This window comes from Prionailurus bengalensis, chromosome B1, assembly GCF_016509475.1.
Source record: "Prionailurus bengalensis isolate Pbe53 chromosome B1, Fcat_Pben_1.1_paternal_pri, whole genome shotgun sequence".
In the NCBI taxonomy this organism is placed as follows: Eukaryota; Metazoa; Chordata; class Mammalia; order Carnivora; family Felidae; genus Prionailurus; species Prionailurus bengalensis.
Window position 1 is genome coordinate 205,331,907 of NC_057344.1, and position 263,195 is coordinate 205,595,101.

At 57.8% G+C, this 263,195-nt stretch overlaps 5 protein-coding genes, 3 long non-coding RNA genes and 1 other non-coding gene across 17 annotated transcripts in view; 4 read left to right on the forward strand and 5 right to left on the reverse strand.

Annotated features, from left to right (window-relative positions):
* CB1H4orf48 (chromosome B1 C4orf48 homolog) overlaps positions 1 to 1,916 on the reverse strand; it is a 2,559-nt gene extending 643 nt beyond the window's left edge. The window contains exons 1-3 of the mRNA XM_043573168.1: positions 1,828 to 1,916; positions 840 to 999; positions 564 to 652 (exon numbers count right to left, since the gene is read on the reverse strand). Of these exons, the coding sequence (XP_043429103.1) occupies positions 564 to 652; positions 840 to 972 (222 nt within the window). The 5' untranslated portion in view covers positions 973 to 999; positions 1,828 to 1,916. The remainder of the gene's footprint in view (positions 1 to 563; positions 653 to 839; positions 1,000 to 1,827) is intronic.
* Positions 1,917 to 20,192: 18,276 nt separating this feature from the next.
* On the forward strand, positions 20,193 to 47,464 carry NELFA (negative elongation factor complex member A). Of its 2 annotated transcripts, none has more exons than XM_043573172.1 (11): positions 20,193 to 20,609; positions 39,462 to 39,633; positions 40,843 to 41,004; positions 42,230 to 42,319; positions 43,788 to 43,918; positions 44,014 to 44,083; positions 44,456 to 44,544; positions 45,230 to 45,341; positions 46,122 to 46,402; positions 46,501 to 46,600; positions 46,722 to 47,464. In XM_043573172.1, exons 1-11 carry the CDS (start codon positions 20,400 to 20,402, stop codon positions 46,904 to 46,906), a joined length of 1,602 nt encoding a protein of 533 aa, XP_043429107.1. In that variant the 5' UTR covers positions 20,193 to 20,399; the 3' UTR covers positions 46,907 to 47,464. The 2 variants fall into 2 exon arrangements, with proteins under 2 accessions (XP_043429107.1, XP_043429106.1); XM_043573171.1 differs by having other exon boundaries at positions 20,303 to 20,609; positions 46,501 to 46,604.
* Positions 47,465 to 47,974: 510 nt separating this feature from the next.
* Positions 47,975 to 138,985, reverse strand: NSD2 (nuclear receptor binding SET domain protein 2). Of its 2 annotated transcripts, XM_043573169.1 has the most exons (22): positions 138,882 to 138,985; positions 108,930 to 109,553; positions 106,673 to 106,835; positions 96,102 to 96,268; positions 95,116 to 95,604; positions 86,760 to 86,904; positions 83,788 to 83,906; positions 81,741 to 81,822; positions 80,484 to 80,605; positions 69,967 to 70,098; positions 69,485 to 69,608; positions 68,322 to 68,522; positions 66,734 to 66,913; positions 66,206 to 66,362; positions 65,871 to 66,076; positions 64,392 to 64,495; positions 62,914 to 63,183; positions 61,981 to 62,097; positions 53,956 to 54,097; positions 53,726 to 53,832; positions 52,575 to 52,779; positions 47,975 to 51,733 (listed from the first exon to the last, which is right to left on the reverse strand). In XM_043573169.1, exons 2-22 carry the CDS (start codon positions 109,464 to 109,466, stop codon positions 51,462 to 51,464), a joined length of 4,041 nt encoding a protein of 1,346 aa, XP_043429104.1. In that variant the 5' UTR covers positions 109,467 to 109,553; positions 138,882 to 138,985; the 3' UTR covers positions 47,975 to 51,461. The 2 variants fall into 2 exon arrangements, with proteins under 2 accessions (XP_043429104.1, XP_043429105.1); XM_043573170.1 differs by lacking the exons at positions 47,975 to 51,733; positions 52,575 to 52,779; positions 53,726 to 53,832; ... (9 more) ...; positions 69,967 to 70,098; positions 138,882 to 138,985 and adding an exon at positions 77,674 to 77,848 and having other exon boundaries at positions 108,930 to 109,514.
* Positions 54,207 to 54,333, reverse strand: LOC122479294. The gene has a single exon (XR_006296338.1).
* Positions 55,810 to 64,558, forward strand: LOC122479131. The gene is made up of 3 exons (XR_006296236.1): positions 55,810 to 56,305; positions 56,640 to 60,310; positions 60,969 to 64,558. It is a non-coding gene; the product is annotated as an uncharacterized LOC122479131 (long non-coding RNA).
* A 6,958-nt stretch (positions 138,986 to 145,943) lies between the features above and the next one.
* On the reverse strand, positions 145,944 to 155,715 carry LOC122479134. 2 transcript variants are annotated; one of them, XR_006296237.1, is made up of 5 exons: positions 155,419 to 155,711; positions 154,918 to 155,034; positions 153,513 to 153,645; positions 152,438 to 152,562; positions 145,944 to 146,977 (listed from the first exon to the last, which is right to left on the reverse strand). It is a non-coding gene; the product is annotated as an uncharacterized LOC122479134 (long non-coding RNA). The 2 variants fall into 2 exon arrangements; XR_006296238.1 differs by lacking the exon at positions 145,944 to 146,977 and adding an exon at positions 152,022 to 152,143 and having other exon boundaries at positions 152,378 to 152,562; positions 155,419 to 155,715.
* Positions 155,716 to 155,886: 171 nt separating this feature from the next.
* On the forward strand, positions 155,887 to 197,158 carry LETM1 (leucine zipper and EF-hand containing transmembrane protein 1). The gene is given in 15 exon segments (XM_043573181.1): positions 155,887 to 156,176; positions 161,564 to 161,624; positions 167,467 to 167,744; positions 167,747 to 167,916; positions 176,003 to 176,146; positions 176,714 to 176,851; positions 177,529 to 177,732; positions 184,720 to 184,839; positions 186,117 to 186,248; positions 186,591 to 186,734; positions 187,287 to 187,421; positions 190,233 to 190,367; positions 191,760 to 191,947; positions 192,938 to 193,076; positions 194,136 to 197,158. Coding segments are annotated over 15 exon segments (2,217 nt in total). The 5' UTR covers positions 155,887 to 156,097; the 3' UTR covers positions 194,286 to 197,158.
* A 2,341-nt stretch (positions 197,159 to 199,499) lies between these two features.
* Positions 199,500 to 201,300, forward strand: LOC122479135. The gene is made up of 2 exons (XR_006296239.1): positions 199,500 to 199,853; positions 201,008 to 201,300. It is a non-coding gene; the product is annotated as an uncharacterized LOC122479135 (long non-coding RNA).
* Positions 201,301 to 202,258: 958 nt separating this feature from the next.
* On the reverse strand, positions 202,259 to 217,349 carry FGFR3 (fibroblast growth factor receptor 3). Of its 6 annotated transcripts, none has more exons than XM_043573175.1 (17): positions 217,146 to 217,349; positions 211,002 to 211,271; positions 210,768 to 210,821; positions 208,745 to 208,917; positions 208,545 to 208,668; positions 208,264 to 208,454; positions 206,971 to 207,121; positions 205,437 to 205,627; positions 204,910 to 205,058; positions 204,392 to 204,513; positions 204,168 to 204,278; positions 203,900 to 204,090; positions 203,643 to 203,765; positions 203,428 to 203,498; positions 203,104 to 203,241; positions 202,853 to 202,958; positions 202,259 to 202,759 (listed from the first exon to the last, which is right to left on the reverse strand). In XM_043573175.1, exons 1-17 carry the CDS (start codon positions 217,252 to 217,254, stop codon positions 202,613 to 202,615), a joined length of 2,421 nt encoding a protein of 806 aa, XP_043429110.1. In that variant the 5' UTR covers positions 217,255 to 217,349; the 3' UTR covers positions 202,259 to 202,612. The 6 variants fall into 6 exon arrangements, with proteins under 6 accessions (XP_043429110.1, XP_043429109.1, XP_043429114.1 ...); XM_043573174.1 differs by having other exon boundaries at positions 204,910 to 205,055; positions 205,431 to 205,627; XM_043573179.1 differs by lacking the exon at positions 206,971 to 207,121 and adding an exon at positions 206,107 to 206,251 and having other exon boundaries at positions 217,146 to 217,348.
* Between the last annotated feature and the right edge of the window lie 45,846 nt (positions 217,350 to 263,195).

Here is a 263,195-nt window from a genome sequence, read left to right on the forward strand (position 1 = left end):
TTGGACACTCTCCCCTTTCCCCAGAGGAGTACCTATCTCTGTCCTAAGTGAAAACTATCCCCCCCCTGCCCCCCGCCGGACCGAGGGACAGCGAGGACATGGGAGAATGTGGGGAGGCTGTGTTCATTCCAGATTTGGGAGGGTGATCCCTGTGCCCTGGGACCCTGTGTGCACACTCGTCCCTCCCCAGGTGAGGCTGGGGAGTGAGGAGCCTCCCAGACCAGACTGCTCTGTCCAACCCTCCCCCACCAAGCAAGCCCTTTCTGACTCCCTGCCCCAGTTTCCCCTCCCCACTGGGTCTCACTGCCCCACGTAGGGAATGCTGAACCGAGGCTGGCGGTGCCCGGTGGGGCTCACAGGGAATAAGGCCGAGAGGCCTGGGGGAGGAGAGGCACCCTCCCTCACTGAGGCCGGAAACGGTGTGCCAGACGAGGGCGGGAAGATCCCGGGTGCTGCGGGAGGTCCTACCCCACCCCCACCCCCACCCCCGTCCCCGCCCTCAGGCAGCACCCTGAGCCAGTGGTCCGGCCAGGCCAGGCCCCCTCCTGGCCAGAGAGGCTCACCCTCGAGTCCAGGCTGTAGGCCGTCTTCCGAAGATCCTGCAGGGCGCGCTGCATGAACTCGAACGCGTGGCAGTCCACGCACGGGCGGCCTACGGAGATGCGCATCAGGGCGGCGAGAACGTGACCCTAGCCCGGTCCCACCCGTGCGCCCCCCACCCAAGGGGTGGCCCGAGTGCCGGACCGCGGCAGGGGCGCCCGGAACAATGGGGAGGCACGGCGCTCCCGCACACCCGGGTGGAGTCACGGCCCCGCGGGGACCCTCCGCGACGCACGTACTCTGCGCGGGGACGGCGCTCCCAGCGGCGGGCTCGGCTCGGGCCTGGGAGCCCAGCAGCGCCACACTCAACAGCAGCAGCAGCAGCCACGGCGGCAGCGACCTCGGGAGCCTGCACGGAGGCGGGGGGGCCATGGCCGAGCGCAGGGAGCCGGGGCCGCCCTGCAGTAAGGCACAGGGGTCACCCCGACCCGTTCACCCACCTGGGCGACGCCCCCCGCGCCCGCGACCCCTCCCAGCCCGCCCTCACCGGGGTTCACGGACTCCCACCCCGCCCACCCCGGGCCCGCGAACCTCTCCCACCCCGCCCTCACCCGGGCTCATGGACACCCCCCCCCACCCCGCCCTCACACCGGTTCATGGACCCCCCGCTCCGTCCCCTCCCGGGCTCGCGAACCCCTCCCATCCGGCTCTCACCGGGGCTCATGGACCCCACCCCCCCCACCCCGCCCACCCCGGGCCCGCGAACCCCCCCCCACCCCGCCCACCCCGGGCCCGCGAACCCCTCCCACCCTGCCCTCACCCGGGCTCATGGACACCCCCCCCCCACCCCGCCCTCACACCGGTTCATGGACCCCCCGCTCCGTCCCCTCCCGGGCTCGCGAACCCCTCCCATCCGGCTCTCACCGGGGCTCATGGACCCCACCCACCCCCACCCCGCCCACCCCGGGCCCGCGAACCCCCCCCACCCCGCCCACCCCGGGCCCGCGAACCCCTCCCACCCTGCCCTCACCCCAGTTTATAGACCTCCCCATCCTACCCCCGCCCCGGGCCCGTGAACCCCTCACACTTCGACACCCCATCCCCGGGCCTGCGAACCCCTCCCACCCCGCCCTCACCCCCGTTCATGGACCCCCCGCCCCGTCCCTTCCCGGGCTCGCGAACCCCTTCCACCCCGCCCTCAGCTAGGTCCCAAGACCACCCCCCACCTCTGCACCCCGAGCCCGCGACCCGCCCCCCGGGCCCGCGAACGCCCCACCCCGCCCTCACCGCGGTTCAGGGACCCCGCGACAGCAGCGCGGGCGACTCGGGAAGACGTGCCGCGTCGGGCGCGTACCGCGCATGCGCTCCGACCAGACCCCGCCCGGGTCCCCCTTCCGCCGTCGTTGTCATGGGAACCCCGGGACTGCGCGAACCACCAGTTTAAAGGGACCGCGGAAGCTCCAAGACTCTGAGTTCTCAGCCCTGGCAGGAGCTGCGCTTGCAGCCCCCATCAGGCTCACAGGCGTTGGAGTCGGGAGGGCTGCCGGGAGGAGGCGGCATCTGGGCAGAACCTCCAGAGCCACTGCCGGCGGGAACCAAGCTGAGGAAGCGGGAAATTTGCTTCCAGCGGTGCGGGGTCTCGGGGTGTTCCTGGGGCCGATCCTGAGGGTGGGGCTCTATGCACTCTAGGAGCTGGGGAGGCTCCCCGCCGGTCGGTAGGGTCCGGTCGGGTTGGATTGCCCCGGGGAGATCAGGGCCAGGAGCGAGCCAGGCCGTGAGGCGGTGGGGAATCCACGCTCCCAGGTCTTCCCTCTGCCCAGCCTGGCCCCCGACCCTCCCGGCCAGGAAAGAAGCCCGCCGGCCCGCCAGGTCCTTCCTCTCCACCTTCGGTACACGGACACCTACTTGCCACTCCCCTTCAGCCCGCCTTTCCCAGCCTCCAGGTCCAACCACCTTCCCCGGCTGTGTGACCTCGGAGGGGTAGCTTGGCTTCTCTGTGCCCTTTTCTCCCTCGTGGAAGCGCAGGGTTGTTGGAAGTAAAGAACCTCGCTTGCCCCCCCCCCCCCCCAGTAGGTGCCCGATGCGCGCGGGCTTCAGGTCCTCGCCGGGCGGAGCTGTTCCCTCCGGGAAGGATGGGCTCCACTTGGCGTCTGCTTGCTGCCTCCAAGGCCCAGCACCTCCGGGGAAGGCGCCCCAGGTCCACGTCCCGGCCGCGTGAGTGCCAGAGAACCCAGCGGCCCACGCTGTTCGGGGCAGCGCCGGGCCCCCTTCCCGAGCCTGCACGCCCTCCACCCCCTCCGCCGGGCCTGGGGTCAGCTGTGGCCCCGGCCGGACGCGGGCTTCCTGACCCAGGGGAGGGGCCCGTGCTCGTGACCGCCACCCTCTCCTCTTCCCCGTCGGGCGGACGCCGGGCCGGGCTCCCGGTCTGGGGCTCTTGGGTCCGCGTTCCCGGACGTGCGCATTTCCGCGCCCTTCTTGGCCGGGAGCCCCACGTCCCGGTCGCGAACGGAGCCCACAAGGCGGAGCCTTCTTGCGGGGCCACTCGGTTGAGACCTGCGCGCCGACGCCACACGGCATTGGCTTTTTCTACCTATGGGTCCCAAGCTTGTGACCTGCGCGGGTCCCCCGTCCGCGCACAGGCACAGGGCCGCGTCCACGCGCGGAGGGGGAACTAGCCCACCCAGAAGCAAGGCTCCGGCTGGACCTCGGGCAGCGGTGCTCTTGGAACCACGTTCTTCCCCGCACCGCTGCAGGCTTGTCGAGCGCGTTCTGCTCAGCGGGGAGCGGGTGCCGGTGCGCAGCGTCCCCAGCGTCCCTCCAACACCGCGGATCCATCATCGCGTACCTACCCCCCCCTTCGCCGGCGCCCCGGGATCCTCTCCTTTGGGCTCACTTCATCGCACCTTCCCACCCGACCCTCCGGGGTCTAGACCCCCTGCCGCGGCCGTGCGCCCCCTAGCGGGGGGACCGCGCCGCCCGAGGGGGCAGCGGGATGTCGGGGATGGAACCTCGGGCGGCCCTCGGGGCTGCCAGGCTCTAGAGTGCCGAGGCCACACGTGCTCTGTCTCTCTGCATCCCCCCAGCAGAGATGTCCCCTCGCCGCAGTCTGCTTCCCCCTCCGCTTCCCCCTGCCCCTCCTCAGGGCACCGGATGTTCCCTCTCAACTGGAGCCTTCTCTTCAGCGAACAGGCTGTGATTTATTTTCTAGCCAAACGAAACAAACCTCGCGAGTCGCGAGCCCCCACCCCACCTCCGCCGCACCTCTTCTTTCTCTCGAGCCCACTCCTGCTCTGTCTGAATCCTCGCTGCCTTGACCCACCTGCGGAATCTGGGGACGGTCCTCAGTCCCCCCCCCCCACGTGACCATCAGCAGCCCCCGCAGTTCCCTTCCCCTCGGCGCTCCACCTCCGCCTGCACCCTCAGGGCACGGCTGGACAGACCTTTGCCCCCCACTTCATGTCCCTCCTGAGGGTCCCGTCCTCTGTGACTGCTTCCGATTGCGGCTGTGAAGACCAGCCATGCGTGCAGCCTCGGATCCCACGTCCAGCCGCCTCCTGAACGCCACCACGTGGACAGCTGACTTCTCGATGTCAGCAGGTCCTAAACTGACCTCCTGATTTCACCCCTCCGTGTGCTGCCCCACCCCCACCCCAAGATAAGATGCTCCGGCCTTCCCTGTCTCAGGTCCGGGCAGACCGTCCCTGCAGATGCTCTGACCAAACCTGCAGCAATCCTTCTAGAAGTTCTGTCTGCCCCACTCTCAGGGCACCCAGACTCCCTCTCCCCATCCCATGGCCGCTGGCCCTGCCCCTGGCCGCCGCCCCTCCGGACTCTTGACTCACCGCGCTGTCTTCCTGTTGCGCCCCCTTGTGGTCCGGTCTCCCTAACAGCCAGAAGGACTTTTTCTTCTACCTTCTTTATTTTTTTTAAGTTTATTTATTTTGAGAGAGAGAGAACTCGCCCGCGAGTGGGGGAGGGGCGGAGAGGGAGGGAGAGAGAATCCCAAGCAGGCTCCGGGCTGTCAGTGCGGAGCCGGACACCAGGGCTGTGTCTCACCAACCACAAGATCATGACCTGAGCCACCCAGGCCGCCCCTGTACCTTCCTTTTTACATTGCAGTAACGCATACATACATGCAGTAACATAAAATATACCATTTTAACCATTTTTAAGTGTCCAGTTCAATGGCATTAAGTACGTTCACACTGTTGTGCAGCCGTCCCCGCCCTCCATCTCCAGGACGTCCCCATCTTCCCAAACTGACACTGTCCCCATTAAGCACTAACTCCCAACCCCCAGCACCCACCATCCTACTTGTCGCTGTGACTCTGACTGCTCTAGGGGCCTCAAAGAAGTGGACTCATACAGTGTTTGTCCCTTTGTGACTGGCTTATTTCACTGAGCATAGTGTCCTCAAGGTTCATCCGTGTGGTGGCAGGTGGCAGGAGGTCCTTCCCTTTAAGGTGAGTAAAACTCTGCTGTGTGGATAGGCCACCTCCCGCTTCTCCACTTATCTGTAGGGGCACCTGGGCTGTTCTGTCGTAAATACCACTGCTGTGACAGGACCATTTTAAATGTTTTTAAGTTTTATTTGTTTACTTTTGAGAGAGACAGAGATAGCTTGAGCAGGGGAGGGGCAGAGAGAGGGAGGAAGAGAGAGAATCCCAAGCAAGCTCTGTGCTCCAATTCACGGAACCTGTGAGATCCTGATGGGAGCCAAAACCAAGAGTCAGACCCTTAACCAACTGAGCCGCCCTGGCGCCCCCTAGAAGGGCCATTTTAATTTTTTTTTTTCAACGTTTTTTATTTATTTTTGGGACAGAGAGAGACAGAGCAAGAACGGGGGAGGGGCAGAGAGAGAGGGAGACACAGAATCGGAAACAGGCTGCAGGCTCCGAGCCATCAGCCCAGAGCCTGACGCGGGGCTCGAACTCACGGACCGCGAGATCGTAACCTGGCTGAAGTCGGACGCTTAACCGACTGCGCCACCCTGGCGCCCCCTAGAAGGGCCGTTTTAAATCATCATCAGACACTGTCCCCTGTCCGCTCACAGCCCTCCCAGAGCCCATCTTACCCCAGGGACAGTCCAAGTCCTTATGTGGCGGAGAGGCTATGAATATGGGGAGGCAGATGTCTTTTCAAATTAGTGTTTTCTTTTTCTTTTCTTTCTTTTTTTTTTTTTTTCAGATAAAAACCCAGTAGTAGGATTACTGGATCATGGGATAGTTCTATTTTTAAGTTTTTGAGGAGGCTCCACACTGTTTTCCACAGCAGCTGCACCAACTTGCACTCCCACCGACAGTGCAGGGAGGGCCCCTTTTCTCCACATGCTCACCAACACTGTTTGCTTCTTGTCTTTTTAATGCCAGCTGGTCTGACAGGGGTGAGGTCATTCCTCACTGCGGTGGTGTCTCTTATAAGGACACTAACCCTACAAGATTAGGGCCCCACCTCCAGGACTTAGTTTAACCTGAATGTTTTTCCATAAAGCACCCCCCAAATGCAGCCACACTGGGGGTTAGGGCTCCACGACATAGATTTGGGGGATACAAACCTTCCGTCCATAACACCCCCACCCTCCCCAGCCTACGCTGTCCTACATTTTTTATCGTCCTTACGATTCTCACCTTCTGACACTCTATGTACTTTATTAAACATGTTGATTGCTCATTGGGCCCAGAGTTCCTGGGGGAGGGGAGGAACTTTGCCCTCAGGGATATCTGGCCGTTTCCGGAGACTTTTGGGGCCGTCAGGGCGCAGGGCAGAGGCGCGGGACGCTGCCGGCGCTACACCGGCTACACCGGCCGGGAGAACCCTGCCGAAGAGCCGGGGCAGCACTTGGCCGGATGTCCGCGGTGCTGCGGGGTGGGGGGCGGGGCGGTGTCTGCAGCATCTAGAACTGAGGGCCTTCGGAAGGCAGGTGTGCGTGGGGACCGGAGTGCGGGGGCCCGGGCCGGGGGCAGGAAGCGGCCTGGCGGGCACAGAGCAGGCTTTCCTCAGGGCTGGCAGGAGCTAGGACCAAGGGGCACGTCGTCAGGAGGCCGCTGGGGGCAGATGTGCTCGCTGGGTGACTGGATATGGAGGCACCACCTTGACAGATGAGGGAGTGAAGGGGTGCTGGGAGAGTGCTGGGGGGAAGCGGGGAATTCTCGCCAGAACCCTGCTCCCCCGCCTGGCCCCGTCGGGTTGGAGATTGAATGTGGAAGTGGTCAGCACAAGTGTGGCCTCTACAGTGACACCAGGAAGCTCTGGGACCACGTTTTGTTTTTTTAAGTAATCTCTCCTCCCCACATGGGGCTTGGACTCCTGACCCCGAGAGCACCCTGAGCCAGTTAGGTGCCCCGGGGAAAGAATCCTTTGAGGCCACCCGCCCCAACACCCGGAGCCCTCGGCCGCTCCTTGTCTCTGTGGCCGCCACCACCTTGTGACCCGGGTGAGGGTCTGGGCCCTGGGGAACATCAAAGAGACGGGGGCGGCGGCTTTGTGCTCGCCTTAGGCTCCGCCTGCTACCGTGTCTCAGGGACCCTCTCCTCCTTCCAGAGCAGATGCACCCACAGGTCCACCATCCCCAATCTCCAGCAGTCAGGACGCCCTCTCCCGTCACCCCTGCATTCACCTTCCAGAAGGAACGACCAAGTTGGAGATGGAGCCACAGGAGTCACAGATGCACGCGGGATGTGAGAGAACCGGAGGAGACAACGATGGCGTCGGATGCGGCCTGGGGGAGACTGGAGGCTTGAGTCCCGGGTGCCGAGGACCAGGGTTTGGCCTTAGCCACGTCAGGTGAGGTCAGCTGAGGCTGTGAGAGCTGGGCAGGGCTGGGAGAACAGAGGTGGGCTTTGTGGCCCCAAAGGTTAGCTGGCTGAGCGCTGGGGTCTGACGCATACACACGACAGGTGAAGCAGAAAAGGGAGACCAAAAGTAAGCCCTGCCTTTCCTTGCCCCCAGGCCTGGGAGTGAGCTCTCTTGATGTGGAGGGGGAGGGCAGAGAAGACCCACCCCTGAGAGGCTGTGACACCCGTCCAGTGTGGAATTGACAACCAACACTTCTACCAATTAACCTGCTAAGAAAATGCGGGCCATGAAATTCTTTCAAAATGGTTTTGGACTAGCTACTCACGGCAACTGGCAGAAGTTAATTCGAATGACCCCAGGGAGAAGGTTTCTTCATCCGTCGACCCAACCAACAATTTTTCAAGGGCGATGAGGTACATGGTTAAAGCAAACTAGGCGTGCACAAGGGAGCACCCACCATGAGTGGGGGGAAGAGAAACTGACCACAAATGATCAGAAATACAAAAATTATCAGACACAGGTTTTAAAGTAGCTATGCGGAAGGAAGGAAGGAAGGAAGGAAGGAAGGAAGGAAGGAAGGAAGGAAGGAAGGAAGGGAGCAAGGAAGAAACCTTGAGTATATCAGGAAACAGGGAACAGAAAAGGTGATAAATACAATTTGAAAAAGAACCAAAGAAGAATTCTAGAGCTTAAAAGTGCAATCCGCAAAACCCAGTTAGCAGTCTTGGCTGCATATTGAACACAGCTGAGAAGCATAGTAGTGAACTGACGGGAGTCTGGGGGGCTCAGTCGGTTAAGCGTCCGACTTCAGCTCAGGTCATGATCTCGCGGTGTATGGGTTTGAGCCCCCCATCGGGCTCTGTGCTGACTGCTCAAAACCTGGAGCCTGCTTCGGATTCTGTGTCTCCCTTTCTCTGTCCCTCCCGTGCTCGTTCTCTGTCTCTCAAAAATAAATAAACGTTAAAAAAAAAAAAAAAGAATATTAGTGAGCTGAAAGATCAAGAAAATGCCCAGAATTAAGAACAAACAGGTTGGAGGATGCGGGACAGGTGGCACGGCATTAACACCAGCACTCTGCTCCCCACCTGGGGCGGGGCGGGGGCAGAATCTCACGTGTGGTGACTGATGGTTAATTTCTATGAATTTCCCCTTTCACGGGTAAGCACGGGAGCAGCTACCCAGCCCCACAGCACACAGCTGTGCGTGGGTTTCTGGAGCAGCTGGCCTACAGCGTGCGGGAGCCAGGGTGGGCAAAAGGGACCCTATCCTGTGCCCTCTGGGCATCTGTATTTTGATGACTGCTTTTGATCACACGGGTGCAGGCACGGAGGTGGGTGGTCATTGTCGTTGCACCTCCCCCATCATTGCAAGACCCTTCCCATCCCGCTGAACTGCCTTCCAGGGGATTGGAGGGGTGGGGCCCTTTTTCTCCTACTCACTCCATCTTTTTTCCTCCCTCTGGGAGCCGGGATCAAGGCGAGGGTGTTCGGGAACAAGTGCTAGTGAGGGGAAAATCGGAACGTGATCGTGCAAGTGCTGGGAAGGCTCAGAACTGACCTGAGAGGACCTTCGGTAATGCCTCCGGCTGATCCTCAGCCCAGAGACAGCCGACAGCAATTAAAAAAAAAAAAAAAAAAAACTAATAGGGGCGCCTGGGTGGCGCAGTCGGTTAAGCGTCCGACTTCAGCCAGGTCACGATCTCGCGAGATCTCGAGTGATCTCGCGTGAGTTCGAGCCCCGCGTCGGGCTCTGGGCTGATGGCTCAGAGCCTGGAGCCTGTTTCCGATTCTGTGTCTCCCTCTCTCTCTCTGCCCCTCCCCCGTTCATGCTCTGTCTCTCTCTGTCCCAAAAATAAATAAATGTTGAAAAAAAAATTAAAAAAAAAAACTAATAATAAAACAATACCACAAACAGCAAACCCTGGGGAAGGAGGAACATCTGATTTTCAGAGTTGCCACATTATTATATTCGAATGTCCCGTTTTCAACAAAAAATCAATCACAGGGCATACAAAGAAACAGGAAAGCATCCCATTCAAAGGTATATAAAAAAAAATTCAACAGAAGCTGTCCCTGAAAAAGACCTAATGACTACTAAAGACATTAAAACAATTGTCCTTAGGGGCGCCCGGGTGGCTCAGTCGGTCGAGCGCCCGACTTCGGCTCAGGTCATGAGCTCACGGTTCGTGAGTTCGAGCCCCACGTCAGGCCCTGTGCTGGCTGCTTGGAGCCTAGAGCCTACTTCAGATTCTGTGTCCCCTTTCTCTCTGCCCCCCTCCTTCTTTCTCTCTTTGAAAAAAATTTGTTTTTAAAGAAACATCTTGGGGCACCTGGGTGGCTCAGTCGAAGTGTCTGACTTCGGCTCAAGTCATGATCTCACAGTTAGTGAGTTCGAGCCCCGTCTGTGCTGACAGCTCGGAGCCTGGAGCCTGCTTCCGATTCTGTGTCTCCCTCTTTCTCCGCCCCTCTCCCGCTTGTGCTCTGTCCATCTCTCAAAAATGAATAAATGTTAAAAAAATTAAAAAAAAAAACAATTGTCTTTAAAGACATTCAAAGAACTGAAGGAGGATGTGGAAAAAGCCAAGAAAACTATGTGGGAACAGAATGAAATATCAGGAGGGGCACACGGGCAGCTCAGGCAGTTAAGCATCCGGCTCTTGATTTCAGCTCAGGTCGCGATCTCACAGTTCCTGAGACTGAGCCCTGTGTTGGGCTCTGTGCTGACAGCAGAGCCTGCTTGGGATTCTCTCTCTCCCTCTCTCTGTTCCTCTCCAACTTGTGCTCACTCTGTCTCCCCCTCTCTCTCTCAAAATAAATACATGTGTTTAAAGTTATTAAAAAAAAAAAAAACAAAACACACCAGAATGATTGAGTCAGAGGAACAGATGGAAAAAGAAAAGTGAACATAACCCAGGGACGTGTGGGACACTGTGAAGCAGACCAGCATATGCATTATGGGCATCCTGGAAAGAGGAGAGACAGAGAAAGGGGCAGGGAGACTACTGGAAGAAATAGTGTCTGAAAACTTCCCAAATTTGATGAAACATATAAATACAAACACTCGAGAATCTCCGTGAATTCCAAGTAATAGAAACTGAGAGAGATCAACACCCAAACATATTATAATCAAACTTTTGAAAGCTAAAGGGAAAGAGAGAATCTTGGAACCTTGTGTGTACTTACCACATATAGGGGATCATTAGGTCAGTGAGAAGATTTCTCATCAGACACTTTAGAGGCCAGCAGGCAGTGGGCCGATACTTTCAAAGGGCGAAAAGCAAAGAAGAAAAGGAAGGGAAAGAAAGAGAAGGGAAGGGGAGGGGAGGGGAGCGATGCCTGTCAACCAAGAATCTTGCATCTGGCAGAACTGTCCTTGAAGCATGAGGGAGAGATGAAGACCTCCCCAGATAAAGAAAGGCCGAAGGAGACGTGATCACCTCACCTGCCCAGGAAGAAATGCTAAAGGGATCCTCCAGGTGAGACAGAAGGACACTAGACAGTGTCTCAAAGCCACATGGAAAAATAAAGATCTCGAGAAAGGTAAACACGTGGGCCATTTTATAAGCCATGGTAACAATGGTTTGTAACTCCACATTTTGTTTTCTAGGTGATGTAAGAGATTCATGCATTTAAAATAATTATTACTGGGGCACCTGGGTGGCTCAGTCGGTTGAGGGTCCAACTTTGGCTCAGGTCATGATCTCGCCGTCTGTGGGTTCGAGCCCCATGTCGGGCTCTGTGCTGACAGCCCAGAGCCTGGAGCCCACTTTGGTTTCTGTGTCTCCCTTTCTCTCTGCTCCTCCCCTGCTCATGCTCTGTGTCTCTATCTTACAAAAATAAATACACATTCAGAAAAATTTTTTAAATAAATAAATAAATAACATAATTATTACCTCGTGTTTGGGGCACACAACTTATAAAGATGTAATTATGTGGCGTCAACCCCTGAAAGGGTGGGGACAGAGCCGTAAAGGAGCAGTTTTTGCATGTTGGTGGAGTTATGCTGGGATAAAGCCAAGGTAGAGTGTTACAACATTATTCCCATGGTAACCACAGAGAAAATAGCTATAGAATATACACAAAAGGAAATGAGAAAGGAATTTAAACCTTTCACTACAAAAAATAATCAACTAAACAGAAGACAGTAATGCAGGAAATGAGGGACCAAAAAAAAAATCTATAATGTACAAAGAAAACAGCACAGTGACAGAAGTCCCTCCTTATCCATAATTACTTAAATATAAACATAAATGGGTTAAAATCTCCGGTTAAAAGACAGAGACTGGAAGAATGGATAAAAACACAAGATCCAAACACAGGTTGTCTACAGGAGACTCACTTGACATCCAACGGCACAAACAGGTTGAAAGCAAAAGCAAGGAAAACACAGTCCAGGCAAATGGTCACCGAAGGAGAGCAGGGAAATACCAGACAAAACAGACTTAAATTCAAAATGGTTACAAGAGACAAAGGACAGTGCATGTTGATGAAATCCCGACACAAGAAATCATAACAATTACAAACATGTACACACCTAACGACAGACCATCAAAATATATGCAGCGAAAACTGACGGAACGGAGGGAGAAATAGACAGTCCGGCAGTGGTGGTGACCTGAACCCCCCACTCTCACTGGTGGATAAACAACAGACCGAAGAGGAGTCCGGGAAAGAGGCCCAACCCAAGCCACCAGCCAGACGCAACAGACACACAGAGCCCGCCCAGCCACGAGCGCACACGTTCTCCTCACGCGCACACGGCCGTCTTCCAGGACAGACCGTGTGTCAGAGCGCGTGGTGAATCTCAGTAGGTTTTAAAAGATGTGTCTTCTGTGACCGCAACAGGATGGAGTTAGGAGTCCGTAAGAAGGAAAACGGGAACATTCACAAATTTGTGGAAATTAAGTAATAACACTCTTAAATCAATCGATCAAAGAAGAAATCACAAGAAAATTAGAAAATACTTAGGAACAAGTGAAGATGAAAACACAACAAAACAAAACTTAGGGAAGACAGTGGAGGTGATGCTGAAGTTAGGGGAGATGTATAGCTACAAACACACTTAAAACAGAGAAGATTTCAAATCAGGAACCGAAGTTTACTACTTAATGAACTAGGAGGAGAAGAGCAGACTACACCCAAAGCCATCAGAAGGAAGGAAATAATAAAGGGGAGAGCGTACATAAACGAAACAGACAATGGAAAAACAACAGAGAAAGTCCATGAAACCAAAAGCTGCCTCTTTGACAAGACCAACAAAGTTGACAAACCTCTAGCTATACATGGACTGAGAGACAGAGAAGTCTCAGATTACCAAAACCAGAAACGAAGCAGGAACATTATTACCGATTCTACAGAAATAAGAAGGCTGGTAAGAAAGTATTGTGGACAGTTGTCCACCAACAAATCAGATCCCTTTAGATGAAACGGACAAATTCCTGGAAACACAGAACCTGCCGAGACTAAGTCACAGGGACACAGGAAGTCTGAATAGACCTACAGCTGGTATGGAGACCGAATCACTAATCAAAAATCTCCCAGCAGAGGAAAGCCCAGGACCTGTCGGCTTCGCAGGTGAATTCTGTCAAATATTTAAAGAAGAATTAACACCAGTCCTTCCCAAACTTTTCCAAAAAAAATTGGAACACTTTCCAACTCATCCTACGAGGCCAGAATTACCCTGTTACCAAAGCCAGACAGGAACACTGTGAGAAAACTAGAGACCAACATCCCTTATGAACATTGATGCAAAATCCTCAACAAAATACAAGCAAACAGAAGCACATGACAAGGCTTACCCTAGGAGGGGGCAATGGGATGATTCCAGCCTGTGGGTAACACTCTAATTCTTTTTTTTTTTTTTAATTTTTTAATGCTTATTTATTTTTGAGAGAGAGAGCGTGAGCAGGGGAGGGGGCAGAGAGAAAGGGAGACACAGAATGTGAAGCAGTCTCCAGGCTCTGAGCTGTCAGCACAGAGCCTGATGTGGGCTGGAACCCACGAATTGTGGGATCATGACCTGAGCTGAAGTTGGACACTTAACCGACTGAGCTGCACAGGTGCTCCTATAGTTCTTGATTCAGACGTTGGAGACACAGTGCATTTCCTTTGTGGAAGTTCAACTGCGCATTTATGATTTGTGCACATTTCTATATGCACTCACTATAAGGTTTACTTATATTTTTAAACAAAAGATGAGGCAAAATAAAGACATGTTCAGACAGAGACAGAAGGTCCTGAGGAAAGAAATGCCGAGGCTGTGGTTCAGGCTGAGATCCCCGTGGAAGATGCGAGATATGAGAGAAAGCAGGACCAAGGCAAGAGGAGCATCTGGCGGGAAACATTAAGAAAACATGACTGCTGGGGCACCTGGGAGGCTCAGTCAGTTTAGCCTCCGACTTCAGCTCAGGTCATGATCTCACCGTCCGTGGGTTCGAGCCCCACGTCGGGCTCTGTGCTGACAGCCCAGAGCCTGGAGCCTGCTTCCGATTCTGTCTCCCTCTCTCTCTGCCCCTCCCCCTCTCATGCTCTGTCTCTCTCTCTCTCAAAAATAAATAAATACTTAAAAAAAACTTCAAAAAAGTAAAAGAAAACATGACTGGGGCGCCTGGGTGGCGCAGTCGGTTAAGTGTCCGACTTCAGCCAGGTCACGATCTCGCGGTCCGTGAGTTCGAGCCCCGCATCAGGCTCTGGGCTGATGGCTCAGAGCCTGGAGCCTGTTTCCGATTCTGTGTCTCACTCTCTCTCTGCCCCTCCCCGTTCATGCTCTGTCTCTCTCTGTCCCAAAAATAAATAAACATTGAAAAAAAAAATTAAAAAAAAAAAAAAAAGAAAACATGACTGCCTTCAACAACAACAAAAGGATAGAAATAAGGCAGATGAAAATGAATAAATCAGGCAAGGGTAAATGGAGTTATATCGTTCTAGATAACACACCCCAAAGACCTGTGTTTACAGAGGAGGTGCAGGCATTGTTTGCTTTATCACTTTTGTACAGGTTCTGTTGGTGTTGATCAGTTTTGACACAGGTGTATACTTACGATGCCATCACCACCTTCAAGATCACTGGGCACTCCCTCCCTCTGCCTCTCGCTGGCCCCTCTCCACAGACCACTTGCCAACCCATGTGCTTCTAATAGATTTCTAATGTGCTTTCAAACTAATAGATTAGTTTGCATTCTCTACAAGTTTGTGTAAGTGGAATCATATATTCTATGTTTTGCCTGTCTTCTTTGAGTTAGTATCATTATTTTGAGTTCTATCTCTATCGTTGGGCGTATCACCAGGGCTTCCTTTTTTCAGCGAGTCGTGTTCCACTGTATGGAAAACCACTGTATGGAAAATTTGTTTATGCGTTCACTTGCGGATGGACATTTCGGTAATTTCCAGTATTTGGCCATTACAAATAAAGCTGTTCTGAATACTCGTGTATGTGTCTTTATATGGACATGTGATTTCACTTGGGTGTTTTAAGACCTCTACTTAACATTTTTAAAAATTCCAGCATAGTTAACATGCAGTGTTATATTAGCCCCAGGTACACAATGTAGTGATTCAACAATTTTATACATCTCCTTTTTTTTTCATCTTTTAAAATTCAAATTTCGGTTAGTTAACATACAGAGCAATAATGATTTCAGGAGTAGAATTCAGTGATTCATCACTTACATACGATGCCCAGTGCTCACCCCAACAAGCACACTCCTTAGTACCCGTCCCCCATCCAGCCCATTCCCCACCCACCTCTTTCCATCAACTGTTTGTTCTCTATCATTAAGGACCTCTTGTATACATCTACATTTTTAATCTTTCTTGTAGCTTCCTGAACATTTGGAATACAGTTATGATTTCTAATGTCTTCATCTGCTGATTCTATCATCAATGTCCTTTCCTGTTCAGCTCTGAATAACTGATTTTTTCCCATCTTTACAAATTGTATATACAGGCTTCTTTGCATTTATGGTAAGTTTGACTGGGTGGCAGATATTGTGAATTTTACAATGTTGGGTCATGGAGACTTTCTGTTCCTTCATGTACATACATTTGGGCTTGTTCTGGAATGCAGTTTAGTTACTTGGACATGAATTGGGTCTTTTAAATTTTGTTAGGTGGGCTCAGAACAATCTAATCCTTTTTTTTTTTTTTAATGTGTATTTTCGAGAAAGAGAGAGAGAGAAAGAGAGAGAGGGAGGGTCCTGGAAACCTTGCTCCCAAAATTCCTCAGACGCTTAGGCTGTCCCTAACCTGCTCCCCACCTGAAGGTATACAATCAGTCACCTGTCACAACCCCAGTGCAGCTCTTTCTGCCCACGGGTCCCGTCCCCGGGCTTTAGGAAAACCACCTGTTTGCACCGAAGACGTCTCAAGAATTCTTTCTTGACCACCACTTCAAACCCCATCAGTTACTGCACATGCATGTTCGATCAGCCCTCAGCTGGGGATTTGCAGGGCAAACCACAAAACCCGGAGCTCTTCCCTCTCTCTCTGGTACTCTGTCCTCAAACTGCTAGCCACCCTGGGCACCCCAAACTCTGAACTCTGTCCCTTCAAGTCAGGGTTACTGCCTAGCTTTATTGGGTTCCTCGACCCTCTCCTGTAGCCTGGAAAGTTCCTCCAGGAGTAGCCTGGGCTAACTGTAGAGCTTCCTGTGTTGTTTGCCTCTTTCAAGGATCACTGTTGCCCGCTGCCTGCAAAGCTGTGTTTCGTATTCTGCCCAGTTCTTTAGATGTGGTGGATGTGGGAGTTCTTTAGATGTGGTAGACCATATAGCCCTAAGTGGAAGTTGGTATTACTCATTTTTAGTATGCTAAGCAGACCCATTGTGATTTCTTGTGAGTCGACTACAAAAAGGCAGAGTGAATAACTTTTTTCTTTTTTTAAATGGATTTATTGATTGATAACTTTTAAACTAATGTGTGTATTGATAAAATGAGTAAGGAACAATCAATCCAAAAGAAGACACAAAAGGAGAGAACAAACGTATCAATGAGTTTTATTCAACGATAATGGACAGAATATCCCAGTTAACAAAGATTTTATTTTTTGAATAAAAAAGCGAACGCAACACAGCTATATGCTGTTTATATGAGACACAAGTACATCATAAGGACACACAGAAAGGCTAAAAATAAAATAATGGATGAAAGGCATATTATGTAAACGCTGATTAAAAATAAGACTGGCATCACTCTGTTGATATCAGATAAAACAGATGTCAGGGCAACGACAAGAGAGAAACAGATGAATCCGCTACTGCGGTGGGACATTTCAACACCCTGCTGGCAGGGGGCAGAGAATCACGAAGGACACGGTTAAGGCCGTCCATCATAGTCCTGAATCCAGTCTCTAGTGGACTCTAGGCCACTTCACTCAACAGTGGCAGCACACACATTCTCCGTAAGCTCGCGTGGAACGCTCCGAGACGGTTCACGTTCTGGGCCAGAACACTCCCCTTAACAAATTTGAAAGAATAGAAATCGTACACCATCTGCTCTCTGACCACAATGGAATTAAATTAGAAATCAGTAAAGAAAGAAGCCTGGAAAGTCCCCCCAAATACTTGGAAGATTAAATAGCACTCTCGTAAATAACATGAGTCAAAGAAGAAATGGCAAGAGAAATTTTAAAATATTTTGAACTAAATGAAAATGAAACCCAACTTATCAAAATTTGTGGGATGCAGAGAAAGCAATGCTTAGAGGGAGATTTATAGCATCTAATGCATATATCAGAAAATAAGAAATATCTATAACCAATAATCTAAGTTCTACCTTAGGAAACTAGAAAAAGAAGAGCAAATTAAATCCAACATAAGCAGAAGAAAATAAATAATAAAAATTAGAGCAGAGGGGCACCTGGGTGGCTCAGTCGGTCAAGTGCGGCTCTTGATTTCGGCTCAGGTCATGATCTCAGGGTTCATGAGTTCAAGCCCCACATTGGGCTCTGTGCTGACAGTGTGGAACCTGCTTGGGATTCATTCCCTCCCTCTTTCTCTGTCCCTCCCCTCTCTCTCTAAATAAATGAAAATAAACTTAAAAAAATTAGAGTAGGAATGAGTGAAGTTGAAGACATGAAATCGATAGAAAAAAATCAATGAGGGGCGCCTGGGTGGCGCAGTCGGTTAAGCGTCCGACTTCAGCCAGGTCACGATCTCGCGGTCCGTGAGTTCGAGCCCCGCGTCAGGCTCTGGGCTGATGGCTCGGAGCCTGGAGCCTGTTTCTGATTCTGTGTCTCCCTCTCTCTCTGCCCCTCCCCCGTTCATGCTCTGTCTCTCTGTCCCAAAAATAAATAAACGTTGAAAAAAAAAAAAAAAATTAAAAAAAAAAAAAAAAAAAAAAAAAAGAAAAAAATCAATGAAACCAAAGCTAATTCTTCGAAAAGATCAATAGAATTGATGAGTCGCAAGCCAGGTTAACTAAGAAAAAAAGAATAATATATATAAGCATCAAGCCATTATATTGGACACTTGGAACTAATATATGTCAATTATAGCTCAATTTAAAAAAAAATAAAAGAGAGGATACAAATTACTAATAACAGGTTATCACTGCAGATCCCACGGACATTAAAACCGATAATAAAGGAACACTGCGAACAACTCTATGCCCACACGTTTTTTTTTTCTAGAAATTGACAAATGATTCTAAAGTGCATCTGGAAATGCAAAGGGTGTAAGATAGCCAAATAACTTTGCAAAAGAACAAAGTCAGAGGACAAACACTACCTGATTGCAAGATGAATCATCAAACTATAATAATCAAGACAGCATGGTGTAAAGACAGATGAATAAATCAGGATACAAAAGTGTCCACAGATATACCCACACATATACGGACAACAGATTTTGAACAAAGGTTCAAAGGTGGCTCATTTGAGAAACAGTCTTTTCAGCAAGTGGTGTTGGGACAATTGGATATCCACATTTAAAAACAAAAACTTGTAGGGCACCTGGCAGGCTCTGTCCGTGTGGAGCATGTAACTCTTAATCTCAGGGTCTTGAGTTTGAGACATTGCAGGCAGAGATTACTTAAAAAACGACAGCAAAACTTTTGACTTTCTAATTCTGCAATGGAATGGGTATAACGGGGCATCTCGTTATGTTAATTTGGACTTCTCAGGTTACTGAGAAGTTTAAGCATCTTCCCTGCTTCTCAAGTATTTGGGTTTCTCTTCTAAGCACTATCTCTTCCTTCCTGGGTGCCCTTTGGTCACTCCCTCCACTGTGGGGCATGCACCTCCCAGATCCTCACACACAGTCCTGGAGGGACTGGTAGGAGGGTCTACATCGTGGGTTGTCTGTAGGGTGGGCAACTAGAAGCAATGTGAGAGTTTAATCCTAGAGGAATGGAAAGCCTAAATGTGGCGCATTCAAGATTGGGCATAATCTCACCTCTGACCATCCAAGACACAAACGTACATGTAACACTGAAGGTTTGTTAATGAGACACATCAGTACACACTCCCCACACATTAGAGTTGGGGCGGGGGGAGGTACCTGGAGAGAGAAGTGAGCCGTGGGATTGGATCTGAGGGGTCTGGACTGCAGATCTGCCCACCAGCCAGGTGCAGAAGGAAAGGGGAGGCAGTGGGCGTGTCCCACCTCCCTCCCCACAGCCGTCTCAATGAGGTGGAAAGACGGAGCCTCTGGGAGTGGAGAGCAGAAGGAACAGGTCGGAAGGGGAGATTTGGGCACAGGCATGTTCCCGAGACAAGGAGGTCCTGGCTGCGACAGGGGAGGGGTAGATGTGGGGGGGGGGGGGAGGTGAGGCACTGGGAGGCCAGTACCTTCCTGAGCCACTGAGGTGCTCCCGGTGTGGTCGCCCTTCCTCCTGCTCACTACCTGCCGTCTCTTCCACCCTCGGCTGCAGTGTCCCCTCCTCAGAGACATGGCCCCAGCCATGCCATGCCATGCCATGCCATGGTGAGCACGTCCTCACTCCTCCCGGTTTGTCAGCATATTCCAGAGCACCTCCTGGTCCACCAGAGGCCCATCCTCTGAGCAGGACTCTGAGCGATGTCTCCAGCTGGCCTGGGGGAAAGACGGGGTCGGCCAAGGTGGAGAGGGCCCCCTCCAGGCAGAGGGGCACTCACTCAATTTTGTGCTTTCCTTGATTATATGCCCAGAGCCGGCTGGAGCCAAGGCAGGGCTGACTTCCTCTTAAAAAGGGCTTGGCTGCTGATTCTCCCCTACTTTGTATATCTGGAAAGGGCAGGCCCAAGTCTGGCAGGCGTGGGTGTCCGGGACAGGCCCCGGGAAAGCTGCCTGCAGCTGACCTTGAGGACATGGAGCCACCCAGTCCTTTCCTGGGACAGCTGCCTGGCCAATGGCAAACAGCGGCACTGGGGACCAGAAGGTTTGGCCAGGCTTCCGTCCTCCCATCACTCCTGCCCACCCCCCTCCCCCCACCCCCGCCCGGCTCTTTCTCTCCACACCACCTCTGGATCGAGGAACCCACAAAGGCGAAGTTTGGGTCTGTGCTCGCTACTGTATCCTCAGCACCTGGAACAGCACCAGGCACAAAGCAAGTGCTCCGTGCACTTTGCTGCATGAATGAATGCAAGCAGGAATGCATGCATGCGCAAGGGAAGCGCGCGTGAGCCTGCCTCCGGGCCACCCGGGACAGCCTGGCCGGCGCGGAGCCGGGCCCCATCTGCTTCGCGGCCCGACGGGGAGCGAGCAGGCACGCGCAGCCGGGCAGGCGCCCCGGGGCGTCGGCCAACCCCGCAAGGGAGCACACGCAACACCCGCTTGGACTTCCGCCGGCCTCCGCCGGCCTCCGCTCCCAGGCGCCCCGCCCACCCGCCGCACGGGCACGACACCCCTCTGCTGCCGTCATCTCCCACGGCCTTCCGGAGAGCCGGCCGCGGACGCCGCCATGCTACGTTACGGCGGCTGGCGGGCCTTCCTCGGCGTCGCCGCACAGCGTCTCGCCGAGGCCCCGCCCCCCCGGAAACGTCACCGCGGCTCGTCCGGGCGGGCGCCGCCATGTTGGGGGTCCTCGCCGCGGGCGCGTAGGTGTCTTCATAAGATGCCGGCTCGGCGGCGTCCGGCTTTCTCCCCCCAAGATGGCGTCCATGCGGGAGAGCGACACGGGCCTGTGGCTGCACAACAAACTGGGGGCCACGGACGAGCTGTGGGCGCCGCCCAGCATCGCGTGCCTGCTCACCGCCGCGGTCATCGACAACATCCGCCTCTGCTTCCATGGCCTCTCGTCGGCCGTGAAGCTCAAGCTGCTGCTCGGGACGCTGCACCTTCCGCGACGCACCGTGGACGAGGTGAGGCGGGCGGCGGTGGGGGGGGCCCGGGCCGCCCCTTCCAGTGACCAGAGACCCCGGGCCCTGCGCCCTCCCCTCCGACCGTCCCTAACGTACCCCCTCGCACCCCTGGCCCTGACCCTCACGGCCAACCGCCCCCTCACCCCCGTCCCCGCGGACCCTCATTCCCGCCCGGGACCCTCCCCCTCACACCCCCTCCCCACGGACCCTCATTCCCGCCCGGGACCCCCTTCCCACACCTCCCTCCCCGCGGACCCTCGTTTCCACCCCGGACCCTCCTCTTCACACCCCTTCCTGCGGACCCTCCTTCGCGTCCCGGACTCCCTCCCCACACCTCCCTCCCCCTCCGACTCTCATTCCTGCCCCGGTCCCTGGTCCCCGACCCTCATCCGCCCTCCCCGCAGACCCTCATTCCCGCTCCGGGCCCCCTCCCCTTCACACCCCCTCCCCGCGAACCCTCATTCCCGCTCCGGACCCTCCCCCTCGCACCCCCTCCCCGCAGACCCCCATTCCCGCTCCGGGCCCCCTCCCCGAGAACCCTCATTCCCGCTCCGGGCCCCCTCCCCACACCCCCTCCCCACACCCCCTCCCCGCCGACCGTCATTCCCGCTCCGGACCCTCCCCCTCACACCCCTCTCCCGGAGGATCCTCTTTCCCTCCCGGGACCCCCTGGTCCCCGACCCTCACACCCCCTCCCCGCGGATCCTCACGCCTTCCTCCCAGGCCCCGCCCCCCTCTCCGGCCCGTCCCCCCTCCCCCCCCCGCCCCCCACAGGCCCCACCCTGCTCGCGCTAGGGTCCCGGGGTCGGGAGCGGCCGGTGCGCCCTGGCCGGGAGCGGAGGTTGGGGCACCTGTTGGCGGCAGGGCTGCGGCGGGCTCCCGCGCTGCGAGCGGCCTGCGGGGCGGCGAGCTGCCCGGAGGACGCGGGTTCCCGGAGCGGGGCGTCTGGGACGAGACGGAGGAGCTGCGGCCCTGGTGGCCCCGCAGTCTCGGCCCCTGGCGGGACAGCCGCTCGTTTAGGGCCCTGAATCCTTGGAGTCTTGCCACCCTCCCATTTTCCGTCTTCCGGGTCAGTGGGCAGCGGTGTGTTTCTGTGCTTTCCCGGACGGTCCTCGGCGTCGCTTTGCGTGCACGCGGCACTAGTGCTCCCGAATGCCGAAGCAGCCCCGCCGTGGTGCCGGCGGCCCGCAGCGACGCTGCGGTGGTTGGTGGCTGGTGCGGGAGCTGTGCCGAAGCGCCCGCGGCCCGCGTGCCTTTACCGCGGCGGGGGCCTTGCCGGCAGTGGGCGGGGCTCGGCTGCCACGGGCCGGGGGCCGCCGCTTCCCGCGTGGCGCGTGCGGCGTGGCGCGTCCGCTCTGCCGCCGGCCCTGGGCCGTTTTCCTTGCGAGGGGCCTTCCCTTCCCGGGGCCGGCCGCTCTCCGTCCACCCGGTCCTGGGGAGACCGTGGCTGGCGGCCAGCTTTGTGCGCTGGCGCCCTGCTGTTGCCCGCGTCGCGGTGTTTGCGTTGGGGTGTCCGCAAGCGTGTCTCCGTCCAGGGTACGGTTTCTGGGATTGGAACTCGGGGGCGCGGGCGGGGGGGCTCGGCACGATGCTGAGTTGTTTTTCCAAGTGGTTGTATCCAGTTGGACTGCTCACCGGCGCCTGCCGGCCTGGAGGGTGTGGGAAGGTGTTTGGCGGGGCTTTCTTGTTTGTTTTCTCCCAAAGTACCTACTCCGTTTTTTAAATTGAGGTATAGTTGGCCTACGGTGACGTTAGTTATATTCGGGTGTGCAGCATAACGATGCAGTGTTCGTATGTATTGCGTGATCACGTCAATACATCGATCATATATGCAGATCGTTTCTTGTGATGAGAACGTTAAAAAAGTGTTTAATGTTTACTTTTGAGAGAGAGAGAGAGAGACAGTGTACGAGTGTGTGTGCGCTGGGGAGAGAGACAGAGAGAGAGAGAGAGAGAGAGAGAAATGGAGACACAGAGTCCGAAGCAGGCTCCGGGCTCGCAAACGGATCATGACCTGAGCCGAAGTCGGAAGCTCAACCCATTGAGCCACCCAGGCTCCCCTAATGTTTATTTATTTTTGAGAGGGGGTGGGGGAGGGCAGAGAGCAAGGGAGACACAGAATCCCAAGCAGGCTCCAGGCTCTGAGCTGTCGGAGCAGAGCCCCTTCGGGGGCTCGAACTCAGGAGCCATGAGACCACGACCTGAGCCGAAGTCCATCGCTTAGTTGACTGAGCCCCCCAGGCGCCCTGTGATGAGAACTTTTAAACACTTACTCTCTTGACAGCTTTCAAATGTGCAGTACAGTATTAAGTGTAGGCACTTCGTTCAGTGGTTTTAACTTGTATTTGCCTTAATACTATTATGGTTGAGCTACTACTACTAATGTGGTTCGTGTGTTTATTCACTGTTTGATTTTACTTTTTGTGAACATTCAAATCTTCTGTGTTTTCCTGTCTTTTTAAAATTGCTATGTAGGTTGAAAATATACGTACATACGTACGTTGGGTAGCAGTCCTTTTTTCAGTTGTATATGTTACAGATGTTTTCAGCTTCCCTTAGCCCCTTTCCTGGAATCTTCGGACGTTCGGAAGCTCTTAGCTCTAAGTGTGTGCTTGTACCGGTCCCGCCTCCCCCAGTGATTGGGAGGGATTTTGTCTCGTGGGGCATGTGCCTCCCTGTGGGGGGCGGGGGTGGTGGGGCTCCTGCTGTCCCTTTGAGCTGCACAGTCTGCCTTTCACTTGCCAGTCTTCAGTCTACCTGGAATTGATTGTGCTGTGAGGCTGGGAGTGCAATTTTGCTTTCCATATGGATGTCCAGTGAGTCCAGCACCACTTCCGGAAACAGCTGTCTCTCCCCGTTGATTTGCACTGTCACTGCTTCGGGTCGCTTCTGGGCTCTGCTCTGTTTCTTCAGGCCATTTGAATGTGTCATTGTGCTAATAGCCCACTGAGTCCTCTTACCGCCGCTTGACACAGAAGCCTTGACAAGCAGCCCCTCCCGCTTTGTTCTTCAGGGGCATCTCGGGCTATTCTCGGTCGTTTCTACTTCCACGTGTGTTTGATCTTCCCTTCTGAGGTTACACATACCTCACGTTGGGATTTTGACCGACATGGAAGACCGAGTTGAACTCATGATGCATTCGGGGGTGAAACCGTCTTAATAATACTCAATCTGATAGATTGTGAATATGGACATATCTCTCTATTTAGATCTGCTTTAACACTTGTTATGAACTGCTAACGATTTTCTCCACAGAGGCCTGCCATCCTGTTAGATGTATTACTCGATATTTCACATTTTTCATGCTGTTGTAGGTGGTATCTGTTAAAATTTTATTTTTTAGATGAGTTTGTGAATAGTATCTGTGCCAAGGGCTTACTAATTGCAATAATCTTTTCTGTAAACTATTTTTCTGTGTCTTTCCTATTCTCTTTCCAGTTATGTTTTTTCTTGCCTTACTGGGCTCACCAGGACTCTGTCTTGTTTCTCATCACACAGGAAGAACTTGGACTGTTTTGCCAGTAAATACTATGTTTCCTATTATTTTGGATGGCTAGCTTTTGTCTGGTTAAGGAAATTCTTCTCTATTTCTAGATTTTGTTTTAAGTTATAATCATGAATGAGTTTTAAGAGTTCTATTTAGATATAATTTACAAGGCCTACAATTCACTCATTTGAAATGTACAATTCAGCTTTTAGTATCCTCACATTTGTGTAACCATCGTTCTAGACAATTTTAGAACATTTTCATCAGCCCCCAAATAAAGCCTGTACCCATTAGCAGTCTCCCCCTCCAGCCCTACCCCTTCCCTAGCCTGAGGCACCCACTTACCTGCTTTCTGTGTCTAATGATTTGTCTGTTCTGGACATTTCATATGAATGGAATCATACAATGTGTGGTCTTTTGGGACGGGCTACTTTCAAGGCTCATCCATGTGGTAGCACGTGTAAGTATTTCATTTCTTTTTTGCAACTGAATGATATCCATTGTATTAATAGAACACATTTTATTCATCAGTTGATGGCCATTTAGGTTGTTTATACTGTTTTACTATTATGAATAATACTGTGAAAGTTCATGACAAGTTTTTATGGGCATATGTTTTCAATGTGGACATTGGATGTCAATTCTCAGGTATGTGCCTTGGAGAAGAATTGTTTGGATCATAACTATTTTGAGGAACTGCCAAACTATTTTCCATAGTAGCTTCAGCATTTTTACATTTTACACGAGTGATTTTTGAGTGTTCCAATTTCTTAACATCCTTCCCAACTTTGTTGTTATCAGTCTTTCTGGCATAGCCATCCTAATAGTGTGAACATGAATGGATTTTGAAATTTGTCAGATGGTTAAAATATCCCTTGGCATGTAACTCACCACATTTATAGAATAGTTTCAATTGTAAACCAGCTTTGCATCCCTGAGGTATAAACCTAATTTAGTCATTTTATATTGTTGGATTATGTTGCCCAGATATTTTGTGTAAGAATTTTGTATTTATGTTCCTGGGTGAAATTAACCTTTAATTTTACTTTTTGAAATTGTCCTTGTCATATTTTGGTACTGAAGTTATGCTATCCTTATAAAAGGAATTGTGGTGTATCCTCTGTTTTCCTTTTCTTTGGAGTTTAATAATCGGATTATTTCTTCCTAAATGTTTGGTAGGACTTAGTAATAAAGCTATGTGGGGGAGCCTGGATTTCCTTTGTGGAGAGATTTTTGAGTATTGATTTTTTTTCTTATTTATTATCTTTATTTTATTTTTAAAGTTTATTTATTTATTTTGAGAGAGAGTGCTGTGTGCATGTGTGTGAGTGAGAGAAGGGCAGAGAGAGGGAAAGAGAGAATCCCAAGCAGGCTCCATGATGTCAGCACAGAGTGGGATGCAGGGCTAGATCTCATGACCCTCAGATCATGGCCTGAGCTGAAATCAAGAGTTGGATGCTCAACTGACTGAGTCACCTAGGCACCCTGTTTTATATTCTTCTTAAGTAAAAGTTTGATGTTATTTTTTTTAAAGGATTGACCATTTCTACTAAAACTTCAATGTATTGGCATAAAGTAGTTAATATCCTCTTATCTTTTTAATATCAGAAGCATGTGTAGTGATGGTCCCTTTTTCATTTTTCTTTTTTTTTATCTATTTCACCAGATATTTGTTAATTTTATAGAACTTCAAAGGACCAACTGTTGGCTTTGTTGATATTCTCTGTTATGTATTTGTTATCTGTTTAACTACTTTTTTTTTCATTTTCATTATCTTCTTCCTTGTATTTCCTTTTTTCTTTTGGTCTTTTACTAATCTCTTAAGATGGAAGCTGACCTCATTTTCAATGCTTTTTCCCTAAGATACATGTATAAAGCCGCAAGGTTCTTTGTAATCACAGCTTTAGCTGCATTCTGCAAGTTTTGTTAAATAGCATTTTCGTTAAGTCACAATACTTCCTCATTTCTGTGATTTCTTCACTGGCACTGTAGTTTAGAATTGTTTCTTAGTTTCTGTACATTGGAGAGGGAGAGATTTTAGTTATGTTTTGTTAGTGATTTCTAGCTGTATTGAGTGCTCATCAGGATACAGTCTACATTATTTCAGTTGTTTGAAATTTAAGATTGCTTAATGGCAAAATAGTCAGTTTTTGTAGACATTGTGATTGAACTTGAGAAGCAGATTTATTCACTAGTTTTGAGATCCATTGCCCTGTATATGTTCATTAGGTCAGTTTGTTTATTGTATTGTATAGGTCTACTGTAGTCTTACTGATTTTTAAAAAAAAATCTTTTTTTTCAACGTTTATTTATTTTTGGGACAGAGAGAGACAGAGCATGAACGGGGGAGGGGCAGAGAGAGAGGGAGACACAGAATCGGAAACAGGTTCCAGGCTCTGAGCCATCAGCCCAGAGCCCGACGCGGGGCTCGAACTCACAGACCGCGAGATCGTGACCTGGCTGAAGTCGGACGCTTAACCGACTGCGCCACCCAGGCGCCCCTAGTCTTACTGATTTTTAAAAGAATTACTTCATTTATTAGTGAGAGGGGTATGTTGATCTCTGTTATGATTATAGATTTGTCCATTTCTCCTTACCGTTTTATCAGCTTTTGCTTTATATATTTTGAGGCTATGTTATTAGGTGCATGCAAGTTTAGAATTGTTTTAGTTGCCTGTTAAGCTGAACCATGGATCTTTATATAGAGCTTTCTGTATGTGGTAATGTTTTTTGTGCTTAAAGTCTTTTTTGGTCCAACTTTAATATAGATATATCAGCTTTCTTTCACTGATATATATCAATATATGTAGTTCTGGGACTTCATAATACCAAAACAATTTTTATTTATTTATTTGAGAGAGAGAGTATGCATGTGCATGCATCTGATTGGGAGAGGGGATGGGGAGAGAATCTCAAGCAGGCTCTACCCAACACGGAGCTCTATCTCATTAACTGTGAGATCATGACCTCAGTGGAAAATAAGAAGTCCAGAGTCAGAGCTTTAACCAACTGAGCCCACTCAGACCCAGGCGCCCCCCACACCAGTGTGTGTGTGTGTGTGTGTGTGTGTGTGTGTGTGTGTTTAAGGTAAGCTCTACGCCCAGTATGGGGCTTGAACTCAATGACCCCAAGATCAAGAGTCTCATGCTATACCAACTGAGCCAGCCAGGTGCCCCTATATTACAAGAAATTATAATAAAGGAATTATTGGCTAGGTTGCAAAAGGATTAGGCCATTCTGGGTAGTTTACTTTTCTGAAAAGCGTTTTTATTTTCTTGGTATTAAAACTTTTTTATTTTTCCCATTTTTGTAAATGTTTATTTATTTTTGAGAGAGGGGGGGTGTTTGTGAGCAGGGGAGGGGCAGAGGGAGAGAGAGACAGTGTCCGAAGTGGCCTCTGTGTTGACGGCAGAGCGCCTGATGTGGGGCTTGAACGCATGAATCATGAGATCATGACCTGAGCCAGAGTTGGGTGCTTAACTGACTGAGCCACCCAGGCGCCCCTCTTTTTTTTTTTTTTTTTTTTGTTAGTATCTTAAGTAATCTGTACACCCAGCATGGGGTTTAAACTCACAATTCTAAGATCGAGAGTCTCATGCACTACCAACTGAGCCAGCCAGGTGCCCCAAGCAAATTTGCTGAAACGTCTTAATTCACTTAGCTATCTTAATTATCTTTAAGTTATTTAAGTATCTAATACATTTGAAATGTCATTCTAAAGATTAAGTTTTTCTATATAAGACTGTAGATACAGGGGGACTAGATGATCGGGCTGGATGTGTCCACAGTGTGTTAGAGTTCTCCAGAGAAACAGAACCAACAGGGTGTGTGTGTGTGTGTGTGTGTGTGTGTGTGTGTGTGTTCGCGCACGTGAGTGCACGCCCTATAAATACTCACATATGCCATATACGGGGGTGGTGGTGGAAGGAATTGGCTCACGTGATTAAGGAATCAGAGAAGTCCCAAGATCTGCAGCCAGCAAGCTGGAGACGCTAGAAGAGCCGGTAGTTCAGGCCAAATCCAAAGACTGGAAAAGACCAGTGTCCCACTTTGGCCAAGCAGGAGTTCTGTCTTCAGTTGGTTGAATGAGGCCCACCCATACCAGGGAGGGCAATCTGCTTTATCTAGTGTGCCAATTCAAATGTTAATCTCATCCAGACACACCTAGAATTGATGTTTGGCCCGATGTCTCGATGTCTCGGCACCCCCGGCCCAATCACGTTGACACATAAGTTTAACCATCACAACAGCATCTGCTACAACCTGTGTTTCATTGTGAAATCCTGAAACCAGTTTACTAGTTTTATGACGTATCTAGTCTTCTTAAAAGCTAAGTAAACAACAGTCTGTGGCTAATACCGGGGGGAGGAAAAGAGATTTGAATGATCCAGTATTTTAGTTTATTTAGTAAGGGGTACAGAAGTAGGTTAGGGCTCCTGCTCTTTAAGAAATTTTTATTCTGGCTAGGGGAGTCGGAATGATGCCTTGAAAATGGAGGTGAACGATTTCAGGATATTATGTACATGAGGTGTCTTGCTGACTACAGAGTGTCATAAAATGTGATTAGTGACTTTGGGATGTTTGAGCTGTATTTGAAAAGGCATTCTAGGAAATAAATGCTACTGGAAAACACCAGTGACCACTGTGGTCTAAGACACTGACATTGGCGCCAGTGGAAGTCTTAGAACAGCGGGACCGGGAGATTCTGTGTATTCTGTAGAGTTAGCCAGGTCCGTGGTGACCATGGGAAGTCTTGGGGATTCCAGTGACCAGTGACCGGGAGGGCGAGAGATGTCTCAGCTGGAGGGTCAAGATGACAAGGCCAGCTGCACAGGGAACGATACCCAGTTTCCCCCAAGGACACACACTGCTGCTGTGGAGTGCTGAGCCCTTCCCTCGCGTGGCTGTCTTACTGAGAAACCGTTGACTGAAATTACAGACTCAGAAACTTGGCTGTCTGAACTCAGGAAGAAGGAAATGTCCCACTTGTACCTGGAGGATCTCAGATGCTTAGACACACAGAAGCAGCCTCAGTTTCCAACCCAGGGGCGGAGGGTCAGATGAGGAGGGTCTGAACGTGGCTTCTACCTCTCTTACCTGTGTTGTTTCCCAGGACACTGGACCCAGGTCTGCATCACGGTTCTGACACAGACCTTTTTTACACACGGACTCACCACTTCGTTGAAGTTTCACCTAAACTTTGCTGTCCCCCTGGAACCTAGTACCTCTGTTGTTTTTCTGCGATGGTGCCCGTGAGCCTCTGGCCTGCAGCTGTGTCACCACAGCGAGCCAGCAGCCTGGCACCAGGCTGTAGGCTCGGCTGTGATGGTCCCAGACCGTTGGTGCAGGACCGTGGTTCACTCGGTCGTCCTGCGAGTTTCCAGTGGCACGTTTTGGTGGGCTTTTCAAATTACAGGTATCTTTAATCTGTCTGTTCTAGAAAATCTCAGCAGTTATTTCTTCAAACACTGCCTTCAGCCCAGTTTCTCTTCTTTTCTCCCTGATTCTGCAGTTAGGTGCATATGGGACTTTCGTCTCTTCCCTGGGTAGCCCCTTCCATATTTTCTAGTGGCTTCCTTTCTTTGTTATGGTCTGGATAGTGCCTGACTTACCACCCCATCCCTTACTTCTGTCTGCTGTTAAACTTTTTACTGGCTTCCTTTTCCTTCCTACAAAGTCTGTTCTGTCGCACTTACTCTTTGACCCCTACATCCTGCTCCCACGTTCCCTGTAGGCAACAACCATTCTGTTCTACTTAAAAGAGTGTCTTGCTTTTAGGTGGGGACTTTTCCTTCCTTTCAGGTGTAAGTGATCTAATCTGCCTGTATTTAAGGTGTGTAACGTGACATGTACACACCTGTGACATTAGGACAGTGAAGGTTCCCGCGGATCACAACCCACGTCTCCTCCTGGCCCTCTCCCGTGCAACTGCTTTCTGTCACTACAGACTAAGTTGCACATTATAGAACATTATATACGTGGAATCGTACAGAGTGGGTTTTTTAGGTCTCGCTTCTTTCACTCAGCGTATAATTTTAATATTCGCCCGTGTGTCACGTATGCTAATAGTTCATAGCTTTTGTTTTTAAGCTTATTTCTTTAAGTGATGTCGACACCCATCCCGGGGCTGGGACTCACAACCCCGAGCTCAAGAGTCGCACGCTCCACTGACTGAGCCAGCCAGGCTCCCCATAGTTCATAATTCTACTGCTGAGTAGGTTGTCTCGGTATGGGCGTGCCCCATTCACGGCTACGTCCCTGCGTGCACTGCTGTTCTCCGGAGGAAGCACGTAGGAGAGGGATGCCTGGGTCCTTTTTCTTTTTAACGTTCACTTGTTTTTGAGAGAGAGCCTGCACGTGCACATGAGCGAGGGAGGGGCAGGGAGAGAGGGAGCCAGAGGATCCGAAGCAGGCTCTACGATGACAGCGGGGAGCCCGACGCGGGGCTCAAACTCACGAACCATGAGCTCATGACCTGGGCCCAAGTCGGACGCTTAACCGACTGAGCCCCCAGGCACACTGCTCTCCAGGGTGACGGTACCACTCACCTTCCCACCAGCGACAGACAAGGGCTCCAGGTGTCCTCTACATTTGGTAGTGCCTTTCTAATTTTAGGCATTTTTTGAAAAAGATTTTATTTTTAAGTAATCTGTGTGCCCAACATGGGGCTCGAATTCACAACGCTGAGATCAATAGTCGCACACTCCCCTGGCTGAGCCAGCCAGGTGTCCCTACAGTCAGGCGTCCTAATAGGTGTCAGTTTGTACTTCCATAATGATAGTGACATTGAGCATCTCTCCTATCAGTCTTACGTTGCAAATCTTCCATATTTTTAAAAAAAAACTTTTGAAGTTTATTTCTGAGAGAGAGAGAGAGAGAGAGAGAGAGAGAGAGACAGCCAGTGGGGGAAGGGCAGAGAGAGAGGGGGAGGGAGAATCCCGAGCAGGCTTGGTGCTTGTCAGCACGGAGCCTAACCTGGGGCTTGAACTCATGAACTGTGAGGTCATGACCTGAGCCGAAATAAAAGAGACTCGGACTCTTAACTGACTGAGGCACCCAGGGGCCCCTTCACATATTTAAAAAAAATTTTTTTTAATGTTTAATATTTTTGAAAGAGAGACAGCAAGCAGGAGAGGGACAGAGCGAGCGAGACACAGAATCCAAAGCAGGCTCCAGGCTCTGAGCTGTCAGCACAGAGCCTGACGCGGGGCTCAAGCTTACAGACCACAAGATCATGACTTGAGCTGAAATCGGTCACTTAACTGACTGAGCCACCCAGGCACCCCCACTTACTACTTTTAATTGATGTAAAATTATATTGTCTACGTACTTCAGCAATTTTTTTTATTCATTTATTTTTTTAAATGTTCATTTTTAAGAGGGAGAATGCACGGGCACGCAAAGTGGGGGAGGGACCGAGACAAAGGGGGACAGAGAATCCCAAGCAGGCTCAGCACTCAGTGCAGAGCCCAGTGTGGGTCTTTGAAGTCATGAACTGTGAGAACATGACCTGAGCTAAAGTTGATGCTTAGCCAACTGAGCCATCCAGGTGCCCCACTTCGGTTCATTTTTTTTAAACAAAACATTATTTTTAATTATTTTCAGCCATGTTGCTGTTTATCTAATCCAAGGGTTGATAAATAGACCTGTGACCTGTCTGTATGGTCTGTGAGCTAAGAATGTTTGCACGTTATTGAAAAGTTTATTTAAGCCTGTCTCATATCTTCCTCCCCCCTTCCCTTCCCTTCCCTTCCCTTCCCTTCCCTTCCCTTCCCTTCCCTTCCCTCCCCTCCCCTCCCCTCCCCTCCCCTCCCCTCCCCTCCCCTTCCCTCTTCCCTTCCCTCTTCCCTTCCCTCTTCCCTTCCCTCTTCCCTTCCCTCCCCTCCCCTCCCCTCCCCTTCCCATGTGGCCCACAAGCCCTAAAATAGTCACTGTCCGGCCCTTCAGAGAAAAATGGGCTGACTCCTGCTCAACTGTGCCCCCGCAGTTGGTGTCCCTGTGCACGTCCCTCCAGCCCTGGGTGGCAGGCTGCAACCAGCTTGGTTGTAACAAGCAGTGCTGTAGGACAGGGCTTCTTACCCCTGGGTCACTGTGGAGCTATCTTTGAAATCTACGCCCAGGTGGAAGTGTTGGGTCACAGAATGTATCTGCTTAAGTGGTGACAGTGTAGTGTCCACACTCCCACCTGCAGTGCCTGAGGGTACTTGATTCCCCCTCACTCTTCTCACACCTGGTTTTGTCCACTTTTCTGGTTTTGTGGATCAGATGGTTGGAAATTGATAGTTTGTGTTCATTTGAGGCATCTGTCCCCTGTGTTCCTTGCCTTGTCAGATTTCCTTTGTATGTTGCCTATTAATAGCATCTGCCTTTGTTTCTGTTGGGGTTGCTGTCTTGTTGATTTGCGGGGACTCTGTATATTTTGGGTAGTAAACACTGCTGGTTTTGAACATTACAGCTTGCATCTGCCATTTTGTTACCTGTTAACTTCTTCATTTGTCCTTCGCTGAACAGAAATCTTTCATTTTAATACACAGTAAGTTTTTGGTTTATGCTTTGTGCTTTTGAAGTTTTAAGAAGTCGTTAGAGGGGCGCCTGGGTGGCGCAGTCGGTTGAGCGTCCGACTTCAACCAGGTCACGATCTCGCGGTCCGGGAGTTCGAGCCCCGCGTCGGGCTCTGGGCTGATGGCTCGGAGCCTGGAGCCTGTTTCCGATTCTGTGTCTCCCTCTCTCTCTGCCTCTCCCCCGTTCATGCTCTCTCTCTGTCCCAAAAATAAATAAACGTTGAAAAAAAATTTTTAAAAAGAAGTCGTTAGATGTGCCTCTTTTGTTTCTTTTCACTGTGTAGTTCTTCCATTCACAGATCGGTCTTTAATGCGTCAGGAGTGCACCTTTGTACGTGCTGTTATATTGGAAGCCAGTCTCACTTTTCTCTGTTCTGAGTCCAAGATCTGTGTCCAACCATGCATCTAGATGCATGCATTTTTCTCATGGATTTGTGACGCTGTGTGTATATGAGAGAGAGAGAGAGAGAGTGTGTGTGTGCATGCTTTAGGGCATGCGGCGTTGCCCTCTTGGCAAGAACTGGAAGGTCCTTACTCCAGCATCTGCCTCCCCCCAGAGACCCAATGAAAGCTACCGTGAGAACACGGTTGAAGATAGGATTCTTCTTTTTTTTCTTTTAATGTCTATTTATTTTTGAGAGAGAAAGAGAGCATGAGCAGGGGAGGGGAAGACAGGGAGGGAGACACAGAATCCAAAACAGGGTCCAGGCTCTGAGCTCTCAGCCCAGAGCCCGACACTGAACTCGAACTCACGAACTGTGAGATCATGACCTGAGTGGAAGTCGGACACTTAACCGACTAAGCAACCCAGCCGCTCCTGAAGGTGGGATTCTTGCTGAAGATTTGGTTTAATCTAAAAATGGTTTGGGGGTGCCTGGGTGGCATAGTTGGTTAAGCATCTGACTTTGATTCAGGTCATGATCTCATAATTTGTGAATTCGAGCCCCATGTCAGGCTGTCTGCTGTCAGCTCAGAGCCCTATTCGGCTCCTCTGTCGTGCTCTGTCTGCCCCTCCCCTGCCTGCACTCTCTCGAAAATAAACATTTAAAATATAAACAAATGAATGAATGAGGTTTGGTCTGCCATAATGAAACACAACACAGCAGACATTCACTTTCTTTTTTTTTATTTTTTTAATGTTTATTCATTATTGAAAGGCAGAGACAGAGCACAAGCAGGGGTGGGGTAGAGCGGGGGGGGGGGGGGGGGTGGACACAGAATCCGAAGCAGGCTCCAGGCACTGAGCTGTCAGCACAGAGCCCGATGCTGGGCTCGAATTCAGGAACCGCGAAATCGTGACCTGAGCCAAAGCTGGATGCTCAACCGACTGAGCCCCCAGGAGCCCCAGACATTTACTTTCTTACAATTCTGGACTATAGGACATCGAGACCGAGGTGCTCGCTGATTCAGTGTCTTCTGAGGGCTGTCCTCCTGGCCTGCAGACGGCAGCCTTCAGGCTGTGTGCTCACACCGTAAGAGAGGTCTGGGATCCCTTTTGTAAAAGGCAGGCACCCCTTCCCTCAGGACCCCGTCCCCTCCCGCTACCATCACGCTGGGAATTAGGGCTTCAGCGTGTAGTTTGAGGGAACACACATTCAGTCCGTAACAGTAGTCTTTTTGTTTTTAACCTCCCTGCCTTTTTTGGTTAACATTTTTAGGAACTACCGTCCATTTTGCCTTAGGGTTGTTGTGTTAGTTTGCCAGGACTGCTGTAACAAAGTAGCACAAACTAGATGGCTTAGAACAACAGAAACATAGCGTCCCACGGCTCTGGGTGGCCTCTCCTGACTCGGGATGGCCTCGGCTGTTTGGTTGCTTATAGGAGCATCGCTCCAGTCACATAGCTGTTTTCTCCCTGTTTCTTTACCTTGTCTTTCTTCTGTGAGTGTCTCATGTGTGTCCAAGTTTCCCCTCTTCGTAAGGACACCAGTCACAATGATTGCATTTTAACTTGACCACCTCTGTAAAGGCTCTGTTTCTGAATAGAGTCATATTCTGAGCCACTGGGCATTAGGACTCTGCCATATCTTTTTGGAGGAGCACAGTTCAACTTAAAACACTAGGTTTACAGGGCATCTGGGTGGCTTAGTTGGTCTAACATCTGACTCTTGATTTTGGCTGAGGTCATGGTCCCAGGGTCGTGGGATCGAGCCCTGCATCAGGTTCTGCACTGAGCATGGAGCCTGCTTGAGATTCCCCCGCCCCACAGCAGCTCTCACTTGTCCTCTTAAAGAAAACACCCAAAACAGGGGCGCCTCTGACTTCAGCTCTCGTCATGATCTCACGGTTCAAGGGTTCAAGCCCCACATCGGGCTCTGTGCTGACGGCTCAGAGCCTGGAGCCCGCTTCGGATTCTGTGTCTCCCTCTCTGCCCCTCCCCCACTTGTGCTCTGTCTCTGTCTCTCTCTCTCTCTCTCTCTCTCTCTCTCTCTCAAAAAAAATAAAATACATTAAAAAACCAAAACCACTAGGTTTTTGTGAACGCAGGTGGGTTCTCAGTTTATTTTGTGCTCATGTGTGAGCTGTTTTGAGAGCACGTCTTGTGTCTTGCTTGTTTCTGCAGCTCTAACACCGCACGTCACCTGGCTCTCGGGAGAGACTCTGTCTATAGAACAACTAAGTCATTAGAGGGTCTGGTTAGCTGCACATCTCCTCTTGGGGAGGCTTGGGGAGGGGATCGCGCACGTGTCATTCCCCTCACTGCCTGGCAGAGTCTGCTTTATCTGGTGGGTCTCTTGGTGGTCGCAGAGCTGTTCCCGTCTTCCGCTGCGGGGAATGCTCTGCCTGAGTGTCCTGTTGCCTAGGTGTGCAAGAGAGCCGGAGGGCACGTTCTTCTCGCCCGGGTGTGCGAGAGAGCCGGAGGGCACGTTCTCGGAAGTGCTGACTGCCCTGAGAGCACATAGCATATAAATTGTGACGCGTGTTGCTAAGGTAAAAGCCTTGTAGACGTTATGTCCGCTTACGTTCTGGCATCAGCCGCTGTTCCTTTTTTCGCGGAGGGGAGTTGTGGCACAGGCACGCCTGGGAACGTGCCCGTGCTTTTCCAGGGAGTGGTGACAGATTTGGGGTTTGGCCCGAGGTGGCCGAGTCCAGGCTGTTCTCCCCGACGGGCCGCGGCGGTCGCCTGCCCAGGTACCTGCCCCGCGCCGCCAGGTTCACGCGCGGGAAGCTTGTCTCCTTTCCATTTGCGTTTCTTTTACACGGAGTGAGGCAGAGTGTCCTTTGCATTTTCAAGAGTTTTGAATCGTTTTCTGGTAAACCTTTTCTTACTGACTTGTAAGATCAAGTGTGTGTGCGTTTAATGCCTGTGATAGGAGCTGCAAGTACTTTTTCTCTAGCTTGTCGTGGCTCTTTTGATTGTATTTATGGGGTTTGGACTTTTTTGGGTTTTTCCAAGCCAAAATAGTTGTGTGGTAAAGTTGATATTCTTGCCTTTTGTGGTCCTTGGTTTAGAATCGTATGTACAGACGTCTTTCTCACTTAGCAGTCACAAAAAAGGATTCCTGTGGTTTATCTAGTATTTTCACAGTCTTACTTTTCAAACTGAAATCGGATCCATTTGCAGCTTATTTGGAAATAAAGTGAGAGACTCGGAGCGTTCTCCATCGTGTGGCACGTTCATAATGCCTTTTCACATCTGGTAAGATTAACGCCCTCTCGTTACCTTCTTTTTAAATGTTTCTCTTATTTTCCCCTGTTGATTTTCTCAGAGGAATTTAGAATCAGATTGTCCAGTTGTGTGAAGAAAATCAGGAATTTGAGAGGGGCGGGTGACCCCACACTTAGCGGCCGAAGGAGAACGGCCTTCCCTGTGGCATCGCGTGCCCTCCCCTCGCCCGCCAGGTCCACGCAGGGCTCCTGCCCTCACTGCTCCGTCACCTTCATTTGAACTCATTTCTCTGCTTTATGTTTTTATTGGAGAGAGTCGTAAACATTCATGGCACTGTAACCGGTCACCAGCATCACACGCTCTGGAGGAGTATTTGCCGAATACTGGATTTTGCCTTTCCTCCTCTTTGCTTCGACTCTGGCTGTGACTGTGCCAGCGCCTGCCTGCAGAGTTAAAGCTCCTTTTGACCCAAGTACGTGCTTCCTGACCCAGCTGTCGTCAGAGCTGCATCCTGGTGACGGGGACTGTCCCGGGCCAGCCTGGGCCGCCTCCTGGAGACACCACGCAGCTGTGCCTCTTGGGTGCTCGGGCGTGTGACGTCTGGGGACACGGCACCCAGGCAGGGGCCCGGGCCCGGGGGTGATGCCGGATTTGGAGACGTCCTGCAGGCTTTGGCCACGTTTCCCTCGGTTACCCTTCCGGGCACTTCCCCCACAGATTTTTCCGCCTTGCGTCATTTCTCAGATTGAGATATTGACATAGGACTCGTTCTTTGCACGTGCGGTTTGGTGGTCTGGGTACGTTCACAGTGTTGTGCAGACGTCACCACTCTCTAATCCAGAGCAGTTCGTCACCCCAGCAGGGTGCCCTGTCCTCATTAGCAGTCGCTTCTGTTCCTGTCGGGCCCCTGTCACATCTCTACAGCGCACCTGGAACTCGTCCACTGTGTGGTCTTCTGGGACTGGCTTTTTTGACTCGGCGTCACGTACTGAAGTTCAGGTTGCATCTGTGCTGTGGGTACACCCCGGTCGAGTCACCCCTTCACTGCTGAGCTCTTAGGAAGAAAGCCGTTGGCATGCAGGTCTCTGGGCGGACGTGCGATTTCGTTCTCTCGTGTTTGTGCGGGGAGCGGAGCCACGGGTCGCACGGTCCACTCCGTGCGCGTCTCACTGAGGGACAGCCAGGCTGGCTCCCCCCCCACCCCCCCCCCCACCCCCCCCCGCGCGGCCTCATTTTGCATTGCCGGCAGCGGTGTCCAGAGGGTTCCGGTCCCTCTGCCCTTTGCCCACGTCGCCCACCTGTTTGATTCTGCCCTCGCCCGGCCTGTGAGGCAGCGCCCGCCGGCGGGGGCCACGTCATGTTTGCAGCCTCTCTTCTGCGTGGTCGTTTGCGAGTATGGACATTCGGGAGTTTCCTCAGGCGCAGTCTGTGTGTGTTTCTTGTTCTTCGTGCTTCGGAGCCATTGCCCGGGTGGAACCTGCCATCTTACTGAGCCACTTAGAACGCTGGGCGCTCAGTACGTGTCATTTTCTTAGGCACAATTGTAGTTGGCCTGGGACGTGTTTTTATGCTCTTCTTGTTGTAGCAAGGGACGCATAAAGTTGTTTTAATTTGAGGGGCACCTGGGTGGCTCAGTCGGTTAAGCATCCAACTCTTGATTTCGGCTCAGGTCACAATATCATGTTTCGTGAGTCTGAACCCCACGTTAGGCTCTGTGCTGTCAGTGCTGAGCCTGCTTGGGATTCTCTCCCTCCCTCTCTCTCTCAAAATAAATAAATAAACATCTTTTAAAAATTGTTTAATTTTTTTGGGGCGCCTTGGTGGCTCAGTTGGTTAAGCATCCAACTCTTGATTTCGGCTCAGGTCATGATCTCACGGTTCGTGAGTTCGAGCCCCACATCAGGCTCCATGCTGATGATGCAGAACCTGCTTGGGATTCTCTCTCTCCCCCTGTCTTTCTGCCCCTCCCCTGCTTGCTCTCTCTCTCTCTCTCTCTCTCTCTCTCTCTCAAATAAACTTTAAAAAAAAATTTTTAAATTGTTTTTCACTTTGTGCTTTTTTGTTTTTAACGCAGAACAGAGCTTATATTATACCTCAATGGAAGTAAAGGGGAAGGCAGTGGATGGGGTACTCTTCTGTAACAGCAAAAAGCCCCCCCCCAAATGTTTACAAATAAATGTTTGCTGCTTTTTTTCTTTTCGAATATTCATTTAAATTTTAGTTAGTGAACATACAGTACAATGTTGGTTTCAGGGTTTATCATTTTTACCATCAGAGAACATATTTCTGCATATTTCAAGATATGGCCTTTTAGAACTGGTCAGCTGGCACCTGACCCTGTGTGTGGCTGGCAGGGGAGGGGGGCCCACCCTGAAGCTTTGACCTCACACGTGGGTACCTCTCCTCCAGTGGGTGGGAGTGGGAGGGGGGCAGGGAGCTGTGGTGCAGGTGAGAAGGGCAGTTGCTGCCCCTGCGGGGCCAGGAGTGAGCAATCCCATGTCTGAGGGATGGAAAGACCAGTGACCAGGTGGGCTGAGTGTAGGGCTAGCGTGGTCTTGCAGCGGCTCAAGGGTCCTGCCTTCTCCCCTTCCCCGGCCCTCTGTCTCCTGCATCCGTGCTCTCCCGTCAGGACTGTGAGCTCGCCTCTCCTTCCTGAAGGTGCGCCATCAGCAGGTTTCCCGAATGGGGGTGTGGGCCTGGCGAAGGCAGGGGCTTGTGTGTGGACAGCCCTCCCTCCTGCTGCTGTCCTGGCACACAGTCCCCTGGGTGCCGCTAGGAGCCACCTAGGAGGCTGTGGGGAGAGGCTGCTGCGGGAGGGGGAGTGGGCAACAGGCGAAGGCCGGGGCGCTCAGTGTGAGTGGGCATCGCGACCTGGCAGAGGCCGTGCTGGCCCAGGGGAGCGGGATGGCCCTGGGGTGGGGGGAGCACAGAGGAAGGGGAGCCCAGGTTCCCGTGAGGAGGGGGCCAGGCATGGAGGCGGTTGCTGTGGAGGCTGGACGCTTCCCCACAGAGCTTCAGTGGGGTGTGAAGGGGGCTGCTGTCTGTGTTTGGGAACTAAGGTGTGCAGACACCTGCACCTGCGGGGGCTGCCGTCCCCAGCTGGTTGCCAAGGCCTGTCAGCAGTGGGCGGGGCTTCCGGGAGGGGCGGCCGTGCAGCCCCCAGGCTCAGGACACTGTCTCTCCTTTCTCTGCAGATGAAGGGCGCCCTGGCGGAGATTATCCAGCTGGCTACCCTGGACTCGGACCCCTGGGTTCTCATGGTAGCTGACATCCTGAAGTCCTTTCCCGACACCGGCTCGCTTAACCTTGACCTTGAAGAACAGAATCCCAACGTTCAAGATATTCTAGGAGAACTTAGAGAAAAGGGTATTTGTGTGTGTGTTTTTTATGTGGGGAGGAGGGAAATGTGAACTTGACATCTACAGTGTTGCGTTGTGTGCGGGGCAGTTGCTGCGGTTCCGGAAATGTTATCTGTGTGCATTTTCCACCCCCACCCCCACCCCCCGCCAGAGCTGCTGCCCAGCTCCTGGCCAGTCTCAGAATACCAAGCTTGTCAACAGCCCACAAGCCGCTCCTCACTGCTCAGCTCCGTGAGGCCATGGGCTCTGCCCGTTCAGGTTGCATCTCTAGAGCGTAGAACATTCCCTGGCACAGAGTAGATGCTCAGAACTGTGTGTTTAAAGTATCACCAGTTGACTTATTTTGAGCTTGAACTGAAAATTATTGAGAAAATTCTCGTAAATGATCAGAGAAGACATAGAAAGACAAGGAGGGCTGTTCCTCCCAGATCTCTGTCTGTCTGGAGACAGGTGCTGGTGCCCCTTAAAGATGGAGCCTGTGCTGCCACAGGGCCAGTAGCCTGGCCATTCCCCCCACACAACACAGAGTCTTTGGGAGCCCTGGGAAGCAAACCCAGGACATCTTTGTCCTGGTGGTTATCTTGACCAGGGTCCAGGTGAGGTCTACCTCTTAGGTGGGGAAGGGCCTGCTTTGTCTTCGGCTGCAGGGGGCTTCTTGGCCCCTGGGGGGCGGGGGGGGGGGGCTGGTCCTATGGTGGGGGGGCAGGAAAAATAGGGGTGCATTTGAGCTCCTTCCTCAAGGGTTTTCCCTGAGTTCTGACTCCTGGGGGGACAGAGAAGCCACCCGAGTGCTGCTTCTGAGGGCCAGGATCCAGCAGAAGCCAGAAGAGACCACTGACAGGGGCCCGTGGAGGCTGCAGAGAGAAGCCTATGGTGACCACAGACTCACCTTTCCTATTGCTCGGGGTGTGTCTGGGCATTTCTGATGCCTGGGAATGCTGGAGACACTCTCCAAAAATTGTTGTATTGATGCACACCGGCGGGGCCCCATCCTGGTGGGTGGCCGCCCACTTGACCACCAGCCATGTTGGTGGCCTTGACTGGCGGGCGACTGGTGGAGTGGAGACACTGGGGAGTCCGTCTTTGACGGATCAAAGCGGAAGATCGCAGCTGTAAATAGGAAACGGCATTTGGATTGTGTTTTCACGTCAGCGGTGGAGACGGTGGCCTGGGTGAGGGAGCTCCTAACGAGTTGTGTCGGTTCTTGAACGAGCAGTGAATGAGTGTGAGGCGTCAGCCATGCTGCCACTGGAGTGCCAGTACCTGAATAAAAACGCCCTGACGACCCTCGCCGGACCCCTCACTCCCCCAGTGAAACATTTTCAATTAAAGAGGAAGCCGAAGAGTGCCACGCTGAGGGCAGAGCTCCTGCAGAAATGTGAGTGTCCGCCATCTAGGCGCCGGGCTGGTGGGGACCCTGTCCTCTCGGGGCCGCCCTGCCGAGCTCACGGTCGTGCTTCGGCCTCGGTCTGTACTGCTACTTTCAGAGTTCTTTGATTTATGGCTCCTAACCTGTCTTCTTGAGACCGAGGTCTGCAAAAGTTTTTTAGAAATTTATTTACTGCTACGCTAAACTGTGTGTTCTAAAATCTGCTCTAGAAACTTCAGAATTTTCGGGTTAAAGTGTCTGTGATCTTGTTACAAAAAGTGAAATCTGCAAACAGTGATGTGGGCAGTGATAGGTGGCCTGGCAAAAGCTCCTGAAAGGCCGGCCCCTCCTGTAACTGCCTTTTTCTGCAGTTGCAGATGGCGTGCATTTCACCGTAAAGATGTTTCAGCGTTTTATTTAACGTTTTCTCAGATAGTAGCATGTGAAATGGGTGTGGAAGTTTTTTGCTAGAAAAAAGGCAAGGAAGTGGATTCTTTTCAACCAAATTGCAAAACATATCCCGATAAACTTTTATTTTGAATGGCTACGGAATTGGTATCAATGACATACATAAATGCCCTGGTTGCAAAGCATCTGGGTAAAACACACCAGCCGTTGTGACTCTTAGTTCAGAATAGACAGTGTCTTGGGTCTGGTGCCGTGCTGTGGCTGCATGGGGCTGGTGGCCCCGCTGTCCCCTGTGGCAGAGCCTCGTGCTGGGGACCAGGCCTCCGGCCCCGCCTCGCTGCTCCCTTCCCCTTCCCCAGCACCCACCGAGCCGTCTCAGGAAAATCTCGTTCCCTGCTCATACTTGTGCGTCTGCGAGGAGAAACGCCACACGCACTTTGCCTGATGACCACGGTCATCAGTGGCCAGTGAGGACACTCCCATCGGGGCTGCCCGATTTGAGACCTCGCACAGGGTGCCCAGGAGGCCTCCCTCCAGCCCCCCCTGTCGGGCCCCTCTGGAGTACGGTTCTGCCCCTTCCGGGCAGCCCCACAGCTCTCCTTTCTTGAAAGTAGGTCTCGTAAGCAAAAAACATACCATTTGCAGTCACATTGGGCTTCGGGGAACGTATGAATGTGTCTTTAGGAAGAGAGACCTGTGTGTGTGTGCGTGTGTGTGTGTGTGTGTGTGTGAATACTTACAGCACCTACTTCCTAGCGAGTCATTTCGTGAGCGCCACGCACATGTACCGCGGGACACGCTGCTGACACGTGCAACCCTCTTACAGCCACCGAGACGGCCCAGCAGCTGAAGCGGAGCGCGGGCGTGCCCTTCCACGCCAAGGGCCGGGGACTGCTCCGGAAGATGGACACCACGAGTAAGGTCTTGCCCGCTGCGCTCCGCCCTGGCAGCCCGAGCACGGAGCCGCAGGACTCCTTCCTGCTTCCGGGCTCGCCTCTGGGTCAGAGATTGGGGTTTGGCTTCACAGGCGGTTTTTCCTGGTCAGCCACACCATTTAAATGTTGGGCCCCAAAGGTGCCTCGAGAGGTGTTGGGAAGGGAACGTGTGGAATGAGGAGAGCTCAGGGTTAATGCAGGTTTTCCACCTACGGAAAGACCTGGAAGGATATACGTGGACATGCCAAGAGGAGCAAGACCAGAATTTGAGCAGGATGCGGGGGGTGGGGGGAGGTGGCGGGGGGGAGGAAGAGGGTGCCCCTTGCGCGCGGCGAGTGCCGCCCCGCCGCAGAGCTTCGGGACTGACGGTGGACTGCGAGATGCCCCGGTGGCTGGTGCTCCTGGGCCGTACCTTCTCCCTTCCCTCAGGGCTGGAAACAGCCCTGCGTGCACATCACCGGAGCAGATAAGAGGAGCAGAGAACGGGTGGCCTGGAGCGTGCCTCCAGAAGGCACCGGACAAACCAACCCAAGGGCAAGAGGCAGGGCCCAGGGTGACCAGGCAGCAGGGGAGGGGCGCCACCTGAAAACAGAGGGCACCCTGTTGGAGCTGACAGGGAAGCCTGGCGGGGTCCCTTCTAGAGGCCCGCCCACCCCGCTCACCGGAGAAAGCTCTCAGGTTCTCCACGCCCCAGCAACGTGTCCTGAGGGCAGTGCTGGCCAGAGGCTGCGTGTGCCCTGGGCCTGGCTCACGGGGTGAGACCTGAGCAGGAGCAGGCCTGCGGGCTGAGCGTGGAGATGGGGTCCCGGGGGCGAGAGTGGGGAGGTGCTAGAAGCCCAGCGGTGGGGGGGGCAGGCCCTGCTTGAAAGGGAAGGTCGCTGTGTGTCAGGTGACTTCTTTTTGACACACTTAGGACCAACTGGAGGAGGAAGGGAGGGAGGGAAGGAGGAAGGAAGGAAGGAAGAGAGGGAGGGAGGAAGGTGGGAGGGAGGGAGGGAGGGTGATTCTGGCTGCAGCGTGTGGGTATCTAGCCTTTCGCGGTCAGTTTGCTGGGAGGTACAAGAAGGGAGCGTGGGTAGAAGTCGCGTCGGTGCCGTCGGAAGCTCGCTGTGTTAGGATGGACGGCTGCAGACACGGTGTCTGTTTTTGCTCGTGTTTTGGCTGTGATGCCATTGCTTCCTGTGGCCTTGCCCTCAGACTCGACACCTGAGCCCTCGGCCACCAGGAGAGGGTCGCCCAGGGTCGCAGGTGTACTGGTGACGTCGCCTCCACCCACCCTCGCAGAGACACGGCGGTCCGTGGGAATTGGGGTTGCACCCGCTGGGCTCGCGCATGGTGTCACGGGGCCGGTGAAGCGGGCGGTGTGCTGGCAGGGTGGCCTCGCTCCTCAGAGGGAAGCAGGAGGGTGGCAGGAGACAGGCCGGTCCCTGAGGTCCCACCTCTGTGCAGCCCCACTCAAAGGCATCCCGAAGCAGGCGCCCTTCAGAAGCCCCACCACCCCCAGTGTCTTCAGCCCCGCCGGGAACCGGACCCCCATCCCGCCTTCGAGGACCCCCCTGCGGAAGGAGAGGGGAGTGAAGGTAGGCACTTCCCCTCTGGTATCCGCGGCCTCACGAGACCGGCCTCGGTGTCCCTCACGCCGCGGGTAAGGGCCGGCTTCTGTCTGTTTTGACAGCTGCTCGACATTTCTGAGCTGGACATGGTGGGAGCCGGCCGAGAGGCAAAGAGGAGGAGGAAGACGCTGGGTGTGTACACGGGGCTCCCTACAGGGTCTGGGCTGCCCTCCGCCTGGGCGCTCGGTCGGGGAGCCGGGGGTCGGGCATCGGGGTGGGTCTGGGCTGCAGTCCATCTGGGGGCTGCGCTTCCTGGCCGGTCCCTCTCCCGGTGACTCGTCCCGCCGGTGGCTTTTGTCTTGACGCTAGGTCCTCAACTGGGGCGCGGTGATCATACGGGGCAGGACTTCTGGAAAATGAGCTCACTTTGTTCTTTGCCTGGAGACCGTGTTTGAAGCGCACGTTCAGTGTGGCGGTTCGGGATTGCACCCCGGGGGCCCGCTGGGCCTGCTCGTGGGGTGCGCGCAGTCGGGGCCACTGGCGAGGACTCTGTTTTGTCAGCAGATGCGGAAGTGGTGGAAAAGCCAGCCAAGGAGGAGACCGTCGTGGAGAACGCCACCCCAGATTACGCGGCCGGCCTGGTGTCCACACAGGTGGGGCCTGGGCGCTGCAGGGGCGCCTTCCACAACCAGCCATCTCCCCCCCCCCCCCCCCAGCTCCTCACGTGGCCGACATGTGGTTAGCCACACAGTGTGCCCTGTGGGGAGCGTGTGTGTGTGGATACGGGTGCGAGAGGCGTTGCACTAGGGCTGTGTGTGCGCGTCCCACATGTGCTCTCCGGGGGGCTCTGTGGTGAGTCTCCTCACCTCTAGGCCTTGGTTTCCCCTCTCTAGTGGGGACCTGTCTTTGGGGCCTCAGTCCCGCCCACAGTGGAGGGGGTCAGCGGGCAAGCATAGCCTGCTTCTCGGATTCTCGTCCATGCAGACCATCCCCACGCAGCTCGTGGGGATGGGGCCACCGGCAAGGGCTGGAGAAAGGCCTCGTGAGCATGGTTCGCTTCCGGGTAACGGCCCAGTTTCCTTCTGTTGCAGAGTGGTGTTTTCTCTCCTCCTGGCCGGCTGGTTTGGGAAGCCCCCCCCACCCGCCCCCCATGAGGCAGGTGCAGACGGGGGCTGAGGAGAGCAATGGCCGCCGTCCTGCCCCAGGGTTGGGAGTGCCTCCCGTGGGGGTGGAGGATTGAGTCTGAGGCTCACAGGGGAGCCAGCACAGGCCAGCGTCCAGGGGAAGCGCTGAGCCCTGGGTCTCTTCTGGGAGGGATCGTAATAAAATCTGTTCCAGAAACTCGGATCCTTGAACAACGAGCCTGCGCTGCCCTCCACGAGCTACCTGCCTGCCACCCCCAGCGTGGTCCCGGCCTCGTCCTACATCCCCAGCTCCGAGACCCCACCAGGTGAGCGGGCAGGTGTCCGGCTCAGCCTTCTCCAGACCCCTCCCCAGCACCCACCGGGACTGCCGCCCGCCGGGGAGGGAGCAGATCCTCCCTTGCTCACATGGCGCTTCCCTGGGCGGCAGGACATCTGTGCTGGAGCAAACCCCAAGTTTTCACCTGCTCTGTCCTTTCTGGAGGCCCCTTCGTAGGGCCCAGTGGGGAGTGGGGGAGCTGGAGGAGGGGGAGGGGGTTGCCCAGCTGACGTCAAGATAGGGTCCAGGGATCCCCTCGCACTCACAGAATTTCTGACAAAAAGGTGGACCCAGGGTAAGGGACTTGACTCTGGGGCTCTGGCGTCACTGGGCTTAGCTTTGCCCTCCGGGAGCGGAAGTGGCCAGAGAGGGCCATGGGGGCCAGCAGCCCTGTTGGGCTGGAGGAGGCTGCCTTCCTGTGTTACCGGGGCCGTGGGGGGGGGGGGGGGTAGGAAGGGGTGCGGGGAGGGGGCTGGGCCAGGCCTGGACATCTCATCTGCCGTCTGGAAGAGCCTGAGACTCCCTGCTCCTGCGGGGCCCGGAGGTGCTGCCGGTGGTTCAGCCTCAGGCCCCAGCTTCGGCCAGACGGCCTCCCGCTGGGGACTCAGAGGCAGGACGGGGTCTAGCAGTCAGGGCCTGGGAGGTGGAGCAGGACCTGTCCCCTTGTTCTAGGGGCAGGGGAGCCCAGGAGAGCTCAAGGGCCCGGGGGGGGGGTCCCCGTCCCCCCTTCCTTCCCCCGCCCCCTCACCAGACCGCATTCTGCTTACAGCACCGTCTGCTCGGGAGGCTGGCCTGCAGGCCAGCCGGCCGCCTGAGGAGCCCAGTGCCCCAAGCCCTGCGCTGCCAGCACAGTTCAAGCAGAGGGCACCCATGTACAACAGCGGCCCGAGCCCTGCCGCATCTACACCCTCAACGCCCACCTCTCCCCTGACGCCCACCACACCCCCGGCCGTCACCCCGGCCGCCCAGACGCCTCCGGTGGCCATGGTGGCCCCACAGACCCAGCCCCCTGCCCAGCAGCAGCAGCCTAAGAAGAACCTGTCCCTCACGGTAGGTGTGCCCTGGGCGGGCTGAGGCCTTGCCCGCCCACAGCTGCAGTGGGGGCACCCGCAGTGCCCGGATACCCACACCCCTGTCCACACTTGCAGAGAGAGCAGATGTTTGCCGCGCAGGAGATGTTCAAGACAGCCAACAAAGTCACACGGCCGGAGAAGGCCCTCATCCTGGGCTTTATGGCCGGCTCCCGAGGTAGGTGTGTGTGGCTGGCCCCGGGGGGACGGGGGGGGGGGGGGGCGGTGGGATGGGGGCGGGCGGGGGGACGGGCTCCTCAGTCCCCGGTGCCCCGCCCAGCAGCCCCTGCCCTCCGCAGAGAACCCGTGCCAGGAGCAGGGCGACGTGATCCAGATCAAGCTCAGCGAGCACACGGAGGACCTGCCCAAGTCGGACGGCCAGGGCAGCACCACCATGCTGGTGGACACCGTGTTCGAGATGAACTATGCCACAGGCCAGTGGACGCGCTTCAAGAAGTACAAGCCCATGGCCAACGTGTCCTAGGGGCCGCCCGCCGCCCGCGCTGGCCTTCGCCGTGGGGCTCGGCGGGACGGCCGCTCCTCGGGCTCCACCGGGCCCCAGCCCGCTAAAGCTTTAGGTTCATTTCTCGGGGGTGTTCCGGACTTGTTTTTTAAATTTTACTATGGGTTACCTTTTGTGTGATTTCAGATACTTTTTTGGATTCAATATTACATTTTCGAATGTTCAAGTTAACCAGAAAAGTTATAACTTCCGAATTTTAGCGACAGCTCTGCTTATTATTATACTTTTATCTTTTTTATTTTTTCTTAAATTCCACTGACCACGAAGGAGGGCTTTTCCTTGCTAGTGCGACGCTCTCCCCGCCCCCCGAGGTTGAGGGGACCAAAGGGATGCCTGGCGCGGTGGACAGGGTGAGGAAGGGCTGCCGAGTACCCCAGGGCGGGAGATGCGGGCCGCGCTCACCGCCCGCAGCTTTTGTATTTGTCTTTTGTACGGTTGTGAGCGTTGAGACCGGTCTTCTGGTACCTGTTTTCATTGTAAAACTATCTGAGTAATTAAAGTCTAGCTTTTCTAAAGAAAGCCCCGCGGCGGTGTTTCGGGCCAGCCCGTCCTCTCTGCTCCAGGGCCACAGCCCCCGTTGGGGTGGGTGGTGGCGGGCCGGCAGGATGGTCACTCCCCGACTAGGGGGAGCCAGGGTCAAAGGCTCTCCTCAGGGAAGACGGAGGACCCGGGGCGGGGCTGAGCGTCCGCTCAGAAGGGCCGGCAGCTCCTGACCGTTTCACCCTCGATGGGGATTTGCTCATCAGAGTGTTTAAAAAAGCGGGGGGGGGGGGGGGGGGGGGGGCATTTTTCCGAAAGGAGAGCTACACTTACTGTTTGTGGTGTTTGCTATCCCTCCGAGGCCACGGTCAGCTTCTACCAGGGCAAGTGAGCGGTGGAGCGACAGTCTGAGGACAGAGCCCTTCCCGAGGGAGGGCAGGCGGGGCTGTGCCAGCAGCCTCGGAATGACCACGCAAAGTAAGCGGAAAAGTGGGAAAAAGCCCAGAACTTCAAAATGCAATCCCACATAAAATAAGTTTAAGAAAAAAAGCCTTTAAAAAGTTTTTAATACAAAAATACTCACATACAGTTTTCCAAACACAGCTTCCCACTTTAAATGCTATTCTCCCGACTGGCGGTTCCCGAGTCTACAGTTCCGTCTAGCCGCCCGGCCCCCCGCCCCCCACCCCCCCGCAGGAAGTTCAAGTTTTTAAGTCTAGCGAAACCGGTGATAGCACCGAGTGTTCCTATGAGGAGCCTGACCTCATTCTGTATGAAGCGTAGACACCAACAGGCACATTTAAATTCATATTTAATTTCTGACAGGGCATTTCACATCTCAACAGGGTTCGCTGGACAGCACGACGCCTGCGACAGCATTTCCCTCTAGTGACTAACATCCAACACTGTGCTGCTCAGAGGATATCGAGAATTTGGCAACAGTCCTTTGCATTAACTTTCCTCAAAACAGGCTTATCTTTAATTCCTGGAAACCAGGTAGTTCCGGAAGATGGGCACGATACACACTGTGGTTTTTATGTCAAGAATTTCAAAGGCGTCAGACGCAGACCTGAGTGCGAGCGAGGCCCAGGAAGCAAGGGAGGCGGGCTGTCCACGCGGTTCCTTACCGACCGGGGCAAACGGGGTCACTGTGCCACTCCGGTCCCCACAGTGGCCCTACTTCCTGCCAGAGCGGACGTGTCCTTGTGCCCCGTGCGGTGTGCGAGGCGCCCGGGTCCCCGGAGGCCAGTGTTGGCACGGGAGGGCGAGACTTCGCAGGCCACGGGCACAGCACCAGTCGTTCTGACGCTGAGGGATCCGGAGGTGTTGGGGCGGCTTTCGTTTTGTTTCTGCTTCACATTGGTGACAAAGGGGTGAAGCTGACATTCATAAAGACCGAATCACCCCCCCCACCCCACCCCCCCAGCAAAACGAGCTCTCCCTCAGATTCAGAGCAAAGCCCTGGCAGGAAGGCCCTTCGAGCTCAGCCGCCGCGCCTCAGCCTTGTTGTACTCGGATTCGTAAAGCAGTTTTCTAGAGATTTTCAAAGTTAGTGTTATTTGCTCATTAGTTTTAAGTTTTTGGAAAGAGGATAACCATATTTAAAATAATTTTTCCAGCATTTCCTTCAGATCGTAGAATTTGAAAATATCAAAAGTGACTCAAAACTCACAAGATTTTACTACTGTCAAGTACAAAAATAAGTTAATCTGCTCCCCAAAGTGCGCTGCAAAGCCAGTCTGATGGTCTGACTTCTGGTGGGAGAGGAGAAGCGAGGGGCGAGGCTGCACCCAAGGCCCTGGGCCATGAAGAGCGGGGCCCGCAGGCCTCGGGAATCCCTCAGGCCCTGAGCCGGAGCGCCAGGGCATGGGAACGCTGCTGGGCTCGTCGTGGGAACAACCTTCCAGGTTGTTTGGGGAAGAAGGAGCATAAATCTATAAACCAATCCAGTATTTTCTTGGGACGATTTGAGAGAAACGAGTTCTACGCGGAAGCACCCCACAGTTCCCCGGGTCCTACTGAGCAAGTGCATTTCCAGAGGTCACCTAAGCCACACGCAGGAGGGGTCCACTGATGACCAAGCTCTCGTGTCTCCTTCGTGGCCGCGGATGGCTCCTTCCTCCAGGATCACGATAGGAGGAGGGCAGAGGGATGCCTGGGTGAGACCCTGTTCATAGCGAGCGAGGCCCCGTCGGTGCCATGGAGCCTCACACCCGAAGCAGACTCTTCCCCGTGGTCCGAGCCCGGCAGAGACCGCTGCCCCCAAGAGCTCACGTCACCAAACCACGGAGAAGAAGTTAAACGGGGGGGTCCGGGTCCAAGCATGTCCTGCAGTTGCACGAGGCAGAGGCAATGATGGAAGAGAAACAGGAGAGACCTCGGGAGTTTTCAACAAGGGACGTGTGTACGTCTCTGTTCTCCTTCGGTTGTTTTAAGAAGAACGGACCAGAAACAAGCATCTGCTGCTGAGTATTCCATTCCCTTCCCTCCCATCGTCAGCATGGAGGCTGCGGGCCCCACGGGGCGCACTTGGCTGCCTGGCGTCCGGGACCCCCGCCCTTGGTGCTCCGGACTCCCCAGGGTCAAGAGAAACTTCCAAAGAGAAGAGACCTTCGTGCTCCCAGGAGCTCCTCCCATGGTGTGGCCAGGCCTCGTAAGGAGTAAAAGTTAGTGACGTCTCACAGAGAAGTTCCAGGCCCGACGCCCACGGTGCCTCGGGCCCCCAGCACGAGTGCCTGGCGGTGGCGTACTGGCTGGGCGCGCGTGACCAGCACAACTCCTGTTTTCTATGAACAGACCCCCCAGGGGGTGACGGGAGAGTAGCAAGTAGGTGCAACGGTCCTAGACTCTGCGTCTCTCCTCAGACCCCGAAAGAACAATTTTCGGAAAAGCCCGTCTCCCACGTGCTCTGGGTCCCCAGGGTGGGGAGCACCTGGCCGTGCCCTGCTGCCGGGACTGTCCGCTGCCGGGCCGCGGGCGCACGAAGCCCCGACAGAACCATTTCTGTGAACTCGGCGCTTCACACAAACTCACCGCGGGGCCGCACCCCCACCGAGTTGGCCCCTTTCCCTGGGAGAATTCAGGGCCGCATCAGTAAATACACGTTTCAGTCGGTGGTAATTTGTGAGAACAAGTTTAGCAAAAATATATTGAGAATAAAAGCCAGAAACTGGTAAAGAAAAGCCCAATGAAAAAAATATACAAAGTCTTCCCCCAAATGTTGGTAAGAACCTAGTGCGTTCAGGGACAGGCCCAGGTGAGATGCGCCAGACCTGGCCTGGGCCGGGGAGGCCGCTCCGAGAGGCCCCACGCTTGCAAGGCCCACGGGGTGGCGCCATTCAGTCCAAATCCACGACAGAAAAAACTACGGGACAGCTTACAACACTGTCACTATCACCACTCCTGGGGCCGGCTCCTCACTAGGATGGAAAAGAAGCATTTTGAGGAAAAATTTCACATTAGTACAAAAAACCCCCAAATCATACAGCTGTTTCAGAAGAGCAAAATAATGATCAAAATCATGGTTTCCAAGGAATCCAGGGTCTGAGTCCTTGCCCAGGCCCCGCCCTGGTCTCTCCTGAGTGACGAAGGCAGGTGAGCTGGCCAAGTGACTTTGTTAAGATGAAAGAGATCATAGTGAGCCTTTAGAAAAATACTACCCTCTACATTTCAGGTGAGATAAAGACATTTCATATGCCAATTAATTTTCAATTATAACTTTAACCTACAAAAATAGAGTGGGAGGGAACCTTGACATTCTCAGAAATTCAAGTGTAGCTGTAATGCTGTGTAGTAAGGCTTGTTTGTCCTGGAACCTTCTGAACCTCGCGGCTCAGACGGGTCATCAGTGCAGACGCAGCGGGCGCTGCCGAGGATGGCTCAGTGGTGGACAGGCACTCCCTCCCAGGAGGCCTACACGGCTGTCATAGCGGCTTCGAGCTGGGTCCTCTGGGCCAGGACCCCCCTCCTCCCCCCCCCCCCCCCCGCGGCCCTCCCCCCACCCCCCTCCCGGAGCTGGCCAAGCCACTGCCTGGCGCTATTTGCCTTCCGGGACCCTCCGCCAGCACCTCCTCCTCTTCCTCTTCCCCTTGGACTTGCTGGGTTCCGGAAAGGGTTTCCCAGTCTGGGCGCTCCGGGCCGACACGGCCCCCAGGTCATGCTCGCAGCAGCATGGCCGCCCGTCCCGCGTGGAGCCGAGGGCCGCCCCGTCCTGGTGCTCCTTGCAGAATGAGTTGGGGCAGAAGTGGCAGAATGACGTGGAAGGTCTGCCACACACGTCACAGTGGTGCCAAGGACATTCCCACTTCCCTGCAACGAAACACGAAACGTGAGCCGGAGCGGCGGCAGCAGCAACAACTTCTAGCGTTTGCGTGGACTGTCCGCTGAGACGCACAGAGACGACACCGCTCCTCCCCAGCTGACGTGGAGAGGAGCAGAGGCCGGGCGGGCCGGCCGGGCGGGGGACGCGGCCCACCCCCGGGCCCCGCTGGCACTCCGGCTTCTCTGTGACCTCGCCGTGGCCTGGACCGGCTTTCTACTGGGGATTTGATCTTTCCGGCGTTAATCTGCACCAGCTTGCTGCTCAGTGGGGTCACCACCCGTCACCTGCACACTTCCCTCTCGCGTCTGTCCAGAAAGTCTCGTTCTGTCATCTTTTGCACACGATCTGTTTTCTTTTACGATCAAACGTGTTTGACTTCCCTTTGTATAGATTTTGGTTTGCATGAGGATCTGTTTTCGCTTCTGGACAAGTTAACATGTCACACCCTCACCCGTCATCCCTCCAGAGCGAGGCTGTTGAGAACAAGGCGGAGCCCGCCCCGTGTCCCCCTCCCGGCCCTGCGCGTCCCAGGCTGGCTCCGGGGGCCCCCTTCCTACGACACCCAAGGCTGGGCAGAGCTCTGCGCCCGGAGCCCGGCCCCCCTCCCACGCCGGCAGCCCTGGCTCGGCAGCCACTCGCGGGACCTTGGCCCAAGCCCCGCTCCGGGTGGTCCGAGGGGCTCCGCGGCCGTGCCCGCCGCAGACCCTGACTCCACGCGCGGACCTCCCTGGGCCGGGCCTCGCTACCTGAGTCACCGAGTCTGTGACCGGGAGAGGAGAGCCATCGACAGGGACCCCCAAAGGCCGCCGGGGGGGCCCGCTCACCCACCGAAGGGCCGCTTGCCCAGGCCCAGGCACGACAGGTGGTAGGCCTTGGTGCAGGATTTGCGGTCACACAGCACCAGCTGGCCGCCGTCCCCACAGCGGAAACACTCATCCTCGGACTCCTTCTTCCCTTCGCCTCTGGTTCTCCGCCTCCTCGTTCTCTTCTTGCTCTTTTTGCCCTTTTCCTCTGAAGAAAGGGACGTCGAGGTCTAAAGTGAGACACAGACACGCTTTGTTCATGAGACGTGCGTGGACCAAGGCAGTAACCAAAGGAACCACAAAGAGGGAGCACGAGAGCCGTGGTGCAGGTGCGTGCATCTCTGGGGACTCAGCAGACGCTTTCGCCTGGAGAAGACCGAGCGGGGGCCAGGCGTGTGCCTCGGGGGGGGGGGGGGGCTCATCCCACACACGCCTGTTCTGCCCCACGGGTGACCACTGAGCACAGCGAGGAGGACCAGCTTTGCCAAGAGCCTCTGTAGTAGCAGCTGTCGGAGCCTCCCGGATCTGTGGACGGGACGCACAGGCCCGGAGCGGCCCCGCCCCCACGGGATGCGCCCCTCGCTCTTTCCAGCAAGAACCGCACTGTGAGCAAGAGAAACAAAATCATGCCCTCGGCTGAAGCGGCAGACCCCCGTGGACATCCCAACTCCGGGCCAGATGCCCGTGACCCCCCGTGTTTGGGGGCCTAGGCAGGCAGGTAAGTGGGCCCCAAATTCATGACCTGCCCGGAATCTCAGAACGGGATGCTCCTTGGAAACGGTGTTGATGCGGATGTAATACGTTAGGATGAGGTGCTACTGGGGCAGGGTGGGCCCTTAACCCAGAATGACTGGCATCCTCACGAGGAGAGGAAGGGACACAGAGACAGGGAGAAGGCCCTGTGCAGATCAGGGCAGAGACGGGAGTAACGCGTCCACCAGCCAAGGAACGCCAAGGCCGGCTGGAAACCGCCAGAAGCCGGCAGAGCCTCCGGACAGAGCGAGGCCCGGACGGCGCTCTGGCTGCAGACTTCCGGCCGCGTGAGCCATAGGAGCCCGGAGCCCTGCCGCCCACACCCTGCAGGGACCCCTCCTGCCCACCAAAGCTACCCGCCAGCCCGGAAGAAGGGACGGACGTGTCCGCAGACGTCAGAAAGGCTGGCATCCGTGACCTTACCTTTGGTCTGTCCCCAAGGAACCCGCTGCAGTTGGAGGCCCCACACCGACAGACTGTCTTCTCGTTACCCAAACAGTCGAGGTTGTAGTTAAAGGTCAGCTCCGTCCCTAGGGGAGAAGAGACACGCGGCCACCCTGGAAACGCGTTCGTCAGGCCCACAACACACACTCCTACTTGCTCACGTCCACACCGGCATCACGGCCTCGGGGGAGCCCGCGGATATGTCGTACCTGCGGGGATGTCGCACACGGCAAACAGGCCCACGCGAGTGTCCCCGTTCACCGTCCACTTGAGGGTCTCACAGTTGGGCTGGCAGCTGTGATTCATGAACCGGGAGTAGTTTCCTTTGGGGCCAGCATCAATTATCCGGTCCTGTAAGGTACAACTCAAGTTTCAAGTCGCATTTAAACGCAGGGGTGACCCTTAGCCATTATGCCCTTCTTAAAGGGAATTTTCACCGTCTCTCCCAACTGGCCGACGATGTTGTACTGGAAACCGTGGTCTCCTGTGTCCACTCGGACAGGACGCCCCCAAACCAGTTCTCTGTTTCTCTCACTCACGGAGGGCAGGTCAGGACCACGTGGCGAGGACCAAGCCCCAGCGAGTCCCGGTGAGGACGGGGCAGCCAGCAGGCGCTTCCCCACACCAGCCAGCAGGTGACAGACAAGCCAGGAGGGACGGGAAGGTGTCACCACTGACAGCCGCCAGAGACTCACATCGACGGACACAAACGACAGGACCCCGGTTCCAAAGGAGCAAAGGATATAACCACACGATTCCTGAAGATCTGACCCAGACGCACAAGCACTTTGGGAAGGTGTCCACATTGCCAAGCAGCGGAGGAAACGCAGGTGAAAAGGACAACGGAACCGGACGCACTCGGTGACCGCAGGAACGGGTTTGATTAAAGCAGCCGGTGCTGGCGAAAAAACCACAAATCTGTGCACGCCGTGGCCCTGCCCTGGGGCCAAGCCCGCGACCCAGCACTCGTGCACACGCCATCACCGTCCAGCAACGGGACCGTGCGGCTGGAGGTCCCTGCCCCGTGAGGGGGGCAGCCGAGGTAAGAGATGCACGGGGGAGGAGGGCACTTAAGATCAGGCACATACAGCACTGTGGTCACGAGTTTGTGCAAAGCTCTGTGTGAACGGGGTGAACAAACGTGCAAATACACGATCTACACCCACACCAGCTGTTCCTTTCAGTACAGAAATGCGATCAGAATGGGCTTGCTCTGCAGTGTGCCCTTTCCCTCCGCATAGGGGCCTTTCACGGCCCGCACAGTGTTCCTTCCCACGGCGGTGGAGGCCCTGGCCCCACAGCTTCCACGGCGTCACCGGCCCCAGGGCTCCAGGGTGCACTTCCTGGCTGAGGGCTGAGGGCCAGCATCCCTGGGCGACCTGGTGATCTGCAGCTCCGTCCTGATGTGTGTGTGTGTGCGCGCGCACGTGTGTGTATATTCTGGATACCAGACCCTTGGTAACTACGTGTCAAATCTTTCTCCTAGGACGACACTCGATTTTTAACTTGATGGTACCTTTTCTCGCTCAAAACTTGCCCAGTTTTACACATTTTGATTAATTGTTAATCAAACAATTTGATTTGTTAATCAAACAATTTGTTAATCAATTTGATTAACTGATTTTGTTAATCCTTCACTTGATGCGTTCGGGGTCTTCGACTAGCCTCGCGCAGCCTTCTCTAACCCCTAAGTTACACAAGAGACCTCCGGTGTTTCCTGGCTCCTTACAGCATCTGGAAGATCTCCTCTTGTGAGTGCAGTGAGGGGGCACCATTGCCCAGAGGTCTGTCGTCTGCCGCCCCGTCACTTGCCGCTGAGACTGGGCCACACCGTTCACGGGAACGCCACAGAGCGTGAGTGAGTGCCGTTCAGTCCTGCGGGCTTCGCCGTCTGTGTGGGCTCTAGATGGCCCATCGACATTTACTTTTATAGTTTTTTTTAACGTTTGTATTTATTTTTGAGAGAGAGAGACAGAGTGCTCTGCGGGCGCAGAGAGAGAGGGCGACACAGAATCCGAAACAGGCTACAGGCTCCAGGCTCCGAGCTGTCAGCACAGAGCCTGACGCGGGGCTCAAACCCACGAGCTGTGAGATCATGACCTGAGCCGAAGTCGGACGCTTAACCGACTGAGCCACCCAGGCGCCCCGATATTTACTTTAAATGGTTAATATTCGCGTGGAGATCATGGCAATTTGACGTTCGGGAAGACGCACATTGTGACGACATTTCCTCTCAACCAGAAACGGAGCCGTGTCTCGTTCGTTCATGTCCTCTCACGTGTCCCGCGGGAGAGCTGTCGCCAGTGTTTCCGCGTGTGTGGGGGGGACCCGACGCCGGTGCGCAGGTCGTCCATGAGCCTTCCCCTATGCCGCCGTGTCCGGGGTCAGGAGCAGCAGCCACAGCATCTTGTCTCCTTCCTGAGCCGTCTCAGGCCAAGAGTCTGGGACAGATTTTCACAGCTTCACCAAACTGGAAGAAACTCCCTTCTTTTCCCGGTTTCCGAGTGTTCAGGGAGCGGGGCTTACACAGCCTCAGAGGATTCCGCGGCACTCGTTAAGGTGACAGTGGGTGTGCCTTCCTGTGTCTGTCAGTCCTGGGCTGTGAAGGCCCCTGCGCTCCCGGGGGGCGGGGGGGTGCTTCTCAGGGGTGCACCCTCCCCTCCTGTGGGCCCCAAGCCCGCTCCCTCTGCCCCATCACTGGGCCGGGCCTGGGATCTGCCCTTGGGGTGGGGGAGGGGGAGGGGGAGGGGGTGTGTCTTTGGAAAGTACTGGGCACCGTGGGGGGGCGGGGGGGACGGATGTGGCTTTTTACTTGTGCTGTTTGCTAACTGCTAAAGTTGTGCGTTGACTTCAGTTCCCTCATTAACCGTGTTCTTTCTGTCTGTCTGTCCAGGGCCCCTCCCTCTGCCTCGGAGGCGGACGCATGGCAGACCCGGCTCCCCCAGCCTCTCCTGGCCTCCCTGTTGCCGCACGAGGGATGTGGCGCCGGGCACGCGCTCTGCACGAAGGGGTCCTTGCCGCCATCGAGGCCTTCCTTTGAGCCCCTGGACGTGGTGGGGCCGGAGTCCGACCTGCCCCGCACACGACTTTACACTCCAGCTTTCAGAATCTTTCTTTCTACGGACAGCAGAGAAGCAGGCTTTGCTTTACGGACCACTTGGGGAATCTTTAAACAGGTGAGTTAATTCAATTCCCTGTTTACAGATAGGACGATACGCCGTGCACAAGTCTAACCTACCAGCCCGTTCTGTTTGCATGCAGGCCTCTTAAGCCTTTCACCGCGAAGTAAGGCGGATTTCGTTACAATTTTCCTGTCCTGTTGGCAATTTGGAGTTTTGTCCTCCCGACCACCCTTTATAAGCAGCCCGGCATCTCCAGCCGTGTGTGGCACCCACGGGTCTGCCACCGTGGCCTCAGTGACCCCCACCTCGCCAGCACCGCTCAGCCACCTTCGGTCTCCCTCCGGGAGTTACCGGTTCCGATCCCCGGCTCCCACCAGAGGTGACCTGGGCTGCCCTTCCCTGTGTCGGGCACGATACCCCAAGCACGCTGTGCTCCCGGACAGTCTCCTGGCTCTGCGCCTCACACTCGAGCCTCTTACCCTGTAGCCGCTGCCCCTGACGAGCCGCTCAGCTGGCCGCAGGGTCTCTGGTCTCTGGCCCTCTCTTCTCCTGAACACCCTGTGGGAGCTGACCCTCTGTGCTCAGGCGCGGAGCTCTGTGTCCACAGCTGGCAAGCCGGCCTCATTCTCTTCCCCGGTACGCAATTCAGTGTCTTCGTCTGGCTACCAGAGGGTTTTGTCACACCCATAATTTTGATACAGTATTTACTACGCTGGCCATTCTGGATGGATTTCCCGGAAACACAGCACCGTCTTCACCTCCTTCCGGTGTCCGGAGCGCCCGCGGTCACGCAGAGACTGTCCTCGGCCTGTGCCTGGTGTTGTGCTGCTCTCGTCCTTCCCCGCTCTCTCCCCACCGCGTCCTGCTCGGTCCCCGCGTCTGTCCCATGTCTGCCCCGCGCTCCCACGCGCTCCGGGCAGCTGAAGCTTCTGCTGGGAGATGCCGGTCTCCTCCTGTTCCACCCCACGCCCCCTGCGTTCCCGACTCAGCTCTGCCTGCCGTCTGGCCGCCTCTGACTCCTCACTCTCTCAAGTCCAGTGCTTTGTGACAGCAGCTGTCCCAGTGGCTTCTCTCCACCACAGGCGGCTTCTGTGATCCCTTCACCACCCCTGCCTCCCAGGAGCCCCCACACCTCCCGTCTCCGCTGCCCCCTTGCGAGACTCAGTGCTGCTGCCCAGGAGGTGCCACCTGCAGACGGCTCTTCGTCTCTTCTGACAAAGGCACTTCCAGGATGATGGCCTGTCTGTCCCCAGCCCCACCAAAGACATACCCCATATACTTTTTGTTGCTGTTGCTCTGGGAGCAAGCAGCCACCCTCTCCTACCACAGTCCTACATGTATTTTAATGTTTACAGGTTCCTGTTGCCGCACCGTGGGTCCACTCCTGTCTCCCGTTTTCTTCATTGACCTTCTTTTAAGATCTCTCCAAGCTGTTAGATGCGCATTGAGTTCCTGGGTCTCCTCCACCCCCACAACTGCACCCAGTAAGCAGGGGAGTGAGGACTCTACTAAGGCCTCCTCCTTGGCTGCTGTGGCTGTTCAAAGTCTACCTTATCTGATGCTAATGTACTACGAACAGCCTTCTCTGCACTAGCCTTTACTAAGTTTTTAATTTTCTAGTACACTTACAAGCTTTCTGCTTCCTTTTTTGTTTAATTTTTTAAAGTAACCTCCACACCCAACATGGGGCTTGAACTCATGACCCCGAGATCAGAGAGGCCCGTACTCCACAGACTGAGCCGGCCAGGCACCCCTCTGGTTCATTCTTAATACATAAGTCACAGAGCTTCAGATCAGATTCCTGGGGCGCCTGGGTGGCTCAGTCGGTTAAGCGTCCGACTTCGGCTCAGGTCATGATCTCGCGCTCTGTGAGTTCCAGCCCCGCATCGGGCTCTGTGCTGACAGCTCAGAGCCTGGAGCCTGCTTCAGATTCTGTGTCTCCCTCTCTCTCTGGCCCTCCCCCGTTCATGCTGTCTCAAAAATAAACGTTAAAAAATTTTTTTTTTTTAAAAATCAGGTTCCTGTATTTTAGCCAGTCTAAACCTTAGTCTTATAAATTAAGCCATTTACATTTATTGTGATCATTGCCACACGTGTATTTTTGTGTCCCGTGCATGGTTTTTTGTTTTTAAGAGAGAAAAAACAGAGGAGATGGGTAGAAGAAGAGGGAGACAGAGACAGAGAGGCCCAAACAGCCTCCACATTCATTGTGGAGCCTGATGCAGGGCTTGAACCCACAACTCTGGGATCATGACCTGAGCTGAAATCACGAGTTGGACACACAACCAGCTGAGCTAAACCCATGCTTTCTAATTACCCTCTTTTCTCTTTTTACCTCCCTCCTACCTCACTGTCTACTTTCCTCATGCTCCTTTCCACTCAGTCGACGACTTGGAAGTCACACCTTCTGTTTCTATTCATTTAGTAATTTTCAGTGTAGCTTTAACATGTATACTTTGCCAAAGTGGAAAGTTGGTGAGACCTCATCCCCGCATCCACACAAAACAAGCAGCTCGCAATGGCTCCGTGCCACCACTTCTAACCCCTCTGGGGCCGTCAGCCTGCCCTGCCCCTGACACCACAGCCCCTCCTGCCCAGCAATCACCACCGTGGTTCCCACGGTGCCAGGCGGCCAGACCCGTACAGGTGTGCCCACTGTGGATTCGCATGCACACCACACCTGCTTGCGTCTCGCAGGTCACTTCTGAAGCTCACTCTGCTTCCTCGGTGGTGCTCGACTGTGGAGCGGGGGCTACCACCTGCCACTCTGTGCCGTGTCTTCTGGCCGCGGGTCACACGTGGAGGAGTCTGACTGTCTGGCTGTCGCTCCTGGAACGTGCTCCTCTCTCTGCCACTTTCAGTCTCTGGTGTCCCTGCTACATGTCTTTGCTACGTTTGGGTGTTTTGTTTTTTTTTTAATAGCATCTCTAGGTATACGTTTATTTTTAGTTATGCTATTCAAAACTTGGGTCAGTTTTCATCAGATTCTAGAAAATCCTTTTGCCACATGACCCTTCCCCCATTCTCTCGTCTTTCCTTCTGGAGCATCTGAACATGTCTGCCTTCTGCGTCTCCCGGCCTCTCCGACAAAGTTTTCATCTTCCCTTCCCGTGCCACGGCCGACGGCCTCTCTGGTCCCGGCTTCCGCTCCAGCCATTTGCCCTGTGGCCGCCCAGCGTCTCCTCAGCCGCCTTCTGGGCTCGTCTCGACGACTGCGTGTTAGCTCTCGGTGTGAGGCGTGATCGCCACGTCTCCTTTAATGGCTTCGGCCGTTTCTCACACGCTCGCTTAAGACTTGGTGCCAGACTTCAGTCTTACTACTTCTGGCTCTCACCAAAAGCTGAGACTTCGTGAAGGTCCTGCTTAAGGACATCTTGTTCCACGGCCCCGTAAGCGCTGAAGTGGGACTTGCGCTCTTTTTATGGCAAGGACGTGACGTGAGGTATGAGTTGTTTCTCTCGCGCGGGTCTTTGGCTTTATCTTCTCTTCAGTCGGGGAGCCTAAGTGAATTATTAGGGTTCAGCAATTTCAGGGACCAATGTGTGTGTTAAATGACGAACCGGGCATTTCTTACAACACACGAGTGGTTTACATTTTGACTCCAAAACCTGGTAGGACACGCGTTTCAAGTATTAAACTTCTAATAAAACAACCTCCCTCACCACTACCGTCTAAAAGGGAGGGGGGTGGCAGCGGGAAGCCTAAATCCGCTACCCTCGGGGCCAAGCATACGGGCCCCTTGCCTAGGACCACAGCCCTCTGAGGGGTCTACACCGGTGCCTCGGCTCCAGCTGCCCGCCAGGCCTCCGGGCAGGCCTTGGCAGTGGTCCCCACACGAGGGTTGGCCCCCGGAGGCTGCACGCGCCCGCCCCTGCTTCTGAGGAGCAGGCTCTCTGCCCCTCACCTGCCACCCTGCCCGCGTGTGGTGGGCGGCCGGTCCTCCCCCATCCACAGCTGGGTGTTCTCGTACCACGCGATCCCTGTTTGCCGGCCCGTGGGGTCTGCCGGACCCGCCTCCGGCAGGAGCTCCGCCCCCCTCTAGTGCAGGACCCTCACCTTTCTAACCAGTTCCTTCACCTTGAACGATTTCGGACTTACAGGAAGAAAAACGGAACGCTACGGCCGACGCCCGTGCCTCTCACCCGGACACGCCGCCTCCTGACACTTTCGCACGTTTGCTGTCTCCTCGTCACCTAGCCCGCAGAGGTGCCCGCGCACACGCTCCTTCCCTCGCCCTCTGCCAGTGAGCTCTTCGGACACGTCAACGCTGTCCTCCCGAGGAGCTCCCTGTGCAGACACTTAGCCGTCAGGGACGGCACCGTGTCCACGGTGGGGTCCCCCGCACGGTCTCCAGGGGGTCCCGTCCGGCATCCCAGCCCCAGGGTCTAGGGTCCCGGCAGGAAGCGCACGGACCGCGGCATCTGCCTCGTCTTGCCGTGGTGGGGCCGCGGCCTCCCTGGGGACGACCCCGCGAGGTCCCTGGGACCATCCTAAGCTGGTGCGTGATCATCTTCTACCTCGTTTCCGGCCATCCTTCGCGGTGGCCACCCGCTCCTGCTGGACGACGGCCTCGCGGCCAAGCAGCGGACACGAGCCTCGTGACTGCCTTCCCCACGCACGGCGCTCGGGCACCACAGAGGCCGCCCCTGGGGTCCGAGCAGCCCTCCCCGCACACACCCGGGAAGGGCCGTCCTGGCGGGCGGGAGCCAACCCGTGAGCGTCCCGGGTGCACCTTCTTCCGTTCACCCCCACCGGCAAACGGGCGGTGTGGCCCCTGCTCCGAGGACATCGGTCCCTCTGGCCCACGTATCCTGCAAACTGCACACCTGGGCTGTGCGGCCGAAAACGTGTAACTCTCCTCATCTTTTCTCCTCTTTTCACCGACCCTCGGTCCGGCCTGTTTGGTACTTTGTGCAACGCACCAGCGGACGCACGCGGCCCCAGGACGCCCTCACGCAGACAGGCCCTCAGGCAGCTGCCGGAAGACGCCGTGCCCCTCAGGAGAAAACGCATAAACGTCTGAAGACCGGGCCACGCGGACGGGACCACAGACAGGCCTGTGGCCCCGGGGCACAGCGCAGCACACGGCCCCTGGGGAGCTGGCAGCACTACCTTGTCTATGGTGAGCATGTAGAAGTGTGTGATGTCGTTCTCGTGTGCGTGTTTGATCCTCGCCATGCACTCCTCCTCGTCAATCAGCTCACCGACGTACTCATTCACGAACTCTCCCTGGAAGGCGGAACAGCAGACCGTGACCGTGGTAAACAACGGGGTCCGGGTGCAGGAGACCGCGCCCGAAGCACCCGGAGCCGGCACCGCGCGCGCGCGTCACGATGCGGTCCAGTTCAGGTCTACCCCAACGACTCCGTACTCGGCTGTCAGGGAACAGTTCACCCGAGCGTCCTTCCCAAAGCGGCACCCTAACTCTCGCTTCCTGCAGCAACTGCCTCTGGGCACCCTGGCGGCACACCCCGAGCTCCCACACGGCCGGCCGCCACGGCTCGCCTTCCCTAGCGGAGTCTACACGGCGAGAGCCCGGAGGAACTGGCCGCCGAGGCGGGCGGTGGAACCAGACCCGCAGGGGCCGTGCGCGTTTCAGAGACCTGGGGTCCGAGGCCGCCGCTGCCCCCGCCCCCCCAGGCCCCGCCCCCCTGGCCTCATAAGCCAATTCCGGCTGCCTCTCTACTTCCGGCTGCCCAGCCTAGGACATGGGCAGGCCGTGTGTGGCCTGTGGCCTTGACGGACGACCTGGTCCCACGCTGCCCCGGACGGAACGGCCGCCCATCCGGGGCAGGGCTCCTTCACAGTCTTTCCTGTCATAGAGCAGCCACCAAAATGCCAAGTGGAGGCCAAGTCAGGGGCCTGCTGAGTTTTACTTCGCTAGACAGCACGCACGTAACGTTTTACGACATTCAACCGTGGTAACTCAGACTTTTTACAAACCCCGTTCTTACGTGCGTGCAAAAGCGTACTAAGCATATCCAAGCGTAAACCGCCAGCCGGCCCAGGATTTCTTGCAAGCAAGGAAAGGGGCTCGGCACACACCTTTCTGATGTCCCGCTTGGCGACCAGGCCCCACCCTTTGCCGTCGGTCTTGATGATCTTGGTCTCGGGGTACTGGCGCTTGGTGAAGCACTGATTCTGGCAGTACTCGCCGGCGGGGCACACCTGCGGGTGGCACTCGAACATCAGCATCCGGTTCAGACACTCCGAGTCGAAGCCGCAGGGGTTCTCGTCGGTGGGCTTACAGTTGCACTTGGGGATCTCAGAGATGTCGGCCGTGTGGATCTGGACTTTCCCATAGGGCTTGTTCACCTGCCGGGGACACGGGGGCGCGTCAGACAAGAGAGCAAGCACCCCGGCCTCCCGCCGGTCCCCACGCTCCAGAGGAGGGGGGCGGGGGGGCGGGGGGGGCATGGCCCCCCCCCCCGCCCGTCACTTCACGTCCCTCGTCCACGCTTGCCCCGCCAGGCTGCCAGAAGACAGGCGCACGAGCACGTGCTGAGCACGGGGCAGGGTCCCTGTAGCCAGGGACCCGCAGGCAGGTGACCAGGGAGGCTCTGCCCTGGCAAACTCGCGGTTCACGGTGACAGCACAAGAGCAACCCAACCACAAAGCCACAGACAGAGGGGAAGAGGGACTGAAGCAGAGGCCAGTAAGGCGAGGGGAAACGTGGCGGAAGAAAGGCCCTCCTCACTGCTGGGCCGCGACAGCGAAACACAGAAGCGCGATCTGAAAACACGCCTCAGGGGCCCTCAGGTCCCAAGCTGTTTGACCCAGGAGCTCCATTTCCACGAAGTCATCCCTGAGGAAACACTAGCCCCAGAGAACGTGTCACCTGCACACGCACACACAGGGCGCGCCGCCCGGATCTGAGGAGCAGAGACGCGGCCTTGAGCGGCCAGAAGGCAGCTGACACACTGTGTTGAGAGGCTGCCGGGCCCCAGGCGGCAGGACACGGTGACATCGGCTCACCCAGCGTGGCTGTGAGGAGCTCCTGGACCTCTCTCCCTCCCACCCCGTGGGGACGTGGGGCCCCAGGTTCCCTGCCGGGACTGCCGGGCTCGCCGGAGGCAGCCTTGTGCGGCATCCACACCCTCTACGGCGGGAACATCGCTTTGTCTCCAGGGCTCCGGCTGACCAAGCCACGTTCCAGCCGAGCACCGGCCCGGGCTGGCCACCTCTCATCCAAGCTCGTCCCCAGCGCCGGGTGACGACGGCGTGCCCGCCACCACCCCCGTGCCTCACGGGCTCCCGGCTGGAGCCTCACACGAGGGCAAAACCCAAAACCGCGGAGACCCCCCCCCCCCACCACCAGCCCTGCCTGCACGCCCTCCCCGCCCCCCAGAAAGGACACACGCTGGCCAGTGGCTGCACCTGCTCTCTGCCCGTGACCTCAGGCAGCAGTCCACACGGGGGCTGCAGACAGATGCTTGCTCACGGCAGCCCTCTTACCCACCGCGGCCGGAGGGCCCACCCACGGTCCCGCAGTGACCCCTGACCCGGCCCCCCACCGCCGTCACCTTAATGTGCTTGTACGGCGGGGGCTTGCGCTCACTCTCCTGCGTTTCTCGGGCTTCCCTTTGAAGTTTGATTTCACGAAAACGAGCTTCAGCTTCCTGCAGTGCTAAAAAGTCCACGAAATGTGAGCGTGAGTAAGAGGTTTAGTAAATTCACAGCTCCACCTACAGGCTCTGCGTCTAAACGGCCGACGCAAGCCTCCGTGTCCCGCCAAGTGCGGTTACCAGTCTCCGGGAGGCTCTGGGGTGTGCACGCTGTTCAGGGCGGGTGTTTTAAATGCCGCGAGGGTTTTCCACCCAAGATGCTCAGAGAGCGCCGGGCCGAGGAGGCCTGGGAGGCGCTGTGCTGTGCCACCTGCCACCAGGAAGGCCCAGGGCGGGTTTCTCTGGGAGGGTGATGCTCCAGCTCTCACTGTCCACGGGGATCTAACATCCTCCCGGGAGGACACGTCCTCTGGGAGGGGGCGGGGGTGGCACCGGGCTCAAGCGAGGGCGGAGGACGCCATGCGTGCTGGGGCCACCCTGACCCCCAGGACTCAAGTCTGACCTCACGACCCACCAGCGGACTCCAGCACGTTAAGTCTCAGTTTCAACATCTGTCATCTCATTACGAGTTTTGAAAATCTTTCTCATCAGACCTTTGCTGCCCGCTGTGCGTGAGGCCCACAGGAGACAAGACGCCGGTCTGTCAGCACAGACCACCCAGCCACCCCCATGTGCCACCGGCCGCAATGCGCCCGCCCTCCGTGGACTAGGACGAGCCGAACGCACGCCAAGTCCCCCTTCGGTCCCACTCACTCTCGGCCCCGAGTAAATGCCACCTCCTCCAGTCAGGTGGTGGCATTGCCATCCCGTCAGTCACCCTGGCTGTGGAATCAGAGGGCGGGGCACCTGTCTACCTACCCACACCTGGCCCTTCCCGGGGCACCCGGTCTAGACGGCGGCAAAGTCTTCTCCACATTTCTATCTTACATAACAGGCAAGGCAGAAGACATCTCTGTAAACCAGTACTGGAATAACTTCTTCTAAGTAACTTCCACTGCGGGGCACCAGGGGGGCTCAGTCGGTCAAGAGACCGACTCTTGCTTTCTGCTCAGGTTATGGTCTCGGGGTCGTGGGATCGAGCCCCGCGTCGGGCTCCACACTGACGTTGCAGAGCCTGCTTGGGATTGTCTGCTCTCTGCCCCTCCCCCGCTCGCTCTCTCAAAATAAACTTAAAAAAAATTTTTTAAATAAAAATAGAGCTTCCAATGCATGTGAGTGAAATTAATCCCAAACCAATGCTGTAAACGTTACTCGGGAGTACGTTTTACCCTGTGCCTCAACAAATCGGTCTGCAGACCTACGTTTTCCTAATTTAAAGCACGGCTAGAATGCTTAGCCTGGTGTTTTCTACAGAAACCAAACTTTCAAACGACAAAAATCAGGGTTAGCAGAAGGTACCCGAGAGTGCGGTTTCGCTCCGTCTGGAAATGTCCGTACCGTTTTTGAAGACTCTTCCGATCCCTCTGACCCCCTGGTAGCGGCTGCCCCGGTCCCCCTCCATGTACGGGAACACTCGCGCCTGATGCGTCCAGTAATAATCTTTAGACCCAAAGAAAAACACAGGGAATTCTCCAATCTCGTGCTTCATTTTCTGAATATTTGGGGGAACATTTTTGGGATGGCAAACTTCTGCCGGCCACCATCTATTATAAATATTAAAAACAGGGTTCACAGACTCTTCAGACAGAGTGACAGTCATTCAGCGCTTTCAGTCCTGCAAAGTGAAAAGAACACAGTGAACAAGGAGGCAGACAGGGTTCCGGTCCTCACACCTGTAGTTCCCCAGTTTAACCCAGACGACGTCCTGGAAGTGCAGCTTCTTCCCGGCTCGGCACTCGTTGCAGAACCAGCTGCCGTCGGGCATCTCGATGCTCAGGCAGTCGGGGTGGAAGGCCGCCGGGCAGGACTCACAGCACAGCAGGCTTCCCCCTGCAAGGGAGGGCGGGCGGCTCACACTGGCCCTTCCCGCCCCGCAGCCGCCCCGCAGCCGCCCCGCCCCTCGCTCCGCGACGCGAGCCTAACCACGGCCGGCCGGCCGGCCGGCCGGCCGTCGGGGCGCTACGAAACAAGCCCGTCTTATTGGCATCACGGAGACCTCGCCCTCCGGCGGTGCGCCGGCCTCCGTGAGTTCAGAAACGTCTCGGCGCACACCGGCACGGGAGCGCTTGGGAGACATCGGGGGCGTCCCCACCCGGAGCAGGGCGGGCGCGGAGGCCCCAGGGGTTACCTGCGAGAGCTGTGCGCGAGGGAGCCCAGAGAAGCAGCCCGCCCTGGCCGCCCGCCGTGGCGCCAGCCCTCACCTTTGGAGCACACGAAACACCAGCTCACGTTCACGTGAGCGTGATGCCTCTTCCCCTTGCGGGCAGTGAAATGGCTTGTGCAGATGATGCTGTGGGAAGCGATCACGGAGCAGCCGGCCGCCAGACAAGCGTCCCCTCCGTGGTAGGCGACGGGGCAGCGGACGCACCGCATCATTTTCCCTGGGGGCAGAGACACGCGCTGAAGGCCCGACAGCGAGCAGGGCGGCGAGAGGCGACCGAGCCCCCCCCCCCCCCCCCGCGCGTTTAGAAAATTCACGCTGAAATAAACTCGGAGTATTTGACGAAAGCAGTAACTAGGATGGAAAGAACACTTAATAGATGTTACAAAAACACATCTCCCCCAGGCAGAGGTGCTTCAAAACCATCAAGAGACTAGTCAATCACTTAAAATGCCTTATTCTCTCTCTTTTTTCTTTTTAAATAAGTTTATTTATCTTTGAGAGATAGACGGAGCACGAGTGAGGGGAGGGGCAGAGACAGAGGGGGAGACAGACTCTGAAACAGGCTCCAGGCTCCGAGCTGTCAGCACAGAACCCGACGCGGGGCTCGAACCCACGAACTGCGAGATCGTGACCTGAGCGGAAGTGGGACGCTCAACCCGCCGAGCCCCCCAGGCGCCCCGCCACGTTCTTAAACAAGGTCAAGCAGGGCTGATAAACCCAGGCACCGCCAGCCCGTGGGGCCTGTAGTGCGTCTCGCAACGGCTCCAGCCTCTACCCACTGGGTGGCCAATCTGCGCCCCCCAAGGTCTCCCCAGACGTGGCCCAGTGTTCCTGGCGAGCAACATCGCCACGGTTGAGAACCGCCGGTGTCAGAAGTACAGATAGCCCGCCATCCTCAATCCCACACGCCTAACGTGAAATAAGGCAGATACGACTTGATGTTAAAGTATCTTCCTCAGGGCGCCTGGGTCGCTCAGTCGGTTAAATGTCCGACTCCCTTGCTTTCAGCTCAGGTCACGTCACGATCGATCGTGAGATCAAGCACGGAGCCTGCCTGAGATTCCCTCTCCCCCTCCCCCCCAGCCTCGCTTTCTCTGCCTCTAAATGAATAGATGAATAGAACATTTTTCTCGTATACGAAGAAGCACTAAAACTGGAACAAACATACGGGCACCTGGGAGGCTCAGTCAGTTAAGCATCTGGCTACAGCTCAGGTCACGGTCTCGCGGTTCGTGAGTTCGAGCCCCGCGTCGGGCTCTGTGCTGACAGCTCGGAGCCTGGAGCCTGCTTCAGACTGTCTCTCTCTCTCTCTCTCCGCCCCTCCCCTGCTCGTGCTCTCTCTCTTGAATATAAATCTAAAATTTTTTTAAAAATTAAAAACTGGAACAAACAGAACCTATCAGAATGGTTCACAGGCCCCCCTCCTAAAGTGGAGGCTCCGGGAGGACACGGAGGGCCCGAAGAAGGCACGGCAGGGCGGATCCTCTTACCGACTTCTCGAGAAAAACCCTGCTAGCCAGTGTCGAGTCAGTAACAGAAAGACAACCGCCACCCCAAAGAAAAACCGAAGGCCTTTGGGGACAGACCTTTCGGCCACCGCGCCTGCCTCCCGTGAGCGCCCGTACCTTTCGACGGCCTGGGGTTGGAAGGGTTGGACGCGTGGCAGGTCACGCAGCTGTGCAGGGGGCAGCGGAAGCCTCGGCTCTCGAACACGGTCAGAGGGAACTTCCTCACACAGGCTTCGTGGTAGAACTTCCCGCACTGTGACACGACGCAGCGCCTGACGTCGGTCTTGCTCTCCTTACACACGAAACACGAGTGAATCCCTAGCAGACGGTTAAAGAGGGGCAGGGAACAAGAATTAAACTGTCGTCCCCGAGCCACCGAACTCCAGCGGCCCCGCCAGGGGCGGCCCGTGCTGCCGAGGCCTCGGGCTCTCTTCGGACCTCGGTGCCCGGTCCGAGCACGCTTCAGAAAACGGTCCCACCATCAGGGCCGTTACCTTGCCGTGAGATGGGCTCCAGCTTCCCCGGAGGACAAGGAAGTCTGAGCAGGAGGCGGCTGACAGGGTGGGGACACCCCCTCGAATTAGCGGGAAGCCGGAGAGCAGGCATTCCTCCGAAGGAAAGCTTTTGCTCTCCCTCCTGAGCCATCAACCAAGTACAGTGAACCTTCACTTAGAACCAACCACAGGCAGCAGAGGCGAGGTGCCGTCACATCGGATGGCCTTGGCTTGGGACCGGAGGGACTCGGGAAGACTCCACGTGTCTTCCTAACCTAGGACGCGCGCCCGCGAGAGCCAGGAGGCCCCCGGGGCTGCGCGTGGACAGGAGGGGCCGCATCCGAGCGGCCCCTCTTCCCAGCAGCCCCCAGAGCGCGCTGGCGAAGGAAGCGGTGCGGCAGAAGGAAGCCGTGGCCGCCGGGGGACGGGCACGTCCTTGCCGTTGACCCCGGAGTTCAGGTCCGCGCCGCGTGTCTACGGAAGCCCACGTTCCCGTGAACGTCCGTGTCCTGGGACTGACCGGCCAGCTCACCTGTGCTGGTAACGCCGGGCCCTCTGACACCGGGGCACCCAGGCCGGCCGCCTCCCAGCGCGGGGCTCAGGACAGCCCGTTCCGTCACTCTGCCGGTTACCTTAGGCCGCTCTACCTCCCGGTACGGCCACCGAGGGGAGCGCGTCACGCTGGAGAGAGCAAACCGTGGGGACGCGCCGAGGGGAGGCGCGCACCCGCCGGGGTGGGGGGGGGGGCGAGGAGGGGGGGGCGGGAGGGGCGCCCGCGGGACTTGCCTGAGGCGCACTCGCTGCAGGTGAACCTCCCCTCGGGTCTCCGGGCCAGCCCGAGGCAGGCGAGGTGGAAGGCTCCGCAGCAGGGCCCCTCGCACAGCAGGAGGCTGCCCGGCTTCTCGCACAGCTGCGGGGCGGGGCGGAGGCGCGGCGGTGAGGACGGTGAGGACTGAGGACGCCGAGGACTGAGGACGCCGGTGCCGGCCAGGCTGAGCCCGGGCGACCCCCACCCCCCCCCCCCCCCGCGGCTCCCCTGCCTCCTCCATCCACGCCCGACTTCGCACGTTCGGAAGACGCGTGCGCCACACGTCGCCACACGGCGGGGACACGAAACAGCCTCCGGCGGACGCCCGAGCCCGGCCGGGGCGCTCGGTCCCGGGTCTCCCCACCGCGGCCCGCCGCCCTCACAACAGAAGCCCGTGTGACCGCGGGTGCGAGTGCGGGCCCGGGCCAAGGACAAGAGCAAGCGGCGGCCGACCCCTCACCTGACACACGTACTCCTTTTTGGCGGCCACGCCCCGCTCAGACTTCTTGGAGGAGACGGACGCTTCGGTCTGGGTCTCGTCGGCGCTCTCGTACGGGGACTCGGCGGGCTCGTCTCCCGGGCCGTCCGACACCTGGGGGCGAAGGAGGCGGCACAGGTCACCAGTGCGGGCGGAGGCGGCCCGACTCCTGCTTGGCTGCGGCCCGACTGCCAGCTCCTGGCCGCAAAGGCCCGGTGCGCCCACGGTCTCCTGGGAGGGCGCGGCGGGTCGACCGAACTGTAACTGTGCGGAGGCTCAGAAGCGGACTTCGCCCTCTCCGCGCGGGCAGAAGGGGCACAGAGGCACGTGTCTTCGCGTTCCTGCCATCCTGACCCAGGAAGGAACTGGTGAAAACCCCACGTGCCCCAGCAGGTGACCTGGGACGGGCCCGGGACTGGGAGTCTTGACCTCTGTCGCCCAGTCGCTTACGGCCCAGCTTTTCACAGTAAGAGCAGATCAGCACCCAGTGACTTTCCAGAAGAGCCAGAGCGAGGGGCAGGAGGGGAGCCTCCGCACGGCGGGCCCGGCCGCTCCCGGAAGCCGCCAGCACACGCAGTGGGCCGCGACTAATGGGCCGTCCCGACTTGCCCTCTGCCTGCCACCCGTGGTCCCCGGACGGGTCAGCGGGCGAAGGCAAGGTCAGACCTGCCGGCTCTGGTAACGCGTGAGCCCAAGAGAAAGCCCTGGGAGAAAAACATGGCAATCGTGGAGCAAACAAAAGCCCCCCCCCCACCCCCACCCCCGCCCCATCCCGGTCGTATTTCATCCCCTTCACTATCAGGGATCAAGGAGACCAGGCTAAAGCCTCCCTCTCATCACTGTATGCAACGTCTTGCCCTCATTTGAGCAGCAAGAAACCTCTAAACAGAAATCAGTAAATCTTTAGTACGAAAACGTTCTTCTATACCAAATTGAAACTGGAAAAAAAAAAAAAAACACCTAAAAACACATTTAGCATTTATTTGACGTTAGGTAAATGGAATGTTGAATACTGAGTTTTTCAACACAGCAGAAGTATAAACTACGTCTCCTGTATACCTTGATAACCACGACAAGTAATTATGTTGTATATAGGCCTGCCGTTTACCAATGACTACAAAGCTAGAAATTAAAATCGGGCCACAATTAAACAAAACAGAACAAACCCCACCAGCCAACCCACCCAATGCTGTAGTCTTATCAATTAACTTCCTCCAGACTTAGCTCGATGAAATTACAGGGAGAAGAAAAACACCCCAAAACACTTAGAGCTGGTGTTAGCGGGCTGGTCTTTGAGGGACACGCTGCCTCTGGCTGGTGTGTGCATCGGTTGGGGGCGGGGGGGGCAGGAGGTCGGGCCCAGCTCTCCGCCCTTGCTCCTCTATGCTGACGCCTCCCGCAGTAACACAGTCTCAGGAGGAAGCCGCCTTTACACTCCAGTTCCTCACCTTTTCCAGGAAGACGGAAACAGCGGCATGAACGTACACTAAGTTATGGGGGTCTCACACAGCAGTAGGTCTCCCCTGCCCCCCAGGCTGGCCAGATGGTGCCCCTCCCTATCAGCTCAGCACATTTACTCCTTTATCATCAACATCCAGAAAGAAGGCAACTTGATTAAAAAAAAAAAAAAACAAAAAAACCTCTGCGTTCAAACCCCAATTTTAACATGTCCATCGTATTCGGAGTCACAGATGGGCGGGGTCTGAGACGCTAGGGGCGTTGGGAACACCAGCCACACCCCGGGGGCCCCGGTCAAAGGGCAGCCCGAGGCTGACCCGTCTGACGAGGAACCGAGGCCCAGAGAAAGGGCCTTCAACAGGGGCTCAGGGAAAGCGAGCCCAGTGCCCTGCCCACCAACCCACATTCTTCCCTTCAATGTGGTCGGAACAAATTTAAAGCTTTACAAAAAAAAGAAAAAAAAAAAAAAAAACAAAAACAAAAAAAAAAAAAAAAAAGGAAAAATGCATGGAGAGAAAGACAGAAAACACAGACCAGTCCTGGGTCGAAGAAAGGAACAGCACCTTTTATTTAAGATTTACAGAAAAAGTTAGCACGTTTCCACTTGGGAGATATTTCCTAAATTAACAAAGTCTGTTTTGAGGAAATAAACACTGAATACATATTTTGAATGGAAATATAAATGTTAAGACACACATGAGGCTTGTTTCCTGATTGGGGTCTAAGATACACATACAGAATACAGACCTTACAATATTACAGTCCGTGACACAGATGCGGGAGATTGCGACCTTCGGCCCAGCGAACCCCTTCCCAGCGACCCAACGACCACTAGCACAGTCGGAGGGAATCCACCGGCTCTCCGCTCGGCAGACCACCCACAAGAGGAGCAAAGTACGCGGGCACCGCGCCAGCCTCTACTCCGGGTGCAGGGCTCCGCCTCCACGGGCACCAGGTGACGGTACTTACTCGGAGATGCCGTTTGTGAAAGCGACACCTTCACCCGAATGGTCCCAACACGGTCCCAAATCTCAGTCTACGACATCTACGGTCTATTCCATATCCAATAGGATGCATTTGGAAAAAGAGAAATGTAGTAACTGAACGGACACAGACTGTCAACAACTTTCCCGTCGCTTCCCGATCCGCCAAAGCCACACCTGTGGCACGGATTTCCAAGCAGCTTAGTTCCTGACTTCTCTGAGTTTTCTGGAGTCTGAAAACACTTTCTCTACCCTCCACTCAGTATGTGATAGTATCAAATTGCCTATTTGCCTTAGAAATACGTTCCTTTAGGGGCAGGGAATGCTGTCTCCACAGTAAAGCAGGGATTTTTCAAGATGATATTAATGAACACAAAGTAACCTAGTGAACATATTTGAACCAACTTCAGGAAACAATGTAGCCGTTTAGGGGGACTAAGGAACCCCAGTCCTCTCTGCTGTGACTGGGGGGGGGGGGCGGCCTGTGCCTCAGACGGCAGGGTACAGAGTGATTTTTAAATTTTTTGACAAAACAAATCCCTTCACAAATCGAATTCCACATCATTTTTGAAATACAATTACAGACCTTGAACAATATATATTTCTATAAACCAACATTATTTCCATGTTTACGTTACGCTTTTGTAAAGGAAGAAAGAACTATAAGTACTTTCACATAGCATCTTGGATTTACAAATGATAAATATCCTGTGCTCAGCAGAGTTCATGAGCTTAAAATCCAAAGACCAATCTCAGGTCCTCCAAATTAACATCACAGTGAAATATTAAGAGTGGAATTAAAATAATTTTTAAACCAGTCATTCACCACCTAAAACACTACAGTTCAGGGTAACTTTTATTAAAGCGACCCTCCTAGATGACCTCGACTACAATGTCCTGGGGGCGCCTCAGTTCTAGGGCTGGGCCGGGTCACCGAGAACACACACACACACACCACACCACACACACACACACACACACACACACACACACACACCCCACCCACCTTCTAACCTGGAAGCCTCTGTGTCGTCCAACGGCCCCAGAAGGTGCCAGTGAGAGCCAACAGGTCGGCCACGGCCACAGCCACAGCCATCAGGCCGTGTGGCGGCCGCTCCAGATCCAGATTCAAGGCTGGCTCTGATCGTGAGAGGAGTCTCTACAATGTCCTATCGACCCGACCCCACTCCGTCCCAACGGTGTCCTCAGCAGTGGGGGAGGGGCCAGGGCCAGCCTGCTACAGGCAACAGCAATAGCAAGGCAGGGCAGCGTGAAAACAGTAGCAAAGCTCCCACCTGCAGCTCAGCAAGCCCTCCCCCCCCCCGCACCCCTGCACCCCTGCACCCCTGCACCCCTGCACGGGCCGACATTTCTTAAAGATACAGTGTGCCTGAATGATCAGCATGCTTTAAAATGTACACCAAAGAATTATGTGCCCAAGCTCAACAGCTCCGTGTAGGCCAGAAGAAGCTATAAAGCGGATCTAACGTGTAACTGTCTAGTCGCTGTCAGGTTCTTGGACGGACCCTGAGGGACATCCTCCCTGGCTGGTGACAGCGCCTGGAAGGGAGTGTGGAAGGGAGTGTGCACCTTCCCAGACAGCACAAGGAACAGGGTGAATACAGTGCCTGCCATTTGCCACCTGCTAAGGGTAGTTGGCTTTCCATCAACGGCCAGGAAGCCAGTGGTGATTTCCAATAGGCTAGGCAAAACAGCAAAATAGAACTTTTTGAAAAGGGATCAACACCAATGTCCCTAACCAAAAATCCTAAAATACACAGGAGCCAGTATACTTCTTAAAACAAAAAAAGGGAAGAAAAAGGAAGGAAGGAAGGAAGACAAACCTCAGAGCCAAGAAGCAGCCAGTGACAGACTGACAGCGTGTGGAGACGCTTTTCTAACCAGACTCCATTCTTTCAGCTAATGACAATCCTTTAAATTCAGATTCCAAAGATAACCAGCAGGCCTCGGCAATCACTTTCTCTGTTTAAAGATTTTTAAAGGCTGAACGTAACGGTTCTAAAAGCGTGGAACGCTACGGCCCGCACGAGGTAGAAAGAGGCCTCACCAGGCCGCACACAGAAGTCTTCCTGATCAGAACCACCTTAAAGTGGACTTAACAACCTAAAGGGGCTAAACGTGGTCGAGAAGCGTTAGGTCAGAAACCAAGCGAGAAAGGAACCCAGAAGACCCGCCCACGAACGGACGTCTGCCCGTTCCGACAGGAGCACAGCCTCCTCGCCAGCTTGGCCACACGCGGGGCCTCTGGGTCACCAAGCCTCCCCTTTCCGCTGCGCTGGATGCAGCAAACGGAGGACCGGACTTAAAAACGCTCGTGCTGTTACCAACATGGCACACAAAGTCACCGCTCGTGGTCTGCCACGGCAGGCCCCACACCACTCACATCAGGCTTCGGCCAAGACCCCCCCTTCAAGGGCATTCCTCCATCATTTGAGTTTCACATCCACACATGGGTGCATTTTTTTGTCTTTCGGAACCAGACGCTAACTTACAATCTCAGCTTTATTCTCAGCTTGGGGACGGTGCCCAGGCAGACCCTTGCTGGGTGTGCACGTCACCACCCCCGGGCAAACGCTGGCTCTCCTCACACACTTCTGGCCCCAAATCTTAGGCAAGCAGGTCAGGGCCAAAGAGACACGGGAGTCCCGATCGGGTCGCTAACGGTTCAGGTCTCACACGGTGCGTGTGGCCTGGCCGGTAACACCCCAATTACGAAAAGTCCTGTAACGGCCACTCCCCTGTCCCACCCCCCAAACCCTGAACACTTCGTCTTAACCCCTTCTGTGCTTGTGCGTGGCCTTCCAGCGAAAAGCTCGGCCTCAGACACACGTGAAGGCGGGGGACCCCACAGCGATCACCCACGAAGCAGGCGAACCCTTCCTGGAGGGCGGGACAGACAGGACTCGTCCATGCGCCGTGCGGGTTCCGTTCACCACACGGAGCATCCTTGTCATGAGATCTGGCCTACGTCTCCTGTTGGTTTTTAGGAGCTAGCTCCCTCTTGAAAAAAACGGGTTCTTTTCAGTTGGGAGACAGAGATGTAACAGACACAATTACGAGGAGGGTGTGGAGATGCACCCAAATCCATCACCATCACAGGCAGACTTACGTTTAACTCTTGTATTAACCCTGGAGGGAGGCCCACATGGGAGACAGAGGCGCCTAACAGGCGCATCAACAGAACGGGAGCCTCTACTGCCGATAGGTGCACACACTTCACGGGACCTCTGTCATCGCGGGAAACTTCCAGTCTCGGAACAGCGACAACCTCAACTTTTCTATGTTCGGACAGGTTTCACCTCTTCCGAATGCCTCGTGCTCCTTCTCGCAGCTACCGCCCCTGACCAGGCACCAGCGTGGGGTGGGAGGAGGGACCGCGGCAATTAAGTGGGGCCGTTAACAACGGTCCTACGTACAAGAACAGTCACCTCCACGACAAGCAGTTCAAACGGCAAGACTAGAACGTGTTCGGTGTTGTCCTGATCTCTTTACGAAATGAGGGAATTTATGTTCGGTTAGTAGCATAATGGATGTGTATCGTGGCAGACAACCTTCCTTGCCTCCTAAGCTCTTTTCGGAACAGGAGCCCTGTCCACTCACCTTCAGGAAGAGCCGCGGGTGGGAGCGTTCCCCAGCAAGACCGCTGCTGCCATCTGGAGCGGGACGGCTCTGCCCCACGCGGGACCGTCTGCCTCCTGCAGGAGCTGAACACACCTGCCACTGCCTGGTCGCCCGCCTGGTCACTTCCCGACATCCTCGGGGCGGGGGTGGGGGGCGGTGCCTTCCCCGGTGGAGGAACACCGCGTGACCCCCATCCCTGCCCCACCCCACACCCTCCTGTGTCCTCGGCTGACGCCACTCAGCGGACATACGGGCCCATCATCCCGGCAGGCGCCTCAACGGGGAGGAGAGCCCCTGCTCTCCGGCTGACTTCTGGTGCCCCCCCCCGGCGCGGGCTGGGAGCCGGCCGGCCACCTACGCGAAAGTCACCGCGCTACAGTTTCAAACGGGCTCGACCCTGCTTGCGATAGTCTCCTGACCCGGGCCACTCCTACACGACCTTCCTTCGCACTTTCCAATCTCGTAACTAGTTCTCCGCCAGCCCTGCCCCCACTCACGTCCGGGCCTCCTGCCGCGTCCGAGCAGAGCCACCCGCCCAGCGCTCAGCCACAGTCTAGCGCCCGGCCGTGCTCCTCAGGCCCAGCGTCTGCCACTCGACCCCCACGTGCACGGGGCAGGCAGGAGGAGAGCTCTTCATGCCAGAGCAGAATTTATACTTTGGGATAAAAATGGAATGATGGAGATTTTATTGTTTTTATTGTTATAACCATTATTGTCACAATAGCGAACCACCGAGTCCCTGCAAGGCGTCAGGTACCCCAAGTGTTTTACATGCGTTACAGTACTTAATGGTTAGAACACAAGTATTAGTCAGAAACTTCCATTAAAGGTAGAACGCGTGTGAAGAGTGTGCTGGGAATGACCGAGGGCTCCTAACACGGTAACGTCAACAGCAGTCCTGCCTCCGGGAGCTGAGGGGCAAGTGTGGCCTGTGCCCCTCCATGCAGGCATGCGGACGCCCCGGGGTGGGACAGCGGGCGACACCCAACACTCAGTCATTTAATGTGACAGCTGACGTCCTACAAAAGCAACCGATTAAGCTGTGGTTGTAAATAACCTGATCGAGGTATCCCCAAGATACTGGTCGCTGCATCAAAAGAGTTAAGTGGCTCGTATGATACTGAAAATGAGACTCTTCCTACAAATTCACTGTGTCTAGTGTCATAGTAAAACCGTGTAGTAAAAAAAGGACAGAATCGAAACCCTTCCTGCCTTCGCTGTCGGAAAGCGGTTTCGTGTCTACAGTGCTGAGTGCATTCCAGCTGGCAACGGGGCAGCTGACGCGGGCTCCTCCTACTGTGTGCGGCTCGCTCTCTTTCCGGCGGTGCGGGCACCGGCAGCGTTCGGTACAAACTCGGTAAGTCATGAGCCAGAGGACGAGGGTGGCCTCGAGCAAGGCCAGCGCCTTCGGCGTGGCGTCCTCGTCGCAGGCCCGGGGCAGCCCCGTGTGGCGGGCGTCCCTTCGGCCTGGCATCTACACGGACCGCTGCGGGAGGAGTGTGCCTCTATCGTGAGATGAGCGGGATCGGGGAAATGGCCTTGCCTGGGCATCTTACCTTGGTCTTAAAATTTGTTATCTGTTCTCTTCGTTGTGTGTATTATTAATGCCAGTGAAAACAGATTATCACACATCTTCCATAAAATGACTGGGGTACGAGTGTCACTGAGTGAGTGCGTGGACGTGCCACCTGCAGCAGGCATCTGGAATATTACAGCATTTAAGTGCGGTACGGGGCAGCTGGGTTCACATCCAACTTGGCTGATGTGGGCTCCCGTAAAAGCTGTTACCAGCGAAGGCGAAAAAGATAAGAATTTGCTCTACTAAGGGAATAAGAAACGAGGTTACAAGACACTTAAATCACATCAACTCCCTCACAGGCCTTTGTCACGCAAGCGTGCGATCTCCGTCTATTCTCTTCATCGTCTCGCCATCAGGGCAATGAAGCACTTGGGAGCGGTCCTTCCGATATAAGTTTTATTTCCCACGTTTACCTTTTCCGAGAAAAGTTTAAACCACGAGTGACCTAAGAGATCTTGAAACACCAGCTCTGTGACAAGCCCTTATTCCGATCAAGGGTGACAAAAGTAGGAAGGAGAAACAGCAACGGCTGCGTGGCCCGAGGGAGGGCCGGTCAGCGCAGACCGCAGCCCCACGGGGCCTGACTCCCTGCGCCCCCGGACCAGGTCTGCACGGTGCTTCTGTAACGCGCACTGCGCCTCCTGCTCCCGAAGGCGGCCAGCACAAATACGCCGTGAACGCGTGCTGTGGCTCTGGAGCGTCAACACATAACAGACAAGGCTTTTCGTTCACCCGAAGTGGTTTTAATGAACAACGTAATCCTGTGAAAATCAACTCTAGTGGAAGGCTTCTGCGAGCCACGCAGAAGCGGCCTGACGTCAAAGGCCTGGTGGTTTAAACGTTGCTGAGTAAGGAGCTGAACGCACGTGATGGGAGCTACGTGTCGCCTTCAAAATGCAGGAAGGCATAGGATCATGATGTAGTTAATATAGAATATGAACATAATTAATCAACTAACCACTTCCAAAGTTCCAAAGAATTAAGAATCAGTTAAGTCTACTGATTATAAAATGCTTCCTCTAAGTCTCCCCGCGTTCAGAACAAATGTCTAAACCGGGAAGACCACGCTCACCCTGGTTACAACGAGAGTCAGGCTGCCCGACCCTAACCACCCCCCCGCTCCCCGCCCCCCCCCCTCCACCCCCCCACCCCCCCCCCACCCCCGGCACCTCCCTGCCCTGGGCCAGGGGGCCCCTGAGCCCAGGCCTCTGACTTGTACAGCTTCTGACCAGGAATGACAGAGAAGATTTCAGCAGCCTCAGCGCCTTGCCTTTGATTGGATCTGACGAGGGTGTAAGTAAAAACTCAACTGAATGGTGGATCAGAATGCGATGACAGAAAAAAAAAAAAAAAAAAAAAACCCATTAAAAATCTTTTTACATATAAAAGCCGACTTGAAGCAAAAGGGATCTACGGACCTGAACCTTTTTATTTTTAGCATTCTTTTTCTTTGGGATGGGAATCCTCATTTTTAAAAATTCTTTACGATACTAATCATAATTCCGACAAGAAAAAAGGAAAAAGGGAAAAAAAATCTGTATAGAATTGGTCTCTTCCACGTTTCAATAAGCCCCCTGGAAGGTTAGTGAGTGCCTACTGCATTTTCGTGAATGTGCCCGAACAGAAGAGAGGTCTAGTCCCCTGCGCACATCAGATGGCAAGAAAGTTCCAGTCCCGCGCACGTGAGCAGCCCCCACCGCTACTGGTGTTGAGTCCCCAGAGAAGACCCCTCTCCGGGTGGCTCTCCGCACCCGCACCCCATCGGACTGCCCGCTGCCTGGGCCCCCGAGGACACCTCACAGGGGAAGGGCCCCATCGTCTCAAGGGAGGAAGCAGCCGAGGCTGAGAGACAGTGACCGTGGCAGGGGCCGGGTCACAAGGGCCACCTTGTCACCCAACAGGGCGAGGGGCCACTACCTTGTTCGAAAAAGCCCAAAGTTAGCAAGTCCTCATAAATGTTCTAAAAACAGGCCTCCTGTCTACAGTGAGGACGAGAGGCCCCCAGGAAACAAAACAACAAGGAATTAAAACTGGAATAGAAGCTCCTCGGGTGGTCACTAGAATCGGGAATCCAGAGCCCCCTCTGGACAAAAAGTGCTACGCTTGCATTCTGAGGCTGTTTGTTTGTTTTGGTTTTAGAGTGGCAAAGACTTTAGATTTGATGACGAAGTCCAGATGTCATGATACAAGGGTGGGAACAGCCTCAGAGAGCTGTCACTCTGCTTCTGTGTGTTCTGCAAATCCAGAAAATAGAGGGGTCGTATTACCATGGTAGTTGTGACTCACCTCAACACTCAAGTACCTAAGAATGTGCCAGACTTTAAAGGCCCAAAACCAGGGAACGCGGGAGGACATTCCTCCGTGAGCCCAGGTCCAAACGCCGCCGAAAGGCGCCACGGCAGGTGAGCCGCCCTTCTTCCCGCCCGAGGCGGGTGAGTGCACGACGGCCAGGGTCGGCTCGAGCGACACGGCGCGTCGCGCCGGGGCCAGAGCGGGCTTGCGGTGACGTGGGCCGGGTTACCATGTGAGGGCTACACGGAGCACAACGTTCCAGAGACAGACTGCGAGAGCAACTGCACTACGTCCAGACCGGAGCACGTGCACGCCCGCCTGTGCGTCCTCTGCGTGCATGCGTGTCTGTGGCGCTCACGGAGGCTGAAGTCGTCGCTTCTTCCGCCTCCGACTCGCCCAGCGTTTAAATGACCTGAGACTCACCTACGTTCGCCTGTGGCCAACACCAGTGTCGCGCGTGTCAAGTCTGACTCACTGGTGCTTCCACCTGGGCAACTAAATGGCCTTCACGTGAACGCCAGTTAACGCTAGGATTATGATTTTACCTCGTTCTCAGTTAGGGACGCAGAAGGAGATGAACTTTTGCTAAAAGGAGCGCACGACGCTGCTGCAGACGCCCGACTTCGCTTCTTCAGTGGTTTGCATGCGTCAGACAGGTGTTTCGTTGCTGTAAGACAATTTTGGTTTACAGAGTAAAATTTGAAGTCTTCCGCCCTCCGTCTCCTTCTTTCCTGCCTTAAAATCACCCCCCTAGTAAGTGAGGTTCTAAAGGTAAATTTCCCGGGCCGCTTTGTGACCCTAAAGGCTTAAGTTTTTACCGCGAAAAAACCTCACTCTAAGCAAGGGCAGACTGTACAGTGAGCCCCAGTGCCCCCCTGCCTGGCCCCCGAATCCATCAACCTGGGGCCCAGAAGGCTCCATCCACGCCTAGTTTCACGTCCCCCTGGCCACGTTCTTCTGGTGTGCATGCCACACCCCGTTTCACCTGTAAAAAGCTCAGTGCGTGTCTCTGAGACAAAGTCTCAAATACAAGCGCAATACCGCGACACCATTCTTAAAAGTAACGCTCGATCCCTTCGTATCATCAAATATCCACTCAGTGTTCAAACTGCTCGTAAACGTCTTCCTTCCAACAGTCCATTTAACCGAGTTCTAAAAACCAGCACAGCACTTGCTGCAAAATAAGGGAAATGAACCCATTTCCAACCCTCGCTCCTCCCGTGAATGTTTCCTTCCCTAGGTGCGAGCTGGAGATGGTAAGCCCCCCGTGATAAACTATCAGATACGATAAAACGACAGTGAGAAGGTAAGGCGGCCCGACTCCCCCTTTGTTGTTTTGACGGTTACTTTTCACAAACATCCAAAGCCAGTTTTCAACGCGTGAGAGGGAAATCACCAGTCACTACTTTTACTTCCGCTAACACGGTAAGTGAAGGGTCGGCTCCTAAAAAGGGGTGGAATCTATAGCAGCAGCCGGCACCAGCAAGTTAGAAACACGGATGTTCCTGGTTTAAGGAACTTTTCTAGTATCATTTTAAACTGAAAATAAAGCCCAACGGAAATCAGCAGAAAAGTAACTTCAATAAAACGTAGCTGGATCATTAGAACAACTTACACGTTCGAGCAGTTGATCTTTCAGCTGCGCGAGAACGTCCCTCCACCTTATCCTCGGACCCTGGGCCGTCAGAGCCCCGGGGCTCCCCGGACCCTGGCCCAGCCCAGCTCCCCGTCCGTCCACCTGCAGCCCACCAGGCACCTGGAAGGGCCTGCCAACAAGGAAGAAGCGCTAATGCCCACATTACCTGCCTGGCTCTTCAGCGAGGTGGCGGCCTCCATGGCCTTGCAAGAACCTGTTCGGGCCGTCTTGTCACTCGCCGTCTCTCTCTGTTGTTAAACAAAAGAAACAGGAGAACAAGAGGAAGGGAAGAAATCTGACGTGAACCAACATGGGTTGCCGAAACGTGCGACAGAAAGGTCTTTCTCTGGAGATGGGCTCCACGCGCGCCAGGAGGGGGACCCCGCCTCACCCCTCTCCACTCTGCCATCTGCTGGGACAAGGGGGCCAGCGGGGCCGCGCCTCACGACCTAACGGTCATGCCGCCGAGACTCTTCACGTGAGCGGCATTCGATGTGCTACTCAAATCTGCCTCTGAATTCAAAGTGGAGTCGGGGGTCTGCCCCCCAGTCTGTCCCGTGAACCTGAAGGGGCCCCGGGTCAGTGCCAATGTCACCGTGCTGACCCCCCACTCGGAGGGGCCCCGACTCGGAGACCAGCTCCAGGTGAACTTCACAAAGGTCATCCACAAAGCACGTTTCACCACCGAGACTCCACCCAAAAACACGGTACCGGGACCGTTTTTGCCCAGCACTCGGAACCAGAAGCAGGTGTAGACAACCTCTCCCGACAGCCCCAGGGGACCGGGTCACAGGACTGTGCAAAAGGGAACAGGCGCACGGCACGGGGCGGCACCTGGCGCATCCAGGGCTCCGCGTGTTGGGAATTCTGTAGGACGCGCTTACTCAGATTGAGAACTAAACCCGAGGCGACACCACTACTCTCTTTGTTTGCTATTTCCTGAGCTATCAGCTAATCAAACATTTCTACCTAGCTACTTAATGCGAGTTTTGATATTTCAAATGTCCAGGGCCACACATTTTTTTAAGGTAAATATGAAATGCAAATATCTCAAAGCAACCGAGGTCACTATGATTGCCGGCAAAGGACTGCTCTAACACCAGGTGGCCAGAGGGCAGTCACCACACGCAGTGCAGCGACTGAAGGTGAACATTACCTATCTCAGCACTGGACACTTGACAGGTGCCCCAGAAGAGGCCCTGGTGGCCAGAAACACTGGGCAGGGCCCGTGTGCCCCCTGAACCGCAAAAGCAGCTTTGAAGTAACGGGGGCGCCCGCGTGGCTCAGTCGGTTGAGTGTCCGACTCTTGGTTTCAGCTCAGGTCGTAACCTTGCGGTCCGTGGGATCCAGTCCCGTGCTGGGCTCTACGCTGATGGCTGGAGCCTGCTTGGGGCTCTCTCCCTCTCTCTCAAAATAAATACATAAACAATTTTTTTTTAACGTTCAAAAAAGAGAAAGAAGACAGAAGATGTGGTGGCCGCATATTTACGCTTCAACGACATGCAGAATTCATTTTCCATTCCAAAAATACAGCGAAACAATAAAGGAGCCTCTTAACTTAGGTTAGAAGATGGTATGAGGCTTTACTCAAAACCGTAAGTACACAACTACTCTGTCAGAACGATCGCTAAACAGCTTTACACTAAGACATAAGATGCAAAGCCTGTTGGGGCGCCTGGGTGGCTCGGTCGGTCGGGCGTCCGACTTCGGCTCAGGTCACGATCTCGCGGTCCGTGAGTTCGAGCCCCGCCTCGGGCTCTGTGCTGACAGCTCAGAGCCTGGAGCCTGTTTCAGATTCTGTGTCTCCCTCTCTCTGACCTTCCCCCATTCATGCTCTGTCTCTCTCTGTCTCAAAAATGAATAAACGTTAAAAAAAAAAAAAAATTAAAGATGCAAAGCCTGTTTACGCTCCCGGTTCACGGAGAAGCTCACTGGACGTGTGAGACAGTTTCCATAAATGACACTGAGTCATAAAGCACATCGGAAAAGGCTCCCGCTCCCTGCAAGCATGAGCACCATACGCCAGGTGGGAGAATCCGCCGTCTCTCCAGCTATGTGGACCCTGGCCACGCAGACTCGGCCCCCTGATGCACGTTCGACACCCACTGGGCACCACCCCAGAGGAAGGCCTCCTGCCTCCCACAGGCATCCACTGAAGAGTCACACGGGAGGGACACAGTCCTCCAGCCTGGACAAACCCGGGGTGCAGTTACCTTCCGGAGACCGTGCTTGTCGGTCCTAAGTCTTTTCCTGGGTGCGTCTTCAATTTCAACGTCTTCAGGAGGGTCCTGTGTCCTCTTGGTATGGTTTCTTTTTTTCCCATTTACGTTACCTTGGAACAGAGAATGGGCGAAACTGACGTGAAAAGCACTCCACGAGCCACCCTCCAAAGCACTGCTCCCCCAGCCGGGGCACGCGTGCACCAACCCAGCCCAGGAGGGTCTCCTGCAGGGCCATCGGTTCCCAGGGCCCGAGAATTAAGGGCCAAACCTCTCTGCATTCTGCACACGTAACGTCGAATACTGGAGAACGCTTATCTCATCTACAGACTATTATGTTGGTATTTCTCATAATAACATTTTAACGTAGTAGAGCATTAAATGTAAATATAACCCAGGAGTTCACTAACACTCAAAGATGGAGGAATTTAAGTGGAACTTTAGAAAGGACACAACTTGCTACTTTTTATACATTTCCTTAAAGAAGCATGTCGGGTAGCAGCAACACGGCTGCGGTGTCTGCAGACTAAGGGTTTTCTACCAGTGGTTTGTGCCAATTACGTGTTTCCAGGAATATCAACTAATCCAAGTCTTAACGTGTTCAAACAGTACTGACCTAGAAAAGTGAGACATAAGGTAATCTTACGGTGCGGTAAGAATTCGCAGTGCAAATTCTAGAGAGGTGATTAATTTGAACACGCCGATGTTTATTTCAAACACAAACCCAGCATTTCCGTTTGCACGACTCTCTTACAGAGGTGCAGGGCTTACCCCTGGACTGTCCGGGAAAAACATCCCGTGGGAGGGCAGCGCTGTCCTCAAACCTTCCTACCAGGCGGGACGGAGCCCTCGGGCCAGGAGTGTGGCGCCCAGCAGGAGGTCACCCCGGCCGGGGCAGACACGAGCACAGAGCTGAGCGGCCGGGCAGTCCCGGGACGGCGTCAGCCGGCCCCCTCCGGGCCACAGCACCGTGGGCTGCCTGCCGTGGCGGCACGGGAGAGGTGTGCCCGTGGAGGTGTGGGGGCGGTGGCGGCTGCTGGGAGGCCGTCCCCACGCAAGCAGCACAGGGCGCCGCCAGCCCGGCTTGCCGCAGCCTCCACCGCCCGGCGTGCCCACCCTCCTCGCACGTGTCCACTGAGCCACAGACACCCGCTGGCAGCAGCCGCCATCCGGCGGTGCACCTTCACACAGGTGAGGTGGGGCCGCAGTCCTCGCAGAAGACGTCCCCTGGGCCCGAAATGACACAGCAGGGGCTTCGAACACAGGTGAGCAACGTGGGCACCTGCCTGACTTCCTCACACTGAGGCCGTGGCACAGCTTGTCCCACAAACACAGTCCGCCCGCCATCTTGGTCACCGGCACGGGGGCCCCGATGGGGAGGCCGGAGGGCCCCCAGGACAAGCACACATTGGACACACACACACGGAGGAGACCAGCCCTGTCCCCCTGTGTAAGCACTCGGTAGCCGTCCCAAGTGACCACACGTGACCCACAACCACCTGCACACTTACTCCAAGGGCAGTTAAATCTGGCTTCAGGAAAACCCGACTCCTTCTTAAGTAAGCCAGTCATTGAAAAGGGACACTCCTCTGGATGTAGGGTCCCGACAGAGTCAGGTGATCTTTTGCCTTTTAAAGAAAGCGCACGAGGGGCGCCTGGGAGGCTCAGTCGGTTAAGCGTCCGACTTCAGCCAGGTCACGATCTCGCGGTCCGGGAGTTCGAGCCCCGCGTTGGGCTCTGTGCTGGTGGCTCGGAGCCTGGAGCCTGTTTCCGATTCTGTGTCTCCCTCTCTCTCTCCGCCCCTCCCCCGTTCATGCTCTGTCTCTCTCTGTCTCAAAAATAAATAAATGTTAAAAAAAAAAATTAAAAAAAGAAAGTACACGAATCCAAAATATGCTTACTAGTCTACCTGACAGCATTTGCAACAAATCCTGAACTGGACAAAGTCAGTATTAACATATGAGAGAGTCGATGTGGAGACCCAGAGGCCCTAGAATCAAGATCCTCCGTGAGCGGAACAGAAAGGTCTCTAGTGCGTGTGCAATTGGTCAGATGCACCAGTGCTGGTCCAGAAGCGCGAGCAGGTGCACACGAGGGAAGTGTGACTCCTTCTGGCTCTCGGCCCCTCTAGGGGGTCTTCGCTCGCCCCCCTCTAGGGGGTCTTCGGACACTTTACATCTGGCCTCTCCAAAGCTCTTCAGGGCTGAACCTCGAGGTACAGAACTGTTCTGTATTTAAACTGATAACCAAGCCATCACGCTTATTTTTTTACATTAGAAACGTCGGTTTTCCACAACACGTGTCCAAGCACACACAGATGACAAATCTGACCATCGTCACGGTTCCTCCAAAAGCTCACAGTGTTAAGTCTCCCTTCTCTTTCCGTTCACCAAAGCAAAGTGGCATTTTTTTGATATTTAAACTGAAGGCCTGTGAAAAACCAGAGGTCACCCACATTTAAGGTCCGTCCACAGTCACCTTCCTCACCCTGCGAGCTCTCCAGCAAAGAGATCAGGAAGGCCCCCCTGCCTGTAGGGGCAAAGCCCCTTGCGAGGGGCAGGCACAGCCCCTGCTGGGAGGGCAGCCTCGCCAGGGGGCCACAGGCCACGGTCGGACTCTACCGTGCCACGTAAGCCCGGGCCCCCTTCCTTTGGGTGTCCTCCCCTACACCGCCCCGCCGGCTGCAGGGGTTAGAGCGCCCGCTGCGCTCGGACACAAGAGCGAGGGGCCTGAGGCCAGACAGAGGGTGACACCGAACGGCTCTCGTGCGACAATGAGGGAGGAGCCGCAGACAGCGGAGGTGGCTTGATCGCGCCCACAGCACCCTGGCTGCCGGCACGGGCGGCAGGGGCGGGGCTGGGGAGGGCGGCCCCGCCGCCCCCGGGGCTCCCAGACCGGGGCTCGGCCGGCCCCACTACGCACACCGCACACCTCAGCAGAGCGCACTCGCACGGCTCTAGGTTTACCGGAGTCTTCTTCAGACTGGGGAGAGGCCACGAGGGCAAACTTGGTGTTATAGCGCGCCTTCTGCTTCTCGTTGAGCATGTCCCACTGGGAGCCGAGCAGCTCTCTGACCTCCTCGGCCGAGGCGTCCGGGTGCTCTGCGACCACCTGTGGGCACAGCAAGGGCGGGGTGAGAAAACCACACACCTGCAGCCCACTGGGGGTCCGTCCGCCCAAGTCCAGGCACGGCCCCCGAGAACCCAGCACGTGGCACGCTTACCCCCGCGTCACGGAGCTGTACCCCACAAAAGCTTCAAAGAGAATTAGTGAGGATCTGCTGCTATAACTCGTCAGAAGTTTATAAATAAAAGCAGCGTGGTGAAAACAAGTCAACGGAACTTATGACAACTCAGGAAATAATAAATGGCAAGAGGAAAATACATACTTTCCCCAAATCACTAAAGTATTAGTAAGTTACAATTTTCTAGGCATCCTTGACAAGTCAGCAGTGGGAAAAGTGCCCCACGAGCGCTACCTGTCAACACGGGGGGCGGAGGCTTGGCTTGGCTTTCCATGACCCACGACTCGGGCGCGTGGCCTGGACGGATGACACAGGGGACGAGGCAGGAGCACCAGGCCCCATCACCGCCCGGGTCGGCACGCAGAAGCAGGCCAGAAATGCGGACCTCGGGCCCCACCCCGGCCTTCCCCAAGGTCTCCGGGGGACCCAGAGCACCCTGATCAGGTACCCTGAAGCCTGATTCCTGGGCCCGCGGCCTTGGCTGCACGCTAACAACCCGGGGAGTTGGAAAACCTCTGGTGCTCAGGCCACACCGAGGCCGGGTCACGCTCTGGGCCTGACGTGGCTGCTGTGAGGGCTCCCAAGCTGGAGAGCCACCAGCAGCTGAGGCGCAGAGGCTGACAGATCGCGGCCTGCAGGCCAAGCGAGCCCCACCTGCTGTCTTCTGTGTGGTCTATGAACCAGGAATTGATTTTACACTTCTAAATGGTGGGGAAGAAGAACACCTCGTAGCTCGTGACAATTACAGGAAGCTCGGGTATCAGTGCTCCTATCTAGTCTTACTGGAATCCGGCCCCAGGCACCCCGGCCGGCCTCCCAGGGCCGCCTTCCGGCCCCGGCAGAGCCCCTCTGAAGGCCTGCTGCCTGATTCTGAGCACTGGCCAGAACGCTCTGGAGCGAGACCCCAGTCGGCACGTGGCGCCTGCACTCGCGCTCCGCAAACTCGGGTGAGCAGAGGTGCGGCGTCGTCCTCTGCGACGCGGCCACCCCGATCTCCCGCCTGTCCGGCCACCACGGGCCACGTCTCCCCCAAAACGCAGCCCCCACTCACAGCACGGTCACCACAGTCGGCTTCCTACAGCCTCCCGTGTCCCCCACTCGTCCCCACGTCCCGGCACGCCTCCGGCTCCCCCAGCCTCGGACCTCGGAGCACGTGCACCTCCACATGTGGGTGCACAGCCACCCAGCCCTCTGTGCCCTCCCATCACAGGGCGCCTCTGGCAACCACAAGTCCAGCCCCGGTGCCCCGTGGGAACTGTCCCCATCCCCACCCTGCCCCCGCCGCGGCCCCACACACACCTGCCCTCCCCTCTCACCTTGGGGGCTCCCTCGGCCTAGTGGCCGGCAGGGTTCTGTCCCGCCCGCCCAGCCTGAGGGATGAGCTCACCAACCCCCACGCTTCAAGCACCGAAGGTCTCAGACCTTCAAGCAGCAGAGGCTTCTGTGCACGGCTCGGACTCACAGGACGCTTGCCTTCTAGAACTCTCCTCTTGAAGATTCCTCAAGATCAGCACATGCATTTGTGGACCCCCCACCCTATCACCCACCCCTGAGTACAATGTCCTCAATCAGATTTAATCCTAACAGTGTTCACAGCCACCACCACCCCGCCCCCCCCCCGTCAAACAAGATTCCCCACTCCTCCTTGAGGCCCCCTTCCCCCCTGCACCCACATCCCTGCCAGGCCGGCCAGCCCCTCTCCCGGATGCCTCTGCACCCACCCCACCTGGATGGCTATGGTTTCAGCAACCGGTTTTCTGGCTCTTGGTCCTATCCATCTACCCGCTGACATTCCCACCCTAAGAGGCCTCCCTCCTGCACCAAGAGGGACCATGGCCGGGCCCACATGTAGGGTAGAGTCCCTGCCAACGGACAATGTCTTCCATGGCCCCTCAGAACCTGGAGCCCATCCTCACCCTCCTCTCATCCCTCCCCGGACAACTCTGCACTCGGGGACATGATGGCTCTGTCTCTCCACAGGCCCTTCCCTCCCAGAAACATGATCTTCCATCAGGCTGACTTTGGAGCGCCCTTCAGCTACAACGCTGCCTGCCTGCCTGCCTGCCTGCCTGCCTGCCTGCCTTCCGGCAGCATCCGGAGCTAGGGGACAGGAAATAGTGTCGTGGCAGCCACCACCCCACCTACAGCACCCACCTCACTTTTTCACCCTAGTCACCCACCCAGACTCTGGCCGGGGCCTCAGGGTCTCCCTCCCGCATCGCAGGTTCAGGAAGCAGCGGCTGCCCAGGAAGGTCTGCGGGGTCTCATCAACGCACTTGTGCGGCACAACGGCTGCACGTTCAGCGTGCACACACGTTCGTGTGCACAGGCAGGCACACACGCACACACTTAGGGCCAAGTCCCACTCCTCCTTCCTGCCTGCGTCCCCCCACTGGCAGAGGACGGTCACTTTACATGTGTGGGTTCAGCGTAGCCAGCCCTGAAACGGGGATAACTCGTGCCAGCCTCAAAAGGCCTTCGTGACAACTGAACATGATTGTTTCCAGGAGAGCCTGGGTGGCTCAGTTCAGGTCAGGATCTCACGGTTCATGAGTTGGAGCCCCACCTCGGGATCCCCGCTTGGGATCCTCTTTCTCCCTCTCTGCCCCTCCCCCGCTCGTGCGCACCACGTCTCTCTCAAAAGAAATAAACTTAAAAACAGTAAGTAAGAGGGTCGTCACAGTGGCGTACCAGCCACATTCCTCGCAGATGGCAAGCACTCAGCGGTGGCCACTCCCATACTTTCAATAAACTACTTCGGACACACAAAAAGGCACAGAAGGCCGAATACCCCCAAGCTCACCCACTGTGCTGACTCAACGACACCGGAACAAAGATTCTGCGCACCCCTCAGGGCTCGCGCTCCCCGCCCCCGGCCCACCTGTCTGCTCACGCACCCGTTCAGACCTTTGTGCCGCCTTCTAGACTTCTGGGATGGTCGCGGCGCCACCCTCCGAGGGGCCCCGGGAGCCGCTGCCAGGACTCCCGCCTCCCTGCTGAGTGGCACTGCCAGTGTAGCCAACGCACAGTGTAGACAGGCAGCCCACCGGCTTTCAAGTCTGAACTTCCAGAAGACGTCGCCCTGCCCTCCGGGATCACCCGTTCCACAAGAAGCCTGCCTCGGTGCCACCCCACGGACAGGACCACGCGCTGAGGCCTCCTGCAGGCGCCATCAGTGCAGCACCTCGGAAGACCATCCCCCAGCCCCAGCCCCCCTCTTAAGTGTGACCTCACGGGACACCCTGAGCCGGAACCACTGAGCTGCTCCCAAACCCCCGACCTGCAGACACTGTGGGCGGATCCACGTGTGCTGGTGGTGGTGGTGGTGGTGGCGGCGGCGGTTTTCAGGACGGCTTCACACCCAGTGCGGAGCCCGACGTGGGGCCTGAACTCACCGTCCTGAGATCAAGACCTGAGCCAAGATCAAAGTCGGACGTTCAACTGACTGAGCCACCCAGACGTCCCTATGCGTGTTGTTGTTTTAAGCCACTAGGTTCTGAGGCAACGTGCTTTGCGATACTACATAACTACCGCGAGCGTTCGTACAAAGAAGAAAGACATGAAGCACGGTTTGCTTATATCACATCGATAAAAACTGGGATCAGGGAAGGTGAAACAGATTCTTTAAAACTTGGAAACTGAGACCATACACATCAGTAACCAATGACATTGCTACTGATGCTGGAGCCTCTGGGAGATCCCTCCTGGGATTTTTGTCACAGTGGGGCTCCCCCAGCTGCTCTCCCTTCCTTGCCTGCAAAGTCCCCCCCACCCCCACCCCCGCCCAGGCCCTCATCAGCAGGACTCCATCCCACTGCGGGCTCTGTCTCCCAGCAAACTATTCACCACCCCCACTGCAGCCCCATCACTGTGCTCCAGGGACGCCACAACAGACACTTGTGAGCTGAGCCTGCTGGACAGAGAGAACCAAGCAAAGCACGTTAATGAAGAACTCAACCCACTTCACAAGGCAGCATGTTCTCCTTCGTTTGCAAGAAGGAACTTGAACTTTAAAACAAAAGCCCGCGGGCAGCAGCCAAATATCCCTGAGAGTCACAGTCTTCTATCTAGTGACCCCGGAAAAGGGGGCAGGAAGCAGAGGGAAGGCTTCATCCAACTCTGTTCCTCAAGAGTTGGCCATGATTCATCAACTAACTACCAAACAAAAACCATCCTTGGAGTCACCGTCACCCCTCGAAAAGAAAAAACCACCTAGACAGACCCAGATCATTTTCCAGGGTGAATCGGAGAGCAGCCTCCCCAATTCAAGCCTAGAATTACTTATCACAGAACCAGCACAAACACACTTGTATTAACAACAAAGTCGCTGAAACGGTTAAAGAACATCCAGGCGTCATCACTCTTCTGACGACGACAATCACCCCAAACCAAGCAACACCTGCACCCAGCTGGGAGGGAAGGGGCCCATGGGCCTCATACCCCATCCCCAACAGAGACTGGGTACAGGCAGGGCAGGGTAGGGCACCTGTCTTGAATGTGAACTGAAGCTTCATCGGGCACCCTTCAGTTCTGGCTTCTGCATGCAGCAGGCCGCCGCGGCAAACCTGTGCGTCACGTGCTCTGGAGAGGCGCTCGGAGCTGAGGGACTCCGCGGGTGCCCAGCACCTCACACACGCAGTGTCTGGAGTGAGAGGCTTCTGTTTGCTCTTGGCACTTTCCTTAGTACTAGAAAGGCCGTCCTGAGAGCAGGATGGGTCCCCAAAGGCAGAAAGGGTGGTCTCGGGAAAGCGGTTTGAATTCTCAGGCGCCCGCTTTTCTCTCGTGATTTCAGATGCGCGGAGAGACCAGGGACAAACAGACGGGAGTGTGGCTGGCTGGCCGGCTCTGGTCGAGAGCCCTGCCCTGCTTCCCAGAGCACGCAGCTGCGCGGCAGCCACCACGGGGGCCCGGCGGGGACCGTCCACGCCGCTCAGCGCCCCGTACCGCTTCCAGTCCGACAGAGGCCACGGCTCCTCCCTGGGCCGACTTCTCCGCTCCGAGACGCTGCTCTTCGGGGACAGATGAGGCGGACGGGTGGGTAAAACGGGGCGTGCGCTGCACTTTTCACACTTGCCACAAGTGACAGGATCTGCACGTCCTTCGGCCGACGGCCTCCTGCTGGGCTTGCGGCGGCCCCTTCGCCGCCGCCCCGAGTCGGCCACAGGAGCACGCCGGCCCTGCCCCTCCCTTAACCACCTCTCAGTTGCCACCACCGTGCCGTCTCCTTGGGCACGCGGGCCACCTTCTGCGGGGTCAGTACCCGGGAGTGACCTTACAAGACAGAAAAAACATGCATCTTCGGGGCATCAGGCTGGCTCAGTTGGAAAAGCATGTGATTCTTGATCTCAGGATGGTGAGTTCAAGCCCCACGGTGGGTGTAGAATTACTCAAACGAATGAAAAAGTAAATTTTTAAAATAAAAACTTTAAAAACACAAAAACAAAAAAAACCACGCATCTTCAATTCCGCGATACGTCACCAAAGTTCTCTGGAAACCAAGTGTAAAGAACGATGCGGGCTCTCTCTGCCCGTCCTTCCCGAGGCGCAGGGCTGGGGCGCTCACCCGGCAGCCGCGGACAGTCCTCTGTGGTTCCCCGGCTGCCAGCGAGGCAGAGTGGCCTCTCTCTGGGGATGCGCTGGCTGCCCAGGCTCTTCTAGAAATTGCCATTTTCGCAGCCTTCAGAATGGTCTGAGCTCCGTACCCAGTTTGTCCTTTCGTTTTGTTCCCGGTTGTCCCTGTCACATAAACTTTCATTTTAACGTCGCTCCTCAGGGGCCTATGATCGGTTTGGCTTAAGAAACCTTCCCCCCTCCCAAAGGACAAAGTCGTCCCGCAGTGGCTGAGTCCTGGAAGCCCTGGGCGGTCCTGGCGCCCGTCCAGACTGTCCAGCTGCCCGCGCCCCTTCCCCATCTGCTTCCAGGTTCTTCTCTGGGTGCGGCCACTGCCCTGAACATCCCCGGCCGACACCACTGCCCCCAGCAACAGAACCTCCTGTGTGGTGGGCAAGTCCTCAGGCCGGGCTTCTCCTCAACGTGGCTACTCATCACCCACTTACAAAGTGCAAACAAATTCCCACTGGGAGTTTTATTGGGATTATATGGAATCTATAGTTTAACATAAGGTAAATTGACGACCTCAACTTCGGAATACGGAACCTTCCTATATATTAATGTGTGTATTTATTCAGGTCTGCTAAAATACCAAGAGTTATTTTTCCCAAAGTCATACATATTTCGTTATATTTTTTTCTCCTTCAAATTTTTATTTATAATTCTCATTAGTTAACATACGTAGTGTAATATCGGTTCCAGGAGACTCCAGTGACTCCTCACCTCCATACAACGCCCAGTGCTCATCCCAGCAAGCGCCCTCCGTACTACCCATCCCCCATCGAGCCCAGCCCCCACCCACTTCCCTCCGTCAACCCTCAGTGTGTTCCCTGTCCTTACAGTCTCCTGTGGTTTGTTTCCCTCTCTCCCCTCCCTTCCCATGTGTCCATCTGTTTTGCTTCTTAAATTCCACATATGAGTGAAATCATGTGGTATTTGTCTTTCCCAGACCGACTGATTTCGCTTAGCGTAATGCCCTCTAGCTCCATCCACATCACTGCATATGGCAAGATTTCCTTCTTTTTGATGGCTGAGTGGTACTCCATTGTATACATACACCACATCTCCTTTACCTGTTCATCATTTGGGCTCTTTCCACAGTTGTTGATAATGCTGCTATAAACAAAGGGGTGTGTTGTATTTATTTCTTGATACCTTATATTTTTGTTGCTGTCATAAATGGTATCTTTTTTTTTGGTAAGATTTTATTTTTAAGTAATCTCTACACCCAAGGTGGGACTCAAACTCACAACCCAAGATCAAGGGTCGCACGCTCCACCAACTGAGCCAGCCAGGTGCCTCAAACGGTATCTGTCTTAGGTTAATTTCCTCTTTGTTACGTTCTCGTATACCCCGGTCCTAGTGAACTTTTATCAATTCTGAAGATTTTCTTTTTTAAATATTTTTTTAAATGTTTTTTTTATATTTTTGAGAGAGAGACCACGCACATGTGTGTGCTACTCCGCCTCGGTGGCACCTGGGGCGGGGAGAGGGGCATCTGAAGTGGGCTCTGAGCTGACAGCACAGAGCCCAACGTGGGGCTCAAACTCACAAGCTGTGAGGTCATGACCTGAGCCAAAGTCGGATGCTTGACCGACAACCACTCAGGCGCCCCTGTAGATTCTCTGAAGTTTTCTACACAGACCTCTACAAACAGTGACAGCTTTATTTCTTCCTTTACAGCTATGCCTTTTTTCTTTGTTATCCTTATCTTACTATACTGGCTAGTACTTTCACCACAACACTTAACGTAAGTGGTAAAAAAAAAAAAAAAAAAAGGCATTTTTGTCTTGTTCACGGTTTTAAAGAGAATGCTTCTAATGCTTCACTAGTAAGTGTGATGCTTGCCGAAAGCTTCCGATTGATACCCTTCCACAGATTAAGGAAGTTACCTTCTAATCCCGGCTTGCTAACTTCGTATCAAAGAGCAATGAATTCTATCAAATGCCTTTTCTCCATCTACCGAGTGGATCATTGATTCTGCAACACAGTGAGTCACACACTCGATTTTCTCCCATTACACCTCTCTGTTCCTAAGGAAAGCCCCTCCCAACCCGTGTATCAGTACGCGTAATATCGAACATAACCGAGGCCGGGGGTCTAATCCCTTCAGCTCTTTACAACCAAGCCCTTATCACCACGTACTAACCGATGCCGCATTCCAGGAAGGTGATCAAGAAAAGTGTCCAAACGCTTGCCCTATCGATATACTTCTGTCCCTGCTGTCTCCTCGTCCACAACGGGAGGGACGTTCTAGTAACCCAGAGCACACAGGCAAGCGTCCCCGCCCTCCAGGACGAAAGTGGCGGTTCCCTAACACTCCCGTATTACAGCTCAAACCTCTGCAAAGCTCACTACAGAGCGTGCTGAGAGCACCGCGGAACGGGAGGACTGCGCTGAAAGGATGTTCCCCAAACTCGGGAACCCCCAGAAGAAACGCACAACTGAGAACCCGGCACAGTACCGACCTCATCCCTGTGCTTCTGACAGAAGACCAGAAACTGGGATGCCGCATCTCCCTTTCTGCTTCGTGGAGCGGAGGCCGTGGCCTTCTTCCTCCCAGGAGGAGACCCGACTCCTCTCTTGGGGTCGGCCTCTGCCATCTTTTGAGGAGTACTCTGTACCGTCCCAGGGTCACCCGCTCGGTTTTCGGCAGAGCTAGACAGCTTCACTCTCCGCCTTCTCTTGATGGGAACGCCCTCTTCTCGCATGGACTTGGGGTCAGCAGCAGCTTCCTCGGGGACTCCTGAGGGCTCTACCATGGGTCCCAGAGGCGGAGCCTCCACAGGAATGCCTGCCTCCTTAGCTACGTGAGGGTTGAGGTGAAGCCGCTCCCCCACGTAGAGGAAAGTGAACTTGGCCTTCCGCTCCTCCACAGACATGCTTGCAGCTTCTTCTGCTTGAACGATGCCCGTTTCCCACTGGGCCCTCAATTTCCCTGAAATAGGTTTCAACAGCTGAAAAGAGAAACATAAGCCACTGTAAATTTCATTATACAAACAAAAAGTTAACCCACTTTAAAGAAGAATATTTTTAGAATTCCAGACAAATTTAGAAATCAAAAGCTATAAAAACCAATTTACTTGAAGGTTTAGACAGAATTCAGCCCAATGTAATAACTGTTTCTTTAAACCAATTCCAATCCCATTTAACTAATGTAACATATACACTACATAGTATATATCAGAGACAACATTTCATGTATTTTTATGTATACAAAGAAAAATAAAAATTATAAAAGAAATTATCTGATTATCATCCAATGAGTAAAACGAATAAGCTAGGTCTCTAAGGACACTTGTCGTGTTCTGTAACACAGCATACTTGGGCAAAATCAAACAATGATAGACATCAATCATTATAATATATCAAGCAACCATAATTTCAAAATAAGGTAATAATTAAGAGTAAAAATTATTTTGGTCTAAAATTATACTTAAGGAACATCTATCACCTTAATTTTCTCAGCTTTCGTGGGTGCCTGCTTGGCACTTTCCTGGCATAATTTTTCAAACTGTCCTTCTCCTTCAAAAGCTACAAGGCTCTTCTCAAATATCCAAGCTCTTTCTGGGGCATCACCAAAGAATTGTACGTGATACTGGCGTGCACTCTTTTTCTGACCTAGTTTTTAAAATAAAATGTTAGAACTTGAAAGTTAGAATTTGGGATCAAATTAGGCAAGTCTATTAATAAGTAGTGATATGAAGCTGCTTTGAAGTTGTTTTATTTGGTTCTGTTTCAGTCTGTTAACCTCAAAAAAAGTCCTACTCTTTTTACCCCACCAAGCTCCACGTCAAAGAGAAAGGAAACACATTTATGAGGGATTCAGGTAAGATTCAAATTCGACTAGGAAAGAAAGTAAATAAACGCTCTCCTTTATCTCCTCCGTCAAGATCCACTTAAAAAGATTACCAAATAAAGAAAGTAAGAGAGGACATCAGCAAAAGGGCCATTCAACAGAGAGGGTACTAGGCAGCAACGAATGGGATACAGACTGGTGTCAGATGGCCCGGGTTCAAATCCCAACCCCATCACCTACCAGCTGGGCAACCTTGGGCCGGCTACTCACTCACAATGCTCAGAGGGGGAATCAGGGTACCAATGACCTCTGAAGGCAGCCATGAGGCCACAGGGTAACCCCTCAGATGTCCACTGCTGTTCCTCTTAGCAGAAAGGAAAAAGCCACATCCTACAGTACAGCCAGAAGGGAGATGGGTGAGGAAAGAGACACTTGAGCCCAAAATCCAAGAGAGGATCCCAAAATGCCATATTTGGCTGAGGAAGAGTGAGGCTGAAAACAAGCAAGCTGGTTAAAAGGTCAGACCTCTGTGCCAAGTGGAGGGAGAAAGGGGGATCTCCACGGGAGGACCGCCAGGCCCTGTTCCTTCACAGAGAACGCTGGCCAAAAGAAATCCAAGAACACTTTCTACAGAACCAACACATCCAGAGGAAAAATGTCTCCATTGAGTCTTTTGGAGATCCCCCCAACTAAGTGGCCGATGGCCAGCTGGACCCTCTAAAATAAGCTGTCCGTCTCCCCACACACAGGCTGCAGCGGCTCTAAGTGGCGCTCTCTCGAATGCAAACGCAGCATCCAGGACTCCCGGGACCCAGGGAAGCCTCTAGCACAAACAAGCCCAAGATACACAAAAATAAGCAATCTCTGCAGGGCCACACACACACACCATGCCAGGAAGAGAGGACACCTGACAAAGAAAATCTCTAGTTTGCTATGTAAAGAAAACAAATAAAAAGAGCTATCAGAAACTTTAAAAGACAATTATGAAAAAATAAAATCATTAAGAAAGTTTGGAAGGTATGTTAAGAAATCTCCCAGAAAGAAGAAGATTAAGATGAAAGATATCTACTCCTGTCAGAAACCTATAGGATCAATCCAGGAAGGACCATACTCAAGTAACTGTCCTTCTAGAGGGAGAAACAAAGACAGTTGTCAAAGAATTAACAACACAAGACCACGTCTCAGAACTAAAACAATTCTAAGTGTCTCATCCAATACCCACACCAAGGTACATCTTTGTGACATTTAAGCCACTGAAGGAAGACAGCTTCCATGTTAATGGAAAAGTGTAATAGTACTTCAAGAACAATTCTGGATGCTAGAAGGAAATGATGTAATACCTTCAAAATTCTGAAAAGAATTATTTTCAACATAAAATTCTACGCTGAGCCAAACCATCAATCAAGTGTGAAGATAGAGAAGTAGCATCCTATGAACCACAAATTTACAACCCATACACACTTTCTTACAATACCAAAAATATATTCCAGCAAAAAAGGAAAACTGACCAAAAGCACAGTGTGGAACCACACAAAACAATGCACGTAGCTCAGGAAAGCATCTTTAAGAAGTCTAAGATTACTATAATGCAAAAGGTTAAAAGAGTGCTGGCAGTCCAGACTGAAGCAGGAAAATGGAAAATTCTAGCACAGAGCTCCAAGGGAAGAAAAGATGAGAAAAAAGAACATTTCCATAGCAAAAGAAAATCTGAGCAGCAAGGAAAGATGGTTAAAAAATGAGATCCAGGGAGCAGAAAAGGAAAAGAGCAAACACAGGTTTTCACATTTTCCCCCCAACAGAAAAATCTATATAAAAGGAGGAGTTTCAGGGACAGAAAAATAAATAAGGCTGTATAGACAGCAAAGCACAGGATTTAAAAGTAAAAGCAGCAGTGCCTGGCTGGCTCAGTCAGTGGAGTATGTGACTCTTGATCTTGGAGTATAGGTTCAAGCTCCATATTGGGCATAAGAGCCTACTTTTTCAAACAAAACAAAACAAAACAAAACAAAACAAAGGCAATAATTAACTCCAGGAAAAAAAAAAAGGTTGTATAAGAAAGAAAATGCAATTATAGAACACACTTCTCTTTTCACTCAATGATATTTACATAGTCAAAATTATGTGAACATTTATGTTTGATGTAATAAAAACAGCAAGTTAATTATACGCAGAGGATGAAAAGAAATAAGAAATAATGGAAGGGATCACTTTCCATAATAGAAAATCAACAGAAAATATCTAAATGATAAATCAAAAATGGTAGTTAATCGGGAGTCTGGGTGGCTCAGTCAGTTAAGCGTGTGACTTCGGCTCAGGTCATGATCTGATGGTTAGCGGGTTCAAGCCCCACGTCGGGCTCTGTGCTGACAGCTCACAGCCTGGAGCCTGTTTCAGATTCTGTGCCTCCCCCTCTCTCCCTACCCCTCCACCACTCACATTCTGTTTCTGTTTCAAAAATGAGTAAATGTTTAAAAAAATTTTTTTAAATAGTAGTTAATCCAACTATATGACATTCTGAAAACAGCAAAACTATGGAGACAGTAAAAAGATCAGTGTTTGCTGGAGGTTCAGAGGGAAGGAGAGATGAATAGGCAGAGCACAGAGGTTCTTCAGGGCAGTGGAACTATTCTGAATGATACTATAATGATGGATATAGGTCATTATACATTTGTCCAAACCCATAGAATACACAACACCAAGTAGGAACCTAATTTAATCTACAGACTTAGGGTGATTGATGTATCACTGTGGGTTCATGGATTATAACAAATGTACCACTCTGGTGGAAGATGCTGATGGGAAGGGAGGCTGTGCATGTGTGTGGGTGGGCTATCTGTACCTTAATGCTTCTGTGAACCTAAAACTGCTCTGAAAAAAATAATAAAGTCTTTAAAAAAAAATAAAAGTAGTTAAAACTAGAAGAAAATGTTGGAAGTGTTAAAAATACATTAGCCCTAAGGAGGAGACTGGACTATTTTTCACTATTAAACTCTCAATAGAATTTGATTTGTTTGTTAAATGTGCACATTTCTTTGGGGTGTGTGGATGGCTCAGTTGGTTAAGTGTCTGACTTCAGCTCAGGTCATGGTCTCCCAGTTTGTGGGTTCAAGCCCTGTGTCAGGCTCTGTGCTGGTAGCTCAGAGCTTGGGGCCTGCTTCAGATTCTGTGTGTGTGTGTGTGTGTGTGTGTGCCTCTCCCCCACCATGCTCTGTCTCTCTCAAAAAAATGAACATTAAAAAAATTTTTTTTATGTACGTATACTTTGATTTTACAATAGGTGAGATTCAAAACTATGTTGAGATTTGTGACTTCTTCCATTACTTTAATACTTTGAAAGAACTTTCCTTGGTCACGAAAATGACTATAGGCATATGTCACACCATTCGCATAACAAAGAAAGTCTGTTACAGTGCATATAATGAAACAATATGAACTTACATTATTTTCTATCAAAAGTTAATTACACAAAAAAAGACTCCTTACAGAGAAAGTGGAAAAAAAAAAAAAAAGGCAGAGAAAAATACTATAGTCTGATCCCAGGTTTGTAAAATAAATATAATTAGTTTTGAAGTTCTTTCCTGCCTAGAAATTTGGTAACAATATAACCCAGTTTTTTTCCTAGTTTTGTGGGTTTTTTAATCCATATGAAATTTCACTGCTCCAAGAGGTGAATATCTCAGTGTTTTATTTTACCACATAATTAACCAGTTGTCCCACCATTTATTAGTAATTATTTCTTCCTGTGATTTCTGATGTTCATCAATCATGGTCAGTATGAAAACACTTGTCATTAACTCCCCCTACCCACACAACCTTCTAAAAGAACCTATCCTCCACCAATAACCCAGGTACCTAATTTTGCACTACAATCCTTTTGTCCCCATCATGGCCCATGGGACTCAAGGTGACCCTGACCCTCTGGGCTAGAATGAGCCAGAATCTCTCCAGATTCTGCGAATCCTTTGAGTTGACAGCAGTCACCCATGCATGCAGAAAGGACCCCACAAAGAAACAAGGCTGCTTTGCAGCTGAAGCTCCAGGCAGGAAGAGCAGCAATTAAAAAAAAAAAAATGCAGACAAGTGTCTACAGAAGCAAGAATAGAGAACAGGGACAAGATCACAAGGACATGACACCACAGAGTTCCACAGAAAATAAAGGACAAGCATCACCATGCCTGAATTTCCTGGTTTAGTCCCTGGAGGGCACTAGAGCACCAAAACAGGGAAAGCAGACACTGACAAAAAACTGCCACCAGAAGAAGGCAGGTTGGCTATCAGTCGATTATTCTCACATACCTCTCTTGGTAACTGAAAGAATAAGCCAAAAAGAAAAAATCAGTAAGGAGATCATACTATGAAGCGATATGATAACCCAAGATATGAGAAGACCAGATTACCTATCATATTTTTTGAAAATGCTGGAATTTAGAAATAAAGCAATGAGGGTGACCTTCCGTAACAGAAAATGTGACAAAAATTTTTTCCACAACAGAAAATGACTGGACTCCAGACAGCAGTTATCTGATGAGGAGACTAGTGCGATACGGGCATACGCTGGACACGGTGAAGCTCTCCGGTGCAAGACAATTGTTCTCTTCATGGTGTAGTATCTAAAAACCTACATTTATCTTCTGTTTCCAACTTGAGTCAGGCCTCAAAGCTGCTCATCCATCTAAGATACCCTGGTAAATAACAGGCCAGACAAGTCCTGCTACTGTGTATCACAAAAATGCTGTCTTAACGTTTGTTTATTTATTTATTTTGAGACAGAGTGTGAGCAGGGGAGGGGCAGAGACAGAGGGAGAGAGAGAATCCCATGAAGGCTCCACACCGTCAGCAGAGAGCCCGAATCGGGGCTCGATCCCAGGAACCGTGAGATCATGACCTGAGCCGAAATCTAGAACGGCGACACTCAACCGGCTGAGCCCCCCCAGGCGCCCCTGTTACAAACATGCTATTAAGACTTTCATTAACTTAGCTTCTCAAAGGGAATCTACACTTTCAAAGGAGCCTGGATTGAGCTGTGGTCTAGGAGTTGCATTCTCGTCTGCATGAATGTTGAGCACCAGGTTTTTAAATCTGAGTATATTACTAAGATCCAGATTCAACCACAACTATAAATCCAAGTGTGATAAGTGGAAAAAAAAAAAAAAAAAAAGTACGCCTACGCAAAAAAAAAGAGAAAACTTGGGGTGGGGTAGGGGTAGGGTGAGGGAGTTGCGCCTCACAGGGAAAAGATCCCCATGCTCAGCCAGCGCCATGCCAGAAGCCGTCCTTCCTTCAGGCCCCTGTCCTTCCCCAGTGAGGATGCCTGAGCCCCCAAAGCTTGCCCATCACTCACCATGTCAACCCACCAGGGGCTGCTGCATGCCAAGTGTTCAGAAATCATAAACGGACCCCAAAGTTCCACCTGCAGCCAGGTCTCCGTCCTGCCTGGAGACCTACCTCACACATCCCTGGTGAATTCTCGGTCTCCCACAGCCATGAACACAAGCAGTGCCCACACGTGGGCTTCCACACACCGCTGTCTTCTAAAGGACCCGGCTTTCCTCCCAGGAAATGGCAGACACGGCAGAGCGTAAGTAAGTGTGCATGGAGCGTCTTGTGGGTCTCCACAAGGAAGCCCTCACGGGCTCACTGAGACACATCAAAAGGACACAGCTGAAAGGGACTTGATGGGACTTCTGCTGATTAAAATCTGGGACAACGAGGGCATTAAAGAGTAAGGACTGTAATACATAACTAAGTGTTTAGGAAGAAGCTCATTTTCACAGAAAAATGCCACTTAATTAAACACAGGAGGAAGCAGGATAAAAACGGGCAGATACGTTTGCTCAGCCGATGGGTCATAAAGGAGTGGGGAGGGCGTGGGGAAGGGCCGGCGGGGGGACGTGGTGCCCACGTACGGCCGCGGGGCACTCACTAGTGACAAAAAAGGGCTGCACCTTTCCACTGGAGAGCTCTGCCAGCCACCAGCGACCGAGAAGTGGGACAGCAGACACCAAGAGCTCCCGAAGCAATTCCACCAGGACACGTGTCCTCATGGTTTCCTCTGACCCCTTTTCCTTTCAGAGGTCACGTGAGCCTCCTATCCGCTGGCAGGAGGGCAGGGCGTTCACCTGGGCCCTCCTCCTTCTGAACTACTTTTCAAAAGCACAGTACCGCTCTTCCCAAGGTGATCTGCTTGTAATCGTGAGCGCCCCCTCCCCCGTGTCCCCAAACAACTCCTGGAGGAACGCGCTGCGAGGAGCAGGTACTTGGTGACGGGCCCCACATAAGCCCCCTCCCTCAACACCTGCACGGGACTCCTGAGTCTCATCACAACACGGCAGCACAGTTAAGAACGGGGCTGGGGGCACAGAGCGCTGTGCTGGACCGCGGGGGCCTGAGGAGCCGGGCCAGCTGGTGCAACGCAGGCACCCTATCCAATCCCGAGCGAAGGAAAAACACAGGCACAGGGAAAATCCTGGGGAAGTCCACCCAAGGGCCGTCGTGTCACTGCTGGAGGGCTCCCCTGCATGTAGCTGGTGCTGAGCTGGGCAGGAAGCGGTCCCTGTCCTCAGAAGACCCCGCTGACGTGTACAGGTGAGGCACCAGGAGGCCTGCGCCTACGTTCCCGCGGGCTGGCAGAGAGAGAGTGTTCACAGACAGACAGAGATGGAACAGGTCAAAAAAAAAACATCTAAAGTTCACAAACACAGGTGAGGGTGCATGGGTGCCCAGCATACTGTCCCACTTTGAACTATACGCTCGGAAGGTTTTTAAATAGAAGACGAGCAAGCAGGGACGCCTGGGTGGCTCAGTCAGTTAAGCGTCCAATTTCAGCTCAGGTCACAATCTCACAGTTTGTGGGTTCGGGCCCCGCGTCAGGCTCTGGGCTGACAGCTTGGAGCCTGGAGCCTGCTTTGGATTCTGTGTCTTCCTCTCTCTCTGCCCGTCCCCCACTCATGCTTTCTTTCTCTCTCTCTCAAAATAAATGAACATTAAAAAAATGTTTTAAATTCTTTTAATGAAAAAAAAAAAAAAAAAGCAAGCGAACAATAAATAAAACATCCCACAAAACAAACAAACAAAAGACAAGATGGAACTCAAGTGTGACCCTTCAGCACTGCTGTCAAAGCCAGGCCACATCTGGGGACGTCGAGGCACTAACAATGGCACAAAATTCCTTAAATTAAATGGCCCAAAACTAGGGCCGTGCAGGGGAAAACAACTGGTCAAACAGGAACGTTTTCAGGGAAGAGCCCTGATTCTGAACGCTCACTACTCACCACGGAGACTTTCCCAAACAAGGGCTGGTATCATTACCCTCCGTTTTCATACAGAGGGAAACGGGGGCTTAAATTAAGTGGTTCACTACCAGACCAAGTTGCTGAGCGGGGCCCCGGCAGGCTAAGTCCAGAGCCCACGCCTCAGCCGGAAGAAGAATGCTCCAGTGTCGTAGGCAAAAGAGTAGAAGTCTTGGGCCGGAGTGAAGGCTCTAAGAGTAAAGAAAGAGGAAGTGAGAGATGAATAGAAACGTGCTGTGTCTGCGCGTCATTTGGACAGGCTGCTGGAGACTGCGGGAATCCTTTTGCTCTGCATCGGGGGGAAGATGTAATGAAATTAAAGTTAATTCATCCCGGTAGCTGGAACAGAGAGACATTCAAAAGCCTCCTTCAGTTACAAGGGTCGGACAAGCTAGGAGCTTCATGTAAACAGAGCAGAAATCCCCAGACACGAAAAAGAAATTGCTTGTGATGTGCTAGGCAGACCAGAGACGTGGAAGCCATGAAGGCCACACTGACTTTTACTTCAGTTTGCTGTGTGGCCGGCTTGTTTCTTTATTTTGAGAGAGAGAGAGAGAGAGAGAGAGAGAGAGAGAGAGAGAGAGAGAGAAGGCAGGGGGGGAGGGAGAGAGAGAGAGAGAATATGCATGTGTGCACTCAAGCCGGGGAGGGGGGTGGGGAGGGAGAGGACAAGAACACACACATCCAGTCGAAGCGGGGAGGGGCAGGGGGGAGACAGAGAGAGAACCTCAAGCAGGCCCCACACCCAGCGCAGAGCCGGACTAACATGGGGGCTCACGACTGACCCACTGTGAGATGACGACCCGAGGAGAAATCAAGCCGGACACCTAACCGGCTGAGGCCCCGTGCCGGCGGCTGAGGCCTGAGAAGGGTCCAGCAACGCCACACGTCTGCACCTGTGTGGCCACCCAGCTTCCGTCTCAACTACTTCTTTCCACGCTCCAGGTCTAGATGCCTCCGGGGTGCATCCTGGGGCCCCCGAAGGCTTGTGGAAGAGACCCCCCCACCAATTCTGGCAAGCTGAGGACGCCGACAGTCCTCCACGGGGCGGGAACCGCAGCCGGCCCGCCACAGCACGTGCTGAGCAGGTGCGCGTCCCCGAGCCTCAAGGCAGAGGCCAACCACCTCCAGGGACAGCAGGCCTGGCACAACTCAGACGGAGGCACTTGCCACCGCAGTGTGGACCTCTTCGTCCTGAGCCCGTCCCCCACTCCGGTCCGCTGGCCAGGCAGGCGCCCCCATGCCCCTTCCCCAGCGGCCAGCCGGCGTGAGCAGCAGCCCCACCCAGGGCTGCAGCCGGGCGACAGGGGGGCCGCGTCCCGAGTCCCGCCCAGAGGCCACATGAGGCTGACCGGACAACCGCACGAGGAAGCCCGGGAGCCCGCCCGGCCCAGCCCCCGGCTCTAGTCACCCACACTGCGGAAGGGTGCACAGACCTGTGGGGGTGCTACCCGGCTCAGCTCCAACCCTGTACTCACACCTAGCGCCTTCTTCAAACTCAAGTCAAACTTTAAAAGAACTTTCCAGAAAAATCTCAAACCATCCAAACTCGTTTTTCGCTCCAGAAACACAAGAGTTTTTATGTTTTGTGAGTTCTCCAATTACTGCCTATGTTAGGATCTGCTCTAATCTGTATCAACACGTTGTATTCTTACCCTGTTCTCCAAGTGCTCCGTGCAATAATTTATATTCCCAAGTTTCATGATGCAAAGATCATTTCTGGTTTTTCCTTCTCCCCACAGGCCTAAAAAGTAAACTGGGACATCTTTATAACTCAAACTTAGCATAAAATACGATTTCTGGGGTGGCGCCTGGTGGCTCAGTCAGTTGAGCACCTGACTTAGGCTCAGGTCCTGATCTCACGGTTTGTGGGTTCGAGCCCTGTCAATTGTGCTGAGAGCACAGAGCCCACTTTGGATCCTCTGTGCCCCTTTTTCTGTACCTCCCCCACTTGTATTCTTTCTCTCTCTCTTTCTCTCAAAAATAAACAAACAGTTTTAGGGGTGCCTGGGTGGCTCAGTCGGTTAAGCATCCGACTTTGGCTTAGGTCACGATCTCGCAGTCTGTGAGTTTGAGCCCCGCATCAGGCTCTGTGCTGACAGGGGCAGCCCGGAGCTTGCTTGGGATTCTGTGTCTCCCTCTCTCTGCCCCTCCCCAACTCACACTCTTTCACTCAAAAAATAAACATTAAAAAAAATAAAAAGTTTTAAAAATGCTATTTCTGAAAATCACGCTGAAACAAGCAATCGTTATGTATCTAAAACGATAATAAATTAACATAAAACCTGAAAAGCAACATAAAGCCACGACCACTCCTCAATTGATAATACTAATGCAATCAGGTAAGGTAAATGTCTGAGTTGGATATAAAAAGAAATGGCAATGTGTTACATCCAAATCAAGTATTAACGTTGCAAAAATGAACCACAGTAAATTCAGCAACAAAAAAACCAAAATCTGATTCACTATGGGCAAAGGGCTAGTACAGACACTTCTGCAGGGACATACAAATGGCCAATAAGCATGTGAACAGATGCTCAGCATCACTAATCCTGAGGGCACTGCAAACCAAAACCACAAAAAGGAGACAGACAACGGAACGGTGGGCGCCAGGGGCCAGGAGGGGCAGGAATGGGGGTTAGCGTTTAATGGGCACCGAGGTCCAGACCCGTAAGGTGAGTGAGCTCTGGCACGGATGGTGGAGACGGTCGTACAATGCTGTGAACGTGTTCAATACCACTCAACTGCACACTTAAAAAATGGTTAAGATGGTCAATTTTATGTTATGTGTATTTTAGCACAATTTTTTAAAATAGGAAAACAAAAAAAGAACCACCACAGTGGGGCCGTTTAAGGAAAGGTAAGAAAAAAGTTTGGAGATTAGAACGATTAAGTGCAAAAAGAGAAAGACGGAAAAACAGTCCATAAACACAATACCTTTAAGTTTGGTGTAGTTGTGAAGGAGTGGGTCAGCAGAAACCATGCACGGCCACCAAGGGTAACCGGACACTTTGGACCACACCAAGTCGCCAACACTGTATTTCAACAGGTGGTCTTTGTCTCTGCCAGTATTTGGACAGGACTCTTTCTTAGCCGCAACCTGAAAATGAACAACAAAATACATACTAACAATCTAAGTACCCCTAAATCCAATCTTCTATCCAAAGATTACGCAGGCTAGAGGTTTCTCTCTCTCTCTCTCTCTCTCTCTCTCTCTCTCTCTCTCTCTCTCACACACACACACACACACACACACACACACACACACACACAAGGAGAGTGCTTCCCCTGCTATCACTTCATCAAACCGCACACAGTAGGTACCCGACTATGAAGGGCCCTACATAGCTCGATTTCCTTGGTGTGGTGGGTGGCCTTTAATGGTGCTTTACTCAGCTAGTCAAATAAGTTATTTTCGTGGAAGCGTGGATCCATACTCTGACCCTTCCGCGCCCCCCAGCCATGTGTCTGTCAGTTCTCGGGAGCACTTGTGTCACCCAGCACAAAAGGACCCAGGGTGGCAAGAACCTCAGGAGGGCTTGGCAACAAGTCTCAGCTCCACTGTGATCTGGGTCCTAGGGGTCTCTGAGCCTCCATTTCTCTTCCTGAGCACATGAGTCACTTAGGAGCTGGAGGCCTGACCGGGGCCACGGCCATCCCACTCCTCTCTCAGTCCCTCCAGTGGGACAAGCAAGGTCAGCACGGCTCCTGGCCTCCTCCTGAGTGTCACTTCCCGAGCCTTCTCCCAGAGCCCTACATACCTGGGCAAGTTGCTGAACTTGTTTGGGCCTCCGTTTCCTTGTCTGTAAACCAAGGATAAGGGCTCTGAGATCTCACTGTGTGTTATGAGGACCCGTGCGCACGGTGCTAAGGGCTGGCACACAGCTGCTACGTGCTGGCTCTCCGATTAGCCCACAGGACCCCAGCTTTGCATTTTCGTGTCCTCTAAGCCACGTGAGAGCCCCATGTGGAGGATCACCACCCCACTCTGAAGATGAGAGTCAAAACTCAGGTATTGACCCAAGTTTATCAAAACCGACTGGCAGAGCAGGAGTAACTTGCACCAGCCTCTTCCCTACGAACGAGCGAGGTCCCCCACAACCACGGGAACTTCGGACCCTCGCCGCATCAGCCCAGCTCGCTAAATTCATCTATTTTTTTAAAAAATTCACCGTTGCAATACATTAGCAAGAGCCAGACAGCTCCTGAGCACTCGCTTTTCTAAACCTTAAAAAATCTTCATTGTTTTAACGATTTCAAGGGAATTTTGAACATTCTCCCTTTTATCTGTGGAAACTGTAAATAGAATTCCTCAAGTGTAATTTCAAGCTAAATGCTCCAACCTCGGTGGCGATACCAACCCAAAGTGGTTTCAGGCTCCCTCTCCCTACCCCTGCAAGTGGGCCTGGAGCTTCGACTAGAGACCGAAGGACCCCAGGCCCCTTCCAGCCGCTGTTCACATAGACCACAGGCACCGTCAGCCCTGGGCACCCTCCTAGTTCCTTCTGCCGAGGCCAAGGCTCCCTGGCCGCTCTACATGGCTCACACTCGTTTCAGCAGCGGGCCATCGCAGTGCCGCTTTAAGACATGGTGGCAGAAACCCCTACGGTCCTCCATCACACGCAGGGTTTCCACCCGTCTCTGATGACTGAACACCTGCTCACACGTGGTCAAGTGCTGGGCTCCGCACTGGGAACCAAGAACGCGAAGGTACAAGGCAGACCCAGTCCTCAAGGAGGCGGACCGTCTGCGGGACCACCGGGCAGAGGAGACAAGAGCGGATGGCAAACCATGTGGAAGGACACGAGCCCCCCTGCACCCCCCCTGCACCGCCCCCCCCCCCCAACATGGCAGCAGGAAGCCAGATCCCAGCACCCTCGCGTTCTCTGGTCGTCAGGCTAGGTCCTGAAGGTCAAGGGGTGTGGAACTGGCCAGACCTGGGTCTAGAAACCGGTTTTACCTCTTTTCATCCATTTCACTCTCCAACACTCAGTCAAGTCCCTAGTTTCACAACTGGCTCTGCGGGCGGGCGGGCTGCTGTGAGACTTATTTAACACAGGGTCGCCTGAGCCACAGCCCGGCTCCCTTGTCAGCCCGAGGGGGCACACTCTCCTCCCCTGCGCCCCACGGCCCACGCCCAGAAGGGGCCTGACCAGAGCTCGACCCCACCCGGGCCACGCCTCCTCACAGGCACCTTTTTGTCGGAGGGACTCGAGATCCTGGACACCAGCGCTGCCTCAACAAGACCGTGCTCCAGCAAGGAGTCGTACTTTATGCTCCGCTTCCTGTTCCTTCTGGCCTTATTTTCCGGTTTTTGTCCGTGTTCTTCCGACTGGGACACGGCAGCAGCGCCGTCCCCGCAAATCGAAGATTCAAAGAGAGGTTTCCCGTTCATGTACGTTTTGGTGATCTTCAGCTTAATCTCCGGAGAGCCGTTTTTGATGGGGGTGGTGCTGGGCGGCGTCCCGAGCGCCTTCACTTCCTGGGACTCAAAGCGCAGTCTGGCATCGTGAGCACCAGGTTCGCCATTAAATACACGGGACGTCAGGTCCTTCAGCTTCTCGGATGGGATAAAGGGAAGTGCGTCGTGGCCGTTGAACTTCTGCATGACCCCCTCCTGTAGACTGGTCGAGAGCTGGGCTTTGCTGAGGAACACGGAACATTCACGATTCACTTCACAGTTCTGGGTCTTCCCGTTCGTGCTGCCGAGGGTCTCCGGTGCCTGCTTCATCTTGACACGCTTCGCAATCTTCTCGACAGAAAGAGGACCCTTTTGATGCTAAACTGCATTCAGCCCAGACGCTCCGTATCTAGAGCACTACAGTGTTAGAAAAACAAAAAGAAAAAGAAACATCACGTTTAGAACCTAACAGAAGTATCCTGACACCTCTACGGCTTTGTGTGGTTTATCGTGAGACCATGTATGACGTTTACATAATCCCTCGGTCATAGGAGGCAGCTCCAGTATCACAGAAATGAGACAGTCACAAAACGATAAAGTGGAAAGGAAAGGGGAAGGGAAGGGGGAAGGGAAAAGGGAAAAGGGGGAAGGGGAAATGGGAAGGGAAGGGAAGGGAAGGGAAGGGAAGGGAAGGGAAGGGAAGGGAAGGGAAGGGAAGGGAAGGGAAGGGGAGGGGAGGGAACCACTTTTAAGGGGGAGAACACGAAAGTCAGGCCAGGAGACACAAGCCATGCCACCACGAGCCAGCAGTGTGGCTGTGACAAGTGGCTCATCGGCCCCGCGGCGGTGAGTGCTGGCACCTGAGGTGGCTGCCACAGAGACAGGCCGGCCTTTGCAAAAGGGTAAGAGGGAAGGGCTCAGAAACCAAACCGATCGTCTGGGCACGGCTGAGGGGGCCTCCCAGGCAGAGGTTCGGCAAATGCCCAAGGTTACTGCTCAGCACAGCCGAAAACGAGATCTCCCAATGCCTGGCCCATCGTTAGTTCCAGACTGACGATGGGGGGAAGCCAAACATCAAGAGTAACAAAGGGAGAAGACAGCTCAAATCAGGTGTGCTTTACGCTCAGGCCAGTCATCTGATCTCTGTCATCCACCCCTCCCTGCCCAGGCCCAGATTAAGGGCTGATGACAAGAAGCATCGTAGTAATGGTGCCTTCTATTCAGCTGTCTCCTGGAGATTCACTACCAAGGTCAACACTGCTGAGCCATGACGTACTTTCGCACCGTGCCGTTCGGGCCGCTGGGGGACCCACGAGCATTAGGAAGACCCCTCAGGCCGCCTGTGACGATGAGGTCTTTGCTGCAGGACTGCAGTCCCCACGTGGGGACACCCAGTGACGGCATCCAAGCCCAAAAGGCAGCCAGGAACAAGGAACAGGCGGGCACCCCTTCACCAAGAGTGCACTGGGACCCTCCGAGAAGGCAGCACAGCGGCAGGGGCGGCACGGAAAAGCCAAGTGCGCGAGAGTGCACACACCAGAGAGGTCCACACGTGCACAGCAGCCGCTGCCCATGCTGCCCGAGGACAAACGTCTGGAATCGATTTTTATTGTTACCACTGGGGAGCTGCTACAGACGTCAACTGGGGAGGGGGCAAGAAGCCCGCGAAATGCCCTTCTCCGCACAGGACAGCCCCTACGACACAGGATCATCTGGCCAAACACGCCGACGGTGCTGTGGTGGAGAGACCTCCAGTGCAGCAAGAGGGCTTGTGGCCTCCGGGGCTTCCACCCAGACCTCGTAGGAGACACAGGGAAGGAGAGCAAACTTAACAGGCCAAGATCCGGCTCGGCTTCACGCACACCGGATGGCCTGCTGACACCAGGAGACGGGGGAGCGCACGTGGTTTCGCTCACGCAACGCTTTCTTAAAGGCAAATGATTCCAGCTCATGTCAGACCGAAGTGGGCAAAAACATAAAAAAAAACAGGGACGCCTGGTTGGCTCAGTCAGTAGAGCATGTGACTCTTAACCTCAGGGTGGGGAGTTCAAGCCCCACATTGGGAACGGAGCCTACTTAAAAAAATAATTACGGGGGCACTTGGGGGGCTCAGTCAGTTGAGCGCCTGACTTTGGCTCAGGTCACGATCTCACGGTTCAGTTTGTGGGTTCGAGCCCCACGTCGGGCTCTGTGCTGACAGCTCGGAGCCTGGAGTCTGCTTTGGATTCTGTGTCTCTCTGTCTCTCTCTCTGTCCCTCCCCTGCTTGTGCTCTGTCTCTCAAAAACCAACATTAAAATTTTTTTTTAATTATGTAACATATGTATATATGTCACAATTACTTGAAGACACAAAGAGAGACAAAAGCAGGAAGAAAATAAATGGGACTCTGCTCCTCAAAGAAAGGAACAGTGCTGGGCGAACGTCCTGGCTTCTAGTTTCGTGCCTAAGGAGGGTCTGAGAGGACCCCTGGAACACCCTACAAGAAGTAAGACTCCCAACGGGTGAGAGCCGTGGAGGAAGAGCTCCAGATCCCGCAGACAGACTGTGCCCGAATCCCAGGCCGACACACGTGTGGGGCAGAGACCACACAGCCTGGCTTATAAAGTAAGTGAAGCGAGATTCCAGCTGCTAGACAAAAAATAAACCACAAGACCACTTTTAAGATCAAAACCACAATGAGATCCCACCTCACACCCAGTGGGATGGCTACTCTCAAAAAAATACATCAAGTAACCAGCGTTGGCGAGGATGTGGGGAGACTGGGAGCCTATGCACTGTCGGTGGGAAGGCAAAATGGTGCAGCCGCTGTGGAGAACAGTGGGGAGGCTCCCCACAGAACCAGAACCAGACCCACCACAGGATCCAGCAATTCCACCTCTGGGTATGCACACAAAAGAACGGAGAGCAGGGTCTCCAAGAGGTGTGTGCACCCCACGTTCACAGCAGCACCGTTCCCATCAGCTAAGACGAGCCAGAACCCAGAGTCCGTCGACAGATGCGCGGGTGAGAAAACGTGGCCCGTCCACACGGCGGAATGTTCCTCGGCCTCGAGCGGGAAGGACGTCCTGCCGCCTGCCACCACACGGATGGACCTGGAGGACGCTGTGCTCCATGAAATAAGCCGGTCGCGAGGGGACAAATACTATATGATTCCACTGACAGGAGGTCCCTGGAGCGGTCAGATCACAGAGACAGAAGGCAGCTGGTGGAGCCGGGGGCTGGGGGGAGGGAGGACGGGGAGTTGGTATTTGATGGGCGTTAGAGTTTCGGACTCACAAGATGAGGACTTCTGGGGCTGGATGGTGGGGACGACTGCACGGCACGGCGGGCGTACTTAATACTACTGAACGGACACTAAAAATAGTTAAGACGGGGCACCTGGGTGGTTCAGTTAATCATCTGACTCTTGATTTCAGCTCAGGTCATGATCTCAACAGTCGTAAGATTGAGCCCCAAGTCAGGCTGCCTGCTTGGGATTCTCTCCCTCCCTCTGTCCCTTCCCCACTCACACACATGCACAATCTCTCTCTCTCAAACAACAACAACAACAAACTAGTAAAGATAAATTTCATGCTATGTGTACTTTAAGAGAATTAAAAGTAAAAAAACACTACCACTCTTAAGGGGAACATAACAGAATCCAGAGCATCTACAGCATATCATCAAAATATCCAGGATATGACCCCAAATTACTAAACATATGAAGAAACAGGGAAACCACACAAACCAACCCTGAAATGGCCCAAATATTAAAATCCAGCAAATAAGAATTTTAAAACATTTTTTTAATTTAAAAAAAATGTTATTTGTATTTTAGAGAGTGAGCAAGCACGCACAGGCAGGGGAGGGGGAGAGGGAGGGAGGGAGGGGTAGTGAGAGAGAGAGGGAGAGGGACAGAGAGATCGAGTGAGTACACAAGTCCCCAACAGGCTCCATGCTCGGTGCAGAGCTTGATCCCACAGATCAAGACACAGAGCTTGATCCCACAACCCTGTGATCATGACCTGAGCTGAAATCGAGAGACCAACACTCAACCGACTGAGCTACCCAGGCATCCCAGCAGATAACAACTGTAAAGCATCTATTATAACCATGCTCAAGAACATAAACAAAAATGTATTAATAAAATAATAAACTGGAAATGTAACAAAGAAATAAAAACTGGTTTTTTTTTATTTTTTTCCAACGTTTTTTATTTATTTTTGGGACAGAGAGAGACAGAGCATGAACGGGGGAGGGGCAGAGAGAGAGAGGGAGACACAGAATCGGAAACAGGCTCCAGGCTCCAGGCTCCGAGCCATCAGCCCAGAGCCCAACGCGGGGCTCGAACTCACGGACCGCGAGATCGTGACCTGAGCTGAAGTCGGACGCTTAACCGACTGCGCCACCCAGGCGCCCCAAAACTATTTTTAAAAAAAGAGCCAAATGTAAATTTTACAAGAGAAATACTGTAACTGAAATCAGAGCATCATTGGATGGATATTAGATATACATCCAAAGTATATTAGATATGTCAGGAAACTTGAAAATAGACCGTTAAAAATTATCTTGTCTAAAAAACAGAAAAATTCATTTAAAAAAGAAAGAGGGGCATCTGATGGCTCATCAGGTCAAGCTCCTGACTCTCCATTTCGGCTCAGATCATGATCTCACGGTTGGTGAGTTCAAGCCCCATGTTGGGCTCTGTGCTGTCAGTGCAGAGCCTGCTTGGGATTCTCACTCCCTCTCTCTGTGCCCTCTGCATTCTTTCTGTCTAAAAATAAATGAATAAACTTTAAAAAAAGAAATAAAGTGAGTGAGCGAGCCTCAGCAATCTACAGAACAATATCAAAACGTCTGGATTCCCACTCACACCCACAAGGAGAGAAGGAAAAGAGTGAGACAGAAAAAATATTGGGAGAAGAAACAGCTAGAAGTATTTCGCAAACTGGGTGAAACATAAATTTATAGATGCAAGAAATGCAGCACAATAAATATAAAAGAACCCACACGCCAAGTGCACATCAGTCAAAATGCTGAAACACAAGATAAAGAGAGAATCTCAAAAGCAGTCAGAAGAGGGGTGCCTGGGTGGCTCAGTGGGTTGAGCGTCTGACTTGAACTCAGGTCACGATCTCGCGGTTCATGGGTTCGAGCCCCGCGTCGGGCTCTGTGCTGACAGCTGCTTCAGATTCTGTGTCTCCCTCTCTCTCTGCCCCTCCCCCGCTTGCACGCTGTCTCTCTCTCTCCCTCTCTCAAAAATAAATAAGCACTAAAAAAAAAAAAAAAAAAGAATGAAGGCAAAAATACATTTTAAAAGAAAAACAAGTTAATAAGCTGCCAACAGATCTACACTACAAGAAATGCTAAAGGAAGTTCTTCGGGGGAAGAAAAATGAGACCAGACTAAAATTTGGATTTTTTTTTTTTTACGTTTATTTATTTTGAAGGGACAGAGTGTAAGCAGGGGAGGGGCGGGGGAGGGGGGAAGAGAGAGAGAATCCGAAGCAGGCTCCACACTGTCAGTGCAGAGCCTGATGTAGGGCTCAAACCCATGATCTTTGAGATCATGACCTGAGCCGGAATCCAGAGTCGGACACTTTAACCGACTAAGCCACCCTGGTGCCCCTGAAACTTGGATCTTTAAGAAGGAAGGAAAGGCACCAGAGGTATTGAATAAATGAGTAAAGATAAATGACTCTTTGTTCCTCTTAGTTTCAAATTCATGTTACCGAAGCAAACTTTATGATTGTGGGGACCGTAACTTAACAGATACGTATGACGACTGTAGCATGGGAGAGGAAGTAAATCAATCTAGACAGGTGCAAGAATCTTAAACTTTCAATGAGGTAGAATATTACCTCTAAGCAGACCCTGATGAGTTAAGTGTGAAAACTGCGATCCTAGTTAGAGCAAAACCACAAAGAAAACAATGCTAAGAAGTAAAGCCCGCCGATAAGTCAAGAGTTTAGCTGCCGACAGTTAAAGTTTGGGATATTTTACACAAAAATTCGGATTTCTGGCTTCTCTCAGAAGGTACCCAGGATCACAAGGCTAGAAGTCCCGGGGCCAGGATTCAATGTCAAGCCCAGGTTTACGTGAATCACAACCTGACGTACGAACCACACTTTTCAAGATTGCTGGTTCCCATTTTAAATCCTTAAACATGTTAAACGTAACTGTTTTAAGTTTGTGGACTTCACAAGCCTGTTTTCGCTGTTGTTTTTTTAAGTTTCATTTGTGTGGCTGGTCTCCTCGCCTCGTCACTGTCTCCTCCTCACCTGGGCGTGGACCGCTGACGCCCCAGGACCCCACCTGCGAGAAGTCTCCAAGGCGCGGGGCCGCCACAGGCCACTGGCCTTCACCTCCCGCGTAGCAGCGCAAGCCAACGACCACTTCGTCTTATGTTTCTGAAAGTTCTGCTTTTTACCGAAGTCATACCGATAAATTAGAAAATCTTTCACCGTGTCCAGCCTTTCAAGAAAAACCAACCGTAAGCAAGGGGTGGGACGCCTGAGAGGCCCAGAGCCCACAGAGCCCAGAGGGCCCCCGCTCCCCACCGCCCCGCAGGGACCCGTCATTCTCGCCGGGAGGGGAGGCAGGGGTTTGCAAGAAGGAAGCGCCAGGCGCAACAGGCCAGAGCCCCCGCCCTGAAAGGACAGTGTGTTAGCCCCAGGCCACATTCGCTTCCAGCTGTCTTTATACGGAAAAAAGGAGGGAGAGAACTCCAGACAATAGCACCCACAGACTTAGTGCTTCAGGCTCGCTCTGGGGTGCTCGGTACCTGAGAACTGGAAAAGGAAGTGCACGCAGCACCGTGGGCCTCCTCTGGTCAGACCGCCCGCCACCCACGACAGCCTGCGGCGGGTGCTCGCATCCCCTTTCCCCGGGCGCGGACACCGCGACACCCGAGTCATAAAGCGGGAAGGCACAGGGGCAGCGGCGGTCCAGCCCCCGGTGCTGCCTCCCACAGGTGTGGGTTGGAGGAGTGAAAGTCGGCCTCCTCTTGAAGCCAAGTCTCATCTGCCCTTCCGCAGAGGCGATTCCCGTCACAGGTTCACTGGGCATCCTTCCAGCCTCAGGCGTGCATCCGGCAACAGAGTTGTTTCGCGGGTCCGTATTTCCACAAATGCGATCACGCACCGATCAACCTATCTTTACTTCCCCATGTCGGTATATACCAGTCGAGCTCAGTCTTTCCAACTGCTATGCCTCGTGCATCACATAAATATCATTCCCGCTGTTTAAATTACTCCAGAACGTAGAAAATACTGGAAAGTTTCCCAAAACATTATAGAAGGCTGGCATAGCTCTCATACCAAAACCAGAAAACTGCATGCAAAAGAGAGCTATAGACCAAGATCAGTAAAAAAAAAAACACTGTAAATAATATCACAAAACAGAAGTAAATCAAACCCCGTCACTACTACACTAAAAGATGCCAGAGAGGATTTACCCAGAAACGATGATTTGGTATCAGGAGCTCTATTAATGTTATGTCACCGTGTTAACACACTACAGGAGATTTCTGATGAAGGTGGTCAAGTAGTTTTTTCTTTTAAAAAAAGCCAGCTATGCTGCCTAATTCAGAGCAAGAAAGGGAAACCTTCAGGTCCAGGAAGGAAAAGCAAACAGCAATCAGCCTCAGCGGGCAGAGCCCGCAGCTGTGAGCGAAGCAGAGCTCAGGAACAAAGCGAGGGCTTGGGGCTCCTGGCTCCCCAAACAGAGCCTACAGCAGATCAGAAGGGTGTGGAGGGCAGCGGGCTGGAGTGGCCCAGGGCACAGCATGGAGGCCGCTGCCTAGCCTGGAATCTGGGCTCCAATGCTTATTAACCATCCAAGTGACAACATGCTCTCCTCCACACTCCACCTCCTGAGGACAGAGGACCGACTTCACAGGGCGGTTCTGAACACTGGGGAGGAAGAGCAGGCATCGCCCAGAGCAGACCGGAGCGCCTACTGTCACAGTGCCATCGGCATCTGAGCCGATGGCCAGCCTGGGGCAGGGCCCTCAGCAAATACCCACCAGAGAACACCGGGGAGACAGAATCACTCTGGAGAAATCTGCCTCAGAGGCTGTGATATCTCAAATCCTGAGCCAGGAAACTTAAGTAAAAACCTCTCTAGAGTGAATGATGCTGGTAGGGCCCCGCAAAGGCAAGCTGGAAACTGCGCGGGGGATCTTGTACAACCCAGAGCAGGCTGGAAGATCTCCCTGCTGCAGGAAACCAGGAGAAAGAGATCACCCAGCACGCAAACCCATCACCAGCAGAGAGGAATATCCAAGGAGCCAGGCACAGCTCCTAGCTCCGGAGAACGAGCTCCTAGCTTCCACAGAGTAAGAATAGGAAGTTATTTTTCTCACAATTTGCAGATTTGGAAAAGAAAAAGAAGGCACTGGAATTAAAACAGTTGAGTTGAATACAGCAGACTAACCACAGCTAAATATATAAATAAACTAATAAATTAGAAGATAAATCTGACCAACTCACCAAGCCGTATGGCTGGTAAAGACACGTAAAATATTTAAGAGGGATTAAGAGACACAACATTCATGTTTCATTCTTTCAAAAGTTTCTACGGTGCCTATGCTGTGCCAGACACGGGATTTTAGGCGCTGGGGCTACACTATGGAACAAAACAGGATTAAAAACATTCTGCCATCCTAGCTAATGCAATTAAGACAAGAAAAGGAAATACAAGTATACAGCCTGGGAAGCAGAAAACAAAACTGTTGTTCACTGATGACATGGTGTCTACGCAGAAATCTGAAAGAATCAAAAAAAGTCCTGGAACTAATAAGCATTCATATCAACATTAGAGGACACCAGGCTAGCATACAAAAAGTCAATCACTTCCCTACATGCCAGCAATAAACAAGTGGAATTTGAAATTAAAAACACCATTCACATTAGCGCTCCAAAAAATGAAATACTTAGGAATAAATCTAACAAAACATTTGCAAGACCCTTTGAAGGAAAACTATAATGTTTTTATTTATTTTTGAGACAGAGAGAGACAGAGCACGAGCAGCGGACGGGCAGAGAGAGAGGGAGACACAGAATCTGAAACAGGCTCCAGGCTCTGAGCTGTCGGCACAGAGCCCGACGTGGGGCTCGAACCCACGAACCGTGAGATGGTGACCTGAGCAGAAGCCAGACGCTCAACTGACTGAGACACTCAGGCGCCTCTTGAAGGAAAACTATAAAACTCTGATAAATAAAATCAAAGAAGAGCTAAACAAATGGAAAGATGTTCCGTGTTCATGGATAGGATGGCTCAATATTGGCAAGATGTCAGTTCTTCCTAACTTGATCTAGAGGCGAAATGCAATCCCACTCAAATCCCAGTAAGCTACTTTGTGGATATTGACAAACTGATTCTGAAGTTTATGTGGAGAGCCAAAAGACCCAGAAGAGCCAACACAGTAATGAAGGTGAAGAACAAAGTAGGAGACCGGACACTACCTGACTCTGGTTCCTATGAAGACAGTACACTAAGGAAGGTGGTGTTGCACTGGCAAAATCAGAGATAACTGTTCAACAGTAAAGAAGAGACAGACCAGAAACAGACTGTCATAAATACAGTCAACCGATCTTTGACAAAGAAGCAAAGACAATACAACGAAGCAAAGACAGACTTTTCTACAAACAGTGCTGGCACAATGGGACAACCACATGCAAAAAAAAAAAAAAAAGACTCTAGACACAGACCTTAACCCTTCACAGAATTAACCCAAAATGGATCATAAACTTAAATGTGAAATTTAAAAAAACTACAAAACTTCTAGAAGACAACACAGGAGAAGACCTATACGACATCGACTTTGGCAGTGACCTTTTATATACAACACTAAAGGCACAATCCATGAAAGAAATATCTGATAAACTGCACTTCGTTAAAAAAAAAAAAACAAAAAATACCAAAACAAAACACCTTACCTTCTGTGAAAGACAAGGTCAACAGAATGAGAAGACAAACCACAGACTGAGAGAAAAAATTTGCAAGTGACATCTGATATAAGACTGTTATCCGGGGCGCCTGGGTGGCGCAGTCGGTTAAGCGTCCGACTTCAGCCAGGTCACGATCTCGCAGTCCGTGAGTTCGAGCCCCGCGTCAGGCTCTGGGCTGATGGCTCGGAGCCTGGAGCCTGTTTCCGATTCTGTGTCTCCCTCTCTCTCTGCCCCTCGCCCGTTCATGCTCTGTCTCTCTCTGTCCCAAAAATAAAAATAAACGTTGAAGAAAAAAAAAAAAATTTAAAAGACTGTTATCCAAAATATAAAAAGAACTCTTAAAACTCAACAACAAGAAAACAAACAACCCAACTAAAACATGGGCCAAATACCTTAAAACAAAACACCAAAGAAGAAATATAGATGCCAGATAAGCATACGAAAAGATGTGCAATATCATAGGTCATCAGGGAAACGCAAATTAAAATGAGGTAGAACTCCACACACATCAAAAGGGACAAAATCCAGAACACTGACAACACCAAATGCTGGCAAGGATACGGAACAAGAGGACCTCTCCTTCACTGCTAATGGGATGCAAGGTGGTTCGGCCACTTTGGAAGACAATTTGGTGGTTTCTTACAAAACCGAACATAATTTTATCATAACATCTAGTAATCCCATTCCTCGGTATCTACCCAAAGGAGTTAAAAACTAACATCCACAAAAAAACCTGCACAAAGATGGGCTCTACGCCCAGTGTGGAGCCCACTGCAGGGCTTGAACTTACAACCTTGAGATCAAGACCTGAGCTGAGATCAAGAGTTGGATGTTTAATTGACTGAGCCACCCAGGCACCCCTGCACACAGACGTTTATACCAGCTTTTATTCATAATTGCCAAAACCTGGAAGCAACCAAGATGTCCTGCAGGAGATGAATTAACAAACGGTGGACCATCCAGACAATGAAATGTTACTCACGCTACAAACAAACGAGCTATCGAGCTAGGAAAAGATACGGAGGAACGTTCAATGCACGCTACCTAGGGAAAGAAGAGATTACACACCGCATGCCTCCAACCGCAGGACATCCTGAAACAGTGACAAGATCAGTCAGTGGCTGCCAGAAGGAGGGCGATGAATAGGCAGAACACAGAGGATCTTTAGGGCAGGGAAACTACCGTGTAGGATGCTGCAACAGTGGACACCTGCCGTGAACCACACAACGCGCAACGTCAAGGGTGGGCCCTGACGGAAACTGTGAACGCCGGCGATTAAGACACACCCGTGCAGGTTCATCAAGTGCAGCAAAGGTACCACTCTGGTGGAGAATGTCGGTAACAGGGAAGGCTAGGGATGTGTGTGGGTGGGGGGCAGGGTATATAGGAACTCTCTGTACCTACCTTCCTCTTAATCTTCCTGTGAATCTAAAACCGCTCCAAAAAAACTAATTCTGCCCATCCAGAAGAATTTAAAGCAGAGACTCAAAAGATGTTTATAATCCAACAATCACAGCAGCATTATTGATAACATCCAAAAGATGCCTGCCTGTCCATCAGCAGGGAATACGCAAAATGTGTACATAGACAGCATCCGGCCGTGAAGAGTGATAAATCCTGCACACTACAATCTCCGTGAACCTTGAAAACATTACGCCAAGCGAGAGAAGACAGTTATAAAAGGAAAGGTACTGGTTTTTAATTTTTATTTATCTACTTTCATCTTATTTCAGAGAGAGCGTGTGTGCAAGCAGGAGAGAAGAGCAGAGGGAGCCAGAGAGAGAGAGAACCCCAAGCAGGCTGCCCACCTGGACTCCATCCCACAACCCTGGGATCACGACCTGAGCCGTAATCAAGAGTCGGGACACTCAAGTGGCTGAGCCACCGGGCGCTCCTTTTTAAAAAAATTTTTTTTTTACTTCTTAGTAATCCCTACACCCAGTATGGGGCTCAAACTCATGACCCCGAGATGAAGAGTCACATGCTCTTCCAACAGAGCTCCCCCATTTTTTGAAGTTTATTTACATTTACTTTGAGAAAGAGAGTGAGTGTGGTGTGAGCACAGCGGGGGTGGGGCAGAGAGAGAGAATCCCAAGCAGCTCCGTAGCTGTCAGCACAGAGCCTCACGTGGGGCTCGAATCCGCAAACCGTGAGATCGTGACCTGAGCTGGAGTGGGACACTTAACCGCCTGAGCCCCCCAGGCGCCCCTTCTTTACGTGTGTGTGCGCACGTATCTACTTACTTTTAGGGCAAACGCTGTACAACTCCACCTACACGAAGTACCCAGAGTGATGATACTCACACAAAGTGGACTGGTGGCCGCACGAGAACAGAGGCAGGGTGGGGGCTGGCGTTCGATGAGGGCGGGGCGTCGGTTTGGGAAGGTGAGACGGTCCCGCAGACGGAGGGGGGCAACGCCTACACCGAGGTGAACGGACTTCATGCCACTGAAGTCCACACTCAAGAGTGGTGAGAACAGTAAATTTTACGCCGTGTACAACCGCCACAAAAGAAAGGATACTCTGCCCTCAGGAAGCGGACGTCCCAGCGGAGTTCCGGGAGAGACGGGAGGATGCGGGAAAGGCAATTTCAAAGGGATAATGATGGAAATTTTCGCAGAGACGAAAGGAAATCATGTTTTCAGACTAAAAGAGCAGCCGGGGTCCTAAGCAACATAAATAAGAGCAAATCGGGAGTTTAGAGCCACAACTGAACACTTAGATGAACGCGTTCTCCTAAGACAGCTCATACCACGTTGAAATAGCTGTAATTATTTAAAACTCCACTCTGACGTTGTTGACTTTAGGCCTCGCCACACTGAAGCCACACAACATGAAGGACAAAAAGACAATCTTAAAACCCATAAAGAATAAGCTAAATAGGGGCACCTGGGGGGGCTCAGCCGGTGGGGCATCCGACTTCGGCTCAGGTCACGATCTCACGGTCCATGGGTTCGAGCCCCACGTCGGGCTCTGTGCTGACAGCTCGGAGCCTGGAGCCTGCTTTGGATTCTGTGTCTCCCTCTCTCTCTTCTCTTCCCCCACTCATGCTCTGTCTCTCTCTCTCTCTCTCTCTCTCTCTCTCTCTCTCTCTCTCTCAAAAATAAATAAACATTAAAAAAAATTAAAAAAGAAAACATGACTGCTGGGGCAGCTGGAGGGCTCAGTCAGTTGAACGTCCAACTTCGGCCCAGGTCATGATCTCACGGTTTGTGGGTTCAAGCCATTCATTGCTTCGGGCTCTGTACTGACAGCTCAGAGGCTGGAGCCTGCTTCGGATTCCATGTCTCCCTCTCACTCTGCCCCTGCCCTGGTGTGCACTCACTCTCTCTCTCTCTCTCTCTCTCTCTCTCTCTGTCTGAAATAAACATTTTTTAAAAAAGATTTTTTTAATAAAAATAAATAGGGGCGCTTGGGTGGCTCAGTCAGTTGAGCGTCCGACTTCGGCTCAGGTCATGATCTAATGGTTCGCGGGTTCCAGCCCCGCGTCAGGCTCTGTGCTGACAGCTCGGAGCCTGGAGCCTGCTTCGGATTCTGTGTCTCCCTCTCGCTCTGCCCCCCCTCTGCTCATGCTCTGTATGAGTTCCATATGCACATCCCTTTGACAAAAGAAACGCTAAAAGAGGCATGGTAGCAAGAACATAAACCCAGAAGAAAGAACAGGATGCAAAAAGTAAGGGGAAAGAGGTAATTCTAAAACAATTTTTATATTTAAAAAGACTATGAGTATATTTCTCACACGCATGTACACTCCTTCCGGAAACCCCAATAAAAATGACAGCAAAGGAATTTCAAGAACTGCGTGAACCCCCAGGGACACAGGCAGCAGAGGGAGTGGGGCTGCAGGTGCCCCGCGTGGGGGGCCCGCAGGGACCGAAGCCGCCTCACAGGCACACGGGAAGAGAGAGGCCAGTAGCCCACGTCCTCTCGTGCATAAACATGGTCCCTGTCAAAATGTCTTCCAGGAACGAATGTAGCACGTGATCGTGGTAGAAAGGAAAGAAAACACCGAAACAGAGTGAGAAATGAAACTATGGAAGTTAAACCGAAATTAGCAGCTCCGAGCTATGGGGGGCTTTTCCAGGGGGCAAGTGCAGGGGACTACGCACCCTACCGCTGCCGTCCGCGACGAGCTCTCCAGGGCTACGTAATGACCACCTCGCGTGTCACAGAGCACGTGTCACACGACCGCACACGTCAAACGGCTGGGCAGGGCCACATGGAACAGAGGAGGGTCTGCAACGTGAAACAAGGCACGCTGCTTTCAGGAGAAAGGGACAAGTCACCCAGGAAGAAACGATCGGCATTCAGAACGACTTACGGGCACCAGGCCTGCTCCAGCAGCACCTGGAAACAGAGCGGCAGGTAAAGCACATTCTGTATTCTTGTGGAGCTAATATTCCAGAGGAGCAAGACATTTCAAAATACAGACGGAGTATGTGAAGGAAAAGAGGAAGGAGAAAGATGGGGTGGAAGGCACAAGACGGCAGGAAGAGCGTCCTCCCCAGACCAGAGCTGAGCACTCTCCAGAGCTCATCCCCGTGGGGCCCCGCTGTCCCACACCCCCGGCCACTCGAGCATTGGGCCGCGGCCTGTGCTGTCCATTCTGGGAATCCAACCGAGCAGAATCACTGCAGAGAAGTCTCGATGCTGGACAGCAGTAAGGCCTTCAGGACATTCCCTAGAGCCAAGCCGGCGGAGGGATCAAGCTCTTGGGTCACTCCCCCAGGGGCAGGCGAGAGACTTACCCAGAAAGCCGGGAAACCGTAGCCTACAAATAAATCTGACTTGCAGACACAGACGCAGCTCCTTCCGTACTCCCTTGCTTTCTAACATGTCACGCTCATCTGCCTGGAATATACTTTTCTCCTGCCTCCGCCGAGTGATGGCCTCCATCCTCACAACGAAGACCGCCGTGGGATGAACAACGAAATCAGGATGGCTACAGAACCAGGGTTGAGGGCAACGGCCACTCCAAGTCTCTCATGAAGGAGAAGCTTTACTCCACAAAATTTAGAATTCATAGCAAAAGTCTGCTTCTCCTGCAGAAATGCACCTAGAAAAGTCAGGACTTTATAAGTGACCTGTTTCTTGTTTTGTTTGGAAGCTTCGAGCCTCAGGCCGATCTCGATGCTAGCCTTGGGCCTACCCGTCCGCTTGCCTCCCCTGCTGCTCCGATCCTAACTTCATGATGATACCCAAGTTGGTATCTTCCTTGGTCCCATTGCTGGTTTTTACTCTCAGTGTTACATGTCAAATCTCTGGACCCTCCTACGCTGCTGGTGGGGATGTGAAATGGTACGGCTGCTGTAGAAAACAGTCCAGCCATTCCTCAAACAGTTAAACACAGGGCTCCCACGACCCAGCAATTCCACTCCTCGGTGTCTACCCAAGAGAGAATTGAAAACATACGTTCATACAGAAACTTGTACAAGGATCGTCACAGCAGCATTATTCATAAAAGCAAAAAAAAACCCCACCTAAATAATAATGATAAACTGAGGAAAGAAATGTGACCTACCATACAATGGAATAGTCAGCCATAAAAAGGCCACACATCATATGATTCTACTTATAAGAAACATCCAGAACAGACAAATGCATGGAGCCCAAAAGGAGAAAGGTGGTTGCTGGGAGCTGGGGCATGAGAGGGGTCTGAGAGTGACAGCTAGGAGTACTGGGCTCCACACCAGAATGATGAAAACAGGCAAGAATGACACGGTGCTGACGGTTGCAGAACCCTGAGACATACTGAGCAAACAGAAAGGAAAAAACAAAAAACAAAAACAAATAAGAAAAACATTGAAGTATAAATCTTCAAATGGTTTAAGTGGTGAATTTTATGGTATGTGAATTTTGCCTGGTTTTTAAATATCAATTTATTTTTGCTGAATAGGAAGGGTATTAAAAGCAGATTAAATTGTATTGTTCATAGCTGTGAAATATTTTTTCCCATTTTCCCTGTAAAATACACCTGACGCAGAATGAGAATTCACCACATGCAGCAGGGGCATCTGCTACAAAAACTGGGAAGAGCTGGTGTAGGTCCAAGAAATATGCAGCCCCAGCCCCAGCCCCGTCCCCGCTGGACACAGCCTGGAGTCTAGTCTCCGGACGGGGCGCATCGGAGGGGCGCGCTACCGGGGGGGGGGGGGGGCGCTCAGCGCAGCAGCGATTTCTAAGACAGCTGCCCGGACCCAGGGGGAAACGCCCACCAAGCCTGACGGTGGGGTCCCGACCAGTCAGCCTTCAGTCAAGCCCCCCACCCAGACCTTGCCACCGGCTCCAGGACCTCCATCTTACCAACAAACCTTCACTGAGAGGGGCAATCAGAACAGCGAGGAGACTCACCACGAGAAACAAGAATTTACAAAGGCAGAAGCGAAGCGGCAGCTCAGAGGACACCTCGCACAGAAAACGGGAGAGCCCTCGATGTGACTCCCACGGGAGTCCAAACAGACACAGCCTCCCACTCGGGTATTCTCTGCCCACCTCTGGTGACACGGTGGCCTCTAGGGAGGTGAATCGGGTGGCCAGGGTATGGGGTGGGAGAGAGATTTTCACACCATAACGTTTTAATTCTGAAGCAGGAGAACGTATCATCTAGGCTCTTCGTTAGATTTTTAAAGGAACATTATGAAAATGTAAAAATATTCCCGAAATAATTAAAAACGACAGCACTGTCTGTAGTCACATTCCAATACCGCTAAGGGGACAAAAAGAGACAAGACATCATAATCTCCTAGTCTTGCCAAAGGGCAGAGAGGAAGGAGGGAGGGAGGGAGGGAGGGCGGCAGGAAGGGAGAAAGGAGGAGAAGGAACAGGGAGCGGGTGGAAGGGGGAGGAAGGCAGGAAGGAAAAGAGAAACACTGGGGAGAAAAAGAAGAAAATCTGAAGATCACGCTGACACAACAGCCATGTGGTAAGAGTTCCAAACAGAAACAGAAGGTTTTAAAAATTATAAAAGAGCCCTAAACAGACATTTGTCCCAAGAGGGCCCGCAGACCGCCAGCAGGTACACGAGAAGATGCCCAGCACCACTCACGGTCACAGAGAGGCCGTTCAGAGCCACGGTGAGGACGACCTCGCCCCTACCAGAATGGCTAGCATCAAAACACAAGAAACGAGCACGGGCAAGGGGCGTGTGCTGCCGGTGGGAACGTGAATCTGGTGCAACCACTGGGGAGGCCAGGATGGAAGTTCCTCAAAAAAATTAAAAACAGAAATACCATCTGAGGAGTGTCGGTGGCTCGGTCGATTAAGCGTCCCACTCCTGACTGTGGCTCAGGTCACGATGCCACGGTTCGTGGGATGGAGCTCAAGGTCAGGCTCTGGGCTGACAGCACGGCCTGTTTGGGATTCTCTCTGCCCCTTCCATGCACGCTCACGCGTGTGCTCTCTCTCAAAATAAAAAAAGACATTAAAGAGAAAGAAGAAACAGCACGTGACCCAGCAATCCCATTCTGAGCATTTATCTGAAGGAAACAACATTGCTATCTCAGAGGTATCGGCTACCCATGTTTAGTGCAGTGTGATTTACAACAGCCAACACATGGCGACAACCTCTGTGTCCATCAACCCACCAGCTGATGAAGAAAATATGGTAGACATATACAATGGAATACTATTCCATTGTATATATAAAAAGTTGCCCCAATTAAAAAAAAAAAAAAAAAAAAAAGGAAATTCTGCCATTTGCAACCCAGACGACATTATGCTAAGTGAAATAAGCCAGAGAGGGAAAGCCAAAAACTGTGTGATCCCCCTTACATGTGTAATCTGAAAAAGAAAAAAAAAAGTCACACTCATAGAAAAAGAGAGTAAAACAGTCAGGGGCTGGGGGTGGGAGAAACAGGAGAACGTTGGTCAGAGAACACAAACTTTTGCTTTGTTTTGTTTTGAATCTGAGAGAGAGAGAAAGGGCACACCTGTGCTCGCACAAGCAGGGGAGAGGTGCAGAGGGAGAGAATGTGAAGCAGGCTCCAGGCTCAGCAAGGAGCCCAACCCGGGGCTGGATCCCACAACCCTGGGATCATGACCTGAACTCACCGACTGAGCCGCCCAGATGCCCCAGAGAATACAAACTTTCATTTATAAGATCGAAGATATAATATACTTTATGGTGACTGTAGTTAATAATGGATTTCACTTGCAATTTGCTAAGAAAGCAACTTTTAAGCACACTCACCACACACAGTTTATATTGTACGCTTGAAACTAACATAACACTGTATGTTAACTACACTAGAATTAAAATTTTTTTTTAGTATTTATTTTTGAGAGAAAGAGACAGAGAGAGGGACAGAGACAGTGCAAGCAGGCGAGGGGCAGAGAGAGAGGGAGACACAGAATCTGAAGCAACTCCTGGTTCTGCAGAGCCTGACACAGGGCTCGAACGCACAAACTGCGAGATCACGACCTGAGCCAAAGTCAAGACGCTTCACCGACTGAGCCCCCCCAGGCGCCCCTAAAAACATTTTTAAAGGTAACTTTTAAGTGATGGATAACTTGATCGTGGTAGTCATTTCACAACGCATACGCATATCAAATCATTACCTTGTGTGCTTTAAATATATAACAATTTCGGTGGTTATACCTCAATAAAACTGGAGAAAAACAGAAACATAGTCAAGATTTTTTAATTATGTTAGAAATAACTCGAAATGTCCCAGAATCAAACGGTTAAAAAGACCCACCAAGTCATCAAGTGCCAGCATAATGAATGCAGAGGAGACCCATGGCCGGGAGGGGTGGGGGGTGGGGGGTGGGGGGCAGGGTGCAAATAACAGGTCATAGGCAAAGAATCAGAAACCGCGATAGCATCAGTGTTCCTAAAAGAGAAAATGCACGTGGAAAGCCCCAAAATACTGAAGCAATGCACTTCAAATTTGTGAGAAAATTATTTCCAATCCAAACCACACACCTAGCCAAGCTATCAACCGACATAGGAGATTGTTTCAGCAAGCCAGGTCTCAAAAAATGTCGCCTCCCGGAGCACATTTAAGAGAAGCACCACAGGTCAAAGTAAATCACAGAAGACAAGAGACCCAAGAATTGGAGGTCCACCTGTGAAGGGAAGAACACGCAGCCGTGTCACAGGCCCGTGGGGACCCAGTCTGGAGCAGGAGCGCAAAGAGCTCCGAGGTCACCGAAAGAAAAACATGGCCGTGACAGAGTCCAGCTGACCATCACTAAAGGCTCTTTACACGGTTCACCTGGAAAACCTGGGACTGAATTAGTAATAGACGCACAGGAGCCCAGGCAAATGGAAAACAACATAACGGTTTGCACTAAGGAAACACACGAAAGCAAATATTACCCATCACACTGCATGGTTCAGCTGAACAATGTAACAGTTGCTACACATCCATTTAAACCAAAAACTGTTACAAAACTGTGGTGGACGAAAGACGGCCCAAAATCCTCTCTCACTCCCCTGCACAAAGAAATGTCTATGTTTCCACGCCCTTTGTCTGGCCTGGGGCTGTGACTGCTTTCACGGAAGGAGCATGACAAGAGCAATGCCACACCAGCGCCTGCCTAACCTTGGAGAGCAGCCACCACCACGCTGAGAGGAAGCCCAAGCAGCCTCGTGGGAAGGCCCACCTTGGGGAGAGCAGAGGCCTGCAGCCAAGAGCAGAACTGCACTCAGATAAATGCTAGGTTTTCAACCACCGAATTCTAGAACAGCCCGCCACGTAGAAATAGATTCACCAGCACCACAATATTGGGAGGAAGCAGGGAAGGGAGTGGGAGGCGAGGGGACAAGAAAGACCCTTAACTCCCAAAGATGGAACCTGACACAGAACATGTAAACCTCAAAGTTCTCAACTCTGCAAAATGAGCAAGTCCTTTTTTTCAGAGTGCAGACAGAGTCTACAGAAACGACTAACAAGAGCACAGCGGTTGCCTCAGGGGACAGGGGAGCAGAATTTGTTCTTAGGGTTCGTGGTCCAGTTCGATCAAGGAGAAGCTAAGCCAGAAATAGCCATCAACATTTTAGTTGGTGAGGTTATGTTTCCTTCCTTCCTACATTTCTGTATCATACCAATTTTTCACAAAATGTGTTTTCTGATTTAAAAGTTATCTGTAATAGGGGCGCCTGGGTGGCTCAGTCGGTTGAGTGTCCAACTTCAGCTCAGGTCATCATCTCACGGTCCGTGGGTTCGAGCCCCACGTCGGGCTCGGTGCTGACAGCTCGGAGCCTGCTTCAGATTTTGTGTCTCCCTCTCTCTCTCTACTCCTCCCCCGCTTGCACACTCGCTCACTCTCTCTCTCTCAAAAATAAAGATTACAAAATTTAAAAATCATCTATAATAATAATTAAGCTTCCTATTTCGCCTTAATGATGTGTCAAGAATTCACGTATCCTTGAAAGTAGACTTCTATGAACTCCAGCGGGAACTCAAACTCGGGTTCTGCTCCACCCCTACCCTGCCCATCACTCCTGTGCCCAGGGGTTCATGAAGGGAGAAGAGCAGCGAGGTGGCGCCAGGATATGAGCAGCTACAAAGAAGCAGCCCCGAGATCTCGGCCGCGCGCGGAGAACAGGTAGCTGGCGAAGACCACGGGAGGCAACACTGGTTTCTATGGGACGCAGACAGCCCACAAAGGGGCTCAACCACGAGCGGCCGCCAGGTCCAATGCAACAGCAGGTGCACGTCCCTCCCACACCCGCGCTGGCCACGCTGGGCCCCACAAGGAGTCTCCCTGGGGGACTCAAGAGGCTGCCGGTAAAGGAAGAGCGAGGCCCTATTATTAAAACGTAACGGGCCGCCAAGGCAGATTCCCCCTGCCTCAGACACTTATCAACCTACAAAAACAAGGAAGGCCCCTCTCCAAAGGAAGCAGAGAGGGTAACGGTCCAGGATTTCTTCTGAACCAGGAGACAGCCCTCAATCACACTCCACTGACCCGTGGCGGGCGGCCGACACGAGAGCACGGGACGCCACCCTGTTTCCGCCCTTTACTGACGCCACCTGCGGATTCACACGGGTCCCTAGAGCAGCCGAGAGCACTGTACTGTCTGAGAGACACACGCGAGCTTAGCCTCCAAAGGTGGGCAGTGGACAACACGAACCACTCCTATTTTTTCTCAAACAAGTTATAAGCGGTTGAATTTTAAGGAAACAAATACTTTTTTTATACAACTTTCAGAACTAGACAGAAAGCAACCCAATGACCTGTTAACGTGATGCGTAATCCCGACTCAGGTCCCACAAAGCACAGAGCTTCAGAAACAGAACGGGGGGAGGAAAACCCACCACGCTGCTCGGTCGGCAGCCCCGCTTGCAAGCCTTCATTCCGGGCACTGCTGCTTTCAACAAAACATGCCTGTCCTCTCCCACCTGAGGAGGACTAAGCCGCCGAAGTCAGACAGCTTCCCCACGCCCTCAGGCCAGACCTTCCCACAGAAATTCCAACAGATGAGAATCAGGGGCCTCGCGACCAGACGCCGGACAATGCTCGGCAGCACCCCAGTCACACGCAGACCAAAACCCGAGCGGTTCCAAGTCGCCCGCACTCCCTCCTGCTCACCCCCGAGGCCGTGGTGGGTGGCTGCGGCCCGCTCTCGGATCTGGCCACGGGGACTGCATCGGTGCTGACCCCTGAACAGGCAATTGTCTGTTCGGCTCACACACGCCGAGTGCTTGCAGGGACACAGAAGTGAACTAGAGACAAGGCCCCTACCTTCAAGAAGCTTCCACTCAAGGGGGAGGGGCAATAAACAAAGTAACGGCTGTTGTGGAGAAAAATAATCAGCCGGGGGATCTGGGGAGCAGACAGGACGCAATTTCAAAGGCGGGGGTGTGGGGGGGATCAACGTGAGCTTCACTAGGAAACTGATATTTCCACGAAGACATCAACAGACGTTTTCATGATTCTTTAATAGGCTGTTCTTGGTTTCTGAACCCTGAAACCAAAGTAGATATAAATTGTTCTTACAGAAGAGTATTTTGTCTAGATGGTGAATGGCACCCCATCTACCTGGTTTTATCAGACAGAAACTTAGGGGCCACCCCAAACATCTCTCCCATCCCAAACAACAGGTCTTATCAGTCTTATTCCAGAATCCTTCCTACCCACACCCACCTACTTCTCCCTACACCCACCACCTCGGCACCAGCCCACCACCAGCATCCTTCACCGGACAAACACCGCAAGGTCCTAACTGGCTTATCAATCAGCAAAGTCACAGGCAGTTCTCCTCGACGTAGAAAGCATCACAATCACGTGAAAAGCTCATCTGAACACAGATGCCGGGCCCCGCTCCAGAGCTTAGGACTCAAGAGGCCAAGGACAGGCCCGCGAACGTGTGTGTCCAACAAGTTCCCAGGTAAATATGGTGCCAGTCTGGGGCCCAGGCTTGGAGACCCAAGGACTAGGTCATGCTGCGGTGACAAGCCCCAAAGCCATCACCTGTTACCTGGCTCAACCCAAAGGGTTCTCTCCTGCTTACAGTACAGATCTGTGTGCTCCCACAATGAGAGTCAGAAAAAGAAGATATGATAAAGCACACATCCCTCAGATCCTCTGGTCAGAAGCAACAGGTCACTTCTCATTGTCCAAAGCAAATCATACGGCCACACCAAACTCCACGGGGGCAGGACTGTTCAGTCCTACCGGGCACCAAACGTCCAAAGCAAGGACGACTGGAAAGCTCCCCGTGCAAACGGACAGCAGCCACAGCCTGGCCTCCTGTACCCAGCTCTTCACGCTCCCCCGTCCTCCCATCACCAACTCTACAGACGACTCCGACAGAGGCACTGTCCAAAGCCAACGGATGTGTGTCTCACCCACAAGCCCCGCCCTTCCTTATACCCTCCAAGGGCCTCGCGCTGCTCTTAGAAGGAAGATCCTTCCTACAGCCCCAAATTCCTGCCCCCTTCCGACCTGTGCAGCTTCATTTTGCACACGGTCCCCTCACCCTCCGTTCCCGCCCCAGGGTCTCTGCACAGGCTGCCCCCTCCTCTGCGTACGGGTGCCTACCTCAACTAGGTGTGTCCCCCACCAAGCCCTCTCCTGCTCTCTGCTCCAGCACCCATCCCATCAGGAAGTCTTCCCTGAAAGCCAGTCCCCAGCTACATAGAATCTCCCTACAGATGCTACTAGACGCATCCGAGATTTCCTTCACGACTTTCCTCTTTTCTGTCATGGAGAATTCTAAACACACATAAAGGTAGATAGAGCAGGTACAGCCCCACGTTCCCATACCAACCTCGACCTAGGTCAGTCCTGATCCAGCCAGCCATACATCCACTGTCCCCTCTTCAGAGAATTGTGAAGCAAATCCCACGTGGCACATCATTTCATAGGTAAGTAACTGAACGTGTCTCTAAAAGGTACAAGTTCTTTTCATAAGTAAGCTCCGTGCCCAATACAGACGGGGCTTGAACTCGGGACCCTGAGATCAGGTCACATGCTCTACCAACGGTGCCAGCCAGGTACCCCTCAAATTATGTTCTTCAAAGATAACAAAACCATTATGGCAGCTAAAAAAAAATACTTCCTTAACGACACATCCAGTCAGTGTTCCGGTTCCTAAGTATCCCGGCTATCACAGGTGATGTTTAGCCACGTCTCTAACCAACTGGCCTGCCTTGGACACAAATAAAATGTCCACAGAACGCTTTTGTTCCTTGTTGAAGAGATCAGGTCACTGGTCTTGTAGGTTCTGCCAACGGCGACCCTATGGTTTAGCTTAACGTGTTCCTCTCCCCCTGTATTTCCCATGAATTGGTTGTTGGACACAGAGCCTTGATCAGTTTAAGGTTCGACGGTTTGGCAGGACTATTTCAGGGTTTCCAAAGACGTGTCTCCCCCGTTTCATCCCCCTCACAGGTCTGTAAACTCCACGGGGTGAAGGCCATAGGCTCTGGTTCATCGCTGGAACACAGCTGATACTCAGTGAGCGAAGAAACGTTAGAAAGAAGTGCACCGCCATGCTGACTAACAAAAACAGAATGGCCCACCCTCCCAGCCACGTATAGACGGGCTTCTGTTAAAACATCCCGAGAGGCAGAACAGTAAGCTGCCAGAGACGGAAACAAAGGTCAGGCCTTGCAGGGGCTCTAATCACTTATGGCCGCGTGCCTTTGGGTCAGTACTTAATATCTTTGGGTTTCGGCCTCCTGCTGTGAGGGTTCGACGAGAGGTAAAGAATATTCAATGCTGGAAGCTGCAGAGAAAAGCTCTATGCAGACGGCACCAACTTCAAATCTTTTGGGGGAAACGACACAGAAGTCTCTTATTTCTAACATATATTTCAATCTAAAAAATGTAGGAATTCACACTTTCATGAAACAAAAAGCTTCAGGAAAAGAGAAGACTCCAAAGCTGTCCCCACTTGTCAACGGAGTACTCGGCGGCACTGTTCGAGGACCCGAAGACAGGTCAGAAGGTCCTCCCCCTGAAAAAGTCACGACCTAGAAAAGAGGAAGGGACGGGAGCCCACACAATGTGCTGTCACGACAGGGCCTAGCATTCACAAAGCGATGACAAACTTGGGAGCAAAAAAGCCAAACAACAAAGACCCTGTATCTAGTGCTGTGGGTGCTGGGTGGGCAGCACCAGAGGCAACAGGTCACCAGAGCTGCAGCACCAGGACAGTGAGGTCTTGGAGCAGCCAACAGAGATGCTGGACAAACACGCAGGGGCCACACGCTGTGCTCAAGACCCATGGCCTCCTCTACGGAAGGAAGAGGAAGAAAAGCACCAGGGATACTCGTGGCTGGCAGGTGAGATCAGAGCTCCTTTCTGCAGGGAACAGAGATCAGAAACTAGGCCCAACTTCCCTCTCACGAGTACACAGGGAGATAAAAATGGTGCCCCAGCCACCAGAGTTTTCAAATTATGAATACTGGAGTCACCTGGACCAAATCTGTCCCCTGAATTTGAGCCCTATGCTGTGCCCCAGCCCATCAATCCCACTTCAGCCCCCTTTCTTGTATCTGCCCGCTCTTCCCACCCCTACCTCCGGGGCCTTGGAGAGCCACAATTCTCTAGCACTGGTTCGTGAGCCTCCTCTCTGACATCTGTCACCTGCCCATGGCCCTCCCCTGCATTCCCAACCTCACAGCAGGGCAAGCATGCTCACAGCACTTCTGAGACTGTACACACTCAAAATCAAAGAACTGAGAGTCCATTCATTCAAATAATCACGGAGCAACTGATGGTCACTTGGGCACCACCCTAGGCACTTGGGGGTATGAGAGTAATCAAAGCCAGAAGAGAACAAGTCCCCACCCTACAGACATGTCAATGGAGCCAGGCAGATGGACAGATCAATAAAACACAGTGTCGGGGCGCCTGGGTGGCGCAGTCGGTTAAGCGTCCGACTTCAGCCAGGTCACGATCTCGCGGTCCGTGAGTTCGTGCCCCGCGTCGGGCTCTGGGCTGATGGCTCAGAGCCTGGAGCCTGTTTCCGATTCTGTGTCTCCCTCTCTCTCTGCCCCTCCCCCGTTCATGCTCTGTCTCTCTCTGTCCCAAAAATAAATAAACGTTAAAAAAAAAAAAATGTAAAACACAGTGTCAGGGCATAAGTGCCAAGGAGGAAAGGCTAAGGCAGATGGGTAGTGCCAGGGTCTTTTAAGTCAGCGGTCAGGGAAGGTGCCTGGGAAGAGGTCTCAGCAAAGACCTAAAGGCAGGCAAGGAGCTAGCCGTGCAGGTGTTCAGGGCAGAGCATTCTGGGCAGAAGAAACAGCAAACGCAACTACCTGAGGCCGCGCGTGGCCGCGGTCCTTGCGATGGGCCAAAGGGCAGTGGGAACGGAGAGTGGGCGAAGGTGGGCGAAGCACAAAGCGCTCCCGGCATAATTATGAGGGCCTCTCAAAACAGGCAGAGACTTGGGTGGCCCTGTGGGAGTGCGGTCCAAGCAGAGAGTTGAGCGAGAGGTAAGAAAAGCCAACGGTGCCCACGTACGCACTAGGGGGTGTGGAGGCAGGGAGGCGGCAAGCACTGACCATGCAGATGCCCGAGGGAATGGGCCGCAGGACGAGATAAGTGCAGCACAAGCTGAGAGGCCAGGGACGCTGGTCTCGAACCCTAAGGCAATGGAGATCCTTGAAAAGGGGGGCCTCACGTGATCACAGTGCACTTTTCACAGTCGAGGCAGGGTGTAGAGAGCTGACTGAAGGCGGTAAAGCTGGAGTCAGAAACACGCTTTCTGATCTGCTGGCCTCCAGAATACAGCAGCAGAAACACATGAAACGTTACCAGAAACACGAAGGTGCTGCTGATACAAATACATCCTTTAACAGCATAACAAACAATTCACACCATCAACTCTTTCCGTGACAACCCAGTCAGCTTAAACGCTGAGGTCCCAATTCCTTCCAGGAATAAGGAGTGTTCCCTGTACACCTGCTAGGAAACTCTCACTACTGGGAGCTCTAAGCTACAGGCCAACACTCAGCTTAACCAAGACTTTGCAATGTCTGTGCCTCTATGTTTTGTTGAAACCGTTGAAGTATTAGAGAAAAAAGTGCTTTGAAGACGCTTATGTGGCCACTTGCTTGTTGGACGGCAGACTCAAGGACAAAACAACTTTGTGGTCCATCTTCAGTTTTTTACCTAGCAATCCAAATTTCATCAAACCAATCAACTCCTTCAGAAGCTATATTGCAACCAATAGACAAAACGCTGACAAGTCCCTGGGGCAACCAACTTAAGTCTCTTTCTCCCCAAAGGGCTTAGCATAAATAACCATGCCTGGAAAAGAAATTAACAAATCATACAGGGGGTGCCTGGGTGGCTGAGTAGGTTATCCGTGGGACTCTGGATTTCAGCTCAGGTCGTGATCTCATGGGCATGAGACTGAGCCCTGCATCTGGCTCAGCACGGAGCCTGCTAAGGATCCTCTCTCTCTCCCTCTCTCTCTCTGCCCCTCCCTCGCATGCTCACTCTCAAAAAAAAAAAAAAAAAAAAAAAATCACATAAAGACTGTGTGTAAAGTAAGAGCCCAAGCCTCCCTCCATTCACCTCTTGTTTCTCACCTCCTGTTCTGTATTTGCCCCGCAAGACAAACAGGTACAGCCAACACATCGCTGCTTGCTTCATCTCGGTGGTAGACACGGGTCTACTATTCGTTACGCTTACATGCTTGCAGTGTCTCATAATCAACTTTCACTTAACATTGGAGTTAGCTATGATGAGAGAAGGAGACAGCCCTGCCTGGCAAACGCGGTCTTGGCTCCCTGACCGAAGCCCGGTGACCCTAGGCCAGCCGCTTACGTGCCATACTCAGCTTCTTCCAGAGGATCCCTTTCTGCGCCGAGACTTACAGAAAATAAAGGCAAACGGGTCAGGTGCTGACTTTAAAATGGGCTGTTTGTTTATCCTGAGTCGTATGCCCGTATATTCGGCATCCGCTGAGCTCTTGCCGTGAGGAGGCACCCCAGAGCCCGTGCCGCCCAAGGCCAGGAGAGCCCTATCTTCAAGAGCTAGGCCAGGAGGGGGGAAAGGCCACAGCCGGCCACTGGAAGGCCGGGTACTCCGCGCTCCGGCAGGAAGGACAAGCAGTGCCCCTGGTCCAACAGCAGCCTGCGCAAAGGCCTGGAGTCAGGGCAGGGCACCGCATATTTGGGGAACAAAGACACACTTGCTGGAGTCCAGCAGAAGAGGACAGGGAGGCTCAGGCAGCTGAGACGCTAACCCGAAACTGCTCACGTTCTGTCACCAAGCCAGAACCGCAGCAAAAGTGTGTACCAGGACAGGGGAGCGTAAAGCTTAAATCTCCAGTTCCCACTGGCTCCCGAAAGTGTTTCTTACAAAGGTTATTTGTCCAGAATAAGAAGGGCAGAGCAAAACAAATCCAGACGGCAAACCTCAGCATCATCTTAGCACCTTTCACGTGGGCCGTGTCTCACGAGGCACACCTTTTATGGGTGTTTTCCATCGTCTGCCAGCACCTCTGAGTCCATCCCACCCACTCTCACACCCGAGCGTCAAACCATAAAAAGGAAGTAACTAATTAGTTGACATTCTGCCGTAGGAGCTGGGACTTTTCAAAGTTGGGACTCCTTGCAGGAGGAAAGGGCATCCAAACGGGTGGAAGGCTAGACCCACTCCTTAACCAGAGCCGCGGAGCCTCTCATTTCTGGCATCGAATCCCCACAGTTCCTCACTGGGCTCCTCACATTAAAGCGCTATTTACTAAGAGTTCCATATGAATCACGTGCATAAAAACCCTAAGCCTAGTTGCCACACCTGGTGGCCTGTTTGTTGTTTCACTCGCTGTTTCCACAAATCGCAGGTCGGTTTACTTTGCGTAAGAATAAGATTGTCTCTCAAGCTGCAGTTACTTATCTGAAACTCGTACACAAGAAAGTTTACAGCTGGAGTCAGAGGCCAGTCTGACCCGCAGTCATGTAGTCGGAGGGAGGATTTTTGTGCAGAAGAGATCAGAGCTCTCCACAAAAGCTCTCACCAACTCACAAGCACGCAGCACGCCCTCTCTTTACCAACCATCAGCCCAAAACTGAAGGCTGCGGGGCGTCTGAGAAAATGGAAGAAAAGGAAAGGAAATGACTCAAAGTAATCATGCTTAAGGCATGAGTCCCCTTCACTTCCAGTCGGTAGTTTAGATTTGAACTATGGACGGTTGGGGGGTAAGAGCACACAAGGCAAGGGTTGTGCGCACAGGCCGGGTTCCCTCCGCTTGCCGTTTGCAGCTGTACTTTGAAGCACTGTTGTTCTCACACTTAGACAGACACCGAGGGCATTTAAAGCATTTGAAAAAATAAAAGGTAAGGTCCTAGCCGCGACAATGGGACGGCTTCTTACTTAACATCCTGACAACCTCATTTTAAAATACACGAAACACAACGTAACCGGTGCGCGGGGGTACCTACGTGAGCTCCTGAAGTTGTTCAGTGATCAAGGAAGCTCGGGGTTTAACTCCTGTAAAAGTCAAGGCCCCCAAAGTCTAAGCGTGGGTTGTCAGCGCCCAAGCCTCGCGCTCACGCCCTACCACCGCGGCGTGTTCCTCGCAGGCTCACGCTCACGCTCTCACTCTCGCACCCGGAGCCCCCACTCATCTGCTGCACAAGCGTGCGGCCCGGCGGAAGGGCAGCCGCCGATACTAAGTTTCCACCTGGATGTCAAACCTGGGGCGGCTCCGGCCCCCGGGCACAGCGGGAGAGAGGACTGGCGCCGCGGGCCCGCGCGACCTTTCCACCCAGACTCAAGACCAGCATTTTTTAAACGCCCGAGATTTTCAACCGCCCTTCTCACGAGTGGGGCCGCGGCAGCCGTGCGGTCGGCGGCCGGGCTTCCGCGCGTCCCGAGACCCCCCCCCCGGGGGGGCTCCCGGTCCGCGCCGGGTGGGGGGCGGGGGGAGAGGGGGCCGGGGCGGCGCGCGCCGACAGCCCCGGGCGGGGTCCCCGCGCCTCCACCTGCCAAGGCCAGGCCCGGCCCGGCTCCGGGGCGCCCGCGCTGACCAACGGCCGGCGCCCGCGAGTGTCACCCGCGGACCGTCCGCAGACAAAAAGCGCCTCCCCGCCGGCCCGGCGCGCCCCTCCCACCGCCGGCCGGGCCCCGCGCCTCACAAAGGCCGGCCCGGCCCGCTCGGCGCCGCCGCGAACAAAGGCCGCCCGGCCCGCAGGCCGGCACAGGTGCAGCCGCCGGCGGCCGGGCCCAACATGGCCGCGGCCGCCCTCCGCCCGGCCCCGTTAGCCGCGGCCGCCCCCGCCCCGCCGGCCGGCCTGCTCCTCCCGGCCCCTCAGCCCCGGCCCCGCGGGCCCCGCGCCCCCGGACCCCTCAGCCCCTCGGGGCCCGCGGCGGCGGCGGCGGTTGAGCCGGCGGCTCCAGTGACCTGTTGTGCGTCGCATCCTCCGGCGGCGGCGGCTCTCCCGGCGCGGCGGCTCCGGCGGCGGCGGCGGCGGCGGGCCGGGGAGGGGGCCGGGGCCGTGGGGGAGGGAGGGCCGAGGGAGGGGAGGGGGCGGCGGCGGCGGCGGGCGCAGCGCGGCCAGGCCGAGGCTCTCCGCGCGCGGCGCCGACCCCGCCCCCGCGCCTCCCGCCCGCCGCCGCCGCCGCCGGGCCGCCGCCGCCTCGCAGAAGCCGCGGGAAAGTGCGCGCCGCTGATTGGCTGCCGCGCTCGCGGGGCTGCGGCCGGACTTTTCAAATCCGCGCCGGGCGGGGCGCGCGGGCGGGCGGGGCGCGGGGGCGGGCGGGGACCGGGAGGGGGGAGAGGGGAGCGGGGGGGGGGGGGCGGCGCGCGGGGGGCGGGGACCGGGCGGGAGGGGGGAGGGGGCGCGCGGGGGGCCGGGGCCGCGGGACCCCGCGAGCCGCCTCAGAGCAGCGCGGAGCGCGCGTCCCGCTCCCGCTACTCGGCCGGGCGCGCGCCTGGCGGCGGCTAAACCCAAAGCCCGGAGCCGGGAGCCCGAGGCCGGAGCCAGCGGGCGCCGGGTGACGTCACGGCCGCGCGCCCAATCGCGGCCCGCGAGCCGGCCCCGCGCGATCGCGGCCCCTGCCGGGGGCGCGCGGCGGTGGATCTGGGACGTCGGGCAGCCGCGCGCGTCCTCCTCTCAGCACGGGCCACTCGGGCTGCGGTGCGGTGGCCGGTGCGCGCGGCACCGCGGGGCCAGCCCGCGGGGGCTGCCAGCCCGGCACCCAGGTGGTCACCCACGCCCCTACCTCGGGGGCGGGAAGAAGGCGCCCGGGACAGGAAGCGCGGTGGCGCGGGGAAGGCGGAGGTCAAGTTCCAACTACCCCTCCACACACACACACACACACACACACACACACACACACACACACACACACACACACACACACACACACACACACACGCCTGCGCTCCTGGAGCCTACGCTACAGACTTGGCTTCCGATGGTCCCAAACAATGGGAGGGAGCGTGGAAGACAGGCCGGAGAAGGATTGGCCAGCTCGCTGGTGTCGGAGTCTTCCTGCAGAGTATCTGCAGGGCGTGGATTCAGCGGTTCCCCACCCCGTCCCCAGTCTCAAGTCTGGCCTGGAGCTGGGTGGAGTGGGGGATCTGTGGTCAGAGTGAGGACTCGGTCCCTGGAACTGCTGGGCGATGTGCCATTCCAATGAGGCTGCAGCGGGGCAGGGCGGCTTAGGAATGCCAGCCTGTGGTCAGAGCACAGCTTTGAGGAGATCACTCTGGCTGTGGTAAGGACAGGGGGGCTGGTATGGTGGACACGACGATGTGCCGCTCAGGTCCCCTTTCAAGCAGGGTCTTCCTGCTCAGCCTCCAGCCGCCACGTTCTACGGGGTTGGCCTCAGCTGCAAAGAGCCATCTCACCGCAGGTCTCCTTCCCCCGAGCAGCCGCATCCCGTGTCTGAGGGCCTGGGGATACAAAGGCTGTCCATACAGTTCCGCCAATGTAGGACCCTGGTAGGAAACTCTGCGTTAGACGTGGGCACTTCAGAGTCCCCACCTTGACCGGCTCCAAGCTGCTTCCCACCAGAGCAGGGACTGGCATAGGGCAAGCCAGGGCAGGGATGAGACCCTCCCCAGTGTCACAAGTGAAAGGAATTAGGGAATTGCTCACGCTGTCAGCCAAAAGGTATCCATGAGGTCCTAATGCGTGCTGTGTCCTTGCAGGGTGCTGGAGATCCCGAGATAACTGAAGAGACCCCCCAGCAGTCACTGCCAGACTCCACCGGAGCTCCTGGCAAGGTGTCCAGCTGGACGGTGGCTCATTCTTGCTCTCATTTAGCCTTGGTATCTGTCCGGCTGTGGGGAGAATAGGTGTCCTTGTCCTTTCTGGGGGCCCAGGATCCCTCTGGGGAACAAACCTGAAAACTGTCTTATAAATCTTGTAGTACAAGACAGATACCACCATCTCTCATTTGATTTCACAGATTTGGAATTAAAGCTCCTCTCCTGAGGAAAAAAAATGCATTTAGAATAGTATGATCAATATGCAAATTTATTCAAAACATGCAAGTGTGTGTTTAGATTCTCTTGAAGAAAGTGATTTGGGGCTGGCTGGTCTTTTCCCGCCCAGTGCAGTCCTCCCCGGGCTCAGCCTGGCTGACTCAAGGAGGTCCTGAGCCCTTTTCAGCGAGCCTGACCAGCAGGACAGCCCTCCAGCCCTGCACACTCCAGGGGCCTCACCCTGTGGAGACCATATTTCCGATGGCTGAGTCTCCCTCGGTGTGAAAAAGAGGCTCTCAGAAGACTCAGGACACCCCCCCATGCACAGACGGACTGCTGGGTGAAGAGGCCTTCGTGTGCGGGTACATCTGTGCCCCCCACAGGTGTTCACGTGTGAGGCTTCCACAGGTAGGCAGTCGTCCCTGGGGTGGCTATTTCAGTGCGTACAGAGCTTGGCAATTCTGAGAGCCTGGGTAGTTCCGTGCGGGACAGGCTGAGAAAACATCTTCTTGGAAAACAGGCCCGAGGCGTGCGGTGGAGCGCCATGAGAGGCACAGCCCCAAGCCCGGTGGGCCCAGAGGGATCCCAGACACACTGGGACGGCAGCAGCTGGGGCGGAGTCTCAAAGAGACTCCTGTCATTTCTCTGGACAAAAACTCCGTACTCAGAGGCGGGCAATTAACAGATGATGGGGCGAGCGCTGCCCCGCTCTGCCCTGGTGGGGTTCAGCTGCCCTCCATCTCAGCTCCCACAGCACCCCTCCCACCTTCTTAGGCAAGGCCAGCTGGGCAAGGCCTTTAGAGCCAGAGGACTCCAGGCCTGCCTGCTGGCACCAGCAGACAGAACAAGGGCTCAAGAGGAGCGGGGAGTCCCCTGAACACGAGGTCTGCTGCTGTGCCCCTCTGGCCGCCTGCCTTGCACTAGCCGCCTACTCTGGGCATGCGGCTCCAGGAGGCACACTGCAGTCTCCCTCTTGTTTCCAGTGCGGCTGTGGCTGGAGCACTCTCTGCCTCCCTGCTTCTCCCCACCACATGCCCTGCAGCTCACCGCCTGACCTCCCCGGAAGAGCTGCTGCCAAAAGCAGAGCCCAGGCCCCTGAGCCCAAGGAGCCCCATCCCCTGCCAGGGCCAGGGTCCCTGAGGGGCCAGGCTCATCGCTGTTTCCATGGGGATGTGTGCACTCTGACCCCAGCCTTTCTCCATCCCTGGCTAAATAAAGAGGGCTTCCAAGTGGAAACTGGCAGTCTTAAGCCACCCCTCCTCCCATGCCCCAGGTGGCCCCTGCCTCCAAGGAGGGGAAGGAATAGAGGCCCTTCCCCCAGCCCAGGCAGAGCAGGGGGGGGGGACCTCCCCGCACCCCACCTTCCCAGCAGCCCCTTCCCAGCCCTGCCCACTCGCTACACTCTCCAGACTTGGAAACTTGTCTTTTCCGAGGTCTGGCTCTGCCTGTGCTCCCACCTGGCCCGAGGGCCACTTCAGTCTGCTGGGACAGCCACCAGGAGCCAGCAGGCAGCACTGCGAGGCTCCTCAGGGCCACAGTGGCCAACCCTCCGTGGCATGGGGGTCGCTGTCAGGCAGGGAAGATAGACATGTGGACTGAAGCCTGGCTGAGGGCTCTCCCGTCCAAGTCCTGGCTAAGAGGCCTGAGCAGGAGGTTTGTCCACCCTCTCTCCTTCCACCTTGGGGCTGACCCCCCCAGAACCTCCCAGAGGCCTGAAGCACCTGTCATCAGAGTCTCAGTGGTCACCTCCAAGAGCAAACCAAAGCCCAAGGCCAGGGTCCGGTCCTGGAGGCAAACACAGACCCTCCTGCCCCCAAAAGCCGCTTCCTGGAGACCCCACCTAGCATTCCCCCACACCCTCCAGGGACTCCACTTCCTACGTCCCTTCTGATCCAGTCTCTCTCCAGTAGGAGGCAGCCTTGGCCCCCTCCAGTCCATGCTCTGCATTCAACCAGGAGAATGTTTCTTTTGTGTTTTTTTTTTTAATGTTTATTTTATTTTTGAGAGAGAGAGAGACAGAGACAGAGAGAGACAGAATGTGAGCAGGGGAGGGACAGAGAGAGAGGGAGACAGGATCCCAAGCAGGCTCCAGGCTCTGAGCTGTCAGCACAGAGCCTGCCACAGAGCTCGAACCCATGAGCCATGAGATCATGACCTGAGCCGAAGTCGGAAGCTCAACTGAGTTACCCAGGCGCCCCTCTTTTTCTTTTTTAAGTTTTATTTATTTTGAGATAGAGCATGCGCTTGAGTGGGGGAGGGGCGGAAAGAGAATCCCAAGCAGGCTCCCCACTGTCGGTACAGAGCAGGGAATTTTTCTAAACCACAAAACTGACCATGTCAGCCATGACCAGTCCTGCTTGACTCCTCGGGGCGCCAGGTGGCTCAGTCAGTTAAGCGTCTGTCTTCGGCTTGGGTCAAGATCTCAAGGTTGGTGAGTCTGAGCCCCACATCAGGCTCTCTGCTGTCAGTGCAGAGATCTTCTGTCTCCCTTTCTCTTCTGTCTTCAGATCTTCTGTCTCCCTTTCTCTGCCCCTCCTCCGCCTTGCACATGCACTCTCTGTCTCGAAAATAAGCATTAACAAAATAAAAAATAAATAAAAATAAAATCCTGCTATGACTTCTCCGTGTCCTTCACACAAAACCCACTCCTCAGCCAGTGTTGGACTTTCAAGAGTGGGAAGGACACTGCCTGTGCCTCTCCAGCCCAGCCCTCTCCCCAGAGCTCCAGTGTCTGAAGCTGACTCCCTCCCCGCTGGATGTCGCCCCTTGGACAGCCACACCCACCCACCCTTGTTGGATGTCAAATTGAACTTCTTCTCCCCCTGCCCGCACATCAGATCTGAGCTGGGAGACTACTTTCTCCAGAAGCCTTCCTTGGCTCCTCCCAGGCTGGCTGAGTCCCTCTGGAAGGTACACACAACTCTGTGTCTATCTCCAGGTGGCACTGCTGCCTGGACCTGGGTGGCCAGTCTCCTAGTCCTGGTTGCACTTTAACAGGTAGTTTAGGGCCCCACTAAAGTGCCATCAAACAACACGGTTACTGTTTCACAGTTGTGGAGTCCAGAAGCCTGAAGCTGGGGCGCATGTAGGGCCATGCTCCCTCTGAGGCTCTCAGGGGGAATCTTTCCTGGTCCCTTCCCAGCTTCTGGTGATAATGGGCAGTACTTGGTGTCCCTAGGCTTGCCTTGGCATCGGTCCACTCCTGGGCTCTGTCTTCACACAGCCTCCTTCTTGTGTGTCCACGTGTCTGTTTTATCTTCCTTTTTTTTTTTAAGATTTTATTTTTTAAAGATTGTTGAAGGAGAGAGAGAGAGAGAGAGAGAGAGAGCTTGCACACAAGCCGGAAAGGGGCAGAAAGACAAGGAGTGAGAGAATTCCAAGCAGGCTCTGCCTGATGTGGAGTTTGATCACACAGACAGCAAGATCATGACCTGAGCCAGAATCGAAAGTCGGTTACTTAATGGACTGAGCCACCCAGGCACCCCCCTCTTTTTTTTTTTTAAGACTTTTTTTTTTTAATTTTTTTTTTTCAACATTTATTTATTTTTGGGACAGAGAGAGACAGAGCATGAACGGGGGAGGGGCAGAGAGAGAGGGAGACACAGAATCGGAAACAGGCTCCAGGCTCTGAGCCATCAGCCCAGAGCCCGACGCCGGGCTCGAACTCCCGGGCCGCGAGATCGTGACCTGGCTGAAGTCGGACGCTTAACCGACTGCGCCACCCAGGCGCCCCTTAAGACTTTTTTTGAGTAATCTCTATACCCAAAGTTGGGACTCCCAACTCATAACCCCAACCAAGAACCTCATGCTCCACCAACTGGGCCTGCCAGGTACCCCTATTTTCTCTTAAGGACGCCAGTCATTGGATTAGGGCCCCCCTAAGAACTTCATCCTTATTTGATTACACCTGCAGAGGCCCTATTTCCAAATAAAGTCGATTCACAGGCAGGGGGTTAGGACTTGGACATATCTTTGGGCGGACACCGTTCAACCCACATCTCTCTTACTAGCTGTACGACCTTGGGCAGGGTGTGAGGCTTCCGTGTGCACAGCGGGGCAGTAGGGCAGCGCCCGTGGGGAGCGGCTGGCAGGAAGCAATGGCCGCGTGAGGTCAGAGCCCGCCTTCCTGAGGGCACATGCTCCCATTTGCCCGGCGGCCTTCCCTCGAGGAAGCGCGGGGCACGCCCGGCTGCGGGGGGGGGGGGGGCGGGGGAATGGCGCGGGCAGCCGCGGCGTGGAGGTGGGCGCCGAGGGGAGCGGGGGTAGCCGGGCAGGCAAGTTCGCGCGATCCGGCCTCGGGATAGGGAGGCGGCCGCCGGGCGACCCCAGAGGTTAGGGACCTGCCCCAGCCCGGGACGCGGGGCTGCCTCCGCCCTGGCCCCGCCCCACAAGTCCCGCCCGGCCCATTGGCCACGCGCCTCGAGGCCCCGCCCGCCGCTCCGGCCCCGCCCGCTCCCCGCTCCTGGGGCGCTTCTTCCTGCCTCCGACCTCCCATGGCCCGGCTGCCGGCGGGTTGGGTCTCTGCAGCCTCGGCGGAGGGAAGGAAGCGATGCCGCAGCACCGAGGACAGTGATGAGAGGAGGGGCGACCTACGCCATGCCGCGCCCGTCCCTCCTGTGGCCCCCGCACCCTCGTCCTCCGCGGGGACTGCCCCAGGTCGAGGACCACTCGGGTCAGGGCTGCGGCCAGCGCTGCCCACTCATTCAGGCTTTGGCTAAAGAACCACTGGTTTGTGCTAAAGTAGCGCTTCTTTTCTAATTATGAAGATTGCAGGAATTCAAAACCCAAAACAACAAAGAGAAGAACATGAAAGGTCTTCCCAAGCCCTGGGCCTGCCGGAAAGTGTAAGCCCTGGTAACAGCTTGGGGGACGCTTTGGACCACGGCTGTTCTGGACTAGTGACCGGCTTCACCAGCCTGAGTTGGGGACTGATCGGAGGCAGCAGGAGCCGCCATTCAGAGTCAGCCTGCTGGGAAGCCACACAGGACACAGAGCCTGGCCTCTCTCCCTCACTCCTGTACCAGCCAGATGGATCATTTAACATTTTTTATTGCAATAATGTCACATTTACAGGAAAGATGCACAGGTAACACAGAGCTCCCCCCACCCATTTCCTTTAATGTCCACACCTTACATTTCCGTGGTAGCTTTATCACAACTAAGAAACCAACGTCAGTCCATCACCACTAACTAAATTCTAGGCTTGATGCAGAGCTCCCCAGGTTGCCCACAAACGTAGAAAGAGCTTGCCTTTGAAAAAAACACATTTGATTGAGGCTCCTGTATGGGCTATTGGAGAGAATCCTGCCAGACTGGCCCTCTACTGCAACCAATCATTAACATGGACAAAACAGACGAGGCAGCCCTTTTCAGGTATGAAAAACAGGAAATGCAGGACTGCGATCCCCAGGGAAGGGAAATTCCTGAGGTCCACCTTGCCCACCCCAGCTTGCTACTGTGGCAGTCTCCCACCCTGGCACAGAGAGATGGCGTCCAGCCAGGCCACCCCGTATTACTGAGCTGAGGATGCAGTGGTGCTGCTGGAATCCGTGGAGAGGGGAGTCTCAGAGTTCCCACTGTCCTTGGCTGAGGACGGGGCTGCACGGATGGTGAGGCCTCCAGGCTTGCCACAGAACAACTGTCGTGGGAGCTCTGGGCCCGCTGGAGTGGACACCTCGTCTAAGCCCATGAACGTCCCTGGCGTATGGCAGAGACACCGGGATCCATGCCCCGGGAACTTGTCTATTCTTGATTGTCATGTGTCACGTTACCCCAAAACTTAATGGTTGAAAACAACAGTAGACATTGATTATCATGTGCAGTTTCTTCGGTCGGGAATTCGGGGTGGGTGAGCCAGCTTTGGGGCTGCAGGTGGGCTACCAAGATGGCTGACTCGGGTGTTTCTGGATATTGGCAGGCGGCCTCCGTTCCACCCCACAGGGGCCTCTCCACAAGCTGCTCCAGTGTCCTCCCAGCACAGGGCTGGCGTCCCCTGGAGTGGGAATCCGCAGGAAAGAAGGCGCAAGCTGCAGAGCTCTTAGTGATCTGGCCTCGGAAAGCGCACACTGTCATCGTCAAAAGAAGATAACAGAATCTAGAGACTATACCGTATTATCCACAACAAGCAATGAACAATAAAGTCACTCAGCATGCAAAGAAAACAGGAGATGTGGCTATTATCAAGGAGAAAAAAAGAGGGGCGCCTGGGTGGCGCAGTCGGTTAAGCGTCCGACTTCAGCCAGGTCACGATCTCGTGGTCCGGGAGTTCGAGCCCCGCGTCAGGCTCTGGGCTGATGGCTCAGAGCCTGGAGCCAGTTTCCGATTCTGTGTCTCCCTCTCTCTCTGCCCCTCCCCCGTTCATGCTCTGTCTCTCTCTGTCCCAAAAATAAATAAACGTTGAAAAAAAAAATTAAAAAAAAAAAAAAAAAAGAATCGACAAAAGTCAACCCTGAGCCCCATTTTAGGTTTGACAGAGAAAAACTTTAAGGCAGTTGTTTTAAGATACTCAATAATTAAAGGAAAATATGGTCTAATGAATGAAGAGAAATCTCAATAGAAATTAGAAGCTGTTAAAAAGTACCAAATAAAAATCCTACAAATGACAAAAAAAAAAAATCACCATATGGGATTCACAGCAGACTGAAGCTGATAGAAGAGTGAATTTAAAGACAGACTAAGGGTCATTATCCAATCTGAAGAACAGGAAAATGTTGAAGAACATGAGCAAGCCGTCTCAGGCACCTGCTGGACAATATTAAAGGGTTAACATATGTGTGTTAGAACCTGAGAAGGAGATGGGGCGCCTGGGTGGCTCAGTCGGTTAAGCACCTGACTTCGGCTCAGGTCATGATCTCTCGGTTTGTGAGTTCGAGCCCCGCGTCGGGCTCTGTGCTGACAGCTGGGAGCCTGGAGCCTGCTTCGGATTCTGTGTCTCCTTCTCTCTCTGCCCCTCCCCCCTTGCGCTCTGTCCCTGTCTCTCTCTCTCTCTCTTAAAAAATCAACAAACATGGGGCGCCTGGGTGGCTCAGTCGGTTAAACGTCCGACTTCAGCTCAGGTCACGATCTCACCATCCATGAGTTTGAGCCCCGCGTCGGGCTCTGTGCTGATGCTAGCTCAGAGCCTGGAGCCTGCTTCCGATTCTGTGTCTCCCTCTCTCTCTGCCCCTCCCCCATTCGTGCTCTGTCTCTCTCTGTCTCAAAAATAAATTTTAAAAATTTAAAAAAATTTTTAAAATCAACAAACATTAAAAAAAAAAAAACTTCATAAAAAACAAAAAGAACCTGAGAAGGAGAGAAAGGTAGGACTGACACAGGAAAAAAAAAAAAAAACAGTTGTCAAAATAATGGCGAAACTTTTCCACAGTTGACAAAAACATTGACTTACATATCCAAGAAGCTCAGCAAACCCCAAGCAGCCCTGCTGGGGTGCGAGCACACATAGGCACTTCCTGGTCAACCCGGAAGGGCCCGCAGCATGGAGAGAGTCAGAGGCCCTAAACAACCGCAATCCAAATAGCCCACTCTATGAACTTTCCCCAAAAAGGAAAGAGCTATGTGAATGCACTGACTTGCCAGAGGCTCATGCAGGTTAGTGGCAGGGGGACTTAGTGGCAGGGGGACTGTGCCTCAGTTCAGAATGGCTAGTGGTCCGGGGAACAGCCGGCCAATGAGAGAGAAGGGAAGAGAAGAGAGTCCGGGGGCACCTGGCCGGCTCAGTTAGTAGGAGCATGTGACTCTTGATCCCAGGGTTGTGACTTTAAGCCCCACGTTGGGCATGGAGACTAATTAGCTTTTAAAAAGAGAGAGAGAGAGAGAGAGAGAGAGAGTCCAGAAACAGACCTTCCTGGTAGAACTTTGATATATGACTATCCAATAAGAAGGCCTGGGAAAGGACTGTGTTATCTACAAGTAAAAAATGAACTTGGGCTCGCATCTCACACTACACGCAGAAATTCCTGGAAACTCCAGGTGGGTCAAGGAAGAACGAAAGAAAATCTTTAAGGGGTGCCTGGGTGGCACAGGTGGTTCAGCGTCTGACTTCGACTCAGGTCATAATCTCACGGTTTGTGGATTCAAGCCCCACATCGGGCTCTCTGCAGCCAGCACAGAGCCTGCTTGAGAACCTCTCTCCCCCTCTCTATGCCCCTCTCCTGCGCTCTCTCTCTCAAAAATAAATAAACATTAAAAAAAAACCACACATCCAAACAGGCTTGAAGAAGAAGAAACTGGAGGTCTGACAGCACCATATACCAAGACAGGTTATAAAGCCAGAGTAACTAAAAGCACTTGGTATTGGCTCAAGTGTAGCAAAAACAACAAGCAACAGAATAGGGTCCCAACGGGCTACCTGCTGGCTAACAGACATGCCACAATCGCATCAGGGGTATGTCAGTTGTTTGCTTCTGTAACAAGTTCTCACAGACTGAGTGGCTTAGCACAACACAAACCGATCGTCTCCAAGTTCTGTGGGTCAGAGATCTGATGCAGGTCTCGCTGGGCTGATGACCACATGTCATCAGGGCCACATTCCTTTCTGGAGGCTCCAGGAGAGAACTCATGTTCTCACCTTTGCCAGCTTGAGAAGGCTGCTCACATTCCCCGGCTCAAGGCCCTTCCTTCACCTTCGAGGCCAGCAAAGGCTGCATCGTTCCGACCTCTTCCTCTGTATCAGATCTCCCTCTACCCTTCACCCCTGCCTGTCTCATCCATTTCTAAGGATGCTTACGATGACATTGGCCCAGCTGCCTCTTCCGGAATAATATCCCATCTCCAGATCCTTAATACAATTATCTCTGCAAAATCCCTTTTTCCATGTAAAGCAACATATTCCCAAATTCTGGGATTACGATGGGACACGGGCATCTTCCGTAGCTGTGATTCTGTCCACTGAATAAATGGTGCTGGATCTACTTGGTACCCATAGGGAGAAGTAATCCTGATGCCTGCTTTACAGTATACAAGACAAACACCAATTTGAAATAATCATAAGCCTACATGTGAAATATAGAACAATTAAGTTTCTAGAACAAAACATAAAAGAATGTCCTCATGACCTTGGGGTAGCAAAAATTTCTTCAACTCACCAAAAAAGAGATTAAATCATTAAAATCAAGAATGATTCCTCAAAGACACCATTAAGAGTTGAAAAGGTAATCTACTGAAAGGAAGAAAAGGCTTGCAATACATACATCTAAGGACTCATATCCAGAACACACCAAGAATTCTTACAAATCAATAAGAAAAAGGCAGATGACTGAATGGAGACGTTGACAAAGAACTAGCCTTACTTACATAGACACTTCCCAAAATAGCAAGTCCAAATGGTCAAGGGTAAATGAGAGGACGCCTCAAAATTTTCAGTCATGCAAAGGAAGGAAAAATGAAACCACAATGTGCCTCCAGAATAATTATAGTCATAGTCACAACAGAAATGAGGGTCAGTGAGGGTATGGAGCGGCTGCATCCCTCCTGCTCTGCTGATGGCGGGCTAAGCCGAGAGGACCCCTTTGGAAACCATTTGTCAGTCCCTACGAACACTGAATTTAAGTACACCCCTGACCAGCAATTCTCCTATCAAAGCTGTATGTATGTGCAAAAAAGGCACATGTGAGAACATTAACAGCAACGTTGTTCACACTGGCCAACAGCTGAGGGCCCATCAACCCTCCCAGCACTGAAAAATGAGCTGTGGTATACTCATTAAAACACATAATGGGGTACTGTGTATCCCATTGAAAAATCCCCGATTTTATATACCAATGAAAAATAACGAATGTGACTCACAACAGTGCTGATGAGTTTGATAGACATAGCGTTAAATGAAAGTAGCCAAATTTAAAACGCATCCACCACGGTTGACTCTTGAACAGGGGCACCAACCCCTCCACCCTCGTGTACTGGAAAATCCACGTATAACTTTTGACTCCCCCCAAACTTAATTATTAATAGTCTACCGCTGACCAGAAGCCTTACCAATAACAAAAATGGTCGAGTAAGGCATATTCTGGGGGCGCCTGGGTGGCTCAGTCGGTTGAGTGAGAGTCTGACTCTTGATTTTGGCTCAGATCATGATCCCGGGGTCATGGGATCGAAGCCACATTGGGCTCTACGGAGTGTGGAGCCTGCTTGGGATTCTCTCCCTCTCCCTCTGCCCCTCTCCCCCACTTGTGCTCTCTCTAATTTTCTTAAGTTTATTTATTTGAGAGAGAGAGAAGCAAGGGAGGGGCAGAGAGAGAGAGAGAGAGAGAGAGAGAGAGAATCCCAAGCAGGCTCCACAGTATCATCGAGGCAGAGGAGCTCAACGTGGGGCTCGAACTTGTGAACCTCAAGATCATGACCTGAGCCGAAACCAAGAGTCAGTTGCTTAACAGACTGAGCCACCCAGATACCCCACTCTAAAATAAATTAAAAAGAGGGGTGCATGGGTGGCTCAGTCGGTTAAGCATCGACTTTGGCTCAGGTCATGATCTCAGGGTTTGTGAGTTCGAGCCCCTTGTTGGGCTCTATGCCGATGGCTCAGAGCCTGGAGCCTGCTTTGGATTCTGTGTCTCCCTGGCTCTCTGCCCCTCCTCCCCCACTCACGCTCTGTCGTGCTCTCTCTCTCTCTCTCTCTCACAAGTAAAAAAAACATTAAAAAAAATTTACAAAAAATGATCCAGGGGCACCTGGGTGCCTCAGTTGGTTAAGCATCCAACTTTGGCTCCGGTCATGATCTCACAGTTCGTGAGCTCAAGCCCCTCTAACAGCTCAGTGCCTGGAGCCTGCTTTGGATTCTGTGTCTCCTTCTCTGCTGCTCCCCCACTTGCGCTCTGTCTCTGTCTCTCAAAAATAAATAAATGTAAAAAAAAATTTTTTTAATAAATTAAAAACCAACAAACGCAAAACAGGCCAAAGTGGTTTTGAGGCAGCAGTTAGAGTGGAAGGCGGTGTCTGAGAAGGGGTGACAACAGAGGGGGCATGAGGCTTCTGGAGCGCTGGCGGCCTTCTGCCTTGATGGGAGAGGGGCAGCATGTGTGTGCGCACAACAGGGAAACGCTTCAGACTGCTCGCTTAGGACTTGACCACTTCACTCTACATACATAGGTATGTACACTTTATATACGAGTCAAATTTAAAGTTTAAAGCTAAAACCTTTCATTTTAAAAGTTTGCAAAAATATACATTTGCATCACATTGACTCAGCAATCCAGCTTTTAGGGATTTTTCCTTGAATCCGTTATGATTAAATTCACCTTTAGGGGCACCTGGGTGGCGCAGTCAGTTAAGCGTCCGACTTCAGCCAGGTCACGATCTCGCGGTCTGTGAGTTCGAGCCCCGCGTCGGGCTCTGGGCTGATGGCTCGGAGCCTGGAGCCTGCTTCCGATTCTGTGTCTCCCTCTCTCTCTGCTCCTCCCCCGTTCATGCTCTGTCTCTCTCTGTCCCCAAAATAAATAAAAACGTTTAAAAAAAATTAAAAAAAAATTCACCTTTATATACAGAAACCCCTTCAAATAACAGTGACTGAGAAAAGATAGATGTTTTCTCACTTTTAAGTCAAACAAGTCCAAGGTTGGCAGTCCAGGGTCCTTTCTTTCCATTCCATCACCCTCAGTGCTTTGCAGGCAGAAGGAAGAAGGGTCAAGGGAGGCCGGTGAAAGGAGAACCCAGCGCTCTGTTACGGAGACAGGGAGAGAACGGGCGTGGCCGTGGGCTCTGTCTCAGCCCCACAGACACCATTCTTGAGTACCCATGACCCAAACGAATGTCTCTTCCATACCCGAGCCCGGGCCACTGCCCCGGTCATGCAGGTTGTTCTGACAGGTGAGAGGGGGCTGGTGGCCAGCGCCCACCCCTTCTGCTGCGTGTGCCCGGTGAGCCTGCTTTCAGTCGGAGGAAGGCATGCCTTTCCCCATGGCGCTCAAAGGCGTCCTGGCTCTTCTACCCAAGGACCTTGGCCTCCAGCCTCACTTGAGGCTCTTCTCCCGGGCTCACTTCCTAGCCCCTGCCGTGGCCGGTAAATGTGGGCCACCCACCACCCACTGTGAGCACCCCCCTCTTGCTCTGGTACCTGAGTCCAAACCCTCTTCAGGATGAGCAGCCTCCACAGGCCGGTGGTCCTGCCACTTCCCACCGTCCCGCACTGCTCCCACCTCTTCCACCCTCCCCCCACCCCCCGCCCCAGTTTAAATTTCCCAGTCAAGCCCTATGGCCACTCTTCTGCACACATCTTTGCTCCACTGTCCCTCTCCTCCTTTGTCACACTTCTGGGCAAAACTCCAACCCCGTCAAATCCAACTTCACCTGCTCTGAGCCTGATCATGGCTGCAGTACGGCACATAGCGGGGTCTTTGTCTGATCCCTGATCTGTCTCCTAACCCGCCTCCCTAACCTGCCTCATGACCACCCCCCCCATTCCCAACCTGCCTCCTAATCAGATGTCTAACATGACCCAAACACACACATCCCTAATCTTGCCTCCCTAACCTGCCTCCTAACCAGATGTCTAACATGACCCCCCATCCCTAACCTGCCTCCCTAACCAGATGTCTAACATGACCCCCCCCCCCCACACGCACACGCCTAACCTGACTCCTGGCCTCACCCCTAGCTAGATTCTCTGACCTCCCTAGCTGGGACACCTGTGCTGACTGAATATTCCACCCTGTTTCTCTGAAGTCTTGTCACTTATGTAAATGTGGAGTGACTACGGAAAGTTGTGTTCAACTTGTGGGGAGCACAGGAAAAATCAAAAGGCCTGTAAAAAAAGAGAAGAGAGAAAGAGTGAAAAGGGTCCATGATACAAAACCAGACCTGCTGTGCCAGGATTCTGTGCACTTGGACCTGCTGCATGAGGGGCAGGGCAGGAAGGCAGCTGTTCATACGGCTTAAAGGGTATGCACGGCAAGCTGGCAGGATGCCAGATTTCTACTTCTTTTTTTAAAAAAAAACTATTATTATTATTTTGTTAAACAAGCTCTATGCCCAACAGGGGGCTTAAACTCATGATCCTGAGATCAAGAGGCACAGGCACCCCTCCATTTGTTTCTTTATATTTTTTACAAACTTGTTATAATAAGCACATGCTCCTGACCTAACTAGAAAACCCAAAGTTTAAAGTTACTCTTGAAAAAATGAATTTCTCTAGGGGTATCTGGGTGGCTCAGCTCGTTGAGCATCTGACTCTTGGTTCTGGCTCAGGTCATGATCTCGTGGTTTCGTGGGTTCATACCCCACCTCGGGCTCTGTGCTGACAGTGCAGAACCTGCTTCGGATTCTCTCTCCCTTTCTCTCTGCCCCTCCCCTGCTCATGCTGTCTCGCTCTCAAAAATAAGTGAACCTAAAAAAATTAATTTATCTAAAACCCTACCCTGGCAGAGCTGTAGAAAGCGTCACAGATGGTGTTCAGAAGCGCCCACCCCCACCCCCTCAACATTCCCCCAGTGGACACCCTATTTTTGGCTTCTCCCTCTCATGCAACCTGGCTAGGCCAGAGGTGAAACATCCCAAGGGGAAGTGAACGATGTGGCCACATTTCCTCACACCGGTCCCTCAACCCCTGGGGCAATACTGAGGCAAGTGGGGCTTTCCCCCCCACTCACTGTCCTTCAGAGTCCCATGGACTTCTCATTCCCCCTGTGGGGCCTGCCTCCTTGCCCCTTGATGGCTTCGGAACAGAGCCTTCGGGAGCTGAGGGCCAATGCCAGCTACCAGCACTAGCACAAGCTTTCTCCTGCACTTGCGGCTTTGAAAGGCCAGTTCTGTCTGGTCTTGAACACCTATTTGCCAGGACTCAGACCTGACCCTGGGTAGGGGGACAACGATTGCCCTTCCTTATCCCACCCTTGCCTCCTGGGGAACGTATAGAAAAGAAGCCTGGCTTTATGGTATTTTTGGCTTTGGAGGCTTCAGTTTTAGGAATCCATGTGCTTAGATTTACTGCAGTTGAGGTCTCACTGCCCAGTGCCAATGCAAGCACCGCGTATCATCTCCCAAGTGCCCTGTACTACCTAGCTCCATTTTCTCCCACCTGAGATGGGGACTGCAGACCCATCCCAGTCCAGCGTCAGGCAGTTCTGGTGCGGGAAAACCACTTCAGGCGGGCTATTTCTTCCTGACGGTGAGGGCTGAGTGCTGGCGGAGCCTCCTAGGGAGAACGCCATTCAGCCAAATTCAGTCTCTTTACAGTGGGGAGCCTGCTAAGACCAGGAGTTCCACATTCGCGCACCCCGGAGAACAGATTTGCACTGAGTACGCACTGCAGGACCTTCACCAAGCGGCACCCTGGGGTAACATTAGCGAAAAAGAGTCGGGCAGAAGAAGCCAGAAGGAGGGAAAACACCTTCCAAGCAAAAGGTCGGAGAGGAGCAAAGCATGAGAGAGCGGAAGCAGTGTGGCGCGTCCCGAGAAAGCGCCTGGTGCCACTGGGCTGGAGCGCAGGCTGGTGGGAGTGGCCTTCCGGGAAGACCGTGTCCACTGGGCCCCAGGAGCTGGCCACCCCATTTCGCCCAGCCTGCCTTCCCTGCGTCACCTCATCCATCCCCGCACGACCTTCGCGGATAGGACACCGTCTTAGGAAAGGGGAGTGTGGGGCTCAAAGGTCCTGCACGGAGAGATCTGGGAGCAGGGGTTTGAGCGGTCAGCCCGGTGGGCCGGGCCGCGAGGTAGGGGCGCCGCCCTGGGCCGGATCCGAGACCGACCAAGGGTCAGCCATTCAAGCCGGGCTGTCAGCGCCCCTCCGCGGGGCCCTCCCCGAAGGCGTCCCCGCGGCCGTACGCCGAGCCACAGCCGCTCGGAAGCGGAAGGGCCCAGCACGCGTGCGCAGCGGGCACGCCCGGCCGCGCGCCGGCTGCGCGCCGAGACCCAGAATACCGCGCGCCCTCGGGGGCCGGCCGTCGCGGGGCATGCCGGGACCCGTAGTCCACGGAGGCGCGGGCCCGCCCCGCACCTGGCGGGCGGCTGGCGCCCGAGGGGCCCAATGGGAGCGGCGGCCCGGCCGCCCCGCCCCGCGCCGCCGGACGCTGTGCCGGGACATGGCTGCCGCCGGTGCCGGGTCGTTGAGCTGAGTGTCGGCCGCCGGGAGCCAACCGCCGCCCTCAACCGTCCGCGCGGGCGGGCCGAGGCGCCGGCGGGCCGGCGAGCAGTCGCGGCCGCCGCGGAGGACGGGGAGGCAGCAGCAGGAGGCCGGAGCGGCCGCCGCAGCCGGGCACATGGCGTCCATCTTACTGAGGAGCTGCCGCGGCCGGGGGCCCGTTCGCCTGCCGCCGCCCCGCGCCGCCGCCCCGAGGGGTAAGCAGCCGTCCGGGGCCGGGTGGGGGCTGGGAGCCGGGACAGCGCCGGGGCCGGCAGCGGCAGCGGCAGCGGCAGCGGCGGGGGTCCAGGGGCTGGGGTGGGACCGAGGGGCCAGGGGCGTTAAGAGGGCCGGAGCAGGGGGGTCCGGGTGTCTCGGCCGGGGCCGAGACCGGCGGACGGCAGAGGGCCTCGGGCCCAGCGGCCCCGCGACTCCCCAGCGCGAGGCGGCGCCCCGGTGGGGTGGGTGGGTCGGGGCGCTCGGGCGCGGCCCGGGGCTGGGGTCACGCCGGGCCGGGACTTGGGGCGGCCTCGCCCCTCCGCCACGCCCCGACCAGCCGGTTGCCGGGGCGTGAGTGCCGCGTGCGGGGCGGCCCGGCGCGGGCGGCGGCCTGTGACTCACTCGCGCTGTGACCTTAGCCGCCCGGCTGCTGGCCGCTGCGTCCAGAGCGGGTTTGGGAAAGTTTTTTGAAGGGAGCGCGCTGACGGCCAGCCCTGGGGCTGTCTGGGCGCTCCTCTCGTGGTTAAGCTTGGTGGAACGTGGTGTTCACTCACGAGGACAGTCGTGCCCTTGGGCCACGTTTAGGACTCTTCACGTGAGACGGCCTGGGTCTGCCGCCTTGTGGGACATCCGTGGGACCGATATCCGTATAGGACTGTGTGGGGCATGTGTAGAGGGGCCCCAGGCCTTGCTGTGCATGGCCCCAGCCTGGCCCCTTTGTACCCCCAGGCTCTGTGACCCTAGCTGTCCACACAGATCACACCTAACGCGGGGCTCCTAGGGGTTCACATGTCAGCAGTCCACACTCCCTTTCTGACTCTCTCCCCTTTGACATTAACCTTTCTGAGTTCCTTATTTGTAAGATTGTGACTTGCCTTACAAAATTTAGATTCAAGTAAAATAAATTTCAAGGTACTGTACAATTCACAAAAGCACTCCCAAGAAACATGATTCTTGTAATTTTTTTTTCAACGTTTATTTTATTTTTGGGACAGAGAGAGACAGAGCATGAACGGGGGAGGGGCACAGAGAGAGGGAGACACAGAATCGGAAACAGGCTCCAGGCTCCGAGCCATCAGCCCAGAGCCTGACGCGGGGCTCGAACTCACGGACCGCGAGATCGTGACCTGGCTGAAGTCGGACGCTTAACTGACTGCGCCTCCCAGGCGCCCCGATTCTTGTAATTTTTAAGTGATGGCTGGTTGGCTTCTTAGAACTTTGGAGCCATGGGAAGGGCATTGGGCCGCAAGAACTGACAGTGTGAATGGTCTAGGTGCCCAGTCAGCCTCCCATCTTACCACCTGCCCTCAGAGTTTTCCGTGTTTAGGATGGTAATGAAAATGGCCACTTCGCGGCTCTGTGGCGTGTTCACAGTTTAAAAGTTAGCGGAGTTTGTCCTGTGGTTGCATCGTTCTGGGACCACCGACGTTTCCTGTAGTTGGCACTGTTCTGTATTACACAGGAAGGGGCTGAGAGGGGGTCAGGCCTCCGGGTTGCTGCGGGGCCAACAGGGAATCCAGAGCCTGTGAGACCCAAGACTGGACTGTGGGGCACAGTCCCAAACCCTCCGAAATGGCACTCCCAGCTGGGCACAGCAGTCCTTCTCTGGAGCACTTTTCCCCATCGTTAACTTATTTTATGAGTATGGCTCGTTGTCGTAATTAGTAAACCAACTTTGAAGCGTTATTATCGACTGAGGTCCTATACTGTATTCGGATTCCTTTCGTTGTGTTCCATACTTTCTTCTGATTTTTGTTTTGTGATTTACATACTCTATCTCTATTCTGCACGTACTTTTCTATTTGTTGGAAACATTTCCTTTACTTCTTTGATTTGCACACATTTTACTCTGATGTCTTTCTTTGTCCCAGGATCTTATCCAGGACACCACGCTACATGTAGTTGTTATTTCTCTGTATAGTCTTGGCTGTGACACGTTGCTCAGGTTTGCCGTGACGGTTTTAAGGACTGTTTAGATCTAGTGTAGAATGCCCCTCTATTGGGATTTGTTTGGCATTTTTTCTGTTTTTCTTTTTTTAGTTTTTAATTTTTCTTTTTTCTTTTTGAGAGACAGAGTGGGAGTGGGAGAGGGGCAGAGAGAGAGGGAGACACAGAATCGGAAGAAGGCTCCAGGCTCTGAGCTGTCAGCACAGAGCCCGACGCGGGGCTCGAGCTCACAGACTGTGAGATCATGACCTAAGCTGAAGTCGGACGCTTAACGACTGAGCCACCCAGGCGTCCCGCGTTTGGCATTTTTTCATGGTTAGACTGGGGTTATGTGTTTTGGGGAGGAAGATCACAGGTGTGATGTCCTCATCACATCCTGTTTAGGATGCCTGCTAGCAAGATGAGTTTTGTAGTCAGTATTGACCTTGATCACTGGGCGGAGGTAGTATTTGTCAGATTTCTCCACAATGGGGAGTTACTTTTCACCCCCTTTTTGTGCCATGCTTTGGAAGTTGCTGTGTGGGGCACATACTTGGGAGTGGGCTGGGGCCCTGTAGCGGGGGGACTGACCGGGTTTGCCACAGACTGGGTGAGAGCCGTGAGGTCTTGGCCTTTGGCGACTATTGAAACCGGGGAGGACTCGGGGAGGAGCAGGCCGGGGCAAGCCGTGGGTTCTCAGAGCAAGTGCTCAAGGGACCTCAGAGTCTCCTATCCTCACAGGTATTCCAATGCAGGGTGCCTGGGAAGGTGCTGGAGGGTGGGTAGGGAGGATCCTGCCCGGAGCAGCTGGTGGAGAGAACCCAGAGAGCCCTGTCTCCTGGAAACCAGGTGGAGAAAGGTGTGGGATATGATGAAATACATTTGGTCTGTGCCCCGTCCCTGTTCCTGGCAGAGCTCTTAGAACCTTTGATAGTTCCTGCAACAAAGGGGTGTTTCGTGTTACTTATAATGAGCCCCCTTTCTTCACACCTATGCTAACAAGGTACCTGAGATTAGAGGGTTTGCTCTTCCAGCCCAGCCCCGACCTTCAGGGAGGGGAAGGGATCTGGGGATTGAGCTCAGGCACCAGAGGCCGAGGCTGTAGTCAGTCACGCCTAGGTAAGTGAGGATGACTCCTGACTAGGGAGGCTTGGGGAGCCTCGGAGTTGGTGGCTTCTGCAGATGCCGACCCCACAGGGACAGAGGCTCCTGCGCCTAGGAGTCTTGGAGACCTTCCTTGGGACCTCACCGTCTGGCTGTTTTTCCTGTCCTGTCTAATAAACTCTAATAGTAGGCAGAACACTTTGCCGAGTTCTGTGCTGTTCTGGAGAATTAACAAAACTGAAGGTGATCGTAAGAACCCCCAAATCTGTAGCTGGCAGATGTGTGGGTGGCCTGGGGACCCTGCTTGCAGCTGGTGTCCCTAGTGAAGCAGTCTTGTGCCGAGTGCTTAACCAGTGGGTTTGCATTAACTCCGGATAGAGTCAGAATTGAACGGTGGTTGGGCCCCTGGGTGGCTCAGGTCATGATCTCACAGTTCGTGAGTTCGAGCCCTGTGTCGGGATCTGTGCTGACAGCTCAGAGCCTCAAGCCTGTGTTGGATTCTGTGTCTCCCTTTCTCTGTGCCCCTCCCCTGCTCGTGCTCTGTCTCTCAAAAAATAAAATAAGATGTTAAAGAAAAAAAAAAAAGAATTGAATGGTGGGTTGCCCAGTTGGTGCTGGAGTATGGGTTGTTGGGAAAAAAACAAAACAAAAGAAAAGGACTTCTAGAAGGAAAGAGTGGCCCACCCATGAACCGTATCTCAAGAGTCCCCATCACCTCCAGGAATGGGGTTTCTCAGAGGGCCAGGGAAGCCTTCGGAGTGGGGAGATTCTGGGAAGGGACCAGGTGGGATCGGGATGCACAGTTCACACAATGTAGAGATGGGGGGTAGGCCAGGCAGCTCTGGGAGCTGGATGGCTTGTGTGCTTGCTGGGGTGGGGGTGGGGGTGCAGCGTGGGGTTGCAGGGAGCAGGCCCAGGGTGGGGGTGTGCAGGGAGTGCATAGGGCAGGGGTGTGGGGGGCAGCCCAGGATGGGAATGCGGGGTGGGGGGGTGTCCAGGGTGGGGGTGCACTGGGGGAGTGTGCAGGGCAGGGGGCTGGCCCAGGGAAGAGGATGTGGAGGGTGTGCAGGGCAGGGATGCGGAGAGCAGACCCAGGACAAGGGGTGGGGGGGTGTGCAGGGCAGGGGGCTGGTCCAGCGCAGGGGTGTGTGTGTGTGGGGGGGTGTCCAGGGTGGGGGTGCAAGGGGGGAAGTGTGCAGGGCAGGGGGCTGGTCCAAGTCTGGGAGTCCTCTGTTTGGTCCTCGGCTAGAGTGAGAAAGACTTGGTGTGATTGGAAATGTAGTGTTTGAAATGGAAAAGGTTACTTTATGAACCACAGAGACCACATGTGAGCCCAGACCCCAGCTTAAAACAAGGCTGTCACTCATACTACAAGGTCCTAAATTTAATGTTTGATGGGAATATGAGAGTTGCCTATGATGACATCGGGCTCCTTCTGAGTTACATAAAGTGACCAGTGGAAGTGTGTGTCCCCAGAGGATCCACTGGGAGCAGCCTGGATGTGCCCTGCCTGGTCTGCTCCGAGCTTGTCCAGGAGTCGGCACCTGTCCCCTGCCGTGCCTGTCTGCTCTCCTCCCTTCTCACGCTGGCTCCCCGAGTAAGGCCTCGGCACCCCAAGCCCGCTCTGTGCACTCCTGCTGCCTGAGGGTCTTAGGGTGCTGGCCCGCCTTTCCAGCCCTGCTCTGCCCTGCCAGCACGTGCTGCCCCAGGATTGCCAGTGCCTGTCTCGTCCCCTCCACCGCTTGTGTCCGCAGCACAGGGTCTGAGCACAGGTCGTGTGACTGGACTTGGAATTTATGCTCAGGGAAAGTGTCAAAAATACACGAAAATCCTAAAAGCATGCTGTACGCTCAGCGGTAGTGTTTATCCAAGATACGGTTTACTTGCAGTGTTTGGTCTACGAGTGGTTCTCATAACCCTCGCCCTCCTGTGGGCAGAGAAGTTGGGGGACCCTTTGGATCAGGCCCTTGCTTGCCCCGTGGGGCTGTCTGTGCACTGGGGGGTCCCGCGCAACTGCGCATCAGCTAGAGCGAGTAGGGAGGGGTCCCGCCTGGGGAGACCTTCAGGCCGGGCTCTGGGCCCTCGGCTGGTGGAACCCGGTGTCCCCGGTAGGGGTGCGTGAGGCCAGGGGCTGCCTCAGGTCCGCCTTCTTCCCTAGAGCTACCCCAAGACACCGTGTTCCTAATGTGTCCCTTCACTTAGCAACACCCTGAAACCTTCCGGCACTCAGAACACGCTTCCAGACACTTACTCTGTGAAAGACACGGGGCACCCTTTCGGGCTCTAAAAGGTGGTGTTGGTGTGAAACGCCTGGTTTGACACGACTTTTCTTGCTTTTTCTTTGTCTCTGTCATAGGTGGTCTGGGAGAGCCGGCTTGTCTCAGTTGTGCCAACGCCGTGGGGTTGATAAGCCACTTGTAAGTAAATCGTCACTTACCGTCCTTCTGTAAGTGGGAGCTTGGAAGTGCTCGAGTGACGTGTGACTCCTGATTGTGGGGAGACAGTACCTCCTGCTTTGCTGTTTTTTGTTTTCCTTTCTTTTCACCCTTTATCTTTTCATTTTGAAACATAACCACATGTTAGTGGGTCTTTGGAAAATAAGCATTCATAATTTCAGTGTCTGTTACAAATATTGTTAGCATTTTGATGTATTTTATTCTGGTCTTTTGTTCACGCATCTGTTTTTTATTTGTTTATTTAAATCCTTTTTATTTAGTTTTGAGAGAGCGCGAGAGTGTGAGCAGGGGAGGGGCAGAGAGAGAGGGGGACAGACGATCGCTCTGTGCTGATATCAGCAAGCCTGACGCGGGGCTTGAACTCACAAACCGTGAGATCCTGACCTGAGCCGAAGTTGAGCATCTGACTTCCCACTGAGCCACCCAGACGCCCTCACACGTCTGTTTTGGAAAGCTGCGCTGGGTACTTCGCACCGTGTGCTTTGCCCTGCTCACACGGCTGCTGTTTTCAGTGGCTTTTCATGGACTTTGCAAAAAGACGTTGGGTGCTCCACGCAGCATTGCAGGTGTGGGGCTCCCTCAGTGAACACACCAGACCCTCGCTTGAACCCCATTTGGTCCTTCACAGAGCGTCATGTTGAGCGAGTGGTGGCCGCAGGGCTCACTTACCCCCACCTGGTTCTGGGGATATGTCTGCAGTGTGGATTTAGCCCTTCCCTCTGGTGAGAAGTCTGTGATACTGTTGCGAGGCTTGGAGGGCTTCCTGGAGGGAGTGGCATCCACTCTTCCCTGTCCGCTGTCGCAAATGGACTTGAACTTCTCTCAGGGTTCCCGTTCTCTCCCACCTGCATTCCCTCTGCCCAGCATCCCTGAGCACAGTTTCCTTCTGATCCCCCTCACCTACGTGGTGGGATGCCCAGACCTTTCTTCCTGATCCCAGGCCCTTGTCCCAGACACCCAGAGTGGAGCCCGTCTCTCCCTTCTATCCCTGATTCTCCCTGTTGGAGAGTGCAGGACCCCCTTCCCAGGTGCCACCCAGGTGGCCCCTCACAGCGTCTTGCCCATGGAACCACGGGGGCTTTTAAGTTTTTTTACTCATTTGAGATCGTTAATTTGTTACCTCATCTGGAGAGGGGCCCCTGAGTGGCTTGGCTCAGTCAGTTAAGCGTCGTACTTCGACTCAGGTCATGATCTCACGGTCTGTGGGTTCGAGCCCCACGGTGGGCTGTGTGGTGACAGCTCGGAGTCTGCTTGGGATTCTCTCTCTCTCTCCCTGTCTCTCTGCCCCTCTCTCTAAATAAATAAACATTTGTTTTAAACAGACCTTTTTTCTCTCCCAGGTGAAGGTCACTTTCTTTGTGTAGGCCACATGTGTTAATTGAAGGCAGCTCCCCGATGTGTTGGATTTGGTCTCGTTAATGGACCTCTTGTCTCGTTCTTTGAGTGGCTATTGCTGGCGCGTAAGTTGCCAGCCGTCTTGTGTCCAGCCGCTTCTCACCGCTCCCTTTACTAGGTTCCAGCTCCTTCTGTAGCACCTTTCCTTAGTGGTGGGCGTGGTCCTGGGACGTGGTGACAGTAGCTCTTGCTTCTGCTGCTTTTGGGTTCCCTCGGCAGCCGGGTCTTGCCAGGAGAGCTGCAGGCAAGAAGTAGTATCTAGTGTTGAGTCTGGAAGGTTGGCTTTTGTTTCTAGGACTCTGCTGTGTCTTTTTATTCGTAGTGCGCTAAAATGTTTTTATTAGGAATGCGTGTTGAATTTTTCAGGCACCTTTTCAGAGTCAAATGTACCTGCATTTAAGATTCATATTAAAATATAAGCACTCTGTGCTTTATTAACATGAATTTTTTATAAGTTAACAATTTTTAGAAAATTAAACACTTTTTTTTACAAAGTTAAGCAGTGAGGGGCACCTGGCTGACTCAGTCTGTGGATCATATGACTCTTGATTTCAGGGTCGGTCGTGAGTTCAGGCCCCACGTTGGGTGTAGATTACTTAAAAATAAGTGAAATAAAATTATATGTAAAAAAAAAAAAAAGGAAAGTTACATAATGAGAACTATAAAGCTGTTTTGCTGAACTCATGCATTTGAAATGAGCAGTTATAGGTGAGAGTTGAAGTTTTATATCACATCCAGCACACGTTACTTGTTACTTTGATGGCACAGATAAGTATCGGTGACCCTTGAACAAGAACGCAAGGCGGGGCTGGGGGCGCTGGCCCCTGTGCAGTCGAAAGTGCACCTGTAACTTTTGACTTCCCTGAGACTTAGCTACTGACAGCCTGCTCTTGACCAGAAGCCTTGCTGAACATAAAAAGTCAATTAACACGTGATTTGTATATGTATCATATGCTGTAGTCTTACAATAAAGCAAGCTAGACAAAAGAAGACTTAAGAAAATGGTTAGGAAGAAACGCTTATGGGACTGTCCCGTGTTTATGAAAAAGCCTCAGCGTGGACGCGGTCCCGGCACAGAAGTCCGTGCGTGGCGCGGGCCTGTGTGGTGGCGGTGCCCCGTGAGGGGGTCTGTCATCTCAGTTTTCAGCTCTGGTGGTCCCGACCCCAGAGCGTGAGCGGCTGCGGAGTTTCTGATCCAGAACCACTCGATCGATGGGCGTTATCTAGCTGCCCTTGACCTCCTTTATCCTAAAAGTGAAGGCAGAGAGGGAGTCCAGTAAAGTGCAGCCCCTTGGTTGCAAAGCCCCCCAAGCACAGGGGGTCGTTCGGTGGCAGGACGGGGCTGCCGTGAGGCTCTCGGGCTCCTGCATGGGACCACTCGGAGGACTGGTGGCTGGTGCTTGCCTGGCCCCCGGAGTGTCCTGCAGGGTGCACTGGGTACCACAGGGCCTGGAGGGCGCGGGCAGGGGTCCCAGTGCCGTGGACGGCGGCCTCCCGTTCCCCAGCTGAGGGGCACCTTGTCCTGCGGGCAGCGTCACCTCTTGTCTCTGGGCAGAGAGGCAGCCTGCGCTTCGGGAGCCATTCCTCCTGGTCCTGGGACCGGTGGCTTTATTGCCCGCCTCTGCTTCCCTTGCTTGTTGCTGACGCCATGTCCCTGAAGAACTGAACGCGGCACGTTGAGGGTTGGCGCCCTCCGTGGCCCAGCCGGAGGCCATTGTCTGGGTGGGCTGTCCCCCTGGGAGGGGGACGTGCCAGGTGGCCCGCAGGTGCTGTGCCTGTGGCATCGTTTCATGGGTCCAGAAGGTGCTGTGGGGGGAGCAGGCCTGGGTCCCTCTGCCTGCCCTCCTGTGTTCGTGCGGCTGATGCCACGAGGCCCGGGAAATGCTCTGACCCGCGAACGCACTCCTCTGCCAGGGGCTGCTTAGGACTTCTCCCCTTTTTTTTAAGATTTCATTTCATTTCTTTTCATTTCATTTCATCTGTTTATTTGAGACAGAGAGAGAGAGAGAGGATACCAGGCGGGCTCCGTGCTGTTAGTGCAAAGCCCATCGTGGGGCTCGATCTCGCAAACTGTGAGAATTCACAAACCCCATGATCAAGAGTCGCATGCTGGGGCGCCTGGGTGGCTCAGTCGCTTGAGTGTCTGACTCTTGATTTCTACTTGGATCATAGAGGTTGGGCTCTGTGCTGTGTGTGGAGCCTGCTTAAGATTCTCTCTCTCTCTCTCTCTCTCTCTCTCTCTCTCTCTCTGCCCCTTTCCCTTGCCCATACTCTGTCTTCAAAAAAAAAAAAAAAAAGTCACACACTCTACCACCCGAGCCACCCAGGCACCCCTGGTTTTTCTCTTGTTGAAGGTGGCAGCAAGTTGTCAACATTGAGGTGGACGTGGGAGCCCGCACCCTTAGGTGAAATGAATGCCTTTGATAGGAGTCCCTCAGCGTTTTCACGTGAACAGACAGACTGTCTTGTAGTGACTGTGTATTTCTTGTTGACGTTTCTTTTGTCCAGAGTGGTTTTTTCCCACTTTAAGGGGAGCGAAGAAAAGAGAAAGCAGGAGAAGGTCTGGTGGTGGGCCTGTGGGAAGCTGGGCCCACTGACCCCGTGTAGGTGAGGCGGGCGCTTCTCGGGAGGGATGCCGAGCCATGGGCTCTAGCGACCTGGGGCAGAGCAGGGTCCCGGCAGTGCCCAGATTAGTTTTGTTTTGACGAATATTTCTAAAGTAATAAGTTACACAATTTTATGCTTTTTGAAAACAGCTAAACCTTTCTGGGTAGTATATTGGTAATGTTAGTTTCTAGCATGCTTGAAGATAGCCAGATCCCGGAGCCTCGCTGGCCCCAGTGGATATGCGGGGTGCCTTTCAGCTTGCTGTGTTTTCGCGAGTCTCTGCTTTCACCTGTTGGCTGTGCTGTCCAGCGCCGACATCACGCCTTCTTGTGGAAGCTACTTGCTTCCTTGCTCGTTGAGTGTCGGGAGCCTGGATCATTAAGTTGGACAGAGACAGGATGGCAGGCTGATCCCTGCATCAGGAGGTGAGGCTGAGGCACAGAAGGCACAGTCTGGGGCCACAGTCCCACAGCCGCAAGTGACTGAGCGGGTCTGCTGTGCTCTGTGCAGCCTGTCCCTCAGCAGCTGTGACCCAGTCAGGGCAGGGTGGGTTCAAGGCCGCGCCCTTCCCGCTCAGGTGTTGACTGTGGGGCCCTGGGGCTCACGGCACAGGACTGACCCTGCCCTTTGAAGGCAGGAGGCCGTTGAGGGGTTGCTCGATGGGTGGCGGGTGATGCCCTGTGCCAGCTGCACCCACGTGATGCAGGCTGTGAACCGAGGTGGGCACGCCTCTGGCTGTCCTTCAGCATTCCCCACCTGTAAGAGGTACAGCTGGACCAGACGTTCCCTGGCTTCCTCCAGCCCCGATTGGCGGCTGCCAGCTCCCTGGTGGGTGTCGTATGCACCTGGCGCTCTGGGTACTTCACGTGTCTATTACTGCACACATTTATAGAGGACGCTCACGAAGCACAGAGAGAGGTTAATTAACTTGCCCGAGGTCTCAGCATTGAGTAGTGGATTGGAATTTGGGATGGGGCAGGCAGCTGCGGAGCCCAGGTCCCGTGAGATGCTCCAGCCGATGGGAAGAGGCTGGGCTTGTGTCGGTTATGAGCACGAGCCTATGAGCTGACTTGGAGCCTGTGGCCTCCCGGGGGTGGGTTTGTGCCCGGGGGCGGGGGGAGCGTCGTCCAGTGTGACGGGTGGGGTATGAAGGAGATCCCGGGGCTCCAAGAGTCGTGCAGGTAAGGTGTTCCAGCGCTGGATGTCATCGAGGCTCTGGGCTGAGCAGAAGCAGCAGCGTGGGGAAGACGGAGGAGCGGGTCCCGGGCGTGATTCGTTGGGTTTTCGCCACTTGGTACAAACGTCTCTGCTGGACAGTGCACGGGTTTGGGTCCCCGTGGATTTGAGCGTCCTCACTAACTTCCGGGGCTCGCTCAAGAACTGCAGATCTTCGTAGAAAGTCACCTGGTAGGGAACGGACCTCCCTGCCCCGCCTCCACCCCCCCAATTCCCCAAGTCTGGGAAGCCACCTGGGAGACCTGCCCCGAGGTCGGTTCTGTAGTCCGGGGGTCAGGGGCCAAGCTCTGCTGTTTGTGTCCAATCTGCCCTTCCTTCGAGCCCCCGGCCCCTTGGTGCCCTGGTGCCACCTGTGAGCCCACGGGGACCGACAAGCCCCTTCCCAGCAGCCCCTCTTCCTCCTGATGTGTTTCCTGGGCACGCAGACGCGGTGGGGAGTCGGTGTCGGTGCTGGGAAGATTGAGTGTCTGTGTGGTTGTGACGCAGCCTGGTCCGTGTCGCGCTTGCGGGTTTGAGGTGCCAGGAGGTCGCCCCTCATCGCTGTTTTCCTCTCTCTCTCTTCAAGGAATGTCTCGTTTCGCTGCTGCACTCCTGCCCACCCCGTGTACCTGTCCTTCAGGACCGATCCCCGTGGCTGCTGGACTGCGAGACCCGGGCGCATGTGCTCGGTGGCCCGAGTGCCGTGGGCCCCCGCCCCCGCTGGCCTGTTGGTCACAGGGCCTCAGTTCCTCCCCACGCGCTGCTGGCACTCCACGCCCCCGCTGGGTGACGACTCTGTGGTGGAGAAGTCCCTCAAGTCCTTGAAGGACAAGAACAAGAAGCTGGAGGAGGGAGGCCCCGTGTACAGCCCCCGCCGGAGGCGACCGTGAGGAAGTCCCTGGGGCAGAGGGTCCTGGACGAGCTGAGGCACTATTACCACGGCTTCCGCCTGCTCTGGATCGACACGAAGATTGCGGCGCGCATGCTCTGGCGGGTCCTCCACGGCCACAGCCTCACCCGCAGGGAGCGTAGGCAGGTAATGGATGCTCGGCAGCTCCCGGTCGGGCCGCCTCTTAGGTGCTTTCAAATACTTCCGGGGCTTTCCTTCTGCAACTTGTGGTTAGAAGATAATAATAACAACAGGAAACTCTAACCGTGAACCTTCCTGTACCACCGCTGATAATCTCTCGGTGCCTCCGCGGCCAGAGGGTCTCTCACACCCGTCTGTGGTCTCCCGTCGCTCTGGCCTTGTGCCACCGCGTCGGCCTTCTTTCCTGTCGGAGGCCTGTGCCCACCCCGGCGGACTTCTTTTGCAGGGTAGCTGCCTTTTCTGTCTCGTTGCTTTCCAGATGTCTGTCTTTAGGGCTGTGCTTCTCCCTCTGTGAGCTGGGTCTTACTTGTTGGCTCTGAGCTCCTGACTCAGGTCTCACCTCTGTCATCGGCTCCAGAACCTGCCCGCCCACCGGCTCTTTAGCTGCCGGGAGCTCTGGTTCAGCATTCGGTACGCCAGCTTTCTCCGCCATTCACCAGCTCTTTTATTTTTAAACCTGTTTCTTCATGTTTATTTATCTGGAGAGAGAGTGAGCGTGAGCAGGGGAGGGGCAGAGAGAAAGGGAGAGACGGAATCCAACTCAGGCCCCTCACTGTCAGCCCAGAGCCTGACTCGGGGCTTGAGCCCACGAACCGCGAAATCTTGACCTGGGCCAAAATCGAGAGTCGGACGCTTAACCGACTGAGCCAGCCAGTCACCTCTGCCCTTCGCCAGCTCTTAAAAAAAGATCGCTCCTATTTTTCAGGAGCTCAGACCTTCTGGGTGCCTTACTTTGCCTGAAATAACTGACAGTTACACTGTAGACCTTCCCTTCTCCCCTTCTTGCTCTTTTCTCTTCTGGTGGGTCCCCGGGGCCCCAGGGGCAGCTTTAACTTCTCAGTGCCCTAGGGTTCTCCGAGGAAAGGTGCAGAAGGTTCCTCTGTGAGAAAACAAGGACTTGACTTTAACGCGACCTGGGGAGCTGGCCGTTCGGTGTGAGAGCTCCTCTGGCTTCTGATTTCATACGTGTTCTCAAGAACTTCTGGAGAGCCTGGGTCGTGCTTGTTTGGCTGGCTGGGATTTCCCCTGGGATGCCACGTTAGAAGGGAGCAGATGGAGAATTGAAAGAAGGACAGTCGTATTGGAATCTCAGGATCATCCTGTTAGCGTCTGTCGGATGTTGATGACGAGGCGCGTTGTTGAGTTAATCACAATGTAATGCTTTATATCCCGGACTCCCGTGCGCTGCTCCCCTACCCCGCGAGAGCTGTGTGCATTTGCTGCTTCCGTGAGGATGATGAGACTTCGTAAGAACAAAAACAAACGAGTGGGAGCAGATGAGCACGTCCCAGCGAGAGGTCCCAGTGAGAGGCCCCAGCGAGAGGCTCCAGCGAGAGGTCCCAGCGAGGCCTCAGTGAGAGGCCCCAGCAAGAGGTCCCAGCGAGAGGTCCCAGCGAGAGGCCCCAGCGAGAGGTCCCAGCGAGAGGTCCCAGCGAGGCCCCAGCGAGAGGTCCCAGCAAGAGGTCCCAGCGAGGCCTCAGCGAGAGGTCCCAGCAAGAGGCCCCAGCGAGAGGTCCCAGTGAAAGGCCCCAGTGAGAGGTCCCAGCAAGGCCCCAGCGAGAGGCCCCAGCGAGAGGTCCCAGCGAGGCCTCAGCAAGAGGTCCCAGCAAGAGGTCCCAGCGAGAGGTCCCAGCGAGAGGTCCCAGCAAGGCCCCAGCGAGAGGCCCCAGGGAGAGGTCCCAGCGAGAGGTCCCAGGGAGAGGTCCCAGTGAGAGGCCCCAGTGAGAGGTCCCAGCAAGGCCCCAGCGAGAGGCTCCAGCGAGAGGTCCCAGCGAGGCCTCAGCGAGAGGCCCCAGCAAGAGGTCCCAGCGAGAGGTCCCAGCGAGAGGCCCCAGCGAGAGGTCCCAGCGAGAGGCCCCAGCGAGAGGTCCCAGCGAGGCCTCAGCGAGAGGTCCCAGCGAGAGGCCCCAGCGAGAGGTCCCAGCAAGGCCCCAGCGAGAGGTCCCAGCGAGAGGTCCCAGCAAGGCCCCAGCGAGAGGCCCCAGGGAGAGGTCCCAGCGAGAGGTCCCAGGGAGAGGTCCCAGTGAGAGGCCCCAGTGAGAGGTCCCAGCAAGGCCCCAGCGAGAGGCTCCAGCGAGAGGTCCCAGCGAGGCCTCAGCGAGAGGCCCCAGCAAGAGGTCCCAGCGAGAGGCCCCAGCGAGAGGTCCCAGCGAGAGGTCCCAGCAAGGCCCCAGCAAGAGGTCCCAGCAAGAGGTCCCAGCGAGGCCTCAGCGAGAGGTCCCAGCGAGAGGTCCCAGCGAGAGGCCCCAGCGAGAGGTCCCAATGAGAGGCCCCAATGAGAGGTCCCAGCAAGGCCCCAGCGAGAGGCCCCAGCGAGAGGTCCCAGCGAGAGGTCCCAGCGAGAGGTCCCAGCAAGGCCCCAGTGAGAGGCCCCAGCGAGAGGTCCCAGCGAGAGGTCCCAGCGAGAGGCCCCAGCGAGAGGTCCCAGCGAGAGGCCCCAGCAAGAGGTCCCAGCGAGGCCTCAGCGAGAGGTCCCAGCGAGAGGTCCCAACGAGAGGTCCCAGGGAGAGGTCCCTGTGTGCATATGGACTTGGCAGGGGTAGCACATGGGAGAGGCTTTGTGGGGCTGTGCTTTCTTCTCCTTGTTTCAGGGCCTTCCAGGTGATTTGAATTTGAACAAAATGTTGGCATATAGAAGAGTGAGTCTTACAATTAGGATATTTACAAAGGCAAGCGGTTGTAAAATAATTTGTAGGAGTCGTTTAAGTGGAAGATAGATTTGAAATGTGAATTTAACTCTTGCTGTTGTCGTGAAGCAGAATTCACCAAACGTTGGGTTGTTCCTCCCCCCCCACCCCCCAGGGAACGTGAGCTGGGTTTGGACCGCCGTGAGACAAGTTAGCTGTACCCCACTGGCGGGGCGTGGTTGCCATGGTGATCCTCAGTCCAGAGGAGGCGCAGTCCAGACACCTGGTGTATGTGCTTGGCCGAGGCTCCAATGGGGCGAAGGTGCCATCTGTGGGATTATGACTGGCCACCTCTGAGTCAGAATCCTACCCAGGCGGAATGATAGGACAGCACCACGGGGCCTCGATGGCCTCGGATGGCTGGTCCCCCGCCGGCCCTGCCGGCCGGCCCTGGTGCGTCAGGACCAGGGTTGGGTGCCGAGAGCCCCTCGTCCTGGGCAACAAGGCCACCCCTTTGCCTGTCATGCAGCGCACGTTCGTGGGGAACCTGGTGCTTTAAACCATTCGTGGACGACCGGTTTCTGAGTGGTGGCGTCCCACATGGCACAGCAGCTCCCTCACTGCGATCAGCTGAAAGTCAGCCCTCCTTAAAAAAAAAAAAGAAATGTGAATTTAAGGTCACAACTGTTGAATGCATGCTGATCATGTGAAACAGAGAATGACAGAAACGTCTGAGGATTGCTGTGGAATAGAAGTATTGGGAAAGTAGTTTTGTGTTCTGACCTTGGGCCCCGTGGACCTGCAGGGTTTGGAAGGACTGTTTCTGTCCCCCAGATGCTCACAGCAGAGTCGGCGCACCCTGGAGATGCCTCTCGGTGGCAGTGTGAACGTTGCAGCAGGGAGGATGGAGAAGCAGGGCTGAGGTCTGGTCACGGCGTGCGTCTGTTGACAAGTGTCCGGCGGCCGTGCAGGCAGACTCTGGCCCGTTACCGGCCTGCGTTCGCGCTCAGTTAGCCGAGCGTTCCTTTAGTGCCTCAGCACCGTGCGGGGGGGCTGCAGCCGGGGGCCTGGTCGGCGCGCTCCCAGGGGCTCTGGGGAGCCGAGGGCGGGGGGCCTTCGGGAAGGGGCTCCTCCTCCCAGAGCTTTCCCACCACGTGCTTGCTTAAGCTGAAGCACGTCGGAGGGCTGATGCCTTCATCTGCAGCGACGCTCTTGGGACGGTTAAACCGCTCGCTGGTCCTCCTTCGACGCCAGGTGTGTGGTTGGGAGTCACCGAGGCTTCTCCGAGGCCTCGCAGTGGGTGTTAGGTCCTCAGAGGCTCTGGCTGCACCAGCCTGCTCTCATCTGGTCCTTGACCCCTCCTGTGGTCGAGCGAGCCTCGTGCTCCAGCAGATGTGGCAGCAGCCACAGCCTGGTAGCCGTGAGCACACTGGGCCCCCGGCCCTGGGCTTCGCTCCTCCCCACGAGGGGGAGCCAGGGCTCCTTGGAGGCGGAGCCCAGCAACAGCCGGGACAGCAGTGGTACAAGAGGAGGAGCCTGGGTCAGAAAGTAAAGAGAACGCGGGCACCTCTGGGCGTGGCCGGTGTGGAATAAAACAGATTTCTTGTTTCATTTCTTTCAACAGTGTTGTGCAGTTTCTTTTTTTCTTAACATTATTATAAATAGGTTTTTTTTGTTACAAAATAAACAACCTAAAATTTACCCTTTTAGCCATTTTTAGGTCTGTGCTTCTGCGGCACTGAGGACCTTCCCAGTGTCGTGAACGTCCCTACCACCCGTCTCCAGAACCCTGCTGTCTCCCCAAACTGAAACTCTGCCCCCGTTCCACACTCACTCTCCACCCCCTTCCGCCAGCCCGACACCCACCACCTCCCTTCTGTCTCCGTGATCTGACTCCCCTGGGGCCTCACGTAAGGGAGGTCACAGAGCGTCCGTCCCTTCGTAACTGGCTTACTGCACTTAGTCTGCTCAGAGTTCATCCGTGTGGTGGCAGGCAGCAGGCGGCAGGAGTCCTCTTTTGAGGCTGAGGCTGAATAGCACTCCATTGGGTGGATGGACCACACTTTCTCACCTGTCCATAAGTCACGGACACTGGGTTTCTTCCGTCTTTTGGCTCGTGTGGGTGAACAGAGCTTTTAAAATTTCAGTCTCCACGTGTTGATTGCTAGTACAGGTGACCCTTGAACAACACAAGTTCGAACCGTGTGGATCCATCTCTAGGTGGGTTTATTTTATTTATTTTATTTTTTTCCCCAACTTTTTTTTTTTTTTTTTGGGGGGGGGACAGAGAGAGACAGAGCATGAACGGGGGAGGGGCAGAGAGAGAGGGAGACACAGAATCGGAAACAGGCTCCAGGCTCTGAGCCATCAGCCCAGAGCCCGACGCGGGGCTCGAACTCACGGACCGCGAGATTGTGACCTGAGCTGAAGTCGGACGCTTAACCGACTGCGCCACCCAGGCGCCCCAATTTTTTATAAATATACGAACATGGAAAAAATATGAAAACGTGTACGCTACTATAAATGTACTTTCTCTTAAGATTTTCTTAACGTTTCCTTTTGTCTGGCCTTATTGAAAGAATGCAGCATATGATACCTACAATATACAAAGTGTGTGTTAATCGTTTACGTATTGCTAAGGATTCTCGTCAACAGTAGGCTGTTAGGCTTTTAGTAGTTAAGTTTTGGGGGGATGCAAATTTATGCGAGGCTTTTTGACTGTATGGGACAGTCAGTGCCCCTAACCCTGTATTGTTCAAGGATCAATTGTATATAGAAATACAACTAATTTTTACAAAGCTTTTTTAAATGTTTGTTTATTTTGAGAGAGAGGGGGAGAGAATCCCAAGCAGGCTCCGTGCTGTCTGTGGAGAGCCTGACGTAGGGCTCGAACTCACAGACTGTGAGATCATGACCCGAGCCAAAATCAAGAGTCGGACACTCAGCTGACTGGGCCACCCAGGTGCCCCCACGACTGATTTTCATATATTGATCTTATATCTTGCAGAGTCACCAAAGACGGTTGTTCTGGGATCTTTTTTGTTTCTTTGTTACTGTTTTTAAAGATTTTACTTTTTTTTTGCAAACATTTGTTTTCCCATTTTTGTGAACATTTGTAATCTTTTGTAAAGATTAACATTTTTTAAAAAAAACACGTATTTTGAGAGAGAGAGAGAGAACGAGAGAACACGAGCGGGGGATGGGCAGAGAGAGGGAGACAGAGGATCCACAGTGGGCTCCGTGCTGACAGCAGAGAGCCTAATGCAGGGCTTGAATTCGTGAACCTCGATATCATGTCTTGGCCCCTAAACATTTTACTTTTAAGTGATCTCTACACCCAACGTGGGGCTCGGATTCACAATCCCTAGATCAAGACTCGTATGCTTCACCAGCTGAGCCAGCCGGGTGCCCCTCTGGTATCATTTTTGTAAATTCCATCAGAGTTTTTATCAGGAATGGATTTTGGGTTTTGTCAAACGCTTTTTCTGCATCTGTTTGGATGATCATACGGTTTCCTGCTGATTAAATGTTTGAGGTTGTAAAATGAGATTAAAAGGCGAGACCTGACTACGTGCAGTCTGCAAGAAACACCCCTCAAATGTGAAGACACAAATAGGGGCGTCGGGGTCACTCAGCCAGTGGAGCCTGTGACTCTTGATCTTGGGATTGTGAGTTCGAGACCCACATTGGGTGTAGAGATGGCCTAAAAATAAATCTTAAAAAAAAAAAAAAAAAAAAAAAAGTAAAGGCACAAATAGATTCAAAGTGAAAAAATGGGGGAAAGTAAGTGCTGCTGACGGCAGTCGGAAGAAAGCTGACGTGGCCACCTTGACATCAGACTAAGGTGGTTTCGTAGCAAAGATGCCCAGGGATGAAGAAGGTCATCCTGGCATTTAACGTTTCGTAATGTCCAAGGGGTGCAGTCATCGAAAGGACATAACATGCCTAAGCATTTGTGTGTCTCATGGCGGAAGCCAGATGCCAAAGAATGTCTTCTACAGCCCTATGTGAGCAAACCGAGAGAAACAAATCGATTTACCGTTTTCCTGGGGCTGAGGGTTGAGATGGACTGCGGATGGACATAGGGCGCCCGATGGCATGATGACAGTGTGCTAAAGGTGGGTTTTGGTGATCGTTTCACAGGCTGTAAATTTACCAAGAATCATTGAGTTACACACTCACGGTGGGTGAGTGTCACGGAATGTAAATTAAACCTTGATAGAACTGCTGAAAAAAAATTAAGGAGGAATGTCAGAAAACACAGACACCAGCTTGAAGGGCCTCTTCTGGGACCATTTGAGCATAAAAGTAAAAATAGTAATAAATTGTAAACAAATGAAAAAGTACAGGAATCCGTGAGTCTGTTTTGACGACAGATAGAAAAGTGAACGGGCAAGGTTTGTACGTGGGAAGACAGGCTCGAGGTCGGGGTCCCTGTTCCATGACCCTTGGAGCAGAGACTGGTTTGGGAAGAGCTGGGTGAGTGCTGCCCAGGGAGAAGAGCCTCAGGTGTCTCCTCCACAGAGTGCCGGGGAGGGGACCCTCCGGCCGGGTGGTCACAGTGCGCACCACCACGGGGCAGGTGGCTCCCAACTGCCGCGAGGGGCCGCCAGGATCTGGGGAGCGGCGCCCCGGCGGGAACATGCCACTTGACCGTTGTAAGTGTCAGAAGAGGCCAGAACAAAGCCGTTTCTAGGAATGACCTCGCTTTTCCGGAGACGTGTAGTTAACGACCGTGGAAATGCACACCTCGACCGGCATGAGCGTCCATCTTGGTTCCTGTGAGCCTAGGCAGCTTGGGGTCAAAGGTGTTGACTGAGTAGACTGAAGAGAAGGCTGCCTGGGGACCCAGCAGCGAGTGTCCGCTGAGTGTCACTCGGGGGCTTTCGATGCTTTCAACTTGTGAACGTGTTTACTGGTGTCAGCGGTAGTGGGTTCACGTCGAGGAAGCGTTGGGTTTTGGCCTAACTGTTGCTGTGTGGTCAGACCCTCTCGAGAAACAGCCGTGACACTCTCTCTGCGGGCTGTTTGGGGCGGACGGTGTGGCCACAGCCTCCCCTGGCGACCTCGGCCTGCCGCTCTCATCTGGCTGGCTTCCGAGTTCAGGGGGCAGCACGGTGTCTGCGTCAGGCTGTCTCCGCAGAGCGGGAACCCCGGTGGACGGGGCGAGAAGGGATGGGCGGTCCGCTCCCCACGCCGGCTTCCGCCCCTCCTAGCCTTTCTGAAGGCTGTCTTCCCGTGGTGTGGACGCTGGAGAAACAGATGCCTTTGGGAGCAGCGTGCCGGGCTGTCGGGACTTAGCGCCCTCGCCGACCCCCGTCGGGCTTGGGCTGCCGTCGCGCCGCCGACGGTCGTCGTGAGCGGTGTTGACGCCTCACCCCCTGCTCCCTTCCGCCTTTTCCCAGTTTCTCCGGATATGCGCTGACCTCTTTCGCCTGGTCCCCTTCCTGGTCTTTGTGGTGGTGCCGTTCATGGAGTTCCTGCTCCCTGTCGCCGTGAAGCTCTTCCCCAACATGTTGCCGTCCACGTTCGAGACCCAGTCCATCAAGGTGACGGGGCGTCGGGGCCGTGAGCTCATTTCAGAGCGAATTTGGACGTAGTTACAACGTCTGCGTTGTTTGTGACTGACGTTCAGATGGTCGATGGTTTTGAAGTTGTATGTTTTCTTCCTAATTGGGTCATGCTGTGCTGTGATTAGTAGACGGTGGGTTACGGAGTTGTTTTTCTTTAAATGTGTTTTAAAGCGCGGTTTCTGTAGCCCACTGTCCTTCAGGCCACGGGGAGAGGCCGCCCGCGGGCGGTGCGACCTGCGGAGGGCAGGGCCCATCTGCCGTCCCCGCAGTCACAGCGTTGTTTCACCCACGGCCCAACGGCCCACGAAGCTTCGAAGCTTCAGTGGCCGGTTCCTGCCCCGAGGGGCCCCACGACTATCTTCTCAGGCCCCGAACTGGAAGCGAAAGTCTGGGAAGGCACAGTCCCTGGGGGGAGCGCACGCCGCTCAGGAAAGTGCGGGAGGTGCCCGGCTGAGGGGTAAAGCGGACCCCGTGCTGGGTGGAAGCAGGCGGGGGCCGGGGTGCGGGCCAGGGGAGGGTAGCACCCCCTCTTTGACCTCACAGGAGGAGAGGCTGAAGAAGGAGCTGCGGGTCAAGCTGGAGCTGGCCAAGTTCCTCCAGGACACCATCGAGGAGATGGCCCTGAAGAACAAGGCAGCCAAGGGGAATGCCACCAAAGACTTCTCCGTGTTTTTCCAGAAGGTGCCGTGATGCTTCAGAGCCCTGGGGGCCTCAGCCCTCTGGTCCCGAGTGCCTGGTAGCGCCTCAGGGCCGCCCCGTCTTTCGTAGGGGCACGCCTCCCGTCCCTCTTGTTCACTGCGGGATGCGGGATGCGGGATGCGGGACGCGGGAGTGGAGCCCCCAGGCGGCGGCCGTGGGCTGGTGCCCTAGGGGGTTTAACCCTGCTCGGGGATGTTGGCTGGGCCTGCTGTCCTGAGCTTGCTGACATCAGAATTATTTGCCTGTGACTCCGTACTTTGCAGCAGCCCCAGGGGAGGCAGAGTTCAGTAGATTCGGAACTAAGACCCTGCCGTTGTGACGAGCTGGGGGGGCCAGGCTGGGGGAGGAGGGGATGGGCCCCGAGGCTGCTCCACAGCCACAGCCACGGCTCTGCTGGCATGGGCGGGAAGGGTCCACGAGCGGGAGGGGGGCCGGAAGCTGCAGGGAGGCATCCCCCCGGGGGAGCCAGTGCAGGCTGGGCGCTTAGAGCCCTCGAGGGGCTGCCCCCCAGGAGGAGCCTGGTGACCAGGGAGATCCGAAGGGGGGTTGTGGATGGTCCAGGGCACTTCCAGCTGGGGCGTGTGGCCCGAGGCCGTGGGCGGTGCTGGGGAGCCCCCCCCCCCCCCCCCAGTGGGCGGCTCGCTTGATTGTTCCCACAGATCCGAGAGACCGGTGAGAGACCCAGCAACGAGGAGATCCTGCGTTTTTCCAAGTTGTTCGAGGACGAGCTGACCCTGGACAACCTGACGCGACCACAGCTGGTGGCCCTGTGCAAGCTGCTGGAGCTGCAGTCCATCGGCACCAACAACTTCCTGCGTTTCCAGCTTACCATGAGGCTGCGCTCCATCAAGGCCGACGACAAGGTGGGCCCCCGCACTCGCGACCACCCTCTCCAGGCACCTGGGGCTCCGCTGTCCTGACCGTAGGGGAGGCGGAGTCACCAGCGGTCCTGTCATTCCCAGATCGCGGCGGTGGGCACTTGGCGCCTCTGCCCACCGTGGCCTGCGTGCACACACCCAGCGTGCGCGTGCGTCTCCTGGAATGACGTGGGAACCGCACGGCCCTTACGGTCTGTCCCCTGGCGTGACATTAGGAGACCTGCCCGTGTCGCTAAGTACTTGTTGAAACAGTGAATTTTAGTGGCTGCCTGATGTTTCATGGTGTGGACACGTCGTGACTTACTCACCGGTACTTTAGCTAACGTTTTGCCCACCTAAGCCGCGCTGTGACAAACGTCTTTCGGCAGCTCTTTCTGCCCACGGGTCCTGTCCCCGTGCTTCAATAAAATCATCTTCTTGCACCAAAAAACAAAACAGAAGCCACGCTCTTTTGACACAGAGTTTTGTGACCGATCTTTGACAGTCTTCATGAGAAGAGTGACCTAGGATTGGGGCTCCTGAGGAGAAGGGCAGGAGGTCAAAAGCAACCACCTTGCTCCTAGGGCTGTGCTGACCGCGGTGTCCCCCCCCACTGGCCCCGCCCACAGCCCTGCGGCCACACCGCATGTGCCCTCCAGTGTGTTTCCGGGAAGAGCTGCTAAAACCCTCCCTTTTCTCTGAGAGCGTGCCCTCCAGTGTTTCCGGGAAGAGCTGCCACACCTCTCCCTTGTCTCCGAGAGCTGCTGGCCCCGGAATCTGCGGCGTCTGCCGGCCGTACAGGCACCTCGGAGGTGTCCGGTCTGTGCTCCCGGCCACTTCTCTGTGTTCGCGAACGTGCTCGTCATAGTTCGTGTCTGACCACTCCAGTAGCTGTGGTCCGTGGGTCTTTTTGTCCGGTTTGCTTTCTCGGGCTGGTTTGCAGGGTCTCCTTCCTGGACCTAGACGTTGTCCGTGAGAAGTTTCCGAGGTTCCAGGCAGGGCCCGCCTGGGTCTGTCCCGCTAGAGAGGGGCCGCTCGGCCTGAGACCACTAACCACGGATCGGGGCCGGCCCTGCTGCCTCTGGCTTGCTCCCCTGACAGAGTGTGGGCTGCAGCTCCCCGTTGTCCCTTCCTCGCGGTGCCCCCTGCGGACCAGAGCCCAGGAGCCCCCCCCCCCCCACCCCGCTCTGTGCACGTTTCCTGCCCGGCTCCTCGCTTCCCTCTCCCCGGGCAGCAGCCTCTTGGCTCTGGCGGGGTGTCTCTGCCTCTGAGCAGGGGCCTTTGGCCTGGACTCTGAGCCTGCGCTACGCGTCGGCTACGCGTCGGCAAGTGTCGCTGGGTCCCCAGTGGCTCACACCCCCGTGGTTGCCCCGTCTTTCCCGGTCTGCATAATCTTGCTGTCCCCGAGCCCTGTTGTGCTAGCTTTCTGGTGCCTCCGAGCCTGTTTCTGTGTTCGTTTCAGCTGGTTTTTCTAGTAGCTCTCAGCAGGGGTGCCGATCTGGCAAAAACCGGCTCCTGGCCGTAGCTGGAAGTGGCAGGCCATCACTGCGGGTTTGTAGGGTTGAAAGGAAGTCCTTCCTCCACTGTGTACGCATTGCGTCTCGGAAGGCGCTCGGGACACCCACTCTGTGGGCGTGAGGGGGGCTGGCACGGGCAGTCCTCGGGGGGCCACCTCACTCCCCGGGAGCCTGCGTGTGGCTGCCCCCACCTCAGGAGAGGCAGCTAGGGGCAGGTGGCCCCGGCTGGAGTCCTGGCCACTCCCTTGCTTTGTGACCTTGGACGAATCACGGCTCAGTGCCTCAGAGCCCTCTGAAACAGAACAGCCTGCACTGTCAGGAAGGTGGCCTGGGCCTCCGCTGTCCTGGACGTGAAGTAAAAACCAAATACAAGAAGTCTCTGAGAAGTGGAGAGAAGACGACCCTGGGACCCCAGGACCAACCAGGTGGGTCTTCACGCCCTGGTGCTGAAGGAGCGGCCGCTGAGGCTTGCTGATGAGTGCGGACTCTGGAAGCCCTGACGGGCAGGGCTCTTAACCAATAGGGTTGTAAGTTCGAGCCCCACGTTGGGCAGAGAGATTATTTAAAACACACACAAAAACAACCCTGAGAAAAGCCTGCTCCCTCTGGCCAGAGGACAGGAAAGGGGCTCTCCAGGGGCGCCTGGGAGGCTCAGTTGGCTAAGCGTCCGACTCTTGATTTTGGCTCAGCTCATGATGTCACGGTTGGTGAGGTCTCTCTCCCTCTCTCTGCCCCTTCCCCGCTCGCGCTTTCGCTCTCAAAATAAGTAGATAAACTTTTTTTTTTTTTTTTTTTTAAGGAAAGGGACTGCCTAGCAGGACAGAAGGCTTCAGACAGTAACGCTCTACTCCAGCCAGACACTGGAGGAAGTAGTCCCCCTACAGCAGGCGCCGGTGGGTGAGGGCTGAGACCTCCACCCTCTTCAGGATGTCACAACTGGGGTGGCGTCAGGGAAAGCTGACGAGGCTGCTCCTTCCTCCCCGGCGGGTGGTAACGAGCTGCCGCTCCGGCCCCCGGGGCACAGTGTCCATAGGGACCAGCAGGGGGCCTGGCAGTTCCAGGACCTTCCCTGCACACCCCCCCCCCCCCCCGTTTGGATGGCGTCCAGAGGCCAGGTGGGGCCAGCCTGCCCCTGGCAGCCCCGGAGGCACGTGGAGGGCTCCCCGCTACCCTGGCTTCTCCTCTGGGGCTTGGCGGAGGCTGAATGGGGAGCCTGGCAGCAAAGAGGCAGCCCCCTAGTTGTTCCAAACTACCACGGGTGTAATTTGTGGGTGTAACTGAGAGGGGGCACAGACAGATCAGCCATCAAAGGGAGCTTGTGACTCACGTTTGCGCTAGAAGCGGGTGCAGCCCCTGCTCAGGACTACATGAGACGCTGATGCCCCTGGGGACCAGGAAGCGGGAGCAAGGGAGGACGTGGGACTTGGCCTTTATTACTAGTGTGGTCAGAGTGGCCAGCTGCAGTAAGTGATACGCAGGGCTTAGGCTTTGTGTTCGGAGGGCTTGAGACAGGATTCTCACGTCCCTGTGAGAGGAGCCAAGCAGTGGGGCCCGCCCGGAGACCGGAGGTGAGGAAGCACACGGCAGGCCCAAAGTAGCCGCGTGTGGCGCCTCACCGGGCAGCTAGGGAGTGAGCCGCGTGGAGACACAGCCTCCCAGGAGAAGAGAGGAGGAGACGGGCCCCTGGGGGGCTCAGTCGCTTGGATATCAGGTCTTGATTTCAGCTCAGGTCATGATCTCACAATTGGTGAGATCGAGCCCCAGGTCAACTCCACGCTGTGAGCGCGGAGGATGCTTGGGATTCTCTCTCTCCCTCCCTGTCTCTGCCCCTCCCCTGCTTGCGCTGTCTCCCTCTAAATACATAAATAAGCATTAAAAAGAGGAGGAAGAAAAACCAAATGGACATTTAGAACTGAAAAAGACAATCCAAAATAAAAAGCTCAGTGGATGAAAGGAGAGGACAGAAGACAGCATCAGTGAACTTTTAAGATAAACTATAGAAATTGCCTGTTGGGGGCACTGGCTGGCTCAGTTGGAGGAGCGTGCCACTTTTTTTTTTTTAGTGTTTTATTTATTTTTGAGAGAGAGGGAGACAGAGTGTGAGTGGGGAAGGGGCAGAGAGAGAGGGAGACACAGACTCTGAAGCAGGCTCCAGGCTCTGAGCCGTCAGCACAGAGCCCGAGGCAGGGCTTGAACTCATGAACTGTGAGATCACGACCTGAACTGAAGTCAGACACTTAACTGACTGAGCCACTCAGGTGCCCCAAGGAGTATGCGACTCTTGATCTGAGGTTGTGAGTTCAAGCCCCACGTGGGGTATAGAGATCGCTTAAATAAATAAAAAGCTTTAAAAAATCACCCATTTGAACATCTGAGGAAACAGTTAAAAAACAAGCAGGGTTTCAGCCACCTGTGGGACTAGAGGAAAGCATCTAATGTACTCGTCATCAGAGTTCTGGAAAGAGGGGAGGGAGGCTAGAGCTGGGAAGGTGCTTGAAGAAATAACTCCTGAACCCTTTCCACATTCAGTAAAAGACCTAGGTCAACACATTTTATTTGTATTTGTTTTTTAAAGCTTATTTATTTTGTGAGAGAGAGCATGCACGCATGCATGAGCGTGTGAGCAGGATAAGGACAGAGAGGGAGAGAGAATTCCAGGCAGTCTCCGTGCTGTCATTGCAGAGCCCGACACAGGGCGCAGACTCAAACTGAGAGACTGTGACCTGAGCTGAAATCGAGAGTGGATGCATAACCGACTGAGCCACCCGGGCGCCCCTGAAGTCAACACATTTTATTTATTTTTATTTTTTTTTTTTAATTTTTTTTTTTAACATTTATTTATTTTTGAGACAGAGAGAGACAGAGCATGAATGGGGGAGGGTCAGAGAGAGGGAGACACAGAATCTGAAACAGGCTCCAGGCTCTGAGCGGTCAGCCCAGAGCCCGATGCGGGGCTCGAACTCACAGACCGAGAGATCATGACCTGAGCTGAAGTCGGCCGCTTAACTGACTGAGCCACCCGGGCGCCCCTGAAGTCAACACATTTTAGAAGCTGGGTGAACCTCAGGCAGGACCAACCCAAAGAAGTCCACATGAAGACCCATCACCGTGACACTAAGCGGCGCCGAGGACTAATCGTGACGGCAGTGAGCGACACCGGCGTCTGGCACAGGGAGGGTGACTCCAGGGACAGCAAGCTGCTTATCAGAAACTGTGGCAGCCAGGAGGAGGGAACAGTATTTTTCACATACTGGAAAAAACCTGTCAACTCAGAATCCTGTGTCCAGCGAATATCCTCTGAAAAAGAGGGGAGAATCAAGACCTTCTCAGGAGAAGGAAACAGAACGGCCAGCAGCACGTCTGCCCCGCGAGGACCTGGAGGAGGGTCTCTAAACAGGAAGTAATCAACCCTTGAACAACGTGGGGCTTAGGACGCTGGGCCCTGCGCTCGCCCGGCACGGTCCCGGCACAGTAGAACTTTCCTTCACGCGTGAGTGAGATAGGGTTACAGCGTATAAGTTAACACAGCTGCAGTCATACCGCGTGGCAAAATAAATTGTCTAGAAGGCAGCAAAAGTCCGTGGTGAGTGTGTATAAAAAGGCAGTGTTTACAGTTGCACTTGCTACAGGATTCTTGGCTCTGTGGTGTTTGAAGTTGAGTTCTTAGAAAGAAACAAAATGCCCAAGATTAAAGGGAAAAGTACCCAAACCACATGGATTTGACTCCATTAAAAACGCAAAGCAGAGGGAGCGTCCTGTTCTCTGTTGCCCCACGGTGGGCCAGCAGGTGGCACAGCCCCGCCCTCCGTGCAGGACGTTGGGCTCCCCAGAAACTTAACTGCCGATGGCCTACTATTGACCTGAAGCCTTTCCGAGAACATAAACGGTTCATTAGTCCCTATTTTGTGGGTTACGTGTATCGTATGCGGTGTTTGTGTAATAAAGTAAGCTGGGGAAAAGAAAACGGACGCTTACGGCACTGCTGTGTCGAGGGACACCTGTGCATAAGTGGACCTGTGGACAGTTTAAGCCGTGTTGTTCAAAGATCTCTGGAACACGAGGTAGAAAGAAGGTGGTCAGCAACATATGGGTAAACCCAGTAGACTTGCCTTCTCGTTTGCCTTCTAAAGTCCGTGTGATAGTTGAGACAGAAGCGACAGTGCCGTGTGGGGTTGGAAGGAAGAGACATTAAGACGAGCTTAGAGTAGGAGAGGGCTGAGGGGCGTCCGGGGGTGAGGGTTCCACATTTCTCTTGGACCCGAACAAGGACGCGGAAGGCGTGCGTCCATCGGTAACACCCAGAGCGACCACCGAAAACGCCATGTGAGGAGGTAGACTCGGAAGCGCCGTGGAATTCGTGTTTCCCACAGGAAGATGGGGAGAGGGGGAAAAACGAGGTTTTCCATTATAAGCCCACAGCGGAAACAGCCCAGTTGTCGTGCGGTGGGAGAAGGTCAGCCCGGATGGTCCTACCGTGCAGAGCTAGTTAGCACCCGAAAGAGAAGCCGTGGTTAACGTGCTCGACAGCCTGCAGGAGTCTTCCAGGAATCCCCAGCAGCGTGTGCGTGCATGCGTGCGACCCCACCCGTGCAACATGCTTCACACACAGACGCGCGCGTGAAGGCTGGATTAGTGGTCGGATTCGTGGTCGCCACGGGTTCAGGAGGTGCCGGTGTGTCTGTGAAAGGACAAGAAGGGTTTTCTGCCATGACCGGCTTGGTGTCCTGCCGTCATTCTGGGTATGGTTTTGTCACTATGGTTCGTGAGACGCTACCGCTGGGAGAAACCCTGTCACACCTGCGTGTTGATCTCCAGTCAGCCTGGGATGAGAAGCTCTCTTTGGAAAAGGGAAGCGATGGACCCGTCTGCCTCCCGGGGTCGTCGTGAGGTTGAGTGGGGCCGAATGAGGTGGCGGGTGCACCCCTGCGCGGCATCGACCTGGGGCCACTCTGGTTCTTTCTTCTGTCCCCTCCCCTGCCACCCCTGCACCGTCTCCGCGACATTCTGTGTCTTCCGTCTCCGGGACTCTGGTTTATTTTTCTCCCTTGCGTCACCGTAGTCTCAGGCTGAGGAGGAGGGAGGGGGCTCTGGCTGCGGTCAGGCTCGCCCCGCTCTCCCTCCTTCCTCCTCTGTCCTGAGGATCCTGAGAACCCGTGGTGGGGTGGGGAGGACAGCCGGGGTGTTCACAAAGAGGTGGCGGAAGAGGAAGGGGGCGCTGAGAGCGAGGAGCCGGGCCTGGGCAGAGGCCGGATCGGTCCTGGCCACCGTGCGCTTCCCCGAGGCCCCCACCCCCCACCGGACAGCCTGGTCACTCCGGACCCGGAGCGGAGGCCTCAGTGGTGGCGATTCGTCCTGCGCTTGGTGAGGCACATCAGGGAAGCGTCTGGCATTTAGACGCTGGGTTCCAAGCGTGTCACATAAGCACCACCACCTCTGATGACCTTTCCGTGTGTAGTTTGTCGGCTTTCTCTTGTAGCTGATCGCCGAGGAAGGGGTGGACAGCCTGAACGTCAAGGAATTGCAGTCAGCGTGTCGGGCACGAGGCATGCGGGCCCTTGGAGTCACAGAGGATCGTCTGAGGGAGCAGCTGAAGCAGGTGCGTGGTTGAGGGGCTTTCCCTTCTGTCGGGCCAGCGTCGATAGGCTTGTTGTGCCAAGACCTCCCCGGGATCCGGTGGTGTCAGCCCCCCCCCCCCCCCCCCCGCCACTGGCTGGGGGTCCGGACGAGGGTGTGGTGACCCTGTCACGTGCCATGTGTTCACGGCTCTGAATGTTGCCTGGTTTTTCTCCCCTGCTCTTGGTCGATAACGGCCTTACTGTCCCCTCCTGGTCATCTGTGGACAGATGAGGACGAGGTTAACTTCCCTTGAAATTTCAGTCGGCCTCTTAACTGAGGCCAGAGACCTCTGGGTAAATAGGCCCGGGCCAGCCCACCCCAGGGGCCTCTCTTGGCTGTCTTGACACCTCTGGCAGCCCGGAGGGCCCTTGATCGGGACCCAGAGGCCAGCTCTGCAGCTGGCCTCAGGTTGAGTGGGAGGCGACATTCCGCGTTCACAGCGATTCAGCTGTCGCGTCCGAAGACTAATGGCGTGTCTGGTGCCGGCCGGCACCCTCCTTGGCGGTTCCCCTCCGCGTGTAGACGGATATATGTCGGTACCCGCTTCTCCTTTGGCACAAGCGGTGTTTGTTATGTGGCCCCCAGACGGAGCCTTCTCTGGAGGGTGAGTCTCCCCGTGTCTTCCCCCACGCGTGCCTGGGATTGTGTCCAGTCTTCTCTGAGCACGCTCAGGACACGTGTGAGTGTGGGCGCTGCCCCACGGCGCTGTCGGGGATCCGAGTGTTTGTGCGTCTTCCTTCTTGTCCCACCTCCCGTCCTGCGTCCAGATAGTGTCCACACATGTTCATGGGCTTCCTTGTCACTTTGAAGGTCGTCTTTGTATCGCGAAACAGCCTTAAGCAGTGCGGGCGCTCGGCAGGCATGCGGGGCCCTGAAGGCCTCATGAGGCCACGGGTGCTACCATTGTGGTTCATTTTTTTTTTTTTTTACGTGACTTCTAAGTGAAGAGCTTCGGTAACAGAGTCTGGGCGTCTCGCTCAGTTTCTTCTGAGCCCGGCCGCCATGCCGTGTGGCATCTCGTGCTTGACTCCCTGAGGGTGGGCGGCAGGTCGTAAGAGGCAGCGGTAGGTGGGCGTGGTGGAACTTGAGGACTCCTGTTCTTGGGAGAATTTCCTTCGGCGACTCGGTGCGCCCATCCACTCGAGTCCTCCCCCGCCATCAAACCAGAACAGAGAGGACCGTTCCAGGGTCCGGGTCCCGGGTTAGGCAGACGGGGCGCGGCCAGTGGGTGAGTCTGTCTCGAACCCCCGATTGCAGTGGCTGGAGCTGCACCTTCATCAGGAGATCCCCACGTCCCTGCTCATCCTGTCCCGGGCCATGTACCTCCCCGACACCCTCTCGCCCGCTGACCAGCTCAAGTCCACGCTGCAGACGCTCCCGGAGATCGTGGTGCGTACTGCCTTCTGCGGCTCACTCTGGAAGGGGCTCTCTCGCTTCTGGGGGGAGCAGCTGCAGAAGAGGCCCCCTCCTCGGCCAGGGCAGCCCTTGGATCCACCCTCCCTGCTTCTCTCTCGTCTCATCTTTTCTCTGAACGTCGAGGACTCCGGTGGTGTGTGCAGAGGGTGACCCTTGGCCGCCTGGTGGCCTTTGCCCGCCCCTGGGGTCCCCGCGGTGTGATCCATTCCCCTCGGAAGCCCGGACAGCGGCCCCTCTCAGAAACACAGGCTGGGGGCAGGGTGCTGTGTGAGCCTCTCCGGCATCCCCCCCCTCACAGGTGTCCCCTCTCTGAAGGCGAAAGAAGCACAGGTGAAGGCGGCTGAGGTGGAGGGCGAGCAGGTGGACAACAAGGCGAAGCTGGAGGCCACCCTGCAGGAGGAGGAGGCCATCCGGCAGGAGCACCGGGAGAAGGAGCTGCGCAGACTCTCAGAGGCGGCGGTGAGCGGCCAGCAGGGCCCCTGGACCTGCCCGGAGAGGGGGCCGCGTGGAGCGGGGCACAGGCCGACGGTGGTCTTCGGCCTTCCCGGAGACTGCTGGTGAACCGGGTCCGGGTCCCTACGGTCCGCCTCCTTTGTCCTTCCCGGGGCCATCGGGTGGCACAGCGGACGCAGGGGTGCTCGGGGCGGGGGGCTGCGGCTCTGAAGTGGGGGCAGGACCTGGCCGGCAGGTCACGTGGCCCTTGAGGTGTCTCCTCTGGAAGGTGTGGGCAGCTTCCCAGAGCTGTCAGGGCAGGGCCGAGGATGGAATACAGGGGCCTTGGTTGACCTGGGAAACGCCAGCGCCCAGCCCCCCAGGGCCGCGTCACTGCACCTGTTGGGGTCCCGCCGTGAAGCCCACAGAAGGCGCGTCACCTGCTGCTGGTTGACAGGTTCTTACAGCGCCCGCCAGCTCGGAGCAGGCCTGTCGAAAGCGCGCCCCTAGCCTGGGCCGGTGTGGACGCCTCGGGACGGCGGCCGGAGGCACTGAGCTGGCAGTGGTCTTGCATTTCAGAAGGAAGCAGAGCCGGACGTGACGGCAGAGGCCGTCCCTGGGAGGCCTGTGGCCGAGCTGCAGCCAGAAGTGTCTGAGGTGACTCTGCCGTCAGAGGCCCTGAAGGACCCCGCCCCCGTCCTGGAAGGCTCAAAGGTAACCGCGCACGCGCCCCCTCCCCTCCCCCCCCAGGGGTGGAGGCTGTGTTGGAGCTCAACCGGAGGGTGAAGGGGGGCTGGCTTGTGCAGCAGGGGCTCCTGAGGAGACGGGGCCACGGGGGTCACGGCCTGGCTTTGGACAATAGTAAGTAGCTGTGGGGCGAGGAGGTGAGGCCGCAGGTTGGCGATGTTTCTGGGAGGCCCAGTGTGGTGTGAGAAGAGCCAGCTGGGCTCCAGGCTTTGGGCCTGAGCACCTGGAAGGTCGAGGCATCCATTACTTAGCACCCCCTCCTCCCAGCCCTCTGTACCCCGAGTGTCAGGGCCCCCCATGCCTGGAGGCAGGTCCACAGGCCCTTTTATTGGCTGGGCTGTGCAGTGGGAAGGCCTGCCCGCTGTCACCTGCCCCGGTCTGATGTGCTGTGCATCCTAGGGGTTCTTCTCAGGGTGGCCTCACTGTCCTGCCTGTAGCCCCCTCCCCTTGTGGGACGCCTTCCGTCTTGATCTCCCAGGAGTCAGGTAGACAGATGGCGGAGGAGGAGTGAGGCCCGGGCAGCAGATCCATGTTGGGGGATTTCAAGCAGCGTCCCGGGTGGCCTCCAGGTCCAGAGGTCAGAAGAGACGGGGCTATGGAGGCCCCGCTTCTGCGGTCCGACACGTTGACGCCTGGGTAGAGGGGGCTGCGTCCAGGGGAGGGTGGGCCTTGTCAGGAGTATTGAGGGTCTGGTGGGGGAGGCCTGAAGACTGACTCCAAATGGGTAGGGGGAGGTGGTCTGTGGCCTTGGCGGGAGCAGTTTGGAGCAGAGGTGGCAGGAAAGGCCCCCTGGGGTGTCTCAGCCTTCTCCAGGCCTGGGGGGGCGGGGGGCGCTGGAGCAGGTGGCAGGGAGGCCTGGGGCTCGGGGCAGACCTCTGCTGGGGGGTGGGGACAGTGGTGGGGAGGGAGGCCAAGGCCATCCTGGGACACGACCTAGGAGAGAGATGGAAGCAGACCTGTGGCGGTATTGGCACATCGGGTGGGGGACAGGGGCGGGGAGAGAGGGTCCCAAGAACTTGGCCAAGCTGCCCTCAAAGGGTGACCCGGGGAAGGGTCAGGGCCAGGGCCCGAGGTGTCAGGGTTGTTTTTAAGGTGGGGCAAGGCTGGGATGTGGACAGCTGAGCAGAGATGGAACCCGGCTGGGCCCACGTGGTTCAGGAGGAAGGAGGCACCTGTCATTAAGTCCAGTGGGTGTGCCCAGCTGTCTTCACGGAAGCGGATGCACCCCACTTCCAGCGGATTAAAGACCTAAGTGTGAAAAGACGTTTCGGAGTCTCAGGAGAGCTAGGGCTTAACAAGGATTTCTCAGCAAGAAGCACAAGCCTTTAAAAAAATTAAGTGAAGGACCTTTCTTCCCCAGAAAGATGCCGCAAAGAGTGGGTGGAACAGGTGGCTCGTCCCCTCTTGCGGTGCGGCCTTGTAGGTTTTAGCGGCGCTGGCTGTCTGCGGGGCCCGACGGAGAACGCTCACAGCTCTCCCTCAGCGCAGAAGTCGAGCTTGCGCCGAAAGCCTTTCCACGGAGAAACCCAGGCCCACGTGGCTTCACAGGCGAGGAGGCTCCTGTGAGTCCAAACGTGTAGGGAAGGGGTCCCACACAGACTGCTCGCAGAAAGCGAAGGGGGGTCTTTTCCTCGCTCACTGCGGCAAGCATCGGCAGCATCAGCCAACACCAGGTCCGCAGGAGGAGCCTTCGGAACCGCGTCCTTCGTGAGCACGGTGTGAAAGTTGTCAGCAGACATGCAGCGGGTCCCTTGCATCTGTTCTGTGAAAAGGATAACCGTGGTCTCGGGGGGCTTGTCCGGGAACACGGCACAGTGGCAACGCGCTGAGGGGAAAAGCCACAGACGACCATCTCTGTAAATGCGGAAGTACTTCACAGAATCCAGCATCTTCCTGATTAAAAACACACTTCTCAGCCAGTGGAGGGGAACCGTCTCACCCCAGTGAGGACATCTGTAGAGGTGCCGCGGCTGGCGTGGCCCCTGGCGAGGGCGCCCACTCTTGCTACGCACCGTGCAGAGGTTGTGGCCAGGACACCTAGGCAAGAAAGAAGAAAACCACTCCGTCAAAAGGAAGCAATGAAGCTGCCTGTTCACAGACGGTGTGGGCAGCTACAAATCAGCTGTGTCCTGCGTACTGGTGATGAGCAGTGGGGTCGAAATTTCAAAAAGTGTGTCATTTCCAGCCCCTAAAGTGAACTACTAGGGAGAAATTTGACCTGTACATTGAATGCTGTGAAGTGCTGAGATTGATTACCTAAAACAGATTTCCTGCGCTCATAGATGCGTGCGAGGTGTTAGTTCTCCGACCGATGTACAGATTCAGAACCATCAAAATCCCAGTAGGCTTTTTGTTGACACAGACGGACGTCTTCTAAGACGTCTGTGGAAGCTCAAAGGAGCTACAATATAAACCAGTGGGTGAGCGCGTTGGGTAGGTGCTCCGGGTGGGATACTGTTCAGCACTTGAAAGGCGTGAGACAACGCGGGGTCTCCCACTCAGAAGGCGAGCGAGGGCGCGTGTGCAGGAGCTCGCTCTCCGGGACCTGCTCAGTGTGTGACCCCCGAGGTTTTGGGGCGGCCGATGGTTTCCTGAGTGCGCGTGCACGTCAGATCCACGCTCGGGGCGCGCCCGGGCACCGTGGGCAGTGAGCACAGGCACTGCGCGTCTCTGCTGGCCTCTGCCCACCGCGGTGGGAGCAGACTCTCCGGCGGGGTGGAGGGGGAAGGGCTTTCCTTCAACCGGGTTTTCCCTGGTGTGCCCTTGTTTTCTCCACAGGAAGAGGAAATAACGAAAGAGGAAATCGACATCATCAGCAATGCCTGCTCGAAGCTGAAAGAGCAGAAGTCGTCCCTGACCAAGGAGAAGGAGGAGCTGGAGCTGCTGAAGGAAGACGTGCAGGACTACAGCGAGGTGGGCGGGGCTGCCAGTTGGGGGGGGGCATCAGGTGAGGGGGTGCCAGGTGGGCGGGGCCGCCAGGTGGGGGGGGCATCAGGTGAGGGGGTGCCAGGTGGGCGGGGCCGCCAGGTGGGGGGGGCATCAGGTGAGGGGGTGCCAGGTGGGCGGGGCCGCCAGGTGGGGGGGGCATCAGGTGAGGGGGTGCCAGGTGGGCGGGGCCGCCAGGTGGGGGGGCATCAGGTGAGGGGGTGCCAGGTGGGTGGGGCCGCCAGGTGGGGGGGCATCAGGTGAGGGGGTGCCAGGTGGGCGGGGCCGCCAGGTGGGGGGGGCATCAGGTGAGGGGGTGCCAGGTGGGCGGGGCCGCCAGGTGGGGGGGGCATCAGGTGAGGGGGTGCCAGGTGGGCGGGGCCGCCAGGTGGGGGGGCATCAGGTGAGGGGTGCCAGGTGGGCGGGGCCGCCAGGTGGGGGGGGCATCAGGTGAGGGGGTGCCAGGTGGGCGGGGCCGCCAGGTGAGGGGGTGGGGGCCGCTCCACAGACCTGGACGGGGAAAGAAATCCCAGGGGTGCTCAGTACCCCTTCTGCTCAACGACTGGTGAACGGCACCTGCTCTAGTCCTGCGGTGCTGGCCGTCCACCCTCCTCGTCCACAGGGGCCTGCCCCTTGTGGTTTCTAAAGGCACGTGAGGGATGGGATAAAAAGCCTGGACGTTTGATAAAGGAAATCTTAGTTTCATTCACATTTCCCGGAAAGAGATTTCTCTGTTACGTACGCTGTGTGTGTGTGTGTGTGTGTGTGTGTGTGTGTGTGTGTGTTTCTAAGGAAAACGTGTTTGTTGGTTTTCTAAATATTACTTTCTAATCTGCTTTCAAAGAGCTGTTTTGGGGCACCTGGCTGGCTCAGTTGGTGGAGTGTGCAACTCTTGATCTCGGGGTCGTGAGTTCTAGCCCTACGTTGGGTGTAGAGCCTACTTTGTAAAAAGGTGTAAAAGACCTGTGTTTTCACAGACGTACTCGGAAGAGACAGTTCCTCGTCTCTAGCCCCGTTTTCCATCCTCCCTGTAATGCTTGCTCACAGGGAAAATCCTGACTCAGGGTTTAAGAAGACATTTCTTGTTCTTTAATTCTTTCAACCATTTATTTATTGTCTTAAAAGAAACATGAAGAAAGCTGAGACTCAAATAGATTCCATTCTTTGCTACAGAAACAGTATTTGGGTTTACAGAACCAAGCTAATAAGACTTTGCAGCTTTCCGTGGCTGGAATTGGTGGGTTTCTGTTTTGTTAATGACCTGGAACTTTTTATCTTTGTGATGCCACTTTGGGTTAATTTAATTGTTACAAGATAAAGTTAATTGTAAGATTCTTTTTTTTTTTGAGACAATCTTTTATCGCTAAATCATTTCATTAGGACTTGCAAGAGATCAAGGAACTTTCAAAGGCGGGCACAGAGGTCTGTGTGGAGGAGTCTAAGGCCAGCAAGAGGCTGACGCGGAGAGTGCAGCAGATGATCGGGCAGATAGACGGCCTGTTGGCACAGCTGGAGGCGGACCAGACGGCCGGCAAACTGGGCACGGCCGCCGCCAGCCCGCCTGCAGGGTGAGTGTGCCTCAGGTGCCGGCCCAGGGGAGCCCAGGGCCTTTCTGGCCTTGGAGTGTTTCTCTGCTGTGGTGCCAGCCCCTGACCTTTGACCCAGTGGTTCCAGCCAGAAGCCCAGCCACATCTTTTCAGTGTCCACTTCTCAGTGATTGTTTTACTGAAGGAACTCTCAGGGTGGCCTCTTCTGCACACACACACGTGTATGCACACACACGCACACCTTGGCCACTGTCAGGACCACAGCCGTGGCCTGGCTCCTCTCCCCCTGGCCACCATAGTGCACACCTCTCTCTCTCCAGGCTTCTGTCAAGCTGGTCCTTCCAGAATGTACGTAGGGTTACAGCTCCCCTGGGAACCCCCAGCCTCTCCTCCCCCTCCGGCCACAGCTACGCTTAGTTCCTGTTCTCCCAGATTCCCGGTGCTCTCCTGCCTCCTCCCTCTTTCCGAGCCCTCCACACACAAGGCGCTCGGTGATGGCCCCCACTCTGGAGGTCACTGTGTGCCAAGGAAACGACTCTGCCGGGTGGTAGCGGCTGACACTCGATGCTCCCGTGGGCTGGGCACTGCGCTCTGAGCGCCCACGTCTCTGAGGGGCGGGTGGGCTGGCTGCAGAGGTCCTGCTGTCCTCAGGTTGGGGGGCCTTCACCCCCAGGACAAGGTCAGTGTCCCTTCCCGGGGTGACCTACTGTGCAGGGTGGGCCCACTCTGACCACGGCACGGGCAGGCCTGAGGGACCTGGTCCTAGTAACCACGGGACTCCCCGTCCCCATCACCAGTGGAGAGGCGGGGCTCACCGGGGGACTGCACACACAGGGAGACCTTGGACTGACTGATGGTCTCTGGTTTTGTGTCCGAGTTGGCCGGGCGTTCCCAAATGCAGGGGTGAGGGGCCCTGGAGGGAGGGAGAAGTTGCTCGGGTCGAGCTGACCCGTGGGAGGCCTGGTGAGGCTGTGGTACGTCTGTGCCACATGCAGGCTGTGTCCCCCCCAGGGAGACTGTCATCAGCGTCACCGAGCTCATCAGTGCCATGAAGCAGATCAAGCACATTCCGGAAAACAAGCTCATCAGCTTGGTCTCGGCACTGGATGAAAATAAGGATGGCAAGGTCAACATCGATGACCTGGTCAAGGTGAGTCGGCGGGGCCGGGTCAGGGCCACCAGGCCCAGCCGAGGGCTTGCTCGGGGGGGGGGGGGCGCGTGTGGCACGTGCGGCCCCGTGTCTGCCCTCACACAGAGCGAGGAGTGGTGCGGTTGGAATGTCCGTCCAGAGCAGCCCACCCGCTTTTTGACAGGACACTTGGCTCCCCCCGCCTCCCGCGGGGCCGCGGGGCCGCGGCGCAGTCTGGGAAGCATGTTAGCAGGGTGCCTGGGGCACACCGACCTTGGCGGGCTGCTGTGGGTCGGCTTCGGTCCTGGTGGCGAGCTGGTGGGCGCGGGGGCCCAGGGAGCTGGGCAGCCCGGGAGACCCAGAATGGGATCCCCCTTTGTAAGGAGGCCTGGGGCCTTGCATTTCTGAGGAGAGAGCCCCCTCACGGGTGTCGGAACGGTTCCTGGTGTTTCCAGCTAGTGATTTTCTTACACGTTTCCCGAGCGTATCCGCTAACTTACCATGTAGTTCAGCCGCAAGGCCAGACGGTACCAAATGCACGTGCTGGGTCATTGCTTTGCCGGCAGCAGAGGCTGGGAGGCCCGAGCCCCCATCACCCGCCCCTTCCCTGGGGCCCCTTTCCTTGGTGTGGACGGCAGCTCACGTGTTCTCGCCCTGCACTCAGAGCGCTGCACTCTGTCCGGGGCAGGCCCCCCGGCCTTGTGTCCACCTGGCCTGCCTTCCGCTGCTCCTTCCTGCATGCCAGGCCCGTAGGAGGCACACCCAGCACCCTCGAGAGCCACACGTCCCCTGCCTCCGGAGCCCCTCTCCCTCGTGGCTTGTAGCTTGGCCTGGGGCTCGGGAGCCTGTTGGCCTCCTGGGGGTGGGTGGTGTCTAGTCCTCAGAACCAGGGCAGCTGAAGGACCCCGGGGCTCCCCTGCTGGGACGTCACTGATGGCCATTCGGCCTGGTAGCCAAGGACGCGGCTTGGAGGGGGAGCCGCGCCGTGTTCCCGGCGTGTCCCCGGCGTGCTCCTTGGGGAAAGCGCCGCGCAGGGACAAGGCCACCCCTGAGTCCCCTGGTCCTTTCCCGTGTGCGTAGGTCATCGAGCTGGTGGACAAAGAAGACATTCACATCTCCACCGGCCAGGTGGCCGAGATTGTAGCCATGCTGGAGAAGGAGGAGAAGGTGGAGGAGAAGGAGAAGGCCAAGGAGAAGGCCGAGAAGGAGGCCGCGGAAGTGAAGAACTAGGGGCCGCCTGCTCGTGTGCGCCTCGGGCCCATCCCGTGTCTGCCTCCACCCCGCCGCGCCGGCTGCCGCGGTCCTGCTGTGGTAGTGATGGCTCTGAGGTGATTCTTAGTGACGCATCTAGTATTTTGTCTGGAATAAATCAGAAACTTCCATAATCAAGTAATTTTTAATTTTCATCATTCCACGAAGATTCATTCAGTCTGGAATCCCCGAACCCTTGCAGGGAATCACGTCCGGATTCACACGGTGGCACGGTGCTGCTGTGGCCCCAGGCGTGGTGGCCGTATGCGGGCCTCGTGGCTCCAGAGGTGGGCCCGGCCGGACTGGGGCAGGGAGGCGCCTCGCCGAGTGCCGCAAGCTGGTGGCACCTGTCCCGGGAGGAGAAAGGACCGGCCGCGTGGACCCCCGTGCCCGTGGAGCCTGCAGCGTGCAGATGGGAAGGAGGCACGCGCGGCCCTCCCCAGCTCTGGACAAGTGTCCGGCAGTCAGTCTGCGGACTCGGGTTCCTGCCCGTCAGCGTTAAAAGCACCGATTCGTGCCCATTTCCAAGGTCGTCTCTGTAGCAACGGGGATCGCGTGGCCTCTGGAAAACCACAGTTGTCTGGCAGGAATGTCGTGCCTTGTGCGAGCCCCCTGTCGTGGTGTGTCAGCTCTTCCTTGCTCTAACCTTTGATTTTCACCTAGTCCCTCACCAGTTGACTAGTACAGAATTTTTACACACGACGGTCCGCCTGCCACGTGCGTAACAGCTAACGTGAATCATGCCGTGAGAGATGCTAATGAAGCCCTTGAAAATGAAGCATTTCCGTTTGAGTAATTTACCACCCTCTTGTAGCTTTCAGAAAGTTTCCCAGTTTGGGTCCTTAGCACCTCATCGCCCCTGTGGGTGATCAGAGCAGGTCCCCCCCGCGTGTCCAGGCCGACGCTCTGCGTGCGCCTCGCCCACCATAGCTCCGCAGCCCCGCGGTGTCCTCGTTGCTCCCGGCGCTGCTAACTCGGTCCCCTGGCCCCCCGCCCCCACCCAGGACAAGTAGGCCGCTGGCCGTGCTCCCGGTCCTGTGGGTGGCGCGTCCTGAGGGGGCTTCGGAAAGGCAGAATCCTGCCGTGGGTCCGCGTAGGGCCGGCCTGGTGTGCCCCTGGGGGAAGCGGGGCGGCCTCCCTGGGCTTGGAGCCCGGCCCTGGCCTCTGGCCGTCTCGGCACCTGGCAGCTGAGGTCGGTGGTGCTCAGTGGGCGGCCTGTGGTCTCAGCTCTGTGTCACTGGTCCTTCAGAGGCCGGGTCCGTTATGGGCCAGAACGCTCTCTCAGGGGAGGCCAAGCAGAGGGGCTGGAAGACATAGGAACTGAGTGGCCAGAGCAGCCAGGAGAGGCGGAGCACCCAGAAACGATGGATCTGAATTACTTGAAACTTTTCGTTCAGCCGTTAAAGAGGAAACTTGACAAAATAGGAATACGATTATGTATCGTCAAACGTAAACCTTTGTAAAGTAGCAGCTGGGTTCTAAAGGGTTTTTCCTTCAGTTGTTTGAGAAGGAAATCTATATATTCTAGATGCTTAATTAATTTATCTATGAATGACCTTACACGCATCTCAGTAGCCTGGTTTTCAGCTGTAGGGAGCGCGTGTGTGTGCCAGCTTTGGGTGGCCCACGTGCCCCGTGGATGGCGGTTGTCTTTCCAGCAGGCACTGCTTTGGGGCCCAGCAAGCCGCGCCCACCCCCTGTCTTCAGCCTCGGCGCTCCGGACGTCCTCATGGATGCTGTCCCGGCGGCGGCCAGGCGCTCCTGCCGTGCCCGCTGCCCTGGAACCCCCCTCCTGGGTTTTCTGCGCTGTCCGGGAGCAGCGCTCACCCCCAGAAGCTACTGGGGGGCTTCTCGAACACACGTGGGCCTGACCTGCTGGTGGCGGCCTTCCGTGTTGGCGAAGTCGGCTGCTGGCTCCCTCTCTGTCACGTGTGGGCTTTTACTGCCCCGAACCTCACTTACTGCAGCCGAAATCAGTGTCTGGGTGCAGGCCCAGTACGTCGGGTCTAGAGAGCGGAGGCTTGTGCGCTAAGGTGTTCAGAGGCGGCTGTGTCCTGACCGCCTGCGGCCGAGCCTTCCCGCGCTCTCTCCGGAGGAGGAGGCGCCCGTATTTTCGGGTGCCTGGGAGGGCAAAGACTACTTGCAAATGAAACAGGAATTCTTAGCACAGGCCTCATCCTTCACTCCGCCTGAACGCCCACTCTTGTACCTGGGATTCAGGAAGTTGGCACGTGGTTCCTAGAGCCCTTTTGGGACGTCAGAGTCCGGCCTTTGTAAGTGAAGGGCACTTTGTAATTTTTGAAGAATGACCTGCAGGCGGTGGTTCTCACGGAGCGGCCCTGGGGTCAGCAGGGCAGCACCCCCTGGCCTTTGAGCGCTGTCTCCATGTGTCCTCCTGGGATCCCAGGGCCCGCTCCACTGAGAACCTCCCTCCCGGGCTGTGTATAAACATCTTTTTTAGAAATAGTGTTTTTATTAAAATAGGACATTGCTGCTCCCGTAACAGTTCAGACTAAGGTCTTTGAGTCATGTGACACAGCGGAAGCCAATGGAAGACGTCAGGGTGGTTGCAGCGTCTGCCTTTGTGACAGCCTTGTGCCCCCACGGTCTGGTTCTGCCTTTGCAGCGGAAGGGGGTGGCGGGTGACCATGGGTGTGAGTGTGCCGCGTGAGGCCAGATTCCAGATGGAGAGTCCCCTTCCGGAGCTCTAGCCCCGGCCGGGGTGCCTGCTTGTCTGGTGACAGCGGGCCTCCGTGTCGCGTCGGGCCGTGCACCCAGACCGATCCCTGTGGTGGGGACTAGACGCTGAATTTGATGTAAGGAGAAGGTTTAATAAAGCACTGTCTCCATGACCTCTGCCTGCCGTGCGATGGCTGCTTTGTCCAGACTGGCTCCCCCGCCCGCAGCCCGCAGCGGGTGCCTTGGGGCCTGGGTGGGCACAACCGGGTTCCTGGCCCAAGGGTCACCCAGGAGGGCATGGTTCTGTGTGAAATACTCTGATGGCTCCTGGGAGTGGGGGCTGCGTGCTCCGCCGAGGGGGCCCCAGATGCTGCAGGGGCCCTCCCTACCCTGCAGCCTGCTCCCCAGAGCGCCGAGGGGGCACGTGGGCAGTAGGGCTTCCTTGAAGCTGCCTGTGCTCTACCCTAGAGTGAAGGGCCGAGGCCCCCCGTTGGGGGCCACCTGGCACAGGGCGCCGGGAGCAGGACAGGCACAGTGTTACCTCCCCCCATCCTGCCACTCCTTCCGGCCCCGCTCCAGGGACAGATCACAGCCCTGAGCCCAGGACCTCCACCCTGTCTCAGGCGGCCTCACCCCTTCACTGGCACCGGGCTGCATGGGGCGCTGTGTGGGATCCTTCCACCTCTGCTGGGTCTCCTCCCTGCCCAGAGGCCACCCTAACCCGTGTCCCTTCTCTCCCTGAGGCCAGCCTTGGCCATTGTCCCCTCCGCCCCATAGGTCTGGGGAGCTGAGGGCCGCCGGGGCCTCAGCCCTTGTCTTCCCCCTGCCTGGGCCCTGGGCCAATGGCTCCCATCCAGGTTCATTGTGGTGCCCCTGGCAGGCATCCAGGCATGTGTTCACTCCGTGGGGTCCTTCCCCAGGCCACGCCTGGGAGTCAGTGGCCAGGGACAGGGGCCATGTGAGCCTGTGGCCAGCAGCTGCCCCAGAACACGAGGCCTGGTCTGCAGCCCGTTTCTCGGTTCCACGACTCAGAGGGCCACCGGGGCTCTGGGAAGGCTGATCTGGGGCGGAGGCAGGGATTGCTTATGGAGGTGGCGCTGCAGGGACACAGCAGCTGGCCCGAAGGGATGCTCCTGGCCCAAATGAGGACAGAACGAGTAGGAAACAGCAGAGAGAGCATGTGGGTGGCAAGCAAACATCCACGCCCCCGCTGGTGCAGATTATTGCCCTGGTTCTCTTCTCAGGAGAGTCTACCCCCGAAGCTCTTTAGCGAGAATCTGCTGGTGGACCCGCAGAAGCGCTGGAATCCGCTCGTCCTGCTTTGCAAACCCCACAGAATGGTGCCCGGGGGTGGTGGGGGCAGTGAGCCGGGGCCCCTGGGTGCTGCGGGAGCCGGGCGGGAGGGCTGCTGGCCAGGTGCCCTGGCTCTGCCCCCTTCCCCCACGGCGTTCCTGCCCCAGGCGCCCGGCCAGGAAAATCTGAGGGCCCCACGGGAGCACCAGCATATCCAGGACATGGCTGCCCCCTTCGAAAAGTTGCCGGCAGAGAGGTTAGGGGCTATTCCGGTCCAAGGAGAGACAGCAGCAGTCAACTGTGCGGGAGGCGATTGGAGTGTGTTTCGTGTGGGGACGCAGCCTCTGAAGACCTTGGCAGCCGCCGCGTGGGGAAGAGGACGCAGGGTGCGCGGATGACGGATGACGTCCAGTTTAGCGGGACAGGCCGGCGGGGGGCGGGCAGCGGACCTCGTAGGAACCAGACTGCGAAGGCTGAGCCTGCAGGGGGCAGGAGTGTGGAGGCACTCGACCCAGGTGGAGCCGGCCCGGGCGCCGGAGCGGAAGGCGAGGGGCGGGGTCGGGCCTGGAGGTTCGGGAATGGGGGAGCTCGCCACCCGCCGAGGCGGGGTGGCGTGTCGGCCCTGAGGCCTGCCCGGGGGCTGGGTCGGAGCCGACCGGTTCCGGGGAGACGGACAGCCCGGGTGGCAGGTGAGGGGCGGAGCCGCAGGTGCCGCCGGACAGGTGCAGCCCTACAGGGGCGGGGCCGCGGGAAGAGGTTGAGCCCGCGGGTGAGGTGCAGAGGGGCTCCGGGCCGCGCGGAGGGCAGGGCTGCGCTTGCCTGCCCGCCTGGTCCGTTCCTCTCCCGGCCCGCCCGCCCCGCCCGGGGTCTCCGCCGGCGTCCGGAAGACAGCCTCTCCCCCGGCGGCCAGGCCCCTCGTCCCGAGCGCGCACCCGGAGCCCAGCGGGACCGCGCGGGAGAGGCGCCCGGGACACGGGTGGTGGGAGGGGCGGGGGGCGGGGGAGGGGGCTGGGACGCTGCCCGGCAGGCACTAGAGGGCGCTCCCGGCCCGCGCTCCGCCCGCCTCCGCGTTTCCTGCCTCCCGCCCCCCGCCCTCCCCCACCGGCTCCCTGCAGGGCTCCTCCCCCTCCCCAGGTTCCCGCCTCTCCCCCCCTTCCCCCCGGCCCGGGCTCCCCCCAGGGCTCCCCGGTCCCCCTTCCCATCCGGGTCCCCCGCCCCGAGGCTCCCTGGCTCTCCCCGGGCTCCCGGCCCCCCTGCTCGCCGCAGGGCTCCCCGCCTCCCTGAGGCTCCTTCCGCCCCGTCCCCGGGCTCCCCAGTCCCCTACCCAGAACCCCACTGGGCTAGGGCGCACGTGGTCCACGCCCTCATTGGCCTCCATCGCTGTTCCTGCCCCCCGCGCTCTGGACACAGAACACATGGGATCTCTGGCAGGCTGGAGGGGTGTGGGGAGTGCTTCCCTGAGTGGGGTCAAGGTATTGGGCGGCACCGGTTATCGGTTACCCGGAGGCAGGACCCTGGTAGCCTCGCCTGCTCTCCGGGAGGCCCCACAAACCCATCACTCGTCACTCGTGGAAGGTGAGTTGAACTCAGCCACAGGGGAGCCAGTTTCTTAGAAGCCAGAGTAAAAGCGCACACAGCCCAGGGGCTAGTTAACCAGCTGCGGCCCTTCATGGTGAGACCTGACAATGTGAGGAGCCACAGGGGAGGGAGGGGCACGCGGTTGACAAACCCCTGGGGAGCTGGGGAGGGCTGGGCAGCGCTAGGCTCCAGAGAGTTCTGTGCGAGTCTGCGCACGGGCACCTGTCCCAGAACCCTCTTCAGTCTCACCGCCCGGTGGCGGCACCACGGTCTCCCTGTGAGTCTTCCCAGACTTGCCCCCCCGCCCGCGCTGCACTGCTGTGCGGGTGGGTGCCCCCTCCGTGGCCCCACTCCCTCAGACCCCGGAGCAGAGGGGGCCAGATCCTGTCACTGGGTCCTTCCTCAGTGCCCCCTGAGGGTCAGGGAGCAGCATCTGCCCAAAATCATAGGACGGGGGGGGGGGGGGGGGGGGGGGGGGGGGGGGGGGGCAGGCCAGGGATGGGGAAGGGAACGTCCAGGAGCAGGAGTATGGCCAGCAGAGTGGAGCCCACTGTCCCAGGGTCTGGTGGATCAGAGGCCAGGTGAGAGCTTTGCTTACATGTGGCTCCATGGGGGTGGGGGGGGGGGGGGACCCACCTAGAAACCACCTCCCCCTCCCCAGGAGGCCTCGGCCCCCAGAGCCCATGTGGACTCCCAAGAGCTGGGGGCAGCCAGGGGGCTTGGCAGGCCTACAGCCCCCCAAGGAAGGGGAGGCCTGCCCCGTGATGGTCTCATCGTCCCTCCCGTGGACACTACGGTGTCTGCACCCCCTGCCCTTGGGGACCTCGGACTGAGGCAGTGAAGGCCACCGGTGGTCCTAAGGCTCTGCCCTGCCGGGGCCGTGCCCCCGTGCAGCTGGACACACCGGACCACGTTGACCCTGGCTCTGCCCAGGGCTTGTCCTATCCCAGCCAGAGACCTGAGCAGGAAACCTGTAGAGGGCTTGTGACCCAGGCAGCCGGTGACCCCGCCCTCCCCGCCCTCCTCCGGGGGCGGAGGACAACCTGTCCCAGGTGGAGAGGATGACACTGCCTGGGGTTGCAAAAGGGCAGGAAACCAGAAAGCACAGAGCAGGGATGTGAACCAGTTGTCTCTGTTTATTTTTTGGAAAGCGCATCTGCCAGTTTGGGCCGACACCTTTGACCCCCATGAGGCTGGGGACCTGAGAACAGAGACCACCCTGGACCGCTGCCCGGCTGGCGGCCGATGAGCAAGACAGCCACCCAAATGCGGGCCATTAACAGTACAAAAAGTAACAAAACTGAATTCACGGCTTTCTCTCCCAAGCTTTGAAAGGTAGCAGTCTGGGCTATAAAAGTCTAAAAGCATTGCGTAAGAAGTGTTAAATCTACAGCAAATACATCTTGTAAAAACTCAATAAATTATATATATAGATATATATAAACTTGTAACATCTAATAACATCTGAACCTGCGTGCAGGGTTGCCCCCCCCCCCCTGGAAACTGCCTCCTCACTCAGAACACATGGCAATTAGAACTTGTATGAAAATACCAGCTTGCTTTGAAGTCCAAAAAATACATCTCCTAAAGAAAAACCCTATAGAAACCTAATTCCCCTGTGAAAGAAGGCCAAAGGAAATAAAATATCCTCACTAGAATCACCTCAAACTATTAACGACCCTTAAGGGTGCAAGGGACCTGGCTGGGCTTTGGGGTGAAGCCCTTAGCGGGCCCTCTACATGAAGCAGGAACCTTCTCGGCTGTTAATAAGTTAAAACTGAGACCTCTCTGCCACGCGGCTGGCTGAACACTATGAGCACGGGGGGAGAGGGGCACAGGGCCGGGGGTTCTGGGGGTCGATAAATAGCTTTACAAATATACAATTTTTAAAACAAAACTGCGTTGCCAGAAAAGCCTCTCGATCTCCTGCTGGTTTTCGCGTTGATCTCAGCAGATCCCTCGGGAACCTCCCGGGCCGGCGGCTGCGCCTCCCTCCTGCACCCTCAGGGTCCCGTGCCCGTTTAGACCGGCTCCTCCCTCCGTATAGATATCTCTATATATACGTATGTGTAGATCCTGTACACAGCATCTATTTATATAAATGTACACTCATTTCTGGAACGAACCTCTCGGACAGAAGTTAAAGCCTCCTGCCTTCAGGTACCCGTAATTCAGTCTCCCAAGGAGCAGGGTGGGAAGTGGGGAGGCCTGGAGGTGGGGGGAGGCTGCGGGCTAGCACTCCCCCCCAGGCCCAAGGTGCCGCTTGGGTGGGAGGTGTATCATGGGGGAGGGCGGGGCGGGGGGAGGCTTCCCTGCAGGCTCAGCTTGGGCAAGTGGAGGGGCCTCGGTCCACGCTGGATGCCAGAGCTTGGCCGGAACCACCCCCCCCCCCCCCCCCCCCCCCCCCCCCGCCAGTGCTCCCGGCGGGGCAGCGATGCGTGGGGAGAGCCTGGGGGAGGGGCCCCAGGGAGGAGCCCCTTTACATTCTACATTCGGTCCCCCTGGTGCTGCCAGCACACGTAGCCAGGAGGTCATCATACAGCAGGGCGGGCACCCCAGGGACCCTGCACCGGGGCGCCAGGGGCCTCAAGACTCACGCGCTCACACACGCGCACACACACGAAGCTGTCTGTCCATCCGTCCATCTGGCCCAGGTCTGAGGCCCAGGCCAGGGGGCCCCTGCGGTCGACGGCGGCACGGTGAGCTGGGGTCTGCTCTCACATTGGTGGGGGCTCGGCCTGCAGGCCGGCGGCCCTTCACGTCCGAGGGCCCCCGCCGCCAGGAGGGGCCGGAGGCAGCAGGTCGTGGGCAAACACAGAGTCGTCCCCTGAAGAGCTGGAGCTGGGGGTGTCCTGGCCGCCCGGCGAGTACTGCTCGAAGGGCACCGACAGGTCTAGGTATTCCTGCGGGGGGGGGGGGGGGGGCAGGCAGCCGTCAGGGCCACGCCCCCCACGTGCCCCCTCCACCCCCGCAAGGTGGGTGGGAGCCGCACTCACATCGGTGGACGTGACGGTGAGGATGCGGTCCAGGTCCTCCACCAGCTGCTTGAAGGTGGGCCTCTGTGAGGGCACCGCGTGCCAGCACTCCCGCATGATCGTGTACCTGGCCGGGCGCTCAGGTGAGGCTCCGGGCCGGGTGCCCGCACGGGCCCCGCCCGCGCTCGCTCCCCCCGCCCCCCGCCGCGGGCACCAAGGCCACGCCCCCCCGGGGCCGAACCGGGCATCGGCCGAGGGGCCCGTGCACTCACAGGTCGTGTGTGCAGTTGGCCGGCTTGTCCATGCGGTGGCCCTCTTTCAGCAGCTTGAAGAGCTCCTCCACGGGGATGCCGGGGTACGGCGAGCCCCCCAGAGTGAAGATCTCCCAGAGCAGGACCCCGAAGGACCAGCTGGCGGGGAGCACGGCACCGTCAGCCCATCTGTCCTACCACCAGAGGTCCTGTGCCCTCTGCAGCCCGCCTGCCCCAGACGCACCCCGCTGGCAAGAAGGGGAGATCGGCCACAGGAGCCACCGCTGGGCCCCCCCGCCCCTGCGTCCCACGCGGCCCCGCCCCCCCCCGCGCCCCCCCACGTACACGTCACTCTGGTGGGTGTAGACTCGGTCAAACAAGGCCTCGGGTGCCATCCACTTCACAGGCAGCCGGCCCTGGGAGGGCGAGGCGGGGAAGGGGGGGCACGTCGGTCACCAGATGCCCTCCTGGTGCCTGGGGCTGCCTACTCCGCACCCCCCTCCCCCAGCCAGGCCCACTCCGCACCCCCCTCCCCCCAGCCCTTCCCCAGCCAGGCTCACATTGGTGGTCTTTTTGTAGTAGTCAAGGTTGTGCACGTCGCGGGCCAGACCAAAGTCCGCAATCTTCATCACGTTGTCCTCGGTCACCAGCACGTTGCGGGCCGCCAGGTCCCTGTGGATGCACTGGGGGCGGGAGGGGGCAGGGCTGAGGCTCCCGCCAGGCCCTGACCCTCCCCCCCCACCTCCCCTGCAGGCCGGGGTGCCCTTATCGGCCCCCTCATGGGCCCTGCGCCGCCCCCACCCCCCGCCCTGCTCACCTTCTGCGAGGCCAGGTACTCCATGCCCCGCGCCACCTGGTAGGCACAAGACACCAGGTCCTTGCAGGTGAGTTGCTCCTCGGGCAGCTTGCACGTGTCGAAGGAGTAGTCCATGCCTGGCGGCCTCCGCGCCCGCAGGTACTCGCGCAGGTTCCCCTTGGCTGCGTACTCCACCAGCACGTACAGGGGCCCTGGGGGCCCAGGCGTCAGAGGAGGGCCCCGCCCGCCGCCCCCACCCCTGCCCGCCTGCCCGCCCCCCGCAGCCTACCGCCCTGCGTGCAGGCCCCCAGCAGGTTGATGATGTTCTTGTGTCTGCCGATCATTTTCATCATCTCCATCTCCGACACCAGATCCGACAGGTCCTTGTCTGTGGCGTCGTCTGCACGGGAGGGCAGGCGCACCGCATCAGGCGCTGCCGCGCAGCCCCGCCCCTGCCCCTGCCCCTGCCCCCCGCACAGGCTCCCCTCGCCACATCCTTCCCTCCTCCCTCACCTTTCAGCATCTTCACGGCCACAGTGACAGGCTTGGCGGCCCGGTCCTTGTCAATGCCGATGGCCTCTGCCATGACCACTTGGCCAAAGCAGCCCTCCCCGAGAGGCTTGCCCAGGGTCAGCCTGGGGGCAGAAACCGAAAGGCAGTGAGCACCCACACCAGCTCAAGGCCCTGTACCGGACAGTCTTTGAGGCCTAGCGTCGCTGCCTCCAGGAAGCCCTCCACGCTTGCCCCCATGACTTCTCATAGGATAAAGGACGTTGGCCGGCCAGCCTCTCACCCACCCTGTGCAGGGCCATCCAGACAGCACTCTGCAAGGGGCGCCGACACCTCAGGAGCACCTGCCCCTGGCCCGGCCTCCTCTGGTCGATAGTTGCCACGCCATCAACGGTGTGGACTCCTACCCGACTCTGATCTGAGTCCGATCAGGTTTCTGAGTGGTGCCCCCTCCCCCGCCACAGGACCACACCCTGTGTGTGCCCCCACCGCCGCCGGATCAGGGCCCCAGCCCCACTGACCGGGCCCTGGACAGCTCCCACTTGGGGTCGGCGGGCAGCTCGAGCTCGGAGACGTTGGCCAGCGCAGGACCCTCCCCGGAAGACAGCCGGGCGATTCGCACCAGCGGCGTGTTGGAGTTCATGGACGAGTTGGACTCCAAGGACACCTGCTTGGGTCGGCAGGGACAGGTTGGTGCCAAGGGGCCGATCCACAGGGTCGGGGGGAGGGTGAGACACGCCCCAGGGGTGGCCGGACCGTGGCTTTGCCCACGCGGGCAGGGCTGCTAAGGGGTGGGGAGGGGGCATCTGACTTCCGCTCAGCCCTACACGAAGGAAGGCCCTAGAAGTCCTACGCTGCAGGGTACCCCAGGCTCCTGGTGGAGCCCGTGCAGACCAGGGAGGGGGGCGGCTCAGCCACCGCGGAGACCTGCGTCCCCGGGAGGCCCCACGCCTCCCGCGCCACGGGGAGTCCCTGAGCTCAGGAGCCCAGAGGAGCGGGCCCCGGGGGCGTCCGGGCGGCTCGGAACCCGGTAGCTACTTTCTGTTACCTGTCGCTTGAGTGGAAAGCGGGAGACCTTGTGCACGGTGGGCGAGCCCAGGCCCTTCTTCGGGGGACTGTGCAGACGGCACAGTGTCACGGCGGCCACCACCAGGATGAAGAGGAGGAAGCCCGCCCCGTAGCTGAGGACGCCCGCATACACGCTGCCCGCCGCGCCGGCCTCCAGCAGCTCCTCCTCGGCTGCAAAGACACCGTCGCTGCAGGCCGGCCCCGCCTCCCGGGAGCCCCCGAGGGCCGGAGCCCCAGGCGCGGCGGGAGTGGGGGACAAGGGGCTCGGACCCCTGGTGGGGACGCCGAGGCCTCAACGTCCCCCTCCCTGAGGATCCGCGGTCAGAAACGCCGGGTCAGGAGGGGCGCACCCAGGAGAGCGAGAGCCCAGCGGAGCCGGCAGCTTTGACGCCCGCCACCCGGGGTGACACCGGAGCCGCCACATGGGCTGCTGGGGACCGAGCTGGGGGGGTGGGGGGGCTCGAGGGAGGCCCCTCGGAGGCAAGACGGCACGTGCACTTTATCCCCACACCAGCCCCGGCCAGGAGCTCTGCAGAACGAGGTGGCCACGAACCACGGCGTCCCCCGCCTGCCCTCGGCAGCTCCGGTGTGACCCAAGCCAGCGACCCCGAGAGGACAGGGACAGAGCAAGCAGCAGCAGGAGCCAGTACCTGGCAGCACCACCAGCCACGCAGAGTGATGGGAAAACCCGATAGAATTGCCCGCCAGACACGTGTACTCCCCCGCGTCCTCAAAGGTGACATTGCGCAAGGACAGAACCTCTAGCTCCTTGTCGGTGCTGTTAGCGCCCGCCGTCTACAAAGAGAGAACAGAGCGCGATAGGCGAGCGCCAGCACCTGCCACGGGCACCACAGCCACAGTCCACACGGCGACGGTCCAGCCAGGCTGCAAGGAAAACGCCGCCGCCACCGCCACCACCACCACCGCGGCCACGGCCGCGGCGCCACGGGTCCTCCGCCTCGTGCGTCCACACAGAGCCCGAAGCCAGTCCCTCCACCGGCGAGTCCTCTGTCCCAGGCGAGCGCCAGGCGTGCGGCCGGCAGCGCTGCACAGACGCGGCATGCGGGGTGAGCGCGTGTACGGGGCGGGGGTGGGGGCGGGCGGGGGTGGGGGGCGCCGGCGGACGGACACGCGCACGCGCACGCCAACGGGGGGCGAGCGGGCAGCGGAGCCAGGGGCAAGCGAGGGTGAGACAGACGTACAGACGCACGCACACGCGCACACGCACGCACACGCGGGGGAGGGTGGGGCGGAGGCTCACAGAGGGCAGCGGCCCCTGCCGGGGCTGGAGACCTTGTGGGGGTGCGTGTAGGGCACAGGCAGGGGCAGCACAGGCCGCGGGGGCTCGAAGCGGGCGGTCACAGTGGAGGCCAGAGGCACCGGCACTGCAGAGGTGGCTCCGGCCGGAGCGCCATGCGAGCCGCAGGGCAGGGAGCGAGCAGGACGGGGGCGCACGGCCAGGGCGTCGGGAGCTGGAGCTCGGCGTGCCAGACAGCGTGGGACAGAGTCGTTACCTGCTTGGGGCCCGTGGACACGCAGCCAAAAGGCCTTCTCAGCCACGCCTATGAAATTGGAGGCTCGACAGAGGTACTCGCCCCCGTCACGCTCGGACACATTGGCCAGGCGGAGGCGCGCGTCGGCCTCCACACTCTCACTGATCCAGGACTGCGGGGACAAGAGACCCGGCTCAGGCGCGCCCTTGGCAGCCTGGCCGGGCACAGAGTGGCCGTGCGGGAGCAGGCCCCTGGCGCAGACCCCGCCACGAGGGTGGCCCTCAAGGAACGGAGCGGGGGCTCGGCGAGGGCAGCCAGCAAGGCTGCCTGCGGGAGGCGGTGGCGGGCTGTGGTTTCACAGGAGGCCCCTTCCCCGCGTCCACCCACCACAGCCCCCCCCCCCCCCCCCCCCCCCCCCCCCCCCCCCCCCCCCCCCCCCCCCCCCCCCCCCCCCCCCCCCCCCCCCCCCCCCCCCGAGTGCGGCCCCGCAGGCGCCCCTCGGAGAGGCCTTCCTGGGCTGGCACTCAGCCTGCCTATCCCTGGGCTCTGGGCTGGGCCTGCCGTGACGGTGCCCGGCTCACGGTGAGCGTGTTCCCACGAGTGCAGAGAGATCACCCACCGGGGCCATGGCAGCCTCCCCAGGCAGATCTGGACCCCTGCTCTCAGCCCAGGCGCCTGGCCCCCCACGCCCCCACCGACGGCCGACGTCTCTCTTCGGGCTGAGTATCGCAAGCACCCCAGCTCCGGCGGCCCACCCCACCCTGGGGCCGTGGGAACCAAGCTGAGGCTGCCCCAGGCGAGGGCCGAGGGAGCCAGGCGGGCAGCGAGCCGCGCTGCACAAGCACTGACACAGCCCGCTCGGGGTGACACAGCCTGATCCCTGATCGGGGCGGCTGGAGGAGCTGCGGCCTGCGCCTGGGGCCCAGAGCTCGCCCGGAGGCCTAGGCTGCCACCTGCCTGCCCCCTCCTCCCCCCCCCCCCCCCCCGGGCCCCTGAACTTGAGCCCGGCCCAGGGCGCTGCCTGCAGGCCCACCCTCAGAGCAGAGGGGGAAACTGAGGACTCACTGCGGGGCCGTGTGCTGCCCGCCCGACATGCTGGGACCCAGCCCAGACTCCCCAGCCAGCCCCCGGCCCCCAGCCCCCTCCGGCCCCTGGCCCCCGGCCCGCCAGTGCCGGGCCCGAGCCCTCCGCGGCTCCTTCCCCGACGGTCCGATGCCTGGGCCCCACCCGCCGACCCCGTAACCCAGTCCCCGGCCGCTGGGGGCCAGCAGGGCCAGGCCCCAGGGCCCGGGCTCGGCCGGTGGCAGTACCCACCTTGAGCACGGTGACGTAGGGGGTGCCGTCGGGCCCCACTTTGCTGCCGTTCACTTCCACGTGCTTCAGCCACTGGATGTGGGGCTGGGCGTCGCTGTACACCTTGCAGTGGAACTCAACGTCGCTGCCCAGCACCGCCGTCTGGTTGGCCGGCAGCCCCGCCTGCAGGATGGGCCGGTGCGGAGAGCGCTCTGCGGGGAGGGCACACGGGGCTCAGGGGCCGCTCAGGCCGGCCGAGCCATCGGGCCGCCCCGCCCCGCCCCGCCCGCGCCGGGCCTCACCCAACACGTCCAGGGTGTAGGTCTGTTGGATGCTGCCGAACTTGTTCTCGACAACGCACGTGTAGTTGCCGCGGTCCGACGGGACCACGCTCTCCATGACCAGGCTCCACTGCTGGTGTCGCAGCTGCGGGCGGGCACGCGGGTGAGCAGGCGGCAGCCCGAGGCCCCCACCGGCCGGCGCCACCCGCCGCCAGGCCCACCTTGATGCCCCCGATGCGGTGCTCCCCCCGGAACTCCTTGCCGTTCTTCAGCCAGGAGATGGACGGAGTGGGGTTGCCGGCGGCCGGGCAGCGGAAGCGGACGGTGTTGGCGGCCGGCACAGCCAGCAGCTTCTTGTCCATCCGCTCGGGCCGCGTCCAGTAAGGGGCCCCGGCTGGCAGAGGGGCACGCGAAGGCCGTAAGCAGGCTGCGAGCAGGGCACGCCTGACCACCCTCCCCCCCCTTCGGAAGCTGTCCCACCACCCACTCCTCCAGCCTCAGTTTCCTCCCTTGCACAGAGAGTGTCGGATTTTGGGGCCCCCCGCCTTGGCGGGACAAGGCTCCCGCCGACCCCAACACCGCCTCCCAGCATCCTCGAAGCCAAGACACACATCCCCTCCTCTCCCTGTCCGCTGCCCCCAAGCACCCACACCAGCCAGGAGGGCCCAAGGGTCCAGGATAATACACCCTCACCCAGGAGCCTTCAAGACACAAGGGTATCTCCCAGGGGAGCACCCAGACACCCAGGGAGGCACCCACAGGGCAGGCCCGCTGAGGGGAGACCGGGCCAGCAGAGGAACCGGGTCAGCCCAGGTCACAGAGCCCAGCCGGAGGGACCAGGGGCCGGGCTGCGGAAGCAATTTACCGGGACGTGAGGCCCAGCCACCTGGAGAGCCCAGAGTCTTGAAGGTGGCCAGACTCTGAGACCGAGTCACCCGCTCTAGCACTCCAGGGTCTGCTGGGCAGTGGGAGGGGCTGTGGTGACACGGCAGTGACGTGGCACGTGGGAGGCCCTGCCCCCTTCCTGGTTCTCAGGGTTGTCCCCGCCCCCACCCTAAGTGGTTTCCATCCTTCTTTGGAGCTGAGGTGGGGACCGCATTCCTGCCACGGGAAGTGGGCAGGCAACCCCCGGACAGGGAAGGGACACAGCGCACCCCTGGCCCCCAACCCCTGCCGCCTCCAACACAGCCACCTCGCAGAGGAGGGTGCTGAGGCCCAGGCCGGGGGCACTCCCGGGGCAGAGACTCTGGGGTGACCCAGGGAGCCCTGCAGGCCCGGATGATGGTGGCTGAGCACGGCTAGAGACATTGCCCTTGCAGAGCAGCCCTGCCCGTGACCCCCAGAGCCCCTGAGCCCACCGGGTTTGGGAGGGGGGTGGTCAGAGGGACCAGGAGCACTGGGCCTGGAGTTTTGCTCTGAACTTCCTGGCAGCCAAAGGAAAAAGGGAAAAGAGAAGAAACCCAGCGGCCCCTCAGCTTTCCTGCCTATCTCAGAGCCCAAGGCAGAGCTGCTACACGACTATCCTGGCACCTGACTCCTCTCCCGCGTCCCCACCCAGCTCTGTGTCCCTGGCCGGCCCCTCCTCACCTCTTTGCCCGCTAGACCCCACAGGGCCCCCCAACCATGTTCCACATCTCTCGGCCTGGCTAACCGGGCTCCTCGGAAACAGCCCACTGCCCCTCCCTGCCCCCCACCCCCCACGACAGGCAAGGTGGCCCCGCCACCGTCCCAGGCTGGAACACCCCGGTGGCTCCCGCCCCTCCTGCTCTCCCGCACCCGTGGCCTGTCACCAGCAAGTGCTACGGTATCCCCTGTACCATCAACACCCGCCCAAACCTGGTGTCCCTGGTGCCCACGGCCACCCTCCTCCCCCACCTCCCGGGCCCCCGACCCCTTAGCCCACTGGCCCCACAGCAGCCCCCTGAGCCCCTGCCCTGCCGTACTCACACCCGGCACAGGCCACCTCACCGGAGGCCGCAGCGGCCTCCTTGCCACTCCTCAAGCCCCGTGCAGCACGGTCCCCCCTCCCCCAAGCTGGGGCACACAGGCCCAGGGCTCGCTCGAGGCCACCTCACCCCGAGGAAGACCCCGCACTCGGTGGGACCCTGGGGAGGTGGCCCCCAGGCCTCGGTCTCCCACCTGCCTGTGAGCAGGAGGCCCCTTCCCAGGGAGCACGGGGCTTGGCAGTTAGGAAGGCGGGTCCCCAGCCCTGACTCGCCCTGCACGCCTGGACCCCAGGCTCACCTGTGTCCTCAGCCTCATCCTCTCCGTCTTCGTCATCCCCGGAGGACGGGGCATCTGAAACGCAGGCAACAGAGCGTGTGGCTGTGGGACAGGTGCCCCTCGCCGTGTCTCCCGTGCGGCACCCTCCTCTCTACCAGGGACCACCGAGACCCCCAACGTGGGGAGCTGCAGAGCACCGCCCCGAGACCCCCCCCTGCCGCTCAGGGAGCTCGGAGGACCCCGGCGGGCACGTACCTGTCACGCGCACACTGAAGTCGCATAGCACGCGCTGGGTAAGCCGCTGCCGGCAGCTATAGGCCCCCGCGTCCTCGTGGGAGGCGTTCAGCACCTGCAGCCGCTGAGGCCCCACCAGGATGCGGTCTGAGGGCGCCAGCCCCACACCGTCTTTGACCCAAACGCTGGGCCCTGTGGGGCCACCTGCAGGCAAGTGGCAGCTCAGCTCCACGGTGTCCCCGCTGCCAAAGACCAGCTGCTCCTGCGGGCCGGGCTCAGGTCCCGGGGCCTCTGTAGGTGATATGGATGTGACCCTAAGGCAGGAGCCCCCAGAGCGGGAGCACCGGGCGCCCGGCACCCCGGGAGGCACCACGGCGTGCCCACTGCATCGACACGCGGTGGAGGCCGCAGGGAGGGGGCTCGGCGAGGGCCCACATGGCCCCACACGAGGGAGGGACCAGTGTCCAGAACTGTGGTCCTGCAGAGTGCCCCGTGAAGGGCGGGGGCGGAGGGGGACAATATTTTCCGGCCGGTCGCCGGAGCGCTGACATAGACCACACGCATGTGAATGGACACATGCGGCCCAGCGCACACCCATCAGAACATGCGTAGTAAGGGCGCTGAAAATCCAAATTTCAGTGTAAGTAAGTCGTCTTTGTTTTTCTTTTTTTTAAGTTTATTTACTTATTTTGAGAGAGAGAGGAAGAGAGACAATCCTAAGCAGGCTCTGCCCTGCCACCACGAAGCCACACGAGGGGCTCCAGCTCACGACCGTGACATCACGACCTGAGCTGAAGTGAACAGACGCTTAAGCTACCGAGACAGCCCCTCCTTGGACTTGCTCATAACCGTTTAGAAACGCAAACTCCATCCCGGGCTCACAGGCAGTGGCTCACACGCCTCCGGCTGAAGCAGAGGCTGGAGGCAGGGACGCTGGGCTGGGGACAGGGGCGATTTGCCCCAGGAGGATGGGACCCACTCGATGCCCCCCCGCCATCCTGGCTTCGAAAGCAGTTCCGGACCGGAGAGCAGACGCTCGGCCTCATGAGAATGGAGCCGGCACTGGCCATGGGCTGGTTACCAAGAGCCGGCGCACCCCGCGGGGCGGGTCAGGGCGGGGGCTCTCCGGGACAAGGGACAACTGCACCGTGACCAGAGAGAAGGGGCTTGCAAGTGAGCTACACCTCAGTGGTACACCGAACACACAGTGAGAAGCAGGTCGTAAATAGGATACTATGTCTGGACAGCGGTGTCTCACAGGCCCGTGGGGGGAGGGGACCTGGGACTCCCATTTCACAGCCGAGGACACGAGCTGCGGGAGGTGGGACTTGTCCAGACTGAGCCAGCGAGCGGGCCAGAGCAGGCCGAGGTGCCCTGGCCCACCTCACCGTGTACACGCCACGTTGGGGTAGAGGCAGGAGCCTTGCCAAGGGCGGGAGTCCACCGGAGAGCCCCGGGGTCCCGCACCGCTGCCCCGCGGCTGCCTACCTCTCAAGGGGCCGAGGCCTGAGATCCAGGGACACATCACTGGCGGGGCTATCACCCCCAGGCCTCCCTGCCAGGGCCAGACAATGCCCGGCGGGCAGCCTGGGCTTGGGGCCCGGGACAGGGGTGGGTGGTCCCAGCGCCCAGGCCTCCTTCCCCAGACCCAGCCGGGTCAGTTACATCATCACTTGTCATTCTGCCGACGCGTGGCCTAGATTCGAGGGCCCAGCTGCCCGCTGTTAGCCACACCGGCCCCTGGCTCCCTGGACAGTCCCAATTCTGCCCAGCCACTTCAGGTGGCCTCACCAGCCCCATGCCCACCGGGAGGGTCTCTCAAGTACCTCTGAGCCTGTGTCCCTGAGGGCCCCACTGTCGGAGGACTCCTGACCCGACCTCCAGCCCCTCGGTCCCGGCCACTGTGTCCTGTGGGGACCACCCAGTGCTGGGAGCGGACTGAGGCCCCCCAGAAGGCGGAGAACAGGCTGGTCATGGCAGCCTCAGCCCCAGGCCCCGGCCCAAGGGCAACAGTTGTTGGTTCCGGTTTGGTCTGGGCAGCGTCAGCAGGTCAAGCCATCCACACAGTATATTCACTTCAACCCGGTCCAGTGTGGGATTGACAGACACAGAGCAGCCTCGGGGCCAGCCATGCCTGGCAGCCGTCCGCTGGTGGGCGGAGGGAGGTGGGGGACGGGACACCCCTGGACCAGGGCAGAGACTGGCAGAAATCTCTGCCTCCAGTAGATCTGATCCACCAGGCCCACCCTGAGCCACGGGAGACCCTGGGGGTGACCCACCAGTGGCGTGAGTGGGTGGTGTCAGGTAGGGGGACAGAGAGCAGGCAGGACTCCAGGTGACAGGCATGAGCGGATGCTAAAAGTCACGGTCTGGCTCCACTCGGGCAGTGGCTGGGGCACGTGCCGCTCGGCCCCAGGAAGGGGTCTTTCCCGATCAACAAAAGGGGGCTCTGGGGCCCACACACACTAGAGGACGGAAGTCCTATGTGCCACGGCAGGTGCCCACATGCCACTGAGGGGGGTGAGCACAGGCGGAAGGTCTGACCCTGTGGGTCCCACGGTGCCTGCTCCTGGCTGCCACCCCCGCCCCGGTGTGGGCCACACGCCAAGTGCAGCCCACAGGCACAGCCCAAGGACTACTGCGTCCTGGAAGGGCCCAGCTGGGCTTGCGGGGATGTCCCCAATCAGTGTCCTCCTGACTGTTACTAACTGGCCTCATACCCCAATTTCCCCCACTGTGGCACAGGGCAAAAATCCCACCCGCAGGCCAGGGAGGCCACCACAAGCGGTTTAAAGTGCTGGAGGGGCACCTGGGTGGCTCAGTGGGTTGAGCTTCCGACTTCAGCTCAGGTCACGATCTCGCGGTTCATGGGTCCCAGCCCCGCATCGGGCTCTGTGCGGACAGCCCGGAGCCTGCTTCGGGTTCTGTGTCTCCCTCTCTCTCTGCCCATCCCCCGCTTGTGTTCTCTCTCTCTTTCTCTCTCTCTCTCAAAAATAAAGGTTAAAAAAAATTCATTTAATAAGTAAATAAAGTGCTGAAGCATGCGACAGCCAGGCTGAGAGATGCCACCAGGCTGTGGTCAGGGTCAAGCCTCCCCCAGTGTGTGGGGGGGAAGGGGGGAGGCACAGGGATCCTCAGAAAGGCCTTCGGGGTGACCCCAGAGAACACCCAGCAAATTCAGACCTGATTCAAAGGAACCCCTGGAGCTGGCAGCTACTGAGGGATTTGGGTTTTAGGGCGGAATGAGGAACAAAGGGTTCCGGTTCAGGGTGCGTGGTGAAGCTTTCCACTCTTTCCAGGGGATGGGACTGGTTGCCAGGGATGTGCTTTAAAACAGCCCAAGGGGGGCGCTGGGCAAGCTCAGTTTGTTAGGTGTCCAACCCGATTTCAGCTCAGGTCATGATCCCATGACACTGCGATCGAGCCCCGTGTCGGGCTGGGCTGCACGATGACAGTGCAGAGACTGCTTGGGATTGTCTCCCTCTGTCTCTGTCCCTCCCTCACTCGCTCTGCTTCTCAAATAAATAAACATTTAAAAAAAGTCCAAGAAAGGAGGGGTGTCTCAAAGGGACCTCAAGTCAAGGGAGAGGATCTGATCTTCCAACCTCCCCACCTGGAAACTTTCTGAAAAGTTTCATAACCAAGGAAAAAAAGGGGGATTTGGAAACCCAGCAAGCTAATGTGGGCTTACAGGATTATCCAGCCTAACTTTCCCAGAACCCTGTGAGTATCGTCCTCACACACACAGGTGAGGACCCCCAGCAGGATCTAGAGTCGGGAGCTCCCCTCCCATCCAGAAGAGACTCCGGGGAATTGCTTACTCACTGGTAAATGGCTCAGGCCTGCCTGGCTGCCCCCCCAGCCTGTCCCTGCCAGGGCTCCAGCTCCCCTATAGTTTCAGTTGTGAACCGGGGCACAGCCAGGCCCCAGATCAGTCCCAAGGAAGACCTGAGGCCCTGCAGGGGTGCTTCTCAGCTCAGTGCAGGGGCTCAGTGCAGCTGAGGCCAGAAGTCCAGCCTCGGCTCAACCAGGTTAATGAACCACCCAGGGCTCAAAGTCCAGCCCTGATGAAGGGGTGGGGGAGGCTGCAGCCAGTGCTTTTGTGGGAAATGCCCTGTGCCCCCCAAGAGACTCCTCTGGTTGGGTGGGCTCAGACTGCAGGGCACATGGCACACGCCCCTCCCCCCCCCCAACCTCCCTGAGCAAGCCCCTCACCCAGAACACTGGCCCCATGTGGACATGAAGGCTGCCCAGGTCAGTCCAGGGGCGAACACCTTCCCCACCTTGACCCCAGCGGACTGTGGCGTTTTAATTTATGTTTCCTGGCGAAAATGTCAGCTGGAACCTCTAAGTTTCAGAAGGTCTTCGTGTTTTTGCTGTCTGGTTCATCTACTTAAAGAAATGGCTTAAGTATACTGACCCATGTATTCAGTACCTGTCTTCCCGGCTCTACTTCGGGGATAAGGAGGTTGGGGTGGGGGGGGGGGGTCACCTATGCTCTGGTGGAGGAAAAAGTCCCTGTACCTCCCACCCGCCACCCCTGGGGTCCCTCCTGCTACTGTGCCCCAGGCCTGCATCCAGTGGGGGCACCACAGGCTTTGCGCCCCAGGACCGGCCTCCCGCGGACTGCCAGTTCCCAGAGGAGGGGGGGGGGGTGGAGGGCCCCGCACGCCGCAGGGGGTCCAGGCGAGGGCCCGGAGCCCCGCCCGCCGCCCCCTCCTTCGCCCCCTCCTCGGGGCTAGTTGACATTCCTCGGCCGTAGGGAGTAATATCTTTATCTGAATGCGAATGCTAATTCGGGGCTCCCCCCGCGACCGCCTATTCGGCGCCCCTGGAAGCTGGGGCCGCCTAAGCAGGCGCTAAAAGCGCGCGCTGACCTCGCGACGGCCTCTGTCACGCCGCTGAATGACACACGCATTCAAGCGCCAGGCCCACTTCATTCATAAAAAAATGACATTGTTCCGGGAGGCTGCAGCCGCCGCCGGAGCAGGGGGCGCGGGGGCGCAAGGAGGGGCGGGCCGCCATCTGCCTCCGTCCCGCCCGCGGCCGCCGCCTCCCTGGCACGGCGCGCCCGCCGCCGCTCAGCTCACACCTCCCCGCGAGGCCGCCGCGGCCGCCATCAATGCGCGGTCTGTGGCCGCGCCGGGTACAAAGGAGCGGCTGTTCGGGTCTCGCCCGGGTGGGGCGTGAGCTCACCGGGAGAGGGCCTCCCTCCGCGCGGCCGCCGGGACGCAGCGGGGCTGCGCGCGCCCCGGGGCCCGCGGCCGCCGCCCCCGCACGCCGCCCCCTCGCGGGCGCCCCGGGAGCCCGGAGCCGGGAGGCTCGCGTGCGGGGCTGCGGCTCCCGGGGCGCCCGGCGGGGGGCCGCGCGCGCCACACCTCGAGGGCCTTGGCGCGTGTGCGGGGCGGGGCCTGGCGGGCCGACGCGCCCCCGCCCCTCCGCGCCGCTCGCCGACCCCCGACGTGCACCGGCCCTGGGCAGTCCGCCGGCGTCCGCGGCTCCCCGTCCCTCGGACAGCGGCCAGGCGTTACGGCGCGCGCCCTGGGGCGGGGAGGGAGGCAGACGCTGTCACCCACCCGGCAGGGTAGCAGGGCTGGGAGCGGAGGCACCCGACGCCGCGGCCTCGTCACGCGGCCCACGGGGGGCGGGCAGGGCCCCGGTGGCAGGCTGACGCACTCTCACACCCTCCCTCCGAAATGCGGTCTCTCGCTCGGGCCGAAGCCGGCCACGAACCCGGACGGAGGCGGGCAGGGGCTGCGGCGCCGACAATAGGAACTTGCCGTCAGTGAGAACCCGCAGAACAACAATGGGAATCACCACGGAAACGTAGCCCCCGCGCCCTCCGGGTGATGCCCGGGATCACGCTGCGCCCCATTAGGAAACCGCGGGGGGCGGTGGCCGCGGACTCCACGGTCGCGTTCAGCTGCCCGCCGCGGCCTCGCACTTGGGTGGGAGCCCTGAGCCTCCAGGGGCCCCACAAACTGCCGCGCCAGCTCTGGCCCGGATCTCCGGGGAGCGAGGGCGGCAGGAACCCGGACACGGGCTCCGCAGTGCCAGCCCAGGGCGCACCCTCGGGCCCACTCAGACCCGGCGCCCCAGACCCACCCAGGAGCCCTTTCCTGGGCCCCGACGCCCCTCGCCGGTACCCGTCGGGTCCTTCCGTACCTGCCGCTCTCCGCACGACGCGCTGCTCCATGCCGGGGGGCCCCGAGGCGGCGCCGGTCACGACCGCCACGGCCACGCAGAACGCGAGGGCGCGAGCCAGGGCGCCCATAGTGGGGGCGGGGGCTACGACGTCCTCAGGCGGCGCGCGCGGGCATGCTGCCCCCCATGGCCCCGCTCTGGCACCGGCGGGAGGAGGGCGCCGCTAGGCAGTCTGCGGGAGGAGGCGGGCAGCTCGTCACCCCGGAGGATCCGGGGCGCGTAGGGGCGGAAGCGGCGGTGGCTGGGCTCCTGCGCCCCGGCTCCTCCGACCCCCGGCCGCCCCGCCCGCCGCCGCTGCCGCCGCCCAGGGCTCCCGGGCCGCCTGGCGCCGGCCGCCTCCTCCCCGCCGCGGTCCCTCCCTTCCTCCCCCTTCCCTCCCTGACTTCTGCAGAGCCCTCCCAGGGCGGCGGCGGCGGCGGCGGCGGCGGCGGCGGCGGCGGCAAACTTTCCAGAGCGGGAAGCCTGCGCCCCGGCCGGGCCCCGCCGCGGAGACCGCTCGGGACGTGAGCCCGCCGCGCGCTCCGGCCTCGCCGCGCGCCCGCCTCGTCCCCTCCGCGCCCGCGCACCGACCTGGCGGCCGCTGGCGCCCACTCGCTGCCCGCGGCTCTTGCTCCGGCTCCTTGTCCGCCGGCCGGACGCCCGCGCCCCGTGCTTCCAGCGTCGGCTCGCCGGTGCGTCCGTGCGCCCGGCGGAGCAGGATCGCGCGGCGCCAGCTGTCCGCACCGCCGCCGCCGCCACCGCGCACTGAGCCCGGGCCGCCAGGCGCGCGGCAGCCAGCGGGGGCTGGCCCGCGGCCGCCACGCCCCCAGCCCCGCCCCGCCCCGGCCACGCCCGCCCGGACTCGCCGGGCGCGGGACACGCCCCTCCCCTGAGACGGCCCGGAGGCGGGGCCGCGGCTCGCCTGGCCCCCGCCCGCGGAGGGGATTAGAGGGGGCGGGGCCGGGCGGGGGCGCCGGGCGGTCTCGGAGGGCGTGGGAGCCGGGGCTGGACGCGCGAGGCCCCCAGTCTCACTACTGGGCCCCGCGAGCGCGCAGAGGGGCCGAGCGCGGACCCTTAGTTGCGCCGCGCGCAGTCCCGGTTGCCACCCTGCTGCCTGCCCATCGGGGCCTCAGGTCAGGGAACCCGGGGACGTAGAGAGGGCGTTGCGGTAGGTGAAGCCCGTCCGAGAGGCTTCACGGAGAGGGAGCTGCTCACGCTGAACCCTGAGGTGTGAACAGCCAGTCCTCAGGTGGAAAAGCGCGGAGCGGCATCGAAGCAGGCGGAACCGTGTGCGCAAAGGCCTGGGAGCGAAGGGCAGCTCTGCCTGTTTGCCTGGGGCTGAAATACGAGGGGGCTGTGGTCTCACTGCTGCTTTTATTAGGGGCCTGGGGTACACTTGTAGCTAAGCTGCCTGAGTTCCCTGCCAAAGGGGATCCTCACCCCCAATCCTCCAAGAGGAAATAAGTTTAGAGATTGGGTGCTTGCCAGCCATCAGAACGGAGAGCAGGGGCTGGGGGCCTCAGACAGGGACACCAACCCCCCAACCCCAGGGCTCTGAGGACGGATGAGGGTAGCTGGTGGCCAGAGCTGTGCCAGGTGCTTGCTCGCTGTTGGGTGGGACAGAGCCGAGCTGGAGAGGACCCAGTGTGCCCACCTTCGCAAGGAAGAGGGCACTCCCACCTTCAGGCAAACCCAGAGGACCTACAGGCACCAGGTGGGAGAGGAGGGCACCTGGGCATGGCTCTGGCATGCCCCAGCCAAGTGTCTCTGGACCACCTGGCTTGCGGCTTTTGAGACTCGGTTTGCTCATCAGGAAAATGGCCATGAAAGCCCTTCTGTGGCTGGCTGCTGACACCACCCCACAGCCGTAGGTGCAGGCTATGCTTTGAAGACACCAGCCTGGAGACACCCAGCCTCTGAGGCCAGACTTCAGGGGCCTAAAAGGATCCCCCCCCCACCCAGGGAGCCCTCAGGGAGCCCCTCTGTGCCTACCTGACAGATTAGCATCTCTGCTGTGTGCTGCCCTCCCTCGTTGCCTGCTCTAGTCAAGCCCACGCCCCTTCTACTGCATCCTAGCTGGGGGTCCAGACCCCTCCAGTGCCCGGCCACCCCACCCAGGTCCTCTCCCGGGAGACCATCCCAGGGCCCACAGCAGCACATTGTGCTCTGATCTATTAACCAGTTACTTAATCAGTGACTTAACATACCAGGATGGGTGTGGGATGATGGTCCCCTTTGCCCTCTTCCTCTGTGTGGACTGGATTGAGTTTGTCCTCCCAGATTCCTTGGTGGATAGAGCTGGCAGGCGGGGCCAGCGTCTGCTCAGAGTGGGGCAGGGAGGAAGGACCAGCCGCTGGCACCTGGGGGCTGGCTTCCCAGGGGGCCCTTCCAAGGCCCAGCAAAGGCTCTGCATTGTTCCTTGCAGTCCGCTCCCAGGACGGTGCCCACGGTTCCCTCTCAGGGGTCCACCCTGCATCCCTGTGACTCTGAGAGGCGAGCATCTATCCATCCTCCTGCGAGTGGCTTTCTGCCTCTCAAGACTGTCTCCTTAGCAGAAGTGCCCATAGGGGATTGCCCGTCTGTGTTAGCTATTTCCTCGTGTCCCTTCTTCTATCTGTCCCAGCAAGCCTGACCCCACACGCGGCATCACCGGCCCTGTCCTCTGCGGCTTCTGTGTGGATCTGACCATCAGGCAACACTAGCAAGAGGAGAGGTTGCTGGGAGACGGGCCCCGTGCTCTTCTGCCCTGCCCCCTCTCCCTCAGGCCTGCGGGAAGGGGTGTGCCCCCCTCTTCCTCCAGCGCCAGGCCTGGGTTGACCCCTGGGTGCCTCACACTCTGTGTTCCTTTCCTAAGGCTGCTGTAACAAGTCACCACAAACCGGTTGGCCGAAATTTAGTTTCTCACAGTCCTGGAGGCCAGAAGTCTGAAATCAAGGGCCCTGCTCCCTCCAAAGCTCCAGAGGAGGGTGCTTCCCACCTCTTCCTGCCTCTGGAGGCTCCAGGTGCTTCTGGACTCTTGGCCGTATCACTGTAGTCTCTGCCTCCATAGTCACATGGACTTTGCCCCTTCTAGCTCTTCTAGGAACACTGCGCATTGAATGTGGGACCCGCTCAGATAATCCAAGACCATCCCAAGACCTTAATTTAATGACACCACAAAAAATAAGGTCACGTCCCCAGTGTCCGGGGGTCTGGATGCGGATTTGTCTCATGTGGCGGCACCCACAGTTTGAAGGGATCCCTTCATTATGGCCTCTCCTAAACGTCTGGTGGCATTTAGGTCAAAGAACAGGAGGTTCCTGTGGCTCTCGGCTGATTCTGCCAAACTGCTTCCAAAAGGTCCAAGCACTACCTGTCGCCAGCACCAGGGGACTCGTCTGGTGTGCCCCGCCCTTGCCACCAGGGAGGGCACTGCTTGAAGGCATTTTTCGTTGTTACTGAGAAATAATTTAATTGTTCACCATTGTTCTTTCCAGGTCCAAGCGTGCACGGGGCCTTCCCTTGACATCAGGGCGTTCCCCACCGTGCTGTCTGTGCCTTGCTCCCCAAGATCTCAGCGACCCTTTCTAAAAATTGGCCCTCTTGACGGAGCATTTCCCCTGAGACCCCTTGTGTCCTGGACCCCGTGAGGGAGGCCGTCTTTGGGCGCATCCGGCAGGCGCGCGGGTGCCAGGGAGTGGAGAGCCTGCTGGGGGTCGGTGTGGTAGCGGTAGGAGTCCTGGCCGGGTAGTCTCCCTTCAGTGTTTATACCCCACCCCCGCTCCCCCCACACAGCCACCCATTCCCCCCCACACGGGGGTCCCCAGTGAAGGTGAGTGGAGGAGGCCTCGGGCAAGAGTGGGGGGCTGACGGGCAGCCCGGCCCAGCCCAGCCTGGTCAGTGACTCAGAGCTGGGCGGCCCGGCTTGCTGGGGCCTGTGCAGGTGTAAGCTGAGAGGGAGGCTGCGGGAGGGGGACCGGGCCGCGGGGCGCCTGCCCCGGGTGTAGGGATGGGTCCCTCAGCCCGTGTGGGGACTTGAATCCACATCCTGCCTGCTGTCCACAGCACTGTTGGCATGCCGCGGTCTCCACGGCTGCCACCCAATCGATGGCCATCAGGGCCTGGAAGCCAGGGCACGGAGGGCCCCTGCTCACAGCCTCCTGCCCGTCTACCCCTGCGATGGAGTGCCTGGCCCAGGGGTGCGGCTGCTGCTGGGGGGTTCTCCCTGCCCTGCCCCAAGGCCCAGGGCTCCGATGGGGGAAACTGAGGCCCCAAGGGAACTTCAGGTCTCGGCCCCATTCACCTGGGGCCCCCCAGGGCGGACTGCCTGATCTCCCCTTGGAGCTCTGCATCTCCTAGCGCCCATCTCCGCCTGTTCGGGACACCGTTGCTCCCGTGTGGGCCCCAGGGACTGGGGCAGGCTACCGCAGGATGGGGGAGGAGGTGCCGAGCTGGGCTGGGCTGACCTTGTCCCCCAAAGAAGAACAGATCTGAGAGAGGCCCCAGCTGCTATGGATCATGGGTAATCTCTGCCTTTTAAATTTATACTCAGAAAATAGGAGGATTAAAATAAAAAGCACAACTGATTCGCTCATGATAACAGAAGTGGGGTTTTAAAGAACATGGAGAAGAGAATATATTCCAAAATCCATTGGCCAACACTAGCTACTGTACAAGATCCTTAATGTTAGCTCTGAGCTTCCTGGCAGGCTGAGCAAAGAGGGCAACACCATAATCCTGTGCTGTTGGGAGGCTGTCTTCTGGGAGGCGCAGCCCCGGTCCAGACTTTCTGGCCTCTTTACCCCTTGGTTTGTGCAGGCCACTAGACCTCAAATCCTGACTTCAGGTTTGGAAAGCGTGGTGGCTACCAGAGGAGCAAGCGGGGAGACCAGAGCTGTCTGTAGATGCAGGAAAGCTGTGGCAGGGAGTGGGGGAGGGAGAGACGAAAGAAAGCTCGAGCTTCCGCTGGGCTCCAACCCAGGCTGGGGGTGAGGGGCCCCCAGCTCCCCATGGGGAGTCCTGGCCCATCAGGAGGGGAGTCCTGGCCCATCGGGCCAGCCGGCTCCATAGCCCAGGGGGCGGAGGGTCCGACTGGGGAGGTTCCCTGGGGGGGTGGGCCCGGGCATCAGGGCCCCCTGGAGAGGTGGCCAGAGCCGGCCCAGGCCCAGGAGCCGTTAAGGCCTCTGCCGCTCCCGGGGCTGGCGGGGGCCAGGCCGGTAGCCGCGGAGCAGCTCAGAAATCTATTTTTCTAAGCACTTGGCATTCGCCTGAACCCTCAAGTGTATTTTCCCTAAGTTTTATTTTTTCTTTGACCCCAAACTCTGGTAAATTTAAGGGAAATTTAATTATGGTGTTTTGGGTCCATTTACACTTAAACCTTCTCAGCATTTTTTCCAAGACCCTTTTGGAGTTCAGCACGTCTTGGGAGCCTTCTAAATGAGCGTTTTTATTATTATTATTTTTTGAAAAGGCTTCACTCCCCCCCACCCCCCAACATCAGCCTTCCTGCCAAGAATAAACAAGCCCGGCTTGCAGGCTCCCGCTGAATTAGGAATCCAGGCCTCAGGGGCCGCTGAGCCAGCCCCGCGTCACACCCTCCTCCCTCCTGGTCAGCCTCCACCCTGCTTCGTGGAAGGCCCCCTCCTCTGGGTCCCGCTGGCCAGTGTCACCTGCTCTGGGAAGCCCCTGCAAGCTCTGCCCTGAGCCTCAGCCTCGTCAGGGCCTCCGTCGCTGGCCCTTCGCCCCCGCTGGCCTCTGCACAGGTCACCCGTGGAAAACCCTCAGCCCCGCTTCCAGCCAGAGCCAGCGAGGTCAGAGCGGCCGGCTGGGTCCAGTGGGCAGGGGAGGCCTTCACCTCTGCCAGCTGGAGGCCAGAGCCACTGTCTAGCCCAGGCTGGGGCCAAGGGAACCCCCCAGAACTCAAGGCCGGGCAACCTCCAACCGGTGGGACCAGGAACAGGAGGACTTAAGTTGGTGGTGATGGCCGCTCTGACAAAGAACCTCACACCTGCTCCTCAGCCGTGCTTGACAGGGGGGGGAAACTGAGGCACAGAAGCTTGGGTGGCACGGCCCACCCAGGTACACAGTGACCTGGGGAGATGTCCACTGAGCTTGGGCAGGGTGAGGCGTTCTCTGCAGCATTTAGGGAGTCTGTGGGGCGGGCCGCCCCCCCCCCCCCACCTCCAACAGCCTCAGGCCCGCGCCTAGCTGCTGGAGGGAGGGCCCGCCCGCCCCACCCCCAGGCCCTTCCCCCGGATGCTGGCGCGCAGAGCTGCACCGAGCTAATTGGAGGAGGCAGCTGTTTGCAGAATGAACTTGCCGAGGAGGCCGGGCAGAGGCTGCTGGCACACCAAGCCGCCACTGTCGTCAGGAGCCCTGTTCTCGGGCCCACCGTGAGCTCAGACTCAGGCCCACCGTGAGCCCCGATCCCCGCCCCCCCCCCCGCCCCCCTCCAGGCCTTCTGCCCGGGAGAATGTAACATGGGGGCCCGCCCCGCTCCAGGATGCCCCAGTGGCCAGCTCAGTCCCGCGGCCCTGGCTGACACGCTTGGCCTAGGGGTAGGCTGCAGAGTGAAAGGTCGAAGCCTGGCGTCCGGGGCAGAGTCCCAGATCTGCCCCAGCACCACTGCTGCCCGGTCCTTTGGTCTCGGACAAGGGCCTCGTCTCCCATCTGTAGAGGGGCCGTGACCTCACCTGGGTGGAGGGCGGTCCGGAGGAAGGAGGCAGCTCCGGGAAAGCGTTCAGGGGGGGCGGGGGGGCCTGGGGGGGGGCGCCTGGGCTTCCTAGGGAAGGGGGCCTGGCTCTGGGGATTCTGGAAGAAAAGCCGTAGCTGACCTCTGCTGATCCAGGGCCCTGTGGCCGTGTGCCTGCACCCTCTCCAGCCCTGGGGAAGGAGAGCTGGGGAGCAGTGGCCCATCAGGGGCTTCTCCCCAAGCCCAGATGCTGGGCTTTTAGGAAGAGAGGCTACCGTTCATGTGGGGGTTCGTGTGGGGTGTGGCCAGCCCCTGGCAGGAAGCCCCTGCTCTGGTCCCACCCTCCCAGGAGACTGGGACAGGGGTGAGTGCTGGGCGCCTGCTGAACACAAGGGGAGCACCTCAGGAGGACTGTATCTCACCAACTGCTTGCTCAGGGCGCTCCCCCACTCAAGGGGTCTCTCAGAGTGGGGTGCCATCACCATGCAGCTCCCAGCCTCAGTTTGCTCCTCTGCCTAATGGGCCTGCCCTCCCAGTGGGCCCTGGTGGACAGTGAGCCTGAGGGCCACCTCTGCCCACGCTCGCCCCCTCTTCCAGGTCCTGGGAGGCCCTGGGGCTGGGCAGGGTCTGCGGCCCCCTAATAGAGATGTCTTTGCGGGGCCTCCCAAAGCCTCCTTCCCCTGCCACGCCTGCCTGCCTTCCCCATGGCCCAAAGCTTGTGACAACTTTATTGTCCAGCGGGCCTGCCCTGCAGGGACTGGGGGCGTGGTTGGGAGAGCCCCCTGGGCTCTCCCAAGCAGAGGGTAGCTGTCATGGAGAGGGTGCCTGGGCAGTGTGCCACCGTCCCACGCAGAGCAGCGTCCACACCTGTGCCCACGCTGTGGTACAATTCAGGTCAGACAGGGCTGCTCAAGGGGCCACAGCCAAGGGGCGGCCTCACGGGGGGCCCCCAGGCTCAGGGTGAAAGCAGTGGGGAGCCAGGGGGGAGAGGTGTCCACTCCCGGGCCGGTGAGGCCAGATACAGCCAGGCCAGGGCTGGGGGAGGCCTTGTAGACCAGGGCGGTTTCCGGGGGGAGGCACGCACCAAGCTTCCCTCCCGGCTTCATGGGGCGCCTGCTGGGTTTTGGCTCAGGTCACCCCTGCCCCAGCCTCCCACCGAGCCTGCCCAGAGAACCAGTCACGGTCTGGGCCAGGGTCTGCCCAGGGCGCCGTGGGTGGGGGCAGGGTGCCTTGGAGAGGACAGCTTGGGCCAGGGTCTGTGGCTTCCAGGTCCAGGTTATCTCAGGATGGGGGGTCTGTGTTGCCTCAGTGCAGATCAAAGGGGCTTATCAGTGCAGAGCTCCCTTCCCACGGCCACCCTTCCGCACTCCCTCCCTTCCCCCTCCCAGCAGGCTCTGCCCTGGCAATGCCCTGCGGCCTCCCTGCCCATCCGGACCCTCCCTTTCACCCCTCCTCTGGGACGGCTCCTGAGGCCTTCCTAGCCCTTGTGGCTCCGTGGGCTTGGCCCCAAATCCATGACCTCCCAGGATCCTGGTCTCCAGCTGGGCTATGACTGACCTCCAGGAAGGGGTAACCGGGGAGCACTCTGCCAGATCAGTAGTGGGGCCCACGGGGCTTGGCCCTTGGATGATGTATCGGCTCGTCCTGAGGTAGGAGAGGAGGTGGGCAGGGTATGGGGGGCCTGGAAGCAGCTGGCCCGCCCCCAGGAGGTGGGGTCCGGAAGCCTCAGAGGGGGCCCCGCGGATACACCTTTGAGCACATGCACGTGGACCCGCACACAAGCCCGTGTCTGCACCCGTGTGTCCCCAGGAGCCGCCTGTGCCCCAGCCCTCAGCACATGGAGCTAGCTGGGTGCCGCCGGCCCAGGGCACCCACGTTGCTGACGAGAAGTTCTGCGAACTTCCACTGCCAGTGCTGCCCGCCGGGCCGGGCCTGGAAAACTGGGTCAGAGCAAGGCTGGGCAGGCTCCCCACACCTGCCCAAGCACACACCCAGTGAAGGCAGGGGCTTCAGATCCCAGCACACCCTGGGCCCGGGCCAAGCCTGGGTGCACACGTTTGCGCGTGTGTGTTTCTGTGCTCACATGTTCATGTCTTGGGGGCACGAGCGGGTCGGAGGCCTCAGCTGACGGCCTCTGCTCAGGGCTCTGGGTGGCCCCCGCTCCCAGCCCCACAGGGACCTGACTTGGCTGAGGACAGCGTTTGGCTAGTGCAGACTCCAGGCTAACCCACAGAAGCTGGGTAGCCTGGGGATCCTGACCAACCTTGGCCGGCTCAGGAAAGGGCTCCCTCTCCCAGCCCCTTGGGCCTTTGAGGCTGAGGAGGTGACTGACCTCAAGCAGACAGATGAGGAATCTACTTTGATTCAGAGACGATAGCCACCTGTCCCAGGACACACAGCAAATCGAGAGCAGCCTCTCCCCCTTGGCGTGCGTCTGGTCGTGCCTTTCCAGGGCACGGAGTGTCTTCATTAGCTGCCCTCCCGGACAGCCTGCCCCTGACTTCCACCGGCCATGTCCCCTCCTTTCCTTGGCAGAGAACTTTCCAAGGGTTTGGTGAGGCCTGTCCGCCATGGCCTGTGCTCAAGGCTTCTCCTGCTGGTGCTGGGGGCCTGCAGGTGTAGCGTCGTGGGCACCTGGGGGGGGGCGGTGCGGATCTCCAGGTCCGCACAGCCTGAGCCCAGCCCACAGAGGCGGCGGGTACAGAGGAGGAAGGGCTACCGGGCTACCAGCCGCCCTGCCGTCCCCCGACCCACACCCAGGCCACTTCCTGCCTTCACGGTCCAGAGTGGCTGGGGGACAGATTCACCACGCCGGCCAGAGGGGTAGGGCCATTCACACGCTATCCCGGGCTGGGGGCCGGTCCCCCAGTTCCCGGGCTGGCCCCTCTCTCATGCCTCCCACCGCGGCAATCCCGCTGAGGGCTAGGGGAAGCTGCAAATCCCTGAAACCAAGAGCTGGGAGAGCCGCAGAGACTTCTTTATTCCCACGTCCCCGTCCTGCCCTAACCGCCTCCTGCTCCTGCGTGCACGCATGCGGCCCAGACAACGTGTTCTCCGTGTAAAGAGCTTAAGGGATTCGGGGCTGTGCGCTACTGTTGAGCTCACAGAACTGGTGATGCCAGAAATCTGGGCTGGCCGGGCAGGTGGAGACTGGCTGTGGGCCGGCCCACCCCCCGGAGGCCTCCCGGCTCAGGCTCTCCCCAGCCCGCCCGGCCCCTCCGCCCCCGAAAGATCGCCCTCAGAAGTGGGGAGCTAGGCACGGGAGCCACCTGCCCCCTCTTCTGCAGACCCCTCCGCTCTCCTGGCCTCTGAATGTCCCCGTGCCCCCCGGGTTTTCGGTGCCATCACCCCTGGCCACCCAGAACCTCCATCCAGACCGCCCCCGTCCCATCTCAGGAGCGTTCCTAGCCCCGAAGGCACTGGATGTAGGGGGCCCGGCGCTGCCGTCACTTACCGAGTGGTCTCAGGCATGTTTGTAAGATGGGACAGCAAAGGTGCCACTCGAGGGGTGAGGTGACTGGAGACTGGGTCTGTATCAGAGCGCCTGGGACGTGTGGCAAGGGGCTGGCCTCAGACCCTTCCCATGGCCCCTGCAGTTCAGCCCTGTCCTCTCCAGCCCTGAAGGAGTCGCCGCCATGAAGTCAGACCCTGTCCACTGTCCTCCACCAGAGACCCCTGGAGGGGGCTCGCCTGGGTCCCCCAGCGCAGGGCGAGCTCACCCACCACAAGGCGGGCGTCCCTCGGCAGCTGAGCTGGCCCAGAGACCCTGGGTCAAGGAGGATATGGGAAGGGGCTCCTCGGGGAGGGGTCTCTGAGGTCTCCGGGGGGGTGTATGACCCTAGAGGTTAGAGCTGGGGGCTCAGAAGCCACCCCGGAGGTGTGCCAGCCCGTCCCCTGGCAGACATCCCCAGGCACCTGCAGCATCGCCTCTCTGGCCGTGGCTGCAGGCTTGACCTTCTCCACACGGGTGTCCCCACCACAAACCGGACAAATCGGGGTCCCTGTCTTCAGTTCGCCAAGGCTGGCCCTGCCCTGGAAGGGGGTCTGTCCTGCTGGGGGAGGGGGGTCTCAGCCAGTGCCCCCCGACCTTATGTCCACCCTCGGGTCTCTAACCCTGCTCCCAAAGGCTGCCTTCAGTCCTGGACCCCCAGGGCCCCCTGATCCGAACTGAGGAGGCCAGCTGAACCCCCCGAGCCCCTGTCCAACCCCATATTCACAGAGCGGCTCTGGGGCTAATGCAGCGAGTTTCAGGATGGGCGAGGACATTCTGTTCCCTGACAGTCAGGACCCCTGCCCCCAGGACAGCGGCTGTTGAGGCTCAGAACAGCTGTGTGAGGCCGAACGGGGGAGGGGGGGGGGGCTGCCGTCCTCCGCCCTGTGGGGGCAGTGAGTGTGCCCTTGAGGACAGCTGGCTGGTGCAGGGCACACGGCGCGCCCTCTGCGCGGCGGGACTCCCAGGGGCCCCAGGATGTGCACCAGTCCCCCGCCAAGGCACCCACATCTGGGCCATGTGCGGCGGCCGGCTGCTGCCAGCTGGAGCCGGGACCCACCAGCAAGGACACATGTGTCCTGCCAGGTGGGCAGGGTTAGTGGCTCTCGCCGAGCACAACGGCCAATTGACAGTGGCCTGAACACAGCCGTCCTTACTGGGGATGCCTGCCAGTCCCCAGGCCCAACAAACCCCCAGCCAGCTCCCCCAAACCCAGGGCCCTGCCCTCTGGGAGCATCCAGGCAGACAGGCCTTGGCTAGGCCTGGCGGGTGCCAGGTGTAAGGGCTTCGCCATCTTCCCCCGACCCGCTCAGGGCGTGACCCTTCACGGAGCCTCGTGCCCGCCATCGCAGCTCTGCCAGTGTCTTGGGCCCTGATGGCATCGGCTTCAACCCTCCAGGAACAGGAAACTCACCCCTGCTCAGGACACCCCTTCTCCCTGGGAGGCACCTTGGGGTGCAGGTGAAGTCCCCAGGTCCTTGACAAGGGAGGAGCGGATGTTGTGTCTGTGTGTGTTGATGCCCTTGGGGATGGGCTGGGGTCTGCCCCCCTCCCCACCCCCACCCTGGCGGGTCTGAGAACAAGCTTTGCTCACCCACAGCAGGGGCTTGGCTCCGAGCTGCCCACCCCAGGGTCCCGGGTCTCAGTGATCGCTTCTGACCAGGGCCAGGGCAGCAGGTTCAGGTGGCGGCTCTGCGGGGACCAGGGCTGGGCCACGGCGGGGGCAGTTTGGGGCTGACGCGGAGGAAAGCGCCGCTCGCTCTGGGAAGTAGGGACGCCTGCTGCGCGGGTCTGAGCTTGAAGCTGCTGAGAAAATACGCTTTTCCACCCTGGATTTATTGAGGCCAAGAAGAGAGAAACAGCCCAGAACCTGGGGAGCTCTTGAGCCCTTAGCTTGATCCCGAGCTCCCTGGAAGCCTGGGCAAAGAGGGAAAGCCTAAGGCCACGTCTTCCCTCTTAGGGCTGAGACCACGGCTCCCACCCTGCAGCCGTGCCCCAGAGGGGCCTGGAGGGCCAAGGCGCCATCAAGACCAGCCGTGGTCCTGGATCGCACCCCAGGCAAAGGGGAGCTGAGTGGCAACAAGCAAGGTCGTCTGGGGCTCAAGGAGCTGCCCAGGCCTGAGCACCAGGTGGGGCCACAGTGGGCTGGGACCTCTTGGATGGGTGCAGCCCTGTTGGCTGGTCTGTCTTCCCAGAGCCTCCTGGTGCCTGACGTTGGGCCCTGCCCCCTCAGTCCCACCTCCCCGGGCAGCCGAGGGTCCTGCTGAAGTCTGCATGGACCGCACCACCCTCTGCTCAGGACCCCTGTGGCTCCCGGGTTCCTGGCCGAGTCTCGGCACCGCTGAGGCCTCAGAAAAGCCTCTCTGACCACCCCCCACCGCCGGCCGCTCCTCAGACACAGAGTTCATGGATACCTCGGGGCCTCTGCACAGGGCCGCTCTTCCCGGAGCTCTGCCCCCCATCTCCCAGCACCCACCTTACCCGCGCTGGCCTCTCGGGGGCCACCTGCTCGGCGAAGCCATCCTTGTCCACCCTCGGCCATGGGCAAGGGCGCCTCACGACAGCCTGCCCCCCGGGGTCTGTAAACCCCAATTATGGCCTGGACACGGGCCTGGAGGTGCGTCTGGGAGGAGGGCGAGAGGCGGGCCACGAGGAGCTTGGCGGGAGCCCGAGGCAGCTGGGCAGTAGCTGGGCTTGGGGTGCGTGGGCTCCCGGAACAGGGCCCTCCACGACCCCAGGCCTCGCTGCCCCCACCCAGCCTGACAAAGTGTGGACGAGGGGGGCCCGCCGGGGACCCGGGGCGTGGGGTGACTTCTTGGTGGCCCTGCTCCTGTGGGCGTCACACCCCCACTCTACTAGGCCAGCTGTCCCCGGGCTTCCCCTCAAAAGCGGGGCTGGTAAGGGGTCCCCACATGTGCAAGTCCAGCGAGGACAGTCCCGCTCGAGGAGCTGAAGCCGGACAGCCCGCGGGGCGAGGGAGGCGTGGACGGCTGCTGCAGGCCGACAGGGGTGTGGTGGCGGGCCAGGCCTGGGGACTCCGCAGTCCCCTCCACTCCCCGGTGCCTCTTGCTGTCAGCCTCAGCTCTGCATTATGAAGCGTCCCTCCGTCCGTCCGTCCGTCCGTCCGTCCATCCATCCCACAACTATCCTCTGAGCACCCCTGGGGTGTCTGGCATTGTTAATGGCTCTGGGGGCTACGTGAGCCGCACGGAAGGACCAAGTGCTGCCCTTTCATCCCCGGGGGCTCCCGGAGAGCCCAGACCCTGCCCTCAGCACCATGCACCTCGCTTGTCCGCAGTTCCCTGCCACCTGTCTGGGGGGCACGCGGGCGGCCGTGCCTGCGTGGGGTGTGTGCCAGACCCCGGCAGGCTGTCCGCCCCCGGCCGAGGATCCCCCCCTTGCTCTTTTCCCCCCTCTCAGCCGCCCCCCCCCCCCGCCCCCTGGCACCCAGGAGACCGGCGGGTGAGTTCATCTTCCCAGGCAGGGCGGAAGGGGGTGTCCTGACGGGGCCGCCCTGCCGCCCGCGGGCACCGAGCCAGCCTGTCTCCTGCCCCCGAGTTCTCTCCCAGGTGGGGGCCCTCGCAGCCGGGCCTTTGTGCCTCCTGGCCACCCACTGCCCGCTGGGACTACTCCTCCTGGGCTCAGGTTCCCTGGCATCCGACCTGACATCCCCCCCACCCCCCGCCCGCCACCCTGGCCTGAGACAAGGCCTCAGACACGGTGTGAGGGGAGGGTCGGACTGTGCCCAGCCGTGGAGGGCAGCAAAGCCCAGGGTCCTGTCCGGGTGACCCGTCTGGGTGAGGACAGATTCCAGTGAGCCCTGCTGAGTCCAGCAGCGGGCCTGTGGTTGGCTCCAAGGAGGGGGTCAAGCCCTTGGGCTGCCTCACGGGTCGGGCCTCCGCCCTCAGGGCCCCAGTGTGGCCAGGACAAGGGGTCGCCACCACACCACCTTCGGTTTTCCCTCAGGGCTGCTGTGAGGCTGCTGTGTCCTGTCTGGGGTGCTGGGGACAGGTCCTGGCCATGCTTGTGGGCACTAAAACCCCGATTCCTCGCGTACACGTGGGGCCCCTGACGGCCAGGCTCAGGACAGATGCTGACCGAGAAGAAGCGGGGAATGAAGTCCCACCTCCACCTCCGGGAGGTTGGCATTGTGGGCGGTGAGGACACACTCGGGGGAGAAGGCAAGGCTGGATGACAGCCGGTGATGGGGAGTGAGGGCGGGGGCGGCGCTGGGCAGGGGAGCCAGGTGGCGGCCAGGGGTGGGTGGGGGGAGACAGCGGTCAGTAGGTCGAATAGGAGAATGGCCTCTGTGCCTGTGGGCACCGGGTGCACCAAGGGCTCCAGGCAGGAGTGCCCCACGACCCGGTGACAATCCCGTCTCTGGCTGTGGCGGGAGGGGTGACAGGACCACAGCTGTGCGGTCAGTTGGTCAGTCATGAGGACCCAGGCCCGTGCCTGCTCTGGGCGCAGGAAGGCACGAACCGGGTCCCCCTGGCAGGTGACATTGGGAACACTGGGAGGCGGGTGGGACAGAGGAGGGGGGGATCCTGAGTGGAGGGGCACTGACGGCTCAATCCCGCCCGTCACCGCTCAATGGGCCCTTGTCCCTGGCCATTGAGTGCCGCATTCCCGGCCCCCTGGCGACCGGCCTGGCCGTGGCCATCTCCGGGGAGGCAGGAATGTGGCGGGCGGGGCTCAGGCGGGGGGTGGGGGCTCCCGTTCTCACGCCCGAGGCCACTCAGGCCGACTCAATTGGAATTTAAATGCCGGCCATTGTTGTCCCCAGAATAGCCAGGAGTCAGCACTGCCCTGGGGGCTGGACCAGGCCAGGACTGGGGCAGCAGCCAATCCGGCAGGCCAGCCCTTGTTCTCCTGTAGGCATCTCCCCCAGCCCCTTCCTCCAGGCAGCCCTCCTGGAGCCCTCCAACCCTCTCTACTGGCTGCCCAGTTCTGGTTCTGTCTGTCCTGGAGGGCAGGGAAGTGGAACCCGTCACAAGGGCCCTGCCCGGGCTGGGACCTGACTGGAATCTCCTTCCCTTGGGGAACCCGAGCTGTCTCCCTGACTGGCTGGGCCAGGCCGCTCTGTGAAATACAGACTTTACCCTTCCTGGATCCCCACTCCAGGGGCATCGGAGGGCCGAGGGGCTCAGGGCCATGCTCCCAGGGTTTGGTGCAGGTCTCTGTGTACCCACAAGTCTGGTGGTGGTGACAGAGGAAGCTGGGGCAGGGGGTCTAGCTGACTCTGAGGGGTCCTCAGGGCTAGGCTGGGGGCACGGGGGAGCGCAGGATTCTCAGGGAGGCCTGACCTGGGCAGAGGGCGTGAGAGCAGGGCACAGGTGCCCTCTGGACCTCAGGGCTGGGGGCTCAGGTTCAGGTGCTCGTGTCCCACCCTGGACAGCAGTGCGTGGCAGTCCCCAGATCACACCTGCCTTTCGAGGGGCTCGGCTCTACCAGGAGGGTCTCTCCTCTGGGCTAAGAGTTGACTCCGGGTCTAAGCTGGGACCCCAGAAGATTCACAGTCAAGGGTGGCACCTAGCTTGCAGGAACACAGGGGACCACGTGCAGACCCGTCACCTCTCTTCGCCCAGGCTTGGAGCCTCCGATCCTGTCCTCCCTGGGGGGCCCATGATGTGCTGTGGGACAAACCAAACTCCAGACTGAACCAGTCTTAAGTCTTTGTGGGAGCCCTCAGTGTGACCCTTGGGATGCCTGGGCCTCATTCTCCTGAACAGCCTGGGCAGGCATGTCCCCTGTTATCCCGGCCGGCCGTCCTCTCTGTCCCTAGCCTGTGTGCCTCCTGGGATGCCAGTCTGCCCCGCCTCCCCCCAAGCCCGGCCCCTTCCCACCACCTCTTCCTCTCGGAGACTTCATTCATTTATTTATTTGCTGAACCTCTGAGGTCCCTGAAAGGGGCCTTTGTCCGCACAGACAATCAGTGGTACAAATGGAAATGGAGTTGTGTTTGAGGAAAGTCTAGTGTGTGTGTCTGTGGGGGTGGGGACCATGGTCCAGGCGCAGGGGGCGGGGGACAGCCACGGGGTGGGGGGGGGACCTTGAGTATTCTCAGCCCTCTGGGAGCCACAGACACCCAGAGCAGGGGACACAGACCAGATCCCCAGCCCTATGAGCCCTGAGAGGGAATGAAGGAGAGCCTTCCTAGCTCCCGTGGCCACCGTGCTCACCGTGGCCAGCCAGGATGGCTGACTTCATCTCCAGAGAGGCCGAGCCGAAGGTGGGGAGAGGGAACACTGCGTAAACAGCCAGAGTTCTCGCCCCGACCACTAGACCACATGACCCTCTGATGCACAGGGAACAGTGCTTCAGACCCAGGGAACAGCCCCTGCAGGAACCCTGAGGCTGGGTCCTGCTGGCCAGTCTAAGGAAGTGAAGCGACCGAGGGGGAAGGGGAGAGGCCGTCTTGCAAAGGGTGCTGACTGCCTCAGGCACGGGCACAGCTGGGGACCCAGGCCCCCTTGGGCTGGCGTGCCGGTGGCCAGGAGCTTGCAATGAAGTCTCAAACGTCAGCTCCCTCTGGGGACATCCCGGTCCTCTGAGGCCAAGGGTGACAGACCCAGCCGAGGCCCTCAGGGGGTGAGCTCTGGGGCCTTGTGGGCCTTATTCAGCCCCTCCTCTACCAGCGTCCCCAGACCTGAGTGCCCAGCAGTCTATCCTCTTGGAGGAGGGTGTCTGCTTGATTGTGACACGTTGACGTGCAGGATGGCGACGGTCACCCTCACCCGCCAGCTCCTGGCTGCCCGCAGTGGTGTTGCTGAGAAGCCCCTGTCTCAGACCCTCAAGCTGTAGGGGCCATGGTGGAAAGTGGGCACTGTCCCTTGGGTGGCCTGCAGAGGGTCCCAGGCAGTGGCTGGGTCCTGCCATGAGCTCTCCCCTTCCCAGCACCCCCCCCCCCGGCTCCTCCCGACGCCACCGGCCACAGCCTCAGCCCATCCTCTGACTTGGCCGAGACTGCCTTCCTAAAAGCAAAGCCGTGTGGTTTTGATATGCTCAGGCCACATCTGGGGACAGAGTCCAAGTGGGATGGGGTTCTCGGGGATGTTGGAGCTGGACTGAAGGCCACGGATGGGTCCTATGTCACCTCCCTTCCGGCCGCATTCCGCGGCCCGGGTGTCCCCTGGGCCTGGAAATGACTGACAATAGCCAATGGGACCCACAGCCCAGACTCGACGGCCATGGGGCCTGCTCTGGGCCCGAGGGGGCAGGTCTGGGAAAGCTGGCTGAGCCCGGGAGTGGCCTTCGGTCAGCCCAGGGATGGTGTGGAGAAAGCGCCCACTGTGTGTGTGGCCTGGATAGGGGGACAGAAGGACAGCAGGTGAGTGGACGGCCCAGAGCTTCCAGGCAAATCCCCAAGATGTGGGGACAAAGCAGAAGCAAGGGAGAGGTCAGAGACCCTCCGTGAGAGGCCCTGCCTGGACCAGGACTGCAGCACAGTGGCTGGGGCAGGAATCCGGATGCTTCTGCAGAGGAAGGGGTGGGATGCAGGAGAACAGGGAGGTGTTGACGAGCTGCCCAGGTGACCAGCACGCTGGTCGGGACTGGTGGCCAGTGGAAGGAAAAGCTGTTCTAGAGGACCAGCAGGCAGCTTCGGGCTGCCTGGCCCAGGGAGGGCTGTGCGGAGAGCCGGAGAGCAGGCTGAGCCCCCGGAGAGCAGGCTGAGCCCCCGGTGGGTTTCGAAGCTCCAGGAAGATGAGTCCCTCCCACGTCCACATCGCCCCGTTCCCAGGGCCCACTGCCCCACCGCGCACACTCAGCTTTGTGGGCATCAGGCACAGGGGCACTCGAGGGGGACGGCTGTGGGGCCCCCTGGAGGAGCCGTCCTCCCCGGGAACCCCCATCACAAGCAACCCGGGCCAGGAGGGGGCGGGCCTGGAGTCAGGGGCTCCAAGGGGCTTCCCAGAGCAGGGCCCAGCTGGCCCGTGGCCTGAGAAGTGAGGACGTGTGTGCTCGGTGAGGAAGCACTGCCTGGGTGGGCACCGGGTGTGCACAGGACCCGGGAGGGGCCCAGGTGGCGGCCACAGGTGGGGAAAGGCCTGCAAGCGGCATGTGAGTTGGCCCGTCGTGGCGACTCCCCCCCCCCCCCCCGCCACCTCCCCCGGAACCGTCTGGGCACAGGGTGCCTGAGGGAGGGTTTTGTGAGAGCAGTAAGTCCACACCGGTGCACACCCCTGCTCCCGGCCCCCATCCTGACCCAGATCTTGCTGCCACCTGAGCAGGAAGGGAGTTGGGATCCGAGATTCAGCCTCCCCCAACTCGGGCACTGAGACACCAAGACCCAAGATCCCCCTCCCGTCCCGTTGTCCGGTGTCCTCCCCACCCTCCCCACCTGGCTCACTCTGGAACCCACCTTATCTGGGGGCAGATCGATCTGGGAGGGGCTGGGACAAGGGTCCTGTTAATCTCTGCTCCCAGGGGAAGGACCGCCAGGTTTGCGGCAGGTGGGGGCTGGGGGGTGGGGTTGGATTTCCAGTTGGCCCCTTCCCAGGCGCCGACACCTGCCCTGGGTGTGACGAGCCCATTCTGGGGCTGTCACAGATAGCACCTTCGGCGCTCACCGGCTGTCCGGGGAACAAGGGCTGGCACCAGGCTCCGGCCCGGCGGGGAGGCGGGCGAGAAGGGGCAGGGCCCGAGGGAGGCACAGGTGGGAGCGCGAAGCCTGTCCCCTCCCCGAAAGCGTCTCTCAGGGGCTCAGGCTTCCCCTGCTCCTGAGTGGCGGCCATGCACCTCCCTGCCCCCAAGCCCCGAAACCCCGGCCCGGGGGCAAGGTTGGAGCCGACTTGTCCGAGGGGGTCCCTTCCCCGCCCCCCCCCCCCCCCCCCCCGAGAACACAAACTACCCCTGCCCCGGACTGGCCTTAAGCTCCAGGTCAAAGGAAGTGGCCAGAAAAGAAGAGGGGGAAGGAGGCCAAGGGCGAGTAGCCCAGCAACGGCATGGGGACCGGATCGGCACAGGACTCGTCCCGGCCCTGCAGCCCCGGCCCAGCCTGGGTCCCCAGTCCAGCTCACGGGACCCCCTGCCTGGCCATGGGACCATGGGAATCTTTTTTTTTTTTTTTTTAATGTTTATTTATTTTGGAGAGAGCGACAGAGACAAAGACAGAGACAGAGCGTGAGCCAGGGAGGGGCAGAGAGAGAGGGAGACACAGAATCCAAAGCAGGCTCCAGGCTCTGAGGTGTCAGCACAGAGCCCGACGAGGGGCTCGAACCCACGGACCATGAGATCATGACCTGAGCAGAAGTCGGCCGCTTAACAGGCTGAGCAGCGCCCCCCCCCCCCCCCCCCCATCCCGAGCCCATGGGAATCTTTCAGTGGCTGTGACCGCCCTCCTACAGTCTCTTTTTCCCACCCGGGGAGATGGCCTGCCCCGGGGCGCCCTGCCTTCACTGGATCTCTGGGAACACGTGTCTGGGTAGCTGGCTTTGGCCAGACCCTAGGTGCCCCAGCCCACCTTGGGCCCCCTGCCTGGCTCTGGCCTTTCCAGTAAACTGGATCGCACAGCCTCCGGATCCCTTGCCCTGCTGCCCAGCACCAACACCCCGTGGGCCCCGATCCTGCGGTGAGCCGGGCCTGAGACCTGTGCCCACGTGCTCACTCCTGTGCGCCCATCCACATGCATGTGCCCGTGTGTGCCGCACGGCTGTGTGCACGGACGGTCAGGCTCGGGTCCTCGGTGGGGCCGGCGGATTTGGCCCTGGACCCCCGGGTTCCCCTAAGCAGTCAGGTAAGCAGGGTGAGGGTCCCAACACGCGTTGCCGGCCAGGAAGCCGAGGCCTGTGCTCCGCCAACCCCCCTTACACACCCTGTTGCTCATCTCTGGGCCTCTGCCTGCCAAGGCCCCTGTTCCCCCCTTCGAAGTCTGGGGCCCCACAGCGTCCTCCATAACTGGAGGGGGTATGGGGGCGGTGGCTGCACCGACCACAAAGCAGACCCAGAGGCCCCAGCGAAACCGCGAGGCCCTGGCTCTGAGCGCCCCCCCACATCTGGTGGATGGGGCGTGGGGGAGGGCTCCGGGCCTGCGGTCCCAGCCCCCCAGGTCCCCACACACCCAGCCCGGCCTCCAAAGAGGGGCAGGGCAGCGCCTCCGAGGTGGTACGGCAAGGCAGGATGGGCAAACAGAGTGGGGCAGCCCCGGCAGTGACACCCCAGCACCCCCTAGCCAGCCATCATGGCCTCCCGGCCCCCATCTCCCTCCGCCAATTGAATCCTGCTTCCACCATAGCTCCCAAGTGACCCGAAGCCCTGGGTTGGGGGACATTTTGCTAAACCCACAGAGACCTCCAGGGGCCTCTCAGGGCTTCTCTGTCCAGTCTGACCTAGGCACCTCAGAAGTTTCTGGCAGACTCCCTCGGTCCTGGCACCCACCCCCTCCAGCTCCCTAGGGCTGCAGGGCCTGGAGCACCCGGCCCTCACCCCTGTGGGCCCCTCACCTGTCACCCCAGGGCCGCAGGCCACTCCGTGGAGTGAAGGTGCTGGGAGAGAAAGCCTCCCAGATGTCAGGACGTGCGCCCCCCTCTGCCTCGGCCCCGAGTCTGGGGTCACCAGCCCTCCACCAAGCCCTGTGGCCACCAGCACTCGCCCTCCAGACCCCAGCCCCTGCCTGGCTCTCGCCATGTGTGAGGATGTCCTGACCTGGGAGCCCGGCTGTCTGGGGGGCTTTGCACCGGGCGGGGGGGGGGGGGGGTGTCCCTGCTGTCAGGTGTTTCTCTTTCACAGGGGTGGCTCAGAGCTCCGCTGGCAGGTGGGCACAGACAGGGGAAGTCCCTTGGGTCTCCCCTCTGGAATGGTCCCAGCCCTCCCCTCCCCCCAGTCCCACCGCCTCTGCGCCCCCCTGGCGCGGAGCCCAGCAGCCCACGGAGCTCATTAGCGCCGCGGCAACCCTGCCGAGCTCGCTTTAATTGGGGCCGGCAGGACGTGAGAACCTGAGGACCCCGTGCCCGGGCCGCGGGGGGAGGGGGCGCCTCCCCGAGCCGCCCGCGGCGGGCCCAGATTATCTCGGCTCAATGGGCCCAGCGAGTGGTAATTAAAGCTGCCCGCCCGGGCCGCGGCGACAGAGGGAGGCTGTGGTGCCCGCCCTGGCTGGACCTGCCGTGCGCCCCGTGCCCACGGGTCCTGGGAGGCCACCTGTGCTCACCCGGGCCGTCCTCCCATCCTCCCCGCCCGCTGGGGCCTGCCTCGGCTTCCCCTCCTGAGAGTTAGGTGGCCCGGTCCATCACAGGTTGGTGTGGGACCCGAGGCTAGTGAGTGGGGGCGTTGGTGTGACAGCCATTCCAGGCCTCTGGGGACCCTGCCTGGGGGAGGCCGCCCAGGGGCTAACGGCCTGGCTGGGTGGCTGGACACTAGGCCCTAACTGAGGGGCGGCCCGCACGCGGCTCTGGGAAGCTTGGGCTGAGCCGGCGCGTGTGCGTGGGTGGGTCCCCGAGGGCACAGGTGTGTGTGTGTGTGTGTGTGTGGGTCCCCGAGGGCACAGGCGCGTGTGTGGGTCCCCTCAGGAGCGTGTGCGTGGGTGGGTCTGGGTGGGGCCAGGGGCTGCAGGACACCTGTGGCCCTCTGTAGCTGCTTTCACCTGAGCTCCCCGGCCTTCACCTTAGAGCCCTGCGGCCCAGAGGCCTGGGCCAGAGGAGCCAGATTGGCCCAAGGAGAGGTGCAGGTAACGATGCGGGGATACAGACCTCCCCCTGGCCTGACGCCCCTCTCCAGGAGAGCAGTTCCAGAAGCTCCAAAGGTCCTCAGGGTGGGGGAGCCTGGTGTGGGCTGGCGGAGGGGGTCAGGCGGCCAGGCTCGAGTGAGAGGCGGGGGGCCCATCCGGGGCAAACGCAGAGCGGAGGATGGCGTGACGGGCCTTGAGGCCTGGCTTCTGGCGTCAGAGGGAAGTGGAGGAACGGGGTCCCTCTGCTGCCGATGGGCCTGTGGTGGGGCCCTCAGCCGGCCACCCTCACGCCAACCCTGTCATTAGTTGATCGGGTTTCCCGATGCAAACCCCAGGCTCCGTGTGGTTTCTCCAGAGTCATAGGATCTGGCCAGGCCGGTCCTTGTCCTGGCCAGGCGGGTGGGGGCCCCTGGGCAGGGGAGGGTCTGGACCTGCCTCTCTTTCCAGGGGCAAGGGGCGAGAGGCAGTGGAGACCTCCCGAAACCAGCGAAGGCAGGGCTCCTGGACTCATCATCCCAGTGGGGCCAGAACCCGGGGGGCCTCAGTCCGGGGCCTCCCACTGCCAGGGGTTCTCCCTAAGGCCCACAGGCCCCAAGCTTGTCTGCAGCCGGTCCTGAGCTACCTGGGGCACAGGCTAGGGGGTCACAGGACACTCAGGAGGCAGAGCTATGGGCCCATGGGCAAGACAGCTTGGTTTTCTTTTAAAAAATTTTTTTTTTAATGTTTGTTTATTTTTGAGAGAGAGAGTGAGACAGAGCATGAGTGGGGGAGGGCCAGAGAGAGGGAGACACAGAATCTGAAGCAGGCTCCAAACTGTCAGCACAGAGCCCAACGTGGGGCTCGAACCACGAATTGTGAGAACATGACCTGAGCTGAAGTTGGGTGCTTAACCCACTGAGCCACCCAGGCACCCCAAGACAGCTTGGTTTTCTTTAGGCAAGATCCCATGGGGAGACGGGGCAGCCCTGGGGGCCCTACAAGCCTTGAGAGCCACTCCTCGGGGCAGGGGGCAGGGGCAGGGGCAAGGGGCAGGGGATAGGGGGACAAGGGAGCAAGGGGGCAGGGGGGCGGGGGAGCAGGGGGCAGGGGGAATGGGGGCAGGAGCAGGGGGCAGGGGGAGCAGGGGGCAGCGGCAGGGTGACAGGGAGGCAGGGGGGCAGGAGCAGGGGGGCAGGGGGTAGGGGGGCAGAGGCAGGGGTAGGGGGTAAGGGGGCAGGGGGAGCAGGGGAGCAGGGGGCAGGGGGGCAGGGGCAGGGGGAGCTCACACTCAGAGGCCAGCCCTCGTGGCAGCACACTGCTACCTGCCCAGCGGATCCCGTAGGCCTGCCCGGCCGCGCTCCCCACAACACCCGCCCGTTGGGAGCCTGTCCTGCGGAGGAGGGGGGCTGTCAATGTTTCACCACCAAACTTGAGAGGCCATTGACTCCGGGGTGGTAGCAGGAGTGGGGCCCACGGGCCTCCTGGGTCTGGTTTGGCCACATTTTTTCTCTCGGGAGACAGGCCTGTTGCTTCCTCCGGAGGAGATATTTACTCTTCCCAGGGTGGGGGCACTGCTGTGGTGCGTGTGCATGCGTGTGCATGCGTGTGCGTGTGTACACATGCGGGGCCTCGGGCACGGGTCCAGGTGGCAGGTGGGCTGGCGCCGGGCTCCAGCCACCAGCAGGAAAGGAGGCCCCGTGCAGGCCACACCTTGGGGACGTCCGGGCCTGGTCATGCTGGGCAGATGGTGAGGGCCCCGGGGCCAACAGGCGCCCCAGACAGGCAGGGGGCTGGGTGAGAGGGTGCAGGGGGCCTCTCCCTGGGTGTAGAGTTTGACCCCGACTGCTGGCAGCGTAACCTCAGGTGGCTTCCCTGCCCAGCACCCCAGTTTCCCCATCTGTGAAATGAGGGCAATCAGTAACACCTTCTCTGGGTAGTTTAGTCTGGGACAGGTTTCAGGGACAGGGTGTGGTAGGCAGACTGCACTGTCCCCGGTCCCACCGGGGACGGTGTCTTCTCCTATCTGTAGTCTCCTCTCCGGCCTTGGGAGTCACTGGCCCCGGGGGCTCAAGAATTATCTTCAGAGGAAAAGGGGAGCCTCGAGCTGGTGCTGGGGGAGGGATGCTAACCCCCCGAGGGGACCTTGGAGTCAGGGGGTTCCAGGAGGAGAAGGTCTGGGAGACCCAGAGGCCTGGAGCTCAGTTTGGGAAAGTCCAGGCAGGCTGCTGGGAGGAAGAGACGCTTGGGTTGGTGAGAAGGTTGGGAGCGAGGGACGGAGGTGGGCGTGGGAACAGCCGTGCAGAGTTCTAGGGGGCACTCTGCGCCCCTCTTCCCATGTGCAGGCCACTTTCCCACGTGCGGAAAGTGGCTGGGGCTCTTCCCAGGTCACCCCCTGCAATTGGTGGGGGGATAAGGGGGCTGGGCTTCCCCGCGGGGGTGCCTGCCCGGCCGGGGTTGGGGGGAGAGGCTCCGCAGGCCCGTATGTTCTGGTCCACCGAGCGGCGGGGCGCCCGCTTCCCGTCCAGGCCGCCCCTCGGCTCCGGACTGGGGTAAAGCCCGACCCCGAGGCCTGGCACCCGAGGGCGGGGGATCTGGCCCCGTGGCGGCCGGCCGGCCCCTCCCCTGCCCCAGCACCCCCCACCCCCCACCCCCCACCCCCCGCCCGCGGGCCGGCGGAAGGGGCGCCCCGGGCGCCGCTCAAAGGGCCGCTAATGTGCGCTAATCCCGGCCTTTCAGGCGGCCGGCCGGGCTGTTGGCCCAACAACCCGCGTCTGAAAGGGGAGCGCGGGGCGCGCGGGGCCGCTGCCCCCCGGCCGCCACGCCCCCGACCCCGGCGGCCCCCCGCCCCCGGGGACCCCGAGCCCGCAGGACGGGGCGCAGGTGCGCGGGCGCCGGCCGTCCCAGCTGGGGAGACCGAGGCCCGGGGCGGAGCCGCGGGGTGGGGCTGGGGTGCAGCCACCCCCCGCCCCCCGTCGGGAATCCAGGGGGCCCCCCGGCCGGGCAGGGGGGAGGGGGGCTGGCCGGGCCGCCCCCTCCGGCTGCGCGGCGGTTCCCAGGCCTGGGAGGGGCGCGGGGAGCCCTCACGTCGCAGACGGGGCCGGGCCCCTCCGGAGCGTGACCCCGGCTTTCAGCGCCGCCTCTGGCCCGGCCCCAGCGCCTCGTTAGGGATTTAATTAAGGAGCCGCCGGGGATTTGCATAATCTCCGAGCCGGGCTGGGAAGCCCCGGGACCCGGAGGGCTGGGCGGGGGAGGAGCCGGCTGAGCAACTATTTGGGCTGGGGGGTCTCCCAGTCCAGGGGACAGAGGGTCCCGGAGGAGGCGATGGGACAGGCTGGAGGCAGGAAGGACCCTTTTGTGTCAAAGCCGCCCCCCCCCCCGCCCCCCGCGTCCGACTCGGAGGGTCCCTCCCCCACCACAGCTGACTGGGCTGTAGACTCAGCTGGGCCTGGGGCCCCAGGACCCGGGAGGGGCCCCGGGCACCACCCCCCTCAGGCAAACAGTGAACGCAAACATTCCAGCCCCAGCCCCGCCCCTGCCGTCAGGTTCTAGGGAGTCCGTCCTCCGTGTCCCGATGGCAGCTGGGGTCAGGCCATGGGGGCTCCCAGCCGGGGCAGAGTGAGGGTGGAGGCTGTCCACCCTCCCAGCGCCGCCCACCCATCCTCCCCAGTCAGTGCCCAGCGGAAGAGGGCAGGGACCCAGCTCTGCACCCCACTTCTGGCTGGAGCTTCTGGGCTGACCACCGAGTGGTGGCAGTGGCCTGGAGATAGAGGTTAAAGAGGGGCCTCCGGGACCTGCTTTTTTCTGGGCCCTTGTCGTCAATGAGGCCGACGCTGCAGGGGTGAGTGGGGAGGCATCTCGCTTCCTCACGTTCTCGGAATCTCTCTGCCTCTACTGGGAGCACGGGTGGGGAGACTGAGGCACTGGGCGCAGACCTTGCTCTCTGCAGGGTCACGGAGGGTGGGTACCTCAGCCCCCATTGCCCACTGGCGCGTCCGACAGGGCCAGAGCCTGACGGTGTGGCCTTGGGAAGGTGGCCAGGGCTCGGCCAGGAGGCCCTTTCGGCCCCCGCCGCACCACCGGCGGCCCCCCTCCTGGTGCCTGGCACCCGCCTGCCCTGCGGGCGTTCCCACAGCCTTCAAAGGGCACTGTGGGGGCCCGGACGGGGCAGGGCCAAGCAGGGCCTTTTATCTCCCGGGTGGTAGGCTGTGAGCAGGAGGATCCCAGGGGGCACAGTCACCTCCCGGGCCCTTCCCCGTGCCCCTGCCCAGCGTGGGTTCTGCCCACCGCGTCAAGGAAGAGCCCCAGGGCAGGCTGCGGGGACAGGCGGCGAGGTACAAGGGCCTGGAATCTCGCCTCTTCCCCAGGACTGGCCCGGACCCCAGCCCCCTCCGCAGGGCCCTGCCGCCCTGCCCGGTGCCACTGGACATCTGTAGTGGCTCCTGTGGCTACAGCCAGAGTCCCTGCTGTACCCAGGAGGCTGGACAACCCGGTGCCCTGTGCCCCGGGGCCCCAGGTTCCCACCTGCCCCCAGCTCCATCTGCTCCAGCCACTGGGCCACCGGGGACCCTGTTCAGGGCCACTCAGGCCTAGCTGCGTCTTATCAGTCGGGTCTCAACCCAAGGTGCCCTCCCTGCCCTGTTGCTGCGACTCATATCACTACCCGAGTCCCTGCGATCGGTCTCCGGGTGGGAGGCCAGCCCCGCGGCCGGCCGGTCTGGTTCACAGGAGCCCCCCACCCGAGTCAGAGGGCAGATGTGAGCTGTGGATGCCCCGACAAGGGGGTGGCATCTGCAGACGGCCGTGTGAGCCCTGGAGACCCCGCTCACCAGCTGGGGAGGCCAGCTTTCTGAAGCCACGCGGGGAATCCAGGCAGGCTCTGGGAGCAGCACGTGCTTAGACAGGCTCGGGCCGCGCGCGGAGCGGGTCTGAGGAGTGGAGACCGCACCCCGGCCCGCTGCGGGGGGCGTCCTGCCTGCACAGCGGCCCCCGCTTTCATCTCCTAGAGGAGAGGGTGAGTGGGCAAAGCCAGAGGGGGCTGGGGTCAGTGTGAGTGGTGGTGGGCCATTCTGGCCTGGTCAAGCCAAGGGGCTTCCTTTGGGCTAGATGTGACAGAGGTGGCAGTCCGGTGGGCCTGGCCTGGGGACTCTGAGGACCAGGCGCTGCCTGGGCACATCAAGTTGTGGTTCTGACAGCCCCTCCTCCCACCAGGCTCAGGCTCCGTCCAGCTCTCTGTGCCCCTGGGAACCTCTAGGCGCCTGAGAGCCAGAGGCGGGGGGACAGGAGGGTCCTGCTGCGAGGACCAGAGGGGACGGGGAAGCCAGATGTGACCTGGAATGGGGCAGCCCTCGGCCAGGCTTGGAGCACAGAACATGGCCGCCTAGCTGAAGCAGGAGGACATCCCTCCAGCCCGACGGGGAGGCGTAGGCAGAGGGGCTCTGAAGCTCAGAGGGAGACTCCACCCTGCCCTCCAGGCCCCGTTTTCGGCTGAGGTGTCCGGAGGGTCCAGAGGGCATGGGCCAAGGCCAGGGCCAAGGCCGGCTGCGCTTCGGCGGAGAGGCCAGATGACCCTGTGCTCTGAACAAGGCCTTGCGTGCCAGGTGTCGTGCCTGAGGTCTTATTAGCAGACACTTACCCTGCCGGGGACTTCCAGGCAGAACAGCTCGGCCCTGCCCTCCCGCAGCAGGGCAGGGAGGAGGGGGGGCAGGCCTCGGGCCGCAGCTCCCACCGTGGCTCTCGGGGCCGGGGTGCTCGGGAGGCTAGGGGCACAGAGGTGGTAGGCGGGGGACCTGGCTCAGGGGGAGAGCCCCTACAGGGGCTAGGCTGGGGGGGGGGCAGGGCTGCGGGCCACCAGGGGCTTCCTTTGGGGGTCAGTATGTGGCAAGAGCCACACTCAGAGCCCCCCTGAATTTCTATTCACTCACCATGCCAGGGTCTGTGGAACCCTAGAGTCCTCCTGGTTATGGGAGGAATAGAGATAAGGCCCCTGGTTTCCATTCATTTCCACCTAAATTGTCTAAATATTATCCTAGGCAGCTTCTAAAGCCCCCCGGCCTCCTGTGACCCAAAAGCTGAAGAGCCGGGAGCCCGTGGATGCCTGGGCAGGGGGCTGTGCCCGAGGGCTGGCCTGTGGCCGTGGCCCCCCCCGCCCCCCACAGCGGAGTGCCACTCAACTGAGCGGGGCCTGACGCCACCGGGGGTCACTACGGGGCCTGGGTCTTCGTGCCCACCCCTTCCCTGATCCCTGGGCTGTCCCTCGCTCAGCCCAGACAGCAAGGGGAAGATACAGCGCTTGGGGGTGGAGGCGGCTCACCCAGGAACCCCGCTCCGGGGTGGGCGCCGACCGGCTCCGGGGATCTGCGGGGGCCCAGGCAGCGTGTGGGGGACAAGCGTGGGGCCGGCCGGGGAGTCTGCAGTGTGAGCCTCCCGGTCCCGGTGCGGGAGCGAGCCCTGGCCCCATGGCTGGAGCCGGGCCCTCCCGACGGGACCTTTTTCCGAGGCCCCGGGGTGCGGCTGGAGCCCCCCGCCTGCCCGGTGCCCGGCCCTGCTGTTGGCGCCTCCCAGCCGGGCGGCCGCAACCCTGATGTTGCTTTAATAAAACAAAGTTTTTCTTTCGTGCGCAGCCTCCAGTGGTGAAAGGGCCGATTTACGGACGCCCGCGCCCCCTCCCGCTGCCCCGCCTGCGCTGCGGTGGCGCTGGCCTCGGCCGGGTAATTTATAGCTTCAACTTAGCACACTCTCGCTGGGCCAGCCCGGCGGCATGACTGGGGCCATTTATCCCGGGCCCCCCTGGCTGGCCGCAGAGGACGGCCTTTCTCCGGCGCTCACAGGCGCCATTCACGGCCCAGCCGCCACGCTCCCGCCCAGGCCACGTTCCTTATTAAGACTTTTGGAAACTCTGCGGAACCCCGTGGGGGAAAACAAGGCGGGCTGTTTGTGCCCCGGCAGCACGCGGCCACCGCCCCCACCTCTGCCAGCCCTGGCCACAGGTGAGCGGGCCCGGGCGGCCACCGCCGCGGGGACAGTTTCCTTTCTTCCTTTCTGTTCGGCGGGACTCCAGTGGGTCCCAGGAGCACAGGTTGCTCCGAGGGGACCGGAGGCAGGCAAGTCACAGGAAGGTCATCGGGTTTGGAGGCTCGCGGGTTGAGGGCCTGCCTGCCCGAGGCCAGGAAGTGGCTTCATTCCTGGCCATCCTAGAACCCCCACCCCAAGAAGGAAGGCGCCTGTAAGAGGGGCTGGGGGCCTAGAGCCCAGCTGAAGTTCATCGTCCTGAGGGCAGTCGTGCTGTGGGGGCAGAGCCCAGGGGTCCCCGGGGAGGACTGTGCGCGAGCCCTCAGCGGGGGCCGCCTCTCCCACTCGTGGACGCACAGTGAGGGCCTGGATGTCAGCACCCGCCACGCACACCCACCCTGGTGGCGCTTCCGGGCCCAGGCCCAGCTCTGGACCGGCCTACACAGGCCCATGGGCACACGCGCGTGGCACGGGCACAGAGGGATGCTCGTGAACATACAAATGTGTCTGCACTTGGACCCGGCCAGGGGGCGTCTTGACTGGGTGCCCTGAACTTGTACTGGAGGCTCGTACTTTGCTCCTGACCCTCAATCACTGACCAGCTCTCAGCCTTGATCCCTGGGTTCTCTTAGAGTCTGTCCATCTGTCCAGCCTCCGGCCACCTGGACGCCCCGCTGAACCTCGGCCTCCGCTCCGGCTGGCCTCACCCACACTCCCTGGGCCATCACAGCTGCCCCTCCCTGGTAGCCCTGTGTCCACCTGGCCCCAGAGTCTGTCCAGTGGAGGGGTCCTGAGGAGATGTGGGTGGTGGGTACCTGCCAGGGCTGAGGTCCAAGAACAGAGGTGACCCTGTGGAGAAGCCCTGACCTCTCTCTACCACCCGGCTGGGCTCCCCATCCTGAGTCCACCTGGACAAGACGGCCCTCCAGCAGTAGCTGAAATCACATCACTCTCCATTTTCTGGAGTCTGTGTTTCCAGCCCAGAGTCCGCACCCCAGCCCAGCGCGTGGAGCCAGTCCAGGGCGGAACACGGAGCCCAGTCCTGGTGGTGGGCTCAGGCCGCGGAGGTGGGCCCTCCTCCACAGGGATCTGGCACCCAGGGGGAGATGTGCCGTGCCTGGTGCTCCCGAGGGTGCCTCCTCCCACTGCCACCTCCCATGAGCGGTCCTGGCCTGCCGCCTCGGGTCGGGGGGGGGCTGCTCACTCCCAGCACCCCCCTCGGTGCTCTCTCTGGATTGTCCGGTGTGGCTGCTACTGGAAACTTCCATCTGTTGCCCCACTTCCACTCTAGGTCCCTGGACACCTGGTCCTCCAGGAAAATGAGGCTCAGGGCACCACAGCTGGCGATAGGCCCAGGCCCGGTCCTGCACATGGAGGCAGGGGTGGAAGGAGGTTTGGGGGCAATGGGGTGGGTGGGGAAGGGAAAGGGAGGGTGTCTCTGAGGACCTCGGGGGCTGGGAACAAAAGTACTGACCGGGGCAGGGCGCTGGGGGCACGCGGGGTGCTTCCACTCAGGGCCGCCCCAGCTCTGAGGCCCACGGATGCCTCCCCTGTCCCCTGGTGAGGAAGAGCCCTGTGGAGACATCGGGGCGGGTGGAGGGCAGACCTCCACCTGCAGGTGATAGCCTGCTGGAGCCCGGGGCCTGGTCCTAGGCTGAGGTCAGGAGGCAGGAAGGTTGCAAGCCCAGAGGTGCTGCCTCCCGGCGCGTGTGTGTCTGCTGTGCGGCCCCTCAGTCTCACCTGGAGCCTTGGGCAGGGGACTGGGGCACAGGGCGCCGGGGTTGATGCCTTGGGGACCCGGGCCCCTGGCCCTGTTCCTTTAGACGAGATTTTCTTTCCGTGCCCCATCTTAAGGGGTCAGTGATGGGGGCTTGGCTGGGCGTGGGCAGCCCCAGGGCAAGGGCCCGACAGGGTTAACGAGCTGCCTCCACTCCCGCCGTTATAGTTGGGTCATTAAAACCCCATCTCCTGCCTGTGTCCCAGCCCTCCCGGGGCCTCCCGGGCCTTTGTCTCACTTTGTAAGGCTCTGACAGGATCGGCTGGGTGGGGGCCCAGGAAGAGAAGGGGGTCTGAGTGTACAAAGCCCCCCGCCCCCGGCCCCGGCGCCTCCTCTGCCACTCCCAGGATGCCCTCCTCCAGGGGCTGGCACGGGCCAGGCCGGGCAGGCATCCCCCAAGCCCAGCCTGGGATGGATCCGCCCCGGCCGCACCCCACGGCCACCCCTGCGCTGTTCCCAGGCCCTCCTCACATTTGCCCACGCTCGGCTGCAGGTTGCTAGGAGCTGGCTGGGGGGTGGGGGCGTGCGGCCTGCGGCCGGGCCGGGCGGAGGATCCGGGCAGGGAGGCGAGCGCCCGGGGACAAAGCCCGCCTGTGATTAAGTCATCTGCCCGATGGCACCAGCTGAGGGCCACTCCTGCCCACGCTTTGTGGCCACCGCAGCCCACCCAGCCTCCTGTCCAGGGGGCTGGGCTCGAGGGGTGTCTGCCTCCGTCTGCCTCACCGCTCTGAGCAGCCTCTACTGCCCATGACACCCTCCCAGTTCTGCCACTGACCTGCAGGTGACCACAGCCAAGGCCCCTTTGCTCTCATGTACCTGTTGTGCAGGCGGGCTGAGTATGTGGCCCCTAGTGCCAGGCTGCGCGGCCCCCACATCTCCCAGGTGCCTGGCCCTCGTCCCAGTGTCCCACCCTGATGCCCTGAGGCCTTCCTACCCTAAGCTCCCATCTCAGCTGGAGGGGGCCCGGGAAGTGGCCAGGGTGGGTAGGCGGGCCACGACGCCCCAGCTGCCTTTCCTGCTGCCCCTGTGTGCCCCCAACCGGGTCCTCTCCCCTCCCTGGGGGCCTCCTGGGTGGGCTGGATTTTCCCTGTGTCACCTCCCTGGGAAGCGGGGGCTCTCCAGTCCCCACTGACCAGGCCATTAGGACTCCCTTGCATGGACCCCCACCACTTCAAAGGCAGGGTCCAGTCTGGTGGGGACCTGGGGGGCACCAGGTCTGGGGACATGAGAAAGCACAAACCAGCTTCCTCGCTGAGCCCTCACCCAGGAGCCTGCTGGTCCACCAGACATTTATGGGGCCCTGGCCTGGCCACGGCAAAGTCAGGTGGGGAAGGTCCTGGGGACCCTCAGTCAGCTCACGCCTAAAGTGGGTGGAGAAGGCTGGGGTCTCAGGGAGGGCCAGCGGGTGCGTGCCGGTGGTGGCGGCCTCTGGGGCCAGGCCTGCCCCGGATGGGTGGGATCACTGCCCAGGCTGCAGATGGAGTTTCAGGATGGGGCGGGAACTTCCCGGGATTTGCCGTTAATCAGGTCCTGGGGCAGGCAAGTTTATCCGTGCCTCAGTCACACGTTATCTCTGCTGCACGGGGAAGGGGGGCATGGTGGCGTCCTGACTGGGGCGGGGGGGCCCCCCGGGGCCACACACAGCCGAGGCATGCGGGTGGGCACCAGAAGCCTTGACGTGGGACCCGGACCTGCCCTTCTTTCTCAGGCCCTGGGCCTCCCCAAGCATATCCAGGAGGGTGGTGGTGGTCAGTTCCCTGGGGAGCCGTCCAGGGTCCCAGGGCCCCCTTCTCCCCAGGGAGCTGCTCTGTGGCCCGGGAGACCTTGTGGGCGTGAAGGAGATGCCCAGAGAGGGTGCGAGTGATGGAGAGGCCTTCCTGCCCCCCTTCCCCGTGCTCACGGAGGGTGGGGTTCAGCTGGACGCCGGGATTTGCACGCGTCGCCACCACTCTGCTCTACCGGGGACCTTGGCCAAGTCCCAGCACCGCCAGAGGATGGTCCTCTTGAATCGTCCTTGGTTTGAACTCCAATTTTCCCAGCTCCCACTCAGCTGGGCAGGGGACCTGGGGTTACAGGCAAGCCAAGAGGACACGCTCCTCACCTTGCCCCTGCCTGGTACTCCAGCAGCTATCCACCGAGCGGCCACCCGTGTGACTCCAGCCCGGGTGCGGCGCAGCGAGGACCGCAGATGTCCGCCCTCCACCTGAGGCAGCTTTGCTGCCTGTGGCTGTCAGGGGCCAGGGCCATGGACCCCGACTGAGAGCAGGAGGCGGCCCGGTCTCCCTGTTCTCAGGGGCGTAAGGGGGTCAAGACCTCGGACCAGGTGCCATGCTGGCCCAGGGGACGTGGCGGTGAGGCAGAACCACCCTCCCCCACGCCGTTGACAGTGACTCCTGAGCCCCATGGCCACCTCCCACTGCCTGCAGACCCCCCCACCCCAGTTGTGGGGGGCACAGGGGTGGCATTTTCTGATCCTCACGGCCTCACGGAGCTGGTTCCGCTGGCCTGATGCCAGAGCCCGGGGCGGCGGGGGGGCCGGGGGGACCGACACTTGACAGCTTTCCCGAACCGGCGCCCCGGAGATCCATGTGCGGGGGCACCTTCGACCAGAATCTCCCCCTCACCGCCAGGCGTGAAGAGCAGCCGTGGGGGTGGGTAGGCCCCAGCCCCGCTGGTGGGATCGTGCCGCCGCTCCCCGTAGCCGGATTCCAGCCAGGGAGCCCTGGCAGAGCCCAAGCAGGGCCTGCGGCAGGCAGGTCACGATGGGGGTGTCGGCCCCGGCCCACCGTCTGCTGGAGGGGGGAGCGGGATGGGAGGGAGGTTTGCCTCCATCGTGCCTGCTCAGGCCTGTCTGGGCCGGGCCTTCCTGGAACCCCAGGCTGCAGCCCTGGAGGGGCGGGGGGTGGGGGTGTCTGGTCGCCCCTCCCCCATTCGAGCTCCAGCCTTTGGTGTGGCCCTTACACCCCGGGGGGGGGGGGGTGGAGGAGGACCCTTCCCTCACCCCCATGCCCAGTTGTCCCAAGATGGCCCTCGGCTCCTTCCTGGGGTCCCAGACTCCACTTACCAGGCCTGTTGTCCCCCACACGCCTCCTGGCCCACCCCCCTCAGGACCCGCCAATTGCCACCTGCCCCGCTAAAGCCCCCGTGCTCCCGCCCGCCTCGCGTCACACCACACCCACTTCAGAGCCGGTGGCCACCCCACTCAGCCGACCCACTGGCAGTGTCCTCGCCGCTGGCGTGGAAGCTCCTGGGCACGACCTTGCCCCGGGAGTGCCTGGGTCCACACGCGTGGCCAGTAAATGTTTGTCGGTGGATGGATCCGCCACTGGTCCAGTGGCAGGATGGGGGACGCAGTGAGGGGATGGTAACCAGAGGAGTGCACACAGCTGTCTGGTGGGCCAGTGGGTCTGTGGGTGGCCCGTGGCATGGGGGGCTGCGTACACACTGTGGGGTGAAGAGATGGGGAGGGCTGCTGGGCATACAGGGCTCTCGTACGTGGGAGGCAGGTGGGTGATGAGGGTGTGGAGGGGTGGGGATATGGAGGGTGGCGGGCGGGGGAGGGGTGGGGATATGGAGGGTGGCGGGCGGGGGAGGGGTGGGGATATGGAGGGTGGCGGGCGGGGGAGGGGTGAGGATATGGAGGACAGAGAATAGAAATGGAAGTCAGTGTTGGCTGGAATCCTGGGAGTTCTCACCCAGAAAGTATAGCTTTTTGAGCCGCCGGTGACAGTCCATAGGGGAGGCACTCTTGGTCTGCTCCGTCCTGGGTGTCAGAAAGCATGATGTGTCGGGACTGCTGGTGCCAGGTGGCCTCAGGTTGGGAGGTGGCTGCTCGCGTCATTGGTGCGGGGTTTGGGGGGGGGCTGGGGAAGGACCAGGAGGAAGCCGGGCTCCACCAGCGTTGGCCGGGGTCCGGGGAGGCCTGGCGCAGAGCTGAGGGCTGTTTGTGGGTGGGGAGAGGTGAGTCATCAGCCTTGGGGAGCCCGGGTGAAGGAGCACACCCACACCTGCCTCAGTGGGCCCATGGAGCACCTTCATTATTCCCCGCGGAGGTGAGGCCGCAGGATGACATCACGTCTGCCGCGGGCGCCCCAGGGCCTGGCAGCAGGCATAGAGCCCCAGAGGTGTGGCGGGTAGGGGTGCTCTGCCTGGTGCTGGACCGGGTCCCCGCCGTGACCCTGCCAGCCTCGGTTCACTCGGGGTCATCCCGCGGTCGTGGAGTGGGCGGGGCACGAGGAGGAAAATCCTAGTACCAGGCAGGCTTCTGCAGCCTCAGCGCTGACCACCTACTGACCTTTCTCTTCCGTCGCCCGCCTTGGGCGTACCCTTGCCCTCGCCCTCTGGGGCTGGGTCTCCCCGAGCGGGCAGAACCAGGGCCCCCAGCTCCCACTCTGGTCCTGGCCCGGCCCCCAGTTGTCTCTCGAAGCTGGGAACGATGCTGGCCTCTGGGCGCTTCCCTGCGTGGAGGGGCACGGGGAGGCCCGTTCGGCCGGGGAGGGGGCCCACGCAGCAGCCGGGACACAAGCCGTGGGACGGCACTGTGCTCACTTGGAGCCAGGACGGAGCTGCATTCGGCGGCCAGCCAGGTGGTGCCGTCCAGGCCCTCTGCTGACCTGGGGCCCGGGCTAGTGACGGACGTCCCTGACACACTGGTCTCCTGCTGGCCCCTGCTCTGGGGTCTGGGCCTGCCCGCTCCAGGGAGGCCACTGCTCGGAAAGCCCCCCCCCCCCCGGGCCAGGGTACCAGCTGCTCTGCTTCGGGCTGCGCAGCCTAGCGGGTCCGGACCTCAGTTTCCCCATCTGTAAGCTGGCAATCATGAGCGATAAAGACTACTGCCATCTGGGCAGCGAGCCCCGTGCCCCTGCAGCCACTGTCACCCTGGAGGGAGCCCGGCCCATCCTCCCTTCTTCCCCTCACCCCAGGCCGAGCGCAAAGCAGCCATCGCTGGGGTCCCCATCTGGAAACGATTGTGCTCGTGGCCCTCAAAGATATAATTAAAATATATTGGCTTTTTATGCTCTTTCCTTGGCCGGGTGGAATCCAGCCTGGTTATGAAACAGGATCGTGCTGACGGTAGGCACGGGGAGTATCTGACCCCAGCCCCCGGCTGCCTGTCTTCATGGCCTCGGGCGAAACTCCGACGGGAGGGTGTGTGGGGGGGGTGGTGTCTCTGAGTCCTGCCTGCCGCGCCCCCCCCCCCCCCCCCGCCTCCCATCTCTGGGTGACCCTGTTCTTGAGGGCGTCCCCGGCCGGCCCTCTGGTCAGGGCTGCTGTCTGTGCGGCAGTGAGTCTGCCCAGCTTCGTCCTGCTCCTCTCCCCGGGAGAGGCCTTCCCTCTCCTGGTTCTTCATCCTCCAGGCCTTGCCTCCCCCAGGAAGCCTCCCTAGCTGGCAGCCCCATTGTGGAATGGGGGCCCCCCTTCCCCACACAGCCCCGTCTCTGAGATTCCAGGGTCATGCTGCCCGGGGCGGGGAAGGGTTTGGGGCCTGAGGGGGCCTCGGAGGGGTGCATGCCCGGTTGAGGCCAGCCCCTCCCCCAGCCCAGGCGCACACGCCAAACCGCTGGCTCCAGGGGCTGATGAGAACCGCCCCGCGGAAGCCTCGGGAGCTGGCAGCCCAAGGGGCAGGGCCCTGGGCCGGCCGCCTCCTCCTTCAGGGAGCCTTCAGCCTGCAGTGCTGGGCCACTCACCCCACCCTGGACTCCAGTTCCCCTGAGGCCCTGTCCCCCTCCCAACCCCCGGCCCCAGGCTGCTGGCCTCTCCCCAGTCCGGAGCTGGCATTGGTGGAGGGGGGGTGGCAGGGGGGGGCCACCTGAGAATGTTGGGACAGTTTTACTGGAAGCAGCTGCTGTGTCTTGTCACAGCCCCTCAGGGACTCAGGAAGGGGAGGGGACGTAGAGGGCCCTGTTGAGACGTGGCTCCCACCGGGGCCTTCTGTGCGCCCGGCCCGAGCCCGAGCAGAGAGCTTCAGTGCAGGCCCAGGACAGTCGCTCACTGCCACCCCACCCGGCCTCCCGCGTCAGCTAGGGGACGGGCCCTGGCCTGGCCGCGCACCCTGCTGGCCCCTGGCGGTGGGACTCGAGGGTCTCCCTGGGAGGAGGAAGCCCCGGGGGCTGGCGGAGTAACGTCCACAACCCAGGGCGAGTGCCTGGACAGGGCCCCGAATGACACGCTCCAGCGGTTTCGGGCTGCGGGCCGCCTGCCCGGCCCTGGTGTGGCCCTAGGAGGGGCTCAGGGAGCCACGGTCACTCTGAGGATCCCTCCCCCGGGGCGCAGGCGGCTGCCTCCCCTTGGGCCCTACCACGTCCCCCCCACCCGCCCCCAGGGCTGTCGGTGCCCACAACCCACACCCAAGTGGGGGCCAGTTCCCAAAGGTCACAGCCCCGGCCATCCACCCTCTGAGAACCCTCTCGGCCCACACTGTCCCTCCCTGAGGCCAGCTCCTCCTGTGGACTTGGGTCCTGAGGCCAGGGCGCCGCCTCTGCACACCCCCACCCCCAACTCTGCGTCCAAGCCCCTCACCTGCCGGACTCTCCCTGAGCCTCTGGGCTGCTTCGGGGAGCCCGGGGTCTGTAAGCAGAAGTTCTTGGAAGGGCACATTATGTCGGGGTGTTTTTTGGGGAGGGACTTCTCCAAGAAGCCCCCTCCCCCAGACCCCCGTGGGCAAGGCCCTGGCCAAGCTCGCCAAGCAGGGCTTGGTGGGAGAGTGGGCACAGTGCTGTGCAGACAGGCTGGAGACAGGAGCAAGGTGGGAGCTGGCCTGACCGGCAGGAGGATGTGGCCCCATTGCCTATTGTCCCTGTCGGTGCAGGTGGTGGTCAGGAGCCCAAGTTTTAGGGCCCGGGGACTTTAGTGTGAAGATGGGGTCCGGAGCCTGGTCAGGAAGACAGCTAGAGGCAAACGCCTCATCACGCGGTCTCTGTCTCCTGCCTCCTCCTTGGCCCGAGCTAACTCTCTGTCCAGAGTCCCTGCCTGCCAGCCTCCCCTCGGGCTGGTGTCCAGCGAGGCTCAGGGCACCTCCTCCAGGGAGGCAGCCTTGCACAGCTGTCCCTGGCGGGAGGGAGGGGCATGTCAGCCTGGGCCCCGTGGGGCTCCTGATGCCAGACAAGCCTGGGCTCAGGGCGAAGGCACATTCCTGCTTTCTGAGCATATGGGGAGGGGGTTCCCAGAATCATCGAGAAGGCCTGGCCAGTGGCCCACGGGAGAGCCCGGCTCATCCTGCTGCCGAGAGGAGGGTTGGCCGCCAAAGCCCCGGAGCCCGCCCTCTGCCCAAGACCCGGAAGGCCTGCCCTCCCAGGCGCCCTGACAGGACAAGGTCTAGCCGCTCGTGTCCCGCGCCCCTGGCGCAGCCAGGGTCCTGTCACTGCACTCTGGTGCTACGGCGCCCGCCTGTGCTTCTGTCCACCGTGCCCACCGGCCACCTGGCCGTCCTTGGCCCCAGCAGGGCCCCGCTCCGGGTTGTCCCTGTCCAAGTGAAGACATGTTGGCTCGGGAGCCCCGGGGTATTCCAGGGCAGGGCAGGGCGGGTGTGGCCGACAGGGCTGTGGGACCTCAGGCAAGTCACGTCGCCTGTGGGGTACGGTACTGCCCCGGCCCGCCCGCCTCACCGAGGGGGAGCGCAGTGAGATCACGCAGCTGGCAGGCCAGCCGGCACCTGGCGAGTAGGGCGCACCCCCAGAGGGAAGCAGCCGCGCGGTGGTGGGCACGTCAGGGCGGGCACAGATCCGGCCCATGCCTGCCCGGCCCAGGTGGCCCTGGGGCTGGGCGGGGCCTCCCCAGGGGACACAGCGACCCCTAGGCGGCGGGGCGCGAGAGGCACTGACCCGCGTTCTAAGCATCTTCTCCGAGAGAGGCCCTCTGCTGGCAATGCCCACTCCCCTCCGCCCCCCCCCCCCCCCCCCGCAGAGCCCAGCTCAGGAGCCCCCTCCTCCAGGAAGCCCTGCAGTGCTGGGCTGGTAGTGCTGTACCCACAAAGAGCGTGACAGGGTCCCAAGGCCTGGTCGTGGAGCCCACTGCTCCGGAGGCAGCAGCAGGGTCAGCCTGCTGGGGGTGGGGGGTGTCCTCCAGTGCAGGGAGCCCCGTGGTTGCCGGGAAGGCCAGGACTGGTGCTCAGAAGGACTCTCTGAAGCCCAGAGGCCCGGGTCCTGCAGGGGCCAGGCTGCGGGGGCAGGAGGACTGCTCACCGGTGAGCACCCCTGACCTGCAGCTCTGCGGGCCCGCCTCAAGCTGACAAGGCCAGAGCAGGGCACAGAGACTGGATGGCGCGTCCCAGGCGGGGACAGGCGGGTGGGGGCAGGGAGGCCTGGCGGAGGCCCGCCCCAAAGGCCCCGCCCCGGCTCTGCTCTGTGGGTGAGATGCCCTCGGGCTTGATGCAGAGACGCGGGGACACCGAGCTGGCTTGGCCGTGTGTTTCTGATTCCTTGGGGCCTCCCGGCGTGGCGCTTGTGCAACATGCACTCCCCAACTAGGGGCAGGCCCGTGACCGGCCTGCTCTGGCCACTTGGCCTGGTGCCCGGGGTGGGGGGGCGGGGGAGACACCCGGCGGCCCCAGCCCGTCTGAGGGGTGCGGGTCTGGATCCCAGCGGGAGGCCGCCTGAGGGCCATTGGCCCACGACTTCTGTGTCGCACAGAGAGGGTGAAGTGCCCGCCGGCGCTCCCAGGGCAGGGGACGGAGCCAGGCCCGCCTCATCTCTGCCCCACCCACCTGCTCATTGGCTGAGCCGCTGGGGGAGGGGGCTGCCGGAGGCTCTTCGTGGGAATGTTCCACCCGCCAGGGTGCGGGACCAGCCCCTCCGAGACCACCCTGGCCCCTCCCCCGGGCTCCCTGCTGCTCTGCCCGTGAACTCATCGGGTGGGGGGGTGGGCGGTGGAGCTTCGGCCTGGCCGGCGGGGGAGGGGGGCGAGCACCCCAGCCCAGGAAGCTTAACACAAGTGGGTTCGCGTCCGCGGTGTGCGGGAGCGAGGGGTGCTGGGAAGCGGCCGCTGGACCTCACTGGCCGGAGGGGCACCTGGAGATCCCCCCAAGATGCACCTGTACCCCCTCCGCCCCGGTCTGTGCCCCTCACCCCCAGCACGCTCACCTCGGGGACCCTACTCCTTCGCCGTCGGTCCCCGCTCCCCACCCTCAGCCGGAAGGCCGGCTCGTCAGGGCGGAGACTCTCTCCCCCAAGGCCCGGAACAGCGCTGGGAACGGAGAAGGCGCTCTGCGAGAGCGTCCGAGCCTCCGTCGTGGGAGTGAACGGGTGACGGAGCCTGTGAAGCCATCTTAGAGTCTGGGGGCCCACCTCCTCTCAGGGGCTGCTAGGGGTCAGGGTGGGGGGTCTCCCCAGAGCTGCCGGCCCCGCCCCCCCCCCCCCCCCCCCCCCCCGCAGGCCCGACACACTGGGGGAAACACCGCCCCCTGCTGGGGCCCCTGGGGGGGGGGGGCCTGCGGTGGTCCTGGCTCCCGGCCGCCGTGTGCGACACCCCCCCACCCCCACCCCCGGGCCCCCGCCCCCGCCCCCGCCCAGCGGGTCCTGCCGGAACAGCCCCTCCGCCGGGCAGGGCCCGGCCCGTCCCGCAAGCGCAAGCGCCGCCGCCGGGCACAGCGCCTTTGGACAGCGGCGGGTGCGGGCGGGCGGGGAGACGGCGGCAGCAGCGTCACTCGTCACTCGGCCTCTCGCGGCAGCCCAGCTCGGGAGCCCCCTCCTCCGGGAAGCGGGGCGCCACACCTCTCCCCGCCTCTCGCGCCCCCCGCGCCCCGCGCTGGGTGCGCGCTCCAGTCCAGTGTGCATCCGCTGGGGGACGGGGGGGGGGGGGGGGGGGACAGCAGCAGGGCCACCGGGAGGGGGACTCAGGACACCGACCTTGGGGCCCTTGGGGGGGAGGGGGCAGGGGTGCGCGGGATGCCGCCTAAGGGAACCTGGCACCCCTGTGTGAGCGCAGCCCCGGAACTCGCTCACTGCCTCACGCACGCGCCCTCACACTCGCCCACACGCTCGCCCTCACTCGCCCACTCTCCCTCTCACACTCGCCCACACGCTCCCTCCTCACACTCGTCCTCACTCGCCCACTCTCCCTCTCACACTCGCCCACACACCCCTTGCACACTCCCTCAACACTCCTCACACTCGCCCACACCCCTCACACTCACCACCACACTCGCCCACACGCTCCCTCCCTCACACTCGCCCACACACTCCCTCCCTCAAACTTGCCAACACAATCCCACACACTTGCACACACGCTCCCTCCCTCACACTCGCCCACACACTCGCCCACTCTCCCTCTCACACTCCCCCACACCCCTCACACTCACCACCACACTCGCCCACACGCTCCCTCACACTGACCCACACGCTCTCGCCCACACACTCGCCCACTCTCTCACACTCGCTCACACACCCCTTGCACACTCACCCACACGCTCCCTCCCTCACACTCGCCCTCACTCGCCCACTCTCCCTCTCACACTCGCCCACACACCCCTTGCACACTCCCTCAACACTCCTCACACTCGCCCACACCCCTCACACTCACCACCACACTCGCCCACACACTCCCTCACACTCACCCACACACTCGCCCACTCTCCCTCTCACAGTCGCCCACACACCCCTTGCACACTCGCCCACACGCTCCCACACACTCCCCCACAAGCTGCCTCCCTCACACTCGCCCATACTCCCTCCTTCACACTCGCCAACACACTCGCCCACACGCTAGCCCTCACACTCACCCACACTCTCCCTCTCACACTCGCCCACACGCTCCCTCCTCACACTCGCCCACACGCTCCCTCCTCACACTCGCCCACACGCTCCCTCCCTCACACTCGCCCTCACGCTCCCTCACATACTGTCTCCCACACTGACCCTCTTACACACTCACTCACACAGCCCCTCCCTCACTCACACTCCTGTCGCCCCAGGCCTGTGCGCCGGGGGCAGGGCGTCCCCACCTCACCCCTGTCCTAGAGCGAGGGGGGCTGGGGGGCCTCTTAGCGCCCCTCTGTCTACCCTTGTTCACTCTACAGACGCCTGCGAGAACCGTCCGGCTTGGGGCCCGGGGCCACGCGGGGGACAGGGGTGTCCCTCTGGGGAGTCCGGTCCGCTCCCAAAGTAGCGCTGAGGTGGCGGGGCCGTGAGCCCCGCCGGGTGGTGGTTCAAGGGGCCGCCGCCGTGCAAGGCCCACCCTCCCCCCACCCGGAACTGGGGGTGGGGGTGGGGGTGGGGGTGGGGGGGGAGGGAAGGGGCTGGGCCCGCGGGTGACAGGCTCCGCCCCCAGGGACCTCTCCGGGCGGCCCTCGCCCTGCACCCCTGCAGCGGCTGGAGTTGTGGGGGCCTAGCCAGGTGGCGCACGGGGGTCCACAGGACGGGGGGGGGTGGGGGGTGGGGGGTGGGGGGGGAGGGAAGGGGCTGGGCCCGCGGGTGGCAGGCTCCGCCCCCAGGGACCTCTCCGGGCGGCCCTCGCCCTGCACCTCTGCAGCGGCTGGAGTTGTGGGGGCCTAGCCAGGTGGCGCACGGGGGTCCACAGGACGGGGGGGGGGGGGGGGAAGGGGGGGAGGGAAGGGACTGGGCCCGCGGGTGACAGGCTCCGCCCCCAGGGACCTCTCTGGGCGGCCCTCGCCCTGTACCCCTGCAGCGGCTGGAGTTGTGGGGGCCTAGCCAGGTGGCGCACGGGGGTCCACAGGACGGGGGGGGGGGGAAGGGGGGGAGGGAAGGGGCTGGGCCCGCGGGTGACAGGCTCCGCCCCCAGGGACCTCTCTGGGCGGCCCTCGCCCTGCACCCCTGCAGCGGCTGGAGTTGTGGGGGCCTAGCCAGGTGGCGCACGGGGGTCCACAGGACGGGGGGGTGGGGGGAGGGGGGGACAGGGGACAGGCGGCCCCTGGCAGCTGGGCGGGCGGCCCGGGCAGGTGGCCGCCGGATGCCCCCCGCCCCCTGCCTGGAGGTGGGGCCGGACCGCTCGGACAAGGTCGCTGCAGAGGCTGGAGGAGGCTCGGGCCGGCCCAATGGCTCCCCCTGCAGGCCGCCTGGCCCCGCGGCGCTCTCGCAGCCTCCACGGCCCGGGCAGAGAGCGTGGGGGCCCCGTAGTGAGCGGGGACGGGGCGGCGCGGGGGTCCCGGGAATGGGGCCCTCCAGACGCTGGGGCCAGGGTGCGCGGGGCCGTCCCCACCCGCGCAGCCCCCTCCTGGCATGCTCTCCACCGCGCGGACGGTGCCCCCCGCGTCTTAAGCACACCCCAGCAGGCTCCCCCAAAGATGGCCTCGGCTGAGTCAGGACCCCCCCCCCCCCTTCCCTGGTCCCATGCGGCCCCCTCGGCCCCGCTCCCGGTTCCTAAGTGGTGTGGAGGCTTGCTGGCCCCCGCCCGCCAGGACCTCCTCCCAACAGGACACAAGTGACGCGAGCCCAGGCCCCCCCACCCCTTGCCCCCTGGCGGCCCGAGGGGCCGGTGAGGGGGCTCGGAGCCTGGGTTTGCACGCCGGTCACACCGGCGCACGTGGCACGTGGTCTTTCCCAGAGGGCAGGGTGGCACAGGTGGGCGGCCAGCCCAAAGAAGGACCTTTGGGGCCCCCGCTCGGCCACGTGGAAGTCCTCATTCCCTTCGAGGGGCCAAGGAGAGTTTGGGGCTCAGCCTGGGCCGGGGGCAGCCGTGAGGGGAGGCGACGCTCGACTCCAGGGGGCAGCGGGGACAGTCCCCCCCGCTCCTCCCCCTCCCCCTCCCCCTCCCCCATGGGAACCGAGCCACGTGGTGGCCCCTGGCCAGGTCGCCCACATCTGCTGGGCCTGAGGGACCCTCCCGGAGGGGTGTGGACGCGGCAGCTGCGGGGTCACAGGCGGGGCGGTGGGCGGGCCTCGGGCTGGGCAGCCAGGTCTCGCTTGCTCCTCGCTCGGGTCGCCCTCAGTAGAGCCCACGGGCTGCGGCTTACATGACCGATGTTTCGTTCTCACGGTCCTGGAGTCTGGAGCCAAGAAGGTGGCCTGCAGACGGAGGACAGAGACACCTGTCCCCTCTCCCCCTCTTCCGTGAGGACACTCGAGGCCCCACCCTCATGACCTCATCTAACCTCATCCGCCCCAGAGGCCCCCCTCTTCCACATAGGGGCTTGGGGGACACAAACAGTCAAAGGAGTGGGATTCTAGTGCAGGCTGGGGGGTCCGGGCCACCACAGCAGGGGCTCTCACCTCCGTGCCCCAGGAGGCCGGGGCGGCCCTGCACCCGGGAGGCAGCCCCGGGGGTGCCCGGTCCACGAGGCCTCTGTGGCTGCCGTCGCTGCCTTGCTGACACGACTTCCCTCCTGCTCGGCACTGGGGACTTGGAGACAGCGCCCCAGGACGGCTCCCCATCTGCCCACGTCCCCGTCCCGGCAGGAGGTCCCGGGGCGTCATGGGTATCATGCGCGGGGAACACAGGGGTGCGGAAGCTCAGCCCCGCCGCTGCGTGCCTGGCCCGGCCGCATTTCCCCGGGCGAGCCCGGTGCCAGGCCTGCCGGGCCTCGCAGCCCAGAGCGAACTCCGGCTCCAGCATAAACACCCATTCAGCCGCACAAGGCCCTTTTGTCCTGAAGAGAGCTTCCTGGCCCAGGATGCTGCCTGGCGGCCCGTGTCCTCAGCATGGCCAGCTGCCCCAAGTGGCCTTCTCTGGGCAGACTCCCGGCCCGGCTCAGAGAGGCCCCGGTGGGGGTCAGGGCCCCCGCGGCGGCGCGCCGAGTGGCCAGAGAGGCCGGGCGGGCTGCGCCGGCCGAGGCCCTGCCACCACAGACCCCTTCGAGCGGCCCTGAGCCTGCAGAGAGTGACGGGAGCCTCACGGCCACGTGGCCACCCTGCCCCCTCGGGCGCACACGCCCGTGGGTGGGTGATGACACTGAGGAGAAGCAGCCGGTGAGCCTAAAGGCGCTCGCCCCCTGCCATCCCTGTCCCCCGCAGAAGACTGGTGTCTGCAGCCCGTGCCCTGCCTGGCCTCTTCCCTGCCAACGGCCCTTGGTCCCCGTGGCTCTCAGTTGGCTCTTGAAACTCCTCCTGGGAGGGAGAGAAGAGTGGAGTCCTTGTGCAGGGGAGGGGTGGGATGGGGCAGGATCTCGTGCAGGGGCAGGTGGAGGGGGTGGACAGGGTTAGGGCTGACGGGGGTGGGGGACTGTACGCCGAGAGCAGAAGCCTGGGTCATTCGGGGGAAGGGGCCGGTATGACAAGGGGGGCCCAGAGAGCGGCTTCGGGGCTCAGGTGGTCCTGATCCTCGCCCACACCTCCTGCAACACCCACATCTGCTCTTAAGGAGACGCCTTCCAGGGGCCGAGCCCCCCTAAACTGAGCACTGGGCAGGGCCAGCGAGAGGCTCCCAGACGGACCTGGTCGGGGCCAGAGAAGGTGGCTTTGAAGCAGGCGGTGACGGCCACGGGCAGCCTCCTGCCGGCCAGAGCCCGGAGCAGGTTCTGGAGCACAGGAGACTGCGGAAGGAACCCCCGGCGGCCACAGCCAGGTGAGAGCCCTGGAGCCTGGGGCAGAGTGGCCCCTCGGTCCCTGCCCCCAGCCCGGCCTTCGTCCCAGAGCCGGGCACTTTCCTGCACACGCTCTGAGAACAAACGTGTCCTCCACGTAAGGGGTCCTGGCCCCTCAGTCACCTCCTACCGCAGGCCTCGGGCCCTGGCCCGGGCAGCAACCTCTGGTGGTGGCTGGCAGGTCACTGCTGCCCGCCCTCAGGTCCGTTCCGGGGAGGGTCCTCACCAGCCTGAGTCTAGCTGGGTGTGGGGCACAGAGACGCTGAGGCCTTCCAGCCGGGCAGGCCTCGGCCTGGGTCTCTGTGTCGGGACGCCCGCTCGCTGTTCATGAGAGAAAATGCCCCTTCGTGGGCAGTTCCTCCAGGCCTGGGCATGAGCATCTCCTTGCCCGTGTCCGGCTGCGGGTCTCCTCGCCTGGGCCCTGTGCCCGCTTGAGGACGGGGCATTCTGGGCCTGGCACCACCGGCGCCAGCTGGGACCAGGTCACGAGTGTGGGTCCTCAGCCTGCCCAGACCTACCAAGTCAGGAGCCAAGGAGGCGTCGTGCCACCGGCTGGTTGTGGGGATCGCGGTGTTAGGGACACGGCTCCAGGGCACTCAAGTCACGTATCAGCAGCCCTGGAGACCGGTGTCCGGCCAGCTCTCCACCCGTCGACGTCCAGGGGCCGGGGTCCCCTGATGTCCCTGCAGGCCCGGCTGCCGCCCGGTTCAGAAAAGGCTCCTGGGGGCTGCTTTGAGCCCCACTCTGTGTCCCACCCCGAGAACCCCCCTCTCGGGCCCATCCCGTTACCATGTGGTCAGCGAGCAGGTAGGGGAAGGATGCGGGGAAGGTCCTTCCTTGCTCAGGCCAATGTCCGAGGGTCCAGCGGGCCCTCCCCTGGGACAGCCTGGGGGCCGGAGGGGTGAGAGACTCGGACACCGTGGCTTCGCCAGTTACAAAGGTCTGCTCTGGGGGCGGGGGGTGGGGGTGGGGGTGG

What these genes read in the sequence shown, in the direction of transcription:
- NELFA (XM_043573171.1), top strand. Translation starts at nt 20,400, where the DNA reads ATGGCGTCCATGCGGGAGAGCGACACGGGCCTGTGGCTGCACAACAAA. An exon ending in AGGAGAACTTAGAGAAAAGG is followed by an intron (nt 39,634 to 40,842) that starts GTATTTGTGTGT and finishes TTGAACGAGCAG; the next exon opens with TGAATGAGTGTGAGGCGTCA. An exon ending in AGAAGAACCTGTCCCTCACG is followed by an intron (nt 46,403 to 46,500) that starts GTAGGTGTGCCC and finishes CCACACTTGCAG; the next exon opens with AGAGAGCAGATGTTTGCCGC.
- NSD2 (XM_043573169.1), bottom strand. Translation starts at nt 109,466, where the DNA reads ATGAAGCAGGCACCGGAGACCCTCGGCAGCACGAACGGGAAGACCCAG. An exon ending in GTTAAACTGGGGAACTACAG is followed by an intron (nt 66,077 to 66,205) that starts GTGTGAGGACCG and finishes TATTTATAATAG; the next exon opens with ATGGTGGCCGGCAGAAGTTT. An exon ending in CGCCGTACAAGCACATTAAG is followed by an intron (nt 63,184 to 64,391) that starts GTGACGGCGGTG and finishes TGTCCCCGGCAG; the next exon opens with GTGAACAAGCCCTATGGGAA.
- FGFR3 (XM_043573174.1), bottom strand. Translation starts at nt 217,254, where the DNA reads ATGGGCGCCCTGGCTCGCGCCCTCGCGTTCTGCGTGGCCGTGGCGGTC. An exon ending in CGTCGTGCGGAGAGCGGCAG is followed by an intron (nt 211,272 to 217,145) that starts GTACGGAAGGAC and finishes TATCACCTACAG; the next exon opens with AGGCCCCGGGACCTGAGCCC. An exon ending in ACCGCATCGGGGGCATCAAG is followed by an intron (nt 208,669 to 208,744) that starts GTGGGCCTGGCG and finishes GCCCGCCCGCAG; the next exon opens with CTGCGACACCAGCAGTGGAG.